The sequence below is a fragment of the Rhinoderma darwinii genome, chromosome 1, assembly GCF_050947455.1.
Source record: "Rhinoderma darwinii isolate aRhiDar2 chromosome 1, aRhiDar2.hap1, whole genome shotgun sequence".
NCBI lineage: Eukaryota > Metazoa > Chordata > Amphibia > Anura > Rhinodermatidae > Rhinoderma > Rhinoderma darwinii.
In genome coordinates this window covers 416335339-416603460 of record NC_134687.1, presented here as the reverse complement: position 1 = coordinate 416603460, position 268122 = coordinate 416335339, and the positions used below count along the sequence as shown (strand labels likewise).

Genomic DNA, 268122 nt, shown 5'->3' with positions numbered 1-268122 from the left:
GAAGAAGAAGAAGAAGAAGAAGAAGAAGAAGAGAAGAAGAAGAAGAAGAAGAAGAAGAAGAAGAAGAAGAAGAAGAAGAAGAAGAAACCCTTGCACATACTGACTGTTTAGGAAAAACAAAAAACTCACGTGCATAGTGTAAAACTTACCAGATGTATTAGTTCTACATGATCCAGACCACAACCATTACAACCCAGGGTTTAACCCCTTCCCCCTGCTTGCATTCTGGGCCCTAATGTCCAAGCCATTTTTTACATTTTTTCATTGTCACATTCGAAGAGCTGTAACTTTTTTATTTTTGCGTCGGCATAGCTGTATAAGGTCTTGTTTTTTGCGGGATGACTTGCAGTTTTTATTGGTACCATTTGAGAGTAGATGCGACTTTTTGATCACTTTTTATCACATTTTTTTTAAACTCAGGATTAACAGAAAACAGCAATTTTTCCATTGTTTTTTATTTTTTACGGCGTTCACAGTGCGGGTTAAATAATGTAAAAGCTTTATAGTCGGGGTCGTTACGGACGCGGCGATACCAAATATGTGTAACTTTTTTGCTTTATTGTAGTTTTTTTTAATAGTAAAGCATTTTGTAAGGGGAAAAGCTGGGTTTTTCATTTTTTTTGTTTCACTTTTTTTTATTTTTATTAACTTTATTAAACTTTTTTACTTTTTTACTAGTCCCACTAGGGGACTTCACTATCCTCCGATCGCTATTATAATACACTGCAATACTTTTGTATTGCAGTGTATTACTGCCTGTCCGTTTAAAACGGACAGGCATCTGCTAGGTCATGCCTGCGGCATGATCTAGCAGGCATTCGCTCTTTATTAGACCCCCGGCTGCCATAGAAGACACAGACACTCGGCGATTTTATCGCCGGGTGTCAGTGAGATGAGAGGGAGCTCCCTCCCTCTCTCCAAAACCACTCAGATGCGGTGCTCGCTATTGCGCACCGCATCTGAAGGGTTAAACGGGTGAGATCGATACGAATATCGATCTCACCCGGCAGAGCAGGGACGCCCCCAGCCCTCAGCTGCCTCTAGCAGCTGAGAGCAGGGAGATTTCACGGCTCCCTGCTCTGTTTACTTTATTCTACAGCAGCGACGTAGAATAGCGGCGCTCTAGAATAAAGCCCACTAATGACCGCCGTAAAAAGACGTATCGGCGGTCATTAAGGGGTTAAAGGAGTTCTGTGACATTTATATTGATGGCCTCTCCTTAGGATAGGCCATTAATATTAGATTGGTGGGGGATCCAACTCTCTGCTCCCCCAACTATCACCTGACTGAAGGTGCCATGGCGACAAATGCCACTACCTCTTCATAGTTTATCAGGTACAGCGCCGTACTCTTCCGTAGCGGCTGTGCCTATGATTGCAGTTCTCTACAGCCCATAGGACTGCAATCCCAGGCACAGACACTACAGAACTGTAAGTCACCGTACCTGGTAAACTATGAAGAGGCCACGTCATTTGTCACAGTGGCACCTATAAATAATCAGTGGGCGTACCGGGAGTCTGATTCCCACCAATCTGCTATTGAGGACCTCTCCGAAGGCTAGGCCATCAATATAAAAATCCCAGAGAACCCCTTTATCCAAGCGATCTTTAATAGATCATGAATGTTCCATTGTGGTTTTTTACATTCCGTATACGTTTTAATTAAAGGCTATTTTTTTTCTCTTTTAAATAGACATTTTTATATATTTTTTTTTAAAAACACCAAACTATCAGCGTGATCGGTGCAACTTTCTAAATATTTTTTGTTAAGAAAAAAAAATATTTACTTTGAGATACAGCTGCTTTGCAATCTGTATACAGAGCAGCTGTACCTAGCGCTGAAACCAGAATCAGTCATGTAAGCGGCACTGACGGGTTCACGCAAAATCGAGCGGTTACCAATCACATCTGAGTTCATAACTTAGATGTGATCGATAACAGGACCCGCTTTCACTGAAGCCATCAGTCGTGCTGACCAGACGTGCAAGATACAGCTGCTCTGTATACAGGATACAAAGCAGCTGTATCTCAAAAAATATTTGTGTACATAGCCTTTAAGTCTGCAGTAAGATTGTTGAATATAGAGTTGAATATAAACAGTTATAAGGTTATTCAAAATAAGATATTACCGAAGGAAAAAAAAAAAAAAAACAGTAAGTAACAGTGTGTGTGTGTTTTTAAATTTATTTTTTTTAAAACTCACCGCCTGCACATATGCATTCAGAGCCTGCTGAGATATTTTCGGATTTTGTCCGGTACAGAAGAACAGAGAAAGATAAGCATTGCCAAGGATATCTGTGAAAGCAAGTCAACAAGAAAGTACACAATGCAGAATCAATAAGCAAACAGCACATTCTACATCCGAAACTTCACAGATAAATGACAAAATGACAGAAACCTGACGGAATCCATTAAAGTCGGCACTACCGTTTTGTTCTTTTGTTTCTACGATGTAATAAAAAAAAAAAAAACACAAACGCAGATGTGAACATAGCCTTGGGGAAACGCAATAAAAAGAATGGAAAGGTATAGGGTATTCTCTAGTCTTAGAAACGGCAAGGTTTTTAAATGCATAGTGAGAATGGAGCGTCTTAAATCACCAGTCTACTGCTATGTGAAATCTTTTTGCTGTATTTTCTCACCGAGAAAAAAAGCGCAACAAGAACAAATTTACAGAAACGGGTGAATATAACCGTACAGCAAAGATCTATATAATGCTCCCTCAAGTTACAATATTAGTTCTGAAAAAAAAAAAAAAGTAACTAGTTCCAAAGCCACCAAAAGGTCAACCCAAACATAGGAAAAAAAAAAATTAAGAAAAATAAGCAGATACCCAATATCCAGAAAGCCAGTCCTTACATATAAAAGTCAGAAAGCTATTGGAAGCTGGTGAATTACTATCGGGTCCAGTTCGGTACACCAAGCGTATAGTTAAAAACAAAATGAAGCCATCCCAACCTGGTGTCCAAAGGAGCAGCTCTACTTGATACATCTAGCACTGTACCTCTGGGAGGCGCTAATGAGTTAATGGGATGATCCGATTTACTCGTGCTTAACCAGTTAAATACCAATACTAATTGGTTAGATCTTGAAAATATTGTAACCTGCAGCCATGGTAACACGAGGGACCACAGGACAAGTCCGGGGGCATAACAACTTTTATCATTTCTGTATTTTAATTATTTTTTTGTTATAAATAATGGTTTCTCTTAGAGAAAAATGTAAATAAAAAAACGCGAGCATATGCAAAGTACTTACACCAGGAGGTGCCATCTCTTGTATCCATCTGAACAGCTTGCTTGGCTTGCTTCACACTATCCATAATATTTCGAGAAACTTCATCAGCATCCTGGGAGCGCTGCTGCCTCATCACCATTGAGAGGTTTCGCAGTGAGACTTTGTTCTTACACTTCAATAAGACATTGAATGGGAAGTCGTATTTACATTTACAGGAGAGAAGATGGAAGACCGCTAAAATACCGGACGAATACTACACACTCCTACATGTGTTATCAATACTTACATGATTCAGAGCACCCAAAAAACAAGTCTTTGCAGCGGTCACATCCATTTTCTTCCAGTAGACTTCGCCGAGCTGATTCCAAGCTTCTAAGAGATCTGGGTCCAGTTTAACTGCCTTAGAAAGGACTTCCTCGGCTTCGAGGCAATAGTTGGGTGTCACATTCAGAGCCTTTCCCTTTAGCAGTAAAAAGAAGGCTTTGCTCTTCCATGCATCTAAAAAATAAGAACCGACACAAAATAAAAAAAGTGATGACCGTTCTTCTCCAATTAAAAAAAAAAATGAAAACTAGTAAAATAAGGATTACAATGTGCTGCTTTACCATCAGTCTCCTCCATCAAAGAAATGGTTTTCTCCATTTCGTCTTTTACGTCATATTGTTTCCGAACAGCATCCTCCACGCCATGGGTTTCAAAATAGTGGTCCCGAAAATTATAAAGTTTTTCTACTAGTTCCTGCAATAGAAAAGTAGCTCGACAAGCTCCATACACCAAGACATACATTTTTAAAGATTAACATGTTATTTTCAGTTTGTTTTCCCTCTAGCTGAACGGGCCTTTCTATGTATTACATGGAACAGCCGATCATTTAAATTGCCAGCATATAATAGAACATTTCCCTTGTAGAGGCCAGCCGGAGCTTTTCCCTGTAATAACGGTCACTTTCCCTGGGTTACTGAAGCTGGATCAATGATAATCAGCTTCAATATAAGGCCTCATGCACACGACCGTAGTGGTGTGCACGTCCCGTGATTTGAGACTTCCAAGTGTCACCCACAAGTCACAGGTCGTGCACATGGCCGTGTACATTCATTTCAATGAGCCTGGACCGCAAAATGCGTCCTTAAGACATGTCCAATCTTTTTGCGGTCCAGACTCTCGGGCAATGCACAAACCGTGGAAACCACGGTCGTGTGCATGGGTCCATAGAAATGAATGGGACCACAATTCACCCGCAGATTTGCAGGTGAATTCCGTCCACAAAAACACGTTAGTGTGCATGAGGCCTAAAAAAGGGCTGTCATAATAAAACAACCCCTTTAACTCCTTCTCAACATTTGTCGTATGGATACGTCATGCAAAGTCAGTGCTTCCCGCAAATTGCTGTAGCCATACGACAAATGGATGACACGGTCTCAGAAGCGGAGTCCGTGCCATCATCCCCGGGTGTCAGCTGTATGTTACAGCTGACACCCTGCTGTAATGACGAAGACCGAACTTCGCTCCGATCCCCGCCACTACCCCCTTTAGTGCAGTGGTCAAATGCGACAGCTGCATTTAAGGTGTTTGTAGCCAATCGCCACCCCAGTGACGAAATTGCCACCCTGGAGGCAGGGCCTAAAAGGCTTCCGGTACCGATGGCGCAGGCTCAGAAGCGAGCACCATGCTGTAACGGCAGGGACCCGAGCTGGCTCCAATCCCTGCTATTAACCCCTTAGATGCAGCGATCAAAAGCGATCGCTGCATCTTAGTGGGTGCAGACGGCTGCTATAGCAACAGGAGACCTAACAATGGCCTCCTGGTATGCCATTACGGAAGCAGATTAGGGCCCACCCGGAGGCAGAGCCTAATCGGCTTGGGGTTAGTAAACGACTGACAGTTCTAATACATTGCACTACATAGGTAGTGCAATGCGTTAGAACATAAATCAAACAGTTAGACCTTCAAGTCCCACAGTGGGAAGAAAAAAAAAATAAAGTTTAAAAAAAGTAAAAGTAAAATAAAACACAATTGCCCTTTTTCCCCTTATCAAATACTTTATGATCAAAAAATAAATAAAATAAAACCATACATATTTGGAATCCCCACGTCCGTAACAGCCGGATCTATAAAAATATTATTTTGTGTCGCGCGGTGGTCGTAAAAAAAAAAACCGCAACACAATAAGAGACAATGCCAGAATTGCTGTTTTTTGGTCTCCTTGCCTTCCAAAAGTTGGAATGAAAAGTGAAAAGAAAGTCGCATGTATCCAAAAATGGTACCTAGAAAAACTATAGCTCGTCTCGCAAAAAACAAGCCCTCATACAGCTCAGTCGACGAAAAAATGGAAAGGTTATGGCGATAAATTTGGTATTACCGGGATCATTCTGACCCACAGAATAACGTTAACATGTCATTTATAACGCATGGTGAACTCTGAATATGTTTAAAAAACAAAAAAAACAACCCTTATAAACACTACGTTTATGAAAGAATAAAAAAGTTAAGGATCCAATAAGTCAGCAAAGAAAAAACATGCGGTTGTGCAGGCCCGAGGGGAACATTTCTACTGTTTCAAGAGGCAATTTATCAAGGCCCTAAAATTAGGGAACCAGGAAGACGAGAGCCCAAACATATCCGCTGGAAGCGAGGGTGCCCGCAAAAGACCAGGACAACACTTCCCAGCAAAATTCCCCAAATTGGAAAGGTGTAGAGTGTACACGAAAAGGGGGATAAGAAAGGACACCTTATATCAGTGCGACACCGGCCTGTGCAGAAAGGATTGCTTCACAGCGTGAGGGCTTATTAAGACGAACGGGATATACGTTCGTGCAACGCGCGTGATTTTCACGCGCGTCGCACGGACCTATATTAGTCTATGGGGCAATGCAGACAGTTGCGTGACTTTTACGCAGCGTGAGTCCGCGGCGAAAAACTCACGACATGTCCGTTCTTTGTGCGTATTTCGCGCATCACGCACCCATAGATGTCAATGGGTGCGTGAAAACCGCGCACCGCACACGAAGGCACTTCCGCGGGACGAGCGTGATTCGCGCAACAGCTGTGAAACTATGAATGTTAACAGAAAAGCAACACGTGCTTTTCTGTATACAAACATCCAAACGGAGTGTCATAATGATGGCGGCTGTGCGAAAATCACGCAGCCGCGCATAATACGGGGCTGACACACGGAGCTGTTAAGTACCTTTTGCGCGCACAAAACGCCACGTTTTCTGCGTGCACAAAACGCACACGCTCGTGTGAATCCGGCCTTAATGTGAGGCACGAGGCATTATTAATTTTGAACCTCCATGTGCCTCACATTAATAGTAATTAACCATCATGTACTTCACACATTAACCCAATGTTGTCCATTATGACTGAGGAACATGATGGGGTTAATTACTATTAATGTCAGGCACATTGAGGTTCAAAATCCATCACACCACGTGAAAGAGAAGTACTTTTTTTTTTTTTATTGTGGTTGGCAAAGTATTATTTTGGTATCGCGTATCACAATACTACACGTAGTATCGGTATCGAAGTCCAAATTCTGGTATCGTGACAACCCTAGACAAGAACCCATAAGACCACAGTCTCCGAAAATCTGCTGTCCCTCTATTTTTAGGACAGTGCCAGAAACAAATATCATTGGATTGCCCTTCAAAAACAGGGAGCCGTTCGACAAACTCAAGACTTTAGGCAACCATGGGTAAGGTGAAGTGAGTGAAGCTCTGTGCAGTACACAATGTATTACCTAGAATTCTAGTACAGAATGTGGGATATTTATTAGAACTAAACAAGGTAAAGCAGGGGAATTGCCTACAGCAACCAATCAGACAGCAGCTAAAAATGAGAGCAGCAATCTGATTGGTTGCCATGCGCAGGGCCTCCACGTTTTGCACCATGATACCTCTACAGTGCTGTAATTTGCAGGAACTTGACGAGCTTTAACCCCGTAGGGTATGTGCACACGTGAACTGTCTTTTACGTCTGAAAAGACAGACTGTTTTCAGGAGAAAACAGCTGCGTCGTTTCAGACGTAAAAGCTCCTCCTCGTATTATGCGAGGCGTCTGTGACGCCCGTAATCTTGAGCTGCTCTTCATGGACTTCAATGAAGAACGGCTCAAATTACGTTGCAAAGAAGTGTCCTGCACTTCTTTGCCGAGGCAGTCAATTTACGCGTCGTCGTTTGACAGCTGTCAAACGACGACACGTAAATGACAGGTTGTATGCACAGTACGTCGGCAAATCCATTCAAATGAATGGGCAGATGTTTGCCGACGTATTGTAGCCGTATTTTCAGGCGTAAATCGAGGCATAATACGCCTCGTTTACGCCTGAAAATAGGTCGTGTGAACTAAGCCTTAGTGACCACCAATACGCCTTTTCACGTTGGTCACTAAGGGGCTTTAGGCTAAGGTGCCGCCTTTTCACGGGAGTGCTTTAGCCTAATGTAGCGCTAAAACAAATGATCAAAGCTCCGTTCTCTCAGCTACCGGAGGTAGCCGAGTGTTCGGAGCAACAACCAGAGACCATCACAAGTGGTCTCTGGTCACGTGATCGCCGTGAATCATTATATCACGGTGTTCACTGCAAAGCGGCAGATCGTTACCATTTCTCTCCTCTCATGGAATAACTCCTTAGGGTATGTGCACACACACTAATTACGTCCGTAATTGACGGACGTATTTCGGCCGCAAGTCCCGGACCGAACACAGTGCAGGGAGCCAGGCTCCTAGCATCATACTTATGTACGATGCTAGGAGTCCCTGCCTCGCAGCAGGACAACTGTCCCGTACTGTAATCATGTTTTCAGTACGGGACAGTTGTCCTGCAGCGAGGCAGGGACTCCTAGCATCGTACATAACTATGATGCTAGGAGCCCGGCTCCCTGCACTGTGTTCGGTCCGGGACATGCGGCCGAAATACGTCCGTCAATTACGGACGTAATTAGTGTGTGTGCACATACCCTTAGAGAGGAGAGAGAAGTAATCTGTTCTGCAGTATACCCCAGATGAATCCCCCCCCTCCTCCCACGTCCGATCCAATGCCCCAAAATGGCACACGCATGCGCTTTGCAAAACCTGCCTGTGTCCGCAGCTGGCACAGCAACCATCAGGGACCGTTGTGACTGGTCCCTGATCAGGTGATCTCTGTGATAAAACCTATCACAGACAGTTATTTTTAGAACAGCCAGGACATGGGCTGTGTTTCTCTCTCCTCTCATTGTAGTTGTTCTGTGAGAGGAGAGAGAGAGAGAGATCAGTCTGCGTCCTGTGCTGTCAAAAAAAAAAAAAGTCAGTGCTTCCCGCAAATTGTTGTAGCCATACGACAAATGGATGACACGGTCTCAGAAGCAGAGTCCGTGCCATCAACCCTGGGTGTCAGCTGTATGTTACAGCTGGCACCCTGCTGTAATGACGAAGACCGAACTTCGCTCCGATCCCCGCCACTACCCCCTTTAATGCAGTGGTCCCTTCCTAACGAGCCAGATATGGGGTGAAATTGTACAAAGTGTGCGAGGGCACAAAGGGTTACACCTGCGGTTTTAAAATATATGAAGGCAGGGACCGCCAAATTCATACCCAAGGCTGCCCAGAAACTATTGGAACCTCTGGCAAAATAGTGTGGAACCTAATGGAGCCATTTCTGCACAAGGGGTACCACGTCTATACAGACAACTTTTATACAGGTGTTGCCCTTTATAAAGCCCTCCATGCTGCAAATACAGGGGCCTGTGGGACAGTACAGAAGAACAGAGTGGGATTCCCACAACAGTTGGTGTCCAGGCGTTTCGAAACAGGAACATCCATGGCCCTTGCAAGTGAGGAATTACTTGCAGTGAAGTGGGCCGACAAGAAGGATGTCTACATGCTGTCCACCGTACACATGGACACCACTGTAGCAATTACGGAGAGGGGGGGCTACCACTGCAAAGCAGAAACCTGTCTGTGTAACAGACTACAACAAATTTATGGGGGGGGGACCTTTCCGACCAGATGCTTCAGCCTTACCTGGTGAAGCGCAAAAAAAGGCCTGGTACAAAAAGGTAGCAATCTACCTCATCCAGGTTGCTACCTATAACAGTTTTGTTATTTTCAAAAAAGCCCAAGGAACGCTCACTTTTCTTTAATTTCAGGAGAAGGTCATTGAGCATCTCCTTTTTGAGTCCACTATACCGGCACAATCCTGCGAATGGGAGGATGTGCGCAGGCTTTCAGAGCGCCAATTTTTACACCCCGTTCTTTCCACTGAGACCCAAAAAAGGTGTCGGGTATGTAGCAAGCATGGTAGGAGAAGGGATACCCGCTTTTATTGCCCCATGGGTCCATCAAAACCAGCCCTTTGTAACTACCCCTGTCACACGATTTCAAATTACTAGAATTTAACAAAAAAATAAATAAATGGGGGGGGGGGGTCTTTTTAGGGAGTCAATTTCTTTATATTTTCTTTTTAGTTTGTGGGCTTTCCAAGTAGGGATTATTTCTTGTGGGAGAGGTTGTAGAGCACATTCTTTTCAGACCGTGAAACTAATTTTACCCCTTATGATTTTTTTTATTTATTTGTGGGTGATCAAGTGCTGGAAGTAATTGTCCAGTACAAAATCCCACATCCACAATTTTTTTTATTTTGACTGTTCTTATGACTATGTCCTGCCACATACAGCTGTTACATTCCTAATTCTGTACCGTGATACGGGCATGATATTTTTTTTTTGGAGGATCTCTAATAATTGAGCTGTTCCTTATCAATACACCATGGGCTTTGTTACAGTTCTTCTAGAAATACTGACCTCATTTTGGGGATTAGTGATCCTTTACTGTTCCTATAGATGGTTTTGGACATTGCCCCTCTATATATTCTGTAGGTGATTGGTTGTTTTGTGCACATAGCGGTTCCTACCTTGCCGGGCAGGGGCCTGTTATGGTGTACCGCATCACTTGGCACGTTCGTCCCTCATATAAGGATTGATGGAGCCAAAGAGACGTTGTACAACCAGTCACTGAAAAAAATAAAACCTTGTCATGGCAGCCCTGCAGGTGTTCTTCTATCTAGTGAACAGACTCGAGTAGGCAACATAGTTGGATACATTTTCCTCCATTTGTATATATTGCCCTTCACTTCAGTACAGATAATTTTTTCCGCTATAATTATATAGAAGACCAGAACGCTGTTTACAATGGCATCAGAATGATACAAATGTGGGACAACTTCTTTGTTAGCAAGACATAGTCATATAGACAGTCAAATGCATTTCTAAGCACATGCCTCCCTTATGAGTACATAGCGTCGCTTTTCTTCTGTATGGCCCCCCCCCCAAGATAAGAATGCAATATATTTCTAACACAGCAGCCGATTTACACAGATATGTTTTTCTATCACTTCATTTGAAAAATTATTAAAAATGTGCATAAGATATATATCCATATTATCTGAGAATTCCCATTAATTCCTCCTTTTTACATTTTTGCGTTGTGTATCTCTACACCCCTAGATAAATACCTTATGGGGTCTAGTTTTTTTTAAATGGGGTCATTTATGGGGGATTTCTATTGTTCCGGCAGCTAAAAGCCTCTCCAAAACGTGCAGTGGGGCCTAGAACATTTTCAAGCAAAATATGTCCTGAAAGCCCCCGGGTGCTCCCTTCCTTTTTGGCCCTGCCGCGTATCCAGGCAGCACATTAGGGCCACAATGGGGGAATTTTTGAACACAGGAGAAACAGGGTGATGGATTTTGGGGTGTGTTTCTTCATTCTCATGTTCGCTTTACAAAGAAATCTGTCTTTAAAATGACACATTTGTGGAAAAAATTAGAAAATATTCTGCACCTGCTATGCATGAATTCTTACAAAGAACAGTGGGGTCAAAATACTTACAACACCCCTTAAAAAATACCTTAAGGGGTGTAGTTTTAAAAATGGGGTCAAGACTTCAAAGTGTATCAAATTATTATAACAGTTGTAAGTCTCCTAAATTGCTAAAAAAAAAAGTTTTCAAAAGTTTTCAAAACCGCTGCTAAAATACAGTGGAGAGATGTAAATATATAATAAAAAAAAGTGAAAAGTGTGCAGTATGTATGTAGAAATGTGACATATTGCAGTTCAAAATAGGGAAAAGGTAAATGTTTTTCAAAATTTCACACATTTTTGTAATTTTTTATTAATTTACGCAAATTGTATCCGTCTACTTTTACCACCTATATAAAGTACAACATGTGAGGAAAAAACAAAATGTCAGAATTACTTGGATATTCAAAACGATTGCAGAGTTATTCTCTCATAAAGTTACACATGCCAGATTTCCAAAATCTGGCTTGGTCACTAAGGGGTTAATGAAAAGTTGTGTTTGTTTTTACGATACACGTAAGGCCGGACTTACACGAGCGTGTGCCTTTTGCGTGTGGTTCCCCCTTGATTTTCACGCACCCATTAACTTCAATGGGTGTGTGATGCGCGAACGCAAATAAAGCACATGTCGAGAGTTTTACGCAGCGGACACACGGACACGCGCTGCGTGAAACTCACTGACAGTCTGCACGGCCCCATAGACTAACAGGTCCGTGCGAGGCGCGTGAAAATCAATGCGCGTTGCACGGACGTATTACACGTTCGTCTAAATAAGCCCTAACAGTTATACTAGTATCCTAGCAGCAAGTGAGGGGACTGACCCTGCACAACCTAACAGAAGCCGACAGTCGGGGTTGCTATAGCAACAGACAAGGTAAAGCGACAGTAAACTGAGCGATAAACTTTCCAGCAATAAATTCCCAGGAACGCCAGCGCTGCCATGTGCAGTAAATACAATAGCCGGCAGCTGACAGGCTTGTGGATTACAAGCACGTCTTCCTATGCACAGCAGCACACAATAAACACACCAGCTATTACTATAGGTCAGTCTGTAAAGCACGCACATAAGAAACAGCAAGTAGAGCAGGTGAGGAGACACTGGCACATTGCGCAGCGCCACTACTAGTGCACGTGACAGCCACCTAGACTGTACGAGCACACCGGGCTGCCCTCTTCTATGTAACCCTCGTCCCCCTGGAGCTCGGGCATACCTGTAATTTATTCCTCACTTCTGTTTCTGTTTCTGTTTCCGCTCCCCCTTCAGCCATCATTTCAGAAGCTCTCTCCCCCTTCTAGTTAGTCTGTTAAAGGCTTCAGAGCAGGATAAAGGCGGGAGTCTCGGCTACAGCACACCCTGGCGGCGGGGCGGAGTTAAGACAGCTACTTTCATAGCAATGTCTTCTGACAAAGACTCTTTGCCTTCTGAACAAATTAATAATGTTCTGTTCGAATTGTCTTTCTACCAAACGATACCAATTTCTTTTATGGGCATATTTTACAGTTGGCACATCTGCACCGTTTTGCTGGTACAATATATTACAAATAGGGTGTTAAAAATTCTACTTATGCCATGCTCTAAACCAGGGGTCTCAAGCACGCGGCCCGCGGGACACAGAGCCGCTAGTACAGACTCTGCTCCGGGACTCTGGAATTTCCTGACATCGCTGTCCACATATGAAAAGCGATGTCTGGGGCTTCCCCAGAGCCGGAGTCCCGTGCAGAGCGCTAGTATCGGCTCTGCTCCGGGACTCTGTGGAATTCCCTGACATCGCTGTCCTGTCCATATATGGACAGTGTGTCAGGGTCTTCCCCAGAGCGGAGTCCCGGGCAGAGCGTTAGTATCGGCTCTGCTCCGGGACTCTGGCATTCCCTGACATCGGTGTCCATGTTTGGACACACGATGTCTGGGGCTTCCCCAGAGTCGGAGTCCTGGGCAGAGCGCTAGTATAGGCTCTGCTCTGGGACTCTGGGGAAGCCTCTGACATCGCTGTCCATACATCGACAATGATGTCAGGGGCTTCCCCAGAGCAGGAGTCCCAGTGATGTCAGGAGCACAGCTGGAGTCCCAGGAAGAGCCTACTAGCGCTCTGCCCGGGACTCCAGCTCTGGGGTTACCCCTGACATCTCTGTCCATATATGGACAGTGTTGTCAGGAGCAGAGCTGGAATCCCAGGCAGAGTGCTAGAAGTGGCTATGCTCTGGGACTCCAGCTCTGGGCAAGCCCTTGACATCACTGTCCATATATGGACACTGATGTTAATGGCTTCCCCAGAGTTTCGGCAGTGCTCTGCTCCGGGACTCCGGCTCTGGGGTTGCCCCTGATATCACATTCCGGTCCAGGAGGATCCCCTGACGTCACTGTGTATGGACAGTGACGTCAGGGGCTCCAACAGTAGAGGAATCCCCAGCCAAAGTGTCGGCAACGCTCTGGCTGGGGATTCCACTCCTAGAGGGAGCCTCAATGGAGTTATCTACTTGGGGTGTGTGTGGCATTATCTGCAGAGGGCACTGTGGCAGCATCTGTGGAGGGCACTGTGGCAGCATCTGCAAAGGGCACTGTGGCAGCATCTTCGGAGGGCACTGTGGCAGCATCTATGGAGGGCACTGTGGCAGCATCTACGGAGGGCACTGGCAGCATCTACAGAGGGCACTGTGGCACCATCTACAGAGGGCACTGTTGCAGCATCTACAGAGGGCACTGTGGCAGCATCTACAGAGGGCACTGTGGCAGCATCTACAGAGGACACTGTGGCAGCATCTACAGAGGGCACTGTGGCAGCATCTACAGAGGGACCTGTGGCATTATCTAGGGGTGTGTTGCATTATCTACAGAGGGCACAGTGGCATTATCTACAGAGGGCACTGTGGCATTATCTAGGGGTATGTTGCATTATCTACAGAGGGCACTGTGGCATTATCTACAGAGGGCAGAGTGCTAGAAGTGGCTATGCTCCGGGACTCCAGGTCTGGGCAAGCCCTTGACATCACTGTCCATATATGGACACTGATGTTAATGGCTTCCCCAGAGTTTCGGCAGTGCTCTGCTCCGGGACTCCGGCTCTGGGGTTGCCCCTGATATCACATTCCAGTCCAGGAGGATCCCCTGACGTCACTGTGTATGGACAGTGACGTCAGGGGCTCCAACAGTAGAGGAATCCCCAGCCAAAGTGTCGGCAACGCTCTGGCTGGGGATTCCACTCCTAGAGGGAGCCTCAATGGAGTTATCTACTTGGGGTGTGTGTGGCATTATCTGCAGAGGGCACTGTGGCAGCATCTGTGGAGGGCACTGTGGCAGCATCTGCAAAGGGCACTGTGGCAGCATCTTCGGAGGGCACTGTGGCAGCATCTATGGAGGGCACTGTGGCAGCATCTACGGAGGGCACTGGCAGCATCTACAGAGGGCACTGTGGCACCATCTACAGAGGGCACTGTGGCAGCATCTACAGAGGGCACTGGGGCAGCATCTACAGAGGGCACTGTGGCAGCATCTACAGAGGACACTGTGGCAGCATCTACAGAGGGCACTGTGGCAGCATCTACAGAGGGACCTGTGGCATTATCTAGGGGTGTGTTGCATTATCTACAGAGGGCACAGTGGCATTATCTACAGAGGGCACTGTGGCATTATCTAGGGGTATGTTGCATTATCTACAGAGGGCACTGTGGCATTATCTACAGAGGGCACTGTGGCAGCATCTACAGATGACTCTGTGGTAGCATCTACAGAGGACTCTGTGGCAGCATCTACAGGGGGCACTGTGGCAGCATCTACAGAGGGCACTGTGGCAGCATCTACAGAGGGCACTGTGGCAGCATCTACAGAGGACATTGTGGCAGCATCTACAGAGGGCACTGTGGCATTATCTAGGGGTGTGTTGCATTATCTACAGAGGGCACTGTGGCATTATCTACAGAGGGCACTGTGGTATTATCTAGGGCTGTGTTGCATTATCTACAGAGGGCACTGTGGCATTATCTACAGAGGGCACTGTGGCAGCATCTACAGAGGACTCTGTGGCAGCATCTACAGAGGACTCTGTGGCAGCATCTACAGAGGACTCTGTGGCAGCATCTACAGGGGGCACTGTGGCAGCATCTACATAGGACACTGCGGCAGCATCCACAGAGGGCACTGTGGCAGCATCCACAGAGGGCACTGCGGAAGCATCCACAGAGGGCACTGCCGCAACATCCACAGAGGGCACTGTGGCAGCATGCACAGAGGGCACTGCTGCACTATCTAAAAAGGGGCTGCCCAATCTTGACGTGTCTGCCAAACGCTGCTAACTGAGCCGCCGGACTGCATTTAGCGACATTTAAACTGTAGGGTTATGTGCACACGAGAAGTGGCTTTTACGTCTGAAAAGACAGACTGTTTTCAGGAGAAAACAGCTGCGTCGTTTCAGACGTAAATGCTGCTCCTCGTAATATGCGAGGCGTCTTTGACGCTCGTAAATCTTGAGCTGCTCTTCATTGAATTCAATGAAGAACGGCTCAAATTACGTCTGAAAGAAGTGTCCTGCACTTCTTTGACGAGGCTGTATTTTTACGCGTCGTCGTTTGAAATTCAAATGAATGGGCAGATGTTTGCCGACGTATTGGAGCCCTATTTTCAGACGTAAAACGAAGCATAATACGCCTCGTTTACGTCTGAAAATAGGTCGTGTGAACCCAGCCTAAAACTGGATTGTTGAAATAAGCATGTGGAGAATTCTCTCAAATTTTAAACCTAGCGGTATTATTATAGTAATGTAGTATTAGTATTATATTAATATCGTGTTATAGTAGATCAAATAACTAACTGATTAACAATAATTTTGTATTGTATCAAATTTGAAAGTAATGCGGCCCGTCAACTTCCCATTTTTTCTATATGCGGCCCACTTACCCAGCCGAGATTGAGACCCCTGCTCTAAACTAAGGTGTTTTTTTTATGACTATATGGGCCCACTGAGGTTTTGTTAACCACACATTGTCCTGTATTTGACAGATTTGTAGCATGTCTTCCCCATTTACCCCCCTTTTCTGTGCAATTATTGCTAAGGCCTTATTCACACGAACATGTAATACGTCCGTGATACGCTCGTTAAAACAACGCATGCCACACGGACCTATGTCATTCAATGGGGCCATTCACACATGCAGTGTTTTTCACGTAGCGTGTGTCTGTTGCGTAACACTCACTGCATGTCTTATTTTGTGCGTTTTTAGCGCATCACGCACCCATTGAAGTGAATGGGTGCGTGAAAATCACGGACGCATGTTCGTGTGCTGTCCGTTATTCACGCACAAGTTCGTAAAAAATTAAGTAAAGAAATGTGCGACAACATCACCAACTGATGCCACACGGAACACACACGGAACTGCAACGCATGACAAACTTGCCTGTTTTTTGTGGACGCAAAACGGACACGTTCGTGTGAATAATGCCTTAGGGTATGTGCACACGCTAGCTGTCATTTACGTGTGAAAAGACAGACTGTTTTCAAGAGAAAACAGCTGCCTCGTTTCACACGTAAATGCTCCTCCTCGCATTTTGCGAGGCGTCTGAGACGCTCGTAAATCTTGAGCTGTGCTTCATTGACTTCAATGAAGAACAGCTCAAATTACGTGGCAAAGAAATGTCCTGCACTTCTTTGCTGAGGCAGTCCATTTACGCGTCGTCGTTTGACAGCTGTCAAACGACGACGCGTAAATTAAAGGTTGTCTGCACAGTACGTCGGCAAACCCATTCAAATGAATGGGCAGATGTTTGCCGACGTTTTGTAGCCTTATTTTTAGACATAAAACGAGGCATAATACGCCTCGTTTACGCCTGAAAATAGGTCGTGTGAAGCCAGCCATAATGTGAACAAGGCAAATTAGGCACCTTCCCTGAAGTGTATATCCAGCCAACTGGTCTACAACAGTCAATTAAAGGGTTATTCCCATCTAAGACATTTATGGAATATCCACAGGATATGCTATAAATGTCTGATAGATGCGGGTCTCGGAGCTGGGACTCGCATCTATCAGATATTTATGGCATGTCCCGTGGATATGCCATAAATGTCTTAGATGGGAATAACCCTTTAAACTTACCATAGACAGGAGAAATTTGTTGAAATTAAGACTAGGGCGACTTTGGACGCAACATAGGTCTCTACCGTGACCCGCCTGTCGCAAGAAATCCAGCAGGAGTGGATTTGTTGCAACTGTCGGGTCGCGGTAACCCGCGGGTCACAACGTGTCCACATTTCCTTTTCTTGATGCACGCAGGGACACATAGCGATCTTTTTCCGGGCGACATGTATCGCGGCCAAAGTCACTGTATAGCCGTAGCCTAAATAGAATAATTCCTATTTTCTCCAAATAGATTCATTTAAGGGACCGATTCCCATCAGACAAAGTATTAAAACATTGATCTTCCATGGTGAACATGTGAGCCAGTAGTTGGTAGTATTCTGAAATTTTTGCCACAAGAAATAAATATTTTTGACTTACCTGCAGGGGGGTTGCTATAGGGGGTGCAGAGGTAGCAGTCGCTAACAAACAGAATTGTTTGTTACACCGTTAAACATACAGTCAAAAGAAAATCCAAATGACTGCAAGTTTCCATCTCATGTCTATGCCCAGCTGTAAGATGGCCTACACATTTAGGCCTTGTTCACACAGTGCAGATTTGCTGCAGATTTTGCAGGTATTTTTAAGCTAAAACCAGGAACGGAAGTTAACCAGAAGAAATATATAAAGGAAGGCCTTATAGGTCTGGATCCAATTTTGGTTTAAAAAAAATGCATGCAAAATCTGCAGCAAATCTGCACTGTGTGAACAAGGCCTAAAGGGGTTATCCAGGATTAGAAAAACATGGCTGTATTCTTCCAAAAACAGTGCCAAACCTGTCCACAGGCTGTGTGTGGTATTGCTGGTAAACCAAACTGCAATACCAGACACAACCCATGGACAGGTGTGGTGCTGTTTCTGGAAGAAAGCAGCCATGTTTGTCGAAACCTGGAAAATCTCTTTAACCCCTTGTCAACATTTGACATAACTATATGTCATGGTCGGCAAAGAGTTCCAGGAATTTGCTGTATAGTTGAGGCAAGATGATAGCGTAGGCTCAGAACTCACTACGCCCCGAGATGAATTCCTTGATAGGTGTCGTTTCCAAAATGGGGTCTTTTAGACCGGGTTCCCACATAGCGTAAACACTGCGGAATTTCCACAACGGAACTCTGTGTGAAAATTCTGCAGCGTTTACAGTAGCAGCAAAGTGGGTGAGATTTCGAAAATCGAATGCCCATGCAGCGTAAAAGTTAATAAATTGACCTGCGGTACGGAATTTAATTCTGCAGCATGTCAATTTATGCTGCGTTTTCATTGATTTTCATGCGATTACCACACCATGCTGGTGGAATTAGAGACCGGGTCCTGTGAGGGCAAGAGTGGGGCTTAAACCCCACGCATATCGCCGTTAGTAAAGCTTCATCAAGACCCGGTCTCTAATACCACCAGCATGGTGTGGTAATCACATATTTTCCTATCTTGCATATTGTCTCATCATTTATTTGCATTGTCTTTGCATTCTGCAGGGGCGTAGCTGGGGGGGGGGGGCAGGAGGGGCATGTCCCCTGGGCGCAACTAAGAGAGACGGTAGGGGGGGCGCCGGGGCCGGACATACCATAAGTCAGGTTGAGCTGCTGGCTTCAGACAGCAGCTTTCAGCATTGTGTGGGGGCAGCAAACGAGAGGCCACCACACAGGCGCTGTAAATATTAGACCAGTGTCCATCACGCAGGACTTGTTTCTCTACCCTGCATGTCCCCTTCTCTGCTCCAGCTGTTCTATCATTAGCTGTCAGCAGTCGGGGACAGAGCAGGGGGGAGGGGGAGGAAGTCTGCAGGGACAGTACAGTACAGGCAGAAAGCAGGTCAGGGAAGTTTACATCAGACTCTCCTCCTGTCATATCGGACCTAAGAAGTGATGGCAGCTAGAAGCTAATAACAGAGTGTGGTGTGCACTCTTCCTGACCTCCTCTAGGGGCAGCACTGTAGCTGCAGGCTGTCTTCCCCTCCTCCTCCTGACTACTGAACTCCAGGCAACCATCACTGCTGTGTGTGTATTCTGTCTGTCTATCTGTGTCTGTCTGTATTCTATCTATCTATCGCGGGAGCTGGAGCCGGTCCCCTGCACTCAATTGTATTCGCGTCCTTAGGACGCGGTACAATTGACTTCACTAGCGATGCCCTGGCGAGGCACATGACGCCTCGTCATTCGGCACTTTAGTGATGATGCAGTCGGCGATGACGTCATCGGGCCGCTGCAACGTTCCGCTGGAGGACTGGCAGGCTGGAGGACGGAGCGGGAACAGGACAGATAAGAAATTTTGGTTTTTTTCCTTCTACCGTGGGCAGCGTTGTATATAGTCCCCAGTAGCTACAGGGGACTATATAGGGAACATAAACTACAGGGGACAATACATAGGTAGCAGTAGCTACACGGGACTATATAGGGAACATAAACTACAGGGAACAATACATAGGTAGCAGTAGCTACAGGGGACTATATAGGGAACAGTTGCTACAGGGTTCTATATAGGGAACAGTTACAGGGGACTATATAGGGAACAGTAGCTACAGGGGACTATATAGGGGTCCTTATCTACAGGGAATGCCTCAGGGGGCCCTATCTACAGGGGGCACTATACAGGGAATGCTACAGTGAATGCCACAGGGGGCCCTATCTACAGGGAACGCCACATGGGGCCCTATCTACAGGGAACGCCACAGGGGCCCTATCTACAGGTGGCACTATACAGGGAACGCTACAGTGAATGCCAAAGGGGACACTATCTACATGGAACACTACAATGGGCCCTGTCTGCGTACATGGGGTGCTATCTACAGGGAACGCTACTACCTACAGAAGGCTCTATGGGGAGCACTATCTACAGGGGGCACTGTGTGTGGTGCATTACTTTACAGTGTTTGACACAATTTTATTCAGGGGCACAGTGTATGTTACTATTATATTCAGGGGCACAGTGTGTAGGACTATTATATTTGGGGACACAGTGTATGATACTATTATATTTATTGGCATAGAGTTTGGCACCATAAGAATTTGCTCTTCGTTTATAGATGCAGAAATGTTGAAAAAGTGAGCTTCCGAAGACATCTGATTGAGCAAATTGACCCATTTCCGCAGAAATGTGTCATGGCCAGGAGGCATCATAGAGTTGTGGACCAGATGGAAAAGTAAAGAGAAAAAGAACGAATCTGAGAAGTTGTCACCGGTGAGTCACTAAATGTAAATGTTTATTCTCCCTGTGACTGCTCAGTACTGTAGTCACTGTATGCTCTGCAGCGAGATGATGTGTGTATCGTTCTTTTTTGTGAAACTGCAACTCCCAGCATATCCTTACCATCGTTCTGGCTATACTGGGAGTTGTAGTTTTATTCCGTACAAACTTATATGGCAGCGGTTAAACTAAATTTGCAAATTATCTCTGTACTGAGCTGTATTTTTACTGGAGCTGTATATATGTACTGAGATTGGTTCTGGTGCTGTATTTAGGTACTAAGCTTGGTTTTGGTGTTGTACTGAGCTTCGTTCTGGTGCTGTATTTATGTACTGAGTTTGGTTCTGGTGCTGTATATATGTACTGAGCTTTGTTCTGGTGCTGTATATATGTACTGAGCTTTGTTCTGGTGCTGTATATATGTACTGAGCTTTGTTCTGGTGCTGTATATATGTACTGAGCTTGGTTCTGGTGCTGTATACATGTACTGAGCTTGCTCCTGGCACCGTATCTGTGCATTAGCCAGAAGAGTTGTCGCGGATTACTGTGCACGCCGCACTGTCCTCCACCCTTCTCATGTGCACTGCCTAACTAAATGGGCTGAGCACGCTTAGCTTATTGAATGTGCGCATATAGGCCTATACGTAATGGGTGGGTTTAATATAATGTGTTGGTAGGTCTATACGCTTATGTAATTATATACATAGTGTATACACTAAAGGATTCTGGACAGGGAATTTCCTTATTTAGAGTCCACTTTAATGTAGGGGGTATTTGGAATATTGTAATGGTTTTATTTTATTATTAGAATCATTTTCAATGGCGCGATACAGTGCAAAACACTGTGACCCCCCGCAGCGCGTATCTCATATCGATCTATCTAATTATCTATCTATCTATCTCATGTCTATCTATCTAAATCTGCAACAAACGTCAAGTCCCCAAAAAATAACCCAGTATTTTTTCATAGTTTAAAATAAAAAGACTATACTCACTTCCTGTGACGCTCTTGTGGCAGCAGATCCCTGGTCCCCCGATGGTCTCTGTACAGCAGCCAATCAAAGAATGACAGCTGTACAGAGACCATCCAGAGGACCAGGGAGGTGAGTATAGTCTTTTTTTTTATCTTAGCTGGTTTCCACAGCACAATTTGGTGCAGATTTTCTGACAGATTACCCTGCAAATTCCGGGTTACATTTGCCGCAGAATTTTCTGCAGCAAATTTTATCCATGTGTACATACCCTAAATGGACACAAAAGTTACAAATTCTCCACTAGTATACAGGTTTATGCCACCAAAAAACAGATGTAACCCCCCCCCCCCCCCGCAAAAAAAAAATACCTCAGCACAGTGTGAAACTGCACAGGAGTCTTTGCATACATTATACTGCATGTGGGCATCTGTGTGGGCATTGAACTGTATAAGGGCATCTGTGAGGGAATTATACTGCATGGGAAAATTTATATGGGCATTATACTGTGTGGAGGCATATATGTGGGCTTTATACTGTATGGGTGCATCTATGGGGGCATTATGCTGTATGGTGACAGCTATGGGGGCATTATACTGTGTGGTGGCAGCTATGGGGGTATTATACTGTGTGGGGCAGCTAGAGGGCATTATACGGTGTCGCTATGCATGCCGCATCAGTTTTCCCTCTTTGTGATACTTGAAAGTTGGGAGGTATGGTGGAAACCCCAGTCAAACCGTTGCCGACGCTCTTCCTGGGGATTCCGCTCCTGGAGAAGCCCCTTATATGGACAGTGACGTCAGGGGCACCTCTAGGAAGCCCCAATGGCGCTATGTACAGGGAGGGGGTGTAGCGCTATTTAGAGGAGGGTGTGTGTGGCACTATCTATAAGAGGTGGGTGTGGCACTATATACAAGGAGGGGAGTGTGGCACTATCTACAGGGGGGCTGCGTGGCACTATCTACAGGGATTTGTATGGCGCTATCTATAAGGGGCTGTATGTGGCACTATCTACAGGGGGCTGTGTGGCACTATCTACAGGGGGGGTGACACTATCTACAAGGGGGGGTGTGGCACTATTTACAAGGGGGGAGTGTGAACTATCTACAGGGGGGGCTGTGTGGCACTATCTACAATGGGAGGTGTGTGGCACTATCTACAGGGGGGGTGGCAATATCTACAGGGGGCTGTGTGGCACTATCTATAAGATGGGTGTATGGCACTATCTACAAGAGGAGACTGTTCATTATTTCACCATATATATTCTCATTAGCCTCAGTTGTACAATCTGTTTTAGTCAGGCACTGACATCTATATTTTCTTTTAATTTATTGTTAAGTTAACTACTTTATATAACTATATCTGTCACGGTCACAGGGTATGTGGACCCACTAGGCCGCTCCGCCGTAGCGGAGAGGCAGCTGACCAGGTCACAGTCTATACGAAAGTCAATAGTAGATACTAATGCTTGGGTACCTGAACTAGTCCAGACGGTGGCTGTGGCTTCAGCACGGATGGAGGTCGGTGCAGCAGGTAGCGCCAGATGTGGCGGGCAGTATCCGATGTGGCATAAGACACTGGACATGGCAGAAGACATTGGACGTGGCAGAAGACACTGGATGTGGCAGAAGACACTGGACGTGGCAAACGACACTGGACGTGGCAAACGACAGCAGGTGCAGTAGACACGACTCCAACACTGGTAGGTACGGGAAAAAGAACAGCACGGGATACAGGAACAGGTAACAGGGCACGGGTAACAACTGGAATGGGAAACACTAAGGGACCATTTGCAAGACAGACTGGGATAAACTAACAACGCCCAGGCAAGGATCAGAATGGCTGGGGCCTTCTTATAGACCAAGAAATCATGGGCCGTTGATGGTGATGATTTCCTGATATGCGCGCGCTGGCCCTTTAGGGACACAGCAGAACGGAGCGGAAGTGAGCGCTGGCGTTTCCTAGGAAGGAGATGGGGACCAGCGCTCACGGATCCATGGCTGCGGGCGTTGGGAGGTGAGTAAACCCGACGGCCCGTGGCCATGGACGCTACAATATCGCTTATAAAATGTACAAATGGTTTTATGCTCGAGTTACATTAAAAAAAAAGATGAAAAAAAAATGACATGTCATTGATTGGTAGAAAGCAAACCTGGCGAGGGGGAAAGTAATGTCGGGAGGGGGGGTGGGCAAACTGAATCTTTGCCCGAGGTGGTGGAGAACCTAGCTACGCCTGTGCATTCTGTTTTTAAGATTTCATTTTCAGTCATTCAAATGCAGATTTTTCCGGCTGTCCTTTCTTTTAAGTGACAGTTCTGCTGTTTAAATTCTAATAGGGTAACAGTGGGGTACCTTTGGCATTTATTTATGCCAGGGACATGTGCTCTCCTTTCTTCGTTTTTAATTTATTTTTAGATGTTTTTTCGCTTTTCAGTACTGCTGTGCTTATGGTTTGTACTTTTTCTTGTATATTGTAATAAAGTATCTTAAATTGTTCTGGATGTGCGACTCTAGTAGCATTTGTCTTTTCTCTTTTTGTTGTGTAATTGTTACATATTTGTTGAATCAGCACTCCAAGCACCTTTTTACATATATTGTTGTGGCCATCGTATTTCTTGGTTTACCAGTAATATTCAATTGTATCTGCGTATCTGCAAATTCGGGACTGTCGTCAACTATGCGTCAGTAAAAAAAACTGAGGCATGCCCACTTTTGTCCCAACCCACTGAAAACATCACCAGGAGGGTCACATGACCAAACAATTACAATTTTCTATTGCTTTGAGCATAAAGAGCATTGTGTAATTTGTCTTGTGATAATTTCTGGCTTTTGACTACGTCAGATCAATCCTGGACATCAACAGGTCAGGTCTTATTACACTGGCTGGTCTCTAGGAGATTTGGAGCGCAACGTGAGATGCTTGAGGAAGAAGCAAGGAGGAAGAGGAGCCTATGGGTTCATCCTAACATCTCATAGTAGGCCTGCAAAGGCCAATTCCATTCTTTCTACTCTCACCTACGTCAGCACCCGGAGAAATTCTCTGCCTTCCGATGCCTGTCTATCCAGACATTTGACAGACTGCTGGAGGAGCTGCACCCTGGAGTAACCTTACAGGACACCAATACGCTGCAATAAGAAGGCCGACTGTCCACTTTTCCCGTTACCTAGGGAAGGAGGGTGCATGTGAAATGTGATGGACTATGGGTAGATAACATATCAAAATAAAAAATCTCATTCCTGGTCACTAGAAACTCGTTTGCATCCCTGCATTTTGAGTTCTTGCTGGGGACATCGGCCATTTCAGGGATTGTCAAGGAAACCTGTTATGCAATTTGGGCCAGGCTAAAGACCTCAGTCATGCCACCACCAAATACACAACAGTGGCTGGACATCACCCAGGGGTTCACGCAAACAGCGTAGTTTCCCAACTGCATCAGAGCGCTGGATGGTAAGCGTGGCTGATAGTAACTAGAGGTTTATATTTGTAGATATTGGGTCCTATGGAAGCACTTCAGATGCTCGCATCTAAGGCTTCCAGAATTGGTCAATACCCTCTATCCAACCAACTGGCCCTCCCTGAACCTCATATACTTCCCGGATCCACTGGACCACCAGCCCCTTTTGTTCTGGTTGCTGATAAGGAGTTTGCCCTGTCCAACCATGTGATGCGCCCATTTCCCAGTAAAGGATTGGACGAAATATACAATATATAGCGGATATAAAACTGCTGTCTCACGAGGGCAAAAAAGGTAGTTGAGTGTGATTTCGAAATCCTGTCCAAACACTCCAGATGGATCCCTACAAAGCCTGCGTGATTATGCACAACTAACAGGCTGTTGTCACGGCGCGGGTGTGGACCCACTGGGACGTACTGCGTAGCGGGATAGAAGCTGGCCAAACAGGTACAATGCAAAGTCTATAGTCCAGAAAGGGTACCTGAGGCAATGTAGACAGTAGCGGTGGATTCAGGCTAAGATGAGGCCCCGACAGTAGACAAACACCCGGCGGGGTGTGACACAATAGATGCAGCGGAATGCACAACACGACTCCAACTCTTGACGGCACAGAGGCACGGGATACAGGGTACAGGCAGCAGGAACGGGTAACACTGAGAACTGGAAAACACTAGAAGACCATTTGCAATGACAAACTTTAGGTAACACAACAAGGCTCAGGCAAGAATCAAGACGGCAGAGCCCCCTTTATAGTCCAGCAGCATTCTGGGCTAATTGCAGATATTCTGCAACTGTGTGCGCACTGGCCCTTTAAGGCCGTCAGTATCCGGACTAGGAAGTGAGTGCCGGCGTCTCTCAGGAGGGAGATGCCGCCGGGAACTCACTCGTCCATGGCCGCAGCCGTCAGAGGGTAAGTCAGGACGACGGTCCGCGGCCATAGACGTTACAGCTGTAATCTAGCATGGAGCTACGCAGGCCAGGGTGCATTCACATGCAGCAGAAATTTCTGCTGAAAAAATCTGCAGCGTGTGACTGCACTATGGACTTGCACAGCAGGTTGTGAGTTTGCAGATTTTAGTCAAAATATAACACCTCATTCTGCATCAGGATTTTTTTTTTTAATAAAAAATTAAAACCTACTCTGCAGTCTCTATTTCTTTTATACTCGGTACTGTTGAGGAAGTCATGGCTCAACATATATATATTAGACTGAAATTTAGACGAGTGTTCCAACAGACACTCAGTCCGTATCCAGCTCCAGATCATAGATTATATCGATATATATCGCAGAAAAGTAGAGACACAGACATTGCTTGTATGCTCAAAAATACTCCTCTGAGGCTTATTGATCAAACAATTACAATAATATCATTCAAAAGGGGTGTAGGCTTGAGGTTGACCAATCAGAGACACTAACTCGGATTCAGCCAATAGCATAGAATAAAAATATTTAATATTTAGCCAATTACAGACATACAATACATTTCAAATGTAATATTATAGTTTCATTAGATGCTTAGGTCAGACTTGCACCTATTCTATTTGGCAAGAATACAATAGCTTGTTCTTCTAAATGGGGAGTGTGGAGATGCCCCAGAGGAAGGCGGAAGGGTGAAAACCCAGGGTCGAGCGAGAGTGTTGGCGTGCCGCTCACGTTTTTATCAATTTTATTGATTATATGTGTACTAGCTTTTGCTTTCTCATACTTTTGTTTTTGAAGGACATCGGGAAACCGTTTTTTCCTACATCGAACTACAAATACCAGCAGAAACATCTACACATACTGGACCGCAGATTTTCTATTGTATAGAGACTGGGAGAGAGTATTCACACAGTGCCGTTTGAGGATTGAAAACCCTGTTTGTTTTTGTATATTACCTGTGGTGTTTACAGATTTCCACCCAATATTTTTACCTGCTCCGGCCTGAAAGAGATATATATCTATTGGATGTGATAGAGCCAGGGATCATTTCTATATGATACATATAAACCGGTTTAGGGTATACAGTACATAAAAAATAGTGCTCGGATATATTCAATGCAATCTAATCTTCTGTGACCCCTGAGGATGCACCCTTCATACACACTGGGTGCAGAAACGCGTAGGGACACTCATTGACAAAACAGATAATTTAGTGGCAATTGGTCAGGTAGAATTATATTTTATTAGAGCAGGTTTGGTACTATCAGATTGAAATAGAGTCGCAACCCTCTTTTTTTCCTTGTGCTCTAACTAGTCTGACTCTTTTTTTTTTGTCTCTACTAGTTGCGTTGGCATACTTATGAATATTGGAATAGAAACAAATAATAACGAATGTGATAACTTTATGTCTGGGTGTTCAGCCATTGCAGGTGGAGTAGAAATTACATCTCTGCAGGATCCGGCATCCTGATTAATAATCTATAATGTAATTTAATAGAGAATATAAGCAAATGGACCATCCATCAAAGTACTGAACCATATACCGGCCTTCCACCTAACTACCCTACAAGGCATTACCTTTCTTTTTTTTTTTTTTAAAGATAGGACTAATGTTGAACCCACCAATTTTATTTGGCTCCGTTGCACTGCTTTTTTCCCACAACGCAGGAAACACGGCCTGGGTTATCTCCTCCCATGCCCAAGTGTTTCTTGGCCCGGTCCAGTTACGCATTTGTCCTGCTGCCCCTCCTGGACCTGGCAGATCAGTCTGTCCACATTGATCCTGCAAGGTATGGCTAGAACTGGGTGGCACTTTATAGAGCAGGGGCAGGCTGATGTGGTCTTCCTCTGGCTGTCCACGCTGCTCTGGCAGTACCTACTGATTTTTTTAATAAAAAAATATTCTAGCTACTTATCAGGGAAAATCGGACCGCACTCGGATAGCGTCTGTGTGCGGTCCGATTTTTTCACTGACCCATTGCCTTGAATGGGTGGGTCTGAAGTGTGAATCAGACCAAACTAGTGCATGCTGATATTTTCTCTGCACTGACTGGTGATGCGGAAACTCACACATGTGAATGAGCCCATTGACTTTAATGGATCAGTGTTCAGTCCAGTTGCTGTCAGTAATACACTCGGACAGCATCCGGAGGTGAACATCACTCGTCTGAATAGGCCCTAAGGCTATGTTCACACGGCAAATGTTCAGGCTGAAAAATATAAGACTGATTTAAAGATAAAACAGCCTCTGAAAGTGAGGGCTTTTTTGGAGTTGATTGTAAAAACTTTTTAGATTTTTGAAGCGTATTTTCGAAGCATTTTCTGAAGGGGTCAATGGAAAAAATCAGGTTGTAAAAGTCTTCCAGAAATTACATCTTACATCCTTTTTACAAAGAATATTTTTTCCGAGGCATTTTTTTAATTCAGCAGTGTAAAAATACACCTGTATTTCGGAGCATAATATGAGCGTTTTACGCTGCAAAATACACCTGAAAATATGCTATGTGAACATTACCTTCCCTGCAGATAGGTAACATGTGATCCAGAGTAGTGAGGAAGTATACTGTATGACTTCTACACATTGCACTCCTTTAGAAACCAAATAAAAATATAATTAAATAATAAAGACCGAGTGGGCATGTGCAGGGTTCATATCTGCTGTCAGGGCGCAGACATTTAGAATCATAACAAACTGTGAAGAAGTCTCCTCAGCTATACTGCCATTCTAATATAGAAGCTCTGCTTCTTCCCTGACAAGCATGACAGAAAGCTATTTTTACTGGCTGGTTAGCTGTAAACAGAGGATTAATATGCAAAAACGTGCCTGTGGGTAAAGTCACTAAGCAGGCATGTCCTCCAGCGCTCAGTAGGTAGACATGAACATTGCTATACACTTTGAACACAAGGTGGTGATATCATATCACTGGATATTTTTTTTTTAACAGCATTGTTAATTTTTTATTATCAACATATACAATGAATATGATATTTAATGGAGGGAAAAAACATATGAAGAAATACGACTGCGTAATACGAAAATCACCCATCAAATTTTACCGATTCACTCATCCCTATTAAGTAACAACTAAAAAGTGACAATACATTAATTCACCAGCAGAAGGATTTTGAAATAATTTTCACAGATCTGCTAATCTCTAGTATTTAATTATATTGTAATGTTTTCAGTTGCTCAACTAAATATTGCTAATTATGCATAAATCAGGAAATTGTTACTACTAATTGTTACGGTATGTTAACCCCTTCCCCTCCTGCACGTACTATTAGGTCATAGTAGCTGTATCGTTCGCGCTCCATGACCTAATAGTACGTCACGGGAGTAACGGCCTTTTCGGCCGTCTTCCCGACACATGCAGGAGCTGTGACAGCTGCTGTCTTGTACAGCAGTTGCCGCAGCTCCTACAGCGGCGACCGATCGCTGTGTCCCTGCTGATTAACCCCTTAAAAGCCGCGTTCAATAGTGATCGCGGCTTTTTAGGGGTTAAGCTACAATCGCCGGCCTGCTACACGATAGCGGCTGGCGATGGTGACTACGTCCGGCTAGGCCATCGACAAAGTCAGGACCCACTATGCTTGCTGTCAGTGAGTAGCTGACAGGTCTAATACACTGCACTACGCATGTAGTGCAGTGTATTAGAATTGCGATCAGGGCCTCCTGCCCTCAAGTCCCCTAGTGGGACAAAGTAATAAAGTAAAAAAAAGATGTGTAAAAATAAGAAAATAAAACTTTTAAAAGTAATAAAAGTAAAAATCCCCCTTTTTCCCATATCAGTCCTGTATTATTAATAAAAATATATAAATAAACAAATAAACTATACATAATTGGTATCGTCGCGTCCGTAACGGCCTGAACTACAAAATTATTTCATTATTTATCCCACGCGGTGAACGCCGTAAAAGAAAATAATAAAAACCTTACCACAATCACAATTGTTTGGTCACTTCACCTCCAATAAAATTGAATAAAAATAGATCAAAGAGTCGCATGTACCTAAAAATGGTTCTGATTGAAACTACAGTTCGTTACGCAAAAAATAAGTCCTCACACGGCTTTCTTAATGGAAAAATAAAAAAGTTCTGGCTATTAGAATAAGGTAACACAAAAAGTGAATGATTTTTTACAAGTATTTTTATTGTGCAAACGCCATAAGACATCAAAAAAACTATAAACATATGGTATCGCCGTAATCGTATCGCCCCGCAGAATAAAGAGAATATGTCATTTATAGCGCACGGTGAACGCTGTAAAAAAAATAAAATAGAATAAAAAACAATAGTAGAATTGCTGTTTATTAGTCACCACGCCACTTAAATAAAGAATAAAAACTGATCAAAAAGCCGCATGCACCCCATGAAAACTACAATGAATTCCTGAAGGGGTCTGGTTTCCAAAATGGGGTCACTTTTGGGGGGTTTCCACTGTTTTGGCACCACAAGACCTCTTCAAACCGGACATGGTGCCTAATAAAAAAAGAGGCCTCAAAATTCTTTAGGTGCTCCTGTGCTTCGGAGGCCGGTGCTTCAGTCCATTACTACACTAGGGCCACATGTGGGATATTTCTCAAAACTGCAGAATCAGGGCAATAAATATAGAGTTGCGTTTCTCTGGTAAAACCTTTTGTGTTATAGAAAAAAATTGTATAAAAAGGATTTTCTGACAAAAATAAATAAATATGTAAATTTCACCTCTATTTTGCTCTAAATTCCCGTGAAACACCTAAAGAGTTCATAAACTTTCTAAATGCTGTTGAGAATACTTTGAGGGGTCCAGTTTCTAAAATGGGGTGTTTCATAGGGGTTTCTAATATATAGGCCCCTCAAAGCAACTTCAGAACTGAAATGGAACCTAAAAAAATAAATAAAATTAGGCAATACTTCGCTTCTCCTAATGAGCAGCGCCCACTCTGAGATGACCCGAGTTTTGACCGTTTGTATAAACAGAGATCCATATTAGACCGTTTCAGTGCCCGGTTTTCCCAAGCATACACCCCCGAGAATTGTATTTCTATTGATGAGTCCTTGGTACATTTTAAAGGGAGGCTTCAATTCCGCCAGTACCTGTCGGGTAAGAAGGCAAGGTATGGTGTGAAGTAGTATAAGCTGTGCGAGAGTGCATCAGGGTATACCTACAAATTTAGGATATATGAAGGGAAGGACAACAGTATTCAGCCCCCAGAATACCCCCCTTACTGGGAGTTAATGCAAAAATTGTGTGGGATTTGGTGCACCCACTGCTGGACCAGGGCTACCACCTCTACCTGAATTTTTTTTTACCAGCGTCCCACTCTTCAAGTGCCTCGCTTCCAGAAGTACCCGCGGCATGCGGCACTGCTAGAAGAAATCTGAGAGGCCTCCATAAGACTCTGCTTGGGCAAACAAGAAGGGGTGAGAGCAGGGCACAATCCAGCAGCAACATATTGTGTGTCAAGTACAAGGACAAGAGAGATGTCCTTGTATTGACAACAATACATGGCCACACCAGTACCCATGTACCTGTACGAGGTACCAGTACAGAGACCCCCAAACCAAACTGCATCCTGGACTACAATAGGTACATGGGAGGGGTGGACTTGTCAGATCAAGTCCTGAAGCCCTACAGCGCCATGCGGTGCGGTATAAGAAGCTGGCCGTGCACATCATACAGATGGCTTTGTACAATGCGTACATGCTACATCGATGTGCAGGACAGAGGGGAACTTTCCTGGAATTTCAAGAGGTGGTTATCAAGAAACAAATTTTTAGGGACCAAGAAGCTGGAAAAGTACTTCTGGAAGCGAGGCCACACGCATCATACCAGGGCAACACTTTCCAGGAGAAGTTCCCCAAACTGGCAAGAAAGGAAAAAGTCAAAAGAGGTACAAAGTCTGCTATAAGAGGGGGATAAGGAAAGACAGAATATATCAATGTGACACGTATCCTGAAAAACCAGGGCTCTGTATGAAAGTGTTTTAAAATGTATCATACATCCCTTGATTTTTCATCTACCCCAGTTTTACTTACCCTGATGCACTCCGCACAGCTTATCCTCCCTCGTCTTTCCGTTCTGAGCCCTGCTGCGTGCCCAGGCAGCTGATAACAGCCACATTGCGGGTATTGCCATACCCGTGAGAACCCACATTACAGTTCATGGGGTGTATGTCTCCAGTCAAAATGCTCACTACACCTCTAGATGAATGCCTTAAGGGTGTAGTTTTTAAAACGGGGTCACTTCTTGGGGGTTTCAACTGTACTGGTACCTCAGGGGCTTCTGCATACATGACTTTGCAACAGAAAATCCCCAGTAGGCCAAACGGTGGTCCTTTCCTTCTGAGCCCTCCCATGGGCCCAAACGGCAGTTTATCAACACAAATGGGGTATTGCCGCACTCAGGACAAATTGGGCAACAAAATTGGGTATTTTATTTCTTGTGAAAATAAAAAAAATTCAGCCAAAACGACATATTATTAGAAAAAATTAATTTTGTTTGAATTCCCAGCCCAATTGAAATAAGTTATGTGAAAAAACTATGGGGTCAAAACGGTCACAACACCAATAAATGAATTCCTTGAGGGGTGTAGTTTCCAAAATGGGGTCATTTCTGGTGGGTTTCCATTGCTTTGATACCTCTGGGGCTCTGCAAATGCGACACGGCACCCGAAAACCAATCCAGCAAAATCTGGACTCCAAAGAACACACAGCGCTCCTTCCCTTCTGAGGCCTCCCATGGGCCCAAACAGCAGTTTATCGCCATAAATGGGGTATTGCTGCACTCAGGAGAAATTGGGCAATAAAATAGGGTATTTTGTTCCCTGTGAAAATAAAACATTTTGATGAAAAATGACATCTTATTGGAAAAAATTTCATTTTTTAAATTTCACAGCCCAATTCAAATACGTGCTGTGTAAAAACTGTGGGGTCAAAATGGTAACAACAACCATAAATTAATTCCTTGAGGGGTGTAGTTTCCGAAATGGGGTCACTTTTTGGGGATTCCTACTGTTTTGGCACCTCAACACCTCTTCAAACCTGGCATGCTGCCTAAAATATATTCTAATAAAAAAAGAGGCCTCAAAATGTACTAGGTCCTTTTTTGCTTCTGGGGCTTGTGTTTTAGTCCACGAGCGCACTAGAGACACATGTGGGACATTTCTAAAAACTGCAGAATCTGGACAATACATATTTAGTAGTGTTTCTCTGGTAAAACCTTCTGTGTTACAGATTTTTTTTTAATACAATCTACTTTGCTTTCATTTCTGTTAAATGCCTGAAGGGTTAAATAAACTTTCTAAATGCTGTTTTGAATACTTTGAGGGGTCTAGTTTTCAAAATAAGGTGTTTTATGGGGGTTTTTAATACATAGGCCCCTCAATGCCACTTCGGAACCGAACAGGTACCTTAAAAAAAAAGCTTTTGAAATTTTCTTAAAAATATGAGAAATTACTGTTTATGTTCTAAGCCTTGTAACGTCCAAGAAAAATAAAAGAATGTTCAAAAAACAATGCTGGGGGCGTGGCTAGGCGCACTGGAGAGCGGACGCACCTAAAGAGAGCTCCGGGCCAGGTCCGTGAATAACGGGAGAATACACCGCAGAAATGGGGAAAGCTAAGACCCGTAGCTCCCTCAAATGCCCACAAATACCGGGCACTTCGGACGTACCCATCCGCAACTTTTTTCAGCAGCTCCAGGAGCTGGCAGATCCAGACGAAGAGGGCGCCGGATTAGTAGGCCGGCAGGCGCCATCTTGCCCGGACCATGAGGCAGAGGCGGAGGCGCCTCATACGGAAATGGAGCCAAGCCTGGGGACAACCTCGGTGGAGGGTGAGTCAGACCAGGGCCCCTGCCCCGACGATCAGCCCTCAGATAGGCTGGAAGGAGAGCGGATCCACCGCCATCACCAGCCCAAGGGACAGCGAGACAGGGTAGCAGCGGCGGGTACAGCTTCCCAACCGCAGGACCACGTGGCAACCTCCCCTGCACCTTACCTGGGACAGCATACATCGCCTTCTCCTCCTGTTAGTCCAGCGCACTCCCCGATAAACCCAGGAGATGCCGACAGAAGCCTGAGCCCGCCGGCGAAGAAAACGCTGTATATACCTAAACCAGGCATTAGCAGAGAGAGGGGCTTTTCATGTTTGGATGCAGACTCATTACCTATCAGGGAGCCGGGTCGCGATCACCGTGGTCACAGGCCACCTAAAACGGCTGTGGGAGCGAGATCCATGCAGGGGCTGCCCCCTCCTGATGAAGCAGCTCTAACCCTGAGGGGACACCCGGAGCTACAAGCACTACTTGCCCTCCTACCAACAAAGAACGACATGTCTCTATTAGCTGCAGACCTTAAACCAGCTTGGCGCCAAGATCTTCAAAGAGTACAAGGTGAGGTCACGGCGCTACATGCCCGAGTAGACGACTTGGAGGAGTTTAAAAGCCATATCTCGCAATCCGTACAGGAGTTAGAAAGGGTCACTGAGACGCAAGCGACACAACAACGATTCCTGGCGTCACAACAAGATGATTTGGAGAATAGAAATCGAAGGAATAACATATGAGTACGTGGCCTTCCAGAAGCGACACGCACGGCTGACCTCCTCCCCACCCTTAGAGGAATCTTCAATGGCCTCATGAAGAAACCTGTGGAGTCCCACATCGAAATTGATCGAGCCCATCGAGCGCTCAGAGTCCGCAGCAATGATCCCAGTAGACCCCGGGACGTAATTTGCCGTATCCATTACTTCGCAGTCAAAGAGGAAATTATGCAGCAAGCAAGAGCTCTTCCGACCATTGATTTAGATGGAGCAACGATCTCACTGTTCCCAGATCTCTCGCGGCGCACCCTGCGACAAAGAGCACTTTTGAAACCTTTATTATCGGTTCTCCAGTCCCGGAACATTCCCTATAGATGGGGATTCCCTTTTGCTCTCCATGTAAAATGGGGAAACACGATGGCAAGCCTTGAGGTACCGGAAGAGCTTCCTACTTTTTTGCGAGAACTAGAACTGCTGCGGATGTCCCTCCCGGCCTGGGAAGGCTTCCTTAGAGAGCCATCGGGCACGTCATCTTCTGCCGCCTCTTGGGATCTGAGGATTGCTCCTGAGCGACCATCATCACCGAGACCACAGCGCCTGCGTCGCAGACCGACCACTCCAACGAGACGACCCCTGGATCGCTGACTCCTCACTCCCGTTTCTTTATCAGCTTCCAGTGGGTGAATATGCTACGGCTGATGATGTGATTGCAGATTTATACTAATGTTTTTCTTTCTCCTTAATATCATTTGCATTCTCCTGTTTCATATGTTACTGTTTGACGTAAAGGGTTAGACCTGGTCCTTCAGAGGGAGTATTTGTTCTCTGGTCTAGTCTTCTGTGACCCCCATAGGGTTTAAACTAGTTTACTAGTAAAGAATTAGCGCGAGTGCGCTTCACTGATAGATTATCCTGCGGACAGTATCTACTGTCACTTGTTTTGGTTTCTTTTCCTCACCTCTCCTTTTACCTTACTCTTTTTCGTTCCATTACTTTACTTTACTATATTTTTTATTTTATTTTTTGTTTGTTTATTTTTGAAGAGACAGACGGGGTTAAGGGTGCTTGCTTCTTGACAGGATGACTGATATCAATGTGGCCTCGTTTAATGTACAGGGGTTTAATGTCCCCCAGAAGAGGTCCCAAGTCCTTTATGCAATGCACAAGCAGAAAGCACATATTGTGTGCCTACAAGAAACCCACTTCCACACAAACCATTTTCCTGACATGAAGAACAGATATTATACATCTATGTATCATAGTACTAACCCAGAGGGTAAAACAAAAGGGGTCTCGATTTTTATTCATAAATCTCTCCCCCACAAAGTCCTTCAAGTCCAAACAGATCCCGACGCACGGTTCCTCTTCCTCACCTGTGAGATAGGGGAACAAATATACACGATTGCGAGTTTATACGCCCCAAATATAAATCAGGTTGCATTCTTAATCAAGACACTAGAAGCACTGCAAGTCTTCAAGAAGGGGAGCCTGCTTTTATGCGGTGACTTTAACATACCTCTTAACACATCCTGGGACACCTCATCTGGGAGATCTAGCATTGCACATAATAAGCTGAATAAAATCAAAAAACTCTTCCATGACATGCAGCTCTGCGATGTATGGAGATTGGCGCACCCGTCGGACAGGGACTACACCTTTTTTTCCCATGTTCATAACTCTTATAGTAGGATTGATTACATTTTGTCGAACCATAGTTTGCTTCCTCAAATCACCTCATCACGTATTGGCAATATTTTGTTGTCGGATCATGCACCTTCTGTGCGATCACCTTACTCCCCAAACAGAGGGGTTCTTACACATGGAGGCTCAATGAGTCACTCCTACAAGACTCCTTATGTAAGCTCGATCTTGAAAGAGCAGTGACGCACTTTGAACAGGATCATGCTGATGATTCTACCTCCCCGCCAATAAAATGGGAAGCACTCAAATGCGTGTTGAGAGGGATCCTTATAAAGCATGGAGCGCGACTCAAAAAAGAGGCGAGCGCTTAACTCATCTCCCTACTTGCTGAACTGCACGCACAAGAAACCCAACATAAACGTACACTGCAGGCAGACGCACTACAAAAATTACTCCTAAAAAGACAGGAAATTCAGCATGTGCTCAATAAAAAATATGCTCGCTTGCGCCAACTATTTTCCCACTCCATGTATGAATGGGGAAATAAACCCGGAAGAACATTGGCCCTAGCGCTTAAAAACCGGATGTCAGCCTCCTATATCCCTTCGATCAAGGATGAGGCGGGGGTAGCAGTACATACCTCGGAAAAGATAGCGGAGGCTTTCCTACAATATTATGGGGCATTGTACAATCTACCCGCCCCGGCGGAACCCCAGAGTCCGTTGGGGGAATCCCGCTCACTGACGAAGTACGTGCTAGACACAGCTCTTCCCACGTTGGCCACTGCAGATAGTGAGCTATTAGAGTCCCCCTTTACATTAGAGGAGTTAACGAATGTAATTAAACAGCTGCCAATGGGTAAGAGCCCGGGACCAGACGGGTTCACAGCAGCCTTCTATAAATCTCTGTCCGACGGGATTTCTCCAACATTGTTACGTTCCTTACAGGCGCTGTCTGGAGGGGCACCGACACCACCTGAGTTTTTGCTAGCTCATATCACCGTTATTCCCAAAGAGGGCAGGGATCCACAATTGTGCACTAGCTACCGGCCTATTTCCTTGATAAACACAGACGCAAAAATATACGCAAAACTATTGGCGAATAGGTTGGGAGGCCTGCTGGGATCCCTAGTCCACCCGGATCAGGTTGGCTTTGTCCCCACCAGAGAGGCCCGAGACAACACTCTGAAATCTTTCTCTCTTATAGACCATGCAAAGCGGACTTCACTCCCCTGCATGTTGCTCTCACTCGATGCTGAGAAGGCCTTTGACCGGGTGGACTGGGGATTTATGTGGAAGACGCTGGAACAGATTGGAATAGGCCCATCCATGCTGCAAAGTATAAAGGCGCTGTATTCGGGACCGCAAGCTAGAGTCAGGATAAACGGTCAGCTATCCTCTACCTTTAAAATAAACAATGGTACCAGATAGGGCTGCCCCCTATCTCCCCTTCTCTATGTCTTAACCATGGAGCACCTTTTACAGGCGATTAGACATAACCCGGACATCAGCGGCATACAGGTCGGGGGACACCACGTCAAATGCTCCGCTTTCGCAGAAGATGTACTGGTATACATCACACAACCTCGTATCTCCCTGCCGGTACTGATGTCCACTATTGAGGAATATAGCCGACATAGCAATTTTAAGATCAACCTCACTAAGAGCACGGCGTTGAACATATCTCTTGATAGCAGCACCTTACAAGACTTGCAGTCCTCTTTTGGCTTTACCTGGCAACCTAGGGCGATTAAACCTGGGTATAATGATACCCTCGGACATAACGCAAATATATGCCATGAACTATGGTCCCCTCTTACAAACTATAAGACGAGACTTGAACACATGGGAGAGTAAGTGGCTGTCCTGGCTAGGGAGAATCAATGTCTTGAAAATGAATGTATTACCCCGCTTACTATACTTATATCAAAAGCTACCTTGTACCCCCCCTTAAGACGCTGTTTCGAGATTTAAATGTTTGCTTTAAGAAATTTGTCTGGGCTTCGAGAGGGCCAAGGGTGGCACGCCACATCCTGGTACAACAGAAAAATAATGGGGGGTTGGCTTTACCGGATTGCTTCTTCTATTACATGGCTGCAACCTTGGCGAGGTTACTTGACATTGCTCATACCCCATCGGACAAGAGGTGGATACAGTTAGAAGCAGCCCAGACAAAACTACCATTGATCACCCTTCCCTGGGCGCCGAGGCTACCAGGCAGTAGGAGGGCATCCAAGTCCTTACCTATGGTGGTAGGGGAACTACCCTAGACAGGTACCTCGCCAGGACTGGCCTGTTCTCTAGAAATGGGCCGCCAGTAGTAGGGAACAAGGATTTCGCCCCAGGATTGCAGCCATCCTTTTTGGGTAGACTGGGAGGTGATGGGGTCTTGGGTGTCCTGTTTAAAAATGTGATGGTATCGGGTCAATTAAGACAGTATGAAGATTTGGTCACAGTAGACGCCAGGTCTTTGCGGTCGAGGTGGGACTATCTCCAGCTGCAGCACTATTTTAGCAAAAATAAACACTCCCTACAACTGTCCAGGGAATTGACCCCTTTCGAATCTCTAGTCTCCTCTTCCTCCACAGCGCCGAAACCGATAGCACGGGTTTATGCTCTTTTACTTGAAGAGAAGAGGGTATCCAAACCTTCCTATGCCCTAAGCTGGGAAAAAGAACTGGGGACATCTATTTCACCCGCTGACTGGTCCAGGGCATTTACGTTATGCCATAAATTCTCAATCTCATGCAAAGCTCAAGAAACTAATTTTAAAATCTTGTCTCGATGGTATAAGGTGCCGTCAGTCCTGAGTCGGATATACCCGTCTACATCGGATCGGTGTTGGCGCTGTGGACTAGCGAGGGGAACGATGACCCATATATGGTGGGATTGCCCTATCCTTCGCCCATTTTGGGGATCGATACTATCTTTGATCAAGAACATCCTCGACATAACCTTAGAGGACAGCCCAGAAGTATTACTCCTATCCATAATACCGGGAGGAACCAAGGGACGGGCCCGCACGCTATTGGGCTACATCCTGGTTGCAGCTAGAACGGTGATCCCCAGACATTGGAAAAGTACTGTTATCCCTACGGTGTCGGAATGGATCAGGGAAATGTCACATATACACGACATGGAAGAGTCGATAGCTATAGCCCACCAGCGCTCTGTCTCTCACTTTCAGACTTGGCAGAAGTGGCATGATTTGCGTACCACCCCAGAGTTTGAGGCGCTTAACTCTTAAACATACGTCTGTCTGATGCATTTTAGTTTGTTCTTTGTCTTTTCTTTTCTTTCTCTGTTTTATCCACGCCGAAAGGTGCCTACTCCTGCCTACCCCCTACTCCTGGGAACAGTAGGTACCTGGATTACTCCTGGTAGTAAATTTTAGTAGAGCCCACGAGTGTTGTCGGTGATTATTATAAGATGATTGGTTCGCTGTGAAAAAACAGCCTATCAGATGCAATGTTAGGAATATTTTATGTGAACTTGTGATATTTGCTGTATATACGCATATGTACTCTTGATAACTTGTTTTATGATGTGACAAATTTGAGATATGTATCTACCCCCTTACTGTGTATCCCCCCTTTGTTTTTTTTTCCTTTCTGTATCCCCCTTGCATATGTTATGAAAAACTTTAAAATAAAGAATTTAAAAAAACAAAAAACGATGCTAATCTAAAGTAGACATATGGGAAATGTGAACTAGTAACTATTTTGGGTGGTATAATCATCTGTTTTACAAGCAGATGCATTTAAATTCTAAAAAATTCTATTTTTATAAATTTTGCCATTTTTCACCAATAAACACTGAATATATCGTCCAAATTTTACCACTAACATAAAGGACAATGTGTCACGAGAAAACAATCTCAGAATCGCTTGGATAGGTTTAAGCATTCCGATGTTATTACCACATAAAGTGAAATATGTCAGATTTGAAAAATGGGCTCTGAGCCTTAAGACCCAAACTAGGCTGCATCCTTAAGGGGTTAAAGTAACATACCGTAAAATAGACAATTAGACAAATATGCAATGCTTTCGCTTTACTTTTATAAGGGTAAAACAAAACCTAAACTTTCTTCTCCTGGCTTAAAAAAACCTGTAAATATATATATTTATGTATATTCATATGAATTTACATTTAATTGAAAATGTGGACAAAAGGTGCAGCAGTTTACATCCTCATAACTTTGAAAGCCCTGGAGGAAGCCAAGTTATGTCGGTCTGCTTTCATTCCGGGGGAGCCATATGCGGTGTTTCCGGTATCATCAAAAGGAGATGTACAAAAAAATCTCTGAGTATGGAAATCGCCATCAGACGACCTTAGAGGGGGTGTTTTCACAGCGGGGAACACATTTCCTAAAAAAACATTAAAAAAAACATGTACATATGCATAATGTTATATTCTCTATATGTTTTGTTTATTTTACACTTAAAAGCCCCATCTTTTTGCGACAGCAAATATTGCATCCAGCATAGAGGTGGGCATTGCAGGGCACTCATTGAAAACAATAGATTCTATTGGGGCCCATTGATATTTCAACTTTAATGCAGCTAACAGTCGACACAAGAGAGAACCCCATACAATTATAATGTTTGAGAAGAATGTGTGAGTTTTGTCTGATTAGTTTTGTCATGATCTACCTATCCATACATTTAAATAGTCCTTCTGATATATATCGCAATAGATGGTTTGTGTGCATCCCTTTTGCATTGGTACCTAGGAGCCCTGTGCCAAAGTGCTTGCACTCACATATAGTTTACTTGCATTGTAGGTTTACACTGCGGAAATACAATGCAAGTACGCCACGTGTGAGCACACCCGTACTCCTGTGCCACCAAGGGTGTTTCTCTATAAAATAAATTATGTAAGTATATTTTCCTATTCGGCCTCATGCATACAAACTATTCTAAAAAACAAGTTACAGCACTGCCCATAGCAACCAATTTTCCAGAACAGGTATAAAGTGGTACCATTCTTGTTTTTGTGGTACAAATTTCCCAGCTAAAGCTAGGAATAGCCGAGTCTGTCTGAGCAAGAGATTTTCAAATATAGTTACATAGTTAGTACGGTTGAAAAAAGACACATTTCCATCAAGTTCAACCAAGGGATGGGAAAAGGGAAGGGAAACATTTCTACACATAGGAGCTTATATTTTTTTGTTCTAGGAAATTATCTAAGCCTTTTTTAAAGCCATCTCCTGTCCCTGCTGTGACCAGATCCTGCGGTGACTATTCCATAGATTCACAGTTCTCACTTTCTCCAGACAGAGGGAGTGCCCCCTTGTTTTTTTAATGGGTTTTTACATGGAACAGGATTTCACCATATTTTTGGTATGTGCCATTCATATATTTATATAAGTTAATCATGTCTCCCCTTAGTCGTCTTTTTTCAAGGCTAAATAGGTTTAATTCTTTTAATCTTTCCTCATAACTTAGATTCTCCATGGCCCTTATTAGCTTTGTCGCTCTTCTTTGTATTTTTTCTAACTCCAGGGCATCCTTTCTATGAACTGGAGCCCAGAACTGAACTGCATATTCTAGATGAGGCCTCACCAATGCTTTGTAAAGTGGTAATATTAAATCCCTGTCCCGCGAATCCATGCCTCTTTTAATACACGACAATATCTTGCTGGCCTTTGAAGCAGCTGATTGACATTGCATGCTGTTATTTAGTTTATGATTTACAAGTACACCCAGATCCTTCTCAACAAGTGACTCCCCAAATGTAGCTCCCCCTAGGACATATAATGCATGCAGGTTGTTGATACCCAGATGCATAACTTTACATTAAACTTAATTTGCCAACTGGATGCCCCTACACTTAGTTTGTTTAAATACGCTTGCAATTCACGGACATCTTCCATAGAATGAACTATATTACATAGATTGGTGTCATATGCAAAAATAGAAATAGTGCTATTAATCCCATCCTCTATATCGATAATAAATAAGTTGAATAATAGTGGTCCCAGCACTGAACCCTTGGGTACACCACTTATAACCGGGGACTATTCAGAGTAGGAATCATTGACCACAACTCTCTGGATACCGTCCTTGAGCCAATTCTCAATCCAATTACAAACTATACTATCTAAACCTATGGTCCTTAATTTAACCATTAGACGTCTATGAGCGACAGTGTCAAATGCCTTTGCAAAGTCCAAAAACACTATATCCACAGCGGCCCCTCTGTCTAGGCTTCTACTCACCTCTTCATAAAAACAAAATCAGGTTGGTTTGACAACTTCTGTCCTTAGTAAAACCGTGCTGGCTTTCACTTATAAAAAATTTTTTGTCACATAATCCTGTATATAGTCCCTCAATAGCCCCTCAAACATTTTCCCCACGATGGATGTTAAGCTTACTGGTCTATAATTAACCGGGGAAGACCTAGAGCCCTTTTTGAAAATAGGTACCACATTTGCCCTGCGCCAGTCCCTTGGCACTATACCAGTCACTAGAGAATCTCTGAATATTATGAAGAGGGGGACTGAAATAACTGAACTAAGCTCTTTAAGAACTTTACGGTGTAAGCCATCTGGTCCCGGGGCCTTGTGCACATTTATTTTATTTAAATTTAGAGCTTGGACCATATCTACATTCATCCAACTCAGTATATAAACTGATATATTAACACCGCTATATCAGCTGCTCTTTCTTCTGTTATATATATAAAGCTAAAGAGCTAAAGAACCCATTTAGTAACTCTGCCTTCTCTTGAGCCCCTGTGACCAACTCCCCATTACCACTATTTGAGGGTCCTACATGTTCAGACCTTGGATTTTTTACATTTATATACTTGAAGAATTTTTGGGGATTTGTTTTATTATCCTTAGGCACCTGCCCTTCATTTTGTATTTTTGCTAATTTGATTACATTTTTACAGATTTTATTACGCTCTTTATATAAATGGTTAGAGAACTGTAACAGCTGACCGCATCCTCCTGGCCGCCTCCCTGGAGACGCTAGCTCGCGTTGCCTTCCCGTCCTGGACTGAGTATTAGAGTGCGTGCGCAAGCTCGTCGCTGGTCTTAAAGGGCCTGCGCGCAAACTTACTAAAGTTTCCCTAACATATCCCCAGATCACCCCGAACTATAAAAAGGGCTCCACCCTTCATTTCCTGAGCATTGTTGTTGTCTACCCATGTTCGTATTGCAATTGGTCCTTTAGTTGTATTCTGCTCCCAGTGTTCCCGTATCCTGTTGATGTATTGTTACTCCTCTTCCCTGTTCCGAATCCACAGTTTCGCTAGCTCTACCACCTCGCTTTGATGGTGATCCTAAAGCCTGTAGAGGTTTCACTAACCCATGTACCATCCATTTTCGCTGCGTGCTCATCTCTTCCCCTATGATGAGGCCAAGGTAGCATTCATCAATTCTCTTCTCGTTGGCAAGGCCCATCTTGGAACGGGAGGGGCCGGAATTCTCGAAACTAGCATTATTCTTAGAGACTTTTCGTTCTGTATTCGAGGAGTCGGGTCGAACATCCTCTGCAACTGCCACTCTGCTAACTCAAGCAGGTTTCCTTGAAAAAAAAAACAGGAACACGGAAAAGGGATGTGGAGAGGGGAAGACAAAAAAGAAACAGGCGCTCCTCTAAGGTGATATTGCATGAACAAAGTGATGCAGATGGTGCTGTGTGGGACTCTTGGATATAAGTGAGTCAAACGCATTAAGTGGTATTCACCCCCTAGGGTTGTACAGCAAGGTCGGCACAACTCAACTTAATTGTTTCGTATTATAACAGCGTGCAAGCCTCTGAAGTGAACACCGGCGACCGGTTAACACCAAGACGTCCGGTGGAAGATAATATCTAATGGATTACAAAAAATGTGATCACTCCTTCTCGTGGCGGTCCTGTAGTTCTTATTTGAAACTCATAATGTTCCTTTCATTTAGGGGGGAATACTCCGTAGTCCTTAGGTGTTTATGTGGTAAAAAAGTTGTTTATTTTAAAATATATAAAAAACATATTCATTTAATTTTGACAGAAATAAAACAAACAGGATAAGAACATGTGACGCGTTTCAATCTAGGACCTAGGTCTTCATCAGGCATAAAAAATACAGACATTTCTATGATGCTTAAAAGGGGTTTTCCCATGAGAGACATTTATGACATATCCACAGGATTTGTCATGAATGTCAAATAGATGCGGGGTCCATCTCCAGAACGGGGCCCCCTAAACCCTGTTCAGCCGCTCTGTGTTGCGGCTGAATGGGGAGAATTCCGACCATGAAAAAAGTTATATGGTCGTGAGTTACGTAAACAGCGTAGCTCGCTGAGCTACGCTGTTTCCGTAAGCCCCATAGAATTGAATGGTGGTTACGGAAACAGCGTAGCTCGTATGCTACGCTACTTCCGTAACTGCCATTCACTACTATGGGAGTTACGTAAATAGCGTAGCTCAGCGAGCTACGCTGTTTACGTAACTCACAACCATAGAACTTTTTTCATGGTCGGAATTCACCTCATTCAGCCGCAACACAGAGCAGCTGAACAGGGTTTAGGGGGCCCCATTCTGGAGATAGGTGCAGGTCCCAGAGGTGGGACCCGCGTCTATCTGACATTTAGGACATATCCTGGGAATAGGTCATAAATCTCTCTCATGGGAAAACCCCTTTAAATAAGAACAGGTCAAGTGCTATGAGTCCAAGTTCATGGGGGAGTAGTCTTTTCCCTTGGTCATATGACGCCTATTAGGGAATTTCTCGAAGGAACTACAGCAACGGAAATGGGTGCTTTGATTTAGGGCCGGATGTTTATATTTCAATCTAAATTATGATATTGTTATTTTTTACTTGTTGATGTGTTTTTAAATAAATTGCATTATTTTTTATTTTTGTTTGCAGTGTCTTTTTTTTATAGGTGATACGTTCTTCTCTATATGTCCTGTTCCTTTTGATTCCAAAATTGAACCCTCTAGGACATAATAAATAATAATCCTCCTCAATTCAACAGGCTAGTAGTTAAAATACGTTCTAAATGTTTATGCTTCAAAGAGCATTCTCGTAGCCATGACTCCAAGGCTCTATTTGTTGTTAGATGAGTGGGAAAAGGAGTTGCTGTTGTGATGACTACGGATACTCTAAATGTTCATTGGTTGATCACAAACTGTGTCATGTGATCCCACAAGGATGACCCTAATGTAACGTTACTACAAGGATGATAAATCTACCTATCTGCGGCGACTGATCTGGCCAGGAATATGGACCTTCAGGATGATAAAAAGCCGGTTTTTGGAAGAGCCAGTTTATAGAACACCAAAATGAATAGGAATATTTTGCTGGATTGGGCACTGTTTTGTTAAGTATTACAACAATTCCCTTTTCTACGTGACATGGTGTGTAGATTTCTTCAAAACGTAAGTATCTATTGCTTCTTATGTAAAAATATAAACTTTGACCGATCTCGTGTACATGGTCCTCAATTATTATAATATGGTTTTACTCCGAGTTCTCATGTGTAAAAATGTTTATGTTGTTTCTATGTTTTCGTTAAGGCCGTCAGGGGTCAGCGTTTGTAGTTTAAATATCCAAAATGCTTCTCTTTCCTTCACTTTGGCAATGCGGTTATGAGCTTTTTACTACATGTTCTATTGAGGAGATTTTTAATCCGGAGAAGGGTGAATTGTGATATCTGAGTAAATGTTTTGAGAGGATGTGTTTTTGATATCCTATTTTTGCATTAAATCAATGGTTATTTAGTCTACATCGAAGTGGTTGTGTGGTTCTACCCACATATTGAACACCACACTGATATTCAATAACATAGATCACAAACTCTGTGCTGCAGTTCATGAACGTTTTGATTTTATATTCTTCCTTCGTTATTTTTTATATTATAAATTTACGTCCATGGTCTATACTCTCACAACAAAGACATTTGTTCCTTCCACATCTGAAAACCCCCACTATAGAGGGAAAAAAACTTATATTTTCAAGGGCTTGTTTATTCCTAAATCTGCTAGGGGCCACTACGTTTTTGATAGTTTTACCTCTCCTGAAAGTGATTCCAGGTTTTTTTGGGATTTGTCCTGAATAAAATTATCCCCAAAAAAAACCTGTAATCTCCTTCAGAAGAGGTAAAACTGATGTGGAAGGAGCAAAAACACAGCCTCTCAAGACATTTACTCAGATATCACAATTCATCATTCTCCGGATGAAAAATCTCCCCAATAGAACATATAGTCAAAACAGCTCATAACTGCATTGTCAAACTGAATGAAAGAGAAGCATTTTGGATATTTAAACTACAAACGCTGACCCCTGACGGCGTTAACGAAGACATAGCAACAACATAAAAATTTTTGCACATGAGAACTCGGAGTAAAACCATATTATAATAATTGAGGACCGTGTACACGAGATTGGTCAGTTTATATTTTTAGATAAGAAGAAATAGAACCACCATGTCACATAGAAAAGGGAAGCGTAGTAATCCTTAACAAAACAGTGCCCAATCCAGAAAAATATTCCTCTTCATTTTGGGGTTCTATAAACCGACTCTTCCAAAAATCAGCTTCTTATCATACTGAAGGGCCATATTCCTGGCCAGATCAGTCGCCGCAGATAGGTAGATTTATCATCCTTGTAGTAATGTTATATTAGGGTCATCCTTGTGGGATCACATGACACAGTTTATGATCAACCAATGAACATTTAGAGTATCCGCAGTCATCACAACAGCAACTCCTTTTCCCACTCATCTAACAAAAAATAGAGCCTTGGTGTCATGGCTACGACAATGCTTTTTGAAGCATAAACGTTTAGAACGTATTTTAACTACTAGCCTCTTGAATTGAAGAGGATTATTATTTATTATGTCTTAGAGGGTTCAATTTTAGTATCAAACGGATCAGAACATATAGAGAAGAACGTATCACCTATAATAAACAGAAACTGCAAACAAAAAATAAAAAAAGTAATGCAATTAACTTAAAAACACATCAACAAGTAAAAAATAACAATATCATAATTTAGATTGAAATATAAACATCCGTCCCTAAATCAAAGCACCCATTTCAGTTGTTGTAGTTCCTTCGAAAAATTCCCTAATAGGTGCGTCATATGACCAAGGGAAAAGACTACCCCTCATGAACTTAGACCCATATCACTTGACCCGGTCTTATTTAACCGGGAAAAGAGTATTTAAGCATCATAGAAATCAGTGTATTTTTTATGCCTGATGAAGACCTAGGTGCTAGACTGAAACGCGTCGCATGTTCTTATCCTGTTTGTTTTATTTCTGTCAAAATTAAACGAATATATTTTTTATATATTTTAAAATGAACAACTTGTTTTTACAACATAAACACCTAAGGACTACGGAATATTCCCTCCTAAATGAAAGGAACATTACGAGTTTCAAATAAGAACTACAGGAGCGCCACAAGAAAGAGTGATCACATTTTTTGTAATCCATTGGATATAACCAACAAGTAAGGGGAGTTGATGGTAGGAGTATGCCAACTCCTTCTGTACACTGGCAGCGGAGTTGGCGTAGAACAATGATGCTTTGGTGGTGACCTTTTAGCAGAGACTGTCCACGCACATCAAAGATTAACTAGAAGCTTGCGATCTTTCCAATCTGGTTGCTCTTGTCTTATTGGTCACCCGGGTCGACATGAGGATACAGAAACGTGCTCAGGACGTTCAGCGGGAGAGACATTTCCACTGGCTGGCACCCTCGTTCCAGAGACCTTTATTGCCTCCCCCTGTTTACCAGAAGAACCTATGCAGGTGGACATCAAATTTTCCGAGCAGGAGAAACAGCGCAGACACTCTCAAGGTTTTTGTCTGTATTTTGGCCTCAAAGGCCATTTTGTGCGCCAATGTCCACAAAATCCGGGAAACTCCAGCACCTAGGGTCAGTTGGAGAGACCACCCTAGGTGAAACAGCGCCAAAGCCTCTCCCAAATTATCGATTCCTGTGACCCTTGTCTCTAGAGACATGCCTATCTAGATTCCGAAGCAGCTGCAAATTTTATCCAGCAGTTGCTAGTGGATCGCCTACATCTACCCACAGTTCCTCTGGAGAAACCACTGGCTGTTGCCTCTGTGAATGGACTACCATTGCCTGTTCCTATTGTTTCCGTCACTAAACCACTGACACTACAAATCGGAGTTCTTCACTTGGAACAGATCACCTTCCTAGTCTTGTCTAAAGCTATCATCCCTATTCTACTGGGCCTGCCTTGGCTTCGTCTACACGCTCCAGTCCTCAACTGGAGTTCTGGAGAAGTCCTCCGATCTACCCCCACATTATGCCAATTTTGCAGACGTCTAAAGCAAGAAGGAGGCAGAGACTGTTCCTCCTCATCGCAGCTACGATTTCCCTGTTGAGTTACTTCCTGACGCCTCACCACTTTATTGGCGAGTCTATCCTCTCTTCCTGCCGGAGACCCTAGCCATGTCTGCCTACGTTAAGGAGAACCTTGAAAGAGGGTTAATCCGGAAGTCTTCCTTCCCGGCCGTAGCCGGATTCTTCGTGAAGAAGGAGGATGGATCTCTTCGTCCATGTATCGACTACCGAGGTTTGAACCAAATCATGTTCAAGAATAAGTACCCCTTGCTGCTCATCCTAAATCCTCGACAAGCCAGATGATCGCTATACTTCGTTTGATTTCAATTCTTTCTTCACTTCAGTCCTGCTGACAAGAATGTGAAGGCTGATGCCCTGTCTCGATCATTTGAGACTAATGACTCTGAGGAAATTCCTCAATATATTATAGATCCTTCTAGGATTATTGCCACTAACCCTCTGCAAATAAGAGATATTCCTCCCGGAACGACTTTTGTTTGTCTTGCAGACAGAAAGAGAATTCTCCGCTGGGGACACAGTTCCAAACTGGCAGGACACTCAGGTGTTCAAAGGACTTGATGGCTTGTCATTAATAGTGGCCCACGCTGCCTAGAGATGTTGCGGACTATGTGGCTTCATGTACGAACTCTGCCTCGAACAAGTCTACCCGCTCCAAACCTGCTGGTCTGCTCCTACCCCTGCCTGTCCCTGATGCTCCCTAGCAGCATATGGGTATGGACTTTATTACAGACCATCCCACCTCAGCTGGACGTAGTATGGTCTGGGTAGTAGTGGATTGTTTCTCTAAAATGCGACATTTTATTCTATTGACTGGTCCTCCATCTGCTCCTCATCTGGCAAATCTATTTATTCTACACATCTTCCATCTGCACGGACTTCCTCTGCATATTGTCTCGGATCAGGGTGTACAGTTTACGCCCAAGTTCCGGAGAGCCATGTACAACCTGCTAGATGTTAAGCTGGACTTCTCATCCGCCAAACACCTGCAGTCCAATAGTCAAGTGGAGAGTACCAATCAAATTCTGGAGAATTATCTTCATCATTTTGTTTCCACCCAACATGACAATTGGGAACAACTTCTGCCTTGGGTAGAATTCTCTTACAACAATCATAAAAGTGAGTCTACTGCCTATTCTCCTTTTTACATTGTGTACAGTCAACATCCACGAGTTCCCCTTCCTGTTCCAGCCATGACTTAAGTACCGGCAGCTAACTCTTCATTTGGGACTTTTATTTACATCTGGCAGCAAACTAAGGCTGAGATTCTCCAAGCAGTGGACCGCATGAAAAAGCATGCCGATAAAAGAAAAAAAAGTTACTTCTCAATTCTCTCCTGGAGTCAAAGTCTGGCTATCCTCGAGAAACATTCGACTCAAGATACTTTCTCACAAATCCGCGCCCAGGTTCCCCAGTCCTTTCGAAGTTCTGCAACGGATAAACCCTGTATCCTATAAAATTTGGTTGCCTCCTACTCTCAGGATTCCCAACTCATGCCAGTATCCCTCCTTAAGCCTGTGGTTCTGAACAGCTGCAGTAAAGCTCTTAGTTCTGCAGTTGCTCCCAGAGGTTCTTGTGATGTGTTTGAGGTGAAGGAGATTCTGAACTACAACAGAGTAGGAGGAAGGACTTTCTATTTGGTGGACTAGAAAGGGTTTGGTCCTGAGGAGAGGTCCTGGGAGCCAGAAGAGAACCTTAATGCACCTACCCTCATTTAAAAATTCCTCTTATGGACCCAAGAAGAGGGGGCATAAAGGGGGGTACTGTAATGGCTGCGGCCATGGACCCCACCGCTTCCCATCGTCGTACAGCCACAACCGCAGTCTCATGGCCGCCAGCCAGCGTCTCCCTCCCCGGAGAGACCAGCTCGAGCGGCCTTCCCATCCTGGACAGAGTATTAGGGTCTTGTCTCCGGTCTTAAAGGTGTGAAAAAGTATTTCCCTCCTAAGTGTAACAACTGGATGTTCCACCTTTGCCAGTAACAACTGAAATAAAATGTTTGTGATAACTTGCGATGAGTCTTTTACTTTGCTGTGGAGGAATTATGTCCCGCTCTTCTTTCCAGAATTGTTTTAATCCGACTACATTGGAGGGTTTACGAGCATGCCTATCCAAGGTCTTGCGACAGAATCTTAATGGGATTCAGATCAGGACTCCAAAATTTTTCTTTTTTCTTTTGAGCCATTTAGAGGTGGACTTGCTTGTGCCATTCTGATCATTGTCCTGCTGAATAACCCAACTGCGCTTGATATTTAGGTCATAAACTGATGGGCGGACATTCTCCTTTAGGATTTTATAATAGAGAGCAGAATTCATGGTTTCAGCAATTATGACAAGTCGTCCAGGACTGTCAGAAGCAAAGCAGCCTTAAATCATCAAACTACCCCCACCAAGTTTGACTGTTGTTCCGATGTTCTTATGGTGGAATGCGGTGTTAGCTTTACACTAGATGTATCGAGACCCATGTCTTTCAAAAACTTCCACCAAAACTTCTTTAACTTATCAGTCCACAGAATAATATCCCAAAAGTCTTAGGGGGTTATCTAGATGTTTTTTTCGTCAAATGAGAGATGAGTCTTTGTGTTCTTTTTGGACAGCAGTGTTTTGCACATTGCAACTCTCCCATGTATGTCATTTTTGCCTATTGTCTTTCTTATTGTGAAATCGTGAATTGATCTTAAGGGTATGCTTCACACAGAGTTTTTTGCCAAGCAGAAAAAGTCTGCCTCAAAATTCTTTCAGGATTTTTGAGGCACATTTTGAAATGCAAGCGTTTTTTTAGACGTTTTTTGAGGCGTTTTTATGAGGAAATGCAAAAATCGCAAATGGTTTTTAGTCAAGAACCGGGTTAAAAAAACCTCTCCAAATGAACGGCAGTTTTCTTCTGCCTATTGATTTCAATAGAGTTTTAGGGGCAGAAACAGCTCCAAGATAGGGCATGATGATTATTTTTCCGCGAGTGGTGAAAAACCATTGGGGAAAAAAAAAAGTCTCTACCTCCCATTGAAATCAACGGAAGGAAATTTGTGGTGTTTTTTTACGCTGATTCCACGTCAAAATAAAACACCAAAAAAAAAATGCTGTGTGAACTGGGCCTAACGGAGGCAAGTGAGGCCTACGTTTCTTTTGTGACCTCCTAGATGAGTCGTCGATGCGCTCGTGGTGAAATTTTGGTAGGCCGGCCACTGTTACAAGTTTTCTCCATTTCTGGATAATGGCTCTCATTGTGGTTCGCTGGAGTCCCAGACCCTTAGCAATGGCTCTGTAACCCTTTCCAGACTGGTAGATTTTAATGTATTTGTTTGTCATCTGCATTTTACTCTCTTTAGAACGTGGCATCAAGTGAAGCTTTTTAAGGCCCTATTAGTCTGCTTTACATTGACAGACAGGTTTTATTTAAAGGAGTTGTCCCACAAAACACATGTATCCCCTATCCACAGGATAGGGAATACATGTGTGATCGCTGGGGGTCCAATTGCTGGGACCCCAAGCGATAACGGGAAACTGAAAGTCCCCCGAAATGCTCCATAAAAGTGGAGCGCTTGTGCGCCTGCCTGACCAGCACTCCATTCATTTCTATGGGACATCTGGGACCGCTGTCTCTGGCAGATCCATAGAAATTAATTCTCATGGATCACTTCAGGGGACTTTTGGTCCCTCATTCTCCTTATCGCTGGGGGTCCCAGCGGTCGGACCCCCAGCGATAAAACATGTATTCCTGTGGATAGGGGATACATGTGTTTTGTGGGACAACCCTTTTAAGTGATTTTTAGATTAATCAGGTCTGGCAGTAGTCATGCCTAGGTGTGGCTAGTGAAATTGAACACAATTGGCAATTGAATTTGGTTAACTTGTTGATTTAGAAGCTAAGGGGGAATTACATGTTCACATAGAGTCAGGTAGGGTTGAACAGCATTTTTTCTTCAGTAAAAAAAATCATTGAAAAACAGTATTTTGTGTTCATCCCAAGTTAACACAAAATACTGTTTTTCAATTACTTTTTTTATTGAATGAAAAATGCTGTTCAGTCCTACCTGACTCTATGTGAAAATGTAATTCCCCCTTAGCTACTAAATCAGGTAGGACTGAACAGCATTTTTCCTTCAATAAAAAAATGATTGAAAAACAGTATTTTTTGTTAACTTGGGATATCTTTCTGTAATATTAAAAATAGTTTGATGTTCTAAAATTTTTTACGTGAGACAAATATGAAAAATAAAATAAATTGGTTAGGGGGCAAATACATTTGGACAGCACTAACATATACAGTATATACAGTGGATATAAAAAAGTCTAAACACCTCTGTTAAAATGCCAGGTTTTTGTCAGGTTACAAAATTAGTCCAAGATGAATAATTTCAGAACTTTTTCTACCTTTAATGTCACCTATAATCTGTACAATTGTATTGAAAACCAAATTGAAATCTTTCAGAGGGGAAAAATAAAAATAAAGAACAAAAATAATGTGGTTGCATAAATATGGACGCCCTTAAACTAATACTTTGTTGAATTACCCTTTGACTTTATGACAGCATTCAGTCTTTTTGGGTAGAAGTCTTATCAGCATGCCACATCTTGACTTGGCAATTGTTAGCCACTCTTCCTTGCAAAAGCGCTCCAAATCTGGCAGATTGCGAGGGCAACTCTTATGTACAGGCCTCTTCAGATCACCCCACAGATTTTCAATGGGATTCAGATCTGGGCTCTGGCTGATCCATTCCAAAACTTTCAACTTCTTCTGGTGAAGCCATTCTTTTGTCGATTCGGATATATGCTTTGGGTTGTTGTCAGGCTAAAAGGTGAAACTCCTCTTCATCTTCTTAGCAGAGGCCTACAGGTTTTGTGCCAATATTGACTGATATTTGGAACTGTTCATAATTCCCTCCACCTTGACTAAAAGCCCCAGTTCCAGCTTCAGAAAAACAGCCCCAAAGAATAATGCTGCCTCCACCATGCTTCACTGTGGGTATGGTGTTCTTTTGGTGATGTGCAGTGTTGACTTTGCGCCAAACATACCTTTTGGAATTATGGCCAAAAAGTTCAACCTTGGTCTCATCAGACCATTACACGTTTCCCCACATGCTTTTGGCAGACTTGTAGGTCTTTGCAAAACATAGCCGGGCTTGGATGTTTTTCTTTGTTAGAAAAGGCTTCCGTCTTGCCACCTTACCCCACAGACATATGAAGACTACGGGAGATTGTTGTCACATGAACTACAAAAACAGTACCTGCCGGAAAGTCCTGCAGCTCCTTTGATGTTGCTGTAGGCCTCTTGGTAGCCTCGCGGACCTACTTTCGTCTTGTCTTTTCATCAAGTTTTGAGGGACGTCCAGTTCTTGGTAATGTCACTGTTGTGCCAAATGTAATCCACTTCTTGATGACCGTCTTTACTGTGTTCCATGGTATATCTAATGCCTTGGAAATTCTTTGGTACCCTTCTCCTTACTGATGCCTTTCAACAATCAGATCCCTTTGATATGTTGTAAGCTCTTTACGGACCATGGCTTTTGCTGTCACATGCAACAAAGAAAATGTCAGGAAAATCCTAATAGAACATCTGAACTTTATATGGGGTTACTCAGAATCACTTTAAATAATGGCATATGTGTACTGACTACTATTTAACATGACTTTAAATGTGATTGGCTAATTCTGAACACAACCACATCCCTAATTATAAGGTTCACACTTATTCAACCACATTATTGTAGTTTTGTTATTTTTATTTTTCCCCTCTAAAAATTATTCAGTTTGTTTTTCAATGGAATTGTACAGATTATGTGTCACATTAAAAAAAAGTTCTTAAATGATTCATCTTGTACAGATTTTTTGACATGACAAAAACCTGGCGTTTTAACAGGAGTGTGTAAACTTTTTATATCCACTCTATGTATATATATTTTTGTCTGCTGTATATTTGCAGTCACGGGTGTTCTTGCACCTGCATACACGTTTTAGATCATTTTGTTGGAATGTGCTGTTCAAACTTTTGTTGTGTTTATGTGATTCATATATGTGGGGTTAGTGTTCTTGCACTCCTCCCATTCTGGGCGTATGTGCAGAGTAGGTCCCCACCTTACAGAGGTCGCCTTGTCGTGGCAGGTGAGCAAACACTTTTTGATCAAAATGTGCACTAAGAACCTCCCTTTTGTAAGTAGATTTATTTATATTTAGCGGTTTAGATTACATTAGTGTTCGCAGTGCGCTGTCGCCATTTTTTTGTTTGAGATTTATATGTATATATATATATATATATATATATACATATATATATATATATATATACATATATATATATATATATATACATATATATATATATATACATATATATATATATATATACATATATATATATATATATATATATACATATATATATATATATATATATATATATATAAGTATGGTGCAAAAGTAAAGGCCTAACTTGCAGGGCTGATTGGAAGAGAACGAATTCGCTGACAGGCTGGTGTTCAGCGATGAGGATACCTTTCTGCTCAGTGGCCTTATCAAGCGCAAAGTCTACATTCTCTTCTTTTTTGCAGAGGATACGGTCACTGGCCACTCCTACCTGGAAATGTTAAAAGAATGGCATATGCCACAGATAGACTACGTTTGGCAGATCTTCCTCTATCAGAAGGACGGTGCACCTCCACATTTCCATTTGGAGGTTTGCCGATACATGAAACTCCACCGGAATGTTGGATGAGTCGCGCCGGAAACTATTCACCAATCTGGCCTCCACTATCGCCAGATCTAACACCATGTGACTTCTTACTGTGGGGCTACATGAAGAACTCAGTGTATGTGCCTCTCCAGCCACAGGATATGAACGACCTGAAACAACGCATCACTGAAACAGTGGAATGAATATCCGAGGATATGCTGACATGCGTCTGGACAGAACTGGACTACCGCCTAGACATCTGTCGTGTCACCATTGGAAATGTGCTGTGTTCTCTTGGCTATGAATAACGACGGGGCTATAATCTTGCACCATCCTTTTTGTATCAATATATATACTTATATATATATATATATATATACACACACACACACCCCTTAAAAAATAAAAACCATTGGGGGAGTTTTATCGAAACTAATGCAAAGGAAAAGCGGAGTAATTGCCCATGGTAACCAATTAGTTCAGAGCTTTTATTTTACAAAGAGCCTTTGAAAGATAAGAGGTGGAATCTGATAGGTTACTATAGGTAACTACCCCACTTTTTTTTGCGTCGGCTTTGATAAATCTCCCCAATGCATCCTCTTTGTGGTTACCTATAGTAAATCCAAAAGACCCAGACTGGTCCTGTAGAGCTCTCTCTCTAGTTGTAGAAGCCTCTCGGTTAGACACAGCAATATTGCGGAGTCGTAATCCATCGTACATTCCCTGCAACTTATTATACTGGCGGTTCCGTTCCATCAGTTTCTCTGAGAGTTCACTGTATTTTCTTTTGTATTCTTCCAGGATTTTCTTCAGCGAGTTTACTTCCCCCTTCATGGCTACTAACTCCGAATCCTTGCTTTGAACTTGATGAGCATAAAGTTTTTCCACTTGTTTCAGATGTCCTTCTGCCTGACTGTAGTTATATTCCTGGTACAATCGCTCCTGGTAAACCTGGTTACAAATTCAAAGGACTGATGAGAGTAAATATTAACTGAACTGTGTTAACTTTATATACGTACGCAGTTCACAAAATGCAGAGAAAATAGGTTTGGATATAAATGTGGCCCACTGGGGAAGATTTATTCATGCAATTATGCTAGCTTAGTTGTGTAAGATTGGTGTAATAATAAATGCCATACTTAGGACACTCCCTGGCACTCACAGATCGTGAGAACAGGGGTCCTGAACACAAACCGCCCCCCATGTTCTTCATCAATGAGCCTCCCCACAGTGAGGAGGAACTTGAACTGGGCAAAGGTCAAGAATGCACTTGACGGTTCATTTAATGTCTATGGGACTGACGGAAACAACCGAGCCCTGTACTCTGCTTTTTCCCTCAGTTGCATAGACATTGGATGGAGCGGCAGCGCACATGCTCTACCACCATTTAATTGAAAGTCCTCGTTACTCGAGAAGTGAAGAGGAACAGAGATTCGGGGGCCCCCAGCATTCAGGCATTTATCACTTATCCTGTGGAGAGGGGATAATTGTAGACTGTAATACATCACACTGGCTCTGTTAACACTTGACCGTTGGTACTCTTGACGCTGTTATGGGCATGAGCCTTGTTTTGAGTGAATATCTAAATCCAGTGATTTGGGCACTTGTAAACAGCCAGAGAATGAAAATGATGGTAAAATCTCACACACTACACACTAAGGGTAAGTCGAGACCTAGCAGAAATTTTCTGCCACTGAGTTCTGCGCAAGTCATGCAGACTTTCCACAAACTGAAATACACAGAGACAATCTGCAGCATTTCTGCAACAGAATTCACATGCTGAGGATTTGAAAAATCTGCAGCATGTACTGAATTCTGCGCTGATTTTTTTTCCTGCATGTAGATGAGAATTTTAAAACCCCATCCACTTGTATTTTACGGTTAATTGTCACAAATTTTCAGTGGTAAATCTGCCAAGTCTGAACTAACCCTAATAGTTTTAAAAGGACTTCTAACTAATTTTGGGTGCTAAGATGTTCCCTTACCTGGTAGGTCCAGAATGCCAGTGCTCGAGAGCATATATCTAGAACAATCTCAGGACGTAATCCAGCCAGCATCATGGCTTTATGTTCTTCTGAAGGGCTAAGCTCAGTGCGCACAATATCCAGTTTACTAGAAAGAGTACTGTTACAGGCTGGGCAAACAGTAGGAGATCGGCTAAATTCTCCACTGCCATGTTGGTCACAAAAAATATGTGAACAAGCTGTGACCCAGGCACGACCAGATAACTTCACCCGGCATTTTGGAAAGTTGCACAGTAAGAGATCATCACATACTGACATGGTTACTAGTCAGAAACACCTGAAAAATATAAATAAATATACCATGTTTTCGTTTTAGGACTACACACTAAACATCTATATCAACATTTTAGGGTACATCACTTTGTCCTCAAAGGGGTTGTCTCACGACTCATATTGTGATCGAAAGTCTTTGACTGTTTCTAATACTATACCACCTGTCAATGTACCTTTATATTGTAAATATGTCTTCTAGCTTCCCCCTCTGCACCACGCCATTATGGATGGGTGACACAGCATGATCACGTGATCGCACCTTGTAGGTGTTTTTGTACAACCCCCAACACATTGTTGTGTCAGATTCATCAGTTCTCCAGCCAGTCTCCTGCCCCCCTTTCACTTCCCTGATAATAAGCATTTGCGTCCAGGATACATGTCATGCTAGTTTTCGAACAGAGGAGAGGCAGGGGCATGCTGTATAGAGGCAGCTTCTGTTCTGACAAAGGCCACGTTTGCACATAGCGTAAACATTGTCGAATTTCTGACCATTTTTTTCTGTGCAGAAATTCTGCTACGTTTTTGCTGAATAAAATTGTTTCTACATGTTTTACATTCAGCATGTGAATGAGATTTGGTGGACTCTCATCCATTTTGTTGCTACTGTAATATGCTGCAGAATTTCCACCCAGAAAATCTGAAGTGTATGAGTAACTAAACAGAATATCTTGCTAATTTAAAACATTTTCACGCAAGGTAAAGTAATCGGTAAAACGTCATTGTTTTTCAGGTGATTCATCTAATAAGAATTTTTAATGCTGTGAGAACCCCTTTAACATAAACAGGAATCAATACTTTGTATATAGTTTTCCTGTTTGTCATTTACATCCTGTACTTGCTGTTTGTTCATGAGTCCTGTGGCCTATGAGCTAGCTCTTGCTCCTTACCCCTTTTTGTTTATTCCCAAACAACTTATACTAATCTAATATTATACCTGCTGATCTATTTCAACTTTGTAATTTACTTACTGTTAAAGTATAGTTGCTTTATCCATGAAATTTCTGTGTGAAATTACTGCCACTAGATGTCTCCCTAACTCTAATCTGCTATCCACCCCGTGGTCAAGCACAATCTGTCCCTAGTTAATGAGCAGAGGAGACGGACTGCAGAAAGTGGGAGATATCTCTTCACTGCCCCCTAATATAAGTCTATGGGGAGGGGAGCAGACTGAGAAGCACAAATGCTGCTGCCCATGAAGTCTATAGAAGGGAGGGGGAGAAGGAGCAGAGTGAAAAAGAATCTCACCCCAGTGCTGGATTCTCAGCTACAACGGTCTATACTGCTGAATAATCTCATATATATATATATACATACACATATACACACACACTAGTCCTTCTCAATGAATTAGAATATCATCAAAAAGTATATTTATTTCAGTAATTCAATTCAAAAAGTGAAACTCATATTACATAGATTCATTATACACAATGATCTATTTCCAGCATTTTTTTTATTTTAATGTTGATGATGACTATGGCTAACAGTTAATGAAAACCCAAAATTTAGTGTCTCAGAAAATTAGAATATTATAGAAGCACAATTTCAAAAATTATTTTAAATAACGAAATGTTGGCCTACTGAAAAGTATGTAGCCATAATCATCAACATTAAAAGAAAAAAAAAGCTGTAAATAGATCACCGTGTGTAATGAATCTATAGAATATATATATATATATATATATATACACATAGATACATACATACTAGTCCTTCCCAATGAATTAGAATATCAAAAAGCAAATTTATTTCAGTAATTCAATTAAAAAAGTGAAATTATTATATAGATTCATTACACACAGAGTGATCTTTTTCCAGCATTTTTTTTATTTTAACCCCTTAACGCACCAGGACGCACTGGTACGTCTTGCATTGAAGTGCTTTAAGGCACAGGGACGTACCGATGCGTCCTGGATAAAAACTGTCACCCTGTCAAAGGACAAGGTGACAGAACTGTGCCATCAACTGTTTATGACAGTTGACCGGCACAGTAAGACGGCAGGGGACCATTCACAGCGGTCTCCTGCCGGCGATCGCTGTGATTGGTCAGTCAAAGCAGACTGACCAATCACAGCTCCATGACGTGTGTATGTGATGGCGCTGGCTCAGAAGCTGAGCCAGCGCTATCACCGCTGATATCAGCGGTCCGACACCCCTCTACAACGGCCAGGACCGGAGCTAGGCTCCGATCCGGCCGATTAGCTCCTTCGATGCATCGATCAACGCATCGAAGTGTCTTGTAGCCTGTCGGCAACCACGATAGTTGACACGGGCGCGGGTGTCAGCTTTTTGTCACAGCTGACATCGTGCTCTAACGGCCAGGACCGGAGCTAGGTTCCGATCCGGCCGATTAACCCCTTAGATGCAGCTATCGCTGCATCTAAGTGATTAGATCGCACCCTATGGTTGCTAATGACAACCATCGGCACCCGCGGGTGTTCCGATGGTTGCTATGGCAACCGTAGCCTAACAATCGCTTTCTAGTACGGAAGCCTATTAGGCCCCGTTGGGGGCGAAGCCTAATAGGCTTGCTGTCAGTGAATAGCTGACAGCTCTAATACACTGCACTATGTAGGTAGTGCAGTGTATTAGAATAGCGATCAGGGCTTCATGTCTTCAAGTTCCCTAGTGGGACACAAAAAAAGTTAAAACAAGTTAATAAAAATATTGTAAAAAAGTAAAAAAAACTAAGTTTCATGTTAAAAAACACTATAACAGCCTTTTTTCCTATATTAAAGGCATGGTGTTGCCCTAAAAACATGTTTTTTTTTTAAAAATTAAACATTTAGTGTGTGGGTGATTAAACATTGTTCAAATTTTTTTATTTTTTTTTGGCACGAGCCATGTAATATTATAAATTATTTCTAATTTATAATACTACCCATTTTTGGCCACTAGATGGGGCTGTTCCCAAAATTGCAGCATTGCAACATTGGGTTAAAAGCCCTCGCTCTAGTGAGCTCTCAGCATCCCCCCCTCCTTTATCCTGGCTAGTGCCGGGATAAACGAGGGGTTTGAAAGGTTTAACCTGCTACACTGCGTGTCGCCATTTTTTGAGGTAACCCACAGTGTAGTAGGTTTACATATAGTAGTAAACACACACAAACACTAACATACATTGAAATCTCTTACCTGCTCCTGCCGCCGCGGCTCCCTCTGGCCCGTCCGCTCCGTTTGCTGCCGCTGTTCCATGTGCACAAGTCCGGAAGCCGCGACCGGAAGTAGTAATATTACAGTCCGGCCGCGACTTCCGGTCCACAGGAAAATGGCGCCGGACGGCGCCAATTTCGAATAGGACTGTGTGGGAGCGGCGCATGCGCAGTTCCCACACAGACGCCGTACACGGCAGTCAATGGGACGGGAGCCGTTCGCAGTCCCTATGGGACTGTGGCTGCCGTACTCCATGTCTGTGTGTGTCGTTAATCGACACACACAGAAATGGAACAAAAAATGGCAGCCCCCATAGGGAAGAAAAAGTGTAAAAATAAGAAAAAGTAAAACACAAACACACAAATGAATAAAAACGTTTTTATTAAAGCACTAACATCTTTAACATATAAAAAAAATTATTTGCCATGACACTGTTCCTTTAAGTCTTTTATTATAGGAAAAAACAAAAAACATAAAAAAGTACACATGTGGTATCCCAGCGTCCGTAACGACCCAAACTATAAAAATATCACGCTATTTTACCCGTATGGTGAACACCGTAAAAAAATTAAAAACTATTCCAGAATCGCTGTTTGTTAGTCACAACCCCTCGCAAAACAGAATAACAAAAGGGATCTAAAAATTATACCATTAAAAACTGCAGCCCGTCCCACAAAAAACAAGCCCGCCCACAGCTTTTTTGACGGAAAAATTAAAAAGTTATGGCTCTCAGAATACGGTGACACAAAAAATAAGTTATTTGAAACAAAAGTAATTTTATCGTGTAGACGCTGCAAAGCATAAGAGAAACTATATACATATGGTATCGCCGTAATCGCGCCAACCCGCAGAATAAAGTAAAATTGTCATTCATAGCGCATGGCGAACGCCGTAAAAATAAATAAATAATAAAACACATCAGAATTGCAGGTTTTTGGTCACCTTGCTTGCCAAAAAAATGAAATACAAAGTGATCAAAAAAATCGCATGTACCCCAAAATGGTACTAATGAAATCTACAGATTGTCCCGCAACAAATAAGCCCTCACCCAGCTCCGGTGGAGAAAAAATAAAGAAGTTCTGGCTCTCAGAATACGGCGACGCAAAATGTGCAGTGTCCAAAAGCAGATAAGATCTGGCACCATTTATCAGTGCGACACTGGCCATACATCTGTGGATAATTATTTATTTACCCCATTACTATACCCTCTTATTATGCCCTGATATACTCCACACAGCTTACATATGCCCCCACATCATAAACTGAAATACCAGCAAAACCCCCCAAAAAATTACCACTAAGCAAAATCTGCGCTCCAAAAGCCAAATGGCGCTACCTCCGTTCTGAGCCCTGCAGCGTGCCCAAGCAGCAGTTTACGTCCACACAGGGAATATCCGGCGGACAACCCATACCAGTGATATCGTCTTACAGCATTTTATTCTTTATCATTTTAGCGACCGTGACAAAGGCCGAGGTTCGGCCGAAACGTCTTTACCAAGTCGCTTTCCACCTCAACTTTACCATCTTTTGTTGCAATAAAACTTAAATTTGTTTGCATCTGGATCTTTTGCGTACCTCTGTGTGTGCTGGGGTTATATATTTCCAATATTGTGGGATTCTCGTCCCTACCTTACTAGCACCACGCCAATTGATTGAGGAGCGCATCCCAATATCTATTTTTGATTACGTCCACATATATGGCATCGCCATACCCGGGAGAACCCGCTTAACAGTTTGAGGTATTTGTCTTCAGTGGCACAAACTGGTCACAAAATATTGTGCACTAAAACCTGTGGAAATTTTCAATTTTCACTTTGCACCATCCACTGAGCGTTAATTACTAATAGAAAAAAAACCCCTGTGTGGTCAAAATGCTCACTACACCCCTTAATAAAATGCCTTCAGGGGTGCAGTTTCCAAAATGGGGGTCACTACTTGGGGCTTTGTTTCACTATTTGACCCCAGAGCCCTGCCATTGTGGGCTAATGCTGTGAAAATCACCAAAATAGGTCTCACATGCGCCTTTCACTCCTAAGCCCTGTCATATGTCCAGGCAAATGATAAATGCCTTGAGGGGTGTAGTTTACAAAATGGGGTCACTTCTCATGGTTTTACACTCTACTCTGGTACCTAAGAGCGCTCTGCAAATGCGACATGGCGCCCAGCAAAATCTGTGCTCTAAAAGCCACATGGCACTCCTTCCATTTTGAGCTCTGCCATGTGCCGAAACAGCAGTTTTGGGCCACACATGGGGTATTGCCATACTCGGGAGAAATTGTGGGAAAAAAAATTGGGTGCAAAACGACATATCTTTGGGAAAAAAAATAATTTTTCATTTTCACTGCCTCATTCTAATACAATCTATGAAACACTAATGGGATCAAAATGCTCAGTACACCCCTAGATGATTACCCTGAAGGGTAAAGTTTACAAAATGTAGTCACTTCTCAGGGGTTTCTACTGTACGGGTACCTCAGGGGCTCTGCAAATGCGACATGGCGCCCCCAAAAAAATCAACCAAAATCTACATGCCAAGTAGCACTCATGCCATTCTGAGCCCTACGGTGCATTACAAGCAGCAGTTTATTGCTTTACAATTGTTGGGGCGCTTTTTCTCCTTTATTCCTTTTGAAAATGGAAAAAATTCAACATTTTAGTGGAAAGAATGTAGATTTTCATTTTCACTGCATAATCCCAATAATTCAGTAAAAAAACTGTGGGGTCAAAATGCTCACTATACCGCTAGATAAATTCCACGAGGGGTATAGTTGGGGTGTTTTTTCTCCTTTATCTATTGTAAAAATGAAAAAATCGGAGCTAATTTTATTAGAAAAAATTTAGATTTTCAATTTCACGGCATAATTCCCATAAATTCAGCGAAAAACGTGTAGGGTCAAAATGCTAACTATACCCCTAGAAAAATTCCTTGAGGGGTGTAGTTTCCAAAATGGGGTCACTTTTGGGGAGTTTCCACTGTTATGGTCCCTCCAGGGCTTTGCAAACACGACATGGCACCAAAAACCATTCCAGCAAAATCTGTGCTCCAAAATCCAAATGGCCCTCCTTCCCTTCTGAGGTGTGCCGTGGGTCCAAACAGCAGTTTATTACCACATATGGGGTATTGCCGTAATCGGGAGACATTGCTTTACAAATGTTGGGGTGCTTTTTCTCCTTTATTCCTTGTAAAAACTAAAACATCGTATGTTTTTTCAGAAAAAAAGTAGATTTTCATTTTCATTTTCACAGACCAGTTCCAATAAATGTAGCAAAAAAACCCTGTGGGCTAAAAATGCTAACTATACCTCTTGAAAAATTCCTTGAGGAGTGTAGTTTCCAAAATGGGATCACTTTTGGGGGGTTTCCACTGTTTTGCCACCACAAGACCTCTTCAAACCTGACATGTATATATTCTAATAAAATAGAGGCCCCAAAATCCAATAGGTGCTCCTTTGCTTCTGAGGCCGGTGTTTCAGTACATTACCACACTAGGGCCACATGTGGGATATTTCTAAAAACTGCAGAATCTGGGCAATAAGTATTGAGTTGCGTTTCTCTCGTAAAACCTTCTGTGTTACAGAAAAAACTGTATTACAAATGAATTTCGTAAAAAAAAAAATTTACATTTATAAATTTCACCTCTACTTTGCTTTATTTCCTGTGAAATGCCTAAAGGGTTAAAATAATTTCTGAATGCTGTTTTGAATACTTTGAGGTGTGCAGTTTTTAAAATGGGGTGATTTATGGGGACTTTCTAATATATAAGGCCCTCAAAGCCACTTCAGAACTGAACTGGTCCCTGAAAAAATAGCCTTTTGAAGTTTTCTTGAAAATGCGAGAAATTGCAGCTAAAGTTCTAAGCCTTGTAACGTCCTAGAAAAATAAAAGGTCGTTCAAAAAACAATGCAAATATAAAGTAGACATATAGGAAATGTTAACTAGTAAATATTTTGTGTGGTATTATGATCTGTTTTACAAGCAGATACATTACAATTTAGAAAAATGCAGATTTTTGCAAATTTTCTCTAAATTTGTGTTTTTTTACAAATAAATATTGAATTTAACGACTAAATTTTTTCAGTATCATAAAGTACAACATGTCACGAGAAAACAAACTCAGAATCGCTTGGATAGGTAAAAGCATTCCGCAGTTATTACCACATAATGTGACACGTCAGATTTGCAAAAATCTGCTGTGTCCACAAGGCCAAAACAGGCTTAGACACTAAGGGGTTAATATTGATGATTATGGCTAACAGTTAATGAAAACCCAAAATTTAGTGTCTCAGAAAATTAGAATATTATAGAAGCACAATTTCAAAAATTATTTTAAATACCGAAATGTTGGCCTACTGAAAAGTAGGTACAGCATATGCACTAAATACTTGGTCGGGGCTCCTTTTGCATGAATTACTGCGTCAATGGAGGCGATCAGCCTGTGGCACTGCTAAGGTGTTATGGAAGCCCAGATTGCTTTGATAGCGGCCTTCAGCTAGTCTGCATTGTGGTGTCTGGTGTCTCTCATCTTCCTCTTGACAATACCTATTTGGCAATGTGGGCAGGTGCCAAGTCCTGCTGGAAAATTAAATCAGCATCTCCATAAAGCTGGTTAGCAGAGGGAAGCATGAAGTGCTCGAACATTCCCTGCTAGACGGCTGCGTCGACTCTGGACTTGATATATCACAGTGGACCAACACCAGAAGATGATATGGCTCCCAAAACCATCACTGACTGTGGAAACTTCACACTGGACCGCAAGCAACTTGGATTGTTGCCTCTCCACTCTTATTCCAGACTCTGGGACCTTGATTTCCCAATTAAACGCAAAACTTACTTTCATCTGAAAAGAGGACTTTGGACCACTGAGCAACAGACCAGTACTTTTAAAGGCTTAGGCTACATTCACACGACAGTGAGAAACTGCCGTTTTTGTAACAGCCATTTTCAGAACAATAGAGTTCTATGGGTGAATTCACACGTCCGTTTTTTTAACGGCCCGTGAAAACTGGCCGTCAAAAAATAAGACATTTTTGGCCGCTTTGACAGCCCCACAGATCCCATAGAAGTTAATGGATCAGTTTAAACCGCCCATTTTTTATGAATCAATCCTTGGAACGGCCGGTAAAAACGGATCCCGGCCGAGGAGTCTCCGCACACAGCGCTACATTGAGCGCTGAGCCCGGGGAAGCCCCTGACATTACGGTCCATATATGGTGTATATATACTGTCCTTATAGTGGTGTCTCCGGCCAGAGCATCGCAATATCTCTGGCCGGGGACTCCTGTCTGTCTCCTTCTGACTCTACCCACCCAGATAGCGCCGCTGTAGCTCCTTGATGCTCTGGCCAGGGAATATAATATATATATATATACGCATATATATGTACATGATAGATAGGAGAGCAGAATTCTCCTCTTCTCTATGTGTGCAGTGGCTACATTCACAGGACAGTGAAAAAAAAATGGCCGTTCAAAACAAATCAACTGTCAGTTTTTTATGGCCGTTTTGCATCAGCGGGTCTCCAAATTTATAGTGCCACGGTACCCATGTAGATAGCGCCACACCCCCCATATAGCACCCCCCCTTGTAGATACCACCCCCTCCCTTGAATGTAACGCCACTGTAGGAGTGGAATCCCTCTGGCTGGGGATTCCTCATAGACGGAGCCTCTGACATCTCCGTCCATATATGAACAGTGACGTCAGGCAAGCGGAATCCCCTGCCAGAGAGGGAAGGGGATTCAGCTCATAGACGGAGGAACCCGTGACGTCACTGTCCATATATGGATAGTAATGCTGGGGGCTTCTCCAGTAGCCGAATCCCCTGCTAAAGCAGGCCGGGGATTCCGCTCCAGGAGTAACACCTAGACGTCACTGACTATACACTACCGTTCAAACGTTTCGGGTCACCCAGACAATTTTGTGTTTTCCATGAAAACTCACACTTATATTTATCAAATGAGTTGCAAAATGACTAGAAAATATAGTCAAGACATTGACAAGGTTAGAAATAATGATTTTTATTTGAAATAATAATTTTCTCCTTCAAACTTTGCTTTCGTCAAAGAATGCTCCATTTGCAGCAATTACAGCATTGCAGACCTTTGGCATTCTAGCTGTTAATTTGCTGAGGTAATCGGGAGAAATTTCACCCCATGCTTCCAGAAGCCCCTCCCACAAGTTGGATTGGCTTGATGGGCACTTCTTGCGTACCATACGGTCAAGCTGCTCCCACAACAGCTCTATGGGGTTGAGATCTGGTGACTGCGCTGGCCACTCCATTACAGATAGAATACCAGCTGCCTGCTTCTTCCCTAAATAGTTATTGCATAATTTGGAGGTGTGCTTTGGGTCATTGTCCTGTTGTAGGATGAAATTGGCTCCAATCAAGCGCTGTCCACAGGGTATGGCATGGCATTGCACAATGGAGTGATAGCCTTCCTTATTCAAAATCCCTTTTACCTTGTACAAATCTCCCACTTTACCAGCACCAAAGCAACCCCAGACCATCACATTACCTCCACCATGCTTGACAGATGGCGTCAGGCACTCTTCCAGCATCTTTTCCGTTGTTCTGCGTCTCACAAATGTTCTTCTGTGTGATCCAAACACCTCAAACTTCGATTCGTCTGTCCATAACACTTTTTTCCAATCTTCCTCTGTCCAATGTCTGTGTGCTTTTGCCCATATTAATCTTTTCTTTTATTAGCCAGTCTCAGATATGGCTTTTTCTTTGCCACTCTGCCCTGAAGGCCAGCATCCCGGAGTCGCCTCTTCACTGTAGACGTTGACACTGGCGTTTTGCGGGTACTATTTAATGAAGCTGCCAGTTGAGGACCTGTGAGGCGTCTATTTCTCATACTAGAGACTCTAATGTACTTGTCTTGTTGCTCAGTTGTGCAGCGGGGCCTCCCACTTCTCTTTCTACTCTGGTTAGAGCCTGTTTGTGCCGTCCTCTGAAGGGAGTAGTACACACCGTTGTAGGAAATCTTCAGTTTCTTGGCAATTTCTCGCACGGAATAGCCTTCATTTCTAAGAACAGGAATAGACTGTCGAGTTTCACATGAAAGCTCTGTTTTTGTAGCCATTTTGAGAGTTTAATCGAACCCACAAATGTAATGCTCCAGATTCTCAACTAGCTCAAAGGAAGGTCAGTTTTATAGCTCCTCTAAACAGCAAAACTGTTTACAGCGGTGCTAACATAATTGCACAAGGGGTTTCAAGTGTTTTCTAATCATCCATTAGCCTTCTAACACAGTTAGCAAACACAATGTACCATTAGAACACTGGAATGATGGTTGCTGGAAATGGGCCTCCATACACCTATGTAGATATTGCATTCAAAACCAGACGTTTGCAGCTAGAATAGTCATTTAGCACATTAACAATGTATAGAGTGTATTTCTGATTAATTTAATGTTAAATTCATTGAAAAAAACTGTGCTTTTCTTTCAAAAATAAGGAAATTTCTAAGTGACCCTAAACTTTTCAACGGTAGTGTATATGAATAGGGACTCTGGGGGCTTCTCCAGGAGCGGAATCGCCTGCCAGAGCAGGTTTTGGCCGCCGGAGATTCCGCTCCTACAGGGAGATACAGTGGCGCTATCTACGGGGGATGGGCAGGGGGGTGCTATCTTCAGGCAGGGGGGTGCTATCTACATGGAGGGGTGCTAGCTACAAGACTGGAGTCCCCAGTCAGAGATCTTGCGATGCTCTGGCCAGGGATTTCATTGTTGAAAGCCCTGACTTCACTGTCCTTCTATGGACAGTAATGTGAAGGGCTTACACAGGCTCAGCAATCAAAGTAGCGCTGTGTGCGGGGAGTCCTCAGCCAGGATCAGTTTTTACCGGACGTTACAAGGATTGTTTCCTAAAAAACGGCCTGTAAAAACCGATCCATTGACTTCTACGGGAGCCGTCTGGCCGTGAAAACAGAGGACGTCCTATTTTTTGACAGCCAATATTCACGGGCCGTTAAAAAAACGACTATGTGAATACACCCATAGAACTTCATTGCCATTTTCACTGTCATGTGAATGTAGCCTTAGGCTTCGCCCACTAACTGAGAGACAACTGATAATTAGAGATGGAGTCTGCAGAGGGGAATACTGCTGAAAAAATACGGAATACAAGTCATACAATGGTCATAAATTGTGTTATTCCTCATGTAAACACATGACAGCTTATTCTGAAAAGTCCCCTGAAAAGTTAGGTACACTTCAATGTAAAATTCCTTTGTTCAATAAAAAGAGAATTAAAATAAACAAACAAATAATATAAACAGGAATCATATCAAAGGTGTCTAGCCTGTGTGTTTGGGGGCAATGAGTTGGATTTAGCTTTTGTATTCTTTAGATAGTCAGCAATGAAATCGATTATTTGGAAAAAAAATTGTAGATCCAGGGCAATGATACATTGATGCTAACATTTGAAGCCAAACACTTTTTCCAATAAATTAATGTTCTAAGTAATTTAAAAAAAATAAAAATAAAAATTAGTCATCGCAGAAAAATTAGCTGATCAAAAACATTACATAGTAAAACGTAACCTTTAATTAATATGTTGGGATAAAAAAGAGAAAATGATTATCCCTCCAAATAATGATGCAAAAAATAATAATAAGGGTGAGGGGAGAGGGGTTTTTTCATTTAGTTGACAGAAGAAGAAGAAGAACAACTGACCCTGATATACCCTATCAGGTCACCCTACCTAGTCGGAGTAACACCCCTACTCAATGGACAACTCCAACCTGTAGCCTAGATACTCTATTAATTCTATAAATTTATACTCCAGAATTTCTATAGAACTTAAGAAATAAATATATATATATATATATACACACACACACGCATATATATATATATATATATATATATATATATATATATATATATTTTTTTTTTTTTTATTGTCCCAAAGAGTGCCTGTCTTGATTCTGGAATCTTTTTCCTTTTGCATATTTCACTTTTCCAAAACGGCACTTTACTGCATATTTTGGGACTTCTATTAGGTATGGTTTAAAACCATTTCCCTTTTCTAGTTTATATGTGGTTGGGGAGGTGTTTCTTCCCCGTTTTTTGTCTACCCTTGAGAATATACTTTTTCCTGTTTTGGATGATCAGCAGTGTCCCTCCAAAATAACCTTCCCCCCTTTTTTTTTAACCCCTTAACACCCTGTGACGTACTATTACGTCACGGGCGGTGGACTGTTAACGCGAACTAACGTACTATTACTTCATCGCGTTAACAGGGTACTGTGTCTGCAAACACGTCTACAGACAGTTTTAAAGCAGTGATGGCTTAACGACATCACTGCTTCAAGGCCACGACCGGAGCTGGCCTCGGATCCGGCCGATTAACCAATTAGATGCAGCCCTCAAAACCGAGTGCTGCATCTATGGTGTTTACAAGCAGATCGGAACTCTGCAATGAAATTGCGGGGTTCCGATGACTGCTTCGGCAGACCGGAAGCCTAACAATGGCATCCTGTCTGCCTAGAACGGATGCCTGCTAGGTCCCGCCCAGAGGCGGGGCCTAAAAGGTATCCAGCCGCAGTAACAAGATGGCGCAGACTCAGAAACTGAGCCTGCGACATCAGCCGCTGGTGTCAGCTGTATGTTACAGCTGACACCGGGCTGTAACGGCAGGGAACGGTGAGCTCCGATCCCTGCCATTAACCACTTATATTCCGCGATCAAAAGCGATCGTGGCATCTTAGTGGTTTGTAGCGATCGGCATCGACACGACATGATCATGATGATGCCGATCCTTGCTATGGCAACCGGAGGCCTAATAATGGCGTCCTGGTCTGCCACGTACAATAGCCTATTAGACCCCGCCCACAGACGGAACCGAATAGGCTTGCTGTCAGTGAATGACTTACAGCTCTAATGCATTGCACTACGTGGGTAGTGCAATGCATTAGAGTAAAGATCAGAGGTGCAGGCGCTCAACTCCGCCAGTGGGACAAAAAAAAAGAAGTTGAAAAAATGTGAATATAAGGGTATGTGCACACACACTAATTACGTCCGTAATTCACGGACGTATTTCGGCCGCAAGTACCGGACCGAACACAGTGCAGGGAGCCGGGCTCCTAGCATCATACTTATGTACGACGCTAGGAGTCCCTGCCTCGCTGCCGGACAACTGTCCCGTACTGCAAACATGATTACAGTACGGGACAGTTGTCCTGCAGCGAGGCAGGGACTCCTAGCGTCGTACATAAGTATGATGCTAGGAGCCCGGCTCCCTGCACTGTGTTCGGTCCGGTACTTGCGGCCGAAATACGTCCGTGAATTACGGACGTAAGTAGTGTGTGTGCACATACCCTAAAAGTGTAAAAACAAAAGTTTCAAGTTAATAAAAACAAACACTGACTTTTTTCCTATAATAAGCCATTTATTATAGGAAAAAAATGAAAATGTTAAAAAAAAAGTACACGTTTGGTATCACCGTGTCCGTAACGACACAATCTATAAAACAGTAATGTTATTTTCCCCGCACAATGAACAGCGCAAAAAAAACACCAAAAAAACAATGCCCTAATCGCTATTTTTTAAAAAAAATCATAAAGTCCCATGTACCCCAAAATAGTACCAATAAAAACTACAACCCGTTCCGGAGTAAACAAGCCCTTACAGAGCTTTTTTTTACTGAAAAACAAAGACTGGCTTTCAGAATATGGTAACATAAAATGTGCAGAGAGTCCAAAAGTGGATAAGATCGGGCACCATTTATCAGTGCGAAACTGGCCACATATTTTTGAAATATAATTTATTTACCAAATTATTATACCCCTTTATTATACCCTGATGTTCTCCGCACAGATTACATATGCCTCCACATTATAAACTGAAATACCAGCAAAACCCAAAACAGAACAACTACCAAGCTAAATCTGCGCTCCAAAAGCCAAATGGAGTTCCCTCTCTTCTGAACCCTACAGCGTGCACAAACAGCAGTTATGGCATATATATCCACATATAGGGCATCAGAAAATCCTGAGAGTTTACGAGTTATTAGTCTTCGGTGGCACAAACTGGGCATAACATATTGTGCACTAAAATGGCATATCGGTGGAAAATTGCAGTTTTCACTTTGCACCATCCCCTTCCCATCGTAAACAACTTTCAGGTTTTAATTTTCGTTTTTTCCTCCCCCCCTTTCAAAAGCCATAACTTTTGTGGTACGAGTTGTAGTTTTTCGTAGCACCATTTATTGTGCCATATAATGTACTAGGAAATGGGAAAACAATTATTTGTGGGGTAGAAAATGAAAACAACAGTGATTTCGACATTGTTTTTTGCGCTTTGTTTTTACGGAATTCACTGTACAATTAAAACCACATGTTAACTTTATTCTGTGGGTCAATACAATTACGACGATACAAAATATATATTGTTTTTTCTATATTTTACTACTTTTACAAGTAAAAAACTAAGTGTAAAAAATAAAATTTATTTTGTGTCGTCAAATTCTGAGAGCCATAACTTTTTTTTTTTCTGTCAATTAAGTGGTATGAGGGCTTATTTTTTGCGGGACAAGCTGTAGTTTTTAATGATACCATTTTGGGGTACATGCGACGTTTTAATCACTTTTTATTACATTTTTTGTGGGGAGTGGTGACCAAAAAATAGCGATTGCCGTCTACATTTTTTTTTTTACGGCGTACACCGTGCGGGTTAAATAATGATATATTGTAATAGTTCTGACTTTTACAGATGCGGCGATACCAATTATGTTTATTTATTGACTTTTTTACTATGCTCTAGGGGAAAAATGGGAAAAGGGTTGTTTTTTTAAATTTTTAATTCATGGTTTGTTTGTTTTTTACACAAAAAAACTCAAACCTTTATTTTACTATTTTTTTTTTTATTAGTCCCCAAAGGGTACTTCAACCAGCGATCGTTGGATCGCTTGCACGATAAACTGCAATACTAATGTATTGCAGTATATCGTCTTTCTGACAGGCTTCTATTAAGATCTGCCAGAGGCATGGCTTAGTAGGAGCACAAAGATGGCAGACCTGGGCGCCTTCATTAGGCCCCCAGGCAGCCATAGCAACCATTGCCACCCCGCGATTGCATTGCGGGGGGCCCGATGAGCTGCTAGAGGGTGTCGCCCCCCTCTAACGATTTAAATGCCGCAGTCGCTATTGACCGCGGCATTTAACGAGTTAAACTAGCAGGATCGCGCCTGAGTGTGATCCCGCTCGTTACTGTGAAGTGTCGGCTGTAACATACAGCAAACACCCGCATCGTATGAAGCGGGTTCACTCCGTGAGCCTGTTTCATACTTCCCTTACGCGGCTATGACGTAACCATAAGTCAAAATAAAGTATAAAATAGGAGCAGCACTGTGTCAAAACCAAATTAGGGTGGTGCTATGCTTCAAATATTGAGGAGTGACGTCTCCCCATGTAATGTATGGTAAAAATAGAGCACGGAAGCAGCACTCAATAGCAAAAAATGTGACATTTATTCACCCAACAATGCAACGTTTCACTTCCTCAATGGAAGCATTTTCAAGCTTGAAAATGTAACCATAAGTCAAATGTCGGGAAGGGGTTAATTACTAATGGGATAACACCTGTGGGGGCAAAATGCTCACTACACCCCTTGAAATGCCTTGAGGGGTGTAGTTTCCAAAATGCGGTCACTTCTTGGGGTCTTCCACTGTACTTTAGTACCTTTAGGGTTTTGCAAATGCGACATGGCACCCAAAAACCAATCCAGAAAAATCTGCTTTCTGAGCCCTGCCGTGTGTCCAAACAGCAGTACATGACCACATGTGGGGTATTTCCGTACTCTGGAGAAATTTCTTTACAAATGTTGGGGTGCTTCTTCTACTTTATCCCTTGTGAAAATGAAAAAATTCAACTTTGTTGTGGAAAAAATGTTGAGATTTATTTTTACGGCCTAATTCCAATAAAATCTGCAAGACCAGTGGGGTCTAAATGCTTACTATACCCATAGAAAGATTCCTTAAGGGGTGCAGTTTCCCAAATGGGGTCACTTTTGGGGGGTTCCTACGGTTTTGGTCCCGCAGGCACTTTGCAAATGTGACATGGCACCCGAAAAACATTCCAGCTAATTTGAGCTCCAAATGGTGATCCTTCCCTTTTGACCCCTGCAATGTGTCCAAATAGCAGTTTATCACCACATATGGGGTATTGCCGTAAATCGGGAAAAATTGCTTTTCAAATGTTGGGGTGCTTTTTCTCCTTTATGCCTTGTAAAAATTGAAAATTTTGACATTTTATTAGAAAAAAATTAGATTTTCATTTTCACGGCCTACGTCCACTAAAGTTAGCAAAAAACCTGTGGGGTTAAAATGCTCACTATACCCCTCGATAAACTCCTTGAGGGGTGTAGTTTCCCAAATGGGGTCACTTTTGGGGGGTTTCCACTGATTTGGTCCCTCAGGGGCTTTGCTAATGCGACATGGCACACGAAAATCATTGCAGCAAAACTTGAGCTCAAAAAGCCAAATGGTTCCCCTTCCTTTCTGAGACCTGACGTGTGTCCAAACAGCAGTTTATTACCACATATGGGGTATTCCCATAATCGGGAGAAATTGCTTTTCAAATGTTGGGGTGTTTTTTCTCCTTTATGCCCTGTAAAAATGTTACATTTCTAAGCTTTATTGGAAAAAATTTAGATTTTCATTTTCACGGCCTAATTCCACTAAAGTCAGCAAAACACTTGTGGGGTCAAAATGCTCACTATACCCCTCGATAAATTCCTTGAGAGGTGTAGTTTGCCAATTGGTGTCTTTTTGGAGGTGTTTCCACTGTTTTGGCATCACAAGGCCTCTTCAAACTGGACATGGTGCCTAAAATATATTAGAATAAAAAGGCCCCAAAATCCTCTAGGTGCTCCTTTTGCTTCGGAGGTCTGTGTTTCAGCGAATTAGCACACTAGGGCCACATGTGGGATATTTCTAAAAACTGCAGAATCTGGGCGATAAATATTGTGTGCGTTTCTCTGGTAAAACCTTCTGTGTTACAGAAAAAAAAAAAGGATTAAAAATGAATTTCTGCAAAAAAAAATTTGTACATTTCATCCCTACTTTGCTGTAATTCCTGTGAAACACCTAAAGGGTCAATAAACTTTCTAAATGCTGTTTTGAATACTTTCAGGGGTGAAGCTTTTAAAATGGGGTGATTTATGGGGGTTTGCATTGCATGGGCCCCTCAAACCCACTTCACAACTGAACTTAGAAAACTAAAATGTACAAAAAACGATGCCAATCTAAAGTAGACATGTGGGAAATGTTAATTAGCATTTATTTTGTGTGGTATTACTATTTGTCTTACAAGCAGATACATTTAAATTTCGAAAAAATCTAATTTTACCACTAACTTAAAGTATAATGTGTCATGAAAAAACAGTCTCAGAATCGCTTGGATAGGTAAAAGAATTCCAAAGTTATTACCACATAGTGAAACATGTCAGATTTGAAAAATGGGGTTGCGCCCTGAACGTGCAAACTAGTCCATGTGCTTAAGGGGTTACGATGGCATATTGTTTAGATGTGGAGGTTGATGCACAGATTGCTGCATTACTAAATTGTGAGATTAATAAAAACACAGAGGATTCAAGTAGAGACATATATGGCCTATTTAAAAATCATAGAAAATTAACATTAAGTAATTTGAGACGGAAATGGGATATTCAGAGTCTAGAAGCCTATAAAATATCTGAGATCACACCTAGAGGTCTGCGTAGATGCACGGTCCCAGCTTCACATTTTAGAGAGGAGTTTCTAAAAAAAAAAATGGGATGACGAGTGCTTAAGACATTCTAGAAAGCTGATGGACTTGTTAATAAAGGAGGAAAACATAATGTTGGGATCTCTCAAAATTGAAATTGAAGATAGTGTCAAAAAATTGGATGAGTTCTATACTCACCCGGAGTTTGAGAAATTAAACAATAGTCTTAAAAAAGAAGTGGAGTTGGAACTTCGGGAAATCTCTACTCGTAAAAGAAAAAAATTCAAAGAGTCACTTTTGATTTTGAACAAAACCAAATATTCTCTTTTGCAGCTAAAAGGGAGGGGCCTAATACAGATGGGGAAAAGACTAGTGATTTGTCAAGTGATAATGAGATGGGGAAACACACTGGAGTAGAGGACACACAAACTAAGGTCTCTTTTTTAGAGGATCGAAACAGAGGAAAATACGGAGAAAAAATCAGTAGAGAAAAAAAGAGGGCCGAATACAAGACAACGCAAGGGAGAATAATATAATAAACTTGACAGATTTTGTCTTATCAATAGACCATATCTCCTTATTAACCCCTTCCCGACATTTGACGTATCCATACGCCAAAGTCGGGTAGGGGAAGCATGGAGCGGGCTCACTGAGTTAACATGCACCATACGATGCGGGTGTTGGCTGTTTGTTACAGCCGACACTAAAGAGTAATGAGCGGCATCGCACTCGAGCGCGATCCCACTCGTTTAACTTGTTAAATGCTGCGGTCAATAGCGACCGCAGCATTTAAATCGTTAGAAAGAGGGGGCGACCCCCTCTAACAGCTCATCGCGCCCCCCGCAACGCAATCGCGGGGTGGGGGGGGCGATGGCTGCCTGGGAGCCTAATGAAGCCCCCAGGTCCACCATCTTTGTACACCTATTAAGGGCTTAATAGTTGCCTGTCAGAATCACGATATACTGCAATGCATTAGTATTGCAGTATATCGTGCAAGCGATCTAACAATCGCTGGTTGAAGTCCCCTAGGGGGACTAATAAAAAAAAGTAAAAATGAGTTAAATAAATAAAAATATATTAAAAGTTTAAAAAAAAAACCTTTTCCCATTTTCCCCCTAGAGCATAGTAAAAAAATAAAATAAACATAATTGGTATCGCCGCGTCCGTAAAAGTCTGAACGACACATACAGAGATGCTATACGGCACATACAGAGATGCTATACGGCACAGACAACACCATAGAGAATGCGAACAGGATGCCGTTCCATTCTCAGTTGCGTGTGTTCCCACACAAGACCAAAACTAAGCTCGTTCGTGGAGCGAAATATGGTGCCATTTTCATGTGGACCTGAAGCCGCTGCCAGACAGTAAGATGACGACTTTCGGCCATATGTTCAACGAAGCAAAGGCGCAGGAGCAGGTAATTTATGTTTGTGTATGATGTTGTGTATTATGTTCGTGTATGTTCGTGTGATACGGTTTGCTGAGCCCTGTATCTAATCCTCCTACACTGTGCAGTCGCTCAGAAAATGGCGGCACACAGTGTAGGAGGTTTGAAGACATTCAAACCCTTCCTTCTCCTGGCACTAGCCAGAAGAAGGGAGGGGGGATTGTGTGATGACATTAGAGGAGAGTGTGTCCACCCCAAATTTGCAGCATAATTCAATGAGGTTGCTTTACCACAGTGACCATGTTGCAATTTTGGAAACTGCTCCCTCTAGTGGCCAGCACATGGAAATGTTATATATTAGAATCTATTTTATAATATTTCCTGACTTGTGAAAAAATGTTAGAAATTAAAACAATGTGTAATCACTTAAATAATAATTGTTTAACTGAAAAAAAATAAAAATTCTAGCGACACATTCCCTTTAAGTCTGATACTTTTCTTTGATAGCCAACATAAAAGAGAATTTAAGGTTTATAATTTCATCAACTGTCGTTCAACTATGGTTGTATATTCGATAATTTGCCCATGTGGAAAACAATATATTGGGGAAACCAAACGAGAGCTACACATACACATAAGTGAACATCTCTCAGACATTGTAAAGGGCGAAATAAAAAACCCATTGGCAGCAGATTTTAAAATACATCAAACAATCGCCTACTGGTTTAAAATTTATGGGGATTTACCAACTATTAGGAGACAGAAGAGGTGGTGATCGTAATCATATCCTCTTCCAGAAGGAAACCATGTGGATCTATACATTGGGCACCTTGAATCCCAGGGGACTCAATAATTAAACAAAATATGATATACTTACTAGCGGCGGATGCATGGACTTTCGCTGGGCTGGCTGTATACCAGCGTCCCAGGCGATCTCCACGTATCCACTGCTAAATATTTATTTGCCTTTGACTGGTGGGCAGCTCCTTTCATCTTTTTTTCCCAGACATTGGTCTGGTATGGTGCAACTTAAGGGCACACTTGAGAAATTTTCTTTTGCTCAAAAAACGTAGGCCCTCTTTTGTATCTCAAAATATTCTTTAGCTGAAAAAATCAGTATGTCTGATGACTAACTCTGCCTCTGAGTAGTGGGGACTCATTCGTTATAGAAATGGACTTACTCCCTGCCATCCGGAGGCAGACATCAAGTCATTCAGCTTCTCGCTAAATGGAACTTTGGAAGATAATTACTCTTATCATAATATAAATGAATGGGCATTATATTTCATGGATTCATGGTTCTGCCTCTGGTTGGTGGGCACCCGGTCCCATTGCTTTAATAGGCATAGGACTAATTCCCTTCTACCCCGGGGCCAAACATAGACTCCTTACCTATTGCTCTGTTGGGATTTAATGTATTTACTTATTTAATTAGTTATCTTTAATAAAGGGAATTGCCTTTATATAATCTATTCATTTATTTTTTATTCTTTTTTATTATTTTTTGTTTAATTAAATTTTCTTTGGGTTTTATTTAATTTGTGTTATGTTATTTTGATTTTGTAGAGCGGACATCGCTGATCATTCATAAATATGACAAGGGTTAATAATAATACTCTGACCTATTATTGGTATACATTTTTGATTATCTATGTATATGTATTTTCCCTTATATACTTGTTTGATAAAACATTTATGATGACTTATAAAATTAGGGAAATATATACAAGACTTTGTGTCTTAGTACAAATTTTTGCAATAGAATCAATATGTCTATTTAAAAACTTTTGGGACTTGTTCCCTTTAACCCCTTCCCGACACTTGACGTATCCATACGCCAAAGTCGGGTAGGGGAAGTATGGAACGGGCTCGCGGAGTGAACCCGCTCCATACGATGCCGGTGTCGGCTGTATGTTACAGCCGACACTTCAGAGTAACGAGCTCGTTTAACTCGTTAAATGCTGTGGTCAATAGCGACTGCAGCATTTAAATCGTTAGAAAGAGGGGGACGACCCCCTCTAACAGCTCATCGCGCCCCCAGCAATGCAATCGCGGGGTGGCGACGGTTGCTATAGCTGCCTGGGTGCCTAATGAAGGCCCCCAGGTCCGCCATCTTTGTGCTAGAAGCCTGTCAGAATCACGATATACTGCAATACATTAGTATTGGAGCATATAGTCGAACCGCATTCTAACGATCGCTGGTTGAAGTCTCCTAGGGGGACTAATAAAAAAAAAGTTACAATTAGTAAAATAAAGGGTTTTTTTTATGCAAAAAAATAATAAAAATGTAAAAGTAAAAAAAAAAAACCTTTTCCGATTTTCCCCCTAGAGCATAGTAAAAAAATAAAACAAATAAACAATTGGTATCACCGCGTCCGTAAAAGTCTGAATTATTACAATATATCATTATTTAACCCGTACGGTGAACGCCGTAAAAAAATAAATTGTAAACGCCAGAATCTCTATTTATTTTTGGTCACCATCTCCCACAAAAAATTAAATAAAATGTGATCAAAACGTCGCATGTACCCCAAAATTTATTATTAAAAACTAGAGCTTATTCCGCAAAAAATAAGCCCTCATACCACTTAATCGACGGATAAATAAAAAAGTTGTGGCTCTCCGAATTTGGTGACACAAAATAAATTATTTCTTTCACTTAGGTTTTTACTTGTAAAAGTAGTAAAATATAGAAAAAACTATATATATAGTTGGTATCGCCGTAATCGTATTGACCCACAGAACAAAGTTAACATGTTGTTTTAATTGCACGGTGAATTCCGTAAAAAATAAAGCGCAAAAAACAATGGAGGAATCGTTGTTTTTTTTCATTTTCTACCCCACAAATATTTTTTTCCCGTTTCCTAGTACATTATATGGCACAATAAATTGTGCTACGAAAAACTACAACTCGTGCCGCAAAAATCTAGCCCTCATAGAACTATATCGACGGAAAAATCAAAAAGTTATGGCTTTTGGAAGGTAGGGAGGAAAAAACGAAAATGAAAATCTGAAAAATGGCTGCGGCTGGAAGGGGTTAAGCTTGGCACTATAAAAGATACCATATTCTATTGTATCCACTGTCTATTGCATCGACATTTCAGTCCCTATTTTGATTACCATCATATTTGAATTGGTTGTGCAAGCTTCTGATTAAAATACATAAATATAAAAAACCGCAAGTGTGAACGGAGACCAGCGTTTTTTGAAACTAAGTAAAAAAATTCTTGCTAAACTATATATGCAACTTATCTTGCATGGAGGGGGATATGTTAACATAAGTATATATATATATATATATATATATATATATATATATATATATATATATATATATATATATATATGCTTGTATCCTGGCCAGGAGATTTTTTAAATAACTGTGTACATACTGTTTGGAAAAAACTCAATTTTTCTGTAAATTTATACTCAAGAATATCTATCAAACTTAATTTAATATTTATATATATTTCTTATCCAAAAGAGTGCCTGTCTTGTTTCTGGAATATTTTTCCCTTTTTGTTTTGCATATTTTACTTTTCCGAAACGACACCGTGCTATATATTTACTGCATATTTTTGGACTTCTACTAGGTATGGTTTAAAACCATTTCCCTTTTCTACCCTATTAATGACTTAGACAATTCTTTATAGTGGATATCAGGTACAGTGGGACCTAGAGAAGCAAGTGCACAAATAGAAAACGCAAATATGTGCAAAAACTTCAAACTGTGCAAAACAACGGGTAGGCACAAATGAAGAAAAAAAATAAGGTTAAAAAATAAGGTTCATCAGGGAACAAAACTAGTAGTCAAAAAGAAATAGTCAAAACACAAGATCAATACTTGTAAGAAATAATGCAACAGAGCTGGATTTAATAAGTCCTTCTGGTTCAAGATTATCAGCAATGTACAACAGCAAATAAAATGTATCATGTGTGTTCAGGTGCTCACAACCCAGGTTACCATATGTAGTACAGAGAAGGAGACGATAACCCCAACAATTCACAGGGAAGCTCTCCAGGCTAGTTCAGTCTTGGAATCCCTCATTGCAGACCATGATGATAGTGCATGTGGTAAGCAGCCATAAGATAACTGGCTGCTCCTTATAAAGGGCAAAGCCTGCACTTCTAATGAGACAACTCCCATTTAGGCCACTCCCCCTATCCTCCACCTTCCAATGTCCCAACACTAAACAAAAAGTCAGACTATTGCGCTTGCGTGCACGATTGATCTTACTGCCCATGCGTGCGCGATAGGGCTCAAACTGCGCATGTGTCTGTGTGTTGTCATGGTGACCACAGACATTGCACTGGCAATTCAAATGCCAGAAAAAGACATCACGCTCATGATAGATATACATCTAAATGGCAGGGGATTAAATTATAGGAAGAAAACATGTTGTTTAAAAAGTACAAAAATGCCCCCTCTCTCCGATGGTAACAGTATTGATATGTTACTCAAATTATCAATTAGTCAACTGGAGAAACTAGATCCAATATTCGTACGGTCACGCTCCAACCTTAGAAGGATCAAAACTGATGCTCTGCTTTCCTTGGAGTTGGATCAAACTAGAATTATGAAACCAGAAGGCAAGGGGGGTATCCTGGTGGTTATGAACCATCAAGACTACCGATGTATATGTCCTAAAATTCGACATGATAGAGAGGGTGACAAGACCCTCAGCATAGATCCCACAGCTGCATATCAGAAGAGTCTTAAAACAATATTGGACCTGGCATTGAGGAATAAGCTCATAGACCAGAAGGAGATCTTCTTCCTATTACCACTTCATCCCCAGGTGGCAATGTTTTATGGGCTATCAAAGGTCCATAAGGGTTGCCATCCCCTGAAATGACACCCTATCGTATCAGGGGTTGAAAACTTAACTCAGAATCTAGGGATCTACCTAGATCAGATCCTATGCCAATTTGTAAAATCGCTTCCCTCGTACACTAGGAACACTATGGACTTTCTTTAAAAACTAGAGGGCATAATCCTTGAGGAAGATACTTGGCTTTGCAATATTGATGTGTAGGCACTGTACAGCTCTATACCACATAATTATGGTATAGGGGCCGTACAACATTTCCTTAACCCCTTCTCGTCGTAAACAACTTTCAGATTTTAATTTTCGTTTTTTCCACCCCACCTTCCAAAAGCCATAACTTTTTAATTTTGACGTCAATATAGTCCTATGAGGGCTTGATTTTTGCAGAACGAAATGTAGTTTTTTGTAGCACCATTTATTGTGCCGTATAATGTACTAGGAAACGGAAAAAAAAATATTTGTGGGGTAGAAAATTTAAAAAACAGCGATTCCTCCATTGTTTTCTGCGCTTCCTTTTTACGTTATTCACTGTGCAATTAAAACAACATGTTAACTTTATTCTGCGGGTCAATACGATTACGGCGATACTAAATATATATTGTTTTATCTATATTTTACAAGTAAAAAACTAAGTGTAAAAAATGTAATTTATTTTGTGTCGCCAAATTCTGAGAGCTATGTTTTTTATTTTTCCGTCTATTAAGTGGTATGAAGGCTTATTTTTTGCAGGAAAAGCTTCAGTTTTTAATGATACCATTTTGGGGTACATGCAACTTTTTTATCACTTTCTGTTAAAAAATTTTGTGGAAGACAAGGTCACCAAAAAATAGCGATTCTGGCGCTTACAATTTATTATTTTTATGGCGTACACCGTGCGGGTTAAATAATGATATATTGTAATAGCTCCAAATTTTACGGATGTGGCGATACCAATTATGCTTTTTTTTTTTTTACTATGCTCTAGGGGGGAAACCAGCGATCATTGGGTCGCTTGCACGATATACTGCAATACCAATGTTTTGCAGTATATCGTCTTTCTGACAGGCTTCTATTAAGCCCTCCAGAGGCAGGGCTTAGTAGGAGCACAAAGATGGCGGACCTGGGGGCCTTCATTAGGCCCCCAGGCAGCCATAGCAACCATCGCCACCCCGCGATTGCATTGCGGGGGGCGCGATGAGCTTCTAGAGGGGGTCACCCCCTCTTTCTAACGATTTAAATTCTGCGGTTGATATTGACCGCGGCATTTAACAGGTTAAACAATCCCGATCGTTACTGTGAAGCGTTGGCTGTAACATACAGTTGACACCCGCATTGTATGGAGTGGGTTCACTCCATGAGCCCGTTCCATACTTCCCCTACCCGGACATATGGATACGTCAAATGTTGGGAAGGGGTTAAAACTAGGAGCGTACTCCTCCAATCTCATAATGAGTTCTTGTTACAACTCCTCCAATTTGTGTTGACACACAGTTACTTTTTGTTTTACTCATGGTCTTCCATCAGCTCAGGGGAACTGCCACGGGAAGCCCGGTGGCACCTACTTATGCCAACTTATTCCTGGGCTGGTGGGAGGACACCATAGTTTTTTCGGAGTCCCTGGCATAGTACCATGATCACATAGTATCGTCGGTACATCGACGATATTATCGTCATCTGGTCTGGACCAGGTAATCTGTTCAAAACCTTTGTGCAAGCATTAAACACTAACCACTTTCGCTTACGGTTCACCTTTGAGCAAGAAAGGAGGTAACTATGCTTACTCGATGTCCTAATCAAACGCAATAGAAAAGGGGGACTGGACACTACTGTGTTCAGAAAGCCAACAGCGGGAAATAGTCTTTTACAATGAACCAGTCACCATCCCGCCCCACTCAAAAGAGGCATTCCCAAAGGACAGTACCTGCGCATGTGCAGGAACTGTTCATCCATGGGAGCCTTCAAACAAGAATCTGACAAACTGAATGAGAGATTTAGAGAACGTGGATATCCCAAGAGAATCCTTAGTGATGCAAATAAAATTGCCCGATCACAAAATAGGAGGGATCTTTTGATACCACGCCATAGGACATCTAATGAACAAATCAGGGTAATTGGCACCTATGATTCGGCTGCCCCTGAAGTACATGGTATTTTGAACATGTTCTGGCCACTATTTAAAATGGATCCCACGATTTCTGAATTTGTAAGTGATTATCCAAACATTACCTATAGACGAGGTCGAAATATAAAAGACCGTCTGGTAAACAGTCACTTTGTACCACCGAGCGCACCAGGAACATGGCTAGACCGTAGGATAACTGGTACCTTGCACTGTGGTAATTGTAATGCATGTCGCTTTGTCACCACATCAAAAACCTTTGAGAATGTCATCACAGGACAGACCTACACATGTCGCGACTTTGCTAACTGCAAAACGGCAGGCATTGTCTATCTCTGTTCATGTCCATGCCCCCTTTCCTATGAAGGCAAGACAAAAAGGGAACTACGACACCGTATCCTGTAACATATAGGGGATATAGAGCACTTCAGAGATAAACCATTCCTCATGTGCTTAGCCAATGAACACCATAGGAACCCTTTTGCAGTCTCCTTTAAGGTGATTGAAGTCATTCGATATACACAGAGGGGTTATTGGGATAAATGCATCCTTCAAAAGGAAACGCAATGGATATACCGTGTTTAGTTCTGTGAACATCATTTAACCCCTTGGTGACATACGACGTACTATTACTGAGATGTCGCCAAGGGGAAGTATGGAGCAGGCTCACGGGCGTTCACTTTGAGTCCACCCGTTTAACACCTTAAATGCCGCGGTCAATCGTGACCGCAGCATTTTAAATTGTAAGAATCAGGGGGCCGCCCCCTCAAACGCGCCCCCCCCGCAGCGCAATTGGCCATTTATAATGGTTGTTATGGCAGCCTGGGGGCCTAATAAAGGCCCCCAGGTCTGCCATCTTTGTACTCCTTTGAAGCTCTGCCTCTGGCAGGGCTTCAAAGGAGACTGTCCGTATCACAATATACTGCAATACATTAGTATTGCAGTATATCATGCAAGCGATCCAACGATCACTGGCTCAAGTCTCCTAGGGGGACTAATAAAAAAAAATTAAAAAAACAGTTAAATAAAGTTGTTATTTTATGTTTAAAAAAAATTATTAAAAGTTCAAAAAACACCCCTTTTCCCCTAAAGTAATGTTGAAAAAAATAAAAGTTAACATAACTGGCATCGCCGCGTCCATAAAAGTCTGAACTAGTTGTTTAACCCGCTGAGTGATCGCCGTAAAAATAAAAAATGATAAAACACAAAATTGCCAGGAGCGCGCTCAGAGGGTTGAAGTCTGTGGTATTAGCATCCAAGTCATATTTGGACATAATCCCTGTTGGGTCAAATCAAAGGTGAATGGATATATTACATATTTCTTCCTTGCTTGTCCTTGTGGAGAACTTTATTGCCTTTACATATTATCAGCTGGTGTGATGTCCATTGCTATAATGGGAGGCACTTCAAAAAGAAACACTAAATCCAAACCTTCTAAACTTAGAGTTTTTCAATACCTCTTCGTCTCAACAATCTGTTGTGAACAGACGCATATGTCTTCCTCCATCTTCCAGGGCTGACTCTGTGGATAATGACATACCTGATGAAATGGAATCTCAACCTGTCTCCGAAAACCACTATTAAGAGACTTTTAAACTCTTTGAGAGATTTAATTCAAACAGACATTAGGCAAGTTATAGGTAACCTAAGATCAGATATTCAAGCTATTGCATCGAGAACAGACCATATGGGGCATAAGCTGGAAGAATTTGTAAAATCTCACAACTTGCTCATTGATGCAAACTCTACTCTAGAGAAGGAAGTGTCGAGACTCTCTAATAAAGTTTTGGATCTAAAAGACAGATCCCGAAGAAATAACGTCTGCATCAGAGGAATACTGGAATCGCTCACTCCGGACATTCTGTCTCAATATCGTACAGACCTGATGGCTATAGTTCTGCCACAAAAATCTACTGTAGACCTTATAATTGATAGAATTTACTGCATACCTAAACCCAAACACATTGCTGCGCATCTTCCTCATGATACGATCGCATGCATTAATTTCTTTCATGTGAGAGATGAATATCTGAGAGGACTAAAAACCTCCCCCAACCTACCAGATTGATTTAAGGACATTGCTCTGTATCCAGATCTTTCAGCAGAGACCATGTTAAGACGCAAGGAATTTGCTTCAATGACAAAAATTATACCGGACAAAGGTATCTTATACAAGTGGGGTTTTTCCAGTAAAGCTCATCATCACTAAAAATAGATACCAACACGTATGCCTCTCGCCAGGAGCCGCAAAAGATCTTTTACACTCTTGGGGTCTCTTGTCGTCACCTCCCCGGAGTCCTAATCCCAGGAATGCCACCAGGCCGGAGTTTGTTACACCATTGTGGTCCGATAAAGTTAGCAGATCCAAAAGGGGGCTACCTGACTAATGTTGATGCATCAGCTGTACAAATTCTTCGTCAAGGCTTTCACATTTTCGCCTGAACGCTCTTCATCCTTCTTTGTAGCTTTAAGCTTACAGGAAAGCCGGACTTTTGTCTGCAATCTCATTTCCCTGAAAGAGGGAATTTCCGGTTTGGTAATCATGATGTATTACCTATTATTTTTGATGTTCCTTGTTATTTTTATATTTTTTGCCGTGCCAATCCTATTATTTACTCTCCCCGTGTGTCTGAATGGGTCTTAAGCTACTTTCTATTAATGCCGGAGATCCCTGCTTTGGAAAGAAGCTCTCAAATCTACATGTGATATTTTGTGTTCAGAAGTCACACTAAGGCCTTATTTACACGAACATGTGCGTTTTGCGCGTTGCAGTTCCGTGTGTCATCAGTGTTTAGTGCGTGGCTGCGTGATTTTCGCGCATATGGCATCCTTATGACACGCGGTTTTGAGATTTAGAAAATGAAATGTAGGAGGTGGTTTTATTTTTTCCTTCATTTCTTGAACAACTGTTGCGCGAATCACGCTCTGCACACGGAAGTACTGCGCGTGATTTTCACGCACCCATTGACTTCAATGGGTGCGTGATGCGTAAAAAACCCTAAAGTATAGGACATGCAGTGAGTTTCACGCAGCGGGCACACGCTGCGTGAAAAACACAGAATGTCTGAATGGCCCCATTGACTTACATAGGTCCGTGCGACGCACGTGATTTTCACGCACGTATCACGGATGTGAAACACGTTCGTGTAAATAAGGCCTTAACCTCACGAGATTGTAATTTACTTAGGCACAAGAAGTTCCCTCACGTCTACTATGCGTCCAATTATATAAAAAAGGCTGGCGTAATTATTGCTGTAAAAGAAACTATTGTGTTTAAATGTCTTACTTCTTATTCCGACCCTCAGGGTAGATATATAAGTTTAGTGTGTGAACTAGATAACCTTATTTACACATTAGTTTCATTATATGCCCCTAATAGTAGACAAATACCTTTTATTAAAAAAGTGCTATCAAAAGCTAAATCTTTTCAAAACGGGGGTTTAATACTGTGTGGGGACTTTAATATAGTGGTAAATAAGGATATGGACCGTTCTGTAGGGGGTAATTGAATGTTTCCTGAATTGAGTTCTTTGGTAAAGGAGGAAGAGCTACATGAGATTTGGCGATACCAACACGCGTCCGAAAAGGATTATACGTTTTATTCTTCCCCTCATAAGATGTATTCTAGGATTGACTTCTTAGTTGATAGGCAGGTTTTACTAAATTCGGTTTCTTCTACAATAGGTTTAAAGAAGCTCTGTCACCAGATTATAAGTGTCCTATCTCCTACAGAATCTGATCGGCGCTGTAATGTAGATAACAGCAGTGGTTTTTATTTTGAAAAACGATAATTTTTGAGCAAGTTATGAGCAATTTTAGATTTATGCGAATTAGTTTCTTAATGACCAACTGGGCGAGTTTTAACTTTTTACCAACTGGGCGTTGTACAGAGGAGTGTATGACGCTGACCAATCAGCGTCATACACTTCTCAATGTTCCAGCCCAGCTTCTTTCACTGCACAATCACACTGTAACAATGGGCTGGAACAATGAGAAGTGTATGACGCTGATTGGTCTGATTGGTCAGCGTCATACACTCCTCTGTACAACGCACAGTTGGTAAAAAGTTAAAACACGCCCAGTTGGTCATTAAGAAACTAATTCGCATAAATCTAAAATTGCTCATAACTTGCTAAAAAATGATTGTTTTTCAAAATAAAAACCACTGCTGTTATCTACATTACAGCGCCGATCAGATTATGTAGGAGATAGGGCACTTATAATCTGGTGACAGAGCCTCTTTAATAACTTGGTCAGATCATGCACCAATTGAACTCACACTTTGTGATCAATATACTGCACTTCCTAAATCTCCTTGGCGATTAACCCCTTAATGACCGCCGATACGTCTTTTTACGGCGGTCATTAGTGGGCTTTATTCTAGAGCGCCGCCAAACTACGTCGCTGCTGTAGAATAAAGTTAACAGAGCAGGGAGCCGTGAAATCTCCCTGCTCTCAGCTGCCAGAAGCAGCTGAGGGCTGGGAGCGTCCCTGCTCTGCCGGGTGAGATCGATATTAGTATCGATCTCACCTGTTTAACCCTTCAGATGCGGTGCACAATAGCGAGCACCGCATCTGAATGGTTTTGGAGAGAGGGAGGGAGCTCCCTCTCATCTAACTGACACCCGGCGATAAAATCGCCGAGTGTCTGTGTCTTCTATGGCAGCCGGGGGTCTAATAAAGACCCCCAGGTCTGCCTGCAGCGAATGCCTGCTAGATCATGCCGCAGGCATGACCTAGCAGATGCCTGTCCGTTTTAAACGGACAGGCAGTAATACACTGCAATACAAAAGTATTGCAGTGTATTACAATAGCGATCGGAGGATAGTGAAGTCCCCTAGTGGGACTAGTAAAAAAGTAAAAAAAGTTTAATAAAGTTAATAAAAAAAAAAAGTGAAAAAAAAAATGAAAAACCCAGCTTTTCCCCTTACAAAATGCTTTACTATTAAAAAAAACTACAATAAAGCAAAAAAGTTACACATATTTGGTATCGCCGCGTCCGTAACGACCCCGACTATAAAGCTGTTACATTATTTAACCCGCACGGTGAACGCCGTAAAAAATAAAATAAAAAACAATAGAAAAATTGCTGTTTTCTGTTAATCCTGACTTAAAAAAAATGTGATAGAAAGTGATCAAAAAGTCGCATCTACTCTTAAATGGTACCAATAAAAACTGCAAGTCGTCCCGCAAAAAACAAGACCTTATACAGCTATGCCGACGCAAAAATAAAAAAGTTACAGCTCTTCGAATGTGACAATGGAAAAATCTAAAAAATGGCTTGGACATTAGGGCCCAGAATGCCAGCAGGGGGAAGGGGTTAAACACTTTCCTTTTAAATTCCTCAGCAATTCAGTCATCCGTAGGACAGGCTTTAGGGGGAATTTTTTTTAGATTAATTCTTCTACAGCCTCCTCCCCAGAACTTCTTTGGTGCACGCACAAAGCTTTTGTTAGGGGTTTGTTTCTCCAAGCAGCGGCTAGAGCCAAAAGAGAAAGGAACAAAGAATTTGACTCTCTTATTAGGAATATACAATCCTTAGAATCTCAGGTAAAACTAAATCCTTCAATGTCGCTGAGGAAAGAATTGCATCATTTTATAGAAATATTGTGTGTACATCAGCTCTTCCTATATAAGAAAACTTTGAAAAAACTAAAATGGAACTTTTACACTCAGGGAGATAGACCAAGTAAAATATTGTCTAGAAGAGTAAAACAGCATATAGCGAAGTCAAAAATTTCTTGGTTAAAAAATTCAGAGGGATCAAAGGTTTATGATCCTCAGGAAATTTCTGAAACATTTGCGAAATATTATAGCTCCCTATATAACCTTAAAGAAGATACACAAGTCCCTGAGGTGTCTAGAGATACTGTTAATTCCTTCTTGGCTCGGGTGAAGATTACTGCCTTATCCGAGTTACAACTTAGTCAATTAAATGCCCCTATTTCTGCTGAAGAAATACAACTATTGCTTCTCCGGTCTAAACAAAATAAATCTCCCGGACCTGATGGCCTACTGAATGAATATTATAGATCTTTCTCGGAAATCCTATTGCCATATTTGCAAAATACGTTCATGGGATTTGCGTCCAATCCAAAGCCTCCTCTGGAAATGTTACAAGCCATCATCGTCACTCTTCCTAAACCGGGAAAAACTCCAGATTCCCCGGCCAATTTTCCCTTTTAAATTGTGACATAAAATTATATGCTAAACTTCTAGCAACTGGACTGAAGGATTGTTTGCCTTCATTAATAGCGTTAGACCAGGTAGGGTTTGTCAAAGGTCGTCAGGCAAGTGATGGAACCCATAGAATTTTAGATCTTATCCAGATAACAGGAGAGTCTACAAATGCGTCTCTTTTCATTTCCCTGGATGCCAAAAAGGCATTTGACCGGGTTAACTGGAAATATTTGGAGGGTACGTTGGATAAATTTGGTTTTAATTCCCTTATAAAAAATGGCCATTCTTTCACTTTACTCTACACCGTCGGCTAAGATCCTTTCTTCTGGACTTTTGTCTAGAGCTATATCAATTACTAATGGGACTAGGCAGGGTTGTCCTTTATCCCCATTGATATTTACTTTGTGTATGGAGCCCTTCGCAGAAACGATCCGTAGTTCCAGTAACATTTGAGGAATCAAGGTAGAGTCGAGGGAACATAAAATAGGTTTATATGCGGATGATGTTATTTTAACTTGTACCTCTCCTCTTGCGTCCTTGAAGGAGTTATTACAGATTATCTCTCTGTACGCGGAGGTATCCTATTATAAATTGAACATTTCGAAGTCAATGATGTTATCTATTAATATTGATCCTCCGCATAAAAGATCCTTGTCTGCATTTCACATGGCTTGGGCTACGTAGGGTCTCCCATACCTAGAGATAAAACTCTTTTCTTCAATCTCTCAAATATTAACTGACAATTATTCGGCTCTTCTTGTGGGAATGAGGTCAGAATGTGTGAGACTAACTACCTTTCAGCTGTCCTGGATTGCCAGAATCAACTTAATTAAAATGTTATTACTTCCCAGATACCTGTACTTTTGTAGAACCATCCCTTTGCTCGTGCCTGCCTCTATTACTTCACAAATTCAAAAACGGTTTCTTAATTTTATTTGGAACAACAAAAGAGCGAGAGTAACTAAAAATCTCATATTTGGTAAAGTCAGGTTAGGAGTTCCAGATGTCGTTGCTTACAACATAGCCGCTATTATGGATCAACGTTGCTCGTTATGAAACTCTCCATCCAATAATTTATGGGCTCAATTGTAAAATTATATGTTCCCTCACTTGTCCTTAAAAATCCTTATGGCTGCGTCTTATGTTGGAGCACGTTTACCTATGGTGACATTGCACACCACTTCTAATTCATTGAAGATTTGGAAACTATATATATGTAAAAATAATGGGTACATTTATTTCATGACCACACACCAATTCAAGCTTTTCAATCTTTTGTACCGCATGTAGCTTTGTTTCCTTGGAAGAATGCAAGTATGACAATTCTTTCAGATTTTTATGACAATGGCAATGTGCAGTCCTTTGAAAATAAAGAAAAGGTATACAACATTCCTCGTAGTCTGTTTTATCAATATCTTCAACTTAGACACTTGTTACAATCAATAAAGTTCCCTGCTAAGCCCATCAATCTCTCTCCCTTTCATAAGTTTTTATTTCAGTGGCAGGGGTACGATAAAGGACTTTCTTGTAGCTACGATCTTCTCTTGAATAAAGATGTATCGGCAAAGTCTGCTAATATGTTGAAATGGGAACGAGAGTTGGGGGACATGTTTCCTGTTGAACAATGGATGAAAGCCTCTGGGTGGATTCTTCGACACGCTAGATGTATTAATCATATAGAGCTCATAAGAAAAATTCACCTTAGATGATATCTGGCTCAGTTCTTTACTGGTAGTTCAAATATTTGTTGGAGGGGTTGTGGTTCTCTGGGATCCACTCTACACATGTGGTGTTACTGTTTGACGATTAAAGTTCTGTGGGCAGAAGTCTTTAATTAAATACTAGATCTCACTGGTGTATCTATTCCATATAAACCAGAACTGGCCGTCCTTGACAATAGGATGGAGAATATTCCTTCCGTCTTTCGAGTATTGGTGCATCACATTTTCATAGCCACTAGACTGGCCATAGCCAAATCCTGGAAATCGAACATATCTCCTTCACTATTATTTGTAATTAATAGGGTAAATGTTAATTGTCATCATGAAACTCTTTTATTACAAAACCCTTCAACCATAGTAAGAGTTTAAATAATTGGAAGATTTGGAGGGACTCAAAGTATTATCTGTAATGTCATGCTTAACTGTTTATTTTATAATTGCTATTCTTGGCAAAGCACTGTTGTTATTGTCACGGCGCGGGGTGTGGACCCACTGGGCCGTACCGCATAGCGGAATAGCAGCTGGCCAAACAGGTACAATGCAAAGTCTATAGTTCAGAAAGGGTACCTGAGGCAATGTAGACAGTAGCGGTAGATTCAGGCTAAGATGAGGCTCCGACAGTAGACAGACACCCGGCGGGGTGCGACACAATAAATGCAGCAGAGGGCACAACACGACTCCAACTCTGGACAGCAACAAGGCATGGTAGCATGGAGCATGGGATACAGGGTACTATCACCAAGAACGGTTAACACTGGGAACTGGAAAACACTAGGAGACCATTTGCAATGACAAACTTTAGATAACACAACAACGCTCAGGCAAGGATCGAGAGGGCAGAGACCCTTTTATAGTCCCGAAACATTCTGGGGTAATTGCAGTATTCTGCAACTGTGAGCGTACTGGCCCTTTAAGGCCGTGCGCGCGCCCTGCAGGAGACAGTATGCCGACCAGGAAGTGAGGGCCACCAGGAACTCACTCGTCTATGGCCGGGGCCGTCAGAGGGTAAGTCAGGACGACGGTTCGCGGCCATAGGCGTTACAGTAACTTCTTCACGAGGGCAGGAGCATTGATGTTCTCCTCTGGCTCCCAAGACCTCTCCTCTGGACCAAATCCCCTCCAATCTACCAAATAAAATGTCCTTCTTCCTACTTCCTTGGTGGCCAGGATCTCCCTCACCTCGAATGTCCCTGACGAGCCGCCGAGAGCCACTGCTGAACTAGGAGTCCTGGAGTAGCGGTTCAGGACCACAGGCTTCAGCAGGGAGACATGGAAGGAGTTTGGGATATTGAGGGTGGGGGGCAGTAGAAGCTTGTAAGAGACAGGATTTATTTGCAGCAGAATCTCGAAGGGTCCGAGGAACCTGGGGGCAAACTTGCAAGATGGCACGTTGAGCCAGATATTCTTGGAAAACAGCCAGAGCTTGGTACCTGGAAGAAATTGGGGAGGTTCTCATCTTCTAATGTCTACGAAGGTAGCGTCAGCTGCAGGCACCTGGGACATAGTGGAAATAGGAAGAGGTATTCGTGAATGTTGGCCGTAGACATTGAAGAACGGACTAGAGGTGGTGGACTCAATAGTATGGTTGTTATAAGAGAACTCAGCCCAAGGAAGCAGCTGCACCCAGTCATCATGCTGCCTGGAGATAAAGTGCCGCAGATAGTCCTCCATAATCTGATTAACCCTCTCGACTTGACCATTGGACTGGGGATGGTAGGCCGAGGAGAAGTCCAACTTTACACAGAGGAGACCGCAGAGTGCTCTCCAGAACTTTGACGTGAACTTGACCCGAGAAAATATGCAGAGGCAAGCCGTGGAGACGGAAGATGTGTTGGACGAAGAGGCGGGCCAGTCGGGAAGCACAAGGCAGACCAGTCCGTGGAATAAAATGAGCCAGCTTCGAAAATCGATCCACCACCACCCAGACCACACGGCTATCCTGCAGAGAGAGGCAGATCTGTGACAAATTCCATTGCAACATGTCGCCAGGGGGCATCAGGCACAGGCAGTGGTTGGAGAAGTCCAGCTGGTCTGGAGTGGGCAACTTTATTTGCTGCGAATACCGTACAGGAGGAGACAAAATCTGTGACGTCTTTAGGCAGCGTGGGCCACCAGAACTGAAGACTATTAGGTCTCGGTCTTACGGGAACCCTCGTGACCTGCCAGTTTGGAGCTGTGTCCCCAGCGGAGGATTCTTCCTCTGTCTGCCAGACGTACAAAGGTCCTTCCCGGAAAAATGTCTCTAAGTTACAAAGGGTTGACAGAGATGATGCAGGAAGGGTCAATGATATTCTGTGGGGACTCCACAGTGTCCTGTCTCTAATGACCTAGACAATGCATCGGCCCACACAATCTTGTCGGCAGGGCGGTAGTGGAGCTCAAACTGGAACCGAGCGAAGAACAGCGACCAGCTGGCCTGATGAGGGTTCAGCCATTGGGCCGCCTGGAGATAGGTGAGATTCTTGTGGTCCGTTAAGACCAGGATTGGATGAGCTGCGCCCTCTAGTAGGTGTCTCCATTCCTGCAGAGCCAGCTTGATGGCCAGTAACTCCCGATCCCCAATCGAGTAGTTACGCTCTGCGGGAGAAAAGAAAGCTTAGAGTAGTAGCCACATACCACAGTCTTGCATTTGGAACCTCTCTGGAACAGAAGTGCGCAAGCACTAACAGAGGAGGCGTCCACCTCCAACGAAAATTGTAGGGACACATCAAGATGATGAAGGATTGAGGCTAATGTGAAGGCCATCTTTAAGCTTTTGAACGCGGCTTCTGCAGTCCACACCTTGGCATTCATGCCCTTTTTGGTGAGGGTAGAGATGGGGGCGGTGAGTGAGAAGTTGGGAATGAACAGTGGGTAGAAGTTGGCGAATCCCAGGAAGCGCTGTATGGCCCTTAAGCCTTGAGGGCGTGGCCTTTCCAAGACAGGTTTTACCTTCTCAGGATCCATTTTGAGGCCCTTTTTGGAGATGATATAGACCATGAAGGGTAGTTACTTTCTCTCGAACACGCACTTCTCCAGCTTGGCATATAGGTGATTCTCCCTTAATTGAAGCAACACTTGGCGAACATGTCTCTGATGAGCTACTGGATCTGGGGAAAAAATCTAAATGTCATCGAGATACACCACAACATAGACATAGAGGAGATCACGGAAAATGTCATTGACGAATTCTTGGGGGGGGGGGGGGGGCGTTACATAGGCCAAAGGGCATAACCAGGTATTCGTAGTGCCCATCACGTGTATTAAATGCAGTCTTCCACTCTTCACCCTGACGAATCCGGATTAGATTGTAGGCCCCCGCAGGTCTAGTTTGGAAATAAAATTGCCCCCCCCCCCCCGTATGCGATCAAACAGTTCAAAGATTAAAGGCAATGGGTATCTGTTCTTTACCGTGATCTGGTTGAGACCCCGGTAGTCAATGTAGGGTCGGAGGGATCAGTCTTTCTTTTTGACAAAAAAAAACCCGGACTCGGCCGGGGATGAGGATTTGCGTATGAAGCCCCTCTCTAGATTCTCCTTAATATAGGCAGACATTGACTGGGTTTCAGGTAAGGAGAGAGGGTATACTCTACCGCGAGGAGGGGACGAATCAGGAACCAAGTCAATAGGACAATTATACGCTCGATGTGGTGGCAACGTCTCTGCCTCCTTCCTGTCGAAGACATCAGAGAACTGAGAGTAGGAAGAGGGCAACCATGCCAATGACCGATGCGGAGAAGGCTGAAGCGGATGGATATGCCCCAGACAGCGGTTGAGGCACTTGGGACGCCACTGGAGAACCTCTCCAGGGTTCCAATCCAGGATTGGGGCGTGTAGACGGAGCCAAGGCAAACCCAGCAGCATGGGGTTGACGGCCTTGGGCAGGACAAACAGGGAGATGAGCTCAGAATGAAGGGCTCCCACTTGAAGCCTTAGCAGCTTGGTCACAGACAATATTGGGTCGGGCAGCAGCAGTCTATCTACTGAGGCAACGGTCAACGGCTTCTCCGGAAGGGTAGTGGGCAAGTGAAGACCCACAAGGTCTTTGTGTATAAAACTGTCTGCAGAGCCAGAGTCCAGATAGGCAGAGACCAGATGGGGCCTTTCGCCAGCGATAATAGTCACAGGGATGAACAGCTTGGAGGAGAGTTCTCTATCAAATGCGGTGTCGTCCAGGGTTGTTTTTTGGCTTCTGGGGACATAGACGCACGACATGGCCAGCGAGGCCGCAACATAGACAGAGTCCAGAAGTGTGCCTGCGCTGTTTTTCCTGGACAGATAGTGTAAGCCGATCTACTTGCATCGAAACCTCGGGTGAAGCAGCAGATGAGAACAAGAGGGGTTGCTGGAAGTTGGGAGCCAACTTAGGAAGCCTTCTCTCTTGACAAACCTCTTGGGACCATTCTCTGAGCCTCATGACCACCCGGGTGGCAAGTAAAATTAGGTCGTCCAAGGTAGGTGGTAGATCACGAGCAGTCTTTAATCTCGAAAGACAGACCATGACAGAAGGAAGTTCCAGTACAGCTTTCCTGCCAGGGTCCGGAACTGGATGGTGTACTCGTCCACGGAGCTGTCCTCCTGGCGAAGGTTCAGTATGGAAGTAGCTGCCGACGAGACTCAGCCAGGCTACTCTAACACAGTGCGGAATAACCGCACGAACCCCTGAAAGTCTCGGGTTCCTGTCGTTCCCAGATTGGGTTTGCCCACGCCAGGGCCTTGCCGGCAAGTAAAGAAATAATGAAGGCGATCCTGGCGCCGTCTGAAGGAAGTGCTTTGGCGTGCAGAGTGAAGTGGATATGACACTGATTGAGAAATACCCTGCACGCGCTTGCTTCACCGTAAAAACGAGGTGCTAGTGGCAGCGAGAACCGAGGATCAGAACCAGCGCTGCCAGGGGGTGTAGCAGGAGGATCAGTGAGAGAAGCTGGAACAGGAGCAGAGAAGGTAGCAGCTAGCGCCCCTAGCTGTAGTGCCATGGAGTCTACTGCCACAAGAAGTTGATCCTGTCGTGTTTACAAGTCCTGCAGGTCCGCCTGCATGGCTTGGGAGAATGACAGGCCCTTGAATTGACCAGCGGGGTCCATGGCCTGAGCTTACGGTCACGGCGTGGGGTGTGGACCCACTGGGCCATACCGCATAGCGGAATAGCAGCTGGCCAAACAGGTAAAATGCAATGTCTATAGTTCAGAAAGGGTACCAGAGGCAACATAGACAGTAGCGGTAGATTCAGGCTAAGATGAGGCTCCAACAGTAGACACAATAGATGCAACGTGTAATGTCCGTGGCTGCAGGCTGTCAGCTCCAATCCCATCCTGACAGCCGCAGCCACGAGTCGGCAAGCGCTGGCCCCAGCCTCCTCCTCAGGAGACGCCAGCGCTCGAGTCCACTCACCTCAGCCGGATCCTGTAGGCTGCGCACGCACGCTTGTGCCCGCTCTTAAAGGGGCAGTGTGCGCACCGGACCTTTTGATGAACTTTGACCCGTGAGTACCCTGGACTATAAGAGGGGTCCAGCCCCCTGCTTCTATGCCTGAGCACTGTTGATGTTTCCTAGTTTGTCTATGTGATGGCCTTCTAGTGTGTTTCCTGTTCCTTGCATTCCATACCATCCTGTTCGAGCACTGTGCTGTGCCAAAGTCGTGTTGTGCTGTATCCACGTATCCACTTCACCTCGCCTGACGTCTACCTGCTGCCTAGTCCCAGCCGAGCCTGCCCTGCTGCTGTCTGAGCTGCCACAGGTACCTATACGAACTATAGACTTTTACCTGCTCCCTGTTGGCCAGCTGCCTTACCGCCAAGGCGGTACGGCCCAGTGGGTCCGCAGACGCTTCGCGACAGAACGCTCAGGCCATGGACCCCGCTGGTCGATTCAAGACCATGACAACGTCACAGGAAATGCGAGCGGATATGCTGGACCTCCGGTCTCGACAGGACCAACTTCTCCAGGCGTTGAACATCCTTGCACGTCGGCAGGAGGCACAAGCTCTTGGCAGAGTTGACCCGCGTGTCTCTTTGCCACTTCCTGACCGCTATGATGGAGAGGCAAGTACCTGTCGTTGATTTTTTAATCAATGCCAGATCCACTTCAGCCTGTATAGTAGGACATTTTCATCTGATGGTGCAAGGGTCGCTTTCATCATTTCTCTCCTCACCGGCAAGGCTCTTGCATGGGCGAACCCTATCTGGGAGAGACAAGGTTCAGAGACTCGGGACTTCTAATCCTTCCTCCGGAATTTTCGAATAGTGTTTGAGGAGCCTGGACGGGTCTCATCTGCAGCGGCCTCTTTGATTAACCTACGCCAAGGAGACACCTCCGTGAGTGAGTACGCCATTCACTTCCACACCCTGGCGGGAGAGCGGTTATGGAACAATGAGTCCCTGGTGGCTGCATTCTGGCATGGACTGGCTCCTAAAATTAAGGACGAACTTGCCGCTCGAGATCTGCCGTCTACCCTGGACGACCTCATCCTTCTGTCTGCCTGGATTGATATACGGATACGAGAACGCCTCCAAGAGGTTCGACGGGAGGGAGTCCTTCCCAGTTTGGCTCTTACTTTGCAGCAACCCCTGCTGTCCTCAGATGTCGATCCTCCTAAGGAATCTGTGATTATGGACCTATGGATCTGGGATTATGGGTGTAAGTTATCCACCCTGGAGAGACAATGCAGACGCACATCTGGACTCTGTCTTTATTGCAGCCTCGAAGGCCATCTTGTGCGACTGTGTAACCAAAGATCACAAAACCTAGGGTTGCTAGGAGTGACAACCTTGGGTAAGAATGGACTTCCGTCTAGATTGTCCATATCTGTGACCATAGTGTCCGGTGAAAAACGCATCAGGTCTCTGCGTATCTAGACTCTGGATCCGCTGCTAATTTCATCCGTAGAGACCTGGTGGACCTTCGGCAATTACCCACCACCCCTCTGGAGAACCCGTTGACAGTTGCTTCAGTAGATGGACTACATCTGCCAGACCCAGTTATAGCTGTGACCAAGCCGCTGAGGCTCCAAGTGAGAGCCCTTCACTCCAAACTTTTGCCTTTCTATGTGCTATCCAAAGCTGTTAACCCTGTGTTGCTGGGCCTGCCTTGGCTCCGACTGCATGCCCCAGTTCAGGACTGGAATTCTGGTGAGGCCCTGAGTATCAAGATCGTTGTCTGGTGCAGATTCGGTCGGCTCAGCCTTCGCTGCTTCGGTCATTGGCAGGATTGCCGAGTAATTATGCTGCATTTTCGGACGTCTTCAGCAAGAGGGAGGCGGAGACAATGCCTCCACATCGGGCATATATCCTCTCTCCTTGCCAGAGACTATGTCCATGTCCACCTATGTGAAAGAGAACTTGGAGAGGGGCTTCATACGAAAGTCTTCCTCCCCGGCATTAGCCGGGTTCTTCTTCGTCAAAAAGAAAGATGGCTCTCTTCGTCCTTGTATCGACTACCGAGGTCTCAACCAGATCATGGTGAAGAATAAACATCCATTGCCACTGATCTCTGAACTGTTTGATCGTATACGTGGTGCCAAGATTTTTTCTAAACTAGACCTGCGTGGGGCTTACAACCTAGTCCGGATTCGCCATGGTGATGAATGGAAGACTGCATTTAACACCCGTGATGGACACTATGAGTATCTAGTAATGCCCTTTCGGCCTGTGTAATGCTCCAGCAATCTTCCAGGAATTCGTTAATGACATCTTCGTTGATCTCCTCTATGTTTGTGTTGTAGTCTACGTTGATGAGATCTTGATTTTTTCTCCAGATCCTATTACGCATCAGAGACATGTCCGTCAAGTTCTGCTATGGTTAAGGGAGAATCGTCTGTAGGCCAAGCTGGAGAAGTGCGTGTTTGACAAAGATGCTCTACCCTTTCTGGGCTACATCGTCTCGAATTGAGGTCTCGAGATGGATCCTGAGAAGGTAAAGTCCGTCATGGCATGGCCACGCCCTCAAGGCTTGAGGGCCATACAGCGCTTTCAGGGATTCGCTAATTCTTACAGCCAGTTTATTCCAAACTTCTCTTCACTGACTTCTCCCATCTCTAACCTTACTAAGAAGGGTATGAACGCCGAGGTGTGCACTCCCGAGGCAGAGTCCGCATTCAATTGCTTGAAGAGTGCTTTCAAGTCAGCCTCTATCCTCCATCATCCGGATGTCTCTCTGAAGTTCTCGTTGGAGGTGGACGCATCCTCTGTTGGTGCTAGTGCACTCCTGTTCCAGAGAGGTCCCAAGAGAATGTGGATATTTTTCTAAGCTCTTCTCTTCTGCAGAACGCAACTACTCGATTGGGGATCGGGAGTTACTGGCCATCAAATTGGCCCTGGAAGAATGGAGACATCTACAAGAGGGCGCAGCTCATCCTATCCGGATTTTTACAGACCACAAGAATCTGACCTACGTCCGGACGGCCCAATGGCTGAACCCTTGTAAGGGCAGGTGGTCACTGTTCTTTACAAGGTTCCAGTTTGAGTTCCATTATCGCCCGGCCGACAAGAATATGAGGGCCAATGCCTTTTCCAGGTCTTTCGAGATGGAAGACACCTTGGAGAGTGCACAGAATATTATTGATCCGTCTTGCATTATCTCTGTCAATCCCCATGCAAGTTGGGGACATTCCTCCAGGGAGGACTTTTGTGCGCCTGGCTGATCGTGGAAGAATCCTCCACTGGGGACACTCCTCTAGACTGGCAGGTCACGTGGGGGTCCATAAGACCCGGGATCTGATTGCTCGTCATTTCAGGTGGCCCACACTGCCCAAGGACATTATGGACTTAGTTTCTTCCTGTTCTGTATGTGCAGCCAACAAGGCCGCTCATTCCAGACCTGCTGGTCTGCTCCAGCCATTGCCTGTGCCCAATGCTCCCTGGCAGCATATAGCTATGGACTTTATTATGGATTTGCCTCCCTCTGCTGGATGGCGTGCTGTCTGGGTGGTGGTGGACCGATTTTCGAAGATGGCCCACTTCGTTCCTCTGACCGGTCTTCCTACTGCTCCTCAGCTGGCAAAGCTATTCATCCAGCACATCTTCCGCCTGCACGGCTTGTCGCAGCATATTGTGTCTGATCGGGGGGGTTCAGTTTACCTCGAAGTTCTGGAGAGCCCGATGCGGACTCCTCGGTGTGAAGTTGGACTATTCATCAGCCTACCATCCTCAGTCCAATGGTCAGGTTGAGAGGATCAATCATATCTTGGAGAACTACCTACGCCACTTCATTTCCAAGCAGCATGATGACTGGGTGCTGTTGCTCCCAAAAAAAGAATTCTCCTACAATAATCACACTAGCGAGTCCACAAAGACTACACCGTTCTTCATTGTGTACGGCCAGCACCCACGAATTCCTCTCCCGGTGCCCGATACTTCCGAGGTTGCAGCGGCTGACTCCACCTTTAGAGACTTCCTACAGATCTGGCAGCAGACTCGATCCTCCATCCTGATGGCAGTCGACCGCATGAAACGGAAAGCTGACACAAGGAAAAGAGAACCTCCTCAGTTTCTTCCTGGCACGAGAGTTTGTCTGTCTTCCAGAAATATCCGACTAAGGGTGCCATCATGCAAATTTGCTCCCAGGTTCCTCGGACCCTTCCAGATCCAACAGCAGATCAACCCTGTCACCTATAAGCTTTGACTGCCTCCTACCCTCAAGATCGCCAACTCCTTCCATGACTGCCTCCTGAAGCCGGTGGTCCTGAACCGTTACACCAAAACTCCTAGCCCTGTGGTTGCCTTCAGTGGCCCTTCATACACCTTTGAGTTTCAGATCATGGACACCAAAAAAGTGAGAGGAAAGACCTTTTATTTGGTAGATTGGAGGGGGTTTGGTCCTGAAGAAAGGTCTTGGGAGCCAGAGGAGACCCTCAATGCTCCTGCTCTTCTGAAGAAGTTTCTCTCTCGCTCTGGCCCCAAGAAGAGGGGGCGTAAGAGGGGGGATACTGTAATGTCCGTGGCTGCGGGCTGTCAGCTCCAATCCCCTCCTGACAGTCGGCAAGCGCTGGCCCCAGCCTCCTCCTCAGGAGATGCCAGCACTTGTGTCCACTCACCTCAGCCGGATCCTGTAGAGTGCGCGCAAACGCTCGTGCCCGCTCTTAAAGGGGCAGCGCACGCACCGGACCTTTTGATAAACTTTGACCCGTGAGTACCCTGGACTATAAGAGGGGTCCAGCCCCCCGCTTCTATGCCTGAGCATTGTTGATGCCTCCTAGTGTGTTTCCTGTTCCTGTTCCTTGCATTCCATACCATCCTGTGCGCGTACTGGCCATTTAAGGCCGTGTGCGCGCTCTGCGGGAGCCAGTGTCCAGACCAGGAAGTAAGTGCCAGCGTCTCTCACAGGGAACTCACTCGTCCATGGCCGCGGCCACCAGAGGGTAAGTCAGGACAACGGTCCGCGGCCGTAGTTATGTGTTTGTGCGTGTAAAATGTGTGTTTCTTATGATGTTTTACATGTACTTTATGCAATACTTTCTGATGGGTCCATGTTCTTAGGAATTTATTGATTTAAATAAAACACTAATTGCTGTTTTTTGGTCACAATAGTTCTCTAAAAAAATGAAATAAAGAGTGATCAAAAAAATCGCATATACCCCAAAACGGTATAGGTGAAAACTACAGCTCGCTCCGCAAAAACGAAGCTCTCACATCGGTAAGTTGACGGAAAAATAAAAAAGTTATGGCTCTCAGAACATGGCGACACAAAACATTTTTTTTTTAGCAAATCGTTTTTTGTTTTTTTTTAAAAGTGCTAAAACATAAAACAAAACATATAAATTTGGTATCGCCGTAATCGTATCAACCTGTAGAATAAGGTGCACATGTAGTTTTAATCGCCCCCAAAAAAATAGCGTTATCACTGTTTTTTCCCATTTCACCACACGAATAATTTTTTTCCAGCCTCCCAGTACATTATGCGGTACAATAAATGGCGCTATGACAAACTACAACTTGTCTTGCATAAAACAAGCCCTCATATGGCTATGTCGACAAAAAGGACAAAGAACATATGGTTTTGGAAGGCGGGGAGGAAAAAACTAAAATGGAAAAACTGAAATTGCCCGTGTCTCCAAGGGGTTAAATTACTTTTATGAAAAAATGTTTTTACTTTTTAAGATACAGCTTCCATGTATTCTGTATACATAGAAGTTGTATCGGTCTGTCAGCTGAAAGCTAGTCCTGCGTGTCTCTGACACAGGATCCAGCTAATATCGAACATATGTAATGTCTTAGAATAACCCTTTAAACTGGGACAAAATTGGGCAACAACACAATGATCCCAAGCACACTAGGAAATCAATATCTGAATGGCTAAAGAAAATAAAAAAACAAGGCTTTAGAATGACCAAGTTAAAGACCAGACCTCAACCCTATAGAGATGCTGTAGTCCATGATGTATGGAGCAGGCTACCTCAACCCCGTTGAGATGCTGTAGTCCCTGATGTATGGAGCAGGCTCACCTTCTCCATACATCAGGGACTACAGCATCTCAATGGGGTTGAGGTCTGGTCTTTAACTTTGTCATTCCAAAGCCTTGATTTTTATTTTCTTTAGCCTGCATTTTTGCAGATAAAGAGCCATTCATTTCTATGGCCCCATGCACATGACTGTGGCTTACAAGGATCCGTGCGGGGGCCGAAAAAACTCAGGACATGTCATTTTTACAGTCGGGATTTGTGGATTCACCAATGTAGGTGGATTCACCAATGTAGGTGAATTGTTGTGGATCCGTTATTCCTGATGACACACGGATGCACAACAAGGGTTTCTGCGGTCCGATGGATCGTAATGGGCACTAATAGGCCTAAGAGCACCACCACAGGGGAAATAAAACATTACATGGGAGTACATTGAAATCAATGTCCATGTAATGTACAGACATGCTAGGTCCTCCAGAGAGATGCTTCTTGTAGCCACTCGGCTAATTGTTGGATGTCCCGAATGAGGGAACCCTTAACTCTATTAACTCAGAATGCCCTAATAAGGTCCTTGAAAATGGGTTTTCTAAACCAGACGACTTTAAGGACAACCAGAGGGCAAATTTGGATACATGATGCCCAAAAGAAGTGTGTCATGCAAAACAAGCAAGTACTACAACTTTCCTAACCCACACTGCAAGCACACTAGAATAATTAGTCAGGGCCTTGAGAAAGCGTGTACGCACGTGAAACGGCCGTAGGCTAATTCCACATCCTAACCAAGATCTTTTGACTAAAGAAATTTTGTTGCAAGTCCGAGTGTGCCCCGATATCTTCTATCTGTTCAGAATAATTAGTTATTGAACGTTTTTGAATTAGAAAGAATGGAATTTTCTCCAAATCCCCACCTTTCTGCAGCAGAAAGCATGACAAGCAGTTATAAGTGCCATCAGGAACCATAATGTGGCCGCCCAAAAATATGAGTGGTAGGATGTAGTGAAGATAGGAAGGGTAGGAAAGATGGCGATGGTCAATTGCTGGCAGTGTCAGGAAGTCTAGGGGGGGGGGGGGGGGGTTGTTGTAGGTGAACAACAGTGGGCGTTACTGTGGTAAGTGAGATCGAGAATTGGGAAGGATGATTAAGGGTGGGGGTAAAAGGGGGATTTAAGCAGGTCAGGGTCTAACGGTCGATTTACTTATAGGGTGAAGCAAGGTTTCTTGTCAATTGCGGGGGGGGGGGGCACATGCTATGCGGCAGATTCCTGCACAGGGTCAGGTGAATCTGGCACAGGTGGACTTGGGCAGTTGCCAAGTTTGGTGGGGGGGGGGGTGACCAATGACTGCTCATGGGAGCCAATGGAGGTGCACAGGCACCACTGGCTCTAAGTTGGTGAGAAGTTAAGCGTGCCATAGCAGTGGGTGGGATACCGTAATCTGTCAGGTCGTCCCACTGTGCTGCTGAACATGAATAAAGCCTAGCCGACACCTCAAAATGAGGTCTTATTACAGTTGTGTTACGGTGTGGGAAAATTTGTGGTATAAATTACGCCACATATGAATCCAGTCTTAGGCCTCATGCACACGACCATTTCCATGTGCAGGCCCGTGATTTTCGGGTCAGCCGGGAGCCGCCCGCAAATCGCGGGCAATGCACATGGCCGCGGCCATTATTTTCAATGAGCCCGGACTGCAGAAGACGGCCGTAATAAGACATGTCCGTTCTTTCTGCGGTGCGAGCTCCCGGGCCATGCACGGACCGTAAAAACTACGGTCGTGTGCATGGCCTCATAGAAATGAATGGGGCCGCAATTCTCCCGTGCCTTACAGCACATATGGTTACTGGTATAACTACTTTCAGGTATGTGCCATTACTAGTAAATCTAGCAAACCAATGCATTCTGTGTGACTTCAGAGGATGCAAATCCCGCTTCTTAGTAACAATATCGTCTCTAGAAGATACAGAAGCACGTCCTTCATATATATTTTTACACACTCGAACTTTTGCAACTTGAATAAGTCTGAAACTCTTCAGCGGTTTCTGTGACATGATGGAAGTTGTAGCCTCTTCAAGGGCGAACTGCAGGCTCAACGTTACAACTTTCAGATATAATAGTACCTTATTACACCTAGCTCGTGAGGAGATACAGTAAGTACACAGCTCTATGCTACGCAGCATGCCGTCCATGAACCACGGACACGTACTAAACACGCTTTACTGCTACAAGTTACACACTGAAAATGCCGACAACGAACCATACCGTGCCCTCTCCAGTGTAATATCAAGTGCGCAGCGCGGCTCTGACCAGTGCGGCCATATGATTCAAAACCAACAAATAGCAGACATTTTCTAATCTGTCACGCTAATGCCTGGGACAGACGACGGCTGTCATTGGCTGAGAGGCCTGCCTGTTTCTCCACAACATATAGGGGGCGGGTTTATATGGATTGAAAGACTCCGGTGAATACTTTCCCATTTTTAGTCGTCAACCTTCAAACTGAAGTAATTATGAAGACTATAAAACCTTAGTTTGAACATAAATCACACGCAAATAGGACTATAAATCTTCAGTCATGAGCTACATATGAGAATTCAATAGCCAAAACTTACCATAAAAAAACTGGATTGATTTGATGGCGTGACAAAATACACGTTAAAAACTGTCTAGACTTGTCACACTACATACCAAATATAGGTGAACAAAAAACGCAGTAAAAATAAATCTGCACATAATTGTCCATACAGTACATGATTTAGTGTTTACATTCTGGTATTTAACACCTTCCGTTGGCAGACATAAGTACTAGACAGCATTAAGTAGTATGGGGGCACTGGCATAATGTGGCATGATACTGTTGCCCCTTATCAATATGCACTGCCCTATAGAACGTTCTAAGCAACAATCGCACACACGTGGACTCTGGGCACCACATGGGAAAGCTTTTTCTGCCACACCTGTTTGCTTCGGTTGAAGAGGTGCCATGGCTCTAATGTATTGCAGTATATTGTTATTTGTACAGGCTCCTGTAACAGCGCGATTGCTGTTCCTGTCCGTTAGTCCCGGGTGTCAGCTGTAATGCACAGCTGACACCCGCAGCGTAGTGTGCAAAGAGGTTAATGCGCAGCGGATGGTGCAGAGTGAAAATTGCAGTTTTCCATTGATATGCCATTTTAGTGCACTATATGTTATGCCCAGTTTGTGCCACTGAAGACAAATTCCTCATAAAATATTAACCGGGTTCTCCCGGGTATGGCAATGCCATATCTGCGGACATAAACTGCTGTTTGGGCACGCTGTAGGGCTTAGAAAGGACGGAGCAGCATTTGGAGCGCAGATTTTGCTTGGTAGTAGATCTGTTTGGGGTTTTGCTGGTATTCAGTTTATAATTTGGGGGTATGTGTAATCTGTGCGGAGAACATCAGGGCATAATAAGAGGGTATAATAATGGGGTAAATAAATAATAATCCACAGATATGTGGCCGGTGTCGCACTGATAAATGGCACCCAATCTTATCCGCTTTTGGACACTCTGCACATTTTGCATCGTCATATTCTGAGAGCCAGAACTTTTCTATTTTTTCACAACCGAAGCCGTGTGAGGGCTTATTTGTTGCGGGACAATCTGTAGTTTTCACTGGTACCATTTTGGGGTACATGCGATTTTTTTGATCACTTTTTATTACATTTTTTGGCAAGCAAGGTGACCAAAAAACAGAAATTCTGACAATGTTTTTTATTTTTATTTTTTTACGACGTTCACTCTCGGCTATAAATGACAATTTTACTTTATTCTGCGGGTCGATACGATTACGGCGATACCACATGTATATAGTTTTTTTATGTTTTGCAGCGTTTTTTTGTGTCACCATATTCTGAGAGCCGTAACTTTTTTATTTTTCAGTCAAAAAAGCGGTGTAAGGGCTTGTTTTTTTGCGGGACGGTTTGTAGTTTTTATTGGTACTATTTTGGGGTACATTCAACTTTTTGATCACTTTTTATTCTATATTTTGTGGGGGGGTGGTGACCAAAAAATAGTGATTCTAGCATTGTTTTTTTACTTATTTTTTTTGCGGTGATAATCGTGCGGGAAAAATAATATTATAGTCTCATAGTTGGGGTCGTTACACGAACGCGGTGATAACAAATATGTGTACTTTTTTTAACGTGTTCATTTTTTTACTATAATAAAACTTTTTTGTTTATGTAACTTATAACTTTTATTTTTACACTTTTTTAAAAAAAAATGTATGATCTTTTTTTTACTTGTCCCACTAAGGCACATTTAGACTTGCAGCGCTGATCGCTGCTAGAACACATTACACTACCTACGTAGTGTAATGTGTTCTGCTATTGTGACGTGACACTCAGTCACGCCCTTTTGATTATTAGGTACAGGGTGTGATCGGCGGGTCTAATAGGGGGTGCTGGCCCTGATTTTGACAATTTCTCTCTTCTTTCACAGAATATATTCTGTAAGAGAAGAGGGAGAACTAACCACCGCTGTTTATACAGCGATCACTGTTATTTGGTGAATAACGGCGATCACGTGACCGGGGACCGGACAAAACGCTCATCAGTCTGTGCTCCGAGGCCTCAGCTACCTCCGTAGCTGAGTACACGGAGTTAAAGCGCCTCCCGGGAGCGCTATCTTATGCCAAAGTGCCTCCCGTGAAAAGGCGGCACTCTGGCATAAGTACCCTTAATGGCCGCAGTGAAACCACGTATAGGCGGTCATTAAAGGGTTAACCCCTTCCCGCCGCAGCCCTTTTTCAGATTTGCATTTTAGTTTTTTCTTCCCCACCTTCCAAAAGCCATAACTTCTTTATTTTTCCATCAATAGTCCTATGAGGGCTTGATTATTGCGGGCCGAGTTGTAGTTTTTCGTAGCAGCATTTATTGTGCCATATACAATTATTTGTGGGGTAGAAAATTAAAAACAGCGATACCTCCATTGTTTTTTGCGCATCGGTTTTACGGAATTCACTGTGCAATTAAAACAACATGTTAACTCTATTCTGTGGGTCAGTATGATTACGGCGATACCAAATATATATAGTTTTTTCTATATTTTACTACATTTACAACTAAAAAGCTTAGTGTAAAAAATAAAATTAACTTTGTGTCACCAAATTCCGAGAGCCATAACTTTTTTATTTTTCCGTCGCTTAAGTGGTGTGAGGGCTTATTTTTTGCGGGATAAGCTGTAGTTTTTAATAATACCATTTTGGTGTACATCCAACGTTTTGATCACTTTTTATTTCATTTTTGTGTGAGATTAGGTGACCAAAAAAATTGAGATTCTGGCGTTTACAAATTTATTTTTTTTACGGAGTTCACCGTGCGGGTTAAATAATGATATATTGTAATAGTTCAGAATTTTACGGACGCGGCGATACCAATTATGTTTATTTATTTATTTTACTATGCTCTAGGGGGAAAATGCGAAAAGGGAGGTTTTTTGAACTTTAAATTAAAAAACTTTTTTTTACATAAAAAAAATCCTTTATTTTACTCATTTTTATTAGTCCCCTCTAGGGGACTTCAACCACTAATCGTTAGATCGCTTACACAATATACTGCAATACTAGGCAGGGCTTAATAAGAGCACAAAGATGGCGGACCTGGGGGCCTTCATTGGTCCCCAGGCAGCCATCACCCCCCGCGATAGCGTTGCGGGGGGCGCGATGAGCTGTTAGAGGGGGTCGCCCCCCCTCTTTCTAACTATTTAAATGCGGTATTGACGAGTTACTCTGAAGTGTCGGCTGTAATACACTAGCGGGGGCGCTGTGGGGGCCATGCTACCACGCGGGGCGGGGGGGGCACTGTGCTAAACCCCTAGCTACGCCTCTGGTACTCAGGCCGGTGCAGCGAGAACCGATCAACGAGACATCGTTGATCGGCGCTAGCTTGCTCCGGTCACAAGGAACTTCGGATGAGGACGAGCGTTCGTTACTCCGATCACTCGCCCTCATACATCATGTCAGCAGAGTGTCTCCATTTACACAGGGAGACGTGCTGCTGACAATATTTTACTTTTAACTTGTTAGTGACCGCCAATACGCCTTTTCACAGCAGCCACTAATGGGCTTTATTTTGATGCATACGCCTTTTCACGGCGCTGCATCAGAATAAACAAACAGAGCAGGGAGCCGTTAAATCTCCCTTCTCTCTGCTACCAGAGGTAGCTGAGGGCTGGGGGCAGCCCTGCTCGAATAGGTGAGATCGATATAAGTATCGATCTCACCCATTTAACCCCTCAGATGCGGCGCTCAATAGCGAGCGCCGCATCTGAAGGGTTTTGGAGAGAGGGCTCGCCAAGTGTCTGTCTTCCAAGGCAGCCTGGGACCTAATAAAGGCCCACAGGTCTGCCTGTAGTGAATGCCTGCTAGGTCATGCCAGAGGCATGGCCTAGCAGATACCTGTCCGTTTTAAACAGACAGGCAGTAATACACGGCAATACAATGTATTGCCGTGTATTATAAAAGTGATGGGCTGATTGCCTATTTAAGTCCTTGTGGGACTAGTAAAAAAAAAAAAAGTTTAATAAAAAAAAATTCCCCTTACAAAATGCTTTACTATTAAAAAAAAAAGTAAAAAAGTTACACATTTAGTATCACTGCGTCCGTAACGACCCAAACTATAAAGCTATTACATTATTTAGCAAAACCTAAAGATTGGAGTCTGACACACCAAAGTAAAAGGAAAACAATGTAACTTTATTAAATCAATATAAAATAACACACATTAAAAGAAGATGATTTCCACAGTGCGGAAAGACAACCAGATTAAATAGACATAGTAGCTATAACCATATAGGTAATGGGTGACAAAATGTAATCCCAAACAAAATGATATTACAGCACATAGCAATTGTATAGTATATATGTTTTAATATATGGAACGGCAAGAGAACCTGTTCAGCAATAAATAAATGGGTGGTGTATCAGTACCCATAAATAGAAACCGGTAAAAAAACACTGATAATGTAGTGAAAAGATATATATAGCGCAATATGTAACCAAGAAAAAACATTAAATGGTACACCCAGGATGATACCTGTATTAGCAACCAAAAATTCTTTATCTATCAGTTTACCAAAGGTAGAATAAACTATACCCTGAAGGAGATTCATATGCTGAAAAGGGAATCTTACCCATCATGACAGTCACCGTCTCTGGTGTCAAACCTACATTATCAGTGTTTTTTACCGGTTTCTATTTATGGGTACTGATACACCACCCATTTATTTATTTATTGCTGAACAGGTTCTCTTGCCGTTCCATATATTAAAACATATATACTATACAATTGCTATGTGCTGTAATATCATTTTGTTTGGGATTACATTTTGTCACCCATTACCTATATGGTTATAGCTACTATGTCTATTTAATCTGGTTGTCTATCCGCACTGTGGAAATCATCTCTGCTTTTAATGTGTGTTATTTTATATTGATTTAATAAAGTTACATTGTTTTCATTTTACTTTGGTGTGTCAGACTCCAATATTTAGGTTTTGCTATCAATCAGCGGGTTCCACCGTTATTACCATGCTCAAGTCCCTATACATACTATGTATTAAGTCAAATATATGACTACAATAAATGAAGTTTTGTTTGTGGTGTTCTTCATTTAGGTATACTATTACATTATTTAACCCGCACAGTGAACACCGTAAAAAAATAATAAAAAAACAATGCAAAAATTGCTGTTTTCTGTGAATCCTGCCTTAAAAAAAATATGATAAAAAGTGATCAAAAAGTCACATGTACTCCAAAATAGTACCAATAAAAACTACAAGTCGCCCCCCCCCCCAAAAAAAAAACCTTATACAGCTGCATCAGCGGAAAAATAAAAAAGTTATGACTCTTCAGATATGGAGACGCAAAAACAAATAATTTAAAAACAAAAAGTGTTTACTGTGTAAAAGTAGTAAAACCTACAGAACCTATACAAATTTGGTATCGTTGCAACCCACTGAATAAAGTTATTATTTATACCACACGGTAAACAGCGTAGATTTAGGACGCAAAAAAGTGGCGAAATTTCAGTTTTTCTATCCCCCCCCCCCCAGAAAAAGTTAAATAAACTATATTTACCCCAAAATGGTGCATTTAAAAAATACAACTTGTCCCGCAAAAAACAAGTACTTATACAGCTATGTCGACGCAAAAATAAAAAAGTTATAGCTCTTGGAATGCAACGATGGAAAAAGCTTGGTCATTAAGGTTTAAAATAGGCTAAAAAGTCATTAAAGGGTTAAAACGATACGATCAGCAGATGATCGAGCGCTTGCTCGTTAATCGCTGCTCTGTTTACACAGGGCAATCAGCAACAAGTGTTACATGAACGCTCATCTGCATGATACTCACCCAGTGTAAAACCCTTTGTGTCTGTTGGCATTGTGCCCATTGTTTTGATGTGAACATAGTTATCAATGTATGCCATAAGTGTCAGATGGATGCAGGTCCCATTTATCTCTAGAACTGGGCCCCTTAAACCCCATTCTAGCTTTGCCTGATCTTACCGACTCCCAGCCACTTCCTGGTTATATGGTTGGGTGTTACATAAACCGTTTCTGTAACTCCCATAGTAGTGAGTGGCAGTTACAGAAGCAGCGTAGCATGTGAGCTACACTGTTTCTGTGACTACCATCAAATCTATGGGACATCTGAAAACCGCGTAGGTCAGCGAGTTATGCTGTTTACTTAACTCACAACCATATAACTTTTCATGGTCGCCATACACCTCATTCAGCCGCAAAAGAGCGCCAGCTGAACGGGGTTTAGGTGGCCCAGTCTGGAGGTAGGCGCAGGTCCCCGAGGTGGGAGCTGCATCTGACATATGCTGTGGATACGTTGTAAACGTCCATCATGGAAAAACCCCTTTAACCCCTTCCCTTTTTGGCCACTTTTGACCTTCCTGACACACCCTCATTTTTCAAATCTGACATGTTTCACTTTATGTGGTAATAACTTCGGAATGCTTTTACCTATCCAAGCGATTCTGAGATTATTTTCTCGTGACACATTGCACTTTATGTTACTGGCAAAATTTGCTCGATATGTTCAGTATTTAATTGTGAAAAACACCAAAATTTAGCGAAAAATTGCAAAAATTTGCATTTTTCTCAATTGAAATGTATCTGCAGTTATACCACACAAAATAGTCGCTAATTAACATCCCCCACATGTCTACTTTAGATTGACATAGTTTTTTTTAACATCCTTTTATTTTTCTAGGATGTTACAAGGCTTAGAACTTTAGCAGCAATTTCTCACATTTTCAAGAAAATTTCAAATGGCTATTTTTACAGGGGCCAGTTCAGTTGTGAAGTGGCTTTGAGGGCCTTGTATATTAGAAACCCCCAAAAAGTCACCCAATTTTAACTCCTTAATGCCGAAGGACGGATATATCCGTCCTTAGCAGCTGCTAGTTCGCGCAGGAGGACGGATATATCCGTCCTGTGATCGCGCGGGTACTGACAGTTTACCCACGCGATCAGCGGCAGGAGCACGGCTGTTCTACACAGCCTGGCTCCTGCTGCAACTGCCGGAATCGAAGCGCACGCCGATTCCGGCAGTTTAACCCATTAAATGCCGCTGTCAATAGTGACAGCGGCATTTAATGTGTTTGACAGAGGGGGGAGCTCCCTCTATCACCCGATCGGCGCACCGGCAAACAAATCGCCAAAACAGTGGAAATCCCCCAAAAGTGACCCCATTTGGGAAACTACACACCTCAAGGAAATTATCTAGTGGCTTTGCAAATGCGACATGGCCTCCGCAAACCATTCCTGCTAAATGTGATCTCCAAAAGCCAAATAGCGCTCTTTCCCTTCTTGGGGACAAAACAATGAAAACGCCCAAAAAGTTACTCCATTTAGGAAACTACACCCCTTGAGGAATTCATCTAGGGGTGTAGTAAGCATTTTGACCCCACAGATGTTTCATAGAATTTATTTGAATTGAACACTGAAAATAAAAACAATCCTTTTTCTTCAATAAGACGTAGCTTTAGCTCCAAATTTTTCATTTTCTCAACAAATAAAGGAAAAAAAGAACCCCAACATTTGTAAAGCAATTTCTCCCGAGTACGGCAATACCCCATATGTGGTCATAAACTGCTGTTTGGGCACACGGCAGGGCTCAGAAGGGAAGGAGCGCCATTTGAAGTGCAGATTTTGCTGGATTGGGTTCTGGGCACCTGTGGGACCAAAACAGTGGAAACATTTTTCATTTTCTCAACAAATAAAGGAAAAAAAGAACCCCAACGTTTATACCCCATATGTGGTCATAAACTGCTGTTTGGGCACACAAGGAAGGAGCGCTGGATTGGTTTCTGGTTGCTATGTCGCATTTGCAAAACCCCTGTGGGACCAAAACAGTGAAAACCCCCCAGAAGTGACCCCATTTTGGAAACTACACCCTCAATGCATTTACCTAGTGGTGTAGTGAGCATGTTAACTCTGCAGGTGTTGCAGAGTGAAAATGGGATATTTTTTCCATAGATATGCCAATATGTGGTGCCCAGTTTGTGCCACCATAACAAGGCAGCTTGCTAATTATTATGCTGTGTTTCCCGGTTTTAGAAACACCCTACATGTGGCCCTAATCTTTTGCCTGGACATTCGACCAGGCTCAGGAGTGAAAGCGTACCATGTAAATTTGAGGCCTAATTTGGCGATTTACAAAGTATTGGTTCACAATTACAGAGGCTCAGATGTGAAATAATAAAAGAAACCCCTGAGAAGTGACCCCATTTGAAAACTACACCCCTCAAGGCATTTATTAAAGGGTGTAGTGAGCATTTTCACCTTACAGGTATTTTCCATAAATGAATGCGCTGCGGATGGTGCAAATTAAAAATTAATATTTTTCCCTAGATATGCCATTTCAGTAGCAAATATGTCATGCCCAACTTATGCCACTGGAGACACACCACAAAAATGGTTTAAAGGGTTCTCCCGGGTATGACGATGCCATATATGTGGAAGTAAACTGCTGTTTGGGCACACTGTAGGGTTCAGAGCGGAGGGAGCTCCATTTGGCTTTTGGAGAGCAGATTTTGCATGGTAGTAGATTTGTTTGAGTATTGCTGGTGTTTCCATTTATAATGTGGGGGTACATGTAAGCTGGGCAGAGTACATCAGGGGCAGTCAGGTGGTATTATAATGGGGTAAAAAACAGTAAAATGATCCATAGATGTGTTACGCTGTGAAGCAATCCTTTCTGCACAGGCCGGTGTCGCACTGATAAATGGCGTCCTTTCTTATGCCCCTTTTGGTCCACACTCCACACCTTTGCAGTTTGGGGAATTTTGCTGGGAAGTGTTGTCCTGGTATAATACAGACACCGTCGCTTCCAGCAGATGTTTGGGCCCTCCCCTTCCCCTAATTTTAGGTCCATTGATCGCCTCTTGAAACAGTAGAAATGTTAACCTCGAGCCGGCACAACTGCATATTTTTTTATTTCCTGACTCATTGAAGCCTTAACTAATTCTATTTTTTCATAGATGTAGTGGTATGAGGGCTGTTTCTCTGCAGGACGAGCTGTAGTTATAGGTAGCATTTTGGGGTACAGGCAACTTTTTGATTACCTTTTATCTTATTTATTGGGAGGCCAGGTAAACAAAAACCGCAATTCTGGAAGGTTTTTTTATACAGCATTCACCATGCGTTATAAATTACATGTTAACTTTATTCTGCAGGTCAGTCCGTTTCCGGCGATACCCAATTTATAGCACTTTTTATGTTTTACAACTTTTTGCACAATAAAATCTTTTGTAAAAAAGAATGGATTTTTTCTGTTGCCAAGTTGTGAGAATCATAACTTTAGTCGACAGAGCTGTATGAGGGCTTGTTTTTTTTTGCGAGACGAGCTATAGATTTTATAGGTACCAATTTTGGATCCGTGGGACTTTTTAATCACTTTTTATTCCAATATTTGTAGGGCAAAGTGACCAAACCAGAAATTCTGGTATAGTGTTTTTACGCTGTTCACCACATGCAATAAATATATTTTGATACCTCAGGTCATTACGGTCATGGTGATACCAAATATGGATGGTTGTTTTTTTCAATAAATGGCTTGATAAGAGAAAAAGGGCGATTGTGTTTTATTTTATTACTTGAAACTTGTTTTCAAACTTTTATTTTACACTTTTTCTCAAGTCCCACTAGGGGACTTGTAGGTCCAACTGTCAGATTTATTTTTTCTAATACATTGCACTACCTACGTAGTGCAATGTTTTAGATCTGTCAGTTATTCTGACAGCAAGCCAATTACACTTCGCCTCCCGGCAGGGTCAATCGGCTTCCGTTATGGCAGAGTAGGGGGCTATTGTGTCTCCTGTTCCCATAGCAGCAGTCCAAAGTCCTGATTGCATTTCAGGGCTGGCAATCTGCTAGTAATCGCTAAGATGCAGCGATCGCTTTGATTGCTGCATCAAAGGGGTTAATGGTAGGGATCGGAGCTAGCTCCATTTCCGGCCGTTACAGGCGGATGTCAGCTGTAACATACAGCTGACTTCCACTGCTGATGACGCCAGATCAGCGCCTGAGCCGGCACCATCTTGCCGGTGGCTACAGAAGCCGATTAGGCAGATCTTGACTGGCTTGTGTGCTAGGCAGACCGGGAGGCCAGTATTAGGCCTCTGGTTGCCATTGCAGCCACCAGAACACCAACAATTTCATTGCTGGGATTCCCATGAGCTACAAACACCTTAAAGGGAACATGTTGCTAGAATTTTTTTTTTAAATAAAACAGTATAAATGATTAAACAGTTTTAATTTTTTCACGAGTCAGGAAATATTATAAATTAGATTCTAATTTATAACATTTCCCTGTGCTGGTCACTAGAGGGAGCAATTCCCAAAATTGCAGCTTTGGCATGTGGTAAAGCGACCACATTGCTTTATGCTGCAAAATTTAAGACACTCACTGTAGCGTCCTCAAACAATCCCCCCTCCTTTATCCTGGCTAATGCCAGGAGAAAGTAGGGGATTGAATGTTCAAGCCTCCTACACTGTGTGCTGCCATTTTTTGCGCAAATACAGTGTAGTAGGCTTACATACAGTGGTAATCACAGTAAAACAGACATAACTTACCTGCTCCTGCCGCCGCCGCTCCCTCCCGCTCCTAGTGCTTGCTTCAGAAAACAAGTCCGGAAGCCGCGACCGGAAGTAGTAATCTTACTGTCCAGCCGCGTCTTCTGGTCCACAAGAAAATGGCGCCGGATGTCGCTCGGCCGAAGACCTTCCATTTGGACTGTGGGAGCGGCGCATGCGCCATTCCCACACAGACGGCGTACATCATAGTGAATGGGACGGCTCCCGTTCGCATTCTCATAGAGATGTGTGCCGTATTCCATCTCTGTATGTGTCGTTAATCGACACATACAGAGATGAAAAAAAATGGCAGACCACAAAAAGTTAGAAAAAAAAACAAAAACACAAACATTTTTAATAAAACACTAAAAGCAAATTTATATAAAAAAAATTCGCAACACCCTTCCTTTAAATGTAGCGATCGCATTTGAACTCTGCATTGGAGTTACTGTAGGGATCTAAGCTAATTTTGGTCCCCACCATTACAGCCGGATGTCAGCTGTAAGATACCGCTGAGATCTGGCGATGATGCACCGGCTCAGCTTCAGAGCTGGTGCCAAGCATTTGGCGTATGGCTACGGCAAATTGCGGGAAGCACTAGCTTTCCATGGCATACCCATACAGCAGATGTCGGGAGGGGGTTAAAGTACACACCTGCAGAGGCTGCATAATGAATATTGACTTTTATAAATAAAAACAAGTCTATGGCCCCATGCACACGAACATGCTTTTGCAGCAGCAATTCCCCTGAAAATCCACAGGAAAATTGCAGCCCCATTCAATCCTACAGGGCTATGCACACAGGAGGCTGGAACGCAGAAAGAACAGGCATGTCTTATTACGGCCATGTTTTGCAGTCCAGGCTTATTGAAAATAATGGCCGCAGCCATGTGCACAGTCTGCAATTTGTAGGCGGCTGACTCCGCTGCTGGACGACCCAAAAATCAGCCGTGCACAGGGCTACAGTCGTTTTCATGAGGCCTAACAAACTGTTGCCAATTAGGGCTCAGCTTCCATTTCTTAAAGAGGCTCTGTCACCAGAAATTGCAACCCCTATCTGCTATTGCAGCAGATCGGCGCTGCAATGTAGATAAGAGTAACGTATTTTTTTTTTGTTTTTTTTAAACGAGCAATTTTGGCCAAGTTATGGCCATTTTTATATTTCTGTAAATGAGGCTATCTAAAGGACAACTGGGCGTGTTTAAAGTAAAAGTCCAAGTGGGCGTGTATTATGTGTGTTACATCGGGGCGGTTTTACTTCTTTTACTAGCTGGGCGTTAAGAGAAGTATCAGCCACTTCTCTTCAGAACGCCCAGCTTCTGGCAGTGCAGACACAGCCGTGTTCTCGAGAGATCACGCTGTGACGTCACTCACAGGTCCTGCATCGTGTCGGCCACATCGGCACCAGAGGCTACAGTTGATTCTGCAGCAGCATCAGCGTTTGCAGGTAAGTAGCTACATCGACTTACCTGCAAACGCTGATGCTGCTGCAGAATCAACTGTAGCCTCTGGTGCCGATGTGTCCTCGCTCGTCCGACACGATGCAGGACCTGGGGCAGGAAGTGAGTGACGTCACAGCGCCTCTTTTAGAGAGCTGTTGAAGTATTAAGGCTACACGGGTTGCCCTAGGAACCAGTTTCTATCAAAAAAATTAAATAAAATAGTCCCAGCTCACTCATTCATTTAAGCCAGAGATTTTTTTGCTTTCTATAGGCCAACATTTCACATGTGAATTTATTGCAGATTATACCGGATGCAATGCAAAAGTGATATCTGTCAAGTCAGTGACGTGTACTCAGTCTTAATGCAAAATAAAGACTCTTTTTGGGATTTTTTTTATTACTTTTTATTTTTTAATCCCATCAAGGGATAACTTTTTTTTACTTGTAATGTATTAGCATACTCCTGTATGCTAATACATTACACTGTGTCACAATGACACAGGCTGCTGATAGGGCAGCACATAGTGTGCCCGAACAGCAGGCACATGGAAAAGACAGCCCTGGGATCCTTTGTAGGTCCCCAGGGCTGACTGCAGAGGGATTCCCCATTGTTTGATCGCATCACTGGAATCCCGGTGATGCGATCAAAGAGGGGAATTCCCTTTGATCATGCCACGGACCGCGGTAATCAAAGTGTTAAAGGAACAGTGTCATCAAATTATTTTTTTATATGTTAAAGATGTTAGTGCTTTATTAAAAACGTTTATATTCGTGTGTTTGTGTTTTACTTTCTTATTTTTACACTTTTTCTTCCCTATGGGGGCTGCCATTTTTTGTTCCATTTCTGTGTGTGTCGATTAACGACACACACAGACATGGAATACGGCAGCCACAGTCCCATAGGGACTGTGAACGGCTCCCGTCCCATTGACTTCAGTGTACGGCGTCTGTGTGGGAACTGCGCATGCGCCGCTCCCACACAGTCCAATTCGAAATTGGCGCCATTTTCCTGTGGACCGGAAGTCGCGACCGGACAGTAATATTACCGCTTCCGGATTTGTGCACTTGGACCAGCGGCAGCAGACGGAGCGGATGGACCGGAGGGAGACGCGGCGACTGGAGCAGGTAAGTTATTTCTATGTATGTTCATGTTTGTGTGTTTACTACTGTACGTTAACCTCCTACACTGTGTGTTAGCTCAAAAAATGGCGACACACAGTGTAGGAGGTTACACCGTTCAAACCCCTCGTTTATCCCGGCACGGATGCTGAGAGCTCACTAGAGCAGGGCTTTTTACCCAATTTTGCAAAGCTGCAATTTTGGGGACAGCTCCATCTAGTGACCAAAAATGGGTAGTATTATAAATTAATAATGAAAAAAATTTGAACAATGTTTAATCACCCACACTAAATGTTTTTCTGGCAACACATTCCCTTTAAACAGCTGGGGTCCGAATGTTTGCCGACCCCAGCTGTGTTCAGGAGGCTGCTCTAAGATCAGGAGCTGTTAGTAACAGCTCCTGCTTAGAGGACGAGCGCTCATCAGCCTGATCTGCAGCGACGCCAGAAGACGTCTCTGCAGACTAAGCACCCGCACCGCCTGACGTCAAAAGACAGTGGGTGGTCGGGAAGGTGTTAAACACAACCTTTTTGGCACCAAAAGTACCCATTAAATGTGAGAGAAGATCAAAGATAAACTAAGCCTTAAAGGGAATGTGTTGCCAGTAACAAGTGTTTTTTTTTTTTAGTTAAACAATGTGTATAGGTGATTAAACATTGTTCCAATATTATTTTTTTTTTCACGAGTCAGGAATTATAAATTGGATTCAATTGGATTCTAATTTATAATATTTCCATTGCTGGTCACTAGATGGAGCCATTCCCAAAATTGCAGCATTGCATGTGGTAAAACAACCACATTGCTTTATGCTGCAAAATAGGGTAAAAAGCCCTCGCTCTAGTGAGCTCTCAGAATCCCCCCCTCCTTTATCCTGGCTAGTGCCGGGAGAAACAATGGGTTTGAACGACACTGTGTCGCCATTTTTTGAGCCAACAGTGTAGAAGGTTTACATACAGTAGTAAACACACTAAGGCCTCATGCACACGACCGTATTTTTTCACACCCGTAAATACTGGCGTAAATACGGGTCCGGTGTCACACGTATTCCACCCGTTTTGCACCAGTATTTACGAACCCGTGCTCGTAAATATGGGTCCGGTGTCACACGTATTCCACCCGTATTTACGAGCACGTTTTTGGCAGCAAAATAGCACTGCACTAATCGGCAGCCCCTTCTCTCTATCAGTGCAGGATAGAGAGAAGGGACAGCCTTTTCTGTAATAAAAGTTAAAGAAATTCATACTTACCCGGCCGTTGTCTTGGTGACGCGTCCCTCTCTTCACATCCAGCCCGACATCCCTGGATGACGCGGCAGTCCATGTGACCGCTGCAGCCTGTGATTGACCTGTGATTGGCTGCAGCGGTCACATGGCCTGAAACGTCATCCAGGACGTCGGCCCGGATGTCGAGAGGGACGCGTCACCAAGGCAACGGGCGGGAGACCGGACTGGAGGAAGCAGGAAGTTGTCGGTAAGTATGAACGTCTTTTGTTTTTATTTTTTACAGGATAGGGGATACATGTCTTGTTTATGGCAGAGCGGGGAGATACCTCCCCGCTCTGCCATAGTTTTCATTGTAGTCCCGGCGGTAGTTACGCCACTGGGCTGTGGCCTGCAGACCGGGTAGTCCCCTGGCCTCGCCACGCTCCCGTAATCACGGGTGAACACACGCAGCCACCCATGATTACGGGAGCCCCATAGACTTCTATGGGATGCCCGTGCCGTTATTACGGCATGAAATAGGGCATGTTCTATCTTTGTTAACGGCACGGGTACCTTCCCGTGAGCAAACGGGAAGGTACCCGTGGCTAACAGAAGCCTATGAGCCCGTTATTGCGGGTCGTAATAACGACCCGCAATAACGGGTGTTTTTACGGTCGTGTGCATGAGGCCTGAAACACATACATAGAAATCCCTTACCTGCTCCAGTCGCCGCCGCGTCTGCTGCTCCATGTGCACAAGTCCGGAAGCCGCGACCGGCAGTAGTAATCTTACTGTCCGGCCGCGACTTCCGGTCCACAGGAAAATGGTGCCGGACGGCACGCATTTCAAATTGAACTGTGTGGGAGCGGCGCATGCGCCATTACCACACAGCGGCGTACATGTTGGTGGATGGAACGGGCCCCTTTCGCAGTCCCTATGGGACTGGAGCTGCCGCATTCCATGTCTGTATGTGTCGTTAAGCGACACATACAGAAATGGAAAAAAAATGGCAGCCCCCATAGGGAAGAAAAAGAGTAATAAGACAAAGTAACAAATTAATCCAAACGTTTTTAATAAAGCACTAACATCTTTAACATATTAAAAAAAAAATTGTGATGACACTGTTCCTTTAACTCTTGTGCTGTAAATTTCTGGAGAGTGGGAAACCATTAGAGTGCCCAAACTATGTGGCTGAGCTGTGGTAGTTGCAATGTGGATGAGAAAAGTGGCAAAGCCACAAATGGTTTTAATCCGTGCATTAATTTATATTGTGCTCATCTGTTGGGCAGGGTTGCTCCCAGCCCTCAGCTGCTTCTGGTAGCCGAGAGCAGGGAGTTTCTGAAGCAGAATCAATGTTTTAGGCCTCATGCACATGGCTGTGATTTCCAGGTTGGCTGGCCACGGAATGACAGCCGTGAGCAAATCGCAGGCTGTGCACATGGCCTTATTTTCAATGAGCTCGGACTGCAGAACATGGCCGTAATAAGGCTTGCCCGTACTCTGTGGTCCGGGCTCCAGGTCCATGCACAGACTGTGAAAACCAGTCGTGTGCATGGCCCCATAAGAATGAATGGGGCCACAATTCTCCCATGGATTTTTGGGGGAATTCTAGCTGAATTCAGAATACAGGAACAGAATTGTAGTAATGATTTGACCAGTAAAAGAACAAAAAAAATCATGGTTTTTATATCTTTATTTATACGCAAGCCAATTTTGACTACTGCATTCCATCAAGATCACATTTAACAAATACTGTCAATAGGACCAAGCAGATAGACCACCTTCAGATTCTTGTCCAGAAACCAATATTCAGCTTTTGAGGTAATCAATTGGCTACAAAAAAAAAATAAAATATGAATTACTAAAAATTCATTTAAAGATGCATTTCAAACTAAATTGGTTTACAGTTCTGTGCAGGTTAGACCGTGTTCACATAAGCATTGCCCTTCTGTTAAGTGGGGAAATCAGTCGGGGATTTGTCAGGAAACAATTAGCAGAGGTTCTATCACTATTGAGATCAATGGTGATGCAAGTGGAGGCCAAGGTTTCTGTCTGAGGTTACCGTCAGGTTAACCCTTCGACGGAACCTCTCAACAGTAGTGCAACACTGATGTGAACAGGGACTTCTTGTACCTTCACATAGTCAAAGATAAAATGGTCCGTCTAGTCTAGATTACATTTATGCAACAGTTATTCAGAGACAGACAAGACATACGTATTTTATAAAAAACAAAGCTACACAAATAGGGCTAAGGCCCCATGCACACAGCCATGCCCGTAATCATGTCCCGCGATTGTGGGCACAGCAGACAGCTGCATTTCAGGCCATGCTCTCTTAAAGATCAATGGGCACACCATCAATATTAGTGATGAGGGCCAACTCTTGGCACCCCCATTAATCAGCTGTTTGAAGGGGCCATGGCACATGTGAGCGCTTCAGCCTATTTATTGTTTACCTTTGGTTTAACAGTCAGGAGTAGTCTAATCGAACACGGATAGTGTTAGCTGAGGACACACCATCACTCTTGAAATCTTGGATAACCACTTCGTGAAGTCATTGCAAGTTCACCTTTCAACACATGCAATCCAGAAGTGTCACCAGTCCGGCTACATTTCATATCCTGCAAAAAGAAGATAGGTTTAGAAAAGTGCTCTGGACTGTCCTATAGACCAACTCACACTGAAACGGACATCAGGTTTTGTCTTGCCCCGCAAAATTCAGTAGTGAGGATCGGCAGCCAACCCGCCATCACACTCCTGAGTGAAAAAGGCAACATTAATCTACGACAGCCTAAAATCTCAAAACCCGTAACTCTGGGCTAAGAAAGGAACGGCTGTCGAATGGGTTGATACCATAGCAGACAAATTGGATTTTCAGTAAGCAAAAAGATGGGAACCTCTTACATTATGTCATTAACTGTTCTATTGAGTATGGAGGTAGCCCAAATCATAGCTTACCTATTAGGAACCATCACGTTACCCTGAAGAGGTCACCTAAAGAGAAGAACAAACTGTTAAGCTAAACATGAAGTAGATAAACCGCCTTTGAAAATAGACACAAGTGTGGCTCAGAGCATGAATTCTAATCACAGATCTCAGGTGAAACACGGACTATGCAAACTCATCACAGAACACTCCCACCCCCCCATATCAATAGCTTATAGCTGTATACTTTACTTACATAGTACATCCAAATCCACAAGTCACCTCTGGCAGTAAGTCTGTGTATCCTTCAGCAATTTAGGCCTTGTGACAACCATCTAAAGGGAATAAAAATAAATAAAAAACGATTAATAAAGCAAACCATAACTTTCAGCAAATGTACCATAGGAAATTTACTTTCACTCATAAGGGGATGCCAGACACCAACTCACATTAAAGAGCCACAACTACCAATTCAAGCCTGCTCAGTGCATGAACATAATCATTGTTTTTCAGGTGAAACACGGACTATGCAAACTCATCACAGCAGGCTGGACAAGTGGAAATGTTTAAAGGAACAGTGTCATCGCAAATAATTTTTTTATATGTTAAAGATGTTAGTGCTTTAATAAAAACGTTTATATTCATTTGTGTGTTTGTGTTTTACTGTTTCTTATTTTTACACTTTTTCTTCCCTATGGGGGCTGCCATTTTTTGTTCCATTTCTGTGTGTGTCGATTAACGACACACACAGACATGGAATACGGCAGCCACAGTCCCATAGGGACTGCGAACGGCTCCCGTCCCATTGACTGCCGTGTACGGCGTCTGTGTGGGAACTGCGCATGCGCCGCTCCCACACAGTCCTATTCGAAATTGGCGCCGTCCGGCGCCATTTTCCTGTGGACCGGAAGTCGCGGCCGGACAGTAATATTACTACTTCCGGTCGCGGCTTCCGGACTTGTGCACATGGAACAGCGGCAGCAAACGGAGCGGACGGGCCGGAGGGAGCCGCGGCGGCAGGAGCAGGTAAGAGATTTCAATGTATGTTAGTGTTTGTGTGTGTTTACTACTGTATGTAAACCTACTACACTGTGGGTTACCTCAAAAAATGGCGACACACAGTGTAGGAGGTTAAACCTTTCAAACCCCTCGTTTGTCCCGGCACTAGCCAGGATAAAGGAGGGGGGGGATGCTGAGAGCTCACTAGAGCGAGGGCTTTTAACCCAATGTTGCAATGCTGCAATTTGGGAACAGCCCCATCTAGTGGCCAAAAATGGGTAGTATTATAAATTAGAAATAATTTATAATATTTCCTGGCTCGTGCCAAAAAAAAAAAAAAATTTGAACAATGTTTAATCACCCACACACTAAATGTTTAATTTTTTAAAAAAAAACATGTTTTTCTGGCAACACATTCCCTTTAAAGAGGCTCTGAAACCAGATTATAAGTGCCCTTTATCCTACATAATGTGATTGGCGCTGGAATGTAGATAAGTGGTTTTTATTTTGAAAAACAAAAATTTTTTAGCAAGTCGAGCAATTTTAGATTTAGTGTCCAATCAGCATCACACTTCTCATTGTTCCAGCGTGATTGTGCAGTGAAAGAAGCCGGGCTGGAACAATAAGTGTATGATGCCGATTGGTCAGCGTCATAAACTGGTCTTTACAACGCCCAGTTGGTCAAATGTAAAAAGACGCCCAGTTGTCTATTAACTGGTTCCCAACCGCTGGCTGTGTTTTTACGGCCAGCGGTCAGGGTCCTTAAAACCTGAGCCATAGACTTAATCCGGCTCAGATTTTAACTTGCTGCCCGAGCAGCTGAATGTCGGGTCTCCGGCTGTCAGTGAATGCCGGGGACCCTGAGGAAAGGATAGAAGCAGATTTCACTGCTTATCTTCTCTGATCACTTGTACACAGCGCTCAATGAACACTGTGTATAGGAATAGAAGCAGCAGCCACGCCGCTGTCTATTGCGCCCAGTGTTCATGACTGGTCACCTGATCGCCGGGTGCCGTTAGTGACAGACTGCTGCTGGGTCTTACTAGACCCAGCATAGCCCTATTAGTGACAATTAGCTGCTGTGCAGTTACAGTGGAAGATAGTGTAAGAGAATATATATAGGTTTTTTTGACTTTTGAGGGACAGACCATAGTAATAAAAAAACCACCCCAAAAAGTTACCCCCGGCAATCATTGTTGTAACGCTAGCCCGGACCCAATTACCCTAAAATAGACATGTAATATATTAAAATCTACGGTAGACAATGACGATCACATATAGGTCTATTTTAGGGTAAAACATTACGACAAAAAAAAAAAAACTGAAATGTAAGCTTATTTTTTTTTTATTTTCAAACTTTAATAAAAAGGCTAAAATAGCAAAAAGGTGTATAAAAATAAATAAATAAAAAGAAACCTACATTGTCTACGGAAAAGACAATCGCAAAAAACACATCGCTAGCCCAACAAATAAAAATGTTAGCCATTTAACTAACACATGCTAAAAAGGGCTAAACTGTCTGGTCCTGAAGGCGCAAGATAGCCCGGTAATGAACTGGTTAAGAAACTAATTAGAAATAAAAATTGCTCATAACCTGCTCAAAAATTATTGTTTTTTAAAATAAAAACCAGTTATCTACATTACAGCGCTGATCAGATTATGTAGGAGATAGGGAATTTATAATAGGGTGACAGAGACTCTTTAAAGGGAACCTGTCACCAGCATTTCACCTAGTGAACGCTACTTATCCCTCACTGGCCACCGTTCATTACCGTTATCCTCTCTCCTAAACTCCTCCTCCGACTGTAAATAACGGTCTGCAAACATTTCACGCTTTTTATCGTAATAATCCATTGTCCCTTTGTGCGCACACCCCAGAAGAGGACATCTATGTACAAACACAGGATTTTGTGTGCTGGGGAAGGCGAGGAGCTGTCAATCAAAAGTAAGGAGGCGGGGTAAACTCGGAAAGACGATCTGACTCTTTTCAAACGACGATATAACTTTTCTGCTCATTAGCATACGGTGTGGGAACACTAAAAAGCTGAATACTAAAGCTACAGAGCCGACTAAGACAATTGTAGGTTATAGAAAAATGATTTTTCACCCACTACCACCAGGTATTGCTGGTGTAATAGGTGAAATGCTGGTGACAGGTTCCCTTTAAACAAGGAGATAGTAACAACTGCTAACAAAGGAACTGCCCATTATAAGCTAGATTGCTGATTAGGCCAGCGCTCAACCACTTGTTTATTGGAGTTGACAAAATGAAAACATTAACGGCACCAAGTATTTGCCGATTAGAGAGAAGCTACAACATTACTTACAGCTGTGCCCCATATGTAGACTGTAGAGTTGCCATCAGTGACTATTGCAGGCTACTTCGTGTCCCCATTGCCTCAGTCACTTGAACTGAACGGTTTCTACAGGCAACTCCCACTTAACCCTCTCACAAACAGCACAGGAAATCTTCCACGCCTCTAACACCATAGGAACATAAAATACTGACCATCTTTGAACCCTGTTGCACATCCAGTCCAAAAATGCCAGGAAAAGATAGTTCAGCTATTTAAGTGCTGGTTAAACGACACCATAGCAGAAATCAGATAAGTCATGGGCTCGATCAAAGAGCAGAACAGAAACCCCAAACGCAGGTGTGAACCCAGGTCATTAGTACAGGTCTACAAAGAGCGGCTAGCAGCAGACTAGAACTACAAAATGAATACATCTTCAGATAAGCATCATGTACATTCAGATTACTCACCCTCAAAGCCAGGCGGCCTGTTGGCTCCTTCATTGCAGATCCTGGTAGTCTAAGAAAAAAGCAAGGACCCATGTAAAAACCACAGAAATAAACCCCCAACATACCAGGCCCACTAGGTATAGAACGTGCTCTACATAAAGTGGATTGCACGCTACACCACGGAGGAAAGCCTGCTGAACATAACTAGTCACTACAGCGTGGCTGCACTAACTCACTACATCAAAATACAAACCACCCATATAATAAATGCAGCACAAGTCTTACTTATAGATCCAATATGACGTAGCATAATAAGGAGCCATTAAAAGGAGCTCGGGAAACAGACGAACACGTGCTCATCACACCCAACATGGCGGCGGCGGTAGCGGGCTCGGTGACCCTGGAAACACCCGCATGCTGCCACTATAAACAAAAGGCTGATAGAACTTCTACACCCAGAAATAAAATCCAGTCATCTATGAACCAAAAAAAAAAAACCACCGCGCCAAAATCCTGCAGCTCCACACTTACCTCCTATGACACGCGAACCAAAGTGAAAGCAACGCGCCTGTTCTTGTCTTTATATACCCGCGCTACAATAGGACGTGACGACGGCGGAGGGCGGGGCTTTCTCAATAGCGCGATGTTAATTCAAGTCACGTGTAGCCATTTTCCCGGAGACTACCGGTGAACAATTACATGGTGCAGCATGTATTATGTAATTGTTAAATTATTGTATGTGGAATGCTAACAATGGGAAAACATCTTAACATATTAACGTAAAGGGAAGGATTAGCAAGAGTGCAAAGGAAAAGTGGCTGAGCTGTCCGTAGCAACATATTTTCCTAAGGCCATTTGGAACCTGGCTTTTTTTCCCCTTACCCCTAGTTTTAAAACTTTCCCGCCATATTTGTTTATTTTACCAATCACCAATTGGTATACAAGTTTGCTACAGGCATCAGCACTATGTGGGCAGTTTTGCACACACATACAGCTTCCTCTATGACTAGGATGTGCTGCCCGATCAATGAATACGTTGGAGCAAAAAAAAATTGGTTGCAAAAGTGTACATGACCTTCAAAGATAAATACATGAGAGAAGGTGCCGAGGATATGTTTCCTTTATAAGATGTATGTATCTCACACTCACTTACCCACAACAGTCGTGTTCAATAGTTTATAAATCCCATATAAACAGAAGAAGGCAACCATGGCACTCACCAGGTGAGGAGCACTTCTTTATCGTACTATAAATCAGCAGGACGGACAATTTATGGTACAATAAAGAAGTGCTCATTCTGTGAGGGCCCATGGTTGTGTGACGGATGCAGGGGCGGACTAAGGGTACCATGGGCCCCGGGCACTTTTTCAAGTCTGCCCCCCCCCCGACCTCTGAAGACAGAACTTTGAAGACGCTGTACCGTATATCTTTGCAGATTTCTGGTTCGGCGGACACAGATCTGGAACGGTTTTGAATTAGCTGTAAAAGCAGAATGAGCCATACAGAAGAGAAAAAACTGAATATTTTCAGATACTAAAGTGGTCAGGAGCGTTATAACTTTTTTATTTTTGCGTCAATGGAGTGGTGTGTGAAGGATTATTTTTTTGCGGGAGGAGTTGTAGTTTTTATTGGCACCATTTAAAAGTACCATATAATGGGTGAATTGGAAAAAATTTAGATTCCTCGACGGTTATTTGGGTTTAGTTTTTATATTGTCTGTATACATTTACCTTCTCAGACCCAAAACCGAGCTCAGTACATATATACCACACCAGAACCAAGCTCAGTACATATATACCACACCAGAACCAAGCTCAGTACATATATACAGCCCCAGAACCAAGCTCAGTACATATATACATCCCCAGAACTAAGCTCAGTACATATATACATCCCCAGAAGCAAGCTCAGTACATATATACAGCCCCAGAACCAAGCTCAGTACATATATACAGCCCCAGAACTAAGCTCAGTACATATATACAGCCCCAGAACCAATCTCAGTACATATATACAGCACCAGAACAAATACAGTTCAGTACAGAGATCATTTGCAAATTCAGTTTAACCCCTGCTGTATAAATTTGTACGACATAAAACAACAGCTCCCTGTACAGCCTGAACAATGGTTAGGATATGCTGGGAGTTTCTGTTTAACAAAAAAGAATGCTACCATCTGTATCTCGCTGCAGATCATACAGTGACTACAGTACTGATCAGTCACAGGGAGAATAAACATTTACATTGAGTGACTCACAGGTGACGTGTCAGGTTCTTTTTCATTCTTTTTTCTATTTTTTCTACTATACACTGTGCCCTGAATATAATAGTACTATACACTGTACTCCTGAATATAATAGTACTATATACTGTTCTCCTGAATATAATAGTACTATACACTGTGCCCCTGAATATAATAGTACTATACACTGCACTCCTGAATATAATAATACTATACACTGTACTCCTGAATATAATAGTACTATACACCTGAATATAATAGTATTATACACTGTACTCCTGAATATAATAGTATTATACACTGTGCCCCTGAATTAAATTGTGTCAAACACTGTAAAGTAAAACACCACACACACTAACAATGCCCCCTGTAGATAGCGACAGTCACAATGCCCCCTGTACATAGTGCCAGTTACAATGCCCTCTGTAGAAAATGTCCCCTGTAGATAGCGCCAGTTACAATGCCCTTTTTAGAAAATAAAGAGGATGGTCCAGCGCAGTGTCAAGTTTAAAGGGAATGTGTTGCTAGCAAAAAATGCATTTTTTTTTTTTAGTTATACAATTAGTGTATAGGTGATTAAACATTGTTCTAATTTTTTTATTTCTTTCACGAGTCAGGAAATATTATAAATTAGATTCTAATTTATAATATTTCCCAGCACTGGTCACTAGATGGAGCAATTCCCAAAATTGCAGCATTGCATGTGGTAAAGCAACCACATTGCTTTATGCTGCAAAACTGGCAAAAAATCCCTCGCTCTAGTGAGCTCTCAGAATCCCCCCTCCTTTATCCTGGCTAGTGCCGGGAGAAACGAGGGGTTTGAACGGTCTAACCTCCTACACTGTGTGTCGCCATTTTTTGAGCTAACACACAGTGTAGAAGGTTAACATACAGTAGTAAACACACTGAAACACGAACATACATAGAAATCACTTACCTGCTCCTGTCGCCGCCGCTCCCTCCGGTCCGTCCGCTCCGTCTGCTGCCGCTGCTCCAAGTGCACAAGTCCGGAAGCCGCGACCGGAAGTAGTAATCTTACTGTCCGGCCGCGACTTCCGGTCTACAGGAAAATGGCGCCGGACGGCGCTCAGTTCAACTTGGACTGTGTGGGAGCGGCGCATGCGCCGTTCCCACACAGACGGCGTACACCATAGTGGATGGAACGGGCCCCGTTCGCATTCACTATGGGACTGTAGCTGCCGTATTCCATGTCTGTATGTGTCGTTAATCGACACATACAGAAATGGAAAAAAAAATGGCAGCCCCCATAGGGAAGAAAAAGTAAAAAAATAAAAAAAAGTAACACACAAACACACAAATAAATTGTTATGGCAGGAAGAAGGGGAAGGGGATAAGTGAGCCCTAATCTACCCACCGCCGCCCTGTCCCTGCCTACTTGCAACGACCCGCCCTAGGCGACGGGTTACAACTTGGCGGCGGTCCCTACGCTGACTAAGTGCAAGGGAATACAAACAGGGAACAAGCAAGGGAAGGGGCAGTAGCCCACGGAACACCGTGAGGAAACCAGAGTGGTCAACGAGCAGTCAGAATCAGGATGTCACGAAGTATACGAACGCAGAGCAAGGAGCAGGAAGCAAGCCGGGGTCAGAGCGAAGCAGGATAAGCGGCAGCTGTAGCAAGGCTGAAGCAAGGCAGTAGCAGGCTGGAGCAAGGCTGGAGCAAGGCTGGAGCAGAGCCAGGAAACCAGGAAGAATCACAAGCAATGAGGAAGAGAAAATGGCAGGTATAAATGGACAGGGGGCGGAGCTAACTCCGACTGACCAGGCCGCAATAGGCTCTCCCACTCCTGAACCTGCCACCCTGATTGGTGGGAGCCGGAGTCAGTCTAAGAGGTCCGGCCTCAGGTGTCGATTGATTAATCCTGGGAGTATCCACAGACGTAGTGCCTGGCAGATCCTTTACATAAATACAAAAGTTTTTTATAAAACACTAACCTCAAACTGATATAAAAAATTTTTTTTTGGCGACACTATTCCTTTAAAAAGGAAATATAATTCCCAATTTTATTGGAGATAAGATTAAAAAACAAAAGGGAGACGCAGTCTCAAGGTGGATGTAGTAGCGGGCTGATAGCCTGAGCCTACGCGTTTCAAGCACACACGGTGCTCTTAGTCATGGCAGAAGAATCTTATCTCCAATAAAATTGGGAATTATATTTCCTTTTTAAACTTGACACTGCGCTGGACCATCCTCTCTATTTTCTTGCAGTCTCTACCGCTGGCCGTCACGGGGATCCGTGCGAAGTGTCTGGAGACGCAACTACCGGTGAGCTGGAGGTTTCCTCCCTATTTCTACTACAATGCCCTTTTTAGATAATGTTCCCTGTAGACAGCGCTAGTTAAAATGCCCTCTGCAGATAATGTCCCCTGTAGATTGTGGCAGTTACAATGCCCTATGTAGATAACGTCCCCTGTAGATTGTGCCAGTTACAATGCCCTATGTAGATAACGTCCCCTGTAGATTGTGCCAGTTACAATGCCCTATTTAGATAACGTCCCCTGTAGATTATGCCAGTTACAATGCCCTATTTAGATAACGTCTCCTGTAGATTGTGCCAGTTACAACGCCCTAAGTAGATAATGCCCCCTGCATCTTTTACCCTCAACGCTGCCCAGAACAAAAAAAAAAACATTCTCACCTGTCCCCGTTCCCACTTCTTCCTCCAGTGACGCAGGACTGGTCAGAGACCAGAGGGCGTCATCCAGCGTAATGGCGCATTCAGCGTGATGACATCATCGCGCCGACTATGTCATTAGTAAAGCGCCGAATGGGAGGAAGGGAACGGATAGTTCACTGTCTCGCCAGCGCTACAGTAAGCAATTGTATCCGCATCCTAAGGATGCAGATATAATTGGGTGTGAGGTCCCGCTTCACGCTGGTTCTCTGAATCGGCTGTAAATTTAACAGCCGGTACGGGAGAACCAGGTTGAACTGGGCCCCCTTCCAGCCTCTGGCCCCGGGCACTTGCCCAGATTGCCCCTGGAAGGATGGTTTATTTGCTTATATTCTCTGTATGAAATTACATTATGAGTTATCAAGCAGGATGCCGAATTACTAAGAAATGTATTCTCCATTTTGTAATGAACTTTCCTCTATATAATTCAAAGAAATATCTTATCATAATATGGCCTTCATACATTCCCATTGTAGCGGGGTGGCTGAACTCCCAGACATAAAGTGCAACTATTTCTCATTATTATATATAACCTAGAAGAAAAAGATGCTGAGAAACAACGAAATATGCAAAAATAGAAAAATACTTTATAGAAATTACATAATGACATACAATAAATAAAAGAATCCATAAACCAACAGGTTAAAAAAGGACAATGGGCTATGCATCTCACAGATAAGCAAATAGTTTGCTGTGCTCTCTACTTTTGCATCCATCATGTGTATGTTATATCCCTGTAACTTGCTTTAGCACTCTCCTGTGTACCATTACCTTCCCTTATGTTTATATGGACTTTATAATTTACTCCTATTACCACCCTATATTAAATATGCTTATGTAGCACATTGTTATATGCCCTCTGTAGATACTGCCACAGCCCCCCTGTAGGTAGTGCCACACAGCCCCCGTGTAGGTAGTGCACCACAGCCCCCTTTTACATAGCACCCCCCCCCCCCATAGATGGCATCCCCTACCTTCCTGTACATAGCGCCACTGTAGAGGACCGTTCCAGAAGTCCCTGACTTCAATGTCCATATTTGGAGAGTGAAGTCAGGGACTTCTCCTGAATCTGAATCACCGGCCACAGCGCCGGGGATTCTGCTTCAGGAGTAGGGGACCGCTCCAGGAGAAGTCTCTGATGTGACTGTCCAAATTTGGAGAGTGAAGTTAGGGACTTCTCCTGGAGCGGAATACCCGGCCACGGCTTAGTCAAAAAATCGGCCGTGTGAATAGCCCCATTTGGAGTCTATTGTTCCTACTGCGGCCGTATGACGGCCGTTCAAAAAACGTCCGTCACACGGCCGGGATTTCCGGTCGTGTGAATAGGGCCTAGCAGTAAGTAGGTAGGGGGAGGGTATTAAGTTGGTTTTATATTTCAAGAAATTCAACAGGAACATTTTGTGATCGCGATATTGCATGCGCATAACATCGTATAGCATTGTTTGTACATATACGACAACATAGCAGTTACGCTACACTCCCCAACCTGGTTATAACGCTGTCAGCAGTTTTCAAGAAACTGCTGACAGGTTCCCTTTAAAATTTGACTTTGCAATAGATGTAAAAATGTATCTCTAATATAACAATCATCCATATTGTTTATTTCGGAGTTGGAAAGCTTGTTGGGAAATGGTTATACAAGAACAGATTTTTGCATTATACTGTGTATGGGAGGGAGGGGGGCATTATACTGTGTATGGGAGGGAGGGGGGCATTATACTGTGTATGGGAGGGAGGGGGGCATTATACTGTGTATGGGAGGGAGGGGGCATTATACTGTGTATGGGAGGGAGGGGGGCATTATACTGTGTATGGGAGGGAGGGGGGCATTATACTGTGTATGGGAGGGAGGGGGGGGGGCATTATACTGTGTATGGGAGGGAGGGGGGGCATTATACTGTGTATGGGAGGGAGGGGGGGGCATTATACTGTGTATGGGAGGGAGGGGCGGCATTATACTGTGTATGGGAGGGAGGGGGGGCATTATACTGTGTATGGGAGGGAGGGGGGCATTATACTGTGTATGGGAGGGAGGGGGCATTATACTGTGTATGGGAGGGAGGGGGCATTATACTGTGTATGGAAGGGAGGGGGGCAATATACTGTGTATGGGAGGGAGGGGGGGGGGCATTATACTGTGTATGGGAGGGAGGGGGGCATTATACTGTGTATGGGAGGGAGGGGGGCATTATACTGTGTATGGGAGGGGGCATTATACTGTGTATGGGAGGGAGGGGGCATTATACTGTGTATGGGAGGGTGGGGGGGCAATATACTGTGTATGGGAGGGAGGGGGGGCATTATACTGTGTATGGGAGGGAGGGGGGCATTATACTGTGTATGGGAGGGAGGGGGGCATTATACTGTGTATGGGAGGGAGGGGGGCATTATACTGTGTATGGGAGGGAGGGGGCATTATACTGTGTATGGGAGGGAGGGGGGCATTATACTGTGTATGGGAGGGAGGGGGGGCATTATACTGTGTATGGGAGGGAGGGGGGGCATTATACTGTGTATGGGAGGGAGGGGGGGCATTATACTGTGTATGGGAGGGAGGGGGGGCATTATACTGTGTATGGGAGGGAGGGGGGCATTATACTGTGTATGGGAGGAAGGGGGATTATATTGTGTATGGGAGGGAGGGGGGCATTATACTGTGTATGGGAGGGAGGGGGGCATTATACTGTGTATGGGAGGGAGGGGGGCATTATACTGTGTATGGGAGGGAGGGGGGGCATTATACTGTGTATGGGAGGGAGCGGGGGGCATTATACTGTGTATGGGAGGGAGGGTGGGGAATTTAAAGGGAATGTGTTGCTAGAAATTATTATTATTTTTTTTTTTCAGTCAAACAGTTAGTGTATACATGATTAGACATTGTTAGAATTTTTTTTAATTTTTTCACAAGTCAGGAAATATTATAAATTAGATTCTAATTTATAACATTTTCCTGTGCTGGTCAGTAGAGGGAGCAATTCCCAAAATTACAGCATTGGCATGTGGTAAAGCAACCACATTGCTTTATGCTGCAAATTTGGTGTAAACACACACGCTCTAGTGAGCTCACAGAATCCCCCCTCCCTTATCCTGGCTAGTGCCAGGAGAAAGGAGGGGATTGAATGTTCAAGCCTCCTACACTGTGTGCCGCCATTATTTGAGCGAATACACAGTGTAGTAGGCTTACATACAGTGGTAATCACACAGTAAAACACGAACAAACACTGACATAACTTACCTGCTCCTGCCGCCGCCGCTCCCTTCGGTGCGTCCGCACCCTCCGCTCCTTGTGCTTGTCTCAGACCACATGTCCGGAAGCCGCAACCGGAAGTAGTCATCTTACTGTCCGGCCGCGGCTTCCGGTCCACAAGAAAATAGCGCCGGATGTCGCTCGGCCGAAGACCTTCCATTTGGACTGTGTGGGAGCGGCGCATGCGCCGTTCCCACACAGACGGCGTACAGCATAGTGAATGGAACGGCTCCCGTTCGCATTCTCTATGGGGCTGTTTGTGCCGTATTCCATGTCTGTATGTGTCGTTAATCGACACATACAGAGATGAAAAAAAAAAATGGCAGCCCCCATAGAGAAGAAAAGTTTGAAAAAAAAAAAGTAAAACACAAACACACAAATAAATAATTTTTTGTTTAAATAAAACACTAAAATCAAATTTATCTTAAAAATGTTTTTTTCGCGACACCCGTCCTTTAAGCTATGCCACTAATCACTCACATCTCCTTCCTCAGTCTTCCGGCTGTGGACGGAGCTAACTGGTGGTTGGGCTGTGAGCGGCACTCTATGTGGGCGGAGCTCTATGTGAGCTTCGGACACCATGTCCTCGGTTATATAATAGATTGTAATCACTGTTACCGAGGTTTTCACGAACATTGACAACAATCTCTGCATTAAGAGAAATTACCAGATCCAACAGAGTTTCACCTCTAGTCGGGTCTTCCACAAACCGGCCCATAAAATTTTCCTGCAACAGGTTCAGGAAATGTCTCCCCTTTACAGTTGAAGCCGAACCATGGCACCAATTAATATCCCGGTAATTAAAATCTCCCATTATTACTACAGTACCCGCCTGTGCAGCCCGATCCATCTGTTTATATAGCTGACCTTCCATCTCCTCAGTTATGTATAGATTACACCAAAAGTAATTTTTTCAGTGTTTACCTCCCTTTCTAGTTCCACCCACAAGGTTTCAACCTCCTCATAGTCTTCACCCTCTAATGTCTCTTTCACACTCGCCTTCATATCACTTCTCACATACAGACATACACCACCACCTTTCCTATTTGTCCTGTCTTTCCGAAACAGTGTAAAACCCTGTAGATTTACAGCCCAATCATGTGAGTCCAGCCATGTTTCAGCAACACCAACTATATCAATATGTTCCTCCAGTACCAAGGCCTCTAGCTCCCCCATTTTGCTTGCTAGACTTCTGCCATTTGTGAACATACACTTTAACTTGCCTTTCAGTTTTTCACTTTCAGTATCAGAAATTTGATTATTTTACATTATTTGGGCATTTTTATCTTCACTGCTGTTTTGTAACAAAAGGATCTCCTTATCTTGTTGCCTAGTCCTCGCCCCACAGTCTGTTTCTCCCCCCACCAATATAGTCTAACCCCTCTTTAACCCCTTAACGCCGAAGGACGGATATATCCGTCCTCTGCAGCTGCTAGTTCGCGCAGGAGGACGGATATATCTGCCAGTGTACCCATGCGATCAGCGGCAGGAGCACGGCTGTTATACACAGCCTGGCTCCTGCTGCAACTGCCGGAATCGAAGCGCTCTCCGGTTCCGGCAGTTTAACCCATTAAATGCTGCTGTCAATAGTGACAGCGACATCTAATGTGTTTGACAGAGGGAGGGAGCTCCCTGTCACCCCATCGGCGCCCCCGCAAAGAAATCGCGGGTCGCCGTCGGGTTTCCGTGGCAGCCGGGGGCCTAGCAAAGACCCCCAGGTCTGCCTTCAGCAAATGCCTGTTAGGCCATGCCGGAGGCATGACCTAACAGATTGCCTGTCAGTTTTACACTGACAGGCAATAATGCTTTGATATACTAAGTATACCAAAGCATTATATATGCGATCAGCAGATCGCATAGTGAAGTCCCCTGGTGGGACTAAAAAAAAAAATGTAAATCAGTTAAATAAAGTTTGTGAAAAAAAAAAAAAAAAAATTACAGTCAAAATCAAATAAAACTACTTTTTTTGCCCAAAAAGTGGTTTTATTTAGTGAAAGTGTCAAAACAAATAACACAGGCACATATATGGTATCCACGCAATCGTAACAACTTGAAGAATAAAATGAACACATTAATTAAACCGCCGGATGAACGGCGTCCAAAAAAAAAAGCAAAAAACAACGGCAAAATTCTCTCTTTTCTCCCATTCCCCCAATAAAAAATTAAATAAAAGTTAATCTATAAATCCTATGTACCCCAAAATAGTACTAATGAAAACTACACATTGTCCCGCAAAAATCAAGCCCACATACGGCCCTATCGACGGAAAAATAAAAAAATTACGACTCTTGGAATGCGGCGATGCAAAAACAAGTAATTTTTTTCTAAAAGGCTTTTTATTGTGCAAACATAGGAAAACATATAATACCTATACATATTTGGTATCCCGTATATGTGCCGACCCATAGAATAAAGTTAACATGTTATTTACGCTGCATAGTAAACGGCGTAAATTTATAACGTGAAAATTAATGCTGGAATAGCTGCTTATTTTCAATTCTCCCCTAAAATAAAGTTAATAAAAGTTAATCAATATATTATAAGCATCTAAAAATGGTACAATTACGAAATACAACTCGTCCCTCAAAAAACAAGCCCTTATACAGCTATGTCGACGGAATAAAAAAAAAGTTACGACTCTTGGAATGCGACCGTGAAAAAACAAAAAATAATCCTTGGTCATTAAGGGGTTAACCTAACTACCCCTTTATTTTTTACATTGAACTCCCTTCTCAGTCCTAGTTTAAATACTCCGCCATCCCAGCTAGAATTGTACTTGAGTTCATTAACTCTCTTTTACGTGATTGATGTTTTCTTTTGAAAATCAATGAAAATGTATTGAAATGAAACAAAAACCTTGATACTTACACTACCGTTCAAAAGTTTAGGGTCACTTAGAAATTTCCTTATTTTTGAAAGAAAAGCACAGTTTTTTTCAATGAAGATAACATTAAATTAATCAGAAATACACTCTATACATTGTTAATGTGCTAAATGACTATTCTAGCTACAAACGTCTGGTCTTTAATGCAATATCTACAGTACATAGGTGTATAGAGGCCCATTTCCAGCAACTATCACTCCAGTGTTCTAATGGTACATTGTGTTAGCTAACTGTGTTAGAAGGCTAATGGATGATTAGAAAACACTTGAAAACCCTTGTGCAATTATGTTAGCACCGCTGTAAACAGTTTTGCTGTTTAGAGGTGCTATAAAACTGACCTTCCTTTGAGCTAGTTGAGAATCTGGAGCATTACATTTGTGGGTTCGATTAAACTCTCCAAATGGCTAGAAAAAGAGAGCTTTCATGTGAAACTCGACAGTCTATTCTTGTTCTTAGAAATGAAGGCTATTCCATGCGAGAAATTGCCAAGAAACTGAAGATTTCCTACAACGGTGTGTACTACTCCCTTCAGAGGACAGCACAAACAGGCTCTAACCAGAGTAGAAAGAGAAGTGGGAGGCCCCGCTGCACAACTGAGCAACAAGACAAGTTTACATTAGAGTCTCTAGTTTGAGAAATAGACGCCTCACAGGTCCTCAACTGGCAGCTTCATTAAATAGTACTCGCAAAACGCCAGTGTCAACGTCAACAGTGAAGAGGCGACTCCGGGATGCTGGCCTTCAGGGCAGAGTGGCAAAGAAAAAGCCATATCTGAGACTGGCTAATAAAAGGAAAAGATTAATATGGGCAAAAGCCAACAGACATTGGACAGAGGAAGATTGGAAAAAAGTGTTATGGACGGACGAATTGAAGTTTGAGGTGTTTGGATCACACAGAAGAACATTTGTGAGACGCAGAACAACTGAAAAGATGCTGGAAGAGTGCCTGACGCCATCTGTCAAGCATGGTGGAGGTAATGTGATGGTCTGGGGTTGCTTTGGTGCTGGTAAAGTGGGAGATTTGAATAAGGAAGGCTATCACTCCATTTTGCAACGCCATGCCATACCCTGTGGACAGCGCTTGATTGGAGCCAATTTCATTCTACAACAGGACAATGACCCAAAGCACACCTCCAAATTATGCAAGAACTATTTAGGGAAGAAGCAGGCAGCTGGTATTCTATCTGTAATGGAGTGGCCAGCGCAGTCACCAGATCTCAACCCCATAGAGCTGTTGTGGGAGCAGCTTGACCGTATGGTACGCAAGAAGTGCCCATCAAGCCAATCCAACTTGTGGGAGGGGCTTTTGGAAGCATGGGGTGAAATTTCTCCCGATTACCTCAGCAAATTAACAGCTAGAATGCCAAAGGTCTGCAATGCTGTAATTGCTGCAAATGGAGCATTCTCTGACGAAAGCAAAGTTTGAAGGAGAAAATTATTATTTAAAAAAAAATCATTATTTCTAACCTTGTCAATGTCTTGACTATATTTTCTAGTCATTTTGCAACTCATTTGATAAATATAAGTGTGAGTTTTCATGGAAAACACAAAATTGTCTGGGTGACCCTAAACTTTTGAACGGTAGTGTATATATAAAAAAAATACAAAAAAAATTTTAAATACAAAAAAAAATAATTTCATTTGTTCGTTTAGTGTTACAAAATAATGAACCGCAGAATGTTCTCTGCAGAGCAGGCATACGCCATGCTATGTTCTATCAGTTCCGGCAGCGGTACGGACACTGCGTCAGAAGCAGAACTTGGCTCAGAAAGCGACACAGGTTCTGCTTCTGCCGCTGCACCCCCCAGCCCTATGGTGGTGGACGCAGCTGTCACCGATGAAGGGTCAGGAGCAGGGCCTAGTAATGTAGTCCCTCCCGCAATGTGGGATCCTGCAGTTTCTTTCTCCCCCCAAATTCCGCCATTTACAGCGACTCCAGGCATCAACACTGATGTCGCAAATTTTACTCCCTATAATTTTTTTAATTTTTTATAGGCGATCAGGTCCTGGAACTAATTGTCCAGCAGACAAATTTATACGCCAGGCAATTTGTCACCCAAAATCCCATGTCTTACTATGCCAGAGGATGGATCCCCACAACCGTCTGTGAGATTAATTTTTTTTGGGGAATTACCCTAAACATGGGGATAGTAAAAAAACCTTCTATCCGCTCCTACTGGGCTACCAGCGCTATCCATAGCACCCCTGTATTTGCTGCTGTCATGGCCATAACGCGCTACGAGACTCTAATGTGTTTCATGCACTTCTCAGACAACTCCCAAATCCCCCCAAGAAGTGACCCAGGCCATGATCGCCTCAACAAGTTAATTTGTAAACCCCAGGCCAAAAAATAGCGGTAGACGAGTCCCTTATGTCCTTCAAGGGCCGTCTATCGTTTCGCCAATACATCCCCTCCAAAAGAGCCCGATACGGTGTGAAGCTTTATAAGGTGTGCGAGAGCACAATGGGCTACACCTGTGCCTTTTTTATATATGAGGGCAGGGACCGCCACCTCAATCCCCCAGGATGCCCAGAGGATGTTGGCATTAGTGGGAAAATTGTCTGGGAACTCATGGTGCCATTCCTACAGAAAGGGTACCATGTGTATACCGACAATTATTACACCAGTGTCTCCCTGTATAAGTCCCTCCATGTTGCTAATACAGGGGCCTGTGGGACGGTGCGCAAAAATAGAGTCGGCTTCCCTCAACAACTGGTGTCCAGGCGAATAGAAAGGGGTGCGACACTCTCATTTGAAAGCAACCAGTTGCTCGCTGTCAAATGGAGTGACAAAAAGGAGGTTTACATGCTGACCACCGTGCATGAAGACACCACAGTGGCAGTGAGAGCGAAGGGTGCTACCTCTGATAAGAGGAAACCGGTCTGCGTGGTGGACTATAATAAGTTTATGGGGGGAGTCGATCTATCTGACGAGGTCCTACAACCGTACCTGGTCAAGCGCAAAACTAGGGCCTGGTATAAAAAGGTAGCTATCTATCTCATCCAGATGGCTATTTATGACAGCTATGTGCTGTACAAGACCCAGGGAACGCTCAGTTTCCTCCAATATCAGGAGAAAATTATAGAGCACCTCCTGTATGTCAAAAGACTCACTGAGCGCCCCTTCCTTGACCCCGTCCCTACAACTGAGAATAAGGAATACCCCCAAAGGAGATGCCTGGTGTGCAGTAAACATGGAAGGAGGAGGGATACCCGGTTTTACTGCCCCATGTGCCCTTCAAATCCAGGCCTGTGCAACTTCCCCTGTTTTGAGACCTATCACACCGTTTCTAATTATTGATTTTATATATAATTTAGGGAACACCAAAAAGGGTGGGGTGGGGGATACATTTTAGGGAGTCAATTTCATTTATTCATATTTTTTGCTTAGTTTTTGGGCTTTCCAAGGGACGGAGGGATTTTCACGGGGAGGTAGTAAAGTATTTATTTCAGACTGTAAAACTAATATTCCCCTTTGATTTTTTTATACATTTCTTGGACAATTAAATCCTGGACATGATCACTCACAAATGAATACGGTTTATTGTGCAGGAGTCCACATCTGTCTATTCAGAACATGGACCCCCACAAGTGTTCTTGAAATAAAAAAGAAATGTGGGCATTGCATTTATTAGTAGATAAATACAACACCTGCGGTCCTGGTTACAAGAATAAATTGAGGATGTATTTCCTTTTTCTGATGACTATGTCCTGCCACATACGGCTGTTACATTCCCAATTCTGTACCGTGATATGGGCATGATATTTTTTTTTTTGAGGATCTCTAATAATCGAGCTGTTCCTTATCAATACACCATGGGCTTTGTTACAGTTCTTCTGGAAATACTGACATCATTTTGGGGATTAGTGATCCTTTACTGTTCCTATTGTTAAGGATCTGTCAGGCACAGCTTCTGTATCCACGCCCATAGGTAATCAGTCTGCACCTGCTTCTATGTCTGGACAGGCTGTGATAGGCTCTCCCACTCCTAAGCCTGCCATCCTGAGTGGTGGAAGATGGAGTCAGTCTCACAGACATAGAAGCAGGTGCAGACTGATTACCTATGGGCGTGGATACAGAAGCTGTGCCTGGCAGATCCTTAACACCTATAGATGGTTTTGGACACTGCCCCTTTATATATACTTTAACCGATTGGTTGTTTTGTGCACATAGTGGTTCCTACCTTGCCGGGCAGGGGCCTGTTATGGTGTGCCGCGTCACTTGGCACGTTCGTCCCTCATATAGGGATTGATGGAGCCAAAGAGACGTTGTACAACCAGTCACTGAAAAAAAACAAAAACCTTATCATGGCAGCCCTGCAGGTGTTCTTCTATCTAGGGAACAGACTCAAGTTTGCAACATAGTTGGATACATTTTCCTCCATTTTTTTGAAGATATTGCCCGTCACTCCAGTACAGATTATTTTTTCCCCTCTGACTGATTTTATATTAGGACAGAATTCTGTCCACAATGACATCATAATGGCACAGATGCGGGACAACTGCTTCTTCAGCAAGGCATAGTCATAAGTACAGGCAAATACGTCTATAGCAACATGCATCCGTTATGAATACACGGCTTCCCTTCTCTTTTGTATGCCGCACAAATTTATTAATATTTCTAACAAAATAACCTTCTACCACGTCTCCTCTATTTTATCTGGAAACGTAATAAGAATTTGAAGAAAACATTATATACCCATAGTGTCTGAAATAATACCCATTATTTCCTCCTTTAAAAATTTTTTGTTCCGCATGCTCACTACATCACTAGATGAATACCTTTAGGGGTTTAGTTTCTAAAATGGGGTCATTTCTGCGTGTTTTTTTGTTTTGTTCATGTAGCTCAATGCCTCTAAATGCATGATATGGGGCCTAGAATTTATTCAATTGTGCCCTGAAAGCCAAAGGGTGCTCCCTCTCTTTTTGGCCCAGCCACACGTCTAATAAGCAGATTGGGGCAACAATGGGAGTATTTTTGAAAACAGGAGAAACAGGGTGATAGATTTTGTGGTGTGTTTCTTCATTTTCATGTTCGCTTTACAAAGAAATCGGTCTTCAGACTGATACTTTTATGAAAAAAGTGAAATTACTTTTTTTTCACCTGCTATGTATTAAATTTAGCAAAAAACTGTGGGGTCAAAATTCTAACTATACCCCTACATAAATACCTTAAGGGGTCTAGTTTTCTAAATGGAGTCATTTATGGGGAGTTTCTATCGTTCTGGCAGCTCAAAGCCTCTGCAAATGTACAGTGGGGCCTAAAATATTTTCAAGCAAAATATGAGTCCTGAAAGTCTCCGGGTGCGCCCTTCCTTTTGGGCCCTGCCGTGAGTCCAGGCAACGCATTAGGGCCACAATGTGGGTATTTTTGACAACAGGAGAAACAGGGTGATAGATTTTGTGGTGTGTTTCTTCATTTTCATGTTCGCTTTACAAAGAAATCGGTCTTCAAACTGATACTTTTATGAAAAAAGTGAAACATTTTTTTTTTTTACCTGCTATGTATTAAATTTAGCAAAAAACTGTGGGGTCAAAATACTTACTATACCCCTAGATAAATACCTTAAGGGGTCTAGTTTTCTAAATGGGGTCATTTGTGGGGGTTTCCATCATTCTGAGACCTATGAGCCTCTGAAAACCTGGCTTGGTGCAGGAAAACAAAATGTACTTCAAAATTTATTCAATTTAATTCAAGTCCTCTAAATTGCTGAAAATGTATTTTATTTTTTCAAAAGTGCTGCCAAAATAGAGTAAAGAGATGGAAATACATATTTAATTTAAAAAAATTGTACAGTATGTGTGTATATATGTGACATATTGCAGTTAAAAATGGGGAAAAACTTTAATTTTTACAAAATTTCTTCAATTTTTCTATTTTTTTAATAATTTCCACAAATTGTATCAGTCTACTTTTACCACTAAAATAAAGTACAACATGTTACGAAAAAACAATGTCAGAATTACTTGGATATTCAAAACTTTCGCAAAGTTATTCTCTATTAAAGTTCAAACTAGCTTGGTCATTAAGGGGTTAAAAACACTAAAAAAAAAAAAACACAAAAAAGGACCAGAACTAACAGCAAATTCAACAGTGACACCTACTATACGCTTGTAAATTAATACTTGTTAGCACGGAGACACACTGTACAAACAGGGATATTTAACCCCAAAAAAACAGTATGTACTTACCTATTTTTTTCCTTTCACCAGTTGAGCTTTTACTCCACTGCTGGGGAAACGAAATGTTTTCCCTTTGTCTTCTCATGCAACATCCTTCTTGATACGATCGTGGTACCACGACTGTCCCATAGTTCAGGCCTCTCTTTAACCAGGCATATTAATTTCTCCACATCAAAAAAGCGTGGCATGGCTGCACTTCTATCCTGACAAACTCACCCACAATGATAAAACCAGCTCAACAAACACTTCCTGGTTTCTGCCTGTTTCTAGATCTTTTCAAAGACATTTACATGTAATTTGCAATTGATGCGTGAAAAACGCATGGCACATGGATGTGCGTCCGTGTGCTGTCCGTGATTTTCACGCACCCATTGACTTCAATGGGTGCGTGATGCGCAAAAAACGCATAAGTATAGGACATGCAGTGAGTTTCACGCAGCGGATACAAGCTGCGTGAATAACACTGAATGTCCCCATTGAATTGCATTGGTCCGTGTGACGTGCGTTGTTTTAACGTGCGTAACACGGACGTGAAATACGCTTGTGTGAATAAAGTGTAGCTAAACATTTAACAAACTTCTGACATGTCATATCGCAAAAAATCGCAATCGCAAAAAACGAAGCAGCTGAAGCGCTCAGCCGCTTCGTTTCTGTTCGGCTTTTTCCGGAAATCAATGTATCAGAGGACGGGCTCATAGACTTTCTCTTGAGTCCGTCCTCCGATACATTGATTTCCGGAAAAAGCCGAACAGAAACTAAGCGGCTGAGCGCTCACACAAGCGCTTCAGCTGCTTCATTTTTGCGATTGGTGGGGGTCCGAGCACTGAGACCCCCACCAATCAAAACCTCAGACATGTCACTATGACATGTCAGAAGTTTGTTAAATGTTTAGCTATACTTTTAACTTTTTTATTTTTCTGTTGATTTAGCGGTGTGATAGCTTATTTTTTGCGGGATAAGCTGTAGTTTTTATTAATACATTTTGGGGTACATGCGACTTTTTGATAACTTTTTAGGGAACTAAAGTGATCCAAAAACAGCAATTTGGGAGTTTTGAATTCTTGTGTTAAATTTTTTTACGGCGTTCAACAAGCAGGTTAACCCCTTAACGCCGAAGGACGGATATATCCGTCCTCTGCAGCTGCTAGTTCGCGCAGGAGGACGGATATATCCGTCCTGTGATCGCGCGGGTACTGCCAGTGTACCCACGCGATCAGCGGCAGGAGAACGGCTGTTATACACAGCCTGGCTCCTGCTGCAACTGCCGGAATCGAAGCGCGCTCCGATTCCGGCAGTTTAACCCATTAAATTCCGCTGTCAATAGTGACAGCGACATCTAATGTGTTTGACAGAGGGAGGGAGCTCCCTCTGTCACCCCATCGGCGCCCTCACAAAGAAATCGCGAGTCGTCGTCGGGTTTCCATGGCAGCCGGGGGCCTAACAAAGACCCCCAGGTCTGTTTTCAGCATCTGCCTGTTAGGCCATGCCAGAGGCATGACCTAACAGATTGCCTGTCAGTTTTACACTGACAGGCAATAATGCTTTGATATACTAAGGGTATGTGCACACGATATCGACAATTACGGCTGAAATTACGGAGCTGTTTTCAGGAGAAAACAGCTCCTGCATTGCAGACGTAATTGCTCGTACTCGCGTTTTGCGAGGCGTCAATTACGGGCGTAATTTGGAGCTGTTCTTCATTGGATTCAATGAAAAACGGCTCAAATTACGTACCAAGAAGTGTCCTGCACTTCTTTGCCGAGGCTGTAATTTTACGCGCCGTCTTTTGACAGCGACGGGTAAAATTAAAGGTCGTCGGCACAGTACATCGGCAAACCCATTGAAAGCAATGGGCAGATGTTTGCCGACGTATTGGAGCCGTCTTTTCAGGCGTAATTCGAGGCGTAAAACGCCTCGTTTATGCCTGTAAATAGGTTGTGTGAACCCAGCCTAAGTATACCAAAGCATTATATATGCGATCAACAGATCGCATAGTGGAAGTCCCCTGGTGGGACTAAAAAAAAAAAAAGTAAAATCAGTTAAATAAAGTTTGTGAAAAAAAAAATTACAGTCAAAATCAAATAAAACTACTTTTTTTGCCCAAAAAGTGGTTTTATTTAGTAAAAGTGCCAAAACAAATAACACATACACATATATGGTATCCCCGTGTTCGTAACAACTTGACCAATAAAATGAACACAGTAATTAAACCGCCGGATGAACGGCGTCCAAAAAAAACGCAAAAAACAACGGCAAAATTCCCTCTTTTCTCCCATTCCCCCCATAAAAAAATAAAATAAAAGTTAATCTATAAGTCCTATGTACCCCAAAATAGTACTAATGAAAACTACACATTGGCCCGCAAAACTCAAGCCCACATACGGCCACATCGACGGAAAAAGAAAAAAATTACGTCTCTTGGAATGCGGCGATAAAAACAAGTAATTTTTTTCTAAAAGGCTTTTTATTGTGCAAACATAGGAAAACATATAAAACATATACATATTTGGTATCCCCGTAATCGTGCCGACCCATAGAATAAAGTTAACATGTTATTTACGCTGCATAGTAAACGGCGTAAATTTATAACGTGAAAATTAATGCTGGAATAGCTGCTTATTTTCAATTCTCTCATATAATAAAGTTAATAAAAGTTAATCAATAAATTATAAGCATCTAAAAATGGTACAATTACAAAATACAACTCGTCCCGCAAAAAACAAGCCCTTATACAGCTATGTCGACGGAATAAAAAAAAAGTTACGACTCTTGGAATGCGACCGTGAAAAAACAAAAAATAATCCTTGGTCATTAATGTGCAAAATGGCCTGGTCATTAAGGGGTTAAATAACGTTGTATTGTAATAGTTCAGACTTTTACAGATGCGGCGATACCAGTTATGCTAATTTTTTTAACATTACTTAAGGGAAAAGAATGGTAAAAGGTTGTTTTATTTAAAAAAAAACGTTTTATTTTTTTTTGTACAAACAGAAGAAACAAACACACACTTTAACTGTATTTTACTTTTTTTTTAAAATTTGTTCCCCCTAAGGGACTTGAACCAGCGATCGCTGGATCACTTGCACTATATACTGCATTACTAACGTATTGCAGTATATTATGATTTTGACAGCCTCCTAGGAAGACCTGCTGGAGGCAGGGCTTCATAGGTGTACAAAGATGGCAGACCTGGGGGCCTGAACAACCATCGAGACTCTGCGATTGGGTGGAAGAAGATCGTCCCCCTTATTATACGGCTTAGATGCCACGGTAGCTATTGACGGCGGCATCTAAGTGGTTAAACTGGCGGTATCGAAGTAATCTTCGATTCCGCCTGTTACCGTGGGTTGTTGGCTGTAATATACATCAGACACTCGCTCAGTATGGAGCGTGCTCTGCCTGTGAGCGTGCTCCATACTTCCACTTGGCGGCTGTCACGTACAGTTATGTGACATCTCGCCAAGGGGTTAAATAACATGTATGTGCAAAAATAGGAAGTATTTTTCAGGTAGAGGAAGTATTAAATTACAACAGTGTTTTTGTTTTTTTTACCTTTTCACTGGTAAAAACTAAAAAATAAACGTAACTTTGTATTTAACGCAAGATCCACTAGGCAGATGTGTTTTCAGCAGACCCTATAAACAGATGAGCACAGAATAGGGAACAGTCCCTTCCATCCAACTTTTTAGAATATTATGATGTTTGACACTGAACACCTCCCCTTGCACTTTCATCCTCAGGGTATGCCTCTTCTCTGTATTCTCGATTGTGAAGTCCGGGATCAAATTCAACAAGCTCTACAACTCCCATGTCATCAGTGACCGTTACATCTTCTTTGGGTGGAAGCAAAGTCTCCAAAATTAAGAGCTTGTTTCTTGGAAGCCAATGGTTTTCTGGGAAAGTCACCTGAAAAATATTAACAGGAGTAGACATGGATTATCAGTACCAAATTACAGATATATTAGTCTTTCTCCTCTTAATAACCGATGGTTTAAATGAATAAGACAATTTTATCTACATTGAGTGCACAGCAGCATAGGATAAGTATGTCTTGTCGTGTCTTTTACCCAGCACATGGTGATTTAATGTGCACTGTGATATGTAGAGTAAGCATAGAAGAATTGAGCTTTCACAGACTTTTTTTTTTTTTACAGTGATCTACTTATTTTCAGTGACAGCTGATACATAGAAATTATTATTCCATAGATTTCATTATAAGCAGTTCAGAACATATAACTGTGCAACAATAGCAGGTGGTAAAAAAAAAAAACCACAGGAGTTTTTGAGTAATTACCGTAAAATCCTTTTCTTGTCCACTTCATTGGGGGACATAGACCGTGGGTATATGCTGTTCCCACTAGGAGGTTTGACACTAAGAAATAAATAAGTGGCTTCTCCAACAGGATATAGCCTGCCCACAGACTCTGAGCTATTCAGTCTGTCCGCAAGAAGAAGGAGAAGCAGATATAAGGTAAGAAAAGTATGTCAAACACTAGAGGGGAATCCCTCAAACTGAAATCCAAGAACAAAAAATTAAAAAGAAAAAAAATGGGTGTGTAACATCCGATGGGGTTGTCGATCCACTGGGCTACTCTGCCACAACGGAGTAGCTGGTGGCCAGACAGGCGTAATACAGTCACTGGTAGATGGTACCTTGGTGGCAACTGGACACAATCAGATTGCAGGTAGCGGATACAAGCTGGTGCCAGATTAATGGAAACAGGCTGGTGCCGGATTACTGGAAGCAGACTGGTGCCGGATTACTGGACTCCGGATACAGGGCTGGTCACTGACACAGGATACAGGGCTGGTCACGGACACAGGACTTAGGATACAGGGCTGGTCACTGACACAGGACTCAGGATACAGGGCTGGTCACTGACACAGGATACAGGGCTGCTCATTGACACAGGACTCAGGATACAGGGCTGGTCGTGGACACAGGATACGGAACCTTTACAGCCTAACACTGGGTTAGTAACAATATTTCTCACTGAGACAGTGGGCAGAGTTCCTTTAATCGACCAGGCTATCCATGGATAGGTTAGGGACACTTACTGGTGCGCACGGTGGCCCTTTAAGAGACCGTCAGAAAGCACGCACAACCTACGGAGAGATTGCCTCACTGCCTGACAGAGGAGGCGGGCGCCAGTGAGCACAGTCCAGCTGGCGGCCGCCAGCAGGAGGCAGACGTCGGCGTTAAGTAGCCGCCGGCACTACAGGGTGGGAGCGGTGTCGCCCAATGAACTGGAGAAGAAAAAAAATCCTGTTTTCTTGTTTGTTACATTGGGGGACCATGGGACATCCTAGAGCAGTCCCCAGGGGTGGGAACAGAACACAGGACATGGTCAGCTATTACACAGATGCCTGCAAGACCATACAACCTAGGGAAGCGTCTGCAGAAGCAAAGGTGTGTATCTGATAGAATTTGACATAAGTGTGCAAGCAAAGAAGACCACGTGGCCGCTTTGCACAACTGAAGGGCAGAGGCCAGATGGCGCACAGCACAGGAAGCTCCAACCGCTCTGGTAGAGTAGGCTGTGAGCCGGAAAGGGGGAACCTTTCCCCAAAATCGATAAGCCTCGCAAAAAATAATTTGAATCCAGCAAGCAGTGGTGGCCTTGGCGGCCGCCAAACCTTTCCTGGCACCCTCCGGGAGTATGAACAGGGAAATCCAATCTTTCGGAAGGATGAAGTGTCAGAAAGGGAAGTCAGCAAGGAGCAAACGACATCCAGATTATGGAGGGAACGCCCCCTCAAATGACTGGGAGATGGAGAAAAAGACGCCAAAACAATATCCTTATTCATGTGGAAAGCCGAAACAACCTTAGACCATAAAGAAGGCACTGTGCGGAGCACCGCCTTATTTTGGTGAAAAGTCAGAAAAGGAGAATGGCAGGAAAGAGGCCCTCTGGATGAACCTCACCGCAACCAGAAAAAAACCCTTTCCAGAACGGAAAACGAAAGGAGATGTCTCGCAAGAGTCCAAAGGGAGCTGATAGTAAGACATCTAAAACCAAACTGATTTCTAAAGAGTGGATCAAAGGACGATAAGTTGTGGGGGGGGGGACCACATGAGCCACCCCCTGCAGAAAATTCTTGACGTCAGCCTTAGCTCCCTGAAGGGTGTCTGCCATTGGCATTTGAGTGCCAAACCTTGATCCAGACCACCATACAAAAAGTAAAGAATTCTGGATAGAGAAAAAAAGAACAGCAAGGGGAGAAGCTTGCGATCCTCACACCAACAAAGGTAGGCCTTCCAGGTACGATTGTAAATGCAGGCTGAGAATAACACTCTCCAAGAGACCAAGAGACCACGGACCCTCAGAACAGCCACACCGTTAAAAATGGCGACCTTAAAGTCTGGTGGAAGAGCGGTCCCTTAGAGAGAAAGTCGGGATAGAGGCAAGGTCCAGAGGACGTTGGCTAACAAGGACAAGAGGTCCACGTACCGACAACGGCACGATCAATCTGGGGCTACGAGAATGGCTGGAATCCCTTTTGCCTCGAGCCGTTGGAGGAGCCGCGGCTGAGGAGGAAAGACATACAGGAGACGGAGGTCGGACCTTGTGCGTCCACGCTGTAGGCCTCCACATACCGTGCTCAAGAGATTAAGCAGGGGACCTGGCGATTGAACTTGGAGGCCATCAGGTCCATATCCGGGTGGCTCCACCTGAGACATATTTGGTTGAAGATCTCCTGATGAAGAGATCACACCCCGGGATCCATCTTTTTGCAACTGAGAAAGTCTGCGACCCTGTTGTCAACCCTGGGAACGTGTACTGCCTTCAGAGCCAGAACGTGAGCTTCTGCCCAGGCCAGAATCTTCTCGGCCATCACCGCCACGCTCTGAGTGCAACCCGCTGATTTAGATAAGTCACGGCTCTGTCTGTTTGAACCCAGACTAGGTGTCCTGAAAGTGAAGATGCCTGTCCAGTGCAGCAGGCACAGGAAATGGTCTTTCAAATTCAGGAGATTCATGGCAAGGGAGGATTCCTGTGGAGACCACAGCCCCAGAGCCTTGAGTTTCCTAAAAGTGTCCCACATTCCTTAAGACTGGTATCCGTGGAGAGGATCAGCCAGTTCAGTGTAAGGAAGGAACGACCCTTGGAAATGGCTGGGGAGGCGATCTACCACCAAAGCAACCGACGGACTGCAAGGGGAAGAATGAACTTTAGATCCAGAGAATCCAAGGATCGGTTCCAACGGGACATGATCACCTGTTGAAGAGGACGCGTGTGGAACTGAGCAAAGGGAAGGCCACCATGGTCCCGGGAACCAAAATGCGCAGGCGGTGTGAAGTCGGAACGGCTGTCTGCAAGGAATGAATCCAGTCATGAAGATTCCATGGACGCTCTGGAGGAAGGAAAGCCTTCTCAGATGTAGTGTGGAAGGCGACCCCCGAGAACACAATCTGCTGGGATGGAGACTGAGTGGATTTGGTTGGATTGTCAACTGAACCAAATCTTGCCTGAGTGTTTAGTGTAATCCGAAGAGTCGTCTCATTGTCCTCCCTGGAGGGGGACTTGATCAGGATCACGTCCAGGCACAGGGTGACAGACACCCCGCTGCTGTAGAGGAGTGCCATCACAAACAGAGAAAACCTTCGTAAAGGCTCCCGGGGTCGTGGCCAGACCGAAGGGAATGACTGGACAGTACTAAAAAGCGCTAGTGAATTTGACAAATAGGAACGAGCAGATACGCCTCATTGATGTCCACTGAGGAAAATAAATTCCCCCTGCCCCCATGGAAGCAATGACAGTTCGGAGAGAATCCATCCGAAAATTACGAACTCGAACATGTGCATTGAGAAGCTTGAGTTCCCGGATGGGCTGCACCAAGCTGCCCTTTTTCAGGATGACAAAAAGGTTGGAATAGAAACCCTGGAGGGTACTGGAATGATAACTCCTTGAAGGAGCATAGAGTCGATTGCTCGAAAAAAAGGCTGCTGCCCTGTAGGGAGACTGCGGACTGAAAGGAAACGCTCTAAAGGGAAGTTGACAAATTTTATTTTGTATCCGGAGGATACTACCTCCTGAACCCAGGCTTCCAAAATGTGAGAGCCAGACGTTCTTTTAGTGCAGAAGCCTACACCCCACCCAATATGAATAGAGTGGGGGTGCACCTTCAGACGGAAGTGGCCTTGCCAGCTCCAGATTTCACAGGTGAGAACAAGGGTCACCAGGAAGTGCGAGCCTTGAAGGAAGGTTTGACTTTCCGATCTTTGGAAGATTGTGACCTGGACGACCTGTTGTTGGAGAACCCACAAAAGGACGGAAAACGAGGACCCGCCTTTTGGCCGAAGTAGCTCATCTGACCCTGGTTTAAGGAAGATGGGTGCTCTTACCACCCGTGGCCTCTGAGATAATTTCGTCCAATCTAGGACTAAAGAGACGGGAACCTGCAAAAAGAAGCCCATGGACCGCTTGAAAGCCTTATCAGCAGACCAAGCAATAAGCCAGATAGTCCTGTGGACAAGTAACATAAGGCTGGGTTCACACAACCTATTTTCAGACGTAAACGAGGCGTATTATGCCTCGTTTTACGTCTGAAAATAGGGCTACAATACATCGGCAAACATCTGCCCATTCATTTGAATGGGTTTGCCGACGTACTGTGCAGACGACCTGTAATTTACGCGTCGTCGTTTGACAGCTGTCAAACTACGACGCGTAAATTGACTGCCTCGGCAAAGAAGTGCAGGGCACTTCTTTGCAACGTAATTTGAGCCGTTCTTCATTGAAGTCAATGAAGAGCAGCTCAAGATTACAGGCGTCTAAGACGCCTCGCATAATATGAGGAGCAGCATTTACGTCTGAAACGAGGCAGCTGTTTTCTCCTGAAAACAGTCTGTCTTTTCAGACGTAAAAGCCTCTCATCATGTGCACATACCCTAAGAGGCAGAGGCCCGAGCCACCAGACAGGCAGTGTTCAGGGAATCATAACACACATACTTGGACCCTTTAGAGATAAGGTGAGACAGAACCACCAGGTCCTACTGAGGCGGGCCCAAGAGCAGGTCACGTCAGAGTTTGTGAGCCCATTCGATGGGCCCTGCTACCAGACAAAGGCCGAAAGGCATAGCCAGAGGCCTCAAAAGCCCCACACAGTGATCCAGAGGATCTGTAAAGTAGTAGCCTTGGCTAAAGGAGAAACAGGAGGATCCACCGCCAGAGACCTAACCCATTCGGAAGATTTGCATTCTTGAAAAGGGTAGAAAACATCCAGACCGCTAGAGTGAGAAAACTTCTTGTCCGGTTGTTTCCATTCCTTAAAGGGAATGTGTCGAAAATTAAACCTTATTTTTTTTTAGTAAGTTACTTATTTCTATTATATTTGAAGTTTTTCGCTGTATTTTTTTTTTTCTTCCACATGGTGGAAAGTATTGAAAAAATAATAATTTGACATGTTTTCCTATGTTGGCCACCAGAGGGAGCACTTCCCAGAATTACAGCAAGGTGAATAAGGCAAAGCAACCTGACTCACAGCTGCCGTAAATGTGGGAGGGAATCCCACCATCCCTCCTACAAGCCAGGAAAAGGTATCTTCAAATTGCTAAGCAGTGTCCGGCTGTCATTTTGGGTGTGATTCTGCAGCTGGCAGAAGCTATAGGACAAACCAAAAGGCTAAGGGTATGTTCACACGCTTACTAAACAGAGGTAAAACAGCTCCTGATTTTCAGCCATTTTTTAATCAAACTCGCATTTTTGGCTGCGTTTTTTACGGCCGTTTTTGGAGCTGTTTTTTTTATAGAGTCAATGAAAAACGGCTCCAAAAACGACCCAAGAAGTGACATGCACTTCTTTTTGGCAGGCGTCTTTTTACGTGCCGTTTTTGGAAAACGGGCGCGTAAAAAAAACCCAGTCGGAACAGAACGCAGTATTTACGGCCCGAAAAACGGCTGGAAACATTGCGTGTGAACATACCCTTAGGCCTTATTCACACGAACGTGTATTACGTCCGCGCAACGTGGGTGGAAATCACCCACGTCGCACGGACTTATGTAAGTCAATGGGGCCATTCTGACAGGTCGTGATTTTCACGCAGCGTATGTCTGCTGCGTAAAACTCACGAGATGTCCTATACTTGCCCGTGTTTCGCGCAGCACGCACCCATTGAAGTCAATGGGTGCGTGCAAATCGCAATCGGCACGCGGAAGCACTTCCGGGTGCCGCACGTGATTTGCGCTACAGTAGTAAAAAAAATGCATGAAAACAGAAAAGCACCTCCTGCTTTTATGTTTGTAAACATAAAAACAAAGTGTCATAATGATGCCGGCTGCGCCAAAATTACGCAGCCACGCACCATATACAGATGCGACACTGAACTTTTGCGCATGCAAAACGCAGCGTTTTTTGCGTGCGCAAAACAGACAAGTTCATGTGAATAAGGCCTTAGAATGATGAAAGTGAAGTGAATGACTTTTCAGTTGACAGGTTCACACGACGTGTATTTGACACGTTTTTTTGCGCATTTTACGTGCCAAAAACCACATAAAAAAACGATTGATTACGCTTTTTATTTACATAATTGGTAACGTGTGCTGCTAGTACACCGTGTTCCAAATGATTATGCACATTGGATTTAAGTGTCATAAACATTTAATTATTAGTTTTTCAATTAAACTCATGGATGGTATTGTGTCTTAGGCTGGGTTCAAACGACCTATTTTCAGGCGTAAACGAGGCGTATTATGCCTCGTTTTACGTCTGAAAATAAGGCTACAATACGTCGGCAAACATCTGCCCATTCATTTGAATGGGTTTGCCGACGTACTGTGCAGACAACCTGTCATTTACGCGTCGTCGTTTGACAGCTGTCAAACGACGACGCGTAAAAATACAGCCTCGTCAAAAGAAGTGCAGGACACTTCTTTCAGACGTAATTTGAGCCGTTCTTCATTGAACTCAATGAAGCACAGCTCAAAATTTACGGCTGTCAGAGAAGCATTGCAAAATGCGAGGAGGAGCATTTACATCTGAAACGAGGCAGCTGTTTTCTCTTGAAAACAGTCTGTCATTTCAGACGTAAAAGCCTGCTACCGTGTGCACATACCCTAAGGGCTCTTTGGATCATTGTAATCAATCTCAGACACCTGTGATAATTAGTTTGCCAGGTGTGCCCAATCGAAGGAAAACTACTTAAGAAGGACGTTCCACATTATTAAGCAGGCCACAGGTTTCAAGCAACATGGGAAAGAAAAAGGATCTCTCTGCTGCCGAAAAGCGTGAAATAGTGCAATACCTTGCACAAGGTATGAAAACATTCAATATTTCAAGAAAGCTTAAGCGTGATCATCGTACTGTGAAAAGATTTGTGGCTAATTCAGAGCACAGACAGGTACGTTCAGATAAAGGCATAATGAGGAAGGTTTCTGCCAGACAAATTAATAGGATTAAGAGAGCAGCTGCTAAAATGCCATTGCAAAACAGCAAACAGGTATTTGAAAGGCGCTAGTGCCTCTAGAATGCCCCGCGAACCTCAAGGTGTAGGCTCCTCCAGAGGTTTGCAAGTGTGCATAAAGCTATTATTCGGCCACCCCTAAACAATGCTCAAAAGCAGAAACGGTTGCAGTGGGCTCAGAAATACATGAAGACTCATTTTCAAACCGTGTTGTTTACTGATGAGTGCCGTGCAACCCTGGATGGTCCAGATGGATGGAGTAGTGGATGGTTGGTGAATGGCCACCATGTCCCAACAAGGCTGCGACGTCAGCAAGGAGGTGGCGGAGTCATGTTTTGGGCTGGAATCATGGGGAGAGCTGGTAGGCCCCTTTAGGGTCCCTGACGGTGTGAAAATGACCTCTGCAAAGTACATAGAGTTTATGACTGACCACTTTCTTCCGTGGTACAAAAAGAAGAACCATGCCTTCCGTAGCAAAATTATCTTCATGCATGAAAATGCACCATCTCATGCTGCAAAGAATACCTCTGTGTCATTGGCTGCTATAGGCATAAAAGGAGAGAAACTCATGGTGTGGCCCCCATGTTCCCCTGACCTCAACCCTATTGAGAACCTTTGGAGCATCCTCAAGCAAAATATCTATGAGGGTGGGAGGCAGTTCACATCAAAACAGAAGCTCTGGGAGGTTATTCTGACATCCTGCAAAGAGATTCAAGCAGAAACTGTCCAAATACTCACAAATTCAATGGATGCAAGAATTGTGAAGGTGATATCAAAGAAGGGGTCCTATGTTAACATGTAACTTGGCCTTTTAAGTTTTTTTTTGATTGAAAGAGCTTTTGTTTCTGTAAATAAGACCTCCTGATGCTGCAAATTCAACAAATTACCATTTTAGTTCTCTTTACAACCTTTAACCCCTTCAGGACTGAGCCTGTTTTGGCCTTCAGGACGAAGCCGATTTTTCAAATCGGACATGTGTCACTTTATGTGGTAATAACTCCGGAATGCTTTTGCCTATCCAAGTGATTCTGAGACTGTTTTCTCGTGACATATTGTACTTTATGTTAGGGAAAAAATTTGTTAGATAAATTCAATATATATTTGTAAAAAACACCAAGATTTAGAGATAATTAGCAAAAATTTGCATTTTTCTAAATTTAAATGCATCTACTTGTAAAACAGACAGTAATACCACACAAAATACTTACTATTTTATATTTCCCATATGTCTACTTTATGTTTGCATCGTTTTTTGAACATTCTTTTATTTTTCTAGGACGTTACAAGGCTTAGAACTTTAGTAGCAATTTCTCATATTTTCAAGAAAATTTCAAAAGCCTATTTTTTCAGGGACCAGTTCAGTTCTGAAGTGGCTTTGAGGACCTTATATATTAGAAAGTCCCCATAAATCACCCCATTTTGAAAACGGCACCCCTCAAAGTATTCAAAACAGCATTCAGAAAGTGTTTTAACCTTTTAGGCGTTTCACAGGAATTAAAGCAAAGTAGAGGTGAAATTTACAAAGTTCATTTTTTTTTCCAGAAATTAATTTGTAATACATTTTTTCTGTACCACAGAAGGTTTTACCAAACAAACGCAACTCAATATTTATTGCCCAGATTCTGCAGTTTTTAGAAATATCCCACATGTGGTCCTAGTGCGGTAATGGACTGAAATACCGGCCTCAGAAGCAAAGCAGCACCTAGTGGATTTTGGGGCCTCCTTTTTTTAGAATATATTTTAGGTACCATGTCAGGTTTGAATAGGTCTTGTGGTACCAAAACAGTAAAGACCCACCAAAAGTGACCCCATTTTGGAAACTATACCCCTCAAGGAATTTATCTATGCGTATAGTTAGCATTTTGAACCCACAGTTTTTTTGCAAAATTTATTTGAATTAGTATGTGAAGATGAAAATCTACTTTTTTTGTGAAAAAACGTAAAAATGTTAAATATTTACAAGGAATAAAGTAGAAAAAAAACCAACATATGTAAAGCAATTTCTTACGATTATAGCAATACCCCATATGTGGTAATAAACTGCTGTTTGGACCCACAGCAGGCCTCAGAAGGGAAGGAGCACCATTTGGATTTTGGATTTCTGATTTTGCTGGAATCGTTTTCAGTGCCGTGTCACGTTTGCAATGCACTGGAGGGATGAAAACCGTGGAAACCCCCCAAAAGTGACCCCATTTTGGAAACTACACCCCTCAAGGAATTTTTCTAGGGGTAAAGTTAGCATTTTGACCCCACAGTTGTTTTGCTGAAGTCATTGGAATTAGTCTGTAAGAAATAAAGGAGAAAAAGCACCCCAACATTTGTAAAACAATTTCTCCTGATAACGTAAATACCCCATATGTGGTAATAAACTGCTGTTTGGACCCACACCGGGGCTTAGAAGGGAAGGGGCACCATTTGGCTTTTGGAGCTCAAATTTAGCTGGAATAATTTTGGGTGTCATGTCGAATTTGCAAAGCCCCTGAGGTACTAAAACAGTGGAAACCTCCCAAAAGTAACCCCATTTGGGAAACTACACCACTTAAGGAATCTATCTAGGGGTATATTGAGCATTTAGGCCCCACACGTCTTTTGCAGAATTTATTAGAATTAGGCCGTGAAAATTAATATCAACATTATTTCCACTAAAATGTTGAATTTTTTCAATTTCACAAAGGATAAAGGAGAAAATGCACCCCAACATTTGTAAAGCAATTTCTCCCGAGTACGGCAATACCCCACATGTGGTCATAAATGTTTTTTCATTAGAAAATAAATTAACCCTTTCCGGACTGATCCATGTTTTTCTTTTTCGTTTTTCCTCCCCGCTTTCCGAGAGCCACAACGTCTTTATTTTTCCGTCAATAGAGCGGTGTTGGGGCTTATTTTTTGCGGGATGAGCTGTAGTTTTTATTGGTACCATTTTTTGGTACATAAGACTTTTTCAGCACTTTTTATTAAATTTTTTGGTAGAGCGAAGGTGACCAAAAAACTGCGATTTTGCCATTTAAAATTCTTTATTTTTCACGGCGTTCACCGTGCGGGTTCAATAATGGTATATTGTAATAGCTTGGACTTTTACGGACGCAGCGATACCAATTTTGTGTATTTTTTTTACATTACTTTAGAGAAAAAATATGAAAAGGGTTTATTTTTGGACTTTAAATATTTATTTAATTTTTTCCACTAATAATAACTATTTACTTTTGTTTTTACATATTTTATTAGTCCCCCTGGGAGACTTGAACCAACAATCGTTAGATCACTGGTAGAATACACTGCAATACTAATGTATTGCAGTATATTGTGATTTTTACAGGCTCCTGTAACAGCGCGATCGCTGTTTCTGTCCGTTAGTCCCGGGTATCAGCTGTAGTACACAGCTGACACCCGCAGCGTATGGCACGGGCTCAGTGCGTGAGACGCTCCATATATCACCCCCCACACCACTACATGCTATTAAGTCATGGTGCGCGAAGGGTTTAATGCGCAGCCGATTGTGGAAAGTGAAAATTAAAATTTTCCACTGATGTGCCATTTTAGTGCACTATATGTTGTGCCCAGTTTGTGCCACAAATACCACAAATAAAATATTAACAGGGTTCTCCCGGGTATGGCGATGCCATATCGGTGGACGTAAACGGCTGTTTGGGCAGACTGTAGGGCTCAGAAGGGAGGGACGCCATTTGGCTTTTGGAGCGCAGATTTTGCTTGGTAGAAGCCCTGGCGTTTTGCTGGTATTTCAGTTTATAATGTGGGGGCAAATGTAGGTTGGGCAGAGTACATCAGGGGCATAATAAGAGGGTATAATAATGGGGTAAATAAATAATAATCCGTAGATATGTGGCCAGTGTTGCACTTATATTCTAAATGGCGCCCGATCTTATCCGCTTTTGGAACGCTCTGCACATTTTGCATCGCCATAATCTGGGAGCCGGAACTTTTTTTATTTTTTCACCACCGGAGCTGTGTGAGGGCTTATTTGTTGCGGGACATTCTGTAATTTTCATTGGTACCATTTTGGGGTACATGCCATTTTGTTGATCACTTTTTATTCCATTTTTCGGCAAGCCAGGTGACCAAAAACCATCAATTCTGACAATGATTTTTATTTATTTTTTACAGCGTTCACCCTGGGCTATAAATGACCGTTATATTTTATTCTGCGGGTCGGTACGATTACGGCGATACCATATGTATATAGGTTTTTTTATGTTTTGCAGCGTTTGCGCAATAAAATAACTTATTTAGAAAATAATTTATTTTCTGTGCCACCATATTCTGAGAGCCGTAACTTTTTTATTTTTCAGTCAAAAAAGCTGTGTAAGGGCTTGTTTTTTGCGGGACGGGTTGTAGTTTGTATCGGTACAATTTTGGCGTACATGCGACTTTTTGATCACTTTTTATTGTATATTTTGTGAGGGGTGGTGATCAAAAAAATAGTGATTCTCGCTTTGTTTTTCATTTATATTTTTTGCGGTGTTCACCGTGCGGGAAAAATAATATTATGGTTTTATAGTTGGGGTCGTTACGAACGCGGTGATACCAAATATGTGTACTTTTTTTTTACGTGTTCATTTTTTTTCCTATAATAAAAGACTTATTATAGGAAAGAAAGCAGTTCTTGTTTATATCACTTATAACTTTTATTTTTACACTTTTTTGAAAACATTTTTATTGTTTTTTTTACTTTTTTCACTTGTCCCGCTAGAGGACACTTAGACTTGCAGCTCTGATCGCTGCTGGAATACATTACACTACACACGTAGTGTAATGCATTCCAACTGTCATTGTGACGTGACAGTCACACTGACAGGAAGCCTACGACGACCACCCTCCGGGTGGTCCTCATAGGCTTCTGTACATGGCAACCCGGAAGCCATTGTCTGGCGTCCGGTTGCCATGGGTACGATCGCCAGCGCCCGTGATTTCACATGGGGGCTGCCGATCGGCGCTAAACACCTTAATTGTGACGTTCAAATCGAACGCTGCAATTAAGGGGTTAACTGCCGAAATCAGCGGCGATAGGCCGCTGATCGGCAACGGGGAATGCAGGGCAGACGCCCTGCACAGTTAATCGCCGCTGCGGTGTAGCGCCGCGCGGCGGTTAACTGTCAAAGCACAGACGTAACTGCACGTCAAGGTGCGCAAACTTACTGTACACATTGACGTGCAGTTACGTCAAGGTGCGGGAAGGGGTTAAAATGTTTTGATCTCTGTTGTGCATAATAATTTGAAACAGTGCATTTTGAGTTTTTTACTTCTAAAAAAAAATCTGTTATCATTAGGAGATTTGTTCAATAAAATTTGCATTATACTCCAACGGTTGATGGCTTGAAGATTATACTGACTGTCATTTGCATAATAATTTTGGATGCGGTGTACATACAACATGCTTTTTACACACGCGTTTTGTAAATAAAGACATGTTGAGTCAATGGGAAAGCGAGCCGTAAAAAACGTATTGCGTAAAAAAGAACAGTGGGTGGGGTTGTGTGTGGCGTAGTTGCATGTTTAGGGGGAATTGTGTGTGTGTGTGTGTGTGTGTATGGGGGGGGCGCAATTACTAAGGGATGGACCCCAATAGTTGGTGGGTGCAAGAGATTCAATACATAGAGTGCCTGCCGGCAAACAAAGCCCTTGTTTCCCAACTACCAAAATAAAATAACAAAATTTTTATTAGGTATAACAACCATAGACAGACTACATGAAAGTTAAAATTCCTGGTCCATTGCTGATAAGGATCAACATAGTGCAGTGTGTAAAGACTCAAAGGAAGCAAGGTGCTAGCGACTGCAGTCCGCAGCACCAATGCTGTCAGTTAAATTCTAAAGGATCAGCAAGACCAATAATTAAAATTCAAAGAAGCCCCCCCGACATGTTTCGCTACCGACGTAGCGTCTTTAGGGGTATCGGGGCTAGCGATCACTGTCCTCTCCGCTGTAGTTTAACCCCTTAAATGCCGCTGTCAATAGCGACAGCGGCATTTAACTGATTGATACAGAGGGAGGGAGCTCCCTCTGCACCCCATTGCCCCCCCCGCGAAAAATCGCGGGGTTCTGATGGTTGCAATGGCAACCAGGAAGCCTAGCAACGGCTTCCTGGTTCCCAGGTACGGGATCCTATTAGGTCCTGCCCAAGGCAGGACGTAATAGGCTCAACTGTCAGTTGTAAAGTGACAGTTACAATACACTGCTCTACACAAGTACATACAGAAGTAATGCAGTGTATTGTACAGGGGATCAGAAGATCAGATCTTCCAGTCCCCTAGTATGTGTAAAATAAAAAGTGAAAAGTTAAAAAAAAAGTTTTAGATAAATAAATAAATAAATAAAAGTTTTACGTAATAAAAACAATAATCGCCTTGTTTCCCTGATCAAGCCCTTTATAATTAGAAAAAAAATGAAAAAAAAGCCCTCACAAAGCTCTGTCGACAAAAAAATAAAAAAGTTATGGCTCTCAGGACATGGTGACACTAAAACATTTTATTTAGAAAAAAGTGTTTTGATTTTGTAAAAGTAGTAAAACATATAAAAACTATATAAATTTGGTATTGCCAGAATCGTATCGAACCGCAGAATAAAGTAAACATGTTGTTCATACTGCACAGAGAACGCCGTTAAAAAATTATAAAAAAAACAGTGAAATAATTTCTGTTTTTTGGTCTCCTCACCTCACAAAAAATGGAATAAAAACTGATCAAATTATCGCATGTACCCCGAAATGATACTAATAAAAACGACAGCTCATCCCATGAAAATCAAGCACTCACACAGCTCGTCAACGGAAAAATATAAAGTTATGACTCTTGGTACGCAATAATGCAAAACGACGGCCCAGACTAATTTATATGTGTAGCAGTTCTTCACCTAAAACCCTGATGTACTCCGCCCAGCTTACATATACCCTGATGTACTCTGCCCAGCTTACATATACCCTGATGTACTCCGCACAGCTTACATATACCCTGATGTACTCCGCCCAGCTTACATATGCCTCCACATTATAAACTGAAACACCAGTAAACTAAACAAAACTACTACCAAGCAAAATCTGCACTCCAAAAGCCAAATGGCGCTCCTTCTGGGCCTGGCAGTGTGCCCAAACAGCAGTTTATGACCACATATGGGGTATTACCGTACTCTGGAGAACCGCTTAACAATTTATGGGGCGTATGTCTCCAGTGGTACAAGCTGGGCCCAACACATTGGGCACTGAAATAGCATATCTGTGGAAAATGGCAATTTTCAATCTGTAACATCCACTGTGCACTAATTTCTGCAAAACCTTTGGGGGTCAAAATGCTCACTACACTTCTAGATGAATTCCTTGAGGGGTGTAGTTTCCTAAATGGGGTCACTTCTCAGGAGTTTTCACTGTACTGGTACCTCAGCGCAATGCAACATGGCGTCAAAAACAAATTTTGTAAAATCTCCACTCCAAAAACAAAATTGCACTTTTTCCATTTAGACCCTTGCCATATGTCCAAATAGCCGTTTACAACCACATATGGGGTATTTCCCTACTCAGGAGAAATTGTGTAACACATTTTGGGGTGTCTTTTCTTCTGTATTCCTTGTGGAAATGAAGAATTATGAGCTAAATCTACAGGTTATTGGAAAAAAAAATAATTTTCATTTTCACGGACCAATTCTAATAAAATCTATAAAACACCTGAGGGCTCAAAATGCTCACTACACCTCTAATTTAATTCTTTCAGGGGTACAGTCTCCAAATTGGGATCACACCTGGGGAATTTCTACTGTACTGGTACTTCAGGGACTCTGCAAATGCGACATGGCCCCCAGAAACCAATTCAGCAAAATCTGAGCTGCAAAATCCAAATGGTGCTCCGTCCCTTCTGAGTCCTGCCGTGGGTCCAAACAGCAGTTTATTACCACATATGGGGTATTACCGTAATCAGGAGAAATTGCTTTATAAATGTTGGGGTGCTTTTTCTCCTTTATTTCTTGCAAAAATTAGAAATATTTCAGTTTTTTCAGAAAAAAAGTAGATTTTCATTTTCACAGACTAACTCCAATAAATATAGCAAAATACCTGTGGGGTCAAAATGCCAACTATACCCCTAAATAAATTCCCTGAGGGGTGTAGTTTAAAAAATGAGGGTCACTTTTGGGGGTTTCCACTGTTTCGGCACCACAAGACCTCTTCAAACCTGACATGGTGCCTAAAATATATTCTGAAAAAAGGAGGCCCCAAAATTCACGAGGTGCTCCTCTGCTTCTGGGGCCTGTGTTTCAGTCCATTAGCACACTAGGGCCACATGTCTCATATTTCTAAAAACTGCAGAACCTGGGCAATACAAATTGAGATGCGTTTCTCAGGTAAAACCTTCTCTGGTACAGAAAAAAATGTATTACATATGAATTTTGTAAAAAAAAATGAAATTTGACAATTTCAGCTCTACTTTCCTTCAATTCCTGTAAAACGTCTAAAGGGTTGAAACACTTTTTGAATGCTGTTTTGGATACATTGAGGGGTGCAGTTTTCAAAATGGGGTGTTTTACGGGGGTTTCTAATATATAGGGCACTCAAAACCACTTCAGAACTGAACTTGTCCCTGAAAAAAATAGCTTTTTGAAATTTTCTTAAAAATATGAGAAATTGCTGCTAAAGTTCTAAGCCTTGTAACGTCCTAGAAAAATAAAAGGATGTTCAAAAAACGATGCAAACATAAAGTAGACATATGGGAAATGTTAATTAGTAACTATTTTGTGTGGTATTACTATCTGTTTTACAAGCAGATACATTTAAAATGGGAAAAATCATAATTTCTTCAAATTTTCTCTAAATTTTCGTGTTTTTCACAAATAAGCAATGAATTTATCGACCAAATTTTTTCACTAACATAAAGTACAATATGTCACGAGAAAACAATCTCAGAATCAATTGGATAGGTAAAAGCATTCCAGAGTTATTACAACATAAAGTGACACGTCAGATTTGAAAAAATGGGTCTGGTCCTCAAGGCCAAAATGCGCTGGGTACTCAAGGGGTTAAAAGCAATATAATAATAATTAAAAAAAATCATGACACCTTCCCTTTAACCCCTTAAAGGGAAGGTGTTACGAATTTTTTTTTTTTATATGTTATTGCTTTTAGTATGTCATTAAAATAAATTTTATTTATTTGTTTTTTTGTGTTGTACTTTTTTCTTTCTTTTACTTCTCTATGGGGCTGCCATTTTTTTTTTCATCTCTGTATGTGTCGATTAACGACACATACAGAGATGGAATACGGCACATACATCCCCATAGAGAATGCGAACAGGAGCTGTTCCATTCACTATAGCGTACGCCGTCTATGTGGGAACGACGCATGCGCCGCTCCCACACAGACCAAAAGGAAGGTCTTCGGCAGAGCGACATTCGGCACTATTTTCATGTGGACCGGAAGCCACGGCCGGACATTAAGACGACTACTTCCGGTCGCGGCTTCCGTCCATATGTTCAGAAGCAAGGATTAGGAGCGGAAGCAGCGACGGAAGAAGCAGGTAAGTTATGTTTGTGTATGTGATATGTGTGTATGTTCGTGTTATACTGTGTGATTACCACTGTATCTAATCCTCCTACACTGTGCATTCGCTCAAAAAATGGCGGCACACAGTGTAGGAGGTTTGAACATTCAAGCCCCTCCTTTCTCCTGGCACTAGCCAGGATAAAGGAGGGGGGATTGTTTGAGGACACTAGAGCGAGTGTGTCTTCTCCAATTATGCAGCATAAAGCAATGAGGTTGCTTTACCACATGCCAATGCTGCAATTTTGGGAATTGCTCCCTCTAGTGACCAGCACACGGAAATGTTATAAATTAGAATCTAATTTATAATATTTCCTGACTTGTGAAAAAAAATTAAAAAAATTAGAACAATGTGTAATCATTTATATACTAACTGTTTAACTAAAAAAAATAAAAAAACTTTCTAGCGACACATTTCCTTTAAGGACGCAGCCTAGTTTGGGTCTTAAGGCACAGAGCCCATTTTTCAAATCTGACATGTTTCACTTTATGTGGTAATAACGTGGGAATGCTTAAACCTATCCAACAGATTCTGAGAGTATTTTATCGTGACACATTGGACTTTATGTTAGTGGTAAAATTTGGACAATATATTCAGTGTTTATTGGTGAAAAATTGCAAAATGTAGAGAAAATGTATAAAAAAATATATTTTTAAGAAAATTTCAAAAGCCTTTTTTTTAAGGTACCTGTTCGGTTCCGAAGTGGCTTTGAGGGGCCTATATATTAAAAAAAAAACATAAAACACCCCATTTTGAAAATTAGACCCCTCAAAGTATTCAAAACAGCATTTAGAAAGTTTATTTAACCCTTTAGGCATTTCACAGAAATTAAAGCAAAGTAGATGTGAAATGTGCAAATTAAATTTTTCTTGCTGAATTTCAATTGTATTACATTTTTTTTCTGTAACACAGAAGGTTTTACCAGAGAAACACTACTAAATATGTATTGTCCAGATTCTGCAGTTTTTAGAAATGTCCCATATGTGTCTCTAGTGCGCTCGTAGACTAAAACACAAACCCCAGAAGCAAAGAAGGACCTATTACATTTTGAGGCCTCTTTTTTATTAAAATATTTAGGCAGCATGCCAGGTTTGAAGAGGTGTTGAGGTGCCAAAACAGTGGGAATCCCCGAAAAGTGACCCCATTTCGGAAACTACACCCCTCAAGGAATTAATTTATGGCTGTTGTTACCATTTTGACCCCACAGTTTTTTCACAGCACGTATTTGAATTGGGCTGTGAAATTTAAAAAATGACATTTTTTCCAATAAGATGTCATTTTTCATCAAAATGTCTTATTTTTACAGGGAACAAAATACCCCATTTTGTTTCCCAATTTCTCCTGAGTGCAGCAATACCCCATTTGTGGCGATAAACTGCCGTTTGGGCCTATGGGAGGCCTCAGAAGGGAAGGAGCGCTGTGTGTTCTTTGGAGTCCAGATTTTGCTGCATTGGTTTTTGGGTGCCATGTCGCATTTGCAGAGCCCCAGAGGTATCAAAGCAATGAAAACCCACCAGAAGTGACGCCATTTTGGAAACTACACCCCTCAAGAAATTTATTTATTGGTGTTGTGACCATTTTGACCCCATAGTTTTTTCACAGAACTTATTTGAATTGGGCTGGGAATTCAAACAAAATTATTCATTTATGGGTAATGTGACCATTTAGACCCTATAGTTTCTTCACAGAATTTATTTAAATTGAGCTGGGAATTTCCCCCCCAAATTTTTTTTCCAATAATATGTCGTTTTAGCTCAAAATTTCTTATTTTCACAAGAAATAAAATACTCAATTTTGTTGCCCAATTTGTCTTGAGTGCAGCAATACCCCGTTTGTGGTGATAAAATGCCGTTTGGGCCCATGGGAGGGCTCAGAAGGAAAGGACCGCTATTTGTTCATTGGAATCCAGATTTTGCTGCATTGGTTTTTGGGTGCCATGTCGCATTTGCAGAGCCCCAGAGGTATCAAAGCAATGAAAACCCACCAGAAGTGACGCCATTTTGGAAACTACACCCCTCAAGAAATTTATTTATTGGTGTTGTGACCATTTTGACCCCATAGTTTTTTCACAGAACTTATTTGAATTGGGCTGGGAATTCAAACAAAATTAATTTTTTCAAATAATATGTAGTTTTGGCTGAAAATTTCTTATTTTCACAAAAAATAAAATACCCCATTTTGTTGCCCAATTTGTCCTGAGTGCAGCAATACCCCGTTTGTGGTGATAAACTGCCGTTTGGGCCCATGGGAGGGCTCAGAAGAAAAGGACCACCAACTGGCCTACTGGGGATTTTCTGGTGCGAAGTCATGTATGCAGAAGCCCCTGAGGTACCACTACAGTTTAAACCCCCAAGAAGTGACACCGTTTTAAAAACTACACGCTTAAAGGAATAGTGTCGCCCCAAAAAAAAATTTTATATCAGTTTGAGGTTAGTGTTTTATAAAAAAAACTTTTGTATTTATTTGTGTGTTACTTTTTTTTCTTTTTTTACTTTTTCTTCCCTATGGTGGCTGCCATTTTTTTTTCCATTTCTGTATGTGTCAATTAACGACACATACAGACATGGAATACGGCAGCTACAGTCCCATAGTGAATGCGAACGGGGCCCGTTCCATCCACTATGGTGTACGCCGTCTGTGTGGGAACGGCGCATGCGCCGCTCCCACACAGTCCAAGTTGAACTGAGCGCTGTCCGGCGCCATTTTCCTGTAGACCGGAAGTCACGGCCGGACAGTAAGATTACTACTTCCGGTCGCGGCTTCCGGACTTGTGCACTTGGAGCAGCGGCAGCAGACGGAGCGGACGGACCGGCGGCGGCAGGAGCAGGTAAGTGATTTCTATGTATGTTCGTGTTTCAGTGTGTGTTTACTACTGTATGTAAGCCTTCTACACTGTGTGTTAGCTCAAAAAATGGCGACACACAGTGTAGGAGGTTTGACCGTTCAATCCCCTCGTTTCTCCCGGCACTAGCCAGGATAAAGGAGGGGGGGATTCTGAGAGTTCACTAGAGCGAGGGATTTTTTCCCAATTTTGCAGCATAAAGCAATGTGGTTGCTTTACCACATGCAATGCTGCAATTTTGGGAATTGCTCCATCTAGTGACCAGTGCTGGGAAATATTATAAATTAGAATCTAATTTATAATATTTCCTGACTCGTGAAAAAAATAAAAAAAATGAGAACAATGTTTAATCACCTACACACTAATTGTTTAACTAAAAAAAAAAAATGAATTTTTTGCTAGCAACACATTCCCTTTAAGGCATTCATCTAGAGGTGTAGTGAGCATTTTGACCGGAGACATACACCCCATGAACTGTAATGTGGGTTCTCACGGGTATGGCAATACCCTCAATAAGGCTGTTATCAGCTGCCTGGGCACGCAGCAGGGCTCAGAAGGGAAAGACAAGGGGGAATAAGCTGTGCGGAGTGCATCAGGGTAAGTAAAACTGGGGTAGATTAAAAATCAAGGGATGTATGATACATTTTAAAACACGCTTTCATACAGAGCCTTTGTTTTTCGGGACACGTGTCACATTGATATATTGTGTCCTCCCTTATCCCCCTCTTAAAGCAGACTTTGCACCTCTTTTGACTTTTTCCTTTCTTGCAAGTTTGGAGAACTTCTCCTGGAAAGTGTTGCCCTGGTACGATGCATGTGGTCTCGCTTCCAGAAGTACTGGTGCCCTCCCTTCTTGGTCCCTAAAAATTAGTTTCTTGATAACCACCTCTTGAAATTCCAGGAAAGTTCCCCTCTGGCCTGCACATTGTCGTAGCACGTATGCATTGTACAATGCCATCTGTTTGATGTGCACGGCCAGCTTCTTATACCACACTGCATGGCGCTGTAGGGCTTCAGGACATGATCTGACAAGTCAACTCCTCCCATGGAGCTATTGTAGTCCAGGATGCAGTCTGGTTTGGGGGTCTCTGTACTGATACCTCGTACAGGTACATGGTTACTGGTGTGGCCATGTATTGTTGTCAATACAAGGACATCTCTCTTGTCCTTGTACTTGACACAAAATATGTTGTTGCTAGAATGTGCCCTGCTCTCACCCCTTCTTGTTTGCCCAAGCAGAGTCTTAGGGAGGCCTCTCAGATTTCTTCTAGCAGTGCCGCATAGAGGTGGTAGCCCTGGTCCAGCAGTGGGTGCACCAAATCCCACACAATTTTTGCATTAACTCCCAGTAAAGGGGGGCATTCTGGGGGCTGAATACTGGTGTCCTTCCCTTCATATATCCTAAATTTGTAGGTATACCCTGATGCACCCTCGCACAGCTTATACATCTTCACATCACACCATACCTTGCCCTCTTACCCGGAAGGTACTGGCGGAATTTAAGCCACCCTTTAAAATGTACCAAGGATTCATCAATAGAAATACAATTCTCGGGGGTGTATGCTTGGGAAAACCGGGCACTGAAACGGTCTAATAGGGGTCTCCGTTTATACAAACGGTCAAAACTGGGGTCATCTCGGAGTGGGCGCTGCTCATTAGGAGAAGCGAAGTATTGCCTAATTTTTTTTTTTTTTTAGGTTCCAGTTCAGATCTGAAGTTGCTTTGAGGGGCCTATATATTAGACACCCCTATGAAACACCCCATTTTAGAAACTAGAACCATCAAAGTATTCACAACAGCATTTAGAAAGTTTATGAACTCTTTAGGTGTTTCACGGGAATTTAGAGCAAAGTAGAGGCAAAATTTACATATTTATTTATTTTTGTCAGAAAATCCTTTTTATACAATTTTTTTCTATAACACAAAAGGTTTTACCCAAAAACGCAACTTAATATTTATTGCCCAGATTCTGAAGTTTTGAGAAATATCCCACATGTGGCCCTAGTGCGGTCATGGACTGAAGCACCGGCCTCCGAAGCAAAGGAGCACCTAGTGGATTTTGAGGCCTCTTTTTTTATTAGGCACCATGTCCGGTTTGAAGAGGTCTTGTGGTGCCAAAACAGTGGAAACCCCCCAAAACCCCATTTTGGAAACTAGACCCCTTGAGGAATTCATTGTAGTTTTCTTGGGGTGCATGCGACTTTTTGATCAGTTTTTATTCTATTTTTAAGTGGCGTGGTGACTAAAAAAACGCAATTCTACTATTGTTTTTTATTCTATTTTTTTACAGCGTTCACCGTGCGCTATAAATGACGTATTCACTTTATTCTGTGGGGCGATACGATTACGGCGATACCCTATGTTTATTGTTTTTTTTATGTCTTATGGCGTTTGCACAATAAAAATACTTGTAAAAAATCATTAAACTTTTTGTGTTACCTTATTCTAAGAGCCATAACTTTTTTATTTTTTCATCAAGAAAGCCGTGCGAGGACTTATTTTTTGCGTAACGAACTGTAGTTTCGATCAGTAACATTTTTAGGTACGTGCGACTTTTTAATCTCTTTTTATTCCATTTTTTGGGAGGTGAAGTGACCAAACAATTGTAATTGTGGTACGGTTTATTATTATTTTCTTTTACGGCGTTCACCGCGCGGGATAAATAACGAAATTATTTTGTAGTTCAGGCTGTTACGGACGCGGCAATACCAATTATGTATAGTTTATTTGTTTATTTTTATTAATAATAAAGGACTGATAAGGGAAAAAGGGGGATTTTTACTTTTATCACTTTTAAAACTTATTTTTACACATATTTTTTTAACTTTTTTTTTACTTTATTACTTTGTCCCACTAAGGGACTTGAGGGCAGGAGGCCTGATCGCTATTCTAATACACTGCACTACATGCGTCAGGACTCACTAGGCTTCCGTCGATGGCATAGCCGGACGCCATTGTTAGGTGTCCGCTTGCCATAGTCACCATCGCCGGCCGTTATCGTGTAGCAGGCCGGCGATTGTAGCTTAACCCCTAAAAAGCTGTGATCCCTATTGAACGCGGCTTTTAAGGGGTTAATCAGCGGGGACACAGTGATCGGTCCCCGCTGTAGGAGCTGCGGCAACTGCTGAACAAGACAGCAGCTGTCACAGCTCCTGCATGTGTCGGGAAGACAGCCAAAACAGCCGTTACTCCCGTGACGTACTATTAGGTCATGGAGCGCGAACGATACAGCTACCATGACCTAATAGTACGTCCAGGAGCGGGAAGGGGTTAAAGACAATTCCTTCAAGCTCCAAATGGTTTGTAAAGACTGCTAGGGAAAGTTAAGGCTGAAAAAAGGAAATTGAGTCAGTTGAATTATCATTGACCTGTAGGGTGTCACGGACAGCTCTAATAAGGACTGCCCCTGGGGTGGGGGTTGGACCCTTATCAGCTGAATCCAAATCGGAATCAGACCGTTCGCCCTCAGACAAAACCTCTCTAGGGGGAGAAAGCATCAGACCTCAAATGTGGTGGGAGAGGTGAAACAGAAGAGGACGATGAAAACGAAGTCAGACGTGCGGATCTGGTTCGCTCACGGGGTCTGCTACAAGATTTAGACATGGATATTCTAGATGAGGACAGGCAGAACAGGAGCCTAGGGGAGGGTGGGTAGACATCATGAGTGATGTTCGCAAGGTTATCAACCGTTCGGAAAAAGAAATAGACCCATTCTGGATCCATACCCATCATACCAGGGGTAAACAATACCGGCATAATAAACTGCAAAGGATGTACACCGCGTTCCAAATTATTATGCAAATGTTATTTTTCGCTGATTTTCCTAAATAGTCGATGCAAATGATAGTCAGTATAATCTTCAAGCTATCAACCGTTGGAGTATAATGCAAATTTTATTGAACAAATCTCCTAATTATAACAGATTTTTTTTTAGAAGTAAAAAACTCAAAATGCCCTGTTTCAAATTATTATGCACAACAGAGATCAAAACATTTTAAAGGTTGTAAAGAGAACTAAAATGGTAATTTGTTGAATTTGCAGCATCAGGAGGTCATATTTACAGAAATCAAAAGCTCTTTCAATCAAAAAAAACTTAACAGGCCAAGTTACATGTTAACATAGGACCCCTTCTTTGATATCACCTTCAGAATTGTTGCATCCATTGAATTTGTGAGTATTTGGACAGTTTCTGCTTGAATATCTTTGCAGGATGTCAGAATAACCTCCCAGAGCTTCTATTTTGATGTGAACTGCCTCCCACCCTCATAGATATTTTGCTTGAGGATGCTCCAAAGGTTCTCAATAGGGTTGAGGTCAGGGGAACATAGGGGCCACCCCATGAGTTTCTCTCCTTTTATGCCCATAGCAGCCAATGACAAAGAGGTATTCTTTGCAGCATGAGATGGTGCATTGTCATGCATGAAGATAATTTTGCTACGGAAGGTACTGTTCTTCTTTTTGTACCACGGAAGAAAGTGGTCAGTCATAAACTCTACGTACTTTGCAGAGGTCATTTTCACACCATCAGGGACCCTAAACGGACCTACCAGCTCTCTCCCCATGATTCCAGCCCAAAACATGACTCCGCCACCTCCTTGCTGACGTCGCAGTCTTGTTGAGACATTGTAATGACGGGGTAGGGAGACAGACAGGTGAGCCCTAATCTACCCGCCACTCAGTCCCTGCCTACTTGCAACGGCCCGTCCTAGGCAACGGTGTACAACTGGGCGACGGTCCCTACGCTCAATAAGTGCACGACAGACAAGGGTACACAGAAGCTAAGGGAAATGGGGCAGTTGCCCACGGCAACACAGTGAGCAACAAGAGTAGTGAACGGGCCGAGTCAAAACAGGAGTGCACGAGGTACTAATCGCAGAGCAGGAGAATAGTCAGTAAAGCCAGGGTCAAAAATGAAGCAAGGTCAATAATCATAGCAGGAGCAGCAGAGCCAGGAAACAGAAAAGAATCACAGGCAAAGGAGGAGCAGGAAATGCAGATATAAATAGACAGAGGGCGGGAGCTAGCTCCGTCTGGCCAGGCTGTGATAGGCTCTCCCACTCCTAAGCCTCCCAGCCTGAGTGGTAGAAGATGAAGTCAATCTCTCAGACTTAGGAGCAGGTGCAGACTGACTAACCACGGGCGTCGACACAGAAGCTGTGTCTGGCAGATCCTTTACAGTACCCCCCCTTTTATGAGGGGCCACTGGACCCTTTCTAGGTGGACCTGGTTTATTGGGGAAACGAAGGTGGAACCTCCTGAGCAATACCCCAGCGTGAACATCCCGGGCGGGTACCCAAGTCCTCTCCTCAGGCCCGGATTCCCTTTCAATGGACCAGGTACTGGAGGGAGCCTTGGACCATCCTGCTGTCCACAATCTTGGCCACCTCGAATTCTACCCCCTCAGGGGAGAGAACAGGGACCAGAGGTTTCCTCGAGGGAGCCAAGAACGGGGAGCAGCGTTTAAGGAGGGAGGCATGAAACACGTCGTGTACTCGAAAAGACGGGGGCAACTCTAGTCGGAAGGAGACAGGGTTAAGGACTTCAATGACCTTGTATGGCCCTATAAACCGGGGAGCAAACTTCTTGGACGGAACTTTAAGGCGCAAATTTTTTGACGATAGCCACACCAGATCCCCGACCACAAACAAGGGGTTAGCAGAACGTCTTCTATCTGCCTGAGTATTTTGTATGCTCTGGGACGCCTCTAGGTTCTTCTGAACCTGGGCCCAGACTGTGCACAGTTCCCGATGAACGACATCTACCTCGGGATTGTTGGAACCACCAGGGGAAACGGAGGAGAACCGTGGATTAAACCCAAAATTGCAGAAAAAGGGGGAGACCCCTGACGAGTTACTGACCCGGTTATTAAGGGAAAATTCGGCGAGGGAAATGAAGGAGACCCAATCATATTGACAGTCAGAGATAAAAACACCTTAAATATTGTTCTAGAGACTGATTAGTCCTCTCAGTTTGGCCATTAGTTTCAGGATGGAAGGCCGAGGAGAAGGACAGATCAATCTCCAACTTTTTACAGAAGGCTCTCCAAAACAATGAAACAAATTGTACCCCTCTGTCAGAAACAATATTGACAGGAACCCCATGGAGATGCAGGATGTGTTTGACAAACAAGGTAGCTAACGTCTTAGCATTGGGTAGTTTCTTGAGGGGCACAAAGTGGCACATCTTACTGAAGCGGTCTACTACAACCCACACCACCGACTTGTCTTGAGACGGAGGCAAATCGGTGATAAAATCCATGGAGATATGGGTCCAAGGTCTCTGGGGAATGGGCAAAGAACATAGTAAGCCCGCTAGTCGGGACCTGGGAGTCTTGGACCTAGCACAAAATTCATAAGCGGCGACGTACGCCTTAACGTCTTTAAGCAACCCAGGCCACCAATAGTTTCTGGCAATGAGATGCTTGGTACCCAGGATGCCTGAATGGCCAGATAGTGCAGAGTCATGATTTTCCCTGAGTACCCTTAGCCGGAATTGCAGGGGAACAAACAGCTTGTTCTCAGGAAGGTTCCCGGGAGCTGAACTTTGATCAGCCGCAATTTCGGAGGCTAAGTCAGAATCAACAGAGGAAATGATTATACCTGGGGGCAAAACACAAGCAGGATCTTCCTCCGAAGGAGGGCTGGCCATGAAGCTACGCGACAGTGCATCAGCCTTAATATTTTTAGACCCAGCCCTATAGGTGACCAAAAAGTTGAATCTAGTAAAAAATAACGCCCATCGAGCTTGTCTCGGGTTTAGCCTCCGGGCAGATTCTAAGAAAACCAGATTATTGTGGTCGGTAGGGACCGTTACCTGGTGCCTAGCCCCCTCCAGGAAGTGGCGCCACTCTTCAAATGCCCATTTAATGGCTAAGAGTTCGCGGTTGCCAATATCATAGTTACTCTCAGTGGGCGAGAACTTCCTGGAGAAGTAGGCACAGGGACGGAGATGGGAGGGACCTGGTACCCTGGGACAAGACAGCACCCACTCCCACCTCGGACGCGTCAACCTCCACGATGAATGGCTCCATTTGGTTAGGCTGAATCAGCACAGGGGCCGAGATAAAGCACTTCTTAAGGACCTCAAAAGCCTGGACCGCCTCTGGAGGCCAGTGGAGGAGGTCAGCACCTTTGCGAGTAAGATCCGTAAGAGGCTTAGCGATGACCGAGAAGTTAGCAATAAATCTCCTGTAATGATTAGCAAACCCCAGGAAGCACTGTAACGCCTTCAGGGAGGCAGGTTGGACCCATTCAGCCACAGCCTGAACCTTGCCAGGGTCCATGCGGAATTCATGAGGAGTGAGGATTTGACCCAAAAATGGTATCTCCTGCACCCCAAACACACATTTTTCAGTTTTAGCAAACAGTTTGTTTTCCCGAAGGGCCTGGAGCACCTTCCTGACATGCTCAATGTGGGAGGACCAGTCCTTGGAAAACACAAGTATGTCATCAAGGTACACTACAAGAAATACCCCCAGGTAGTCTCTTAAAACCTCATTTATGAAATTCTGGAAGACCGCGAGAGCATTACACAACCCAAAGGGCATGACGAGGTATTCGAAATGACCTTCGGGCGTGTTAAACACAGTCTTCCACTCATCCCCCTCTTTGATGCGGATAAGGTTATAAGCCCCCCATAGATCAAACTTAGAGAACCATTGGGCCCCCTGAACCTGATTGAAGAGATAAGGAATCAAAGGAAGGGGATACTGGTTCCTTACAGGAACCTTATTCAAGTTTCGGTAGTCAATGCATGGCCTAAGACCACCATCCTTCTTCCCTACGAAGAAGAAGCCAGCACCTACCGGAGAAGTAGAGGGGCGAATGTAACCCTTGGCCAGGCATTCCTGGATATACTCTCTCATGGCTTCACGTTCGGGACAAGAGAGATTAAATATCCTACCCTTAGGGAGCTTAGCTCCTGGTACCAAATCAATTGCGCAATCGTATTCTCTATGAGGTGGTAACACTTCAGAGGCCCCTTTAGAGAAAACATCAGCGAAGTCCTTAACCAACTCAGGTACAGTGTTCAACTCCTCAGGGAGAGAAATAGAATTAACAGAAAAACATGACGTCATGCATTCATTACCCCATTTGGTAAGATCCCCAGTATTCCAGTCAAACGTGGGATTATGCAACTGCAACCAGGGAAGGCCTAAAACCAAATCGGACGATAATCCCTGCATCACCAGTACAGAGCACTGCTCCAAATGCATGGAGCCCACAAGGAGTTCAAAAACAGGGGTATGCTGTGTAAAATAACCATTAGCAAGAGGAGTGGAGTCGATACCCACTACCGGGACAGGTTTAGGCAAATCAATCAATGGCATAGCTAGAGACATAGCAAATTCCACAGACATAATATTAGCAGAAGACCCTGAATCCACGAAGGCACTGCCGGTAGCAGACCTACCACCAAAAGAGACCTGAAAGGGAAGCAAGATTTTATTACGTTTCATATTTACGGGAAATACCTGTGCGCCTAAGTGACCTCCCCGATGGTCACTTAGGCGCGGAAGTTCTTCCGGCTGCTTATTCTTACGCCTAGGACAGTTGTTCACTTGATGCTTGTAATCCCCACAGTAGAAGCAGAGACCATTCTTCCTGCGGAACTCTCTACGTTGTTGGGGGGACACGGAGGCCCCGAGTTGCATATGTTCCTCCGAGTCTTCCGTGGAAGAACGAAGCAACGGAACCTCGGGAGGCATCATGGGGGAGTCAGAGGAGAAAACACAAACACGTTCAAGTCGTCGTTCCCTGAGACGTCGGTCAAGTCGTACCGCTAAAGCCATAACCTGATCTAGGGAGTCAGAAGATGGATAGCTAACTAGCAGGTCTTTCAGGGCGTTCGACAGACCCAATCTAAACTGGCACCTTAAGGCAGGGTCATTCCACCGAGAATCTACGCACCACTTCCTAAAGTCAGAACAATACTCCTCAACAGGTCTCTTACCCTGACGTAAGGTCACCAGCTGACTCTCGGCAAAGGCAGTCTTGTCAGTCTCGTCATAAATGAGCCCGAGAGCAGAAAAGAAAAGATCAACGGAGGAAAGTTCAGGGGCGTCAGGAGCCAAGGAGAAGGCCCATTCTTGGGACCCGTCCTGGAGCCGGGACATAATTATACCCACCCGCTGGCTCTCAGAACCAGAGGAGTGGGGCTTTAAGCGAAAATAGAGCCTACAACTCTCCCGAAAGGAGAAAAAAGTCTTTCGGTCCCCTGAGTAACCGGTCAGGCAACTTGAGTTGGGGTTCAAGAGGTGAGGGGCACTACCAGGGTAGCATCAGGCTCGTTGTCCCTCTGAGCCAGGGCCTGGACCTGTAGGGAGAGGCCCTGCATTTGCTGAGCCAGGGTCTCAAGGGGGTCCATAGTAGTGTCAGTGACCAGGGTAGACTAGGTATATGGGCTTGTGATTATGTAATGTCGGGGTAGGGAAACAGACAAGTGAGCCCTAATCTACCCGCCACTCAGTCCCTGCCTACTTGCAACGACCCGCCCTAGGCGACGGGGTATAACTGGGCGACGGTCCCTACACTCAATAGGTGCACGACAGACAAACAGACAAGGGTACAAAGAAGCCAGGGAAATGGGGAAGTTGCCCACGGGGACACCGTGAGCAACAAGCGAAGTGAACGAGCCGAGTAAAACCAGGAGATGAGCGAGGTACAAAAACGCATAGCAGAAGAGTGGTCAGTAAAGCCAAGGTCAATCACAAGCAGAGGATCAGTAGTACAAGAAGCTGCAGCAGGGCCAGGAAACCAACAGAGAAGAATCACAAGCAAAGGAGGAACAGGAAAGGCAGGTATAAATAGACAGTGGGCGGGAGCTAGCTCCGTCTGGCCAGGCTGTGATAGGCTCTCCCACTCCTAAGCCTGCCATCCTGGGTGGTGGAAGATGGAGTCAGTCTCACAGATATAGAAGGAGGTGAAGACTGATTACCTATGGGCGTCGACACAGAAGTTGTGTCTGGCAGATCCTTTACACTGAGTCTTTTGTATGCTCTGGGACGCCTCTAGGTTCTTCTGAACCTGGGCCCAGACTGTGCACAGTTCCCGATGAACGACATCTACCTCGGGATTGTTGGAACCACCAGGGGAAACGGAGGAGAACCGTGGATTAAACCCAAAATTGCAGAAAAAGGGGGAGACCCCTGACGAGTTACTGACCCGGTTATTAAGGGAAAATTCGGCGAGGGAAATGAAGGAGACCCAATCATATTGACAGTCAGACATAAAACACCTTAAATATTGTTCTAGAGACTGATTAGTCCTCTCAGTTTGGCCATTAGTTTCAGGATGGAAGGCCGAGGAGAAGGACAGATGAATCTCCAACTTTTTACAGAAGGCTCTCCAAAACAATGAAACAAATTGTACCCCTCTGTCAGAAACAATATTGACAGGAACCCCATGGAGATGCAGGATGTGTTTGACAAACAAGGTAGCTAACGTCTTAGCATTGGGTAGTTTCTTGAGGGGCACAAAGTGGCACATCTTACTGAAGCGGTCTACTACAACCCACACCACCGACTTGTCTTGAGACGGAGGCAAATCGGTGATAAAATCCATGGAGATATGGGTCCAAGGTCTCTGGGGAATGGGCAAAGAACATAGTAAGCCCGCTGGTCGGGACCTGGGAGTCTTGGACCTAGCACAAAATTCATAAGCGGCGACGTACGCCTTAACGTCTTTAAGCAACCCAGGCCACCAATAGTTTCTGGCAATGAGATGCTTGGTACCCAGGATGCCTGAATGGCCAGATAGTGCAGAGTCATGATTTTCCCTGAGTACCCTTAGCCGGAATTGCAGGGGAACAAACAGCTTGTTCTCAGGAAGGTTCCCGGGAGCTGAACTTTGATCAGCCGCAATTTCGGAGGCTAAGTCAGAATCAACAGAGGAAATGATTATACCTGGGGGCAAAACACAAGCAGGATCTTCCTCCGAAGGAGGGCTGGCCATGAAGCTACGCGACAGTGCATCAGCCTTAATATTTTTAGACCCAGCCCTATAGGTGACCAAAAAGTTGAATCTAGTAAAAAATAACGCCCATCGAGCTTGTCTCGGGTTTAGCCTCCGGGCAGATTCTAAGAAAACCAGATTATTGTGGTCGGTAGGGACCGTTACCTGGTGCCTAGCCCCCTCCAGGAAGTGGCGCCACTCTTCAAATGCCCATTTAATGGCTAAGAGTTCGCGGTTGCCAATATCATAGTTACTCTCAGTGGGCGAGAACTTCCTGGAGAAGTAGGCACAGGGACGGAGATGGGTGAGGGACCTGGTACCCTGGGACAAGACAGCACCCACTCCCACCTCGGACGCGTCAACCTCCACGATGAATGGCTCCATTTGGTTAGGCTGAATCAGCACAGGGGCCGAGATAAAGCACTTCTTAAGGACCTCAAAAGCCTGGACCGCCTCTGGAAGCCAGTGGAGGAGGTCAGCACCTTTGCGAGTAAGATCCGTAAGAGGCTTAGCGATGACCGAGAAGTTAGCAATAAATCTCCTGTAATAATTAGCAAACCCCAGGAAGCACTGTAACGCCTTCAGGGAGGCAGGTTGGACCCATTCAGCCACAGCCTGAACCTTGCCAGGGTCCATGCGGAATTCATGAGGAGTGAGGATTTGACCCAAAAATGGTATCTCCTGCACCCCAAACACACATTTTTCAGTTTTAGCAAACAGTTTGTTTTCCCGAAGGGCCTGGAGCACCTTCCTGACATGCTCAATGTGGGAGGACCAGTCCTTGGAAAACACAAGTATGTCATCAAGGTACACTACAAGAAATACCCCCAGGTAGTCTCTTAAAACCTCATTTATGAAATTCTGGAAGACCGCGAGAGCATTACACAACCCAAAGGGCATGACGAGGTATTCGAAATGACCTTCGGGCGTGTTAAACGCAGTCTTCCACTCATCCCCCTCTTTGATGCGGATAAGGTTATAAGCCCCCCATAGATCAAACTTAGAGAACCATTGGGCCCCCTGAACCTGATTGAAGAGATAAGGAATCAAAGGAAGGGGATACTGGTTCCTTACAGTAACCTTATTCAAGTTTCGGTAGTCAATGCATGGCCTAAGACCACCATCCTTCTTCCCTACGAAGAAGAAGCCAGCACCTACCGGAGAAGTAGAGGGGCGAATGTAACCCTTGGCCAGGCATTCCTGGATATACTCTCTCATGGCTTCACGTTCGGGACAAGAGAGATTAAATATCCTACCCTTAGGGAGCTTAGCTCCTGGTACCAAATCAATTGCGCAATCGTATTCTCTATGAGGTGGTAACACTTCAGAGGCCCCTTTAGAGAAAACATCAGCGAAGTCCTTAACCAACTCAGGTACAGTGTTCAACTCCTCAGGGAGAGAAATAGAATTAACAGAAAAACATGACGTCATGCATTCATTACCCCATTTGGTAAGATCCCCAGTATTCCAGTCAAACGTGGGATTATGCAACTGCAACCAGGGAAGGCCTAAAACCAAATCGGACGATAATCCCTGCATCACCAGTACAGAGCACTGCTCCAAATGCATGGAGCCCACAAGGAGTTCAAAAACAGGGGTATGCTGTGTAAAATAACCATTAGCAAGAGGAGTGGAGTCGATACCCACTACCGGGACAGGTTTAGGCAAATCAATCAATGGCATAGCTAGAGACATAGCAAATTCCACAGACATAATATTAGCAGAAGACCCTGAATCCACGAAGGCACTGCCGGTAGCAGACCTACCACCAAAAGAGACCTGAAAGGGAAGCAAGATTTTATTACGTTTCATATTTACGGGAAATACCTGTGCGCCTAAGTGACCTCCCCGATGGTCACTTAGGCGCGGAAGTTCTTCCGGCTGCTTATTCTTACGCCTAGGACAGTTGTTCACTTGATGCTTGTAATCCCCACAGTAGAAGCAGAGACCATTCTTCCTGCGGAACTCTCTACGTTGTTGGGGGGACACGGAGGCCCCGAGTTGCATATGTTCCTCCGAGTCTTCCGTGGAAGAACGAAGCAACGGAACCTCGGGAGGCATCATGGGGGAGTCAGAGGAGAAAACACAAACACGTTCAAGTCGTCGTTCCCTGAGACGTCGGTCAAGTCGTACCGCTAAAGCCATAACCTGATCTAGGGAGTCAGAAGATGGATAGCTAACTAGCAGGTCTTTCAGGGCGTTCGACAGACCCAATCTAAACTGGCACCTTAAGGCAGGGTCATTCCACCGAGAATCTACGCACCACTTCCTAAAGTCAGAACAATACTCCTCAACAGGTCTCTTACCCTGACGTAAGGTCACCAGCTGACTCTCGGCAAAGGCAGTCTTGTCAGTCTCGTCATAAATGAGCCCGAGAGCAGAAAAGAAAAGATCAACGGAGGAAAGTTCAGGGGCGTCAGGAGCCAAGGAGAAGGCCCATTCTTGGGACCCGTCCTGGAGCCGGGACATAATTATACCCACCCGCTGGCTCTCAGAACCAGAGGAGTGGGGCTTTAAGCGAAAATAGAGCCTACAACTCTCCCGAAAGGAGAAAAAAGTCTTTCGGTCCCCTGAGTAACCGGTCAGGCAACTTGAGTTGGGGTTCAAGAGGTGAGGGGCACTACCAGGGTAGCATCAGGCTCGTTGTCCCTCTGAGCCAGGGCCTGGACCTGTAGGGAGAGGCCCTGCATTTGCTGAGCCAGGGTCTCAAGGGGGTCCATAGTAGTGTCAGTGACCAGGGTAGACTAGGTATATGGGCTTGTGATTATGTAATGTCGGGGTAGGGAAACAGACAAGTGAGCCCTAATCTACCCGCCACTCAGTCCCTGCCTACTTGCAACGACCCGCCCTAGGCGACGGGGTATAACTGGGCGACGGTCCCTACACTCAATAGGTGCACGACAGACAAACAGACAAGGGTACAAAGAAGCCAGGGAAATGGGGAAGTTGCCCACGGGGACACCGTGAGCAACAAGCGAAGTGAACGAGCCGAGTAAAACCAGGAGATGAGCGAGGTACAAAAACGCATAGCAGAAGAGTGGTCAGTAAAGCCAAGGTCAATCACAAGCAGAGGATCAGTAGTACAAGAAGCTGCAGCAGGGCCAGGAAACCAACAGAGAAGAATCACAAGCAAAGGAGGAACAGGAAAGGCAGGTATAAATAGACAGTGGGCGGGAGCTAGCTCCGTCTGGCCAGGCTGTGATAGGCTCTCCCACTCTTAAGCCTGCCATCCTGGGTGGTGGAAGATGGAGTCAGTCTCACAGATATAGAAGGAGGTGAAGACTGATTACCTATGGGCGTCGACACAGAAGTTGTGTCTGGCAGATCCTTTACACTGAGTCTTTTGTATGCTCTGGGACGCCTCTAGGTTCTTCTGAACCTGGGCCCAGACTGTGCACAGTTCCCGATGAACGACATCTACCTCGGGATTGTTGGAACCACCAGGGGAAACGGAGGAGAACCGTGGATTAAACCCAAAATTGCAGAAAAAGGGGGAGACCCCTGACGAGTTACTGACCCGGTTATTAAGGGAAAATTCGGCGAGGGAAATGAAGGAGACCCAATCATATTGACAGTCAGACATAAAACACCTTAAATATTGTTCTAGAGACTGATTAGTCCTCTCAGTTTGGCCATTAGTTTCAGGATGGAAGGCCGAGGAGAAGGACAGATCAATCTCCAACTTTTTACAGAAGGCTCTCCAAAACAATGAAACAAATTGTACCCCTCTGTCAGAAACAATATTGACAGGAACCCCATGGAGATGCAGGATGTGTTTGACAAACAAGGTAGCTAACGTCTTAGCATTGGGTAGTTTCTTGAGGGGCACAAAGTGGCACATCTTACTGAAGCGGTCTACTACAACCCACACCACCGACTTGTCTTGAGACGGAGGCAAATCGGTGATAAAATCCATGGAGATATGGGTCCAAGGTCTCTGGGGAATGGGCAAAGAACATAGTAAGCCCGCTGGTCGGGACCTGGGAGTCTTGGACCTAGCACAAAATTCATAAGCGGCGACGTACGCCTTAACGTCTTTAAGCAACCCAGGCCACCAATAGTTTCTGGCAATGAGATGCTTGGTACCCAGGATGCCTGAATGGCCAGATAGTGCAGAGTCATGATTTTCCCTGAGTACCCTTAGCCGGAATTGCAGGGGAACAAACAGCTTGTTCTCAGGAAGGTTCCCGGGAGCTGAACTTTGATCAGCCGCAATTTAGGAGGCTAAGTCAGAATCAACAGAGGAAATGATTATACCTGGGGGCAAAACACAAGCAGGATCTTCCTCCGAAGGAGGGCTGGCCATGAAGCTACGCGACAGTGCATCAGCCTTAATATTTTTAGACCCAGCCCTATAGGTGACCAAAAAGTTGAATCTAGTAAAAAATAACGCCCATCGAGCTTGTCTCGGGTTTAGCCTCCGGGCAGATTCTAAGAAAACCAGATTATTGTGGTCGGTAGGGACCGTTACCTGGTGCCTAGCCCCCTCCAGGAAGTGGCGCCACTCTTCAAATGCCCATTTAATGGCTAAGAGTTCGCGGTTGCCAATATCATAGTTACTCTCAGTGGGCGAGAACTTCCTGGAGAAGTAGGCACAGGGACGGAGATGGGTGAGGGACCTGGTACCCTGGGACAAGACAGCACCCACTCCCACCTCGGACGCGTCAACCTCCACGATGAATGGCTCCATTTGGTTAGGCTGAATCAGCACAGGGGCCGAGATAAAGCACTTCTTAAGGACCTCAAAAGCCTGGACCGCCTCTGGAGGCCAGTGGAGGAGGTCAGCACCTTTGCGAGTAAGATCCGTAAGAGGCTTAGCGATGACCGAGAAGTTAGCAATAAATCTCCTGTAATAATTAGCAAACCCCAGGAAGCACTGTAACGCCTTCAGGGAGGCAGGTTGGACCCATTCAGCCACAGCCTGAACCTTGCCAGGGTCCATGCGGAATTCATGAGGAGTGAGGATTTGACCCAAAAATGGTATCTCCTGCACCCCAAACACACATTTTTCAGTTTTAGCAAACAGTTTGTTTTCCCGAAGGGCCTGGAGCACCTTCCTGACATGCTCAATGTGGGAGGACCAGTCCTTGGAAAACACAAGTATGTCATCAAGGTACACTACAAGAAATACCCCCAGGTAGTCTCTTAAAACCTCATTTATGAAATTCTGGAAGACCGCGAGAGCATTACACAACCCAAAGGGCATGACGAGGTATTCGAAATGACCTTCGGGCGTGTTAAACGCAGTCTTCCACTCATCCCCCTCTTTGATGCGGATAAGGTTATAAGCCCCCCATAGATCAAACTTAGAGAACCATTGGGCCCCCTGAACCTGATTGAAGAGATAAGGAATCAAAGGAAGGGGATACTGGTTCCTTACAGTAACCTTATTCAAGTTTCGGTAGTCAATGCATGGCCTAAGACCACCATCCTTCTTCCCTACGAAGAAGAAGCCAGCACCTACCGGAGAAGTAGAGGGGCGAATGTAACCCTTGGCCAGGCATTCCTGGATATACTCTCTCATGGCTTCACGTTCGGGACAAGAGAGATTAAATATCCTACCCTTAGGGAGCTTAGCTCCTGGTACCAAATCAATTGCGCAATCGTATTCTCTATGAGGTGGTAACACTTCAGAGGCCCCTTTAGAGAAAACATCAGCGAAGTCCTTAACCAACTCAGGTACAGTGTTCAACTCCTCAGGGAGAGAAATAGAATTAACAGAAAAACATGACGTCATGCATTCATTACCCCATTTGGTAAGATCCCCAGTATTCCAGTCAAACGTGGGATTATGCAACTGCAACCAGGGAAGGCCTAAAACCAAATCGGACGATAATCCCTGCATCACCAGTACAGAGCACTGCTCCAAATGCATGGAGCCCACAAGGAGTTCAAAAACAGGGGTATGCTGTGTAAAATAACCATTAGCAAGAGGAGTGGAGTCGATACCCACTACCGGGACAGGTTTAGGCAAATCAATCAATGGCATAGCTAGAGACATAGCAAATTCCACAGACATAATATTAGCAGAAGACCCTGAATCCACGAAGGCACTGCCGGTAGCAGACCTACCACCAAAAGAGACCTGAAAGGGAAGCAAGATTTTATTACGTTTCATATTTACGGGAAATACCTGTGCGCCTAAGTGACCTCCCCGATGGTCACTTAGGCGCGGAAGTTCTTCCGGCTGCTTATTCTTACGCCTAGGACAGTTGTTCACTTGATGCTTGTAATCCCCACAGTAGAAGCAGAGACCATTCTTCCTGCGGAACTCTCTACGTTGTTGGGGGGACACGGAGGCCCCGAGTTGCATATGTTCCTCCGAGTCTTCCGTGGAAGAACGAAGCAACGGAACCTCGGGAGGCATCATGGGGGAGTCAGAGGAGAAAACACAAACACGTTCAAGTCGTCGTTCCCTGAGACGTCGGTCAAGTCGTACCGCTAAAGCCATAACCTGATCTAGGGAGTCAGAAGATGGATAGCTAACTAGCAGGTCTTTCAGGGCGTTCGACAGACCCAATCTAAACTGGCACCTTAAGGCAGGGTCATTCCACCGAGAATCTACGCACCACTTCCTAAAGTCAGAACAATACTCCTCAACAGGTCTCTTACCCTGACGTAAGGTCACCAGCTGACTCTCGGCAAAGGCAGTCTTGTCAGTCTCGTCATAAATGAGCCCGAGAGCAGAAAAGAAAAGATCAACGGAGGAAAGTTCAGGGGCGTCAGGAGCCAAGGAGAAGGCCCATTCTTGGGACCCGTCCTGGAGCCGGGACATAATTATACCCACCCGCTGGCTCTCAGAACCAGAGGAGTGGGGCTTTAAGCGAAAATAGAGCCTACAACTCTCCCGAAAGGAGAAAAAAGTCTTTCGGTCCCCTGAGTAACCGGTCAGGCAACTTGAGTTGGGGTTCAAGAGGTGAGGGGCACTACCAGGGTAGCATCAGGCTCGTTGTCCCTCTGAGCCAGGGCCTGGACCTGTAGGGAGAGGCCCTGCATTTGCTGAGCCAGGGTCTCAAGGGGGTCCATAGTAGTGTCAGTGACCAGGGTAGACTAGGTATATGGGCTTGTGATTATGTAATGTCGGGGTAGGGAAACAGACAAGTGAGCCCTAATCTACCCGCCACTCAGTCCCTGCCTACTTGCAACGACCCGCCCTAGGCGACGGGGTATAACTGGGCGACGGTCCCTACACTCAATAGGTGCACGACAGACAAACAGACAAGGGTACAAAGAAGCCAGGGAAATGGGGAAGTTGCCCACGGGGACACCGTGAGCAACAAGCGAAGTGAACGAGCCGAGTAAAACCAGGAGATGAGCGAGGTACAAAAACGCATAGCAGAAGAGTGGTCAGTAAAGCCAAGGTCAATCACAAGCAGAGGATCAGTAGTACAAGAAGCTGCAGCAGGGCCAGGAAACCAACAGAGAAGAATCACAAGCAAAGGAGGAACAGGAAAGGCAGGTATAAATAGACAGTGGGCGGGAGCTAGCTCCGTCTGGCCAGGCTGTGATAGGCTCTCCCACTCCTAAGCCTGCCATCCTGGGTGGTGGAAGATGGAGTCAGTCTCACAGATATAGAAGGAGGTGAAGACTGATTACCTATGGGCGTCGACACAGAAGTTGTGTCTGGCAGATCCTTTACACTGAGTCTTTTGTATGCTCTGGGACGCCTCTAGGTTCTTCTGAACCTGGGCCCAGACTGTGCACAGTTCCCGATGAACGACATCTACCTCGGGATTGTTGGAACCACCAGGGGAAACGGAGGAGAACCGTGGATTAAACCCAAAATTGCAGAAAAAGGGGGAGACCCCTGACGAGTTACTGACCCGGTTATTAAGGGAAAATTCGGCGAGGGAAATGAAGGAGACCCAATCATATTGACAGTCAGACATAAAACACCTTAAATATTGTTCTAGAGACTGATTAGTCCTCTCAGTTTGGCCATTAGTTTCAGGATGGAAGGCCGAGGAGAAGGACAGATCAATCTCCAACTTTTTACAGAAGGCTCTCCAAAACAATGAAACAAATTGTACCCCTCTGTCAGAAACAATATTGACAGGAACCCCATGGAGATGCAGGATGTGTTTGACAAACAAGGTAGCTAACGTCTTAGCATTGGGTAGTTTCTTGAGGGGCACAAAGTGGCACATCTTACTGAAGCGGTCTACTACAACCCACACCACCGACTTGTCTTGAGACGGAGGCAAATCGGTGATAAAATCCATGGAGATATGGGTCCAAGGTCTCTGGGGAATGGGCAAAGAACATAGTAAGCCCGCTGGTCGGGACCTGGGAGTCTTGGACCTAGCACAAAATTCATAAGCGGCGACGTACGCCTTAACGTCTTTAAGCAACCCAGGCCACCAATAGTTTCTGGCAATGAGATGCTTGGTACCCAGGATGCCTGAATGGCCAGATAGTGCAGAGTCATGATTTTCCCTGAGTACCCTTAGCCGGAATTGCAGGGGAACAAACAGCTTGTTCTCAGGAAGGTTCCCGGGAGCTGAACTTTGATCAGCCGCAATTTAGGAGGCTAAGTCAGAATCAACAGAGGAAATGATTATACCTGGGGGCAAAACACAAGCAGGATCTTCCTCCGAAGGAGGGCTGGCCATGAAGCTACGCGACAGTGCATCAGCCTTAATATTTTTAGACCCAGCCCTATAGGTGACCAAAAAGTTGAATCTAGTAAAAAATAACGCCCATCGAGCTTGTCTCGGGTTTAGCCTCCGGGCAGATTCTAAGAAAACCAGATTATTGTGGTCGGTAGGGACCGTTACCTGGTGCCTAGCCCCCTCCAGGAAGTGGCGCCACTCTTCAAATGCCCATTTAATGGCTAAGAGTTCGCGGTTGCCAATATCATAGTTACTCTCAGTGGGCGAGAACTTCCTGGAGAAGTAGGCACAGGGACGGAGATGGGTGAGGGACCTGGTACCCTGGGACAAGACAGCACCCACTCCCACCTCGGACGCGTCAACCTCCACGATGAATGGCTCCATTTGGTTAGGCTGAATCAGCACAGGGGCCGAGATAAAGCACTTCTTAAGGACCTCAAAAGCCTGGACCGCCTCTGGAGGCCAGTGGAGGAGGTCAGCACCTTTGCGAGTAAGATCCGTAAGAGGCTTAGCGATGACCGAGAAGTTAGCAATAAATCTCCTGTAATAATTAGCAAACCCCAGGAAGCACTGTAACGCCTTCAGGGAGGCAGGTTGGACCCATTCAGCCACAGCCTGAACCTTGCCAGGGTCCATGCGGAATTCATGAGGAGTGAGGATTTGACCCAAAAATGGTATCTCCTGCACCCCAAACACACATTTTTCAGTTTTAGCAAACAGTTTGTTTTCCCGAAGGGCCTGGAGCACCTTCCTGACATGCTCAATGTGGGAGGACCAGTCCTTGGAAAACACAAGTATGTCATCAAGGTACACTACAAGAAATACCCCCAGGTAGTCTCTTAAAATCTCATTTATGAAATTCTGGAAGACCGTGGGAGCATTACACAACCCAAAGGGCATGACGAGGTATTCGAAATGACCTTCGGGCGTGTTAAATGCAGTCTTCCACTCATCCCCCTCTTTGATGCGGATAAGGTTATAAGCCCCCCGTAGATCAAACTTAGAGAACCATTGGGCCCCCTGAACCTGATTGAAGAGATCAGGAATCAAAGGAAGGGGATACTGGTTCCTTACAGTGACCTTATTCAAGTTTCGGTAGTCAATGCACGGCCTAAGACCACCATCCTTCTTCCCTACGAAGAAGAAGCCAGCACCTACCGGAGAAGTAGAGGGGCGAATGTAACCCTCGGCCAGGCATTCCTGGATATACTCTCTCATGGCTTCACGTTCGGGAAAAGAGAGATCAAATATCCTACCCTTAGGGAGCTTAGCTCCTGGTACCAAATCGATTGCGCAATCGAATTCTCTATGAGGAGGTAACACTTCGGAGGCCTTTTTAGAAAAAACATCAGCGAAGTCCTGAATAAACTCAGGTAGAGTGTTCACCTCCTCAGGGAGAGAAATAGAATTAACAGAAAAACATGACGTCATGCATTCATTACCCCATTTGGTAAGATCCCCAGTATTCCAGTTAAACGTGGGATTATGCATCTGCAACCAGGGAAGGCCTAAAACCAAATCGGACAATAATCCCTGCATCACCAGTACAGAGCACTGCTCCAAATGCATGAAGCCAACAAGGAGTTCAAAAACAGGGGTATGCTGTGTAAAATAACCATTAGCAAGAGGAGTGGAGTCGATACCCACTACCGGGACAGGTTTAGGCAAGTCAATCAATGGCATAGCTAGAGACATAGCAAATTCCACAGACATAATATTAGCAGAAGACCCTGAATCCACGAAGGCACTGCCGGTGGCAGACCTACCCTCAAAAGAGACCTGAAAGAGAAGCAAGATCTTATTAGGTTTCATATATACGGGAAATACCTGTGCGCCCAAATGACCTCCCCGATGGTCACTTAGGCGCGGAAGTTCTTCCGGCTGCTTATTCTTACACCTAGGACAGTTGTTCACTTGATGCTTGTCATCCCCACACTAGAAGCAGAGACTATTCTTCCTACGTTGTTGGGAGACACGGAGGCCCCGAGTTGCATAGGTTCATCCGAGTTTTCCGTGGAAGAATGAAGCAACGGAACCTCGGGAGCCATCATGGAGGGGGTCAGAGGGGAAGGCACAAAAACGTTCCAGTCGTCGTTCCCTGAGACGTCGGTCAAGACGTACCGCTAAAGCCATAACCTGATCTAGGGAGTCAGAAGAGGGATCGCTAACTAACAGGTCTTTCAGGGCGTTCGACAGACCCAATCTAAACTGGCACCTCAAGGCAGGGTCATTCCACCGAGAAGCTACACACCACTTCCTAAAGTCAGAACAGTACTCCTCAACAGGTCTCTTACCCTGACGTAAGGTCACCAGCTGACTCTCGGCAAAGGCAGTCTTGTCAGTCTCGTCATATATGAGCCCGAGAGCGGAAAAAAAAAGATCAACAGAGGAAAGTTCAGGGGCGTCAGGAGCCAAGGAGAAGGCCCATTCTTGGGGCCCGTCCTGGAGCCGGGACATAATTATACCCACTCGCTGGCTCTCAGAACCAGAGGAGTGGGGCTTTAAACGGAAATAGAGCCTACAACTCTCCCGAAAGGAGAAAAAAGTCTTCCGGTCCCCTGAGAACCGGTCAGGCAACTTGAGGTGGGGTTCAAGAGGTGAGGTGGGGGGCACTACCAGGGTAGCATCATGCTGGTTGCCCTTCTGAGCCAGGGCTTGGACTTGTAGAGAGAGGCCCTGCATTTGCTGAGCCAGGGTCTCAAGGGGGTCCATAGTTGTGTCAGGGACCAGGGTAGAAAAGGTATATGGGCCTGTGATTATGTAATGACGGGGTAGGGAGACAGACAGGTGAGCCCTAATCTACCCACCACTCAGTCCCTGCCCACTTGCAACAGCCCGTCCTAGGCGACGGCGTACAACTGGGCAACGGTCCCTATGCTCAATAAGTGCACGACAGACAAACAGACAAGTGTACACAGAAGCTAAGGGAAATGGGGCAGTTGCCCACAGCAACACAGTGAGCAACAAGAGTAGTGAACGAGCCGAGTCAAGCCAGGAGTGCACGAGGTACAAATCGCAGAGCACGAGCGTAGTCAGTAAAGCCAGGGTCAAAAATGAAGCAAGGTCAATAATCATAGCAGGAGCAGCAGAGCCAGGAAACAGAAAAGAATCACAGGCAAAGGAGGAGCAGGAAATGCAGGTATAAATAGACAGAGGGCGGGAGCTAGCTCCGTCTGGCCAGGCTGTGATAGGCTCTCCCACTCCTAAGCCTCCCAGCCTGAGTGGTAGAAGATGAAGTCAATCTCTCAGACTTAGAAGCAGGTGCAGACTGACTAACCACGGGCGTCGACACAGAAGCTGTGTCTGGCAGATCCTTTACAGACATGGTGGCCATTCACCAACCATCCATCTGGACCATCTAGGGTTGCACGGCACTTATCAGTAAACAACACGGTTTGAAAATGTGTCTTCATGCAACAAGTTTCTGCTTGTTTAGGGGTGGCCGAATAATAGCTTTATGCACACTTGCAAACCTCTGGAGGATCCTACACCTTGAGGTTCGCGGGGCAATCTAGAGGCACTAGCGCCTTTCAAATACCTGTTTGATGCTTTGCAATGGCATTTTAGCAGCTGCTCTCCTAATCCTATTAATTTGTCTAGCAGAAACCTTCCTCATTATGCCTTTATCTGAACGTACCTGTCTGTGCTCTGAATCAGCCACAAATCTTTTCACACTACGATGATCACGCTTAAGCTTTCTTGAAACATCCAATGTTTTCATACCTTGTCCAAGGTATTGCACTATTTCACGCTTTTCGGCAGCAGAGAGATCCTTTTTCTTTCCCATATTGCTTGAAACCTGTGGCCTGCTTAATAATGTGGAACGTCCTTCTTAAGTAGTTTTCCTTTGATTGGGCACACCTGGCAAACTAATTATCACAGGTGTCTGAGATTGATTACAATGATCCAAAGAGCCCTAAGACACAATACCATCCATGAGTTTAATTGAAAAACGAATAATTAAATATTTATGACACTTAAATCCAATGTGCATAATAATTTTGAACACGGTGTAGTTAGAAAAAGTGCAGAACCAGGATCTAAACTTGTATCAACAGCATGTAGGACAGTAGCACTACCACTAGGCTATACACATGGATTTCTGGCATGAGGGTTCTCCCTTAGGGGTTGGCAAGGAAAAAAATATTCTCTATAAAAAAAAAAAAAGTGTGCCCCAGCCTTGGTTTGCCTTCCCTAATTCCCTAAAACCCCCTACTAACCAGTTTCTGTTTGATCTCAATTGTCACTGCTGCTCTGTTTGTTTACATCCCTTGCTTCTGGTCCTGACTGTTTCCGGTCATGTAACCCACCATACCCATGATCCCTTGCTGCATCTAAGAAGACAGCTTACAGTCCACCCCTTCCTCCACAGCATCTCAGCTATTTGCATACTGCCACACCCCTCTATGTTTACAGTGTCATTCTCTGCTCTAATTAGTCACACAGCTCACTCCCTGCACACTGTCACACACACTCAGTAATAATCACAGTGGTGATGGGGGTTATATACAGGGATAATACACAAGGATGATATAACTCCTATCATCCCTGTTTATGACCCCATCCTTCCTGTATATCACCCCCATCATACCTATATATAACCCCCATCATCCCTGTATACAGGGATGATGGGAGTTATATACAGGGATGATGGCTGACTGGTATATACAGGGACTTTTTGAGTTATATACAGGGATGATGAGGGTGTATATAACCCCATCATCCCCGTTTATAACCGCCATCATGCCCGTATATAGCTCCCATCATCCCTGTATATAGCTACCATCATCCCTGTATATAGCCCCCATCATCCCTGTATAAAACTACAATCATTCCTGTATATTGTACTGTCCTTGGCTGCTGCTAGGGTGCGCGCGCGTTCTTGGCCTTAAAGGGCCAGCACGCACACCTACAAAAAGCTCCCTATCCAATCCCTACTCTCCCTGCTGTATAAAAAGGACACTGCCCTCTTCCTCTTTGCCTGAGCGCTGTTGTCTACCCATGTTCGTATTGCAAATTGTCCCTCAGTTGTATTCTGCTCCCAGCATTCCTGTATCCTGCTTCCTGTTTGGTCCTGAGCCTAAGCTTATTGTTGGAGTCGTGTTTGCCTCATCTGCCACGTCTGGTGCCATCTGCCACGTCAAGCATCATATGTGCCACGAACCATCTGTACCAAAGCGTCTGCTACATCTTGTGTCTGTCTGGACTCTTACAGGTACTCTTGTTCTAAAGACTTTTGCATAGACTGTTTGGCCAGCTGCCCCTCTGCTATGGCGGTGCATCCTAGTGAGTCCACATACCCCAGGATCGTGACATATATAAAACCCCCATCATTACTGTAGATTACCTCATCATCCCTGTATATAGGGATGATGGGGGTTATATACTGGGATGATCGCAGTTATATACAGGAATGATGTATAGATATTGCCACATAGCCCCCTAAAGATGGTGCTCCACACTGCCCCCAGTAAATATTGCCGCACACTGCTCCCTGTAGATGAGGTCACATAGCCCCCCTGTAGATTGTGCCACATGGCCCCCCTGTAGATTGTGCCGCATGCCCCCCCCATGTAGATCAAGCCACAGTGCACCCCCTGTAGATCAAGCCACACATCCCTTTTTTAGATAATACCACGATGCCCCCTGTAGAAGAGCTGTGTGCGACCCTTTGTATATCATGCCACACACACCTTCCTGTAGTGCCACATACTCCCTTTGTAGATAGCGCAATTCCCCACCCTCCCTGTAGATGGAGCCATTATGGCTCCTCTAGGAGGGAAATCCCCAGCCAGAGCGTTGCCGACGCTCTGGTTGGGGATTCCTCTCCTGGAGGAGCCCCTGATATCACTGTCCATATAGGGCTCCTCCAGCAGCGGAATCGCCGGCCAGAGCGTCGGCAATGCTCTGGCCGGAGATTCCGCTGCAGGACGTCTCTACCCTTATATGGACAGTGAAGTCAGGGGCTCCACCTGGAGTGCTGGAATCCCCGGCCAAAGCGTTGAAGACACCCCAGTCGGGGATTCCGCGCATAGAGGGAGCCCCTAACTTCACTGTCCATATAAGGGCAGTGAGGTCAGGGGCGTCTCCTGCAGCGGATTTGCCGGCTAGGGCATCAGCAATTCTGTGGCCGGGGATTCCGCTCGAGGAGGAGTGAATGGCAGACTAGGAAGTGGATAGTTTCCTGCTCTGCCATAGTATTCAATTGGATCTGCGTCCGGAGACGCAGATACAATTGAATGTAGCAGTTGCCGGGGCAAGACAGTAATTTGTCTCTTTGCAACTATGTGCAACCATCTAGCAGCGCGGGGATTGAGGTATAACATGAATGCCGAGAGAGTAGAAGGAGGAGGGGGCCTGTACTAGGATAGACAACATTCCGTGTCTTTGCTCAACCAGCACTCTTGGCTGAGCAGAGGCACGGCGCGTCATCAACTATGTTTACCGGCAGTGGGACCAGAGGCAGAGCTCATGAAACATCTGCCTGGCCCACTGCCTGTAAACGTCGTTGATGACGCGCCGTGCCACTGCTCAGCCGAAAGTGCTGGCTGAGAAAAGCCATGTAACGTCACAGGAAACAAAAAATTTACACTAGCTGCGGTCACGTGACCGCAATGTAGGAATGAGTAACGGTGGCACAATTAAACACATTGTACATTAGAAAATTAATTGTGAATGGCACATAAATAAAATGTATTTCTGGCCAACCCTTTTAAGGACATGACAGTAGATGGGCTTACTAAACCACACACCGTACTAGTGGGAGTGAGGTAGATCACTCCCCGAATCATGAGAACCACTCAGGACTGCACAGCAATAGATACACCTATGTAGGGAGTAAAGGCTGCCTTCAACTAGTTCTGCTAGGATAAGCACACACTCCTACAGGGAGTAAGCACAGTGACTGAGGCTAGGGCACCTGTAGGCAAAGTAAAAAAGGCCAAGGGCCGATCCCACGTTGTTTTGTGCTTGATGTCTGTCCAGATGCAAAAATGCAGCAGCACTGGTTAGGGGGTCCTGTGTCCCCAGCAGCATCCATCCAAATGGAGGAGAGTAGTGCAGCAGGCAATAGGACACGTAGGCTTAACCCCCGGAGAGATTGGCCACTTGCGTGTCATGTAATGAGAGTGGCCAATCGAAGAAGGCTGAGTCCCCAAGGGCGATAGGGAAGAAGGGCCCACCCACCTGCATGCATTATGGAGCTGAAAATGGTGCAGCTGGCATAATGGCATCAGCCATGTTGAAATAAATGGTAGAGCCCCAAACTACATGCTGCTGAGGGGCAGGTCCAGGGAACCTATACTACATAGGAGCGGTGGCTCGGAGGGTGGGGGGAGTACAATGCACCATCCTCTGAGCGCCTTTTCTTCAACTCCCAGACGAGTGACCAGCAGAAGTACCCCCTCAGCGTTACCTACTTTGCAAAGGAGACACTGGTGGCAGAAGTGAAGAGGTGCTCCTTAGGCTGGTGGGACATTAGTGCATTTGCAATATGAGACCGTACCCGCCAAGGAAAGACACAAGTGTCAAACCTGTATCTTATCTTCATGCTTGTTAAAAAAAAAGCAAAAAGGTAAAAAAAATCTTTGGTAGAGACTCATTAGACGTGTCTGCCTTCTACGGAGACTAAGCTAAGACTGAATAGTTCAGTGTCTGTGGCAGAGCCGGCTCCAGGTTTATGTGGACTTGGGCGACACAGACTTAGTAAGCCCCTTTGCGGGGGAACTCACGGCGGCAGTAAACATCACGTAGTCGACTGTATCCACCTGTAATCTATCACATCTAAGTAACTATCAATTCCGGCTGCGGAAAGTGGACTGAATTGCTGCGTTTTTCAGGAGGAGTTGTCACCATCCCCCAACATTGTGAAAAATGCAGCAAAATATGCACCATCTTCTGAAGCAAAAAAAAACGCAGGAAATGGTGCGCTTTTTCCTCAGAGGTATATCTGCAGAAATGTTCTGCAGCAATTCCGTTACGTGTGGACAAGCCCGTATGCTGCGGTTTTTCCCCAACTAAATCCGTTGGCAAAATCTGCAGTATTTAAACAACGAATTAAATAAATACAACAGCTATAGCTTTCTGCACTCACACCCACTTTATATACATGTATATATTGTGACAACTTGGGGTAAGTTAGCCACAGGATCACCATCTCCAGGGTAAGATGGTAGGCGCACTTAAGAATTTTCACTCCTAAGGCCCCATGCACACGACCTTAAAAAAACTCAGTTTTTGCGGACCGCAAAAACGGAGCCATTCACTTTCGTTGAACGCTGACACCTTTCCGTAGCACTACGGAAGGGTGTCCGTGCCGTGGAAATGTTCCGGGAATTATGGAACATGTCCGTTCTTTTGCATTTTGCGGGCCGTGCTCCCATACTTTGTATGTGAGCACGGCCCAAAAATGCGGCTGTCAGTCGGCGGCCGGCCGTGCCCGCAATCGCAGGCCGTGATTGCGGGCACGGTCGTGTGCATGGGGCCTAAGACAGTGGATTCGCTATGAAACTGGCCGCAACCAGCTTTATTATCTTCATACATGAAAAGCAGTTGTACAAAACAGTTCAAAAATAAACCCTAGGACGTCCAGCCTCTAACTAAACATACAGCTTCCCTAGCTATCAGGGTGAAAGGCCTTCTGCTTAGCACCTCACAACAAACATGCCCTTACCAGAACCTTTGACTCCCACAGGCTGGCAATACCAGACTTCCTCAGACTGGGAGCATTGTGTGAACAGATCACAGCTTTCTTAAAGAGGCTCTGTCACCACATTATAAGTGCCCTATCTCCTATATAAGGAGATCTGCGCTATAATGTAGGTGACAGCAGTGCTTTTTATTTAGAAAAACTATGAATTTTTACCACTTTATGAGCGATTTTTAGCTTTATGCTAATGAGTTTCTTAATGCCCAAGTGGGCGTGTTTTTACTTTAGACCAAGTGGGCGTTGTACAGAGGAGTGTATGACGCTGACCAATCAGCGTCATACACTTTTCTCCGTTAATTTACACAGCACTAGCGATATAGCTATATCGCTATGTGCAGACACATAAACACACTAACATTACTGCAGTGTCCTGATAATGAATATACATTACCTCCAGCCAGGACGTGATGTGTATTCAGAATCCTGTCACTTCTGTAGCGTTTCTGTGAGATTTACAGTAAGGCAAGCGTAATATCGTGAGATTACGATGTAACCTGTCATTTCAAACGAGATTACGTTTGCCTTGCTGTAATCTCCCAGAAAAGATTCAGAAGTGTCAGGATTCTGAATACACATCACGTCCTGGCTGGAGGTAATGTATATTCATTATCAGGACACTGCAGTAATGTTAGTGTTTGTGTATGTGGCTGCACATAACGATATAGCTATATCGCTAGTGCAGTGTAAATGAATGGAGAGAAGTGTATGACGCTGATTGGTCAGCGTCATACACTCCTCTGTACAACGCCCACTTGGTCTAAAGTAAAAACACGCCCACTTGGGCATTAAGAAACTAATTAGAATAAAGCTAAAAATCGCTTATAAAGTGGTAAAAATAGACACTTTCTCTGCAATATCAAATTCATGTATTATTCATTGGCTTTTTAATTATTTTTACATTTATCCAGTGACATTGATTCTCCACTGATGTATTTTTTGACCATATATGTATTTACTGACACTATTTTCCTAATAATATATTAATTTAATGACATTCCTTTTATTGATAATGTATCCCTATTTTATATCCTTTTACTGACAATGCATTCACTTTATTGTTTCCCCTTGCATACGATATATTCATTTAACCATTCAGCTCTTTAAGACCTTGCTACCATCCCTGTGTTAATTATATCCATATACATTCGTAGCCCCTGTTTTTTTCTCCCTCGTTCTACATATTTGTTTCTCCCTTACATTCCCCCTTCTTTCCTTGGAACTTGCTCTTCTCGTTTCCTTGCTAGCATCTCTCACTAGCTTTTCTGTCCCCATAACTACCAGGGGCCTGTCCGACGTGTTCCGTTCTGATTGGCTGGTTTCCAGCCTATCAGGAAAGCGTCCGGACGCCTTGGTAACGGGAGGCTGGTCAAATGCGGACCACTGATTGGCCGCCTCTCCTTACACTGCCGCCAATTACTTAAGGAATGCCCATCCTTGGTCACGGACTACTCACAAGAGGGATACTTTCTTGCATTGGGGATATGGTTCCATTTGGTATTGCGTTCCCCTTTCCCTGTCCCTACTTCCCTTTCGCTATGCCCTTATAATATATCCTTTTTTACATTAGATCGTTGGACTTTTTTTCAGTTTCAACTGCACCGGATACAGCCATTTCCTCCTCTTGCCGCTGCACACATTTTTTACTGGTATTTTTTTTTTTTTTTCTTTATCAAGATTTTTATTTTGCAAAAAAAAAAGATTACAGCATATAAAATATTGTACAATATTGCCAAAAAAATTTGCACGCAATATAAAATACAGATTTTTACAGTATATGAACAGTATATAAAATGCATGAACACCAATGGGAGGTAACCTCCCAGCCATCTAAAGTGCGTATGAATCAAAATACAGTGGTACTAACTGTACCATGTTCACATCAAGATAGTGCAATAAACATGGGGACCAGGCCCCAGTGAAGTAAGAGTTGGTACGTATAAGTGGCACAAATATATTATAACACCAACACAAGACAACAAAGGGAAACACAGACAGACATAGCGCATGGAGTAAGAACACAGAAGTTGCTCAGAACCTTCCATCCAGCCAGAGAGGTAGATCAGTACCACCCCGGAATCCAGACCACACTGCCCAAGTTTGGATGAAGAGCACAGACTTGCCCCTGTCAGCGGACAGCAATTCCTCCATCCTCATAATCCCGTTCACCTCTGTTACCCATTCCGTCAAAGAAGGAACAGTATGAGACTTCCAGTGACGAGGTATCACCGTTCTCGCCGCAGTCAGGAAATGCCTAAAGACACCCCTTTTGAGGTGTGGGAGTGATCCAGGAACCATGGAGAGTAATCCTATAGAAGCCGAGGTCGGGACCTCAGTGTGAAAGAGCTTGTTGCCCAAGTCAAAAATCTTTCCCCAGAAGGGGCGTATCCTGGGACATTCCCACCAAATATGAAACATGGTTCCAGGAGCCTCCCCACACCTCCAACAATCAGCAGACACATCACGAAATATCCTATGCAACAAAGCAGGACAACGATACCACCGGGTGAGTATTTTGTAGTTTTTTTCTTGAGCAAAACAAGATGTTGGTAGTTTGTGAGCTAAAAAGAAAGACGTACCCCATTCCTCTTCAGAATGTTGAACCCCCATTTCTTCGTCCCATGCAGTAGTGAAGGACAGTTGAGAGAAAGAAAATTTGGGCAGGAGAATCCCATGTAAATAGGACAAGACATGAGAAGGGGCAGTTGATAAAGACAAATAATGTTCCAAAGGAGTCCTATCCTGTAACAACACCAGACGGTCTTCCATGGAAGAGAGATAGGAACGCAACTGTAAGTATGACCACCAGGTTGATCGTCTCCCCGGGCAGGCCTCAGAGACAACATTCATTGATAAGATGGCCCCGTCAGGAGTAAGGGTCTCAGCCAAATATCCACCCTCTCCTCTCTCCCAACAGAGGAATGTGTCAACACCCACCGCCGGAGGGAAGGAGGGGTTGTCAAAGAGAGGAGTCAGAGGACCCGGGCGATGAACAAGGCCCGCAGCACCAAAGATTCGCTCCCAGACTGCAAGAAACTGACGTGTGAGGAAAGGCAAAGATAGCATATGGCGCTGTAGGACAGTCAACCACGGCAGAGAGGACAATGCAAGAGGACACATGTCTCTTTCGATGCGCACCCATTGCTTACCTGTTTCCGAGCGGAACCAATCCACTACCCTCATAATCAATGCAGCTTGATGGTATCGTTTAAAGTCTGGAAGACCCGCGCCCCCATCTACTTTTGGACGACTAAGGACAGCAAAACGGATGCGAGGCTTAGAGGAGCCCCACACAAATTTAGTTATGGCCCTGTGTAAGGTCTTGAAAAAGCCCGATGGTACTACAATAGGGACGGTCTGGAAAAGGTATAAAAATTTGGGCAAAATATCCATTTTGACCGCGTTGATACGCCCATACCATGACATACGGTTCCCACCATACTCTGCCAATTCCTTCAAAGTACGCTGCAGAATAGGCGTGTAATTCAAGGCGAACAGGTCTGCCTGTTGCGTGGGAACATGCACCCCCAGGTATTTTAAGGACGTAGTTTGCCATTTGAATGGGAAAAAACGAGCGAGATGGGTAGCCAGAGGAGCATCAAGAGATATATTCAAGGCCTCAGATTTAGAGTAATTAACTTTAAAATTGCTTAGATGACCAAAACGCTCAAATTCCTCAGTCAAAGATGGCAAAGAAATCATGGGAGTTGTAATGTATACAAGGAGATCGTCTGCATAAAGCGCCAGTTTATGATGCTGTGATCCAACACGTACACCATTAACATTAGGGTTGCTCCGCAATGCCACGGCCAGGTGTTCCATGACCAGAACATATAATAGAGGCGAGAGTGGGCACCCCTGTCTCGTGCCATTAGCAATAGACAAGGAATCAGATAGAAGTCCATTAACACGAACCCGAGCCGTAGGTCTATGTTATAATGCCATTATCCTATCCACCATAGTAGTGCCAAGGCCAACCTGCGCCAGGACACTGCGGAGGAACACCCAGTGCACTCTGTCAAGGGCTTTTTCGGCATCTACCGAGAGTAAGCACATCGGTATCTTACGGGATTGGCAGTATGATGTTAAAAGGAGAGTTTTGTTAGTGTTATCCCGCGCTTCCCGACCACATACGAACCCCACCTGATCATCCAGTATCAGGCCAGGCAACAACGGTGACAAACGAGAGGCAAGCAACTTCGCGAAAAGTTTTACATCTACATTAATTAGTGAAATGGGTCTGAAGTTAGCGCAAGATGTTGGATCCTTGCCTGGCTTTGGTAAAAGGGTGATGTGAGCCTCGAGGGACTGGGGCGCAAAGGGACACAAGGAAGACACAGAATTAAAGACTTTCGTCAAAAAGGGAGCCAGTTGAGCCTTAAATGTCTTATAAAATTTGTTGTTAAACCCATCGGGCCCTGGACTCTTGCCCAAGGGTGAGTCTCCAATAGCACGCTCCACTTCTGATTCCACAAAATCTTCCTCGAGCCCCGAAGCCTCCCCATCCTCCAAAGACGGCAACGCAGTATTGTGCACATAATGATCGATTTTATCCCGCAACGCCTCAGCCTGCATATCGTGAAATTGACTTTTAATATTATATAAGGCCGAGTAATAATGTCTAAAGCAATCAGTAATACCCGCCGGGTCATGAACCTCGTTTCCCGAGGGAGATAGAATTTTAGGGATGTAGGACGCTTGTGTACGGGGATGCAATATCCGCGCCAAAGACCTACCACACTTGTCTGCAAATTCATAGGAGTGTTTCCTCATCCGATCCATAAACCGGGCGTGGGACTGATCTATGAGGGAGCGTAGGGATTCTCTCGCTGTAGTAAGATCCGCAAAAACCTGTGAAGATGGAATTCGTTTATGACATGATTCCAAATCCTGAATCTGAGTCAGGAGACGCGCAATAGTTACCCCTTTCTCTCGCTTCAAACGTGCCCCGTGTTGTATTAGGACTCCTCTAATGACACATTTCAGTGCCTCCCACTGGAGTGGCAAGGGGGTAGGGTCATGTTCATGGACCTCGAGAAACCCGGAAAGCGAGTCCTTAAGAGCCGACACACACACTGTATCCCGTAATAGATTGTCATTAAGTTTCCAAGACTGAAAATTCGGGACCGAGTCAGGAAACGTAAGAGTCAGAAACACCGGGGCATGATCTGACCAGATCATGGGACCCACATTAGTAGTAGGATGCCAGGTAAGCAAATGGTGACTAATCAAAAAAGCGTCTATCCGACTGTACATATTATGCAATGGGGAGAAGTAAGTATACTCTCTTACCTGAGGGTGCAGAATCCTCCACACGTCAATCAATTGCATGGAATGCATCATAGTCTTTAGTGCCCCCAAGTGAGATTTAGGAACAGTAGACCTGCCCGAGGAGGTATCAAGCCTGGAATCAAAAGTCAGATTAAGATCTCCTCCCACAATTAAAACACCCTCGGTAAACTCTTCCAATTTCTTCAAAAACAAGCGACCCACTCTAGCCTGGTCCTGATTGGGGAGGTACAAGTTAGCCAGAGTAAAAATCTTATTGCGTATGGACAATTTGAGAAAAACATACCGACCTCCTGGGTCAACCAAAACATCAATGAGTTTATGAGAGAGTGACTTGTGGAGACATATACTAGCCCCTTTGGACTTGGATTCCGGGTTGGCACTGTGAAACCAAGTCGGAAAATATCGATTTGTAAATTGTGGCGTATGGCCCACCTGGAAGTGAGTCTCTTGTAGGAACAAGATATGTACTCGCTCTTTGTGCATGTTATATAAAATTTGCGAGCGTTTTTCCGGGACATTAAGCCCCCTAGCATTTAAGGTACAGACTTTCAATTGTGCCATCACTTCCTCCAACCAGAGGAACACACAAATAGAATGCGCTAAAGCAGTGGTGAATAGAACAAGACAAACAAGGAGGGGAGACACGACAACAAAGACAGACGAACGGGCGAAATAATCACCCACTCTTTGAGCTACTCAAGGAGAAACAATCTAATAGACACCGGAGTCAACCAGTGAGTCCCTAAGAGGAGAAGTGTCAGGACAAGGACTAGCCAGTGCCCCGCACCCCCCAACCCGGCAAATTACAATAAAGCAAATAACGATAGAACATAAAAGAAAGGAAAACCAAGGCACTTAGCATGATACCCAATAGTAGTGAGACAAAGGTATGCAGCATTAGTATAGACCTAAAGATACCTCAGTGGAGAACACTCCTGGATACATTCAATGTCATCATAAGTGCACATACAGGTTAGCAATACATGGAATTTATAGAAATATTAAGCATTCGCTTTTGTAGCGCATTAACAGCAATCGACCTACATCAATTAGCTATCAGATCTCCAGCAGCAATCATTTATAACGAGAGGTAAACACAGACAGCAATGGCTATAAGAAACACAGAATGCAATTGCTTCCGATGAGGAACACAATAGCTGTTGTATTGAACTCTGACAACAGACCGCAAGGAGACATAAGAAGGATATCAGATCGGCTCAGCGGGGTGACCCTCATGACGCCGCATAGGAGAAGCAGGAGAACGACCCCGCCTGCGCGACCGTGGACGCGGAACGGGAACATAAGGCCAATCAGGTATGGAGACTCGAGGTAAACGGAGAGCAGCGCAGAAGTCCGGAACATCCCCTGGGTCCCGAACACTCAGTAATGTCCCATCCCTGCGAACCTGCAGATGGAAGGGGTGACCCCAAGAATAAGAGATCTCATGCTCCCTCAACACATCCAGCAAAGGACGTAGCACTCTGCGCTTATCCAGAGTCATCCTGGACAAATCAGATAGCAGCTGAATCTTGACCCCCTGTAATAAAACCTCGCCTTTATCTCGGGCCTTCCTCATTATCTGCTCCTTGAGAGAAAAGAAATGGACACGGCATAGCACATCTCTAGGCCTATCAGGATCCGGGTTCCGAGGGCCCAGGGTCCTGTGGGCTCTATCCAGCTCCATAGGGTCATCAGCAGGGTGCCCCAGTAAGGTGTTAAATAGAGACTGTAAAGCAGGGATGAGTTGACCCGGAGAGATATCCTCAGGAATGCCCCGAAGCCGAATATTATTGCGGCGGTTCCGATTCTCATGATCCTCAGCAAGGTTAAATAACGCATGAATCTGATGAGAGTGTTGATCCAATCGGGCGTCATGAGAAACTTGCTGTTGTGAAATAACTGAAACATCGCTTTCCATACGCTGCACTTGATCGGACAATTGGGATAGATTGGTGGGTAATGCTGATAACTGTCGTCTCAAGCTCTGTAAATCATCCCCTAGGACAGTAGAAACTCCCAGTGGACATGAGGGATGAATAGCCATATCCGTAGGAGAGGTAGAAGGCAGCAATGCAGGCCCCAGCACATGAGGGAAGGATGATGGAGAGACCCGGCCGCCATGACAGGCACCACGTGGCGAGCAGTCCCGCGCAGGCAGCGCCATCACAGCCCCAGGAGAGCTCGGTGTTACCCCATCCAGCCGGGAGGGAATCCGCCCAGACGAACCGGATAGTGAGGAGAAGGTACTAACGGTACCTGATGCAGCAGCGCCAGCCGCAGCGGCGGTTAACTGTGCAGGGCGTCTGCCCTGCATTCCCCGTTGCCGATCAGCGGCCCATCGTCGCTGATTTTGGCAGTTAACCCCTTAATTGCGGCGTTCAATTTTGAACGCCACAATTAAGGTGTTTAGCGCCTATCGGGGCCCCCACGTGAAATCACGGGGGCTGGCGATGATACCCATGGCAACCGGACGCCAGACAATGGCTTCTGGACTGCCATGTACAGAAGCCTATGAGGACCAGCCGGAGGGTGGTCGTCGTAGGCTTCCTGTCAGTGTGACTGTTACGTCACAATGACAGTTGGAATGCATTACACTACGTGTGTAGTGTAATGTATTCCAGCAGCGATCAGAGCTGCAAGTCTAAGTGTCCCCTAGTGGGACAAGTGAAAAAAGTAAAAAAAAGAATAAAAATGTTTTAAAAAAAAAAGTGTAAAAATAAAAGTTATAAGTGACATAAACAAGAACTGCTTTTTAAATGAAAACGTAAAAAAAAAGTACACATATTTGGTATCACCGCGTTCGTAATGACCCCAGCTATAAAACTATAATATTATTTTTCCCGCACTGTGAACACCGCAAAAAAAATAAACGAAAAGCAATACCAGAATCACTATTTTATGGTCACTACCCCTCCCAAAATATACAATAAAAAGTGATCAAAAAGTCGCATGTACGCCAAAATAGTACCGATACAAACTACAACCCATCCCGCAAAAAACAAGCCCTTACACAGCGTTTTTGACTGAAAAATAAAAAAGTTATGGCTCTCAGAATATGGTGACACAAAAAATAATTTATTTTCTAAATAAGTTATTTTATTGCGCAAACGCTGCAAAACATAAAAAAACCTATATACATATGGTATCGCCGTAATCGTACCGACCAGCAGAATAAAATATAATGGTCATTTATAGCCCAGGGTAAACGCCGTAAAAAATAAATAAAAATCATTGTCAGAATTGATGGTTTTTGGTCACCCGGCTTGCCGAAAAATTGAAATAAAAAGTCGCATGTACCCCAAAATGGTACCAATAAAAATTACAAATTGTCCCGCAACAAATAAGCCCTCACACGGCTCCGTTGGTGAAAAAATAAAAAAAGTTCCGGCTCCCAGATTATGGCGATGCAAAATGTGCAGAGCGTTCCAAAAGCGGATAGGATCGGGTGCCATTTATAAGTGCGACACTGGCCACATAACTGCGGATTATTATTTTTTTCCCCCATTATTATGCCCCTGATGTACTCTGCCCAGCCTACATGTACCCACACATTATAAACTGAAATGCCAGCACAACGCCAGAGCTACTACCAAGCAAGATATGCGCTCCAAAAGCCAAATGGCGTCCCTCCCTTCTGAGCCCTACAGTGTGCCCAAACAGCCATTTACGTCCACCGATATGGCATCGCCATACCCGGGAGAACCTGGATAAAATTTTATGAGGTATTTGTGGCACAAACTGGGCACAACATATAGTGCATTAAAATGGCACATCAGTGGAAAATGTTAATTTTCACTCTGCACCATCCCTTGGCGCACCATGACTTAATAGCATGTCGTGGTGTGTGTGTGTGTGGGGGGGGGGGGTATATATGGAGCGTCTTACTTGCCGAGCCCGCGCCATACACTGCGGGTGTCAGCTGTGTATTACAGCTGACACCCGGGACTAACGTACAGAAACAGCGATCACGCTGTTACAGGAGCCTGTAAAAATGACAATATACTGCAATACATTAGTATTGCAGTGTATTCTACCAGTGATCTAATGATTGCTGGTTCAAGTCTCCTAGGGGGACTAATAAAATATGTAAAAACAAAAGTAAATAGTTATTATTAGTGGAAAAAATTAAATAAATATTTAAAGTCCAAAAAGAAACCCTTTTCACATTTTTTCTCTAAAGTTATGTAAAAAAAAAAAAATATATACAAAATTGGTATCGCTGCGTCCGTAAAAGTCTAAGCTATTACAATATACCATTACTGAACTCGCACGGTGAACGCTGTGAAAAATAAAGAATTTTAAATGGCAACATCACAGTTTTTTGGTCACCTTGGCTCTACCAAAAAATTTAATAAAAAGTGCTCAAAAAGTATTATGTACCAAAAAATGGTACCAATAAAAACTACAGCTCGTCCCGCAAAAAAATAAGCCCTCACACCACTCTATTGACGGAAAATTAAAAAAGTTGTGGCTCACGGAAAGCGGGGAGGAATAACGAAAAAGCAAAAGCAAAACATGGATTAGTTCGGAAAGGATTAATTACTTTCTAATGAAAAAACATTTATGACCACATGTGAGATATAGCCGTACTCGGGAGAAATTGCTTTATAAATGTTGGGGTGCATTTTCTCCTTTATCCTTTGTGAAATTGAAAAAATTCAACATTTTAGTGGAAATAATGTTGATATTAATTTTCACGGCCTAATTCTAATAAATTCTGCAAAAGACGTGTGGGGCCTAAATGCCCACTATACCCCAGGATAGATTCCTTAAGTGGTGTAGTTTCCCAAATGGGGTTACTTTTGGGGGGCTTCCACTGTTTCGGTCTCTCAGTGGCTTTGCAAATTCGACATGACACCCAAAAACTATTCCAGCTAAATTTGAGCTCCAAAAGCCAAATAGCGCTCCTTTCCTTCTAAGCCCCGGTGTGGGTCCAAACAGCAGTTTATTACCAATCAGGAGAAATTGTTTTACAAATGTTGGGGTGCTTTTTCTCCTTTATTCCTTGTAAAAATTAAAAATGTCTAAGTTCTCACCAAAAAAAAGTAGATTTTTACCTTTACAGACTAATTCCAATGAATTCAGCAAAACAACTGTGGAGTCAAAATGCTAACTTTACCCCTAGAAAAATTCCTTGAGGGGTGTAGTTTCCAAAATGGGGTCACTTTTGGGGGTTTCCACTGTTTTCATCCCTCCAGTGCATTGCAAACGCGACACGGCACTGAAAACTATTCCAGTAAAATCAGAAATCCAAATGGTGCTCCTTCTCTTCTGAGGCCTGCTGTGCGTCCAAACAGCAGTATATTACCACATATGGGGTATTGCTATAATCGGAAGAAATTGCTTTACATATGTTGGGGTGTTTTTTCTACTTTATTCCTTGTAAAAAATGTTAATTTCTAAGTTTTTTCACAAAAAAAGTCGATTTTCATCTTCACATACTAATTCAAATAAATTGAGCAAAAAAACTGTTAGTTCAAAATGCTAACTATACCCATAGATAAATTCCTTGAGGGGTATAGTTTCCAAAATGGGGTCACTTTTGGGGAGTCTTTACTGTTTTGGTACCACAAGATGTATTCAAACCTGACATGGTGCCTAAAATATATTCTAAAAAAAGGAGGCCCCAAAATCCACTAGGTGCTCCTTTGCTTCTGAGGCCGGTGTTTCAGTCCATTAGCGCACTAGGGCCACATGTGGGATATTTCTAAAAACTGCAGAATCTGGGCAATAAATATTGAGTTGCATTTCTTGGGTAAAACCTTCTGTGGTACAGAAAAAATGTATTACAAATGAATTTTGTAAATTTCACCTCTACTTTGCTTTAATTCTTGTGAAACGCCTAAAGGGTTAAAACACTTTCTGAATGCTGTTTTGAATACTTTGAGGGCTGCAGTTTTCAAAATGGGGTGATTTATGGGGACTTTCTAATATATAGGGCCCTCAAAACCACTTCAGAACTGAACTGGTCCCTGAAAAAATAGGCTTTTGAAAATTTTCTTGAAAATATGAGAAATTGCTGCTAAAGTTCTAAGCCTTGTAACGTCCTGGAAAAATAAAAGAATGTTCAAAAAACGATGCAAACATAAAATAGACATATTTGAAATATAAACTAGTAAGTATTTTGTGTGGTATTACTATCTGTTTTACAAGTAGATACATTTAAATTTAGAAAAATGCAAATTTTTGCTAATTTTCTATAAATCTTGGTGTTTTTTACAAATAAATATTGAATTTATCGATCAAATTTTTTCCCTAACATGAAGCACAATATGTCACGAGAAAACAATCTCAGAATCACTTGGATAGGTAAAGGAATTCTAGAGTTATTACCACATAAAGTGAAACATGTCAGATTTGAAAAATCGGCTTCGTCCTGAAGGCCAAAACAGGCTCAGTTCTGAAGGGGTTAACCCCTTAAGGACGCAGCCTTGTTTTGGCCTTAAGGCTCAGAGCCCATTTTTGAAATCTGACATATTTCACTTTATGTGGTAATAACGTCGGAATGCTTAAACCTATCCAAGCGATTCTGAGACTGTTTTCTCGTGACACATTGGGCTTTATGTTAGTGGTAAAATTTGGACGATATATTCAGTATTTATTTGTGAAAAATTGCAAAATGTAGAGAAAATGTATAAAAAATAGCATTTTCCAGAATTTAAATGCATCTGCGTGTAAAACAGACGGTTATACCACCCAAAATAGTCACTAGCTCACATTTCACATATGTCTACTTTAGATTGGCATCGTTTCTTGAACATTCTTTTATTTTTCTTGGACGTTACAAGGCTTAGAACATAAACAGCAATTTCTCATATTTTGAAGAAAATTTCAAAAGCCTTTTTTTTAAGGAACCTGTTCAGTTCCGATGTGGCTTTGAGGGGCCTATGTATTAGAAACCCCCATAAAACACCCCATTTTCAAAACTAGACCCCTGAAAGTATTCAAAACAGCATTTAGAAAGTTTATTTAACCCTTCAGGCATTTCACAGAAATTAAAGAAAAGTAGAGGTGAAATTTGCAAATTTAACTTTTCTTGCTGAATTTCAATTGTATTCAAATTTTTTTCTGTAACACAGAAGGTTTTACCAGAGAAACACTGCTAAATATGTATTGTCCAGATTCTGCAGTTTTTAGAAATGTCCCAAATGTGTCTCTAGTGCGCTCGTGAACTAAAACACAAGCCCTAGAAGCAAAGAAGCACCTAGTGAATTTGAGGCCTCTTTTTTATTAGAATATATTTTAGGCAGCATGCCAGGTTTGAAGAGGTGTTGAGGTGCCAAAACAGTAGGAATTCCCCAAAAGTGACCCCATTTCGGAAACAACACCCCTCAAGGAATTCATTTATGGTTGTTGTTACCATTTTGACCCCACGGTTTTTACACAGCACGTATTTGAATTGGGCTGTGAAATTAAAAAAATGAAATTTTTTCCAATAACATGTCATTTTTGATCAAAATTTCTTATTTTTACAGGGAACAAAATACCCCATTTTGTTGCCCAATTTGTCCTGAGTGCAGCAATACCCCATTTGTGGTGATAAACTGCCGTTTGGGCCCATGGGTGGCCTCAGAAGGGAAGGAGTGCTGTGTGTTCTTTGGAGTGCAGATTTTGCTGGATTGGTTTTTGGGTGCCATGTCGCATTTGCAGAGCCCCAGAGGTATCAAAGCAATGGAAACCCACCAGAAGTGACCCCATTTTGGAAACTACACCCCTCAAGGAATTAATTGATGGGTAATGTGACCATTTAGACACCATAGTTTCTTCACAGAACTTATTTGAATTGGGCTAGGAATTTTAAAAAAATATATATTTTCCAATAATATGTCGTTTTAGCTAAAAATTTCTTATTTTCACAAGAAATAAAACACTCCATTTCACCTCTACTTTGCTCTAAATTCGCTTCTCCTAATGAGCATTGCCTACTCCGAGATGACCCCAGTTTTGACCGTTTGTATAAACAGAGACCCCTATTAGACCGTTTCAGTGCCCGGTTTTCCCAAGCATACACCACCGAGACGTGTATTTCTTATTGATGAGTCCTTGGTACATTTTAAAGGGAGGCTTCAATTCAGCGAGTACCTGCCGAGTAAGAGGGCAAGGTATGGCGTGAAGATGTATAAGCTGTGCGAGAGTGCATCAGGGTATACCTACAAATTTAGGATATATGAAGGGAAGGACACCAGTATTCAGCCCCCAGAATGCCCCTCCTTACTGGGAGTTAATGCAAAAATTGTGTGGGGTTTGGTGCACCCACTGCTGAAAAAGGGTTACCACCTCTACCTGGATAATTTTTATACCAGCGTCCCACTCTTCAACTGCCTCTACCTGGATAATTTTTATACCAGCGTCCCACTCTTCAACTGCCTCGCTTCCAGAAGTCCTGCGGCATGCGGCACCGCTAGAAGAAATCTGAGAGGCCTCCCTAAGACTCTGCTTGGGGGTGGGAGCAGGGCACAATCTAGCAGCAACATATTGTGTGTCAAGTACAAGGACAAGAAACATGTCACACCAGTACCCATGTACCTTTATGAGGTACCAGTACAGAGACCCCCAAACCAGACTGCATCCTGGACAACAATAGGTACATGGGAGGGGTGGACTTGTCAGATCAGGCCCTGAAGCCCTACAGCGCCATGCGGTGGGGTATAAGAAGCTGGCCGTGCACATCATACCGATGGCAATGTACAATGTGTACATGCTACGTCGATGTACAGGCCAGAGGGGAACTTTCCTGAAATTTCAAGAGGTGGTTATCAAGCCCTGTTGAACTTTGTTGCCCCTAGCAACGGCATCATGGTGCCACAGACGACTTGACTTTTTAACACTTGGCCACTCAGCAGCAGGACATCCGACCATGCAGCAATTCGCTCTAAGACATCTGCAGCCTGGCTCCGATTGGTTGCCCTTAGCAACAGCACTCACAGCTTGTATCTTTGGCATCCAAGCTCTTTGCTTTTAAACCTTTTCCAAAACCTTAGGAGCCACCGACATCATGGCATCGTGTGATGCGGTGCATCCACCTTGTGCAAAGGTCCGTTTATCCAGCGACATATGTAGTTGTGCCCACACAGACTCTCGCTCTGCTTCAAACTGGACACTTTGGGTATGACCATTTAGTTTAGCAAGGTCTTCCTGCCGCAGTATCTGCCACATTTGAACCATAAGAACCATTGCAACGTCTCCGAACTTTCACAACTCAGCACAAACAGCCTCTCTCCTCAGAGACCGTCACTTTAAAAAAATACAGTTTCTGGCCTTTTAAATTCCAGGTGCCCTTTTAGTGCCCAAAGCAATTCTCCACCATATGTGACAACTTGGGGTAAGTTAGCTCACAGGACCACCATCTCCAGGGTAAGATGGTTGGCATACTTAAAGTCTCCAGATTATAAGTGCCCTATCTCCTACATAATCTGATCGGCGCTGTAATGTAGATAACAGTGGCTTTTATTTTGAAAAACGATCATTTTTGTGCAATTTTAAATTTATGCTAATTCGTTTCTTAACCCCTTCCCGCTCCTGGACGTACTATTAGGTCATGGCAGCTGTATCGTTCGCGCTCCATGACCTAATAGTACGTCTCGGGAGCAACGGCCGTTTCGGCCGTCCTTCCGACACATACAGGAGCTCCTGCCCTCAAGTCCCCTAGTGGGACAAAGTAATAAAGATAAAAAAAAGTTAAAAAAAGATGTGTAAAAATAAGAAAATAAAAGTCGTAAAAGTATTAAAAGTAAAGATCCCCCTTTTTACCTTATCAGTCATTTATTATTAATAAAAATATATAAACAAACAAATAAACTATACATAATTGGTATCGCCGCGTCCGTAACGGCCTGAACTACAAAATTATTTCGTTATTTATCGCGCACGGTGAACGCCGTAAAAGAAAATAATAATAAACCGTACCACAATCACAATTGTTTGGTCACTTCACCTCCCAAAAAATGGAATAAAAAGAGATCAAAAAGTCGCATGTAACAAAAAATGGTCCTGATCGAAACTACAGTTCGTTACGCAAAAAATAAGTCCTCGCACGGCTTTATTGATTGAAAAATAAAAACGTTATGGCTCTTAGAATAAGGTAACACAAAAAGTGAATGATTGTTTACAAAACGTATTTTATTGTGCAAACGCCATAAGACATAAAAAAAAACTATAAACATCTGGTATCGACGCAATCGTATCGCCAAGCAGAATAAAGTGAATATGTCATTTATAGCGCACGGTGAACGCTGTAAAAAAAAAAGAATAAAAAAACAATAGTAGAATTGCTGTTTTTTAGTCACCGCGCCACTTAAAAATAGAATAAAAACTGATCAAAAAGCCGCATGCACCCCAAGAAAACTACAATGGATTCCTCAAGGGGTCTAGTTTCCAAATTCGGGTCACTTTTGGGGGGTTCCCAATGTTTTGGCACCACAAGACTTCTTCAAACCGGGCATGGTGCCTAATAAAAAAAAGGCCTCAAAATCCACTAGGTGCTCCTTTGCTTCGGAGGGCGGTGCTTCAGTCCATTACCACACTAGGGCCGCATGTGGGATATTTCTCAAAACTGCAGAATCTGGGCAATACGTATTAAGTTGCGTTTCTCTGATAAATCCTTTTGTGTTATAAAAAAAATGGTAAAAAGAGGATTTTCTGACCAAAAAAAAATATGTAAATTTCACCTCTACTTTTCTCTAAATTTCTGTGAAACACCTAAAGGGTTCATAAACTTTCTAAATGCTGTTGTGAATACTTTGAGGGGTCTAGTTTCTAAAATGGGGTATTTGATAGGGGTTTCTAATATATGGGCCCCTCAAAGCAACTTCAGAACTGAACTGGAACCTAAAAAAATAAATAAATGAGGCAATACTTTGCTTCTTACATTATACTGATAATGAGCCGTGCCCACCCCGAGATGACCCCAGTTTTGACCGTTTGTATAAACGGAGACCCCTATTAGACCGTTTCAGTGCCCGGTTTTCCCAAGCATACACCCCCGAGAAGTGTATTTCTGTTGATGAGTCCCTGGTACATTTTAAAGGGACGGTTCAATTCCGCGAGTACCTGCCGGGTAAGAGGGCAAGGTATGGCGTGAAGATGTATAAGCTGCGAGAGTGCATCAGGGTATACCTACAGGTTTAGGATATATGAAGGAAAGGCCACCCCCAAACCAGACTGCATCCTGGACTACAATAGGTACATGGGAGGGCTGGACTTGTAAGATCAAGTCCTGAAGCCCTACAGCGTCATGCGGTGTGGTATAAGAAGCTGGCCGGGCACATCATACAGATGGCTTTGTACAATGCGTACGTGCTACGTCGATGTGCAGGCCAGAAGGGAACTTTCCTGGAATTTCAAGAGGTGATTATCAAGAACCTAATCTTTAGGGACCAAGAAGGGGGGGCACCCAGTACTTCTGGAAGCGGGGCCACACGCATCGTACCAGGGCGGCAACACTTTCCAGGAGAAGTTCCCCAAACTGGCAAGAAGGGAAAAAGTCAAAAGAGGTGCAAAGTCATCTATAAGAGGGCGATAAGGGATGACACAATATATCAATGTGACACGTGTCCCGAATAACCAGAGCTCTGTATGAAAGAGTGTTTTAAAATTTATCATACATCCCTTGGTTTATAATTTACCCCAATTTTACTTACCCTGATGCCCTCCGCACAGCTTATCCCCCCTCGTCTTTCCCCTCTGAGCCCTGTTGTGTGCTCAGGCAGCTGATAACAGCCACATGTAGGGTATTGCCATACCCGGGAGAACCCACATTACAGTTTATGGGGTGTAGGTCTCCGGTCAAAATGCTCACTACACCGCTAGATGAATGCCTTAAGGGTGTAGTTTTTAAAACGGGGTCACTTCTTGCGGGTTTCAACTGTACTGGTACCTCAGGTGCTTCTGCATACATGACTTCGCACTAGAAAATCCCCAGTAGGCCAAATGGTGGTCCTTTCCTTCTGAGCCCTCCCATGGGCCCAAACGGCAGTTTATCACCACAAATGGGGTATTGCGGCACTCAGAACAAATTGCGTAACAGAATGGGGTATTTTGTTTCTTGTGAAAATAAGAAATTTTCAGCCAAAACTACATATTATTTGAAAAAAATAATTTTGTTTTCATTCCCAGCCCAATTCAAATAAGTTCTGTGAAAAAACTCTGGGGTCAAAATGGTCACAACACCCATAGATGAATTCCTTGAGGGGTGTAGTTTCCAAAATGGGGTCATTTGTGGTTGGTTTCTATTGCTTTGATACCTCTGGGGCTCTGCAAATGGGACATGGCACCCGAAAACCAATCCAGCAAAATCTGGACTCCAAAGAACACACAGCGCTCCTTTCCTTCTGAGCCCTCCCATGGGCCCAAACGGCAGTTTATCACCACAAATGGGGTATTGCCGCACTCAGGACAAATTGGGCAACAAAATAGAGTATTTTATTTCTTGTGAAAATAAGAATTTTTGAGCTAAAATGACATATCATTGGAAAAAATATATATTTTTTTAATTCCCTGCCCAATTTAAATAAGTTCTGTGAAGAAACTATGGGGTCTAAATGGTCACATTACCCATAAATGAATTCCTTGAGGGGTGTAGTTTCCAAAATGGGGTCACTTCTGGTGGGTTTCCATTGCTTTGATACCTCTGGGGCTCTGCAAATGCGACATGGCACCCGAAAACCAAACCAGCAAAATCTGTACTCCAAAGAACACACAGCGCTCCTTCCCTTCTGAGGCCTCCCATGGGCCCAAACGGCAGTTTATTGCCACAAATGGGGTATTGCTGCACTCAAGAGAAATTGGGCAACAAAATTGAGTATTTTGTTCCCTGTGAAAAAAAGAAATTTTGATAAAAAATTACATCTTATTGGCAAAAATGTCATTTTTTTAATGTCACAGCCCAAATGAAATAGGTGCTGTGAAAAAACTGTGTGGTCAAAATGCTAACAATAACCATAAATGAATTCCTTGAGGGGTGTAGTTTCCAAAATGGGGTCACTTTTGGTGGGTTTCCATTGCTTTGATACCTCTGAGGCTCTGTAAATGCGACATGGCACCCGAAAACCAATCCAACAAAATCTGGACTCCAACAAACATATAGCGCTCCTTTCCTTCTGAGCCCTCCCATGGGCCCAAACGGCAGTTTATCACCACAAATGGGGTATTGCCACACTAAGGACAAATTGGGCAACAAAATGGGGTATTTTGTTCCCTGTGAAAATAAGAAATTTTGATCACAAATGACATTTTATTGGAAAAAATGACATTTTTTTCATTTCACAGCCCAATTCAAATACATGGTGTGAAAAAAATGTGCGGTCAAAATGGTAACAACAACCATAAATGAATTCCTTGAGGGGTGTAGTTTCCAAAATGGGGTCACTATTGGAGGATTCCTACTGTTTTGGCACCTCAACACCTCTTCAAACCTGGCATGCTGCCTAAAATATATTCTAATAAAAAAAAAGAGGACTCAAAATGCACTAGGTGCTTCTTTGGCTTGTGTTTTAGTCTACGAGCGCAGTAGGGCCACATGTGGGACATTTCTAAAAACTGCAGAATCTGGACAATACATATTTAGTAGTGTTTCTCTGGTAAAACGTTCTGTGTTACAGAAAAAAAAAATGAATAAAATTGAAATTCAGCAAGAAAAATGAAATTTGCAAATTTCACCTCCACTTTGCTTTAATTCCTGTGAAATGCCTGAAGTGTTAAAAAACTTTCTAAATGCTGTTTTGAATACTTTGAGGGGTCTAGTTTATAAAATGGGGTGTTTTATCAGGGTTTCTAATATATAGGCCCAACAAAGCCACTTCAGAACTCAAGAGGTACCTTAAAAAAAAGGCTTTTGAAATTTTCTTAAAAATATGAGAAATTGCTGTTTATGTTCTAAGCCTTGTAACGTCCAAGAAAAATAAAAGAATGTTCAAAAAACGATGCCAATCTAAAGTAGACATATGGGAAATGTTAACTAGTAACTATTTTGGGTGGTATAACCGTCTGTTTTACAAGCAGATGCATTTAAATTCTGAAAAATGCAATTTTTTCTAAATTTTCTCTAAATTTTGCCATTTTTCACCAATAAACACTGAATATATCGACCAAATTTTACCACGATCATGAAGCCCAATGTGTCACGAGAAAACAGTCTCAGAATCACTTGGGTAGGTTTAAGCATTCCGACGTTATTACCACATAAAGTGAAATATGTCAGATTTGAAAAATGGGCTCTGAGCCTTAAGGCCAAAACTAGGCTGCGTCCTTAAGGGGTTAATGCCCAACTAGGCGTTTTTTAACTTTTGACCAAGTTGGCGTTGTAAAGAGAAGTGTATGATGCTGACCAATCAGCGTCATACACTTCTCTACATTCATGTCCATTTGTACTCAGCACAGTGTGATCTCGTGAGATCACGCTGTGCTGTCACATACACCCACATTAACTTTACTGAAGTGTCGGGAGTGTGAATAGACATTGCGTCCTGGCTAGAGGCAATGTCTATTCACACTCCCGACACTTCAGTAAAGTTAATGTGGGTGTATGTGACAGCACAGCGTGATCTCGCGAGATCACGCTGTGCTGACTACAAATGGACATGAATGGAGAGAAGTGTATGTCGCCCAGTTGGGAATTAAGAAAGTAATTCGCATAAATCTAAAATTGCTCAAAATAAAAACCACTGTTGTTATCTACATTACAGCGCCGATCAGATTATGTACTACTTATAATGTGGTGACAGAGCCTCTTTAAGAATTTTCACTCCAAGACAGTGGATTCGGTATGAAACTGGCCGCAACCAGCTTTTTTGTCTTCATACATGAAAAGCAGTTGTACAAAACAGTTCAAAAATAACGCCTAGGCCATCCAGTCTCTAACAAAACATACAGCTTCCCTAGCTATCAGGGTGAAAGGCCTTCTGCTTAGCACCTCACAACAAACATGTTCTTACCAGAACCTCTGACTCCCACAGGCTGGCAATACCAGACTTCCTCAGACTGGGAGCATTGTGTGAACAGATCACACCTTTCTTAACCCCTTCAGGACACAGCCTGTTTTGGCCTTCAGGACACAGCCAATTTTTTCAAATCTGACATGTTTCACTTTATGTGGTAATAACTTCGGAATGCTTTTACCTATCCAAGCGATTCTGAGATTGTTTTCTCGTGACACATTGGACTTTATGTTACTGGCAAAATTTGCTCGATACATTAAGTATTTAATTGTGAAAAACACCAAAATTTTTAAAAAAATTTCAAAAATTTGCATTTTTCTAAATTTAAATGTATCTGCTTATAAGACAGATGGTAATACCACACAAAATTGTTGCTAATTAACATCACCCATATGTCTACTTTAGATTGGCATTGTTTTTTGAACATCCTTTTATTTTTCTATGACATCACAAGGCTTAAAACTTTAGCAGCAATTTCTCACATTTTCAAGAAAATTTCAAAAGGCTATTTTTACAGGGACCAGTTCAGTTGTGAAGTGGAACTTAGGGCCTTATATATTAGAAACCCTCGATAAGTCACCCCATTTTAAAAACTTCACCCCTCAAAGTATTCAAAACAGCATTTAGAAAGTTTCTTAACCCTTTAGATGTTTCACAGGAATTAAGGCAAATGTTTTTCAGAAATTAATTTTTCATCTATTTTTTTTGTAATACAGAAAGTTTTACCAGAGAAACGCAACTCAATATCTATTGCCCAGATTCTGCAGTTTTTAGAAATACCCCACATGCGGCCCTAGTGCACTTATTGACTGCAGCACAGGCCTCAGAAACAAAGGAACACCTAGAGGATTTTGGGGCCTCCTTTTAAATTAGAAAATATTTTAGGCACCATGTCGGGTCTGAAAGTCTCTTGCGGCGCCAAAACAGTGGAAATCCCCCAAAAGTGAGCCCATTTCGGAAACTATACGTTGAGGAAATTATCTAGGGGTATAGTGAGCATTTTGACCCGCAGGTTTTTTGGAGAAATTATTGGAAGTAGGCCGTGAAAATGAAAATCTATAGTCTTTCAAAGAAAATGTAGGTTTAGCTAATTTTTTCTAATTTCCACAAGGATTAAAAGGAGAAAATGCACCACTACATTTGTAAAGCAATTTCTCCCGAGTAAAACAATACCCCACATGTTGTAATAAACGGCTGTTTGGACACACGGCAGGGCTTAGAAGGGAAAGAGCGCCATTTGGCTTTCGCAGCTCAAATTTAGCAGGAATGGTTTGCGGAGACCACGTCGCATTTGCAAAGCCCCTAAGGGACCAAAACAGTGAAAACACCAAAAAAGTGACTCCATTTAGGAAACTACACCCCTTGAAGAATCCATCTAGGGGTGTAGTGAGCATTTTGAACCCACAGGGGTTTCATAGATTTTATTAGAATTGGGCAGTGAAAATCCTTTTTCTTCAATAAGACGTAGTTTTAGCTGAAAATGTTTCATTTTCTCAACAAATAAATGAAAAAAAGCACCACAACACTTGTAAAGCAACTTCTCCTGTGTATGGCAATACCACATATGTGGTCATAAACGGCTGTTTGGGCACAGAGTAGGGCTCAGAAGGGAAGGAGCGCCATTTGGCTTTTGGAATACAGATTTTGCTGGATTGGTTTCTGGGCGCTATGTCGCATTTGCAAAGTCCCTGTGGGACCAAAACAGTGGATCCCCCCCAGAAGTGACCCCATTTTGGAAACTACACCCCTCAAGGTATTCACTTAGGGGTGTAGTGAGCATATTAACACCACAGGTGATTGGCAGAAATTGGTGTGCACTTGATGTTGCAGAGTGAAAATGGGATTTTTTTTCTATGGATATGCCAATATGTGGCGCCCAGCTTGTGCCACTAGAGACACACACCCCAAAAATTGTTAAAAGGGTTCTCCCGGGTATGGCGATGCCATATATGTGGAAGTAAACAGCTGTTTGGGCACACTGTAGGGTTCAGAAGGGAGGTAGCGCCATTTGGCTTTTGGAGCGTGGATTTTGCTTGTAATAGTTTTGTATTGAGTCTTACTGGTGTTTCCGTTTATAATGTGCGGGTACATGTAAGCCGGGCGGAGTATATAAGGGGCATAGTCAGGTGGTATAATAATAGGGTAAACAAAAACAATAAAATTATCCATAGATGTGTGTTACGCTGTGACACAATCCTTTCTGCACAGGCCAGTGTCGCACTGATAAACTGTGTCCTTTCTTATCCCCCTTTTGGTCCACACTCCGCACCTTTGCAGTTTGAGGAATTTTGCTGAGAAGTGTTTTCCTGGTATAATACAGGCACCGTCGCTTCCAGCAGATATGTTTGGGCTCTCCCCTTCCTGGTTCCCTAATTTTAGGGGCCTTGATAATTCGCCACTTGAAACAGAAGAAATGTTCCTCTCGGGCCGGCACAACTGCATATTTTTATTTCCTGGCTTATTGGAGCCTTAACTAATTTTATTTTTTCATAGACGTAGTGGCATGAGGGCTGTTTTTTTGCGGGACGAGCTGTAGTTTTTATTGGTACCATTTTGGGGTACATGCGACTTTTTGATCACTTGTTATCCTTTTTTTTTGGGAGGCAAGGTGACCAAAAAACAGCAATTCTGACATTATTTTTTTAAATTCTTTTTATACAGCGTTCACCAATCATTATAAATTACATGTTACCTTTATTCTGCGAGTCAGTCCGATTCCGACGATGCCTAATTTATAAAACTTTTTTATGTTTTACAACTTTTTGCACAATAAAATAACTTTTGTAAAGAGAATGGATTTTTTCTGTCGCCAAGTTGCGAGAGCCATAACGGTTTTAATTTTTCCGTTGACGGAGCTGTATGAGGGCTTATTTTTAGCGAGACGAGTTATAGTTTTTATAGGTACCATTTTTGGATACATGCGACTTTTTGATCACTTTTTATTTCAATTTTTGGAAGACAAAGTGACCAAAAAATAGCAATTATGTCAGTATTTTTTAGTTTTTTTTTTATGGCGTTCACTGTGCGGAATAAATAACATAATATTTTTATAGTTAAGGTCGTTACGGTCGCAGCGATACCAAATACGTATGGCTTTATTATTTTTTTCAATAATAAATGACTTGATAAAGGAAAAAGGGCGATTGTGTTTTGTGTTATTATTTGAAACTTTTATTGTATTTTTACAACTTTTATTTTTACTTTTTTTACACTTTTTTTTTTTACACTTTTCTTTAGTCCCACTAGGGGACTTGAAGGTCCAACTGTTTGTTTGATGTTCTAATACATTGCACTACCCATGTAGTGCAATGTATTAGAACTGTCAGTTGTTCACTGACAGCAAGCCGATCAGGCTCCGCCTCCGGGCGGGGCCTAATCGGCTAACGTAATGGCAGATAGGAAGCCTTTGTTAGGCTTCCGGTTGCCATAGCAATCGCCCCCCCGCAACAATCGGCCCCCGCAATCGCGTAGCGGGGTGCCGATGTTGCTATAACAACTTAAATGCGGCGGTCACTATTGACTGCCGCAATTAAGGGGTTAATCGGTTCGGATCACCGCTGTGATCCGATCCGATGTTTTCCCCCAGTACTAAGGCTGCTAGTAGCAGCCTGTACTGGGAGATGCCGGGCTGCGGGGAGCGTCTGTGTGCTCTGTTAGGAGCACACGTGGATTAAGGGGCTGCAGGCACAACGACCAGCTTTGTAGCCCGTTAATCTACGTGGGGTGGTCGTGAAGGGGTTAAAGGAGCTGGCAGCTAATGAGACTCATAAGGCAGCCCAAACCCTTGACTGTCCTTAAGATGGAGTGGAACTTTTACTATTCTCTTCCACTCCATCAACCCAGAACTTTTAAATATATAATTCTGGGACCAAATCCTGCCCCTTAGTAGCTGCACTGCTACAATAATATATATATATTTTTTTAATATGCACATTACATGCACACATCATACACATAAGCAGACAGTATACAATGACAAGTCCACATTGTATACACACATGCGCTTACTTTTTATGTAGGGTATTTGGGAAGGGAGTTCAGCAGCTTGATGAGGTGAGAGCATTTCTCCTGCTCACAACCCGAAACAGTGCCCGCAGACAGTCTCCCCTCCCCGACTGGTAACAGCAGCAGGAGGAGGAGGAGAGTGTGTGTGAAGAGTAGGGAAGGGGGGCTGGAGGGGGAGATTTTAAAGTAGCACAGGGAGTTTTGTGAGATAGCAGCACAGACAACAGCTGCTATGGAAGTCGGACAGAGGTTCTAAGCTGCAGTGATACCGTGACGACGGCAGCTACAGCACCCGGCGGCCGAGTGGGCTCCTCCCAGGGCAGTGGGCCCCAGGTGCGGACACCAGCCCTGGTCTGTGGGCAGGGTATGTCCTATAGGAGGAGCCACTTTTTATTTTATTTCTTCGTGTCAAAATCCTCCTAGTGGCAACAGCATATACCCAAATGTACAAATGTAACGAGCAAGAAACCAACTTACCAAAAATTGGACAATTAGTAGACCTTTCTCAAATGGATCTCTCTCTAAGGGCATTCCTTCTTTCTGAATGCATTTTAGGTGTCCGTATTTTATGACTTCACCTGAAGTACAAAATGTTTCAGAAAGTGAACATTTATATTCAAAAAATTCCCATAAATGTAAACCATCAATTTTAAAAGTTAATATGAGTGTCCATACTTTACATTCACTTTAATGGGGAGATGTGTGGTTCCTTTTTGTATTAGGAATAGAGACCCCAAATTTTGGCATACAACAGTCGGACCCTTACCAATAACATTTATAAGCAGATCTACTTGATATGACAGAAAAAATGTTTGTTGGTAAGACCCTTTAATAAGTACAAAGTGGAACTGTAACCTTGTATGATAAGTATAGAATATAGGAAATATTAATACAATACTGAATGTTTATGTTTAAAGAATTAAGTAGTTATGACACAGGCTCAGCCTACTAACCTGCAAGAGATGTGACAAGGAGAGTTCGTCCATCCATTGTCCCTATTGTTCTACTGAACCCACACAAAGCTTCTACTAGTGGAATCTGCATCTTCATAATTAAGTTGTCATTTTCCCTTTGATATACTTCATGATCCCTCTGATCCAACACAACGACAACATCTGCTGGTTCTAGACCTGGTTGTTGATCCCCTTCCCCATGGAAAACAAGTTTCTGGCCATCTTTCATGCCTGCAAAATACACAATTTAGAGACCTCAGATCTACTAGTGCAAGAACTATACATATTGTTAATAGTACGTGTAAAAGGAATTTATCATGCACTTACCCTTCTTAATGTGAACTTCCAGGACCTTCTTCTCACATACAACCTTGTTTCCATTGCACTGTTTGCAGCGATCTTCGGAGTTAATGTGCTCACCCTCCCCACAGCACTCTGAACACATTGTCTGAACCTGCTGGACCAGCCCTGGCCCAATCTGCTGGACCTGAATTTGGATACCTTGACCTTTGCAGGTTGTACATTTCTCTACTGGTCCTTTCTTGCCACCATGACCTAAAGAGGAAAGAAGAACACTTAAGTGCAGGCCAAAAATAGTAGAAATCCATTCAAACAGAAGACATGACACATTAGACAATACAAGCAGATAAAGGGCGGGGGGAATCAAAACATCATCAGATCCAATCAGGGAAAATGTCTTACAATAGGGAGTATTATACCATTGCATTGCCCCACATGTATTTTCCTCGGGTTAGCCTCAGGCTACAAAGCAATGCGACTTCTAATATTCCAACATGGATACAAATTTTGCTACAGCAAGGTCCCATGCAACCTTTCACCCTATAAGAAATGGAAGTTGCATTGGCACTTTGAAGGGGTTTCCCCATCAGGGACATTTATGGCATATCCACAGGATATGCCATAAATGTCAGATAGATGCAAGGCCCACCTCTGGGACTCGCACATATCATTAGAACGGAGCCCCCTAAACCCCGTTCTATCTTTCTCTGTTCCCGCTGTGACTTGTAATTTGCAACCACGTTAGCCCTCGTTCATATCAGCGTCGGGTTCCGTTCGACCTTTCCGTCGGAGCAGCCCATGAACAGAAAGACAAACGGAAACCATATGTTGATTTTAATGGTAATGCTTCCGTTGCAAATGGTTTCAATTTTTTTAGCGGAAACAAAAGGCGTAGTCGACTAGGCCTTTGTTTCCGCTAAAAAACCCAGAAACCTTACGGAACGGAGACAAACGGAAACGATTTGCAACGTAAGCAGTACCATTGAAATCAATGGTAATGCAAACAGAAGCTATGGTTTACGCTTGTCTTTCCATTCATGGGCTCCTCTGACAGAAAGGGCTAACAGAATCCATGAAAGGAACCAGACGATGATGTGAACGAGGCCTAACATGGTCGGAAATTACAAGTCGCAGTGGGAACAAAGAAAGATAGAATTAGGTTTAGGGGGCCCCGTTCTCATGATAAGTGCGGGTCCCAGAGGTGGGACCTGCATCTATCTGACATTTATGGCATATCCTGTGGATATGCCATAAATGTCCCTGATGGGAAAACCCCTTTCATTTCACTGTGTAGCTTGAGCCAAATATGAATATGAATACCCAAAATAGTCAAGAATATTTTAAAACTAGGTATGATAGGTGTTATAACAGATAAATCATATTATTGCTTAAAAAAACCAACAAAAAAAACCTACTAAAATCGCTTGGATCTTTAATTATAACCTTTCATATGCCTTTATGTCAATGGTCACTTTTAAATTTGTCTGCTTGATCCATTTTAGGATGACCAATATTTGACAGCTTACAATAAAAAAAAACAAAAAAAAAAACTACCAGTATCAGTTTCGCATATCTTTATTTATTTACACCTCTGCCTTTATTCTTTTATTTGATAGATATATGGATGTCTTACCGTCACACTTGTCACAAATTACTTTCTTCTGTAATGCTAGCTTACGAATTGCACCATTATATATCTCTTCTAGAGATATAGATAACTTGTGGACGAAATTTTTACCTAAAAAAAAGAAAAACAGTACTAGAGAGGCAAGCTGCTTGAAAAACACTAAGAGGCTATTCCATGTGTTAACATTTATCAATAATTGAAGGGATAGGTGACTAATGTTAGATTGTTGGGGGTCTGACTACTGGGACCCACACCAATTGAATCCTCCACCGGCAGATACGTGGTGGGGAGCAGTTGTATGAAGCAGTGGCCGATCATGCGCACTGCTGCTCCATAAAACGCTGTGGGATGTACGGAGAAAGCCAAGCCAATCAGTCAGACCCCCACCAACCTAACATCATCTATCCCATGGATAGATGATAAAAGTAGTATTCCATCTATTAACATTTACACCGCGTTCCAAATTATTATGCAAATGTTATTTTTCGCTGATTTTCCTAAATAGTCGATGCAAATGGCAGTCAGTATAATCTTCAAGCCATCAACCGTTGGAGTATAATGCAAATTTTATTGAACAAATCTCCTAATAACAGATTTTCTTTTTAGAAGTAAAAAACTCAAAATGCACTGTTTCAAATTATTATGCACAACAGAGATCAAAACATTTTAAAGGTTGTTAGGGTATGTTCACACGGCCTATTTACGGACGTAATTCGGGCGTTTTTGCCCCGAATTACGTCTGAAAATAGCGCCTCAATAGCGCTGACAAACATCTGCCCATTGAAAGCAATGGGCAGACGTTTGTCTGTTCACACGAGGCGTATATTTACGCGCCGCTGTCAAATGACGGCGCGTAAATAGACGCCCGCGTCAAAGAAGTGACCTGTCACTTCTTTGGCCGTAATTAGAGCCGTTATTCATTGACTCCAATGAATAGCAGCGCTAATTACGCCCGTAATTGACGCGGCGTTCAAGCGCCTGCACATGCCGGTACGGCTGAAATTACGGGGATGTTTTCAGGCTGAAACATCCCCGTAATTTCAGCCGTAACGGACGCCCTCGTGTGAACATACCCTAAAGAGAACTAAAATGGTAATTTGTTGAATTTGCAGCATCAGGAGGTCATATTTACAGAAATCAAAAGCTCTTTCAATCAAAAAAAACTTAGCAGGCCAACTTACATGTTAACATAGGACCCCTTCTTTGATATCACCTTCACAATTCTTGCATCCATTGAATTTGTGAGTATTTTGACAGTTTCTGCTTGGATATCTTTGCAGGATGTCAGAATAGCAGAAAAGAAAAACGAAAAACTGATGGACCAACCAGCACACTTTGGGTAAAAAATAAATACAAGATAAAGCTGTATTAATCAATTATACAAAATTATTTATTATTTAGATTTTTTAAAAGTATTGGTATAAATTTCATTATCCATGCACAATTGTTAAATTAATGAAAATTCATTGTGCATAGAAATGGATTACTAACATTCATAGAAATGAGTTGCTAACATAGATGCAAGAGCAATTGCAATATACCGACAATTTAATACATGCGTCCCAAAATATGTTTAACAAGGTGATACAATGACATTATGTGGTTTAAGGAGAAATAACATTCAAGAGAATAAAAGCAGATTATTCCCTCCCAAAGTCCAGCTGCATGCTGTTCACATTATGCGTTAGAACGGGAGACAAGGCAGACACTCCCAAAATATGTTTGGGGAGAGGCAATTTTGTCTAGCTATCTTCTAGAGGTTTTCCACTAATGCCTTCAAGTTACAGGCATCGTCCAGGTTTCAGCATATATGTTTAGTACGGGATCCAGATGGCAAAGGATCCAAAGGAGATAAGAATTGCCGAGTAAAAACCTATATTTAGGCAAGATGTTATTTATTCAGGAGACATATATTCACATGACACATATCTGTATTAGACCAAAAAATGCTAAGGCTAGGTTCACACGACCTATTTTCAGACGTAAACGAGGCGTATTATGCCTCGTTTTACGTCTGAAAATAGGGCTACAATACGTCGGCAAACATCTGCCCATTCATTTGAATGGGTTTGCCGACGTACTGTGCAGACGACCTGTAATTTACGTGTCGTCGTTTGACAGCTGTCAAACGACGACGCGTAAATTGACTGCCTTGGCAAAGAAGTGCAGGGTACTTCTTTGCAACGTAATTTGAGCCGTTCTTCATTGAACTCAATGAAGAGCAGCTCAAGATTACAGGCGTCACAGACGCCTCGCATAATACGAGGAGGAGCATTTACGTGTGAAACGAGGCAGCTGTTTTCTCTTGAAAACAGTCTGTCTTTTCACACGTAAATGCCTGCTATCGTGTGCACATACCCTTAGAGAGGATTATTTGGAACCCTTTTCTCAGAGTTCTTTCACTGGTACCTTTGTGTTGTAAGTGTAGTCCAACTTCCAAAACTTTTAACAGGACGAAAAAATCCAGCTTTATAGCACAGGTCCAGAAGAGCCTCTCTTTTCCATAGTTGTCCTAATGGCTTTTAACAGGTTTGTCTGGATCTCTCTCCCTTCGTACCTCCTCACATACAGATATAGTACAGGCACGGCTGAGCTCATTGCAAACTGAAGTTAGAATCCAGCAAGGTACACCGTGTGTGACGTCAAACACATGTGTAAAAGGGTGATTGGCTAACGCGTTTCATCACATCTGTGACTTCCTCAGAGCCATTATTCCGTTCCCGGCTAGTGCCTTTTATATATGCTTCGTAATTAGATTTAATTGCAAGTTCCCGTCCATTCAGTGAGTATCTAGGCTTGCTTTCTACAAATTCGTACATTTCATAATTTTCCTACTATTCAAGACATTACAAAGGAATTCAATACATCATTGATCACAAGAAAAGTGGTTTTACCAGCAATGATTTACTTCATATAATACATAAAGGGTTTTACTCCTATTTCTGGAGACGTTATCATTTATTTTTATCTCTGACAAAGTTTCAGGTATAATTTTCATAGTTATAATTTTCACCATAATCATCTGGACAGATGTTTCTCAGAAATCAAAAAATATAATAAGATATAAAAGAGAGAAGAGAAAAATAAACAAAAAAGAGAGCAAAGAAAAGTATATATAGAAGAAGAAAAATAAAATTATATATAGTAAATTATAAAGTAAATTTAAATCAATCTTTTCAATATATAAATGGAATGTTCTGTTATAGTTATGGATTCTCTATCCAGACCCAAAAAGTGCTGTCTGAGAAATACCAGGTGCAGGCATGATAGAGTTAAAGAGACAAATCTTTATTCCACCTTATTCCATGTGGTGACAGGGAGCAGGTCAGAAAAGGCATTTGCCAGTCCCGACCGGGTCCCCATCACCCCATGGATGGGAGGTATGTAAATATATTTAGGAACAGTCATAATAGAATTAGGAGATAAACTTTACCTTCCATGTGGTGACATTTGTTAAACATATGTTGGGACGCATGTATTAAATTGTCGGTATATTGCAATAGCTCTTGCATTAATGTTAGCAACTCATTTCTATGAATGTTAGTAATCCATTTCTATGCACAATGAATTTTCATTAATTTAACAATTGTGCATGGATAATGAAATTTATACCAATACTTTTAAAAAATCTAAATAATAAATAATTTTGTATAATTGATTAATACAGTTTTATCTTGTATTTATTTTTTACCCAAAGTGTGCTGGTTGGTCCATCAGTTTTTCGTTTTTCTTTTCTGCTATATTCATTTTGGACGGCACCGTGCAATATATATTGCATTTCTTTTTGGGTTATTTAAAAGGATAATATTTTTTCTTTTTGTCAGGATGTCAGAATAGCCTCCCAGAGCTTCTGTTTTGATGTGAACTGCCTCCCACCCTCATAGATATTTTGCTTGAGGATGCTCCAAAGGTTCTCAATAGGGTTGCGTTCAGGGGAACATGGGGGCCACACCATGAGTTTCTCTCCTTCTATGCCCATAGCAGCCAATGACACAGAGGTATTCTTTGCAGCATGAGATGATGCATTGTCATGCATGAAGATAATTTTGCTACGGAAGGCACGGTTCTTCTTTTTGTACCATGGAAGAAAGTGGTCAGTCATAAACTCTACGTACTTTGCAGAGGTCATTTTCACACCGTCAGGGACCCTAAAGGGGCCTACCAGCTCTCTCCCCATGATTCCAGCCAAAAACATGACTCCTTGCTGACGTCGCAGCCTTGTTGGGACATGGTGGCCATTCACCAACCATCCACTACTTCATCCATCTGGACCATGCAGGCTTGCACGGCACTCATCAGTCAACAACACGGTTTGAAAATTAGTCTTCATGTATTTCTGAGCCCACTGCAACCGTTTCTGCTTGTGAGCATTGTTTAGGGGTGGCCGAATAATAGCTTTATGCACACTTGCAAACCTCTGGAGGATCCTACACCTTGAGGTTCGCGGAACTCCAGAGGCACCAGCGGCTTCAAATACCTGTTTGCTGCTTTGCAATGGCATTTTAGCAGCTGTTCTCCTAATCCTATTAATTTGTCTGGCAGAAACCTTCCTCATTATGCCTTTATCTGAACGAACCCGTCTGTGCTCTGAATCAGCCACAACTCTTTTCACAGTACGATGATAACGCTTAAGTTTTCTTGAAATATCCAATGTTTTCATACCTTGTCCAAGGTATTGCACTATTTCACGCTTTTCGGCAGCAGAGAGATCCTTTTTCTTTCCCATATTGCTTGAAACCTGTGGCCTGCTTAATAATGTGGAATGTCCTTCTTAAGTAGTTTTCCTTTGATTGGGCACACCTGGCAAACTAATTATCACAGGTGTCTGAGATTGATTACAATGATCCAAAGAGCCCTAAGACACAATACCATCCATGAGCTTAATTGAAAAACTAATAATTAAATGTTTATGACTCTTAAATCCAATGTGCATAATAATTTGGAACACAGTGTATTTAAAAATGCAAGATTACCTCTTTTCTCTCTATTGATATGGCCAATTCCACCAAAAAACATGTCAAAGATTTGAGAGGAAAAGTTTCCTCCACTTAGCCCTCCATCCTTAATGGCGTGTTCTCCACCTTGGTCATAGAGGTCTCTCTTCTTAGGGTCAGATAGCACCTGATAAGCTTGAGAGATTAGTTTAAACTAGAAAAAAAACATTAAGAGAATCCATTAGATGTAATCTACAAGCAGGCTGACATAACTACTCAATGGGCAATACTACAACAAATCAGGTTTTGATCAACATATAGTTGATTCAGGTTTTGATTATGTGGAGTCATAAGGCCTCATGCAAACGACCGTGCATTTGCGGACGTAATTTATCCGCATTTTTGCAGACCCATTCTTTTCTATGGCTCGACCGTGGTTTTCACCGATCCATTAAGGGGCCGTAAAAACTCAGAACAAGTCAATTTACGGCCCGGATTTGCGGGTTCACTAATACTAGATGCACAACAAAGGCTTTTTGCAGTCCGATGGACCGCAACATGTCCGTGGTTTTGCGAGCCGCAAAACCAATGCAGTAATGTGCATGAGTCCGAATAAACAATTAAAACATTGTAAGTACATAGTTACATAGTTAGTACGGTTGAAAAAAGACACATGTCCATCAAGTTCAACCAAGGGACGGGAAAAGGGAAGGTGAAAATTTCTACACATAGGAGCTAATACTTTTTTGTTCTAGGAAATTATCTAAGCCTTTTTTAAAGCCATCTACTGTCCCTGCTGTGACCAGCTCCTGCGGGGACTATTCCATAGATTCACAGTTCTCACTTTCTCCAGACGGAGGGAGTGCCCCCTTGTTTTTTGAGGGGGTTTTACATGGAACAGGATTTCACCATATTTTTTGTATGGGCCATTAATATATTTATATAAATTAATCATGTCCCCCCTTAGTCGTCTTTTTTCAAGGCTAAATAGGTTTAACTCTTTTAATCTTTCCTCATAACTTACATTCTCCATGCCCCTTATTAGCTTCGTTGCTCTTCTTTGTATTTTTTCTATATCCAGGGCATCCTTTCTATGATCTGGAGCCCAGAACTGAACTGCATATTCTAGATGAGGCCTCACTAATGCTTTGTAAAGTGGTAATATTATATCCCTCGAGTCCATGCCTCTTTTTTTTTTTTTAAATATGTATTTTTTCTTTTTCAACAATTACAGACAAGTAAACAAATATTCAAAAATTCAACAGCATGTCCCATGGCAATAACATCTCTGAACCATGCCTCTTTTAATACACGACAATATCTTGCTGGCCTTTGAAGCAGCTGATTGACATTGCATGCTGTTATTTAGTTTATGATTTACAAGTACACCCAGATCCTTCTCAACAAGTGACTCCCCAAGTGTAGCTCCCCCTAGGACATACAATGCATGCAGGTTGTTGGTACCCAGATGCATAACTTTACATTTATCTACATTAAACTTCATTTGCCAACTGGATGCCCAAACACTTAGTTTGTTTAAATCGGCTTGCAATTCACGAACATCTTCCATAGACTGAACTATATTACATAGTTTGGTGTCATCTGCAAAAATAGAAATAGTGCTATTAATCCCATCCTCTATATCATTAATAAATAAGTTGAATAATAGTGGTCCCAGCACAGAACCCTGGGGTACACCACTTATAACCGGGGACCATTCAGAGTGGGAATCATTGACCACAACTCTCTGGATACGGTCCTTGAGCCAATTCTCAATCCAGTTACAAACTATACTATCTAAACCTACAGTCCTTAAAGGGAAGGTGTCACGAAATGTTTTTTTTATATAATATTGCTTTTAGTATATCATTAAAATTAATTTTATTTATTTGTGTTCTTGTGTTGTACTTTTTATTTTTTTCTTTCTTTTACTTCACTATGGGGGCTGCCATTTTTTTTTTTTCATCTCTGTATGTGTCGATTAACGACACATACAGAGATGGAATACGGCAGCTACAGGGCATAGGGCACAATGAACGGCTCCCGTCCATTGCCTCTGCTATCTGACTCTGTACTGCGCAGATGCAGGTCAGAGTCACACAGCAGAGAAGCTGTTTGCAGGTTAATAGCAGGCGCCATCATGAAGACCAGCTGCACTGCAGGTGTGTGTCTCTGTCTGTCCCTCTCTCTCTCACAGACCGCCGCTCTCGTGACCCCCAACGGTCCCCCCCACCCGACGGCCCACTCCCGACGCCCCCCCCGACGGGCCCCCCTGTAGTCGTGCAGGAGACTCTGTATAAAGGATACATGGTGTAACTGTCCTGGGAAAGCTGGGTGTTAAACAATATGCTCGCTGTTAGTGTGGTACCCAGCTTTCCCAGACCCCTAAACGATAAATCTCTCTAGTTGTGCTGAGACTGAGAGGTTCATTAGTCACATACCCAAACAGTCTCAGCACAACTAGAGAGATTTACCGTTCAGGGGTCTGGGAAAGCTGGGTGACCACCATTACCCCTCCTACTGGAGTGTGAGAGGTTCATTAGTCACATCCCCAAACACACTCCAGTAGGAGGGGTAATGGTGGTCACCCAGCTTTCCCAGAAGCAGATATAACCAGGAAAGGGCTGGATGGACGGGCTGAGGGTGCACAGGGTTTTTGGTGATCCCCCTCTGTCATGTGATCGGACCTAGGTTACCGGTTCTGATGCAGACGGGGTTCATGTGACTATAAATCTGTCCATAACAAGTGCACTCAGGACAAGCCCTGCCCTCATGCCGTAGTTGTGTGGTTCTGTCTGCAGTGATGGCGGTGGGTGGCTCTGACACCCGCCTCCCCCGTCGGGTCATCTCAGGACAGAAGAGGTGTCTGGATTGGAGACACAGCGCCGCACCTGTCCTCAGGTTGTGTCTGGTATTGCAGTTCACCTCCATTGAAATGAATAGGACAGACCTGTAATACCACACACGACCTGAGGACAGGTGCGGCGCCATGTTTTCCTGGACGACCCCTTTAAGACTTTTCCCGTGTGTGTGTGTGTGTGTTTGGCAGAGCGGAGTGTGCACGGGCGCCGCTGATACTTCATAGCCGGTTATCAGCTGTTTTGAAGAATCAGCGGCGAGCACCCCCCCCCCGCACACACACTCACAAATCCCCCCAAACACGCAAAATCAAGTGTAATCAAGCGTGTTTTTATGTGGTTTTTGGCACGTAAAATGTGCAAAAAAAAACGTGTCAAATACACGCCGTGTGAACCTGTCAACTGAAAAGTCATTCACTTCACTTTCATCATTCTAAGGGTATGTTCACACACAATGTTTTCAGTTGAAAAATCGGAAGCAGAACGCCTACAAGCATCTGCCCATTGGTTTCAATGGGAAATACGACGTTCTGTTCCGACAGGGCGTTTTTTACGTGGTCGTTTTCCAAAAACGGCACGTAAAAAGACGCCCGCCAAAATGAAGTGCACATCAATTCTTGGGACGTTTTTGGAGCTGTTTTTCATTCACTTTATAGAAAAACAGCTCCAAAAACGGCTGTAAAAAACGCGAGTTTGATTAAAAAATGGCTGAAAATCAGGTTCTGGTTTCCCTTTGTTTAGTAAGCGTGTGAACATACCCTTAGCCTTTTAGTGTGTCCTATAACTTCTGCCAGCTGCAGAATCACACCCAAAATGGCTGCCGGACACTGCTTAGCAATTTGAAGACACCTTTTCCTGGCTTGTGAGAGGGGGGGTGAGGTTCCCTCCCACATTTACGGCAGCTGTGAGTCAGGTTGATTTGCCTTATTCACCTTGCTGTAATTCTGGGAAGTGCTCCCCCTGGTGGCCAACATAGGAAAACATGTCAAATTATTATTTAATTTTTAATAATTTCCACCATATGGAAGAAAAAAAAAAATACAGAAAAAACGTAAAAAATATAATAGAAATAAGTAAAGACACTTAAAAAAAAAAGGTTTAATTCGCGATACATTCCCTTTAATTTACCCATTAGATGTCTATGGGGGACAGTGTCAAATGCCTTTGCAAAGTCCAAAAACACGATATCCACAGCGGCCCCTCTGTCTAGGCTTCTGCTCACCTCTTCATAAAAACAAATCAGGTTGGTCTGACAACTTCTGTCCTTAGTAAATCCGTGCTGGCTGTCACTTATGATACTATTTATTGTCACATAATTCTGTATATAGTCCCTCAATAGCCCCTCAAACATTTTCCCCACAATTGATGTTAAAGAGGCTCTGTCACCAGATTTTGCAACCCCTATCTGCTATTGCAGCAGATCGGCGCTGCAATGTAAATTACAGTAACGTTTTTATTTTTTTAAAACGAGCATTTTTGGCCAAGTTATGACCATTTTCGTATTTATGCAAATGAGGCTTGCAAAAGTACAACTGGGCGTGTTGAAAAGTAAAAGTACAACTGGGCGTGTATTATGTGCGTACATCGGGGCGTGTTTACTACTTTTACTAGCTGGGCGTTGTGTATAGAAGTATCATCCACTTCTCTTCAGAACGCCCAGCTTCTGGCAGTGCAGATCTGTGACGTCACTCACAGGTCCTGCATCGTGTCGGCACCAGAGGCTACAGTTGATTCTGCAGCAGCATCAGCATTTGCAGGTAAGTAGCTACATCGACTTACCTGCAAACGCCGATGCTGCTGCAGAATCATCTGTAGCCTCTGGTGCCGATGTGTCCTCGCTCGTCTGACACGATGCAGGACCTGTGAGTGACGACACAGCGTGATCTCTGGAGAACACGGCTGTGTCTGCACTGCCAGAAGATGGGCGTTCTGAAGAGAAGTGGATGATACTTCTATACACAACGCCCAGCTAGTAAAAGTAGTAAACACGCCCCGATGTACGCACATAATACACGCCCAGTTGTACTTTTACTTTTCAACACGCCCAGTTGTACTTTTGCAAGCCTCATTTGCATAAATACGAAAATGGTCATAACTTGGCCAAAAATGCTCGTTTTTAAAAAATAAAAACGTTACTGTAATCTACATTGCAGCGCCTATCTGCTGCAATAGCAGATAGGGGTTGCAAAATCTGGTGACAGAGCCTCTTTAAGTACAGTGAAATTCCTTTAAAGAGGCTCTGTCACCACATTATAAGTGCCCTATCTCCTATATAAGGAGATCGGCGCTGTAATGTAGGTGACAGTAATGCTTTTTATTTAGAAAAACAATCTATTTTAAACCACTTTATGAGCGATTTTTAGCTTTATGCTAATGAGTTTCTTAATGCCCAAGTGGGCGTGTTTTTACTTTAGACCAAGTGGGCGTTGTACAGAGGAGTGTATGACGCTGACCAATCAGTGTCATGCACTTCTCTCCATTCATTTACACTGCACTAGTGATATAGTTATATCGCTATGTGCAGCCACATACACACACTATAACATTACTGCAGTGTCCTGATAATGAATATACATTACCTCCAACCAGGACGTGATGTGTATTCAGAATCCTGACACGTCTGAATCTTTTCTGTGAGATTTACAGCAAGGCAAGCGTAATCTCGTTTGAAATTACAGTTTAAATCGTAATCTCGCGAGATTACGTTTGCCTTGCTGTAAATCTCACAGAGACGGTACAGACGTGTCAGGATTCTGAATAAACATCACGTCCAGGCTGGTAGTGATGTATATTCATTATCAGGACACTGCAGTAATGTTATAGGGGGTGTATGTGGCTGCATAACTATATCGCTAGTGCAGTGTAAATGACTGGAGAGGAGTGCATGACTCTGATTGGTCAGCGTCATACACTCCTCTGTACAACGCCCACTTGGTCTAAAGTAAAAATACGCCCACTTGGGCATTAAGAAACTCATTAGAATAAAGCTAAAAATCACTCATAAAGTGGTGAAAATAGATCGTTTTTCGAAATAAAAAGCATTACTGTCATCTACATTACAGCGCCCATCTCCTTATGTAGTAGATAGGGCACTTCTAATGTGGTGACAGAGCCTCTTTAATCTGTCATCGAAAAATCCAGCCATTCTGGTAATCCAGTATTTGATTTCAGCAGACAACATGATAATCCTGAATTTCACAACACCAGAAACAGAGATAATCCATTATGAAACACACGGGTGTAAAAATTTGCAAAGTGCCATATTTGGCAAAAAAGCATTTTATGCAGAGTGTGTTTTCAGAACAAGTAAATATAGAATTTTCTATGACCAGTAATCCAGGTCACATTGCTGCTGGATTAAAGGAATTTTATTGTAATGTTCTTTGCCAAAATCCTAGAATGACATCAGCAAATCAATATACATGATATTCTACTACTTTCCACTAGTGTAATCTGCGGGGTTCCTAAAATCCTGCTCCCCATTCATTAGAGGAGCATCTGAGAAATGCAAGGTCACACAGCTCTTTCTGTAAACCCCAATTAATTTCAAAAGAGACGAAGTACATGGCGGCCGAGACCCCTTCAGTCTTGTGATGCAAACCCCACAAAGACACTTTTACAGCTTGGATAAACTCCTTTAACCCCTTCCCGCTTTGGCCACTTTTGACCTTCCTGACAGAGCCTCATTTTTCAAATCTGACATGTGTCACTTTATGTGGTAATAACTTCGGAATGCTTTTACCTATCCAAGCAATTCTGAGATTGTTTTCTCGTGACACATTGGGCTTTATGTTACTGGAAAAATTAGCTTGATACATTCAGTATTTAATTGTGAATAACACCAAAATTTTGTGAGAAATTTACAAAATTAGCATTTTTCTAAATTTAAATGTATCTGCTTGTAAGACAGGCAGTTATACAAGATATAATAGGACTAATGAACATCCCCATATGTATACTTTAGATCGGCATCGTTTTTCGAATATAGTTTTATTTTTCCATAGTTTTGACTTTAGCAGCAATTTCTCACATTTTCAAAAAAAATTCAAGAGGCTATTTTTATAGGGGCCAGGTCAGTTGTGAAGTGGCTTTGAGGGTCTTATATATTAGAAAGCCCCAATAAGTCACCCCATTTTCAAAACTGCACCTCTCAAAGTATTAAAAACAGCATTTAGAAAGTGTCTTAACCCTTTAGATGTTTCACAGAAATTAAAGCAAAGTAGAGGTGAAATTTACAAATTTCACTTTTTTTTGCAGAAATTAATTTTAATCCATTTTTTTTTGTGACACAGAAGGTTTTACCAGAGAAATGCAACTCAATATTTATTGCCCAGATTCGGCGGTTTTTAGAAATATCCCACATGTGGACCTAGTGTGATAATGGACTGAAGCACCGGCCTCCGAAGCAAAGGAGCACCTAGTGGATTTTGGGGCCTCCATTTTATTAGAAAATATTTTAGGCACCATGTCAGGTTTGAAGGGCTCTTGCGGTGACAAAACAGTGGAAATTCCCCAAAAGTAACCCCATTTGGGAAACTAGACCCCTCAAGGAAATTATGTGGGGGTATAGTGAGCATTTTTACCCAACAGGTTTATTGCAGAAATTATTGGAAGTAGGCTGTGAAAATTAAAACCTACATTCATCCAAAGAAAATGTAGGTTTAGCTAATTTTTTTCTCATTTCCACAAGGACTAAAGGAGAAAAAGCACAGCTACATTTGCAAAGCAATTTCTCCCGAGTAAAACAATACCCCACATGTGGTCATAAACGGCTGTTTATACACACGGCGGAGCTTAGAAGGGAAAGAGCGCCATTTGGCTTTTGGAACTAAAATTAAGCAGGAATGGTTTGCGGAGGCCATGTTGATTCTGCAAAACCCCCAGAGGGACAAAATAGTGGAAACCTCACACAAGTGACCCCATTTTGGAAACTACACTCCTTGAGCAATTCATCTACAGGTTAAAGAGGCTCTGTGTCACCAGATTTTGCAACCCCTATCTGCTATTGCAGCAGATCGGCGCTGCAATGTAGATTACAGTAACATTTTTATTTTTAAAAAACGAGTATTTTTGGCCAAGTTATGACCATTTTTCTATTTATGCAAATGAGGCTTGCTAAAGTCCAACTGGGCCTGTTTAAAGTAAAAGTCCAACTGGGCGTGTATTGTGTGCGTACATCTGGGCATGTTTACTTCTTTTACTAGCTGGGCGTTCTGACGAGAAGTATCATCCACTTCTCTTCAGAACGCCCAGCTTCTGGCAGTGCAGACACAGCGTGTTCTCGAGAGATCACGCTGTGTCGTCACTCACTTTCTGCCCCAGGTCATGCATCGTGTCGGACGAGCGAGGACACATCGGCACCAGAGGCTACAGTTGATTCTGCAGCAGCATCGGCGTTTGCAGGTAAGTCGATGTAGCTACTTACCTGCAAACGCTGATGCTGCTGCAGAATCAACTGTAGCCTCTGGTGCCGATGTGGCCGACACGATGCAGGACCTGGGGCAGGAAGTGAGTGACGTCACAGCGTGATCTCTCGAGAACACGCTGTGTGTCTGCACTGCCAGAAGCTGGGTGTTAACGAACAGAAGTGGATGATGCTGATTCGTCAGCATCATACACTCCCATTCCTAATGGCCAGCTAGTAAAAGAAGTAAAAACGCCCCGATGTACACACATAATACACACCCAGTTGTACTTTTACTGCAAACACGCCCACTTGGACTTTTGCAAGCCTCATTTGCATAAATACAAAAATGGTCATAACTTGGCCAAAAATGCTCGTTTTTTAATAATAAAAACGTTACTGTAATCTACATTGCAGCGCCTATCTGCTGCAATAGGAGATAGGGGTTGCAAAATCTGGTGACAGAGCCTCTTTAAGTGAGCATTTTGACCCCACAAGGGTTTATAGATTTTATTAGAATTGGGCAGTGAAAATAAAAACAATCCTTTTTCTTCAATAAGGCGTAGCTTTAGCTCAAAATTTTTAATTTTCTCAAAAAATAAAGGCAAAAAACAACCCCAATATTTGTAAAGCAATTTCTCCCGAGTACGGCAATACCCCATATGTGGTTATAAATTGCTGTTTGGGCACACGGCAGGGCTCAGAAGGGAAGGAGCGCCATTTGGCTTTTGGAGTACATATTTTGTTGGATTGGTTTCTGGTCGCCTGTGGGACCAAAACAGTGGAAACCCCCCACAAGTGACCCCATTTTGGAAACTACACTCCTCAAGGTATTCACCTAGGGGTGTAGTGAGCATGTTAACCCTGCAGGTGTTTTGCAGAAATTAGTGTGCACTCGATGTTGCAGAGTGAAAATGGGATTTTTTCCATACATATGCCAATATGTGGTGCCAAGCTTGTGCGACTATAACAAGAAACAAGACAGCTCTCTAATTATTATGCTGGGTTTCCTGGTTTTAGAATCACCCTACATGTGGCCCTAATCTTTTGCCTGGACTATCGACAGGGCTCAGGAGTGAAAGACTACCATGCGAAATAGAGGCCAAATTTGGCAACTTACACAGCATTCGTTCACAATTGCAGAGGCTCTGATGTGAAATAATAAAAGGAACCGCTGAGGAGTGACCCCATTTTGGGAACTACAACCCTCAAGGCATTTATTAAGGGGTGTAGTGAGCTGTAGGGCTCAGAAGGGAAGGAGCGCCATTTAACTTTTAGGAGTGTAGATTTTGCTTGGTAGTAGTTTTGTTTGGAGTTTTACTGGTATTTCAGTTTATAATGTGGGGCATATGTGAGCTAGGCAGAGTACATCAGGGGCATAGTCAGGTGGTATAATAATGGGGTAAACAATAAAATAATCCATAGATGTGTATTACGATGTGAAGCAATCCTTTCTGCACAGGCTGGTGTCGCAATGATAAATGTCCTTTCTTATCTCCCATTTGGTCCACACTCCGCACCTTTGCAGTTTGGGGAATTTAGCTGGGAAGTGTTGCCCTGGTATAATACGGGCGCCTTCGCTTACAGCAGATATGTTTGGGCCCTACTCTTCCTGGTTCCCTAATTTTAGGGCCTTGATAAATCGCCACTTGAAACAGAAGAAATGTTCCCCTCGGGCCAGCACAACCGCATATTCTTCTTTCCTGACTTATTGGAGACTTAAGTTATTTTATTTTTTCATAGACGTAGCGGTATGAGGTCTGTTTTTTTGCGGGACGAACTGTAGTTATTATTGCCACCATTTTGGGGTACATGGGACTTTTTGATCACTTATCGTTTTTTTGGGAGGTATGGTGATCAAAAAACAGCAATTCTGGCATAGTTTTAAAAAAAATTTTTATACAGCGTTCACCACACGTCATAAATGACATGTTACCTTTATTCTGCCGTTCAGTACGATTCTGGTGATACCAAATTTTTAGCACTTTTTTATGTTTTACAACTTTTTGCACAATAAAATTACTTTTGTACAAAGAATGTATTTCTTCTGTCGCCATGTTGTGAGAGCCATAACTTTTTAATTTTTTCGTCAATGGGGCTGTATGAGGGCTTGTTTTTTGTGAGACGAACTATAGTTTTTATAGGTTCCCTTTTTGGATACATGCAAATTTTTGATCACTTTTTATTTACATTTTTGGAAGACAAAGTGACTAAAAAAACAGCAATTCTGGCATTATTTTTTAGGATTTTTTTTACAGCGTTCGCTGTGCGGGACAAATAACATAACATTTTTCAGGTCGTTACGGACAAGGCGATACCAAATATGTATGGTTTTATAAAAAAAAAATTCAATAATAAATGACTTGATAAGGGAAAAAGGGCGATCGTGTTTTATGTTATTACTTGAAACTTTTTTTTTTACTTTTTTTACACTTTTCTTTAGTCCCACTAGGGGACTTGAAGGTCCAACTGTTTGTTTGTTTGTTTGATTGATTGATGTTCTAATACATTTCACTACCTATGTAGTGCAATGTATTAAAACTGTCAGTTGTTCACGGACAGCAAGCCGATTAGGCTCCGGATGGGGCCTAATTGGCTTCACGTAATGGCAGACAGGTGGCCATTGTTAGGCCTACTGTTAGCATAGTAGCAGTCACCAGCCTTGCCATCGCATGACAGGCTGCCGATTTGCTACAAACCACTAATATGCAGCAATCGCATTGGATCGCTGCATCGAAGGGGTTAATGGCAGGAATAGGAGCTAGCTCCGGTTCCTGCCGTTACAGCGTGGTGTCCGCTGTAACATACAGCATAAACCCACTGCTGATGACGCCAGCTCAGCTTCCGAGCTGGAAGCTAAGCCGGCGCCATCTTGACAATGGTACCGGAAGCCTTTTAGACCCCGCCGGCGAGCGGGGCATAGGAGGCTTCCGTTGCTGGCTGACCGGGAGACCAGTATTAGGCCTCCGGTTGCCATTGCAGCCACCGGCAACCCAGCGATCACGTTGCTAAAAACTCCTCACATGCTGCGATCTCTATTGAACGCAGCATCTGAGGGGTTAAGCGGCCGGATCGGATGCTCCTGAGCCCGCACCATCACCGCAACGGTACTGCGCTTTGCAGGAAGCCCTGCCCGACAGAGCCATATATATACGGCGGATGTCGGGAAGGGGTTAAGCACCCATTACGATACGCATTTAGGCATGTTCACACAACATATATGTGAAGCAGAAAAATACGAGGCTGATATCAAGAGTAAACAGCCTCTGAATCCAGGCGTTTTAGAACGGATTTTCAAAGCATATTTTTTTCTTGCAGGAGTTTTTGAAGCTTGTTCTCGAAGCATATTTTGTAGTGTCAACGGAAATTCAGCTTGTAAAAAGTTTCAAGAAGTGACATGTCAGGGCCTGTTCACATCACCGTTCGCTTTCCGTTCTGGGGTTCCGTCTGAGGTTTCCGTCGGGTGAACCCCGCAAGGGAAAGTGAAAGCACAGCTTCCGTTTCAGTCACCATTGATCTTAATGGTGACGGAAACATCGCTAATGGTTTCCGTTCGTCACCATTCCTGCAGGTTTCCGGTTTTCCGACGGAATCAATAGCGGAGTCGACTGCGCTATTGATTCCGTCGGAAAACTGTAAACCTTCCGGAATGGTGACGAACGGAAACCATTAGCAATGTTTCTGTCACCATTGATATCAATGGTGACTGAAACGGAAGCTGTCGTTTCACTTTCACTTGCGGGGTTCACCCGACAGAAAGCTCCGACGGAACCGCGGAACGGAAATGAACGGTGATGTGAACAGGCCCTCAATTCCTTTTTACGAAGCATGTTTTTACAAGGCGTTTTTTACGCTTCATATATAAACTATAAAGTATATTTCCCATTGGGAAGCTGTTTGCAGGCGTATTTCAGAGCGTAATACGAGTGCTTGACTCTCCGAAATACTGCTGAATATAAGCCGTGTGAACATGAGGATAACTAAACGTTTGACAAACTTCTAACATGTCAGAAATGTTGTTTGGTGGGGGTCCGAGCACTGATACCTCCACTAATCGCTAAAACGAAGCGGCAGAAGCACTCGTGTGAGGGCTCAGACGCTTCGTGTCTGTTCGGCTTTTTCCAGAAATGAATGTAACGGCGTACAGGAACAATAGAAAGTCTATGAGCCCGTACTCCGATACATCGGCTTTCCGGAAAAAGCCGAAAAGAAACTAAGAGGCGGAACGCTCACACGAACACTTCTGCTGCTTCGTTCTAGCGATTGGTCGGGGTCTCCGTGCTCGGACTCCCACCAATCCAAACTTCTGACATGTCACTAGGACATGTCAGAAGTTTGTCAAACGTTTAGCTCCACTTTAATATCAATAGGTGTCACTTACCTTTTCTCCCTCACTGGAATTTTTGTCTGGGTGGTACATCAGTGCCAGCTTTCTGTACGCTCTTTTTATTTCATCCGCAGTGGCTTCTGGCTTTGCCCCGAGGGTATCGTAGTATCCGGTCTCCTTCACCATCTTGGCTGCTTAACACATAAAGCAATAATCAGCATTTAACCCCTTCCCATCGTAAACAACTTTCAGATTTTAATTTTCGTTTTTTCCTCCCCACATTCCAGCAGCCATAACGTCTTTATTTTCCCGTCTATATAGTCCTATGAGGGCTTGATTTTTGCGGGACGAGTTGTAGTTTTTCGTAGCACCATTTATTTTGCCATATAATGTACTAGGAAACGGGGAAAAAAATTATTTGCGGGGTAGAAAATAAAAAAAACAGCGAATCCTCCACGGTTTTTGTGCGCCGTTTTTACGGAATTCACTGTGCAATTAAAACAACATGTTAACTTTATTCTGTGGGTTAATACAATTACGGCGATACTAAATATATATTGTTTTTTCTATATTTTACTACTTTTACAAGTAAAAAATTAAGTGTAAAAAAGAAAATGTATTTTGTGTCGCCAAATTCCGAGAGCCATAACTTTTTTATTTTTCCGTCGATTAAGTGGTATGAGGGCTTATTTTTTGCGGGATAAGCTGTAGTTGTCAATAATACCATTTTGGTGTAAATGCGACTGATTGCAACTTTTTATTTCATTATTTGTGGGAGATTAGGTGACCAAAAAATTGAGATTCTGGCGTTTATAATTTTTCTTTTTTCGGCGTTCCCCGTGCGGGTTAAATAATAACATATTGTGATAGTTCAGACTTTTACGGACGCGGCGATACCAATTATGTTTATTTATTTATTTTACTATGCTCTAGGGGGAAAATGGGAAAAGGGGGGTTTTTTGAACTTTTAATATTTTTTTATTTTTTTTTACACAAAAAAAACAACTTTATTTAACTAATTTTTACTTTTTTTTTATTAGTCCCCCTAGGGGACTTCAACTAATGTATTGCAGTATATCGTGATTCTGTGATTCTGACAAGCAACTATTAAGCCCCGCCGGAGGCAAGGCTTAATAGGTGCACAGAGATGGCGGACCTGGGGGACTTTATTAGGCCCCCAGGCAGCCATAGCAACCATCGACCCCCCCCCCCCCCACGATTGCATTGCGGGGGGCGCGATGAGCTGTAAGAGGGGACCGCCCCCTTCTTTCTAACCATTTAAATGCTGCGGTCGCTGTTGACCGCAGCATTTAACAAGTTAAACGAGCGCGATCGAACTCCAGCGTGATGTTACTCGTTACTCTGAAGTGTCGGCTGTAACATACAGCCGACACCTGCATCGTATGGAGCGGGTTCACTCCGTGAGCCCGCTCTATACTTCCCCTACCCGGCTATGTCATAACTGTATGTCATATGTCGGGAAGGGGTTAAGGGCCTGTTCACATCAGCGTCAGGCTTCCATTCGACTTTTCCATCAGAGGTACCCATGAACGGAAAGCCAAACGGAAACCATAGCAACCATTTACATTACTATTGATTTCAATGGTAATGCTTCCGTTGCAGCTGGTTTCCATTTTTTTGGCGGAATCAACATTACGGTATTAACTACGGTATGCTTTCCGCAAAAAAACGGAAACCTTACGGAACGTAAACAAATGAAAACCAACTACAGCAGAAGCATTACCATTGAAATCAACGGTAATGCAAACGGTGGCTATGGTTCCCTGACGCAGATGTGAACGCAGCCTAAAGCGTTACTGCCGCCACGCCCCGAGCAACAGATTTTGTAGCAGTTTTTGCCCTCCCACAAACCAACCTCCACTTACCCAGGATCAGACTCTTAACAGAATTCCCCTCAAATTACCCCTGTACCGTGCTGCACATCTATATATCTCTATATAGCTCTAGATAGATTGATAGATAGATAGATAGATAGATAGATAGATAGATAGATAGATAGATAGATAGATAATAGATGGATGGATAGATAGATAGATAGATAGATAGATAGATAGATAGATACAGGGGCGGACATACCGCATGTGCAGCCGGTGCAGCTGCACAAGGGCCCCGCGTGGGAAGGGGGCCCGTTCCTCTGCTGGCCGACTCAGTTCTCAGCTGCGCGATGCTGAGGACTGAGACAGAGGCCCGTGGACCACTGGCGTAGCTATAGGGGTCGCAGCGGTCGCAATTGCGACCGGGCCCCGAAGCCAGGGGGGCCCACGGCCCCCCGCACCACATCAATAAAAAGTTACTATAGTAACTCGGGCCGCGGGCCCCTGTTACTATAGTAACATACTTTACTTACCTTCCTGGTTCCGGATCGCAGCGGAGGTCCTGACGTCAGGCGCTGTGCGCAGCGCATGACGTCACAGCGCTATGCCGCCGCGCACAGCATCGAGACTACAGAACTCCCGCCGCGGCCGAAGAGGAAGGTAAGATAGCCCTGACTGGCGGGGTCCGACTCCTGGGACCCGCCAATCAGCTGTTTTGAAGGGGCCGCAGCACTCGTACGAGAGCTGCTCCCCTTCATTCCTGTCACTTCATTCCGGTCACACTGTGAATCGGTTTCGGCGATTCACAGTGTGGGCGAGTAGTGAAATGAAGGGGAAGCAGCTCTCGTACGAGTGCTGCGGCCCCTTCAAAACAGCTGATTTGCGGGTCCCGGGCGACACATCAGCTATTGATGGCCTATCCTGAGGATAGGCCATCAATGTTTAGGGACTGCACAACCCCTAAGCCTACGATGTAGCAGGCTTAGGGGGCCCATGAGACAGGATCACAGATTGTGTGATGCTGTCTGCTGGGCCCTGTATCTAAGCCAATCACATGGTAGGCTTAGATACATGGCCCATGCGTGATCCTGTCTGCTGGGCCCTGTATCTAAGCCTACCACACTGTAGGTTTAGATACAGGGCCCCAGCACACAGTAATCTTATACTGTATAAGATTACTGTCTGCTGGACCCTGTATCTAAGCCTACCTTGTGGTAGGCTTAGATACAGGGTCCCACAGACAGTATCACACATGGGCCCTGTATCTAAGCCTTAGGGTATGTGCACAGACACTAATTACGTCCGTAAGTGACGGATGTATTTCGGCCGCAAGTACCGGACCGAACACACTGCAGGGAGCCGGGCTCCTAGCGTCGTACTTATGTACGACGCTAGGAGTCCCTGCCTCGCTGTGGGACAACTGTCCTGTACTGTAATCATGTTTTCAGTACCGGACAGTTGTCCGGCAGCGAGGCAGGGACTCCTAGCGTCGTACATAACTATGATGCTAGGAGCCCGGCTCCCTGCAGTGTGTTCGGTCCGGTACTTGCGGCCGAAATACGTCCGTCAATTCCGGACGTAATTAGTGTGTGTGCACATACCCTAACACATGTGTTACTAATCATTTTTTGTGTGTTTTCTTACAGGTTCGGTCGTTGGACTACGGCGGATTCCAGGACTACTTCGATGACAGCTTTTTTTTTTATTAATAAAATGGTTAATGAGGGTTGTGTTTTTTTTTTTTATTTCAATAAAATATTTTTTCTATGTCTTTGTGGTTTTTTTTAAACTATATTACTACCGCCTTAGTAATGGCCGCCGGCTGATTGACAGCATCCATTGCTAAGGCATGGCTTAGTGTTAGCCGGTGCAGAGGCTAACACTAACCCCCTTTATTACCCCGGTACCCACCGCCACCAGGGGTGCTGGGAAGAGCCGGGTACGATCCAGTACCTGACCATCTGTAGTGATGGTCGGCCACTGGGGTGGCCGCAGGCTGGTATTATCAGGAGGGGAAAGGCCAGATACAGTGGCCCTTCCTACCCTGGTGATGCTAGGCTGCTGCTGCTTTATTGTATCTGGCTGGTTATGAAAATGGGGGGGACGCCACGTCATTTAAAAAATAATTGGAAAGAACGATGTCGGGTCCCCCCCAATTTTCATAACCAGCCAGATACAACACAGCAGCAGCAGGCAGCATTACAAGGGTGGGAAGGGCCACTGTTTTTGGCCTTCCCCAGCCTAATACTACCAGCCTGCGGCCACCCCGGTGCCTGCCCGTCACTACAGCTGGTCGGGTACTGGTTTGTACCCGGCTCTTCCCAGTACCCCTGGTGGCGGTGGGTACCGGGGTAATAATGGGGGTTAGTGTAGACTCTGCACCGGCTAACATTAAGCCTCGCCTTAGTAATGGAGGTTGTCAATCAGCCAGCGGCCATTACTAAGGCGGTGATAATAAAGTTTAAAAAGATACAAGCACATAGAAATTTTTTTTATTGAAATAAAAACACAACCCTCATTAACCATTTTATTGAGAATAAAAAAAACGCCGTCATTGAAGTCCTCGTATCCGAAGTCCAACAACCGAACCTGTAAAAAAAACACAAACACACAAAAATAATCAGTAACACATAAAGAAGCAAAATTATTATTCTTACCTTTCCTGGGTCCAGCGCTGGAGCCGCAATGTCAGCGAGCTGGGCCCTGTATCTAATCCTATCATGTGTGATACAGTCTGCTGAGCTGTGTATCTAATCCAATCATGTATGATACTGTGCTGGGCCCTATATCTAATCCGATCATGTGTGATACTGTCTGCTGAGCCACTGTATCTAATCCTATCATGTGTGATACTGTCTGCTGAGCCACTGTATCTAATCCTATAATGTGTGGTACTGTCTGCTGAGCCACTGTATCTAATCCTATCATGTGTGATACTGTCTGCTGAGCCACTGTATCTAATCCTATCATGTGTGGTACTGTCTGCTGAGCCACTGTATCTAATCCTATCATGTGTGGTACTGTCTGCTGAGCCACTGTATCTAATCCTATCATGTGTGATACTGTCTGCTGAGCTGTGTATCTAATCCTATCATGTGTGATACTGCCTTCTGAGCCACTGTATCTAATCCTATCATGTGTGATACTGTCTGCTCAGCCACTGTATCTAATCCTATCCATAGTTTATAGGGTCGTAGTGCTATAGATATGCTATGCTGTCTCCTATACACACACTTTTTTTTGGGGCGGACACATATGTATTGGGGCTATTTCCCGGACATTTTAAGCCCTGAGGGTATGTTCACACGGCAGCGTCTGTTACGGCTGAAATTACTGTGCTGTTTTCAGGAGAAAACAGCACCGTAATTTCAGCCGTAATGGCATGTGCAGGCGTCTTTTGCTGCGTCCACTACGGAAGTAATTGAAGCTGGTTTTCCATGGAGTCCATGGAAAACGGCTCCATTTACATCTGAAGAAGTGACAGGCAGTTTTTTACGCGCCGCCTTTCGACAGCGGCGCGTAAAAAAAAATGACCATCGGCACAGAACATCGTAAGACCCATTCAAATGAATGGGCAGATGTTTTCCGACGCTTTTGAGCCGCATTTTCGGATGTAATTCAATGCTAAAACGCCCAAATTACGTCCGTAAATAGTGTGTGTGTGAACCCAGCCTTAGTGACGCCCCGGCTGCTAGTGCTGCATTGTTGGGTCACTTAGGAGACCCAGCGATGCAGCTGAAAGCGGACCGTCGGCCATGAGAAGTTTGCGGGGTGGGGGGGGGGGGGGCCCTGGCACATTATCTGCACAGGGGCCTTTTGCAGTCTGTGTCCGCCACTGGATAGATAGATAGATAGATAGATAGATAGATAGATAGATAGATAGATAGATAGATAGATAGATAGATAGATAGATAGATAGATAGATAGATAGATAGATATATGGTGAGAGCCTGCCTAAGAATTACCTCAGTGTCTTGGGAAAAAGAACAAAATAGACAAACGTCCCCGCCGTAGAGGTAATGCGTCAGTCGCACCAGGAACTACAGACCAACGACTATTCCCCTAGCCAAGACTAGAAGCAGCAGTCGGTAGCGTCCCGTACTGTACCGTTATCTTGTCTTCTCTAGGAAAGGGAATCTCATTGGCTTAAAGCCATGGCCCATATACAGAGTGGAGAATAGCTCCGCCCCTTACCAAACAACAGAAGTTTCTCGAGCCGGTTTCTACGGGACTACGGCTTCTTCGGCTTTCCAGAAAGCTCCTCCGTTGCCCGGGTTACATGGGTCGCCTTACCCACGGAGTGTCCAGATAAGGCGCGAAGCGTCAGTCAGGACGGGAGTGGAGCTGGTGTTTCTGGAATATTCCGCACTGTTCTGTCAGTTTTTGTTATTAGTATTATTAGTCTATGTACTCTCGTGTGTTATAAAGGAGGTGACTGAAAGACACACAGACGTTGTGTAATGGAGGACAATGTCGTGGTTTTGAGCAATCTGCCATGTTGTGGGACTTTATATTAGGTTCACATATTATGACACAGCCGCATATATTTAGTGCAAAGAATGTCTCTACCAGGGGTCTCAAGCACGCGGCACGCGGGACACAGAGCCGCTAGTGCAGACTCTGCTCCGGGACTCAGAGCTGGAGTCCCGTGCAGAGCGCTAGTATCGGCTCTGCTCCGGGACTCTATGGAATTCCCTGACATCGCTGCCCATATATGGACAGCGATGTCTGGGGCTTCCCCAGAGCTGGAGTCCCGGGCAGAGCGCTAGTATAGGCTCTGCTCTGGGGAAGCCTCTGACATCGCTGTTCATACATTGACAGTGATGTCAGGGGCTTCCCCAGAGCAGAAGTACCAGTGATGTCAGGAGCACAGCTGGAGTCCCATGAAGAGCCTACTAGCGCTCTGCCCGGGACTCCAGCTCTGGGGTTGCCCCCGACATCCATGTCCATTGAGCCGAATGCTCAATGAAGGGGTAAGAAGAGCCCATGATTCAGGTAGGTAAAATGCCAAGAGGAATGAGGACAGCATCAATTTGAAGAAAAAGCACATAAGCGTCTATCCCTATCCTTTCCCTAAAATCACACAAGACTCCATGGGAGATATGAACAGATACATAAAAAGAAAAGGAAAGTTCTTATAAATAAACATATAAATGACACCAATATTGATCAAAACATATAGATATAAAAGATATATATAATTTCATATACATTACATGATGAGAATATATGTGTGTATAAATAATAAATGCTAACGTAGTCACAATGCATCACATAGTAATAGCCCATAATATATTATTTCATATGCTGTGCAAATTGCATACATCAGATATAATAGCACAATATATAAATATATATAAATCATATATAATAGCACAAGAAATCCAAAAGGGTAAGTGTAAATAGTGTAAAATAAAGAAGGGACATTTATTATGTTTATTTATTCATGTTAATTTTAATATATATATTTTTTATATTTGTTTTTTTATTTTATTTTAATTTATGTTTGTAATACTGTGAGAAATGAGAATGATAGTAATAAATATGAACCATATTGAAACTAAAAAGTGAAAATGCCAAACAAAAATGTGAAAATAAAGTGAAAATGATGCAAAGAAATATGTGTGAAAACAAATATATTGAACGACAAATAATAGAGAATTATTTGAAAAAATGTGTGAATTAATGTGTCAGAAAACCTAACATTGAGTGAGTGAAATACTACACACATACACAAACGTGTGTGTGTGTGTGCTTGTGTGTGTGTGTGTGTGTGTGTGTGTGTATAAAGTGCATTTTTATAATAATAATAATATATATATTTATGTGTATATAAATATGTAAAAATCTATATAAATATATTGGAATTAAAGTGCGCTATAATAATATCCATAAGTTAAAAATAAAACATTGTTGCATAATATACTACATGGAATAAAGCATTAACATTAATGCTTATTACAAAAAAGGGGACAAATTAGAGTCTAAATAATATAAAATGTATATGATATAAAAACTATATATAAATATAAATAGGCCAAAAAGTTATGAAATATACTGCATAAAGAAACCACCAAAAGACAAATCTCATCCCCCTCGTCCCTGGATGAGCTGCTCACGGATGTGTATATAAAGAAAAAGTCATAGGCTCAAGGAGACATCAAATTAGCAGGTCACAGCAAACCCATGAGTATCCAATGGCAAGCTGAAATCAAACTAAAACAGAATAAAGATTAACCCCTTCCCCCTGCTTGCATTCTGGGCCCTAATGACCAAGCCATTTTTTACGTTTTCCGTCGTCACATTCGAAGAGCTATAACTTTTTTATTTCTGCGTCGACATAGCTGTATAAGGTCTTGTTTTTTTGCGGGACAAGTTGTATTTTTTAATAGCACCATTTTGGGGTACATATAATTTATTGATTAACTTTTATTAACTTTTTTTGGGGGGGGGGGTAGAAGAAAACCTGAAATCTCGCCCCTCTTTTTTGCGTCCTAAATCTACGCCGTTTACCGTGTGGTATAAATAACACAATAACTTTATTCAGCGGGTTGTTACGATTGCAACGATACCAAATTTGTATAGATTTTATATGTTTTACTATTTACACAGTAAAAACGCTTTTCTTTCAAAATTATTTGTTTTTGTGTCTCCATATTTGAAGAACCGTAACTTTTTTTATTGTTCCGCCGATGCAGTTGTATGAGGGTTTTGTTTTTTGCGGAACTACTTGTAGTTTTTATTGGTACCATTTGAGAGTAGATGCGACTTTTTGATCACTTTTTTTTAAGTCAGGATTATGTGTAACTTTTTTGCTTTATTTTGTTTTTTTTTAATAGTAAAGCATTTTGTAACGGGAAAAAGTGGGTTTTTCATTCTTTTTTTTCAAATTTTTTTTTATTAACTTTATTCAACTTTTTTTTTTTACTTGTCCCACTAGGGGACATTAATATGCGATCATCCGATCGCTTTTACAATACACTGCAATACTTTTATATTGCAGTGTATTACTGCCTGTCCGTTTAAAACGGACAGGCATCTGCTAGGTCATGCCAGAGGCATGATCTAGCAGGCATTCACTACAGGCAGACCTGGGGGCCTTTATTAGGCCCCCGGCTGCCATCAGAGACACAGACACTCGGTGATTTTATCGCCGGGTGTCGGTGGGAGAGAGAGGGAGCTCCCTCCCTCTCTCCAAAACCACTCAGATGCGGCGCACACTATTTAGCGCCGCATCTGAGGGGTTAAACGGGTGAGATCGATACTAATATCGATCTCACACATTCGAGCAGGGATGCCCCCAGCCCTCAGCTACCTCTGGCAGCTGAGAGCAGGGAGATTTCACGGCTCCCTGCTCTGTTTACTTACCCTAATGCAGCGCCGTGAAACGGCTGTTGCATCAGAATAAAGCCCATTAGTGGCCGCCATGAAAAGGCTAATTGGCGGTCATTAAGGGGTTATAAACAATGATAGTTTGCTAGACATATTAAAAACAACACCATGGGAGATCCTAACACCCCTTACAGGAAAGCTGCGAATCCCAAATTTTCGTTTAGGCCTGAAGGTTGCACTGTCTTCAATTTCCAATTCCATCTAGACTCTAATTTTTTTTTTTTTATTGACGTTTTTTATTTTCTGCAAGTTATACAAAACCATACGAGCACGCAGGCTCAAACATATTAAACAGTATTACCACAAAGTGTAATATAACAAATAAAGAGATTGCACATTAGTTTGTATCAAAAATTTTAAAAATTAGAATATTCATGAAGCAGTAATAAGGAAAAAGGGGACAAACCCCTCCCACCTTCTCGGGAAGAGAAAATCCTAGTTTAGTTTGGTAAGAAATTCAGCTGTCCCGCAAATGCAGACGACCCAGCGTACACTTTAAGGGCATGACCACACATGGCGGAATTCCTCCGCAACTGTCCGCATCAATGCCGCACAGAATCTGCGTTGCAGATTCTGCAGCGGATCTGCACAAAATGTGCAGTACATTGATGCGGACTAGCTGCTGCGGACTGCGGGAAAAGTGCTTCCCTTCTCCCTATCAGTGCAGGATAGAGAGAAGGGACAGCACTTTCCCTAGTGAAAGTAAACGATTTTCATACTTACCGGCCGTTGTCTTGGTGACGCGTCCCTCTTTCGGCATCCAGCCCGACCTCCCTGGATGACGCGCCAGTCCATGTGACCGCTGCAGCCTGTGCTTGGCCTGTGATTGGCTGCAGCCGTCACTTAGACTGAAACGTCATCCTGGGAGGCCGGACTGGAGACAGACGCAGGGAGTTCTCGGTAAGTATGAACTTATCTATTTTTTTACAGATACATGTATATTGAGATCGGTAGTCACTGTCCCGGGTGCAGAAACAGTTACTGCCGATCGCTTAACTCTTTCAGCACCCTGGACAGTGACTATTTACAGACGTCTCCTAGCAACGCTCCCGTCATTACGGGAGCCCCATTGACTTCCTCAGTCTGGCTGTAGACCTAGAAATACATAGGTCCAGCCAGAATGAAGAAATGTCATGGTAGTAAAACGAATACGCTCCGCAGCACACATAAGATCTGCGGACTTCATTGCGGAATTTTGACTCTCCATTGAAGTCAATGGAGAAATTCCGCCATGAGTCCGCAACCAGTCCGCCACTGCTCCGCAACAGACAGAGCATGCTGCGGACACCAAATTCCGCTCCGCAGCCTATGCTCCGCAGCGGAATTGTACGCATCGTGTAAACGAACACTGCTAAATTAAAGTGAAAGTCAATGGAGAAACGGCTCCGCTGCGGATTAACGCTGCGGAGTGTCCGCAGCGGAATTTAAGTGAAATTCCGCTATGTGTGAACCCGCCCTAAGACTTCCAACAAGTACCATTTGGTGAGCGTGAAGGGAGACACCGCCTGTTTAAGTTCCGATTCAGATAAATGCCGTATCATGAATGCCTTCCATTTTATGAAAAATCTTTTAGTGCGTTTGGTTTTCATACGTTCCGCATCTTAGACTCTAATTTTAATAATTTTTTCATCAGCGACCCACCTCTCAAATCAAGCTCTACATGGTCAATGCCTTTCACACGTAGGTCTTTGGATTCACATCTATGATGAAGAAAAAAGTGTCTAGGCAAAGTTTTCAAAAATTCTACCTTTTCAGGTGCAGTGCCCCTAGCTGACTCAATGCCATTCACGTGTTTTCTCATCCTTACTTTAAGGTCTCTTGTAGTAAGACCGATATAAATTTTAGGGCAAGGGCACCGTGCATAATAAACCACTCACTTGGTATTGCAACTAATTGGCCAGGTGATTTTGTATGTTGTTAAATCAGATGAATCCACAAATTCGTCACTTGTGTCAATGTTTGGACAAGCAATGCATCGTCCACATGGGCGACAACCCCATTTTAAATGGCATTGATGTACTTGCTTATATTGTCACAAAGGTTCCCTCTCCCAGAAATAATGGGGCGACCTGGCGGTAATTTGGGGTTCTTATGTATCTTTGGCAATAGATACAAACTCGCCACTGTAGGTTCTTGTACCGCAAGGCATTCCAATAAAGCAGCAGAGATGATACCCTCATCCAAAGACTCTCTCAGTATGTTATGGAGTAGAGCACTAAAACAAGAGAGAGGATTAAAAGTCAGCTTTTTGTAGCACGTAGTATTCCTCAATTGACGATATGCTTCCCTTTCGTACATGTCCCTTGGCCAAACAACTATATTGCCACCCTTATCTGCAGGTTTGTATAGGGTGTCTTTAAGAGATTTTAACCTTTTTAAACTCTCTAGCTCAACCAGAGTCAAATTATCATGTCTGATGGATGTAGGTATTTTCTCAAGATCTTGAGACACCAGTTTAACAAATAAGTCAATCGGTGGACACATGGCAAATGGAGGGAACTTAGTTGATCATTTTCTTATCGATTGAGGAATCCTACCTGTATCGAAGTTGTCTTGTTCACTGAGTAGTTGTTGTAAAGACTGCAATACCTCTAAATCTTCCGGTGTGTCAAAGGTGTTGTCCTCCTTTCTATGAAACCATCTTTTGTATAGCAGTGCCCAGGCAAAAAGATGTAAGTCCTTTACTGCTGTGAAGGCATCATAATGAGTGGAAGTTGCAAACGTCATCCCCATTGATAATACCCCAATATCAGTAGGTGACAAATCATGACTAGATAAATTAATTACCTTCATTCTCAAGCTGTCAGATGTTTGGTTACGACGGGCATCTCCTCTTTGTCTGTTAGGGGTATCATAATCATACGGTTGCATACGTCGCTCGTCCAATCTGTGCCTCTGCCGACCTCTTTGATTGAATACATTTTGTCTCCTATAGTCCATACCACTCCGTGTACTGCCTCTCTGTATATTATCATCGGGTTCCAATACAGAGCTCCCCGTTGATGCAGAGGGAGATCTTCTTATATCCCCACTGATCGGTTTCGGACGACGCCACCTAAACATCCGATTTGATATTTTATCATTCAAATCACGTTGAAATTTGTTTTAGTATCTTGTATATTTTTCTCCCATTTGTCCATTTCTATCTCAAGTTGTTGAAAGAAGATTTTCCAATCATCATCACTCAATATTGTTTTAAGCTGTGTCTGCACTTGTTCGATTTCAACATCTACCGTTTCAAGTGTTTGTTTATCTAGGCCAATCAATAACTCCATGAAAGTTTTAGACGATGCCCTACAATTTTCCTCCCACCGAGTGATTAAATTATCATTCATTCCATTGAAAGATGGAAACACTTGAATCCTAAGTCCCATAGTTACAAGGCCCCTTTGTAGGTATTTCTCCAAAAAGGCCTTATTCCACCATGTTCTCGTACGTTTGTGGAACAAGGATTTTAAATTATTTTTAATAGCAGCAATATTTCCACGGGTGTCAGGATCTCCCACTGTGGACTCATCTCTAAAGACCACATCTAATTTGGTCAACCAGGACCTTTCCCTGGCCTTAAAGTCCATGTTGGTGGACCTCCCAGAATCTGCAAGAAAAACAGATGATAAGAATTCTATACGAATATGAAGAACAACCAAAATCCCCTTATCCATAGGATGAAAATAAACCCATATAATCAATATATAACATTTTGGGGGGGGGGGGGGGGTGGGGGGTACACAAAGGCCCATAAGGTACTTTGTGGTAACGGTGCAGAAACCCTCTATTGAAAACAACAACCTAAAAATCGGAGTCTGACACACCAAAACATTAAAAAGGTATAAATTAATTAAAGACAATAAAACAACAAACAAGTAACCCCTTAATGGCCAAGCTAATTTGGACCTTAATGACCAAGCCAGATTTGTCAAATCTGGTATGTCTGACTTTAATAGAGAATAACTCTGCGAAAGTTTTGAATATCCAAGTAATTCTGACATTGTTTTTTCGTAACATGTTGTACTTTATTTTAGTGGTAAAAGTAGACTGATACAATTTGCGGAAATTAATAAAAAAATAGAAAAATTGAAGAAATTTTGTAAAAATTACCATTTTCCACCAATTTTTAACTGCAATATGTCACATGTGCACACATACTGTACAATTTTTTTAATTAAATATGTATTTCCATCTCTTTACTCCCCACAAATGACCCCATTTAGAAAACTAGACCCCTTAAGGTATTTATCTAGGGGTATAGTAAGTATTTTGACCCCACCGTTTTTTGCTAAATTTAATACATAGCAGGTGAAAAAAAATGTAATTTCACTTTTCTCCTGCCAGGGAGGAAGACTTCCGTATGAAGCCCCTCTCCAAGTTCTCCTTAACATAGGCGGACATGGACAGAGTCTCTGGCAAGGAGAGAGGATATATCCTACCACGGGGAAGGAATGCACCAGGGATCAGACAGTCATATGAATGGTGTGGGGGCAGTGTCTCCGCCTCCCTTTTGCTGAAGACGTCCGAAAATGCAGAATAATGACCAGGCAATCCTGCCAATGACTGAGGCAGAGGAGGCTGGACCGAACGATTCTGCACCAGGCATCGGCTGTGACACTCGGGGCCCCACTGGAGAACCTCTCCAGAGTTCCAGTCCAGGACTGGGGCATGTAGTCGGAGCCAAGGCAGGCCCAGCAGCACGCGGTTAACGGCCTTTGACAGGACATAGAACGGTAGAAGTTTGGAGTGGAGAGCCCCTACTTTGAGTCTCAGCGGTGTGAAAATGTCTCAGCACCGTGCAAAATGTCCGGAGGAACCCCTGGAAGTCACGGGTCTCTGGTCCTTGTCTCTCCCAGATAGGATTTGCCCATGCAAGGGCCTTGCCAGTAAGAAGGGAGAGGATGAAAGCGACCCTTGCTCCATCAGACGAAAATGCCCTAGAATACAGGCTGAAGTGGATCTGGCACTGGCCACGACAGGTACTTGCGTCTCCATCATAGCCGTCAGGAAGTGGCAAAGAAAAACGAGGATCAACACTGCCAGGAGGTGTAGTCTGAGGAACAGTACTGCCAGGAGGTGTAGTAGGAGGAACAGCAGCTCGTGCCTCCTGCCGACGTGCGAGAATGTTCAAGGCCTGGAGCAGAGACCGGAGGTCTAGCATATCCGCCCGCATCTCTTGAGACGTTGTTATGGTCTTGGATCGACCAGTGGGGTCCATGGCCTGAGCGTACTATCACATTGGGTTCGTGGACCCACTGGGCCGTACCGCCTTGGCGGTATGGCAGCTGGCCAACAGGGTGCAGGTACAGCACAGCACGGCTACAGCACAACACGGCACGGGATACAGGATACAGGAACAGGAATACTGGAACTGGAAAACACTAGGAGGCCATTTGCAAGACAAACTAGGATACGACAAAAAACACTAAGGCATGGAAGCATGGGGCTGGGACCTTCTTATAGCCCAGGGAGCAATCAGCTCAATTACCCACATGCGTGCGCTTTGGCTTCTCAAGTCTGGACTGAGCTCGCGAGCGCACCCTGGTGGTCACTGCGGAACAGGACGGCTGCATGTGCAGACATCTCTGGAGAGAAGGACGTCGACTGGATGGAAAGAATTACAGTTACCACGGGAAACAGCTACCACCCTGATAAATGTGTGCGAAACAGTGCAAAGCACCCTGCAGAAAGTGACTGCTGCAGATGATGTGGAGGCATATATAATCATGTTTGAAAGGTTGGCGGAGCGAGAGAAACTCCCTCTGAAAGAGTGGGCAGAGGTCCTGGCACCATTCTTAGTGGGAGAACCACAAAAGGCATACTTCGACCTGACACAGGAGCAAGCCAGTGACTATCACCTATTGAAAGCAGAGATCCTGGCTCGGTAGGGGGTTACCCTTTTTGTGCGGGCTCGTCGGGTCCATGCTTTGCATTACGAGAGGACTAAACCGCCGCGATCCCAGCTTTTCGATCTCCTGCATCTGGCACGCAAGAGGCTTCAGCCCAAAATCCTAGAGAGATGGTGGAGAGAGTGGTGATGGACCGCTACATGAGTAGTCTGCCAAGAGAGTTGTATCGCTGGGTTGCCCAGGGAGTCCCCCAGACTCTAGATCAAATGATTTCGGCAGTCGAGAGGTATACCTCTACTGAAGATTTTCTTTCCCCTGAACCAAAAGTGCGACCTCCTGAGCGAGGCTATGAGGTCCACCCTGCTGAAGTAGGAGCGAATCCGGTCCCCAGGACCCGAATGGTGGAGTTGCCACGAGGAGGGAAGCTAAAGTTTAAACCCCTAGCACCAGGCACCCAACAGGCCCAGTCTCCAATCCGGAGTAGACCTGACTTTCTCTGTTGGAGGTGCCAGCAGCCGGGCCACATTGCGGCCCACTGTCCCCAAAACGCGGAGCCGATGGATTGCAGTGCCACTCGACGATGCTCCATGTTTGCCCATTTGGCCTGCAGTGTTGGTACCCGACAGGATGAGGGACTACAGGAGAGACAAGTCCTTGTGAATGGGGCCGTTGTCACAGCCCTCCTGGACTCAGGGAGTCTGGTCACACTCATGTGAGCCACCCTACCACATGTACTGGTTAACCCGGAAAGGCGGGTGGGGGTGATATGTGTACATGGGGACACCAAGGACTACCCGGTGGCCAACATCACTATAGAGACTTACTGTGGGTCTCAGGCCCATGTGGTCGCGGTTGTAAATAATTTGATTCATTACTTTATCATTGGCCGTGACTTTCCCTTGTTCTGGGAGCTGTGGGACCACAGGTCGGCTAGGGTAGGCAGGAATAATGTTGATACTTTGTCTTTGCACCCTGTTCCTTTAAATGAGGATGGGCCCACAAAGGCAGTAGCGGTAACCAAAAAGGGGGCCGACAATTTTCCTCTGGCTGTTTTAGCAGGAGAAGAGGGTGAGCCTGCAGGTTCCGAGGCAAGTTCCCCTGATCTTGAGGTATCCCGGGACAACTTTGGAACAGCTCAACTGAGAGACCCCACCCTAAAAAATGCCTTCGAAAATGTGACTGTCATTAATGGTGTTCCGCAGGGTCGTAATGCGGATAAATGTTTTTCCCATTTTGCTCTTAATGGGGATCTACTGTATCGAGTCACGCAAATAAGGGAGACCCTAGTTGAACAGTTGCTGTTACCCGCCCCGTATAGACGTATGGTACTGGACATGGCTCACACCCATGTGTTAGGTGGTCATTTAGGTACAGATAAGACCCAGGAAAGGATCCTACAAACATTCTACTGGCCAGGCTGTTATAAAGAGGTTGCTAACTATTGTAAATCATGCCCAACCTGTCAGTTAACTACTCCTGTAGCCCACTTTTAGGAGCCAGTTAGTTCCCCTACCTATAATTGAGGTCCCGTTTGAACGAATCTTCGATGGACCTAGTGGGACCGTTGGTTAAGTCTGCCCGGGGCCACCAGGATATTGTAGTGGTTTTGGACTATGCTACCAGATACCCTGAGGCTATCCCCCTGCGAAACACCTCCTCTAAATGTATTGCTCGGGAGTTGGTTCACATATTTTCGATATCTGGCCTGCCAAAGGAAATATTGACAGATCAGGGAACCCCTTTTATGTCTAAAATCATGAAAGAGTTATGTAGGTTCTTGAAGATCAAACAAATAAGAACCTCTGTCTATCATCCTCAGTCCGATGGGCTAGTAGAGAGGTTCAACAAGACCCTGAAGGGGATGTTAAAAAGGGTTGTGGAGAAGGATGGTCGGGACTGGGATTGCTTATTGCCTTATTTGTTATTTTCTATCAGAGAGGTCCCTCAGACCTCCACTGGGTTTTCTCCATTTGAGTTACTGTACGGCAGGCACCCCCGTGGTCTCCTCGATATTACCAAAGAAAGATGGGAGAGTGAGGCGACACCTTATAGGAGCATAATAGAACATGTTGCAGAAATGCAAGATCGGATAGCCAGAGTCATGCCCATAGTAAAGGACCACCTACAGAGAGCTCAGGAGGCACAGAGTCGGATATATAACAGGGCAGCCAAAGTGAGGCAGTTTAACCCTGGTGATCGCTTGTTGGTGTTAATGCCCACAGTTGAAAGTAAATTGTTGGCCAGGTGGCAGGGCCCCTATAAAATTGTGGTAAAGGTTAGTGAGGTAACTTACAAGGTACATCAGCCGGGGAAAAGGAAGCCGATCCAGCTCTATCACATAAATTTAATTAAACCCTGGCAGGATAGGGAGTCCTTGCTAACTTTCTCAAAAATATCTGAAGATCTGGATGTGCAGATTAGAAAGGTTAACATTGCTGAAACTTTGTCACCGCCACAAAAACAAGAGACGAGTGAATTTTTATAGCATAATATGGACCTGTTTTCAAATCTCCCAGGGAGAGTGCATGATATTATTACTGACCCGAAAGTTAAAGTAAGCATTAAGCCCTATAGAATCCCAGAACCCAGGAGACAGGCCATCTCAGAGGAAGTGAAACACATGTTAGCACTGGGGGTGATCGAGGAGTCTAATAATGGGTGGTCCAGCCCCATAGTATTAGTTCCAAAACCCGACGGGACATGGAGGTTCTGCAATGACTTTCGTAAGCTGAACGAAGTCTCCAAATTTGATGCCTACCCTATGCCTAACATAGATGAGTTAATTGAGCAATTGGGGCCAGCCAGATATATTACAACTCTAGACCTCACAAAAGGGTACTGGCAAATTCCGTTGTCAAAGGAAGCCAGGGAGAAAACTGCCTTCTCCACCCCAGAGGGGCTGTTTCAGTATGTAACCATGCCCTTTGGGTTACAGGGTGCACCGGCCACCTTTCAAAGGGCGATTGATCAGGTTTTGAGTCCGCACAAAGGATACGCGGCAGCCTACCTAGATGATATAGTCATCTTCAGCACTGACTGGGAGACCCATTTGAATAAAGTTCAGTCTGTGTTAGATTCCCTCAGAGAAGCAGGGTTTACTGCTAACCCAGAAAAGTGTGCCATTGGGTTAGAGGAGGCCAGGTATTTGGGCTATTTGGTAGGAAGAGGTGTGATAAAACCTCAAGTGAACAAAATTGAGGCAATACAAAATTGGCCACAGCCCCTTACAAAAAAACAGGTGAGGGCATTCTTAGGTATTGTGGGATACTATCGAAGGTTCGTCCCAAACCTCCATTGCAGCACCCTTAACAGATCTAACGAAAGGGAAGAAGTCCGTCATGGTTCAGTTGTCCCCAGAAGCAGAAAGGGCATTTCAGGGGCTTAAGAAAGCCTTGTGCAGTCAGCTGGAGTTGATAGCACCAGACTTTTCGAAATAATTTGTTGTACAAACCGATGCCTCCAATGTTGGTTTAGGGGCAGTCCTATCACAAGAAGTGAAGGGGGAGGAGCATCCCATATTGTATCTAAGTAGGAAACTCACTTCTTGTGAGAGGAATTATTCAATAGTGGAAAAGGAATGTTTGGCCATAAAGTGGGCACTAGAGACGCTGAGATACTATATACTTGGCAAAAAATTCCGGCTAGTTTCGGATCATGCGCCCTTGAGGTGGATGTGCCACAACAAAGGAAATAATGCAAGGGTAACTAGATGGTTTCTAGCATTGTAAAATGTTAATTATAGTGTGGAACAAAGACAGGGGAAACTACATGTCAATGCCGATGCCATTTCACGTCTCCATTGCTTATCGGCTACAAGTGCCCAGTTCCCCGGCCTTGGGCAGAGGGGGGGATATGTAAACAGTCAGTAGGAAGACTGGTAAAGGGTAGGTATGTGCCACTGAGATTTCTTATCTCAGTGGTGTAAATCTCTGGGAAGTTTGTTGCTCAGCAAGGTTAGTTGGTGAGCAGGAGTTTTTAGGCGGGATTTCAGGGTCTGGGATTTAGGAATGGCTGAAGAGATTATGGGTGGGATGGCCATTCCCATACCTTCACTCCAGGTTTTGGTTCTAGAGGTTCTGAGTCTCACCTGGCCCTGATTAAAAGGGAAGCTGACAGTGTGAAGAGTGGCAGAGAGTTAGGCTGGGTTCACACGAGCATGTTACGTCCGTAATGGACGGAACGTATTTCGGCGGCAAGTCCCGGACCGAACACACTGCAGGGAGCCGGGCTCCTAGCATCATAGTTATGTACGATACTAGGAGTCCCTGCCTCTCCGTGGAACTACTGTCCCGTACTGAAGACATGATTACAGTACGGGACAGTTGTCCCGCAGCGAGGCAGGGACTCCTAGCATCGTACATAACTATGATGCTAGCAGCCCGGCTCTCTGCAGTGTGTTCGGTCCGGGACTTGCGGCCGAAATACGTTCAGTCCATTACGGACGTAACATGCTCGTGTGAACCCAGCCTAAGGAGGAAGGAGATTGTTTTTCCTCCAGGGAGACTGCGATCAACGAAACACCTAACAAAGGGCACGTGCACGCTCAGGTCGTGGCTGTTACAGGGTGAGAACTTTAAAGATTGTTTTTCCACAAGTTATATTGTTTTGTTTGTGGCTTCACCCGGTGGAGAAAAGCTCTGTACAAAAAGCACCTGTTTGTTTGGTGCAAATAAAAAGTACCCGCTGTTGTGTTTACCCCATTTTGACTGCCCAATACAGCAGCCCAAGTGGGACGCCAGCTCACAATATATATAAATATATATATATATATATATACACTACCGTTCAAAAGTTTAGGGTCACTTAGAAATTTCCTTATTTTTGAAAGGAAAGCACAGTTTTTTTCAATGAAGATAACATTAAATTAATCAGAAATATACTCTATACATTGTTAATGTGCTAAATGACTATTCTAGCTGCAAATGTCTGGTTTTTAATGCAATATCTACATAGGTGTATAGAGGCCCATTTCCAGCAACCATCACTCCAGTGTTCTAATGATACATTGTGTTTGCTAACTGTGTTAGAAGGCTAATGGATGATTAGAAAACACTTGAAAACCCTTGTGCAATTATGTTAGCACCGCTGTAAACAGTTTTGCTGTTTAGAGGAGCTATAAAATTGACCTTCCTTTGAGCTAGTTGAGAATCTGGAGCATTACATTTGTGGGTTCGATTAAACTCTCCAAATGGCTAGAAAAAGAGAGCTTTCATGTGAAACTCGACAGTCTAGAAATTAAGGCTATTCCATGCAAGAAATTGCCAAGAAACTGAAGATTTCCTACAACGGTGTGTGCTACTCCCTTCAGAGGACAGCACAAACAGGCTCTAACCAGAGTAGAAAGAGAAGTGGGAGGCCCCGCTGCACAACTGACCAACAAGACAAGTACATTAGAGTCTCTAGTTTGAGAAATAGACGCCTCAGAGGTCCTCAACTGGCAGCTTCATTAAATAGTACCCGCAAAACGCCAGTGTCAACGTCTACAGTGAAGAGGCAACTCCGGGATGCTGGCCTTCAGGGCAGAGTGGCATAGAAAAAGCCATATCTGAGACTGGCTAATAAAAGGAAAAGATTAATATGGGCAAAAGCACACAGACATTGGACAGAGGAAGATTGGAAAAAAGTGTTATGGACAGACGAATCGAAGTTTGAGGTGTTTGGATCACACAGAAGAACATTTGTGAGACACAGAACAACTGAAAAGATGCTGGAAGAGTGCCTGACGCCATCTGTCAAGCATGGTGGAGGTAATGTGATGGTCTGGGGTTGCTTTGGTGCTGGTAAAGTGGGAGATTTGTACAAGGTAAAAGGGATTTTGAATAAGGAAGGCTATCACTCCATTTTGCAACGCCATGCCATACCCTGTGGACAGCGCTTGATTGGAGCCAATTTCATCCTAAAACAGGACAATGACCCAAAGCACACCTCCAAATTATGCAAGAACTATTTAGGGAAGAAGCAGGCAGCTGGTATTCTATCTGTAATGGAGTGGCCAGCGCAGTCACCAGATCTCAACCCCATAGAGCTGTTGTGGGACCAGCTTGACCGTATGGTATGCAAGAAGTGCCCATCAAGCCAATCCAACTTGTGGGAGGGGCTTCTGGAAGCATGGGGTGAAATTTCTCCCGATTACCTCAGTAAATTAACAGCTAGAATGCCAAAGGTCTGCAATGCTGTAATTGCTGCAAATGGAGCATTCTTTGAGAAAGCAAAGTTTGAAGGAGAAAATTATTATTTCAAATAAAAATCATTATTTCTAACCTTGTCAATGTCTTGACTATATTTTCTAGTCATTTTGCAACTCATTTGATAAATATAAGTGTGAGTTTTCATGGAAAACACAAAATTGTCTGGGTGACCCCAAACTTTTGAACGTATATATAAAACTGTGTGTGTGTGTATTAGGGTTGTCACAATACCAGAAATTTTGTAGTATTGCGATTCTCAATACCAAAATTATACCAACAATAGTAATAAAAAAAAGTTATTTTATTTTCTCATGTGAGGCGCGTGGTGTTATGAATGTGGAACCTCCATGTTCCTCACATTAATAGTAATAAACTCCATCATGTTCCTCAGTCATAATGGACAACATTGGGTTAATGTGTGAGGTACATGATGGGGTTAATTACTATTAATGTGAGGCACATGGAGGTTCAAAATTTATAATACCTCGTGCCTCACATTAATAAGTGAAAGAAAGTAGTTTTTATTTTATAACATGAATGACGCTATAAATGTGTTATTACGGTCGTGACGATAACGAATGTGTATATTTTATATATTGAGACTTATTTTAATGTTTATTGTAAAAAAATGTGTGTATTATTTTTTTATTTAACATTACTTTATTTGATTTTTTTAACTTTTTTATTTTTAAACTTCAATGTCCTGACATATATCTATATACTGATAGTACACAGGCAGCTGTTAGGATATACCTAAGTATGCCCTAACAACAGGAAACATGGTCAGACAGCTCTGGGGTCCTTCAATGGACCCTGGGCTGTTTGCCCATATATGGTATGTTCCTCGATCAGACGTTTTTTGCTAAGTGTGTGAACATAGGGTTCATGCACATGAATATATTGCAGCAGAAATGCATTCCTACGCAGACTGCTCACATGATCGCCGGGATCCCGCCAGTAGGAGGCTGCTGCTGGTTCTAACTAGACCCAGCACAGCCCTAACCATGGCAATAGTCACTATAAGGCTATGTTCACACAGTGTCTCTGCCCTGGGCGCTGCAGGGAATTTCGGAAGAAAAACCGCACCAAATTGTGGTCCTGTTTTTCGGCCGGAATGTCCGCTGTGGAAAACTGCATGTATATAAAAAGAAAACATACTTACCCTCTGACGCACTGCAGACCGGCCTCCTGGGATGACATTTTATCCCATGTGACCGCTGCAGCCTGTGATTGTATAAGATTTGTTTTCTCTGAGTTGCGTTTTTGGCTGCCAAAAAATGCAAAATCTGCTATTCGTGGCAGGGTTTACCTCCCCATTTAATTAAGAGGGGAAAACCCACAACAAAAAATCAGCGACTTCGCAAATACAATTGACATGCTGCAGATTTAAAAAACTGCAGGTCAATTTCTGTGCGTTTTTTCCGCTCATTATTTACGCAGCGTGTGGACGAGATTTGTTCAAATCTCATCCACTTTGCTGCTATTGTAATGTGCTGTGGATTTTCCACAACGAAATCAGTTGCGGATTCGCAGTATTTACGCGACGTGTGATTTTACCCTAATGGCTGATTTCCCTTCTAGGATGCAGTGCAGGGACAGAAACAGTGGAAAAGTATAGTGTAAAAAAAATTAAATAATAGGTATTTTCTCACCTTTGAGGGACAGACCATAATAATAAAAAAATGAAAGTAAAAAAAAGTAAATATGACAATACTGCACCAAAAAAAAATATCTCCCCCCTGCCAATCATTATTACTCTAGCCCTGACCCAATTACCCTAAAATAGACTGATCACGAAAAAACATCGCAAAAATAAGGTCGCTAGGCCAACAAATAAAAAAAGTTATGAGATTTGCTAAAAATAGCTAAACTGTGCCTAAAATTACACATGCTCCACCAACAACCACATGTTGTGTAGAAGACCGTATTGTCCCCTAAAATAATTCTAAACCATACAGACTGCAATACATTTAGTCAATTTTTTTCATTTTTAAAGGTTTCCCAGTACATTATATAATACATTAAATGGCGCCATTAAAAACTACAACTAGCATTCATTACGTTTATGCAAATTATAATTTCGGTGCAACAAGGGCGTCTCCGTTGCAACAAAATGCTAGCGCGTCATTGCCCTGTACAACCCCCTTGTCCCTCCCTGCTGGATGTGATTGTCAGGGGCCAGGCAGCGTACTCGGCGAGTTCACGGTCCTGCTTCTTAGTCGGCGCATGCGCAGTATAAACAGTATGTCAGCCGTTGTAATCAGCACTACTGTTCATGCGCCGCTTACATCAGCCTACACTCGGAAGAGAAGGAGCTGAGGCATCGCGGAGAAGGTTGCAAGGAGGATGCCTCAGCTCCTTCTCTAATAAAAGTGTTTTTAATGCAAAGCAGGCACCCTTGGGAACAAGGAAAACACATTTAAAATCAGATTAGCATGAACTATATTAGCATACTGCTAGTTAAAAATGAAGTTCTGGTGACAGATTCCCTTTGAAGTCTATAGTAAAATACAAAATGCACTGTATATAACTGCGTTTTGGTCCGTGGCATTTTTTAGCCAATTTTGTGGCCAGTGTTGTTTTTTTTCCAAATGCAGCATTCTCTGGGTATGACGTTTTTCAGGCATTTATCCCATAGGCTACTTAAAGGACTTCAAAAACGCCAGAAAAAAAACCATGTACAACATTACCCGAATTGAAAAACGCACTTTACATTTTAATAACGCTGTTGTTTTTAGAAACGTGTTTTTGATTCAGCTTAAATTGGCTGAAAAAAAATCTGTGTGTGATGGAGGCCATAGTCTTGGTGCAATTTCTACGACTCTAGTTTTTCTGAATGCTTTTCGTAACCGTTGAGGTGTATGCGCAAGAAAAGTTCTTGATAATCTGTAAAAAAAAAATCAAAGAAGAGAGTGCCTTATGCTGCAGAAATCCCAATCACAATTAGAATAAAACGATACAGGTGTAGGAGTGACCCTGACCTTGGATGGTTGTGCGATGTCCAGGCACAACTCTGGTTGCATGCAATGAATGATGTAGTTCCAGCCGATGGTACATTAAGGCTCCACAGCGTAGTTTTGCATTAGATTCAGGGAAAAAGAGAGAGCCAAGTAGCGCTACTTCATCAAGATAAAAGAGGTCATCAAGTTTGTTAGTCGTAGTTTCAGCTTTTAATAGGGTATGGGAAAGTTCTTGGCACATATGATGAACGTATCCATATGTTCCAATTGACTTGATGTATGCCGAAATAATCCTCTTTTTGATATACGCCAGACTGGTATGCGTCAACATACCTTTTTCTTTTGACACTGTATTGGAAAGTGTAGTCTACTAGGCTTTCCTATAAAGCGGCATACAGTAAAAAAACGTATACCGCGCGGTATGTTTTTTTTACAATGGAAGTCTATGAGAGACATATACCACTGTATGCCCATACATCGGAGGTATATGTTAGGGAAATACTCCTAACATATTCCCTTAATGGAAGAGGCAGCATGAATAGATATTGATATATATTACACTAACCCGTATAAAAGTACGTAAATATAAAGCCTCTATCGTGGATATCGTATAATTACCGCTAAAGGAATATTAGTCCTGACTAAAAATCAACATGCAGGTAGATTTTAATTCTGAAAACAATAAATCACTCATAGGTAAATAACAATAAATGCTGTCCGTTCAGGAATAAAGCATAATGTCCACGTGACAATACATTTATGTTTCTCCATCATCTGGAATTCATCAAGTGGTACTTCAAAAAAATATTCGTTTTAGCCTATAATATAAAATGTATTTATATTATTGCTGCAATTCACAGGAAAATTCCACAAAAGCAAAATGTATTACAATTCACTTCTAATTGTAATAATGTTCTACCTTAGGGTAGGTATATACAAAAAAATGGGACATAGAATATATTTAAAAACACAGAAAAGGCCATACTCCCAAATTAGGTATGGAAAAACCCGTTCCTAACAGGACGCGACCAGGTCAGAAAATGCCACTGAAGGAGAGTGCCCAGGTGTGTTAAATAATGATAGCCACTCCCACTAACCTTGAGGGGAGTTGTGTGTAGTACATGAATGTAAATGTGTAATACAAACAATAAATTCTGTGTATAGTACACAAATGATAATGTGGTATGTGGAATATAGGGGACATAACTAAGTGTAGTACATAGCGGTAGGAGCTGTGAGTGATACAATAGGCGTGAGTGCAGTGTCTAGAACAGGGGTCTCAAGTACGCGGTCCGTGGGCCGCATGCGGCCCCTGAGGCTGTCATCTGTGGCCCGCGGGACACAGAGCCGCTAGTATCGGCTCTGCTCCGGTACTCTGTGAAATCCCTGACATCGCTGAACATATATGGACAGTTTTGTCAAGGTCTTCCCCGGAGCGGAGTCCTGGGCAGAGCGTTAGTATCGGCTCTGCTCCGGTACTCTGTGAAATCCCTGACACCGCTGTCCATGAATGGACACGCAATGTCAGGGTCTTCCCCAGAGCGGAGTCCCAAGCAGAGCGCTAGTATCGGCTCTGCTCCGGTACTCTGTGAAATCCCTGACATCGCTGCCCATATATGGACAGTTTTGTCAAGGTCTTCCCCGGAGCGGAGTCCTGGGCAGAGCGTTAGTATCGGCTCTGCTCCGGTACTCTGTGGAATTCCCTGACATCGCTGTCCATGAATGGACACGCGATGTCAGGGTCTTCACCAAAGCGGAGTCCCAAGCAGAGCGCTAGTATAGGCTCAGCTCCGGGACTCTGTGGAAATCCCTGACATCGCTGCCCATATATGGACAGTTTTGTCAGGGTCTTCCCCAGAGCATATTCCCGGGCAGAGCGCTAGTATAGGCTCTGCTCCGGGACTCTGTGGAAATCCCTGACATCGCTGTCCATGAATGGACACGCGATGTCAGGGTCTTCCACGGAGCGGAGTCCAGGGCAGAGCGCTAGTATAGGCTCTGCTCCGGGACTCTGTGGAAATCCCTGACATCGCTGCCCATATATGGACAGTTTTGTCAGGGTCTTCCCCAGAGTGTTTTCCCGGGCAGAGCACTAGTATAGGCTCTGCTCCGGGACTCTGTGGAATTCCCTGACATCGCTGTCCATATATGGACAGTTTTGTCAGGGTCTTCCCCAGAGCGGAGTCCCGGGCAGAGCGCTAGTATAGGCTCTGCTCCGGGACTCTGTGGAATTCCCTGACATGGCTGTCCATATATGGACAGTTTTTGTCAGGGTCTTCCCCAGAGCGGAGTCCCGGGCAGAGACGCTAGCATAGGCTCTGCTCCGGGACTCTGTGGAATACCCTGACATCTCTGTCCATGAATGGACACGCAATGTCAGGGTCTTCCCCGGAGCGGAGTCCTGGGCAGAGCGCTAGCATAGGCTGGGGATTCCACTCCTAGAGGGAGCCCCAATGGACCTATCTACTGGGGGTGTCTGTGGCACTATCTACAATGGGTGTGTATGGCATTATCTACAGAGGGCACTGTGGCAGCATCTACAGAGGGCACTGTGGCAGCATCTACAGAGGGCACTGTGGCAGCATCTAAAGAGGGCACTGTGGCATCATCTACAGAGAGCACTGTGGCATCATCTACAGGGGGCACTGTGGCATCATTTACAGAGGGCACTGTGGCATCATCTACAGAGGGCACTGTGGCATCATCTACAGAGGGCACTGTGGCATCATCTACAGAGGGCACTATGGCATCATCTACAGAGGGCACTGTGGCAGCATCTACAGAGGGCTCTGTGGCACGATCTAAAAAGGGGCTGCCTAATTTTGACATTTGCGTGTCTGCCAAACGCTGCCAACTGAGCTGCCGGACTGCATTTAGGGACACTTAAACTGTAAAAGTGGATTGTTGAAATAAGCATGTGGAGAAATCTCGCAAATTTCCGGTAAGTTTAAACCTAGCACTATTATTATAGTAATGTAGTATTGTTATAGTAATGTAGTATTATATTAATATAGTGTTATAGTATTTCAAATAACTAATTAACAATAATTTTGTAATGTATCAAATTTGAAAGTAATGCGGCCCGTCAACTTCACATTTTTTCTATATGTGGCCCTCTTACCCGGCCGAGTTTGAGACCCCTGGTCTATTTAGAACGCCCATACTGTGAGATAGTGCGGACTGCCCTGCATGTAATGCCAAACACCTGCACACCATGCTCTCCCAGCACCATGAGACCTGGCCGCGTCCTGAAAAAAGTATATACAGTGTAAGTAACCATGAAAAAACATGGGGTATTGGTTGTCGTTTTGGCCAAAAGGGTATGTTCACACGCTGCATATTTGTTGCAAATATTTCTGCAACTTTTCCATATATCTGAATGGAGTTTGGAAAAATCCATCCACATGTTGCAGACAAAAAAACATTCAGATGTATCGAATAGATTTACAGTCAAAGAAATTAGTGCAACAATTTGCCATGTGTAAACAAATCCTTGGGCTAGAGATTGTAACGTCTATGGCCGCGGTCCGTCGTTCTAACTTGCCCCTCGACGACCGTGGCCATGAACATCCTGCTGCTGTGCTGCGTCATCCCCCTTCCGCGTATCGAGACTGTCTCCAGGAGGGTGCGCGCGCTCGTTCGCATGAAATCATCATCAAATCACATGATTTCCTGGACTATAAGACGGCCCCCGCCCTTCTTATCCTCGCCTGAGCGTTGTTGTTGTTTCCCTTAGTCTGTCTTGTAAATGGTCTCCTAAGTGTTCCCCATACCTGTATCCAGTACCATCCTGGTCTACTGCCGTGCTGAGCTGTTGCCATGCTGTGCTGCATTTC

The 268122-nt window shown here is 43.5% G+C and overlaps 3 protein-coding genes and 2 non-coding genes across 16 annotated transcripts in view; all 5 read right to left on the bottom strand.

Moving 5' to 3' along the window:
* The window catches only part of TTC5 (tetratricopeptide repeat domain 5), a 27869-nt gene extending 15471 nt beyond the window's left edge, over nt 1–12398 (bottom strand). Inside the window, exons 1-5 of one of the 4 annotated variants that reach the window (XM_075829000.1) lie at nt 12280–12398; nt 3827–3974; nt 3523–3734; nt 3258–3408; nt 2203–2294 (exon numbers count right to left, since the gene is read on the bottom strand). In XM_075829000.1, coding sequence (XP_075685115.1) covers nt 2203–2294; nt 3258–3408; nt 3523–3734; nt 3827–3974; nt 12280–12339 — 663 coding nt within the window. In that variant the 5' untranslated portion in view covers nt 12340–12398. Of the gene's footprint in view, nt 1–2202; nt 2295–3257; nt 3409–3522; nt 3735–3826; nt 3975–10125; nt 10219–12279 lie in introns of those variants that run through there. The other 3 variants (XM_075828977.1, XM_075828981.1, XM_075828991.1) reach the window with 3 other exon arrangements.
* A 27530-nt stretch (nt 12399–39928) lies between these two features.
* Nucleotides 39929–104927, bottom strand: CCNB1IP1 (cyclin B1 interacting protein 1). 2 transcript variants are annotated; one of them, XM_075853169.1, is made up of 4 exons: nt 104865–104927; nt 56844–57159; nt 55470–55809; nt 39929–40224 (listed from the first exon to the last, which is right to left on the bottom strand). In XM_075853169.1, exons 2-4 carry the CDS (start codon nt 57138–57140, stop codon nt 40040–40042), a joined length of 822 nt encoding a protein of 273 aa, XP_075709284.1. In that variant the 5' UTR covers nt 57141–57159; nt 104865–104927; the 3' UTR covers nt 39929–40039. The 2 variants fall into 2 exon arrangements, with proteins under 2 accessions (XP_075709284.1, XP_075709293.1); XM_075853178.1 differs by lacking the exon at nt 104865–104927 and adding an exon at nt 104723–104849.
* A 16227-nt stretch (nt 104928–121154) lies between these two features.
* LOC142655072 (dnaJ homolog subfamily A member 4-like) lies at nt 121155–246421 on the bottom strand. 8 transcript variants are annotated; one of them, XM_075828975.1, is made up of 12 exons: nt 245875–246086; nt 240129–240265; nt 227525–227699; nt 222558–222662; nt 220952–221179; nt 220625–220855; nt 220149–220249; nt 126165–126213; nt 122658–122736; nt 122435–122470; nt 121933–122097; nt 121155–121309 (listed from the first exon to the last, which is right to left on the bottom strand). In XM_075828975.1, the coding sequence occupies exons 2-9, from the start codon at nt 240258–240260 to the stop codon at nt 122717–122719; spliced, it is 1041 nt and encodes a 346-aa protein (XP_075685090.1). In that variant the 5' UTR covers nt 240261–240265; nt 245875–246086; the 3' UTR covers nt 121155–121309; nt 121933–122097; nt 122435–122470; nt 122658–122716. The 8 variants fall into 8 exon arrangements, 6 of the variants coding, with proteins under 6 accessions (XP_075685090.1, XP_075685089.1, XP_075685087.1 ...); XM_075828974.1 differs by lacking the exons at nt 121155–121309; nt 121933–122097; nt 122435–122470; ... (1 more) ...; nt 126165–126213; nt 245875–246086 and adding exons at nt 145878–147299; nt 246104–246421 and having other exon boundaries at nt 240129–240268; XM_075828972.1 differs by lacking the exons at nt 121155–121309; nt 121933–122097; nt 122435–122470; ... (1 more) ...; nt 126165–126213; nt 245875–246086 and adding exons at nt 145878–147299; nt 246104–246421.
* Nucleotides 122174–122316, bottom strand: LOC142722947 (small nucleolar RNA SNORA79). Its single transcript, XR_012875212.1, has one exon. It is a non-coding gene; the product is annotated as a small nucleolar RNA SNORA79 (small nucleolar RNA).
* Nucleotides 122877–122951, bottom strand: LOC142722958 (small nucleolar RNA SNORD126). Its single transcript, XR_012875223.1, has one exon. It is a non-coding gene; the product is annotated as a small nucleolar RNA SNORD126 (small nucleolar RNA).
* Nucleotides 246422–268122: the final 21701 nt, after the last annotated feature.

Excerpts from the sequence above, each read along its gene's own strand:
- CCNB1IP1 (XM_075853169.1), bottom strand. The coding sequence starts at position 57,140 with ATGTCAGTATGTGATGATCTCTTACTGTGCAACTTTCCAAAATGCCGG. Across the intron at positions 55,810-56,843 it reads TGGCATTCTGGACCTACCAG|GTTTACCAGGAGCGATTGTA; the intron begins GTAAGGGAACAT and ends ATTTGTAACCAG. Across the intron at positions 40,225-55,469 it reads GTCTTTTGGATTTACTATAG|GAAATGTGTTCCCCGCTGTG; the intron begins GTAACCACAAAG and ends ATGTTTTTTTAG.
- LOC142655072 (XM_075828974.1), bottom strand. The coding sequence starts at position 240,260 with ATGGTGAAGGAGACCGGATACTACGATACCCTCGGGGCAAAGCCAGAA. Across the intron at positions 221,180-222,557 it reads AATTTGTGACAAGTGTGACG|GTCATGGTGGCAAGAAAGGA; the intron begins GTAAGACATCCA and ends TTTCCTCTTTAG. Across the intron at positions 147,300-220,148 it reads TACTAATTGTCCAATTTTTG|GTGACTTTCCCAGAAAACCA; the intron begins GTAAGTTGGTTT and ends AATATTTTTCAG.